The sequence below is a fragment of the Bactrocera oleae genome, chromosome 5, assembly GCF_042242935.1.
Source record: "Bactrocera oleae isolate idBacOlea1 chromosome 5, idBacOlea1, whole genome shotgun sequence".
In the NCBI taxonomy this organism is placed as follows: domain Eukaryota; kingdom Metazoa; phylum Arthropoda; class Insecta; order Diptera; family Tephritidae; genus Bactrocera; species Bactrocera oleae.
The window spans coordinates 29,485,590-29,724,893 of NC_091539.1; the positions used below are offsets into that span (position 1 = coordinate 29,485,590).

Sequence of the window (239,304 nt, forward strand, 5' to 3'; positions counted from 1 at the left end):
CAGGAATAAATATAGTTAAGTATAAGTTCATGTATTTAAAATACTAATGGGAAATAGTCCCTCTAAGTTAGGATACCAAAGACTATATTGGTGTGATAAGTGTAGGGACAATCACAATCATTCCAAGTGCCGAAGGAAAAAATAATAATAAATAAATAAATAAAAGAATTTGTTTTTAAATAAAAAAAAAAACTGGAAGAAGTAACAAAAAAGTTTTCCGTAATGGCCTTGGCAAATAACGGTAATAATTCGATGAATTTGGATGTGGTGTCTAGGTTAATAGCAGCTAGTACTGCTCCATTGCGAACAGAATTGGAGCAAGTTAGGCTCCAGCTTAGGAATTTAAGCTCTAATAATAATGTAACTGAATATTCGGTTGAGAGTATCGACTCGACCATTCATTGTGATGAAAGTTTAGATGTCATAAAATCTCTTCCCGAATTTAAGGCAAAAATAAATAATTACGTTAGCTGGCGTGAAGCCGCCAATAACTCTATGTCGCTTTATACCAGGGGGAGTAAAAAATACTTCGCAGCTTTAACAATACTGCGTAATAAATTAACGCAGGATGCCAATGACATCTTGACAAACCACAGCACTGTCCTTAACTTCGACGCTATTTTGAGTCGATTGGACTTCGCATATGCCGATAAGAGACCCTGTCATATAATAGAGCAGGAGATGAGTATACTAAGACAAGGTTCCAGGACCTTAATAGAATTTTATAACGAGGTAAATAAAAAATTAACGTTATTAACTAACAAAACAATTATGACTCATGGCACGAATTCTGCCATAACAAAGGAATTGAATATTAAAAATAGGGATACAGCCCTACGTACTTTTATAACGGGACTTAATCCCCCATTGGATCAAATTCTGTCTACGCTGGCACCAAAAGATTTGCCAAACGCTCTTGCTAAGGCGCAAGAATTATATTCAAATCAAATGCGAGCACAATTTGCTTTGCATTTTTCAAGAAATAGTCACATGATAAATTCAAGGGTCCTTCACAGGGAAATCAGAGGGCTCACAATTTTCAAAATAATTTAAGGTATCCAATAAGGACGCCACAGATAAATGAAGTTACACAAAATCGTCCAGAACCGATGGACGTGGATCAGTCTTTCCAAATATTAAATAGGCCTAGCCCAAGGCGAACAAACCAGTCGCAGGTAAGGGTAAATAGGGGTAATTATCAGACAAATTACCAACCAAATAACGTACCAAAATGGGGAAATGATAGTGCTCAAATCAGCTCTCAACCTCAGCAGAAGGTACAAAGGATTAATAATTTAAACGAAAATCATTTTTTAGAGTAAATCTCGATTTGCCCTATATTATTAAATCGGATAAAAAAACGGGGAAAATATTTAGAATATTAATAGATACGGGGGCAACCAGTTCATATATACGGGCGGGAATATATACTAATAAAAATATTTTAGCAATTAAGAAGAGGGTAAGGACCATTAATGGTTCGACCATCATACAATATTACCACAACGTCAATCTGTTTGGGTTTCAGGAACGGTTTTATGAAATTGATAATTTAGAGAGTGATCTCTTAATTGGAATAAATTTCTTAAATAAAATCAGGGCCAAAATTGATATTCCAAATCAAGTATTGTTATATGGTGATAGCCAAATAGAAAAAATACATTTTCTGGATGATTTCAACAATTTAAACCCCTTGGGATTCGAAAATCCTAAGGCTTGCCGATGTAAATACCGGCCACGGAAAAGAAAAATGTGAAAATAAAAGTAAAAGAAATAAAATTTTAAACCCCTTGGGATCCAAAAATTCTTAAGGCGCCCGCCGACGATAATACCGGCAACAAAAAAACAAAACGCTTACTAAAAGCTGATTTTGGGAAAAAAATAAACCAAAAAGAAATTGGGCATGTTTCCGAAAGCGGACATGTGTTACATAATTTATTGATTAACAACCCCGATCAAGTTTCAAAGATCGGAGGACCATCAGCATTGAATGATGAAAGAAAAATGATAAAAACTTTACAAAATGAAGCAATTGAGGAAATTTTGGAAATACATAGGAATGTAAACTTAGATCTGCCCTTTCGTGCTGATGTAAAGGCGGAAATACGAATAACTGAGGATAGACCAATTTGGTCAAAGCAATATCAAAATACTTTTCCACAATTGATTTGGAGTCTGGATTTTGCCAGATATTAATGAAAGAAAACGATATAGAAAAAACGGCATTCTCGGTTAATAATGGAAAATACGAGTTTTTACGAATGCCGTTCGGATTGAAAAATGCGCCAAGCATTTTTCAACGAGCTATGGATAATGTGTTGAGAGAATATATAGAGAAGTTCTGTCATGTGTATATTGATGACGTTATAATTTTTTCAAAAAGTTTAAAAGAACACAAAAAACATTTGAATTTGATAATTGAAATGTTAAGGGGGGCAAACATGAAAATATCGTCTGAAAAATCAAAGTTTTATCAAATGGAAGTTGAATTTTTGGGATATGTAGTAGCTAAGGATATTATTAAAACAGATCCAAAAAAAATTGAAACTATTAAAAATTACCCAGTACCAAGGACATTACGATAGTTGAGAGGATTTTTGGGATTAACAGGGTACTATAGGAAATTTATAGAAAATTATGCAGCAATATCGAAGCCATTAACTAAATATTTACAGGGAGAAAATGGAAAGATTTCTCAATACTTGTCAAAGAAGAAAAGTGTTGATCTTGATCAGAGTGGCATAACTGCTTGTGAAAGATTGAAAAATTTATTGTCTCAACAGGTGCAATTAACGCAACCTAATTATAATATGAAGTTCGTTCTAACTACTGATGCGTCGGATGTGGCTTTGGGAGCTGTGTTATCACAGGAGGGTAAGCCCATTATATTTATATCAAAAACATTAAATTCTACAGAAATGAATTATGCAACAAATAAAAAGGAATAATTTGCCATAGTGTGTGCACTAAAAACATTAAGAAATTATCTATACGGTGTTAGTGATTTGGAAATTCACACTGACCATCAACCTTTGTCATTTGCGGTTTCTGAAAGGAATCCAAATATTAAAATTAAAAGATGGAGATCGTTTATTGAAGAATTTTCACCAAAAATTATTTATAAGCCAGGGGCAACAAATGTCGTTGCTGATGCATTGTCAAGACAGATACTAAATAACATAACTAGCCCTGAGGAGTCAGATCGTTCAGGTGATTCAGTAACGAATACTCAACATTCAGCAGAAAGTAGTGATGAGTATCACATTCACGAAACAAAGAAACCATTAAATCATTTTAAACAGCAAATATTGATTAATGATGGAGCAAGAATAACAGTCTTGGAGACGATTTCTTATTTTAATAATAAGCGATTTTTAATCGAGTACGACATACCACAAAATATAATTGGTGTTTTGAAAGAATATATAAATCCAAAAATAGTTACGGGAATACACTGCACATCTCAAGTGCTTTATGAAAAAAAAAATCTGTTAAGGGAAGCATTTCCAGCGATAAAATTTTTTTATACAAAGTTATTCGCTAATGATGTGACTAATAGAGAGGATCAGGGGGCAATTATTGAACAAACGCATAATAGAGCACATAGAAATTATAGAGAAAATATGGCTCAAATTAGGCAAGAATATTATGGGCGTTAATGGTAAAACGATTGAAGCAATATGCGAAAAATTGTAATATATGTAATAGTAATAAGTATGAAAGGCATCCGAAATTAATTCCAATAGGTGAAGCACCAATACCAGAAAAAAAGGAGAACAACTCCATATTGATATATTTTTTGCACAAAAATTAAAGTTAAATAAAGCAGACATTTCCAGATGTTAAAAGTATATTTATAGATAACGAACCGGGGTTTAGTACGATACAGTTCAAGTCTTTAATGGAAAGATTTAATATACAAATTTATTATTGTGCACCACGTCACAGTACTAGCAATGGACAAGTAGAAAGGGTTCATTCGACACTGGTGGAGATTTCTCGATGTTTGAAGAAAGAACATAATTTGATAAGTGATTACGAATCAATTATGAGGGCAGTTCAGCAGTATAACAGAACAGTACACTCGGTAACAGATAAAAAACCTCATAATGTTTTATTTAACAAAGAAGCACATGGAAATATGAGAGAAATATTAAAAAATGCTCAGGAAAAAATGTTGAAGTACCATAATAAAAAACGGATTCAAAAAAGTTATCATAGAGGGGAAGTTATATATGAAAAAATATATGGGGAAAGAAATAAATTAAAACCCAAATATAAAAAACAAATAGTAATAGAGGATTTAGGAAATAGGGTTAAAATACAAAGCAGAAACAGAATTATTCATAAGGATAATATTAAAGTGTAATTTTATAATTTTATAGAAACAATTGGAACACATAAACAAATTTTATTGTTGATGTTGTATGCTACAATTATCACATCAGATATAATTGATTATACAAGGGAACACTATATACTAATAGAGGAGGAAAGTGCAGCAATTTTTGAAAATTATGGATCACTGTATCATTTGACTAATTTATCGCTATTTGAGAACATTATAAAAAACTATAGAATCGATGAGAAAATAGTATTATTTGAAGATTTGAATATGGATTTTGAAATACAAATGATAGAAACGTTATTAGAAAAATTAAAAATTGATAATAGATCAAAAAGAGGTATTAATGAGCTTGGGACAGTTTGGAAATGGATTACAGGTACACCTGACCATGATGATTTTATGCAAATAACAAATAAAGTAAATGATTTAATAGAAAATAATAATAAACAATTTACAACTAATTCACAGTTATTTAAGACCATTACGGAATTAACTCAAATATTAAAACAATTACAAGGTAGCTCTAATGAAAAAACTGTTTTAAGACAAAGGAATAAACTAATAATAAATGAACTTGAAAACACAGTAGAAACAATTGCATTGTCAAAAGTAGGGATATTAAATCCATTAATTTTAGATATGGCAGAAATAAAAGAAATAATAAACGAAGAAAAAGTTAATGTATCAATATCAGATCTTATGGATGTATCCGATTTAAAAATTGCACAAAAAAACAATTTAATAGTCATTTACATTAAATATCCAAAAGTAAAAAACATATGTAAATTATTTAAAGCAATAGCTGTCGCACAAAGCGATGGAAAATTATTTATTGAAAATGAAATAATAAAATGTCAAGATAAATTTTATTCCGTAAAATTTTGTAAAAATGAATTGAATAATGCATTTTGTATGATAAAAGCAAATAATACATGTTTGTCTGATATGTTAAATAATAAGCATGCTAATTGTACAAAAATTAATGAAAAAAATGAGTCTATAAAAATTATTAAAGATGGAGCGATAGTAGTATCTGGAAAACATAAAGTTAATAAACGGAGTTTATTTGGTAACTTTTCAAGATAATGTAACAATTGATAGTAAAATATATGAAAACCCAACAGGAAAAATCATTAATCATTTAAAAGAAGGAAAATTTAAAACATTTTTTATAAAAGAATATATTGAAACAAAAAATGTAGATTTGAGATTAAACAACTTCAATATACTTACTCCATTAAAACAGGAAATAAACAATAATCCCATTTGGTGGTCAATTACTATTATAGCGTTAATGACATTGGTTTATTTTGTTTATAAATTTTTTATATACATTACTTCTCAAATTTAATTAAAAAATTCTAAAGAAAAAGAAGAAAATTTATTGAGGTTGCCAAATCAAATCAACCACTTAACAGCATTATATTCGAAGACGGGACGCTTCGACTTAGAGGTGGGGGAGTTAACGCCACCGCTCACACATAGCACTTAACTGTAAAGTAAACATAATAGTTTAATTGAAAAGTAACTCTAAGCAATAGCAAAATATCGCCAATCACTATTTGTAAACAGATTTCGGTATTAAATTCTCAATAATAACAAAATCGCAATCCAATAGACTCATTTGATGAAATTCATATTAAATAAACAATAATGAATAGTATAAATAGGCTTAAGTGTAAAATAAGTCAGACTCTTTTCTGTAAGAAGGCGTTCTGGAAAGATGACAGAATAAAGTTGAAGCAACAGTTTAATTTGTTTTTTTAAAAACATTTCGCGGCTGGGCTAAAAAATGAGTTGCATACACAAATCTACATACCTTTAAGCGTACAAATGTAAGTACGTTAGCCAAATTACAAATATTGTTGTACAAAAACAACAATTGTCTCAAATATCATCAGCACCAGAAATCAATATGGCAGCCAAATTGACAAATCCTAAATTTGTATATTTTATTATATTAAAACACAATAGAATCTACGCAAAATGAAGGAACAAATTCATGAGAAGTGACGGTATTTCCAATTCAAGCTAGCTGAACGCAGACTTTCTGGTGCCTATATTTACTTGTTATTACACTAAAATCCCGTTATCTCAAAAATGAAAATAGGAATATTTTATTTTGTTTCTGCATTTTGAACTTAAAAATATAAAGAAGAAATACTTGTCAAAAATTTGAACTGAATTACCTATTTACATTGTGTTTTTACTTCACTTAAAAAAATGTGTCGGGTGAACGCAGACTTTATTGGCTATGTGTATGTGTGGGAGCTAAAATTCCGAAGCCCAAATCAATAGGAAATCGTACAACAACAACATTTTCATTCATGAACACAGGCGAACTATTAAAAGCGAAGTTAAATATAAGGTAATAATCTTAATATAGGCAATAACCTTGTATGGGAAAACATCGGATTTTAGCAGCTTTAAAATGTCATGCTGTGAACGTAATCAAAATATATACATTGTAACGGATTTAATGGCTATACACTTATCTTTATTTCTAATTCCAAATACTTGTTTGCTGCACAATCCGGCATTCCTTATATAGTAGAACTTTAACAAAACTTCGTCTCTAGAACAATCTGGCAACTACGAATTCGCTGTCTAGTTGCTTCGTGAAATTTATCGTTAGTTCGATTTTGTTCTATCATTAGTGTTCGTCACAATATTGTAACGGATTTCTCGATAAATCGTCTAACTATAACCAGAGAACGTATATCATAGAGAAAGTTCATGCAGAGAACTTAAATGAACGAGAATGTGCAGGTTCGACCAGAGAACGTAAATGAATAGAGAAGGAGCAAATATTAACTAAAAACTTTTTGAGTACTAATTTGTAGTTCCAGATGAGGGAACATCGAAAAATATAACTTCGAAAAAGAAAAATACACCACACAATATGCGAAATGCTATAAATAGACACAACGAATATTCCTATATGAAAAAACGTTGCGCATACCTATTTAGATTTATGTTTTCAATTTCTATGATAGGACAAATTTATAATTATGAAAAGCCTTCTGAATTAAAAATCTGTATTACCGGTAAAAACCCCAGATTTCATAATAAAATAAACATTTAGTAGGCTATTTTTCCAACTTATGTATGTGCGTTATGTGAGCAATTGCTTATTAAACAAAGGATAACAATAAAACGGTGGCTAAGCGGCCACATTTCCACTTTTGAGGTGGCTGAGGTCGTAAGCGGGAAGGGGTTAAGCACAATCCGAATACGAACCTATACGTTCGAATCCTAAAACTCATGAAACTGAAATTTTATTTAATTTTTATTTTATTAATTGGAATCTAAGCATATCATAATTTAATTACTTTAATAGCATATTTAACTTCCTGAGATAATTAAAATATTTCAGGAAAATATGTTCATATGTTTGGGTTTATTGCATATTCCTTTATTTATGCGTATTTACACAAATGTGATAATCACACATACATTCATGAGTACACGTACGCTGATGCTTGCTTCTTCTTGCCCCGCACAAGCAATGACTTTTGTCCACACTTTTTGCTTTTTGCGAGTTGAACGATCGCAGGCAAGGAGGGATCGGGACGCACTGCCACATAATTATTTCAGATATATATTTTATTTATCGAATTTAGTTTAAAAGCGATTATAGGTATGAGTTTATGTGTATTTATATATATATATATATATATATATAATATATATTATATTACGAAAATAATTCATAAATGCATCAGTATTTTTCAATACAAAATAAGCAACATAATAATATACTAAGAGTCTTCAGTTAGAACGCCTCTGTGTATAGTGGCAAGCCAACGAAATAACGGCGAGTTCGCGCAGACATTGTGTTGTTGAAAGTAACCAAATGACGATTTTGTCGACAAACATACATATATACATATGAGCTCGCATACATATTGACGCCGAATTTTGCGCATCGTGGCGGAGTTGACAAAATTTGTTTCAATCAACAATTTTACGACAATGTCGATCGGCTATGTTGTCTCGTTTGTCCTTTTTGCAGGGCTTTGCTTATGCTCTTTTGAAATGCTACGATTAACGATTGGGCTGCATTTTCATAGCGTCGTTTTTAGATAAAATGGGTGTGCTTAGAATATATAGAAGTAGTTAATGATTTCATATGAATGGCAATTTAATATAAATTTGGTAATTTAATGCCATAAATAGTGCATAATATGCAAAAATAGAAATATTATTTAAACTCGCTAAGAGGTCATGTTGCCAATTCTCCTTTTTGAAGTGAACATCAGACAAATTCTTCAATTTCTGATTTTTAGCAAATGTTGTGAGGAAGCAGCTTGTGGGCAACATACAAACGCGAGGGGGATGGTAGGATTTTCAGTGATTCTTCAATTTTACTGAAGACATTCAAATTCAATTTCATTCATATCGCGCATTTGCGATAGGAATTCTATATGAAAACCAAATGTGGTTTACCAGGCGCACAGAAAAAATAGCGCGGCGCAGAGTTATGAACGAACGCACTTTGCTTTGAAGTAGCGCACGTTCCTTATGAATGAATTTGTTGTCGTTGTAATATGAAATACTTAGAAAATATGCCGCGAGTTCGCTTGAATATTATTGGCCGATGATAGCGCGTCTACGTTTTTTTTTGTCACTTGCGCGAGTGTGATTTTTTGCGAAAGACATATTGATGGACATACATATGTACATATGTGTACATATATGCAAATATATTTGGACATGCGAATGAAGGAAGGCAATTTCAAGAATATTCACATATAGGCATATAAACATTGAAGCAAGTAAACAACAATAGCTGTTTGAGTTCACAGATTAGACAAATATGTTCCAATATCATCTGTGGTGCTGCTTGTATAGCACACTTCCTTATTGCAATGAAATGTTTTGCCTAAGTTCAAATCCTATCATATTTTTATATATTATACTATTTTTTATTTTTATAACTCTTTTTTATTAAATGATATTTGAATTCTATTTTAGTATTATTTCCCTCATTATTTATATTTTCTTGTCGGAGGTCAATTACTTTCGTTTTTATTATTTCAATTTTTGTTTATGCGCATACCAATGAACATCTGTGCATATGTATGTATATACATTTTGCTTATAGAGTGGTGTAGTTCGTTGCGTAAATTGACAGCTGTGGTGACATTTTATTTTCGAACTTGCGCGTTTTCGATGTTCCTTCTTAGCAATTAACATTTTAGTACTGCTAACATTTGCTCCTTCTCTACTCATCAACATTCTCTGGTTATGTTAAGAGAGCGTATGTTTACAGATTCACCGCTGTTATAAAAGCGAGAAATGTTATTTGTTTCTCGTGCATGTGTGGTGAACTCCTTGATAAATTCCTACAAATTGTTCGCTGTCGAACCTGCACCTTCTCGTTGTTTTAAGTTCTCTGGTTCATGGTGTGCCGATTGTCAAAATGTTCCTCTTGACGGAGGGTTACTCGCCAACTTAAGAGGATCTCACCACAAACAAATTATAAGCGGATTTCACCAGAATTTTACCCCTGCGGAGCGCAAAATAGCAGAATTGAGCATTTTGAATGTTAAATGAGAAAAATAATGCTAAATTCAATGTTAAGAAATGTACGCTTACAGATTCGTATATTTACAATGCGCAAACGAATTTACATATAATTTTAAGATATTCTGCATACACAGGGCGGCTCACGAATCGTGCTACAAAAATAAACCGTAATAAGTTTCTTTTTAATCAATGCATTACATTAATTTTTTTTGTATTGTATAGAAAATCTTATTTTATTTTATACAATTAATTATTCCTCTATTCTCAGCCACGCATATGCGACACCTAATTAGAAAATTAATGCTGGCTGGAGGGTTCGTCGGGATTGCCTCAAATATCTGTCTAATGGACTGCTTCAGTTCAGTCAGATTTCTGGGTTTGATTTTGTACTCCTCTTGCTTGACATAACCCCATAAGAAAAGACCAAGCGGTCGCAAATATTCTTATACATATATATGTAAGTATATGTATAATTATGTGTGCATGTAAACAAATATGAAAGTACCCATTATAATTGTTAATTTGGCTATATGCAACGTATGTATGTAAATACATATGTACACTCATTGTTTCATTGTAAATCAGAACCATACACACTTTTACAAACATACATCGCATATGGCAAGTGCAAAATCAACCCTTATTCATATACATAATAATTTGCCCAATTTTTCTGAAACTTTCGCCATATTTTCATAACTTTATGATAATTTTTCTTTCCGACAGACAAATTTCTTTTCTTTTGGTTTCCATTTTTTTAAATATTATGGAAACGCGTCACGAGCTCTTTAAACGACTTATTATATTAAAACACAATAGAATCTACGCAAAAAGAAGGAACAAATTCATGAGAAGGAACGGTATTTCCAATTCAAGCTAACTGAACGCAGACTTTCTGGTGCCTATTTTTACTTGTTATTACACTAAAATTCCGTTATCTCAAAAATGAAAATAGGAGTATAAAATATTTTTGCATTTTGAACTTAAAAATTTAAATAAAAAATACATGTAAAAAATTTTAACTGATTTACATTTTGTTTTTACTTCACTTAAAAAAATGTGTAGGGTGAACGCAGACTTTATTGGCTACGTGTATGTGTGTCCTGCTTATGCTACTTGTGACGATTGTTGTTTTTGTAGAACAATGTTTGTAGTTTTTGCGAGTGACATATTTATATGAGTACGCTTGTTCATATGTACGTTGGTTTGTGTATGCATTATTTGCTCGGCAATCTCATATATACATACATACTGTAGGACTACAAAGCTTTTTTTGTAGCCGCGAAAATATCGAAAAAGCGAAATATTTAAGCGAAGTTGTAACAGCGATAAAATACAAAGGGCCGAGTAATGATGCTATGTGTGGTCAGTTATTAGACTAATTTTATTTTCAAAATTCTTCTCCTTAAATAATATTCTAAGCAATATTGCGATACCGTTCAATACATAATTTCCGCTAAGTACATAGTTTCGTTTTCTATTAGTGCATATATACATAAGTATGTAAGTTATATAAAAACAGTTCATAAATAGATAATAATCCAAGTACATACTTTACTCTATTGCTCCTTCGTATATAATGTAGTTATTAACAAAAGAGAAATATAAAAAAATGGGAACGCAGCATTGCAAGAGGCTGCTTACATATTAAGCTTAGTACATGTTAAATGGGACTAGCTAATGTCAGCAGAGAACGTAAATGAATAGAGAAGGAGCAAATGTTAGCAGTACTAAAATGTTAATTACGATGGAGGAACATCGAAAACGCGCAAATTGGAAAATAAAATTTCACCACAACTATCAGGGTACGAAACGAACTACACCACTCTATAAGCAAAATGTATATACATACATATGCACAGATGTTCATTGGTATGCGCATAAACAAAAATTGAAATAATAAAAACGAAAGTAATTGACCTCCGACAAGAAAATATAAATAATGAGGGAAATAATACTAAAATAGAATTAAAATATCATTTAATAAAAAAGAGTTATAAAAATAAAAAATAGTATAATATATAAAAAATGATAGGATTTGAATTTAGGCAAAACATTTCATTGCAATAAGGAAGTGTGCTATACAAGCAGCACCACAGATGATATTAGAACATATTTGTCTAATCTGTGAACTCAAACAGCTATTGTTGTTTACTTGCTTCAATGTTTATATGTCTATATGTGAACATTCTTGAAATTGCCTTCCTTCATTCGCATGTCCAAATATATTTGCATATATGTACACATATGTACATATGTATGTCCATCAATATGTCTTTCGCAAAAAATCTAACACTCGCACCATCATCGGCCAATAATATTCAAGCGAACTCGCGGCATATTTTCTAAGTATTTCGTATTACAACGACAACAAATTCATTCATAAGGAACGTGCGTCTGCTTCAAAGCAAAGTGCGCTCGTTCATAACTCTGCGCCGCGCTATATTTTCTGTGCGCCTGGTAAACCACATTTGGTTTTCATATAGAATTCCTATCGCAAATGCGCGATATGAATGAAATTGAATTTGAATGTCTTCAGTAAAATTGAAGAATCACTGAAAATCCTACCATCCCCCTCGCGTTTGTATGTTGCCCACAAGCTGCTTCCTCACAACATTTGCTAAAAATCAGAAATTGAAGAATTTGTCTGATGTTCACTTCAAAAAGGAGAATTGGCAACATGACCTCTTAGCGAGTTTAAATAATATTTCTATTTTTGCATATTATGCACTATTTATGGCATTAAATTACCAAATTTATATTAAATTGCCATTCATATGAAATCATTAACTACTTCTATATATTCTAAGCACAGTCCATATAGTACTTTTATATGTTTACTTATTATCATTATTTCATAGTTTGTCGATTTAGCCCATTTTATTCAAATACGACGCTATGAAAATGCAGCCCAATCGCTAATCGCAATATTTCAAAAGAGCATAAGTCAATTTTCAACAGCAAAGCCCTGCAAAAAGGACAAACGAGACAACATAGCCGATCGACATTGTCGTAAAATTGTTGATTGAAACAAATTTTGTCAACTCCGCCACGATGCGCAAAATTCGGCGTCAATATGTATGCGAGCTCATATGTATATATGTATGTTTGTCGACAAAATCGTCATTTGGTTACTTTCAACAACACATGTCTGCGCGAACTCGCCGTTATTTCGTTGGCTTGCCACTATACACAGAGGCGTTCTAACTGAAGACTCTTAGTATATTATTATGTTGCTTATTTTGTATTGAAAAATACTGATGCATTTATGAATTATTTTCGTAATATAATATATATTATATATATATATATATAAATACACATAAACTCATACCTATAATCGTTTTTAAACTAAATTCGATAAATAAAATATATATCTGAAATAATTATGTGGCAGTGCGTCCCGATCCCTCCTTGCCAGCGATCGTTCAACTCGCAAAAAGCAAAAAGTGTGGACAAAAGTCATTGCTTGTGCGGGGCAAGAAGAAGCAAGCATCAGCGTACGTGTACTCATGAATGTATGTGTGATTATCACATTTGTGTAAATACGCATAAATAAAGGAATATGCAATAAACCCAAACATATGAACATATTTTCCTGAAATATTTTAATTATCTCAGGAAGTTAAATATGCTATTAAAGTAGCTAAATTATGTTATGCTTAGATTCCAATTAATAAAATAAAAATTAAATAAAATTTCAGTTTCATGAGTTTTAGGATTCGAACGTATAGGTTCGTATTCGGATTGTGCTTAACCCCTTCCCGCTTACGACCTCAGCCACCTCAAAAGTGGAAATGTGGCCGCTTAGCCACCGTTTTATTGTTATCCTTTGTTTAATAAGCAATTGCTTACATAACGCACATACATAAGTTGGAAAAATAGCCTACTAAATGTTTATTTTATTATGAAATCTGGGGTTTTTACCGGTAATACAGATTTTTAATTCAGAAGGCTTTTCATAATTATAAATTTGTCATATCATAGAAATTGAAAACATAAATCTAAATAGGTATGCGCAACGTTTTTTCATATAGGAATATTCGTTGTGTCTATTTATAGCATTTCGCATATTGTGTGGTGTATTTTTCTTTTTCGAAGTTATATTTTTCGATGTTCCCTCATCTGGAACTACAAATTAGTACTCAAAAAGTTTTCAGTTAACATTTGCTCCTTCTCTATTCATTTACGTTCACTGCTAATGTGCACAAACAAATATTCATATAATTGCGTGGACGAAAACATAGCGGTAGCATAAGTGTACAAAGCAAGCACATATGTACATATGTGTACATACATATATGCAAATATATTTGGACATGCGAATGAAGGAAGGCAATTTCAAGAATATTCACATATAAATATATGAACATTTGAAGCAAGTGAACAACAATAGTTGAGTTCACAGATGAGACAAAGTCACTCGAATATCGTCTGTGGTGCTAATTGTATAGCACACTTAATTATTGCAACGTGAAATATTTTGCCTAAGTTCAAATCCTATCCGCTATTTTTATATATTCTTTTTTTATTTTTATAACCCTTTTTTATTAAATGATATTTGAATTCTATTTTCATATTATTTCCCTCATTATCTATATTTTCTTGTCAGAAGTCAATTACTTTCGTTTTATTATTTCAATTTTTGTTTATGCGCTTACCAAAGAACATCTGTGCATATGTATGTATATACATTTTGTTTATAGAGTCAGAGAATGTTGATGAGTAGAGAAGGAGCAAATGTTAGCAGTACTAAAATGTTAATTGCTAAGAAGGAACATCGAAAACGCACAAATTGGAAAATAAAATTTCACCACAACTATCAGGGTACGAAACCAGAGAATGTTGAAGAGTAGAGAAGGAGCAAATGTTAGCAGTACTAAAATGTTAATTGCTAAGAAGGAACATCGAAAACGCGCAAGTTCGAAAATAAAATGTCACCACAGCTGTCAATTTACGCAACGAACTACACCACTCTATAAGCAAAATGTATATACATACATATGCGCAGATGTTCTTTGATATGCGCATAAACAAAAATTGAAATAATAAAAACGAAAGTAATTGACCTCCGACAAGAAAATATAAATAATGAGGGAAATAATATTAAAATAGAATTCAAATATCATTTCATAAAAAAGGGTTATAAAAATAAAAAAGGACTATATAAAATATGATAGGATTTGAACTTAGGCAAAATATTTCACGTTGCAATAAACAAGTCTGCTATACAAGCAGCACCACAGACAATATTCAAATTTTTATGTCTAATCTGTGAACTCAAACAGCTATTGTTGTTTACTTGCTTCAATGTTCATATGTCTATATGTGAATATTCTTGAAATTGCCTTCCTTCATTCGCATGTCCAAATATATTTGCATATATGTACACATATGTACATATGTATGTACCTCAATATGTCTTTCGCAAAAAATCAAACATTCGCGCAAGTGACAAAAAAACGTAGACGCACCATCATCGACCAATAATATTCAAGCGAACTCGCGGCTTATTTTCTAAGTATTTCATATTACAACGACAACAAATTCATTCATAAGGAACGTGCGCTGCTTCAAAGCAAAGTGCGTTCGTTCATAACTCTGCGCCGCGCTATTTTTTCTGTGCGCCTGGTAAACCACATTTGGTTTTCATATAGAATTCCTACCGCAAATGCGCGAAAATAAAAAATGAATGAAATTGAATTTGAATGTCTTCGGTAAAATTGAAGAATCAGCAAAATTTCAATTTTACAATTTGTATCACTGAAAATCCTACCATCCCCCTCGCGTTTGTATGTTGCCCACAAGCTGCTTCCTCACAACATTTGCTAAAAATCAGAAATTGAAGAATTTGTCTGATGTTCACTTCAAAAAGGAGAATTGGCAACATGACCTCTTAGCGAGTTTAAATAATATTTATATTTTTGCATATTATGCACTATTTATGGCATTAAATTACAAAATTTATATTAAATTGCCATTCATATGAAATCATTAACTACTTCTATATATTCTAAACACAGTCCATATAGTACTTTTATATGTTTACTTATTATCATTATTTCATAGTTTGTCGATTTAGCCCATTTTATCTAAATACGACGCTATGAAAATGCAGCTCAATCAGTAATCGCAATATTTCAAAAGAGCATAAGTCAACTTTCAACAGCAAAGCCCTGCAAAAAGGACAAGCGAGACAACATAGCCGATCGACATTGTCGTAAAATTGTCCCTTGAAACAAATTTTGTCAACTCCGCGACGATGCGCAAAATTTGGCGTCAATATGTATGCGGGCTCGTCTGTATGTATGTATGTTTGTCGACAAAGTCGTCTTTTCGTTTTTTTCAACAACACAATGTCTGCGCGTACTCGCCGTTATTTCGTTGGCTTGCCACCATACACAGAGGCGTGTCAAGTGAGGGCCCATAATATATTAATATGTTGCTTAATGAGTATTGAAAAATACTGATGCATTTATGAATTATTTTCGTAATATAATATATATTATATATATATATAAATACACATATATTCATACCTATAATCGTTTTTAAACTAAATTCGATAAATAAAATATATATCTGAAATAATTATGTGGCTGTGCGCCCCAATCCCTCCTTGCCTGCGATCGTTCAACTTGCTTCTCGCAAAAAGCAAAAAGTGTAGACAAAAGTCATTGCTTATGCGGGGCAAGAAGAAGCAAGCATCAGAAGCATCAGCGTACGTGTATTTAAGAATGTATGTGTGATTATCACATTTGTGTAAATACGCATAATAAGGAAATATTCAATAAACCTAAACATATGAACATATTTTCCTGAAATATTTTAATTATCTCTGAAAGTAAAATATGCTATTTAAGTAATTGAATTGAGATATGCTAATTAATTCCAATTAATAAAATAAAAAAATTAAATAAAATTGCAATTTTACGTATTTTACGATTCGAACGTATATGCTCGTATTAGGATTGAGCTTAACTCCTTCACGCCTACGACCTAAGCCACTATATAAATGGAAACGCGGCCGCTTAGCCACTGTTTTATTATTATCTTTTGTTCAATAAGCAATTACTCACGCAACGCACATACATAAGTTGGAAAAATTGCCTATTAAATGTTTATTTCATTATGAATTCTGGGGTTTTTACCGGTAATACAGATTTTTAATTCAGAAGGCTTTTCATAATTATAAATTTGTCATATCATAGAAATTGAAAACATAAATCTAAATAGGTATGCGCAACGTTTTTTCATATAGGAAAATTCGTTGTGTCTATTTATAGCATTTCGCATATTGTGTGGTGTATTTTTCTTTTTCGAAGTTATATTTTTCGATGTTCCTTCATGTGGAATTACAAATTAGTACTCAAAAAGTTTTCATTTAACATTTGCTCCTTCTCTATTCATTTACGTTCTCTGACGAAACGAACTACACCACTCTATAAGCAAAATGTATACACATACATATGCACAGATGTTCTTTGATATGCGCATAAACAAAAATTGAAATAATAAAAACGAAAGTAATTGACCTCCGACAAGAAAATATAAATAATGAGGGAAATAATATTAAAATAGAATTCAAATATCATTTCATAAAAAAGGGTTATAAAAATAAAAAAGGACTATATAAAATATGATAGGATTTGAACTTAGGCAAAATATTTCACGTTGCAATAAACAAGTCTGCTATACAAGCAGCACCACAGACAATATTCAAATTTTTATGTCTAATCTGTGAACTCAAACAGCTATTGTTGTTTACTTGCTTCAATGTTCATATGTCTATATGTGAATATTCTTGAAATTGCCTTCCTTCATTCGCATGTCCAAATATATTTGCATATATGTACACATATGTACATATGTATGTACCTCAATATGTCTTTCGCAAAAAATCAAACATTCGCGCAAGTGACAAAAAAACGTAGACGCACCATCATCGGCCAATAATATTCAAGCGAACTCGCGGCTTATTTTCTAAGTATTTCATATTACAACGACAACAAATTCATTCATAAGGAACGTGCGTCTGCTTCAAAGCAAAGTGCGCTCGTTCAATACTCTGCGCCGCGCTATTTTTTCTGTGCGCCTGGTAAGCCACATTTGGTTTTCATATAGAATTCCTACGCATATGCGAAATAAAGGAATGAAATTGAGTAAAACGAGAAAAATTCAATTTTACAATTTGACAGCCACCACTGAAAATCCTACCATCCCCCTCGCATTTGTATGTCAACAAGCTGCTTCCTCACAACATTTGCTAAAAATCAGAAATTGAAGAATTTGTCTGATGTTCACTTCAGAAAGGAGAATTGGCAACATGACCTCTTAGCGAGTTTAAATAATATTTATATTTTTGCATATTATGCACTATTTATGGCATTAAATTACAAAAAATATATTAAATTGCCATTCATATGAAATCATTAACTACTTCTATATACTCTAAGCACACTGCATATAGTAATTTTATATGTTTACTTATTATCATTATTTCATAGTTTGTCGATTTAGCCCATTTTATCTAAATACGACGCTATGAAAATGCAGCCCAATCGGTAATCGCACTATTTCAAAAGAGCATAAGTCAACTTTCAATAGCAAACCACTGCAAAAAGGACAAACGAGACAACATAGCCGATCGACATTGTCGCAAAATTGTCGATTGAAACAAATTTTGTCAACTCCGCGACGATGCGCAAAATTTGGCGTCAATATGTATGCGAGCTCATTTGTATGTATGTATATAAATATGTATGTTTGTCGGCAAAGTCGTCATTTGGTTTTTTTCAACAACACAATGTCCGCGCGAACTCGCCGTTATTTCGTTGGCTTGCCACCATGCACATAGGCGTGTCAAGTGAGGGCTTAAAATATATTGATATGTTGCTTAATTTGTATTGAAAAATACTGATGCATATATGAATTATTTTCGTAATATAATATATATTATATATATTTATATACCAATAAATTCATACCTATAATCGTTTTCAAACTGAATTCGATAAATAAAATATATATCTGATATAATTATGTGGCAGTGCGCCCCTGACCCCTTCTTGCTTATGTACGTTCAACTTGTTTCTCGCAAAAAGCAAAAAGTGTAGACAAAAGTCATTGCTTGTGCGGAGCGTACGTGACGTGTATTTGAGAATGTATGTGTGATTATCACATTTGTGTAAATACGCATAATAAGGAAATATTCAATAAACCTAAACATATGAACATATTATATTTTCCTGATATATTTTAATTATCTCAGGAAGTAAAATATGCTATTAAAGAAATTGAATTATGATATGCTTAGACTCCAATTAATAAAATAAAAAAATTAAATAAAATTCGTTTTAGGATTCGAACGTATAGGCTCGTATTCGGATTGTGCTTAACCCCTTCCCGCTTACGACCTCAGCCACTACAAAAGTGGAAATGTGGCCGCTTAGCCACCGTTTTATTGTTATCCTTTGTTTAATAAGCAATTGCTCACTTAACGCACATACATAAGTTGGAAAAATAGCCTATTAAATGTTTATTTTATTATGAATTCTGGGGTTTTTACCGGTAATACAGATTTTTAATTCAGAAGGCTTTTCATAATTATAAATTTGTCATATCATAGAAATTGAAAACATAAATCTAAATAGGTATGCGCAACGATTTTTCATATAGGAATATTCGTTGTGTCTATTTATAGCATTTCGCATATTGTGTGGTGTATTTTTCTTTTTCGAAGTTATACTTTTCGATGTTCCCTCTTGTGGAATTACAAATTAGTACTCAAAAAGTTTTCATTTAACATTTGCTCCTTCTCTACTCATCAACATTCTCTGATAGAGTTGTGTAATTCATTGCGTTGCCTGATAGGATGGTGACATTTTATTTTCGAACTTGGGCGTTTTCGATGTTCCCTCATCGCAATTAACATTTTAGTACAGCTAACATTTGCGCCTTCTCTATTCATTTACGTTCTCTGGTCATATCAGAGAATGTTAATGAATAGAGAAGGCGCAAATGGTCATATCAGAGAATGTTAATGAATAGAGAAGGCGCAAACAGAGAACGTAAATGAATAGAGAAGGAGCAAATGTTAGCAGTACTAAAATGTTAATTGCTAAGAAGGAACATCGAAAACGCGCAAATTGGAAAATAAAATTTCACCACAACTATCAGGGTACGAAACGAACTACACCACTCTATAAGCAAAATGTATATACATACATATGCACAGATGTTCATTGGTATGCGCATAAACAAAAATTGAAATAATAAAAACGAAAGTAATTGACCTCCGACAAGAAAATATAAATAATGAGGGAAATAATACTAAAATAGAATTCAAATATCATTTAATAAAAAAGAGTTATAAAAATAAAAAATAGTATAATATATAAAAATATGATAGGATTTGAACTTAGGCAAAACATTTCATTGCAATTAGGAAGTGTGCTATACAAGCAGCACCACAGATGATATTAGAACATATTTGTCTAATCTGTGAACTCAAACAGCTATTGTTGTTTACTTGCTTCAATGTTTATATGTCTATATGTGAATATTCTTGAAATTGCCTTCCTTCATTCGCATGTCCAAATATATTTGCATATATGTACACATATGTACATATGTATGTCCCTCAATATGTCTTTCGCAAAAAATCAAACACTCGCGCAAGTGACAAAAAAAACGTAGACGCACCATCATCGGCCAATAATATTCAAGCGAACTCGCGGCTTATTTTCTAAGTATTTCATATTACAACGACAACAAATTCATTCATAAGGAACGTGCGTCTGCTTCAAAGCAAAGTGCGCTCGTTCAATACTCTGCGCCGCGCTATTTTTTCTGTGCGCCTGGTAAGCCACATTTGGTTTTCATATAGAATTCCTACGCATATGCGAAATAAAGGAATGAAATTGAGTAAAACGAGAAAAATTCAATTTTACAATTTGACAGCCACCACTGAAAATCCTACCATCCCCCTCGCATTTGTATGTCAACAAGCTGCTTCCTCACAACATTTGCTAAAAATCAGAAATTGAAGAATTTGTCTGATGTTCACTTCAGAAAGGAGAATTGGCAACATGACCTCTTAGCGAGTTTAAATAATATTTATATTTTTGCATATTATGCACTATTTATGGCATTAAATTACAAAAAATATATTAAATTGCCATTCATATGAAATCATTAACTACTTCTATATACTCTAAGCACACTGCATATAGTAATTTTATATGTTTACTTATTATCATTATTTCATAGTTTGTCGATTTAGCCCATTTTATCTAAATACGACGCTATGAAAATGCAGCCCAATCGGTAATCGCACTATTTCAAAAGAGCATAAGTCAACTTTCAATAGCAAACCACTGCAAAAAGGACAAACGAGACAACATAGCCGATCGACATTGTCGCAAAATTGTCGATTGAAACAAATTTTGTCAACTCCGCGACGATGCGCAAAATTTGGCGTCAATATGTATGCGAGCTCATTTGTATGTATGTATATAAATATGTATGTTTGTCGGCAAAGTCGTCATTTGGTTTTTTTCAACAACACAATGTCCGCGCGAACTCGCCGTTATTTCGTTGGCTTGCCACCATGCACATAGGCGTGTCAAGTGAGGGCTTAAAATATATTGATATGTTGCTTAATTTGTATTGAAAAATACTGATGCATATATGAATTATTTTCGTAATATAATATATATTATATATATTTATATACCAATAAATTCATACCTATAATCGTTTTCAAACTGAATTCGATAAATAAAATATATATCTGATATAATTATGTGGCAGTGCGCCCCTGACCCCTTCTTGCTTATGTACGTTCAACTTGTTTCTCGCAAAAAGCAAAAAGTGTAGACAAAAGTCATTGCTTGTGCGGAGCGTACGTGACGTGTATTTGAGAATGTATGTGTGATTATCACATTTGTGTAAATACGCATAATAAGGAAATATTCAATAAACCTAAACATATGAACATATTATATTTTCCTGATATATTTTAATTATCTCAGGAAGTAAAATATGCTATTAAAGAAATTGAATTATGATATGCTTAGACTCCAATTAATAAAATAAAAAAATTAAATAAAATTCGTTTTAGGATTCGAACGTATAGGCTTGTATTCGGATTGTGCTTAACCCCTTCCCGCTTACGACCTCAGTCACCACAAAAGTGGAAATGTGGCCGCTTAGCCACCGTTTTATTGTTATCCTTTGTTTAATAAGCAATTGCTCACATAACCCACATACATAAGTTGGAAAAATAGCCTATTAAATGTTTATTTTATTATGAATTCTGGGGTTTTTACCGGTAATACAGATTTTTAATTCAGAAGGCTTTTCATAATTATAAATTTGTCATATCATAGAAATTGAAAACATAAATCTAAATAGGTATGCGCAACGATTTTTCATATAGGAATATTCGTTGTGTCTATTTATAGCATTTCGCATATTGTGTGGTGTATTTTTCTTTTTCGAAGTTATACTTTTCGATGTTCCCTCTTGTGGAATTACAAATTAGTACTCAAAAAGTTTTCATTTAACATTTGCTCCTTCTCTACTCATCAACATTCTCTGGCGCAAATGTTAGCTGTACTAAAATGTTAATTACGATGAGGGAACATCGAAAACGCGCAAGTTCGAAAATAAAATGTCACCACACCTATCAGGGTACGCAACGAACTACACCACTCTATAAGCAAAATGTATACACATACATATGCACAGATGTTCTTTGATATGCACTAAACAAAACTTAAAATAATAAAAAGGAAAATAATTGACTTATGAAAAGAAAAAATAAGTAATGAGAGAAATAATATGAAAATAGAATTAAAATATCATTTAATAAAAAAGGGTTAAAAAATAAAAAAAAGTATATAAAAATATCTGATAGGATTTGAACATAGGCAAAATATTTCACATTGCAATAAAGAAGTGTGCTATACAAGCAACACCACAAACAATATTGAATTTACTTTGTCTAATCTGTGAACTCAAACAGCTATTGTTGTTTACTTGCTTCAATGTTCATATGTCCATATGCGAGTATTCTTGAAATTGCCTTCTTTCATTCGCATGTCCAAATATATTTGCATATATGTACACATATGTACATATGTATGTCCCTCAATATGTCTTTCGCAAAAAATCAAACATTTGCGCAAGTGACAAAAAAACGTAGACACCATCATCGGCCAATAATATTCAATCGAACTCGCGGCTTATTTTCTAAGTATTTCATATAACAACGACAACAAATTCATTCATAAGGAACGTGCGTCTGCTTCAAAGCAAAGTGCGTTCGTTCATAACTCTGCGCCGCGCTATTTTTTCTGTGCGCCTGGTAAACCACATTTCGTTTTCATATAGAATCCCTACCGCAAATGCGCGAATAAAAATTAACGAAATTGAATTTGAATGTCTTCAGTAAAATGGAAGAATCAGCAAAATTTCAATTTTACAATTTGTATCACTGAAAATCCTACCATCCCCCTCGCGTTTGTATGTTGCCCACAAGCTGCTTCCTCACAACATTTGCTAAAAATCAGAAATTGAAGAATTTGTCTGTTGTTCACTTCAGAAAGAAGAATTGGCAACATGACCTATTAGCGAGTTTAAATAATATTTATATTTTTGCATATTATGCACTATAGGTATATGGCATTAAATTATAAAATTTATATAAAATTGCCATTCATATGAAATCATTAACTACTTCTATATATTCTAAGCACACTGCATATAGTACTTTTATATGTTTACTTATTATTATTATTTCATAGTTTGTCGATTTATCCCATTTTATCTAAAAACGACGCTATGAAAATGCAGACCAATCGTTAATCGTAGCATTTCAAAAGAGCATAAGTCAATTTTCAACAGCAAATCCCTGCAAAAAGGACAAACGAGACAACATAGCCGATCGACATTGCCGTAAAATTGTCCCTTGAAACAAATTTTGTCAACTCCGCCACGATGCGCAAAATTCGGCGTCAATATGTACGCCAGCTCATATGTATCACAATTAATAAAATAAAAAATTAAATAAAATTTCAGTTTCATGAGCTTTAGGATTCGAACGTATAGGTTCGTATTCGGATTGTGCTTAACCCCTTCCCGCTTACGACCTCAGCCACCTCAAAAGTGAAAACACGGCCGCTTAGCCACCGTTTTATTGTTATCCTTTGCCCAATAAGCACTTACTCACGCAACGCACATACATAAGTTAGAAAAATTGTTATTAAATGTTTATTTTATTATGAATTCTGGGGTTTTTGCCGATAATACAGATTTTTAATTCAGAAGGCATTTCATAATTATAAATTTGTCATATCATAGAAATTGAAAACATAAATTTAAATAGGTATGCGCAACGATTTTTCATATAGGAATATTCGTTGTGTCTATTTATAGCAGTTCGCATTTTGTGTGGTGTATTTTTCTTTTTCGAAGTTATATTTTTCGATGTTCCCTCATGTGGAATTACAAATTAGTACTCAAAAAGTTTTCATTTAACATTTGCTCCTTCTCTATTCATTTACGTTCTCTGATATGACTATATAAGATTGATATGATCAAAGTTGTATGTATGTATGTATATGTTGTAATAAAGTTAATCTCTATTAGTAACAATTATAATACAAAATATTTATTAGGAAAGTATATTATGTAAGGACTAAATAAAATTATTAAATGCTCAAACTGACTATAAATACTATTTTGAAAATTACATAATTTAATTAGAGTCTTATCAGTTTTGCAAACTTTTGAGCATAATTTTCATACAATGCTCGCCACTGTTAAAATTTCTCCTTCCGAGCTTTCTGTGGTGAAATCCATTTATCGTAACTTGTTAGGTTTTGATAATCCACACGGTGGTCCGCAATTGAACCTTCTCTATAATATACGTTCTCTGCTGAGTTTACATACAAATTACACTCTTTTCTCACTCATTATCGGCAAATTCTATTTTGGTGTCGCTCTGTGCGTTCACACGACCGAAATAGTCCAGCAACTTGAATATAGTTTTGTTGTTATTTCTTTTTCCAAAATTTTCCCAAATATTTGTAAATTTAAAAAAATTAAAGTAACTCCATTTTTATTAAAATCACTTATAAATATTATTACATTTAGTACTGCTAAATGTTGTTAAATATTTTAACTAAATATTTTTGACAGTCTCATTTTCACGTAAACAAAGCTTACTCCCTTCGTCTTACCTCGTCGTCTGAGCTGGCACATACACGCTGCTTACTTTCTAGATTACAATAATATTAAACGCTAAACACATAGACGATGACATGTGACAGGCAGCACCTGTCAAATATTAGAATATACACCTTTTTACGGGGCATCTCGACAGGCAATTAAAAATTGCTAAAAATCTGAAGTGCTACCAATATTGCCAATGGAGACTGCAAACTGCTAATGCTTGGTAATTGATGTCCAAATATATTTCATGTCATACATTGCAAGCGATGAACTGTTACTTTGGTGGTTTGACAGAACCGTTTTCATTTGTACAAAAATTTTGAAGAGGAACATGTACATACATAGCTTCAGTCAGAGAACGTAAATGAATAGAGAAGGAGCAAATGTTAAATGAAATCTTTTTGAGTACTAATTTGTAATTCCACATGAGGGAATATAACTTCGAAAAAGAAAAATACACCACACAAAATGCGAACTGCTATAAATAGACACAACGAATATTCCTATATGAAAAATCGTTGCGCATACCTATTTAAATTTATGTTTTCAATTTCTATGATATGACAAATTTATAATTATGAAATGCCTTCTGAATTAAAAATCTGTATTATCGGCAAAAACCCCAGAATTCATAATAAAATAAACATTTAATAACAATTTTTCCAACTTATGTATGTGCGTTGCGTGAGTAAGTGCTTATTGGGCAAAGAATAACAATAAAACGGTGGCTAAGCGGCCGTGTTTTCACTTTTGAGGTGGCTGAGGTCGTAAGCGGGAAGGGGTTAAGCACAATCCGAATACGAACCTATACGTTCGAATCCTAAAGCTCATGAAACTGAAATTTTATTTAATTTTTTATTTTATTAATTGTGATACATATGAGCTGGCGTACATATTGACGCCGAATTTTGCGCATCGTGGCGGAGTTGACAAAATTTGTTTCAAGGGACAATTTTACGACAATGTCGATCGGCTATGTTGTCTCGTTTGTCCTTTTTGCAGGGCTTTGCTGTTGAAAATTGACTTATGCTCTTTTGAAATGCTACGATTAACGATTGGTCTGCATTTTCATAGCGTCGTTTTTAGATAAAATGGGATAAATCGACAAACTATGAAATAATGATAATAAGTAAACATATAAAAGTACTATATGCAGTGTGCTTAGAATATATAGAAGTAGTTAATGATTTCATATGAATGGCAATTTTATATAAATTTTGTAATTTAATGCCATAAATAGTGCATAATATGCAAAAATATAAATATTATTTAAACTCGCTAAAAGGTCATGTTGCCAATTCTTCTTTCTGAAGTGAACATCAGACAAATTCTTCAATTTCTGATTTTTAGCAAATGTTGTGAGGAAGCAGCTTGTGGGCAACATACAAACGCGAGGGGGATGGTAGGATTTTCAGTGATACAAATTGTAAAATTGAAATTTTGCTGATTCTTCCATTTTACTGAAGACTCAATTTCGTTAATTTTTATTCGCGCATTTGCGGTAGGGATTCTATATGAAAACGAAATGTGGTTTACCAGGCGCACAGAAAAAATAGCGCGGCGCAGAGTTATGAACGAACGCACTTTGCTTTGAAGCAGACGCACGTTCCTTATGAATGAATTTGTTGTCGTTGTTATATGAAATACTTAGAAAATAAGCCGCGAGTTCGATTGAATATTATTGGCCGATGATGGTGTCTACGTTTTTTTGTCACTTGCGCAAATGTTTGATTTTTTGCGAAAGACATATTGAGGGACATACATATGTACATATGTGTACATATATGCAAATATATTTGGACATGCGAATGAAAGAAGGCAATTTCAAGAATACTCGCATATGGACATATGAACATTGAAGCAAGTAAACAACAATAGCTGTTTGAGCAGAGAATGTTAATGAATAGAGAAGGAGCAAATGTTAGCTGTTCTAAAATGTTAATTGCTAAGAAGGAACATCGAAAACGCGCAAGTTCGAAAATAAAATGTCACCACACCTGTCAATTTACGCAACGAACTACACCACTCTATAAGCAAAATGTATATACATACATATGCAGAGATGTTCTTTGATATGCGCATAAACAAAAATTAAAGTAATAAAATGGAGAATAATTGACTTATGAAAAGAAAATGTAAATAATGAGGGAAATAATAATGAAATTAGAATTCAAATATCATTTAATAAAAAAGGGTTATAAAAATAAAAAATAGTATAATATATAAAAATATGATAGGATTTGAACTTAGGCAAAACATTTCATTGCAATAAGGAAGTGTGCTATACAAGCAACACCACAAACGATATTCGAGCAAAATTGTCTAATCTGTGAACTCAAACAGCTATTGCTTGCTTCAAATGTTCATATGTCTATATCTGAATATTCTTGAAATTGCCTTCCTTCATTCGCATGTCCAAATATATTTGCATATATGTACACATATGTACATATACATATGTATGTCCCTCAATATGTCTTTCGCAAAAAATCAAACATTCGCGCAAGTGACAAAAAAACGTAGGCCAATAATATTCAAGCGAACTCGCGGCTTATTTTCTAAGTATTTCATATTACAACGACAACAAATTCATTCATAAGGAACGTGCGTCTGCTTCAAAGCAAAGTGCGTTCGTTCATAACTCTGCGCCGCGCTATTTTTTCTGTGCGCCTGGTAAACCACATTTGGTTTGCATATAGAATTCCTACGCAAAAGTTTATAAAATAATGAATGAAATTGAATTTTAAATGTCTTCAGTAAATTGAAGAAGTTTCAATTTTACAACTGATCCTACCATTCCTCTCGCATTTGTATGTTGCCCACAAGCTGCTGCCTCACAACATTTGCTAAAAATCAGAAATTGAAGAATTTGTCTGGTGTTCCTTTCAGAAAGGAGAATTGGCAACATGACCTCTTAGCGATTTGAAATATTATTTTAATTTTTTTCATATATTATGCACTATTTATGGCATTAAATTACAAAATTTATATTAAATTGCCATTCATATGAAATCATTAACTACTTCTATATATTCTAAGCACAGTCCATATAGTACTTTTATATGTTTACTTACTATCATTATTTCATAGTTTGTCGATTTAGCCCATTTTATCTAAAAACGACGTTATGAAAATGCAGACCAATCGTTAATCGTAGCATTTCAAAAGAGCATAAGTCAATTTCAACAGCAAAGCCCTCCAAAAAGGACAAACGAGACAACATAGCCGATCGACATTGTCGTCAAATTGTCCCTTGAAACAAATTTTGTCAACTCCGCCACGATGCGCAAAATTCGGCGTCAATATGTATGCGAGCTCATATGTATATATGTATGTTTGTCGACAAAATCGCCATTTGGTTACTTTCAACAACACAATGTCTGCGCGAACTCGCCGTTATTTCGTTGGCTTGCCACTATACACAGAGGCGTTCTAACTGAGGACTCTTAGTATATTATTATGTTGCTTAATGAGTATTGAAAAATACTGATGCATTTATGAATTATTTTCGTAATATAATATATATTATATATATATATAAATACACATATATTCATACCTATAATCGTTTTTAAACTAAATTCGATAAATAAAATATATATTTGAAATAATTATGTGGCAGTGCGCCCCAATCCCTCCTTGCCAGCGATCGTTCAACTCGCAAAAAGCAAAAAGCGTAGACAAAAGTCATTGCTTGTGCGGGGCAAGAAGAAGCAAGCATCAGCGTACGTGTATTTAAGAATGTATGTGTGATTATCACATTTGTGTAAATCGCATAATAAGGGAATATTCAATAAACCTAAACATATGAACATATTTTCCTGAAATATTTTAATTATCTCTGAAAGTAAAATATGCAATTTAAGTAATTGAATTGAGATATGCTAATTAATTCCAATTAATAAAATAAAAAAATTAAATAAAATTTCAATTTTACGTATTTAACGATTCGAACGTATATGCTCGTATTCGGATTGAGCTTAACTCCTCCACGTCTACGACCTAAGCCACCACAAAAGTGAAACCGCGGCCGCTTAGCCACTGTTTTATTGTTATCTCTTGTTCAATAAGCAATTACTCATTCAACGCACATACATAAGGCTTTTCATAATTATAAATTTGTCATATCATAGAAATTGAAAACATAAATCTAAATAGGTATGCGCAACGATTTTTCATATAGAAATATTCGTTGTGTCTATTTATAGCATTTCGCATATTGTGTGGTGTATTTTTCTTTTTCGAAGTTATATTTTTCGATGTTCCTTCATGTGGAATTACAAATTAGTACTCAAAAAGATTTCAGTTAACATTTGCTCCTTCTCTATTCATTAACATTCTCTGGTTTCACAGATTAGACAAAGTAAATACAATATTGTTTGTGGTGTTGCTTGTATAGCAAACTTCTTTATTGCAATGTTAAACATTTTGCCTATGTTCAAATCCTATCAGATATTTTTATATACTTTTTTTTTATTTTTTAACCCTTTTTTATTAAATGATATTTTAATTCTATTTTCATATTATTTCCCTCATTACTTATATTTTCTTTTCGTAAGTCAATTATTTTCCTTTTTATTATTTTAAGTTTTGTTTATGTGCATATCAAAGAACATCTGTGCATATGTATGTGTATACATTTTGCTTATAGAGTGGTGTAGTTCGTTGCGTACCCTGATAGGTGTGGTGACATTTTATTTTCGAACTTGCGCGTTTTCGATGTTCCCTCATCGTAATTAACATTTTAGTACAGCTAACATTTGCGCCTTCTCTATTCATTAACATTCTCTGCTTCAGTCGAATGATGCCAGAAAAGATGAAATGCCAATGTTTCATGTTTTGTTTCGTAGGCCGCAATTTTGCAAAATAATATTCAAAACATAAATTTTAACAAAACATGAAAAATAGAAATTAAGTACATACATATATATTTATAGGTTAGTTAATATTTTAATGATAATTTTTAGCATATGTAAATATCATATATAATAATTGAATTGGCAAATAAACTTTATTCAACAATTATTCAAGTCTTTAAATATGAAATATAATTTGTCCAAAAATACATTTATAGAAGAAAGTAAATTTCTACTTTTTTCATCCTCCACATAAATTTTAGTCATCCTGATAAAATTTTTAATCGATTCATGAGCTCAAACATGCGCTATATCAGCTCGAGATATCTACCCGACGTCATTACGAGGATGATTCCTTTTTTAGACAACAGCACGACTTCACGGCAGCGGCCTTGAAGTGGTCATAGTTGCTAATTAAACCCATTTCTAATTTTGCCGACGACAATGGGCAGTTGTAGTGTTCACTAATATGTGAAATGTAATATTATTTAAAGCTCTAACAAGTCTAACGTTATTTTACCAACAGAAGCAATAATAGCTCTGATATATCACTTGTAAAAACAATTAATACATTTTAACAAATGAATCGACATATTTACTTATATTTCGCACAAATTTAAATACATAACATAATTTTAAAGAAAATATTTAAATTTCATTGAAGTAAACGGTTTTAGTACGGGAACAACGATGTTGTATTCATCAGTACCCTACAAGAACAGTGACGGTCATCTGATGGGTCATATGACAGTCAGAGCTGAAAAAATTTTGTCAGCGCGCAGAGCAAAGTTTCTATAATTTTCTTAAGAGCCTTGTGCAAAAACTGATGTAAACAAACGTATGTGTGTGAGTTTGCATCTCTCTTTAACACATGGGTATTCGGAATTGATTCACTATATGTCTGTACTGCTCACTCTCATGTCTTTTTCTGAGTCATTGCTGACCATAAATCCGTCATAGCTGAAAATTGTCAGTTATGACTGAAAAGCTATCATAGCTGCAATTTGTCAGTTATGACTGTAAATCTATCATTAATGACAAATTTTGTTTTTGTTCAAAATAGTTTTATTTTTATTCATTTTTAAACTTATAAAATTCAGAATTTCACAAAAAATTTAATAAAAATAATATAATTCTTCAAACAAGTTTCATTAGAATTTAATAACATTTCTTCCTCTCTAGGTAATTTTTTTAAATGTTTAAATATACATATATACAGAATAGTGAAAAATTATAATAATTCATATTTAAATATTTACATAAAAAACTCGTTTCTTATAATTTAAATATTTACATGATTAACTAAAAGATCAATATAATTCATTTTTTAACTCTAAATATTTACATTATTAATTGAATATATATACATCATTTTTTAATATTTAAATATTTACATATTTAAATGAAAAAAATATAATTCATATTTACAAACTAAATTGCAAAACTAAAAAATTGTTATAAAATAAAATAAAATTATTAAAAAATTATATACATATTAATTTTTTCGTCTCCTTTCCATATATTTTTTTTGCTTGATTCGGTGGTGGCTCCGTTCAATGGCTCTCCGTATGCTCTTTTCAAAGTTAAAAGCACCTTGTGACTGGAAAACTACTAAAAAATTAAAATTAATTAAAAACAGTTGTCTTAAGCTCTTACACTCATCTTATTTACCTCGTAAAATGGTTTCAATGAGCCTTAGTTCGCCTAGGGCATGTTTTTCGCCTCTTCCATCCCAATTAAAGGACTCGAGGAGGCAGTCTGTAAAAACATTCCTAAAAACGTTTTCGATGTCATCGGATGCACCCTTCAGCTTGTGGATATACGTTGTCTGTAAAATAAGAATATATAGATGTAATTAGTAATTTTTAATGTAATTATAAACAACGTGTTTACCATAGCCTGTGTGAATTCGGGGTTTTTTAATTTTTCTTCCACCTCCAGACATACCTCAACCGTTTCAATCGGTAAAAGGCTTGCTACCTCATCAATTGTGTCATCTCTTGCCTCTTCGGTCATGAGACATACCGATCGCTCAATTTTTTTGATATGCACCTTGCATTCCCTAATCAGGGAGCTTTGTGCTAGAACATCCGATTTATCTGTTGCCTTTTAAAATAGAAAAACACTTATATTTATAATTTAATTATATATAAAAATTCTTACTTCTTGTTCAATTGTTTCCAATTTACGAGTAATAAGTGCTTGATTGGCAGTTATCGTCACATGTCCATCTTCCAACGAGCCAATTTTATAAAATAATATTTGTTGCTATAGATTTTAGAAAAAAATGGCATTATATAAAGAAGTATCTAAATTTCAAATTGTTATAGAATATTTACTTACATTCGCTTCTAGAGTTTGTAGTTTTTCCTTTATTTCCGTCTGGTTGCATAAAATTTTATTTAGCATAACCATCATTTCTGAAATGAATTAAATAACTTAATTATATTCAAATTAAAAAATTGAATTTAATGTTTATTTTATAATTACCGTTGCTTTGTACTGGAGGTGGCACATTCTCCTTACATTTCAAAGGCGTTGATGTTGTTGCTATTGATGTTTTATATATTTTTTTTGGTATCATTGATTGATAATCTGAAATAGATATGTAATATTATTGATTGTATACGAGTATCTCATATTTTTGTTTTGCTTACCATTTTGCTCTTGGCTCTCAAATATCGAATCGCCAAACATATTGCTTGTATTGAAGCTCATGTGAAGATACAAATTTTATTAAATTTATGTGTTTTATTTCGTTGAAACAGAATGTGCGGATTGTTGCGAAAAATCGTGAAAGAGATGATGCAAAAGAGGAATGAGGAGAAACTTGTCGCCATGAGGGATGCAGAAATACTTATAATCTATATCTTCTATTGATATTTCACTAACATCATTACTTAAATTACTAGCCAAAACAATTCCCAGACTGTTGGCAGACTCGAAAGGTGTCTCAAAATAGTTCTCTATTTTCTTAAAAGCGTTACATATATATTTATTCGCTTTGTTTGATGTGTTAGTGCTTATAGCTTTCATGGGTCCAAATTTTTTACTAAAACAAAAAGAATCCTTTTCTTTAATGGGATTAATTTCAAATGTTCCTATTTTCGATGCTATATTGAAATCGTCGCAAAATGTATGTCTTTCATTGAGACGTAAGAATATTTGTTGCAATATTTTGTTTGGTTTATTAACAATTTTTTTAAGAAACTGCATATAATTTTCAAACTTATACGCTGAAAAGGAATCTAATGGACCAAACTGTTTGACACATTCCGACAAATGGAGCAAACCGTGTATATTAAAGCTAACCAACTCATCTCCATATATGCTCCCAAAATAATTTACAAAATCATTTAAAACTTCTTGAGCTGTATCTGCCTCAACTCTATAAGACCTTTCACATGAAAGAAGTCTTATGGCACTATGTAACAGCAAAAAATGATAGTATAAATCGCTATTAATACAATCTTTTAAAAGATATATTCCAGTGTATAATAAAAATTGCCTAAACTCAGTAGATTTCCAATGATTTATTTCATCTTAGGTTCTAACTATACGACCAAATTCTGAGGGAATGAATTGAGCAACATAATTAATTTTTTTATTAATCTTTTTTACATCACTTTTTTTAACTAGTAACTTTAGTAGTTTTTTAGTGACTCCCAGATCAACTAAATGCATAGAGTCTAAAGGAAATTGTGAAACCATTCCGAACCCGGACTCCTCCATAATGCTTTTTTTTGTTTTAAAATCATCGAGATGATGAGATGGACTAGTTCTTAGCGCGTAAGTTAAATCTGTCCTAGGTAAACCAACCTGTTTTTGGGAAACATACTCTTCTGTATTTGTATGTTCCTTCCTGACAACATTTAGGGCAACCATGTTTACCATTATGTGAAATAACACTTGTAACAAAAGCCCTAGCAGGAGTATCACATGAACATAAGCGAACATTAAATTTTTTTAAACTTTGGTTTTGACCAACTTTAATTCCGTTTTCCTTTAAAAACCTTACTTCCGCACAAAAGTTTTCCGTAAAAGAATTGATATTATCCGGTTTTTTAAAACCAGAAAAACAAGCTATCATAAATGGTGTCACATTTGGTAAGTTTGAAATAGCCCCAAGTATGGGCCACAAAACTCGGTTAGAACTTTTAAAAAGTTTTAAGCCATCAATACCTATATCAAGCAATATTTCTTCCAAATTTTCAAAAATGTTTGCGGTGTTATAAAGAAAATATTTTTGTATACCTATATAAAGGAATTCGCCATTAGACATAGTCTCAACGTTAACCGTTTGCCTGTTTGTATTTAAAAGAGTTTTTGCTGAAAGTGGCAAATCTTTAACTCCTATCTTACGCAAAGTTTTTAACAAATCCTCTAAAGTATTTTGAGGGACATTATTTCTAATAGCCCATAACCTAATTTCACTCGCTTTCGTCTCAGATTCTACTTTGTTATCTGAACACCAAATATCTCGTAAGGATGATGAAGCTGAAATCCCAACTTCTTCTTTTGTTGGTGAGAAGGCCGAAGTAAAAGCATCATCCGTAAGTTCACAATTCACTATTGCAACACCATCATTCTCTTCACAATTTTTCGTAACACCTTTAGTTTTCTTTTTAAGTTCACTGTTCTGCACTGCTCTGTTCAACTTTCTCGCACATTCCTGAAAGTTTTTATATTTTTTTATTTTGGATTCGAAAATCCTTTTTTCTTTATTCAAATAGTTTTGAAATGTCCTTTTTTTCATTTTAACTTATCTTAAATTATTAAATAAATTATATATCTTATTAATTTTCACGAAATAGAATTTCACATAAAAAATTAACGCGCAACACTTTTCGTTCGTGGCAAGAATAACAGTAAAAATTGTTTTGCGCAGTTGATAAACACATGGAATTTCATGCGTCCCTTTTTGACAGGGTTGCTTTTACGCAAAGAGATAAGTGTTGAAAAATGATGATTAGTGTTGATAAGCGTTTTTTTTTTTGACAATTGTCAGCACTGACAGTCATTTTACTATTCATTTGTCTGTCAGTGGTGACAGTACTAAGGAATTCAGCTATTTCATTCTTACACATGTAAGCAATATAATTCGAAGATGTCTCTGTTTAACAATAACAGTGACGGTCAGTTGATAAGTAAACTGTCGGTCAGTACTGACATATTAAATGTGAGTGTATTGGTGAACCCATCAGCAGTTTCTTGTAGGGTAGTTTGATATGTTGCTGCCGTCTTCAAAATATTCATGAAGCTGGCTTCAAGACGTCAGTTGTAGACAAGAAAATTTCGGTTTCGTGCAGTTGTCTTTGTGTTCAAAGCATTAAATTTTGTCATAAATATCCTGAATCAGAGTTTGGCACACAGAAATGCGATCACGAAGAAGTTAATTTAAATGAACCGCCGTATATTTAATATGTAAGTTATAAAATATGTTCTTAATTCGTAATTATTCATTTATTTATGTTATTATTTATTCCATTCAATACTGAAATTATATTGTTAATAAGCGCGTTTTCCGATCAGTCAATTTTCTCGGACGTCCAGAACGAGGCTTTAAAGTAATAATTCCGTTTTTTTAAAAGTCTAGATGATGATAGATGACAACTCGTCCAATTTCACGAAATCTTTTACCGTCTTCCCTTAATTTTAAAATTATTTTCTGCTCATAAACACTTATTTCTTTGCCTTTTGCACTCATTTTGATTAACGCTAAATAAATAATTCGAAAAATTTACATACAAATGGCACCTTCGTTTCTCTAGATATATATTATTGACAACAACGCAGAAAATTAACAGGTCTTAAACGCGTGGAAACTACAATAAACTAATGTAATAAGCAGCGAGCGGACACTTTTTCTGCTTATTCTGCATTAGTAGAATTCAAAAAATGCCGTTAATTTTGCAAAAGCATGCGCATTAGGTTATTAATGTACCGTCGGGAACCAAAAAACAGTTATTCGTTTGTTGTTAATGGTTATATTTTATTCGCCTATATTCTACAATAATGCTTACTTAGCTAAATATGCGATTTGGTAATGCAAATGAATTTGAAAGTTGAGAATACAGTTTGTGTCAGCGACATTAGGAAATACGGGTCGCTGACACTTTGTGTTTACGTTGCGATTAGAGACTCCCCCTTCCACAAGTATATTAATGTGTGAAACTTTACCATTTTTAAAAATGTAGAAGTAAATTATTACGGCAAAAATTATTGCAACGATGATGATAGTAGCAGCGAATATTGTCCAATTTTTGGACATGGACACACATGGAATATGTGGATTTCTGTGATCTTCCAATCCTTTTATTTTATTTATATTTTAAATTTTTTGCACCATTAATTCTTCGAATGTCAGTTTGGTTTTTACGTTATTTACTTTGAAATTAGTAGGAATTATAAAATGTTCTTCCAATTGATTTCTCATATTTTCTAAAACATTTTCATTAATTTTTACATTGCAATTGTTAAATATTATTAAATATATAAATAAAGATATATGAAGAGTTTTTTGGTCACATGTATATCGTACTTTATAATTTCTTCTTTTGTTAGAATATTTTCGTTCATTATTGAGCTTAGAAGTGGCAATATTATTTTGCAATTGATCAATTTTATTTTTTAAGATTCTTACTTTTAACAGTAAATCAAAATAAATGAGTTGTTGTACCATTCTAAGCTTTTGTACATTTTCTCTTGAGTTGTCAGTCTGGGTTCTCTATTTCTAAAATTCTCATCTTTTCGCCTAGAGAACTGTGAAACCTTTCTATGTCGGCGTTCCCTGTATGGCTAATTGGTTTTGTATAGTGTACCTCGACTGATTGTTCGTTTAAAAAAATCGTTAATGTTTATTGAATTGAATTTGTCGTCCATTATAAACTTTCTTGGCTTTCCTTTTAGTGAAAAATATGACCGTAGTTTTTCTATTATGCTGATATGATCTCGATCATCCAAGTACAGTAATACGGCGTGTTTAGAAAATTTGTCAATGAAGGTTAGGAAACTGTGTTTTTTGTTAATATAAATGTCTACGTGAACTATCTGATTGCATTCACTTGGGGTCTCTGTATACTTAAATTTTGGTTTAATCGGCCTTCTGTCATCGGCCTACTGCATATGTCACAGTTGTTAATATATTCTTGAATCAGTTTCTTCAGATCCTTATAGTATACTACTCTCCTCAGCTCTTCATAGTTTTCTACTATTTCGGCGTGTCCTGTTTCTTTCTTGTGGAAGTTTGCTATCCATTTATAGGTTTCCTATTCGGTTTTTAAGTCTAAAGCGTGATACGAACATTTGTAAAATGTTATGCTTGCTGGGAAGAGTTCTAGTAATTTCTGCTGAACCTTGTTGTATTCGCTATCTGGCAATTCTGAAAAAATGCCTACTTTTCCGTTCTTTAGGAATTTTCTACATACTTATGTCTGCCATATTATTTCCATCTATATCTCCTTGATTTAAGAAAATTTTGCGTTTTAAATTTATAATTTTTATTTCCTGACTTTTGTGTGGCGTAAGTATTATTTGTGCGTAGAAACGGTTTACTACTGTGTCTAGGATGGGGAAATGGTCGTTTTGTTCCTCGACGTTGGTACTGATCTTGTCTTCTTCTATTGTGTTATCAGATATTGCATTGATTTCGCCAGTATTTACATCTATTCTACTCAAAAAGTCTGCTACTTTATTTTGTTTCCTTTGACATAACTTATATTAAAGTCATACTCGCCCAATTTTAGAAGCCATCTCTGTAGTTTCGGATGTACTTATGTGTATGCCATTGTGTAAATTTTAAACATTTTATGGAAATCTGGGTAATTTAATTTTGGTGGGTTTACCAGAAGGGTTTTTTATTTTTCAAAAGAGGCAACGTGTTGTGGATCTCTCAAATTTATTCTGATGTCTTTCTCTAGATATCTAGTCAAGTCGTAGGTAGTTTTCGCAATGTCCTTCACGAATTTCCTAAAATATCCCTTGATACCTAGAAATAATTTTTTTGCCTCCGTGTTTTTGGTAATTGGAGTTTTTGAATGGCCTGTTAATCTCTTAATATCGAATTTATTAATCGTTGAAAGGTTAGCGGGGCATTCTTTAATCCGAAAGGCATCCTTTTGAATTGATAATGCCCAAATGGTGTGGAAAATACCGTTTTCTTTCGGTCATTTTCATTTATTAGGATTTGGTGAAATCCTTTTTGCTAAGTCGCGTGTCGTGAAGTACTGAGATCGGAATAATTTTTCAAGAATAGTTTCTATGTTTGGCATTAGTAATTTATCGTCTACTGTAACTTCGTTCAGTTTCCTGTAATCAATAACGATGCGCCTTTTTTGTGCTGAATTATCTAATTTTTGGGGCACAATCCACAAGGGTGAATTGTAAGGTGAGTTACTCTCTGTGATTTTACCGTGATCAAGCATTTCGGCTATTTGCTTTTTATACTTTCGCAACCTGTTGCTACAGACACAAAAACAAATAAATTGCCATAACTAAGCTACGCAATAAGATACAAGACTGTTATTTGGTACACAGGATTATAGTAGGGAGGGGCATCTGCAGTTAATTTTTTTTTTAAAGTGGGCCTGGTCCCTCCCCTAATAGGTTTAATGTGCATATCTTCTAAACCGCTAATGCTATAATAACAAAATTTACTGGAAGCAAATATTTTTAGCGATTGACGGTGTGAAAATAGTTGAAATCGGGTGGCAACTCCGCCCACTCCCCATATAACGGTACTGTTAAAAACTACTAAAAGCGTGATAAATCAAGGGGATGGTATATATGTTATAGTGCGAAAATGGTCGAAATCGGACTACAACCACGCCTATTTCCCATATAACACCATTTTCAATTCCACCTGATTCTTTCACTTTCCACTATGCATATCAAGCAACAATGATTATATCGGGTAAAACTTTGCGTGAATAATACGTTTAAAGTATGCCACCTTGTGACCAAAAATTGTCTAAATCGAAGCAAAACTGTTCAAGCCCCTAAGTACTAAATATATTTTAAGAAATAAAGAAGCTGTATTATTCCTTAAGGCAAAGATACAGTTTTGTTTATAATAAGCGTAAAGCTACTGTGTTTAGGCTGCCGTTAAATCCCCCCTCTCTAAGATGAATCGTCCGATTCAATATCAATTTTCGATAGGTTATTTATTTTATCTAAAATAGCGGTATGTGATATTTTTTGATATTCTAAATTTCTATTTATTTTAGAAGTTTTATAAGATTTTTTTAAATTGTACAATCCTATGAATTATGTACATTATTAATAAAATTACAAGTATGTACTATAAAAATGAATGATGTTTAAAAACTTTCGTTCGTATTTTTGGCTTTGGTTTTTTTACATTTACTTGTTTTTCTGGACAAAATATCTGATAGGCAAGGCATTTGTATTATTAATTTTACAATAGGTGTTTATCATTTCTTTTTTAAAATTTTTTATATTAATATATTCTTTCTTGCATTTTGCAATTTCTTTGCCAATTACTAATTTACCATCTTCTTATGTGATTGTTCTTACTCCATAGTATTTGCAATCATTTATAATTTTTGGATACTTAATATTTGTATATAACAATTACATCTTCATTTTGTAATATCTTAAAGTTAGAAATGTCCATTAAATCAGTTATAAAAATTAATATTTCCTTTTCATTAAATGTTTAACATTTGATTTTTCGTTTACATTTGTAATCGTTTCTGTTAATTGACTGATCATTTTAAAAATTTCAGAGTTTGTTGTGTATTGTTTATTGTTATTTTCAATTAGTTCGCTTAACTTATTATTTATTAACACTAACATCGTCATGGTCTGGTGTTCCTGCTATCCACTTCCAGGGACACTCTAGTGTCCCTAATTCATTTATCCCCCTTTTATATCTTTTATCTTTATTTTGTATTTGCTCTAATAAAGTTTCGATAATTTTAATTTCTGGTTTTGTATCTAAATCATTATTATATGCTACCTCATTTTCATTATTCCCTTGTAAATTTTTATATCTGTATTTTTATTACTATAACTTTTGTTTGGATTTATAAGTTCTCTAAAATAAGTTAAATTAGTAATTTGAAAAATTTCGCCATAGTCATTACATAAAGCTACGTCTCCGTCCTCTAATAAGACATAATCCTGTCTTGTATAGTCCACAATGTCCGTCATTGTTTGAACAATTAATATTAGAAATATCTATCATTTTCTAAAAATATATATTCAAGATTTAATATTATCTTTATGTACTATTCTATTTCTGTAGTTAATTGTAACCTTATTCCCTAAATCTTCTTTTATTACTTGTTTCTTGTCTAGGCTTTAGCTTATTTCTCTCCCCTATTATTGTTTCATATATTAAATATCCACATAAATATGTTTTGTTAAATCTATTTTTATTTTGTCTTTCTAGCATCCTAATAAGAGTTTGTCAGTCAGTTACTGAATGTATAGTTTTATTGTATTGGTGAGCGGCTCTATATATTGATTCAGAAAAGCTGATTAAACTATATTCTTGTTTTATACATCGTGATATTTCAATTATTGTTGAATGTACCCTCTCTCTCTAACCATTTGTGGTGCTATAATTTGGGTTGCAGAAATAAATTTCAATCTGAAGTCTCTGCATCAGGGATTTAAATTGTACCGTAGTAAATCCTGGTTCATTATCAATTGTTATTCTCTTTACATAAGGGAACCCTTGTAATATCTCTAACTTTTTATCTTCTAAATTAATCTTATCTTCAATTTGTTTAATAACCAAAATGTTGAATAACTATAGATACATGTAATGAATTTTAATGATTGTGCATAAGATATATCTATGTGTATTTGTATTCCCTCCTCTTTAGGTTTAGGAACCTCTCCAATAGGTATTTTTATGGGATGTCTATCGTATTTATTTTTATTACAAATTTCACAATTTTTAATGAATTCTTTAAATTGTTTATGCATTTCTGGCCAATAGTAAAAATTTGAGATTTGTTTAATATTTTCGTCAAAGCCCCCGTGCACTCTGTTATGAGTTTGTTCTATTAATGTTCCCTAGTTCAATAATATGCCTAGTTTTATTAAAATTATTAATAGATTCGTGAATGGTAAAGCGACCTTTACTAAGAAGTATTGTTGCTTGAATTGATTCAATGGTTTTTTAGTTTCTTGAATTTGTGTATTATCAGAGCTTTCTGCTGAATTGTGTGTGTCCATTTCTGATGAATCATCAGTTATATTATTGTATTTAAGTTTTTTCAGGATAATGCATCCGCGACTATATTAATTTTTCCCGGTTTATAAATCATTTTTGGAGCATATTCCTCAATTATGCCATCTTTTCATTTTTACAATACATTAGGATTTCTCGAAGAGACTGCGAAAGTCTAAGGTTGGTGATCTGTATGTATTTCTAAATCTGATAAAGATAGTTTCTTAAATGCCCAAACTATGGCATAAAGTTCTTTCTCATTCGTTGCATAATTATTTCCTGTGGAATTCAATGCTTTAGAGATGAATGTAATAGGTTTTCCATCTTGTCTTAATACTTCATCATTTGAGGCATCGGTTGCTAATATAAATTTTTTATTAAAGTCTGGTTGAGTTAATTCTACTTGATTGGTTAGTAATTGTTTTAATTGCGTCTCGAACTTCAATTTTCTTTGACATATGCTGAGATACATGTCCATTTTCTCCTGATAAATCTTCCTTGATAAATTTGCTATAATATCCAATCATTCCAATAAAACTTCGAAGTTGGTAATGGAATGTTTTTGGTAATGGAAAATTACAAATCGCTTCAACTTTATACGGATCCGTTTTGATTACATCTTTTGCAACTATATATCCCATAAATTCAACTTCATTTTCACTTTTCTAATGTTATTTTCATATTTGATTTTTAAGTATGTTGATTACTTGATTCATATGTTTTATATGATCGACTAAGTTGCGTGAAAAAACAATTATATGACAGAATTTTCCAATAAATTCTCTAAATACATTATCCAAAGCTCGTTGGAAAATACTTGGTGCATTCTTTAAACCAAATGGCATTCTTAAAAATTCGTATTTTCCATTATTTACTGAAAATGCAGTTTTCTCGATGTCCTCAGGCTTCATTAAAACTTGGTGAAATCCTGATTCTAAATCGATTGTGGAGAAATACTGTGATCCTCCTAGATTTGAAAGAATAACATTTGTATCTGGTATCAGATATGTATCCGAAATAGTAATTTCATTCAGTTTTTTGAAATCTACTACCATTCTTAATATTGCTGTGCCATCATCATTGATACCCTTTTTTGGTACCACCCAGATTGGAGAATTATAAGGTCTTTTACTTGGTCGTAGAACTTCGTTTTTTAAAAGATTATCGATTTCTTTATTCACAAAAGCATTTGATGCTAAAGGATACTGATACTGTTTACTCCAAATTGGAATATTTCCCGAGGTTTTTATTTCCACACGAATATCCGTTCGAAACGGTAAATTCATGTTTATTGAAGAATGTCATTCATATATTTTATTTCTTATTTTTTTCCTCAAATATTCAATTTTTCTTTATTTATGCCGGTATTTTCTTCGGCTGGTGCTTCAGAGAATTTTTCCTCCAAAGTAATTTTGTTTAGATAATTTTCTTTATTGTCGGTAAGTACATCAACTGGCGTTGTAGAACTTTTTTGTTCCACAGTAAATTTTAATTTTTTTATTGCCGGTATCACCATCGGTCGGCGTTGTAGAATTTTTTTGTTCCACATTATATTTTTTATTTTTAATATATTCATTGTACTGGTACAAATCCTCAGCTGGCGCTTCAGGAGTCTCTGCTCCCAAAGTAATTATATTTCCTTTCATGTTTTCATCTTTTAAATTTCCTTTACTCTCTTGTTGCTTAGATTCATTCCCCAAGCTAAATATGTCTTCTTCCTTTTCATTATTTATTATCAACTTTTTTTCTTTCAAGCTAGCTAGAGTAATAAAATAATAATAAAGTATTATCGAAAATCCATTAATTGTTTTTACCCTTTTATATATATTCAATTCGTTTTTATTCTCCCATATCTACTAGTATTTTAAAGTTTTGGCCATTAACCCTGTAAGAAAATATATGGCAGAGTTAGTTTTGATCTAAAAAATTATCCTTTTTAGTATTATTTATCCTTCGTGTTTTATTTGGTGGTTGATTACTTAGTTGTGCGCTGGCATATGATCGTTTATCTGTAGTATTTATTCTTGTATTCTGTACATTATTATTTACATTATAATGTGGTCGGTTTTGGATTCGAATACTTGGATCGACATCCATTCGGGTAGGTCTTGCCTGACTGTTTTGTTGTAAGGGCCTTTGGTTGTAGCCCCTTTGAAATTGGGTTTGTGGAAGCCGTAAATTATTATTGAAATTTCCGTTATTGATATTAGTACGTTGTCTGTAATAATTCGGATTTTTCCCGTATTGTGATGCGAAAATTGCTCGCATATTATTTGATTCTAATTCTTGTGCTTTTGCCAACGCATTTGGCAAATCACTCGGTGATAGTGAAAATAATATATTGGCTAAATTTCCATTTAGACCTCTTATAAATATACGCAACGCATCTCGCCTATTTTTTGCGTTTAATTCTTTAGTTACGGCACTATCCGATCCGTAAGTCATTATCGTTTTATTAATTAGTAAAGTTAATTTTTCATTAACCTTATTAGAGTATTCACAAATTGAATAAGTGCCCTGTCGCAAAATGCTCATCTCCAGTTCGATAATATGAGCTGGTCGCTTGTCCGCGTAAGCAAAATCGAGTCGTGCCAAAATGGCATCGAAATTAAGAACCGTTCCGTGATTGGATAAAATGTCGTTAGCATCGTAATTTAATTTCTTAGTATAGTTAATGCAGCAAAATATCTACGGCTGCCCCTTAAATATAAGCTCATTGCGTTATTGGCAGATTCCCTCCAGCTAACTATTTAGTTTGTTTTTCATTAAATTCTGGTAGCGACTTGACCACCTCAATTGACTCCTCACAATTGATATGTGACTCGATCACTTCTATTTTATAATCAACGACTTTAGTTGACTGTGTTAAATCCTGTAGTTGCCTTCGCAATTCCTCTACCTCCAATCTAAGAGAAGCATTTGTTGCAGTTATTAGTCTAGCAACAAGATTCTCGTTCTCACTATTTAGAGCCATTTTTTATTATTTTAGTTTTTGTGTGTTTTAAATATGTGCAAGTTTCAGTTCTATGGTTGTCCTTGCAATGATTACAATTGTACAGCCTTACGTATTTTAGTGTACTTGAATTATTTCCCATTAAAAAAATTTTCTTCTTTGTTTTCATCTTTTAAGATTTTTAAAATTGTATTCCTTTTTTGTTGTTTGAGGCGTCTGTCATTTGTCAAGGTTTTGGACAAAATTTTTATTTATTTTATTTATTAAACCTTTCAAAGTTTTAGACATACAGTTTTTTAATATATATATTTTTAGTTTTTTTTTATAATAATTTTTTGATCCTTTCTAGAAAAGGAAACTCTTTTATTCTGAAAGGTCTGGAGTTCAGAATCGCAGAATTAAATTTATGTTGTAAACCGGAGGATCCCCCTTGCGGTGGTGAATCGCGAAATCAAAATATTTGTTATATGGCTGGTCGAGCCTTCATTTATAACATGTTTTTTTTTATAAATTTGAGTACTTGTAAGCAGAGAACGTATATTATAGAGAAGGTTCAATTGCGGACATGCGTGTGAATTGTCAAAACCTAACAAGATTCTATTAGTGGATTTCACCACATCTGGCTCGGAAGGAAAAATTTTAACAGTGGCGCGTAAACAGAGCGGAAAATTCATTGATAATTATGCTCAGAGACTTGCTTTGATATTACAGCTGCCTGTTCGCCTGTTCGCCTTTTAGCTTATATTTTTATACTTTTATTTAGTTTTTACCTAATATACATTCCTAATAAATATTTTGTATTATAATAATATAATTAAATTTATTACAATATATGTATATGTACATATGTACATCTTTTATCATATTAATCTTATATAGTCATATGTATGTACGTATGTATTTGAATTTACGCATTTAGAAATTCAAATCATGATTTTATCACTTATCTATACACTATATATGCGCGCATTGATTTATATGTGTACGCATATTGCCGAACAAATAATGCATACACAAACCAACATACATACATATGTATATACGTACACATGTAAATATGTCACCTACAAATACTACAAACATTGTTCTACAAAAACAACAATCGTCACAAGTCAATATGTCAGCCAAATAGGCGAAGCCCAAATTTATAGTAAATTACACAACAACAATTTTCATTCATGAACGCAGGCGTACTTTTAACAAGCAACCTCGCTTCATTCATAAAAACAGACACCCCCACATCTCCCCGAACATGCTTTTGCCTACAAGCGTCTTTTAGACGAAGGCAAAAGCTAACAATCATAAATTGAACAAATTGCTGATATTCCCTTAGAAGGGAAAAGTGACAACCCCGCAAATATGAGTATTAAAATATTTTAGAATAAAAGTGACAACATAGTATATTTGTCGATTTACAATTTATGAAACTTTTTAAAGAAAATATTCAATATTCCTCTGATTTATGTATACAGTAAACCTCGGTTAAGTATCACTCCTCCAATCCCTCTTATCTGCCTATGTCTTGCTGCATCTCATGTTTTTTTACTTAATTTTATAAGGAAAACGGTAATTTTTTTTTGGAACCACTTGCTTAAGTACCACAATCGCTTATGCACTACAAAGCAAAGTTTTGGCACTTAACCGGGATTGACTGTATTTGTCAAAAAATGTACGTAAGTGCGTATGTAAACATTCGAATTTTCATATTCAGCCCGCATTAATTTTTTAATTAGGGAGGCATTAACTTTCTAATTAGCTGCCGAATATGCATGGCTGAGCATGGAGGAATAACTTATTGTATAAAATTATTATTTTTGTAGCACGATTCTTGAGCCGCCTTGTATATGCAGAATATCTTAAAATTATATGCTTCGCAGGGGTAAAATTCTGATGAAATCCGCTTATAATTTGTTTGTAGTGAAATCCTCTAATGTTGGCGAGCGCAAAATAGCAGAATTGAGCATTTTGAATGTTAAATGAGAAAAATATTGCTAATTTCAATATTAAGAAATGTACGCCTACAGATTCGTATATTTACAATGCGCAAACGAATTTACATATAATTTTAAGATATTCTGCATATACAGGGCGGCTCACTAATCGTGCTACAAAAATAAACCGTAATAAGTTTCTTTTTTATCAATTTTTTTGTATTGTATAGAAAATTTTAATCTAATTTAATACAATTCATTATTCCTCTATTCTCAGCCACGCATATTCGGCAGCTAATTAGAAAGTTAATGCGGGCTGAAGGGTTGAAGTCGGGATTGCCTCAAATATATATTTAATGGACTGCTTCAGTTCAGTCAGATTTTTGCGTTGGATTTTGTTCAAATTTTCTTGTACATATGTATATATACATAAGTATAATTATGGATGCGTGTAAACAAATATAAAAGTACCCATTATAATTGTTAATTTGTCTACATGCAACATAGTAATTGTTTCATGGGAAATCAGAACGATACACACTTTTACAAACATACATCGCATATGGGAAGCGCAAAATCAACCCCTATTCATATACAACGTGGCATGCGTAAATGGAAACAAAGTCAACAAGTCATGTGCATACAAGTATATACGGGCAGATGTGTGTACAAAAACTTCGAATATTTACAAACGCACATTCTTTGACAAATACAGTCAATCCCGGTTAAGTGCCAAAACCAAAGATGGAGATTTTTTGTGCTTTGTAGTACATAAGCGATTGTGGTACTTAAGCGAGTGATACCAAAAATAATAATTTCTATGTATTTAAAAAAAATTACCGTTTTCCTTAAAAAATTAAGAAAACAAGTAAGGAGGGGCTAAGTTCGGATGTAACCGAACATTTTATACTCTCGCAAAGTCAAATGGTATACTCGTTTGAGATTTCTTTGTGGATTGACTGATATTTTCGGTAGAAGGTCAACTATAGGCACTGGGGTCCACATATTTAGTACTTAGGGGTTTGAACAGTTTTAGTTCGATTTAGACAATTTTTGGCCGCAAGGTGGCATACTTTAATTGCATTATTCACGCAAAGTTTTACCCCGATATAATCATTGTTTCCTGATTTGCATAGTGGAAAGTGAAAGAATCAGATGGAATGTGATATGAAACATGAAAAGAACGTTATGCACCGAATTTGGTTGAAATCGGTTGAGCAGATCTCAAGATATGGGTTTTCACCTAAAAGTAGGCTGTGCCACGCCCACTGACTAATTTTGAACGCGGTTCCTATAAAGCCAATTTATACCATCTCAGAGATAAAATTTAATGTCTCTGGCGTGTTTAGTGCTTGATTTATCGCGCTTTTAGTAGTTTTCAACAGTACCGTTATATGGGGAGTGGGCGGAGTTGCCACCCGATTTCAACTATTTTCACACCGTCAATAGAAGTGCTAAAAACATTTGCTTCTAGTGAATTTTGTTATTATAGCATTAGCGGTTTAGGTATGCACATTAAACCTATTAGAGGCGGGACCACCCCAATTTTAAAAAAAAAAGTTTTAACTGCAGATGCCCCTCCCTAATGTGATCCTGTGTACCAAATAACAGTCTTGTATTTTATTGCGGAGCTTAGTTATGGCAAGTTATTTGTTTTTGATTAATGGCGTTTTGTGGGCGTGGCAGTGGTCCGATTACGCCCATCTGCAATACCAACCGTCTCACGGTACCAAGAAACATGTCTACCAAGTTTCATAAAGATATCTCAATTTTTACTCAAGTTAGAGCTTGCACGGACGGACGGACGGACGGACGGACAGACAGTCACCCGGATTTCAACTCGTCTCTTCATCCTGATCATTTATATATATATAACCCTATATCTAACTCGATTAGTTTTAGGTGATACAAACAACCGTTAGGTGAACAAAACTATTATACTCTGTAGCAACAGGTTGCGAGAGTATAAAAACGTGAGATGCAGCAAGACACAGGCAGATAGGAGGGATTGGAGGAGTGATACTTAACCGGGGCTTACTGTATACATACATCAGAGGAATATTGAATATTTTCTTTAAAAAGTTTCTTGAATTGTAAACCGACAAATATACTATGTTGTCACTTTTATTCTAAAATATTTTAATACTCATATTTGCGGGGTTGTCACTTTTCCCTTCTAGAGGGAATATCAGAAATTTGTTCAATTTATGATTTTTAGCTTTTGCCATCGTCGTGAAAAGACGCTTGTAGCCAAAAGCATGCTGGGGGGGATGTGAAGGTATCTGTTTTTATGAAAGAAGAGAGGTTGCTTGTTAAACGTACGCCTGCGTTCATGAATGAAAATTGTTGTTGTGTAATTTACTATAAATTTGGGCTTCGCCTATTTGGCTGACATATTGACTTGTGACGATTGTAGTTTTTGTAGAACAATGTTTGTAGTTTTTGTGGGTGACATATTTACATGTGTACGCATACACATATGTAGGTTGGTTTGTGTATGAATTATTTGTTCGGCAATTTTATGTCTACATACATATATGCGTGTACATATAAATCAATGCGCGCACATATAGTGTATTGATAAATGATAAAATTATGATTTGAATTTCTGAATCCTCACATTAAAATGCGCTTGTGCAGATATACATATGATTATATATAAGATTAATATGATATAAGGTGTACATATGTACATATACATATATTGTAATAAATTTAATCTCTATTAGGAAAGTATATTATGTAAAAACTAAATAAAATCATTAAATTCCCAAATTGACTATATATAATATTTTAAAATTATATAATTTAATTAGAGTCCTATCAATTTTTATGAATGCATGATAAAAATTCGCAAAATGATACTCATATCAATAAATATGTTTGCATATAAGCGTATAAGAATATAATCCAAAAGGCAATTCCCACAACAGCCGGTTCTGCGATACCGGAATTGACCCGGATTTTATCTGGCCAAGGGCTGTTATTTCGACGATCTAACCCTGTTTGGATCGGTAAGTTCTAGGTTAAGTTTGTCGTCATTGGAGCAACGCCTAGCAGCGGGGTTGCCCCGTATCCTCCTGACCCGTGCTGGCATCGAGTCCAACCCGGGCCCCGAGGAATTCTACTGCTGCGTTTGCGCTAAAAGGCTCCATCCAAACTCCACCTCAGTTAGGTGCAATACATGCAATTGATGGAGCCATCGTAAGACCTGTTCAGGCCTTAAGACGCATCGGGAGTGGACCACGAGTTATGTGGCCCCATGCTGTCAACGCAATACTGCGACATCTGCCTCAACGGCTGTGCAACCTGCACCATGTTCGCGCACTGCGCCGCCACTCCAGTCGAGTGGCCAAGAAAGGACCTCCACGGCCCTAAGGAGCTCACACAGACAGCATAACTCCCATTCTGACCAACCTCCCCCCCCCAACCTTCATCCAGCTCCAATCCCCGCAGCAACTCCTAGTTCCTCGCACAGTCTGTTCCGTGTGTCAGACCGTAATACGCCGGAATGTCACATCGATCAGGTGCACTAGCTGGTGTCACTTTCTGTCGTGTTCCGGTCTGCGCACCACACGAGAATGGAGTGCGTCGTATATTGCCCCATGCTGTAAGAGTCTGCCCCCGCAATCACATACAGTGGCGTCGCCGATCAACACCATAGTGCGACAACCGCCCATGCGGTTGGACAGCTGCAACAACCACCACCTACACGCACCCCACTTACCCCTAAGATCACGACCGGACGCCCGCGACAAACGCGACTCCTACAATTCAACTGCAACGGACTCCAGAGCAAGATCGAGGAGATAGTTGCATTCATAAGCCGGGAGCGCATAACGATAGCTGCGGTCCAAGAAACCAAGTTAAACAGCCGCTCAGATCTTCTGATAATGGTGGAGGTCTAGCCTTCATATTGCACAACACCGTGCAATTTCGTCTAATCGATGTTGATATCGACCGCAGGGACACTGCCCTTGAATGTCAGGGTATAGCTGTCCCGTCAAGCGATGTCAATCTCGAAATATTTAATATATAAATCCCCCCAGTTACATGTTACCCAACATAGATGCGCTACTTCATGGTGAAAACCGTTTGGTGCTAGGCGACTTTAACGCGCATCACAATCTTTGGCATTCCTGCCTGTCACACGATCGTAGGGGGATGGAGCTGGCGGAATAGATTGACGATTCGACATTCTGCACAATGCATGACGAAGCCCCCACCAAAATTATGGGCACCTGTAATAGCTCACCAGATTTTACCATCGCTAGCGGTGGTCTGATAAATAGTATAACCTGGCGACCTATGCTAACTCTCGCATCAGACCATCTGCCCATAATTATCTCGATGGAGAAACCTCCTGACTTTATTTCTGTGGACAACCGCACTTTTGTTAACTTTAACAAAGCTAACTGGGTCGGATTCACAGAATTTACCGAGAGCACCTTCAACGCACTACCCATTCCTACGGACGTCATTGTTGGCGAGCGTCAATTCCGCAAGGTGATCGCCGCTGCTACTGCTCGCTTCATATCGGCTGGAAGAATCGCGGAACTCCGCCCTAATTTACCAGCCGAAGCAGCTGTACTAGCAAATGAGCGGAGATTTTGGAGTGGAATTGGAGATTCGGCAAATGGTAAACCATCATAAGCGGACAAAATGGATAGAGCACCTGAAGTCCTGCAACCTCTCCACCGGTGTGAGTAAGCTTTGGACTACTGTCAAGGCCCTGTCAAATCTGAGGAGACATGATGATCGGGTTGAAATTTAATTCGATGGCCATGCCTCCTCGGACCCGAAGAAGTGCGCGAGCTATTTTAGCCGGCAGTTTACACTGTACCCTTCGACCGACAAGGCCAAACGATGTGTTAGGCGACGGCTGCGCAAAATGCCAAATGACCGCGCACCACTTACGAGTGCCATCGCAAAGGCCAAATCGTCCAAATCCATTGGCCCTGACGGAATAAGCATGCTGATGCTACAACATCTAGTCTCGACGGGAGTAAACTATCTCACCAAGGTCCTCAACTTGTCGATGGCCACTCTTCAAATACCCGATGTGTGGAAAGTCGGAAGAGTGGTCCCACTACTGAAGCCTGGGAATCCGCCAACAAAGGGGAGTCTTATCGTGCCAGTAGTGAAGTCACTTAAAGCCTTGTTACTCCCGACGTTCACTCACCACCTCAGCCTAGCAGAACATCAGCATGGCTTCCGGAAAGTGCACAGCACTTAGCGTCATAAACGCCCAGATAGTTCATGGCCTAAACCAGAAGCCACCCTGCGAGAGGACGATCCTCGTAGCGTTGGACTTGTCGAAAGCCTTCGACACAGTCAATCACACAACGCTACTCGAGGACATCGAACAATCTACGCTCCCTTCAGGGCTGAAGCGGTGGACCATGAACTACCTGAGCGGTCGGCAATCATCCGTACTATTTCGAGGTTAAAACTCCAAACTGAGAAGAATTAAACAGGGGGTTCCGCAGGGTGGTTTCCTCTCCCCTGTTTAATTTCTACATCTCGAAACTCCCTCAACCACCAGAGGGAATTTCCGGGACCTCGTACACTGATGCCTGCACGATATTGACGTCAGGCAATGAAATCGATGACATGTGCTCGACAGCAAACAGCTATCTCTCCGATCTTTCTCGCTTCTTCTCTGCAAGGAGTCTGACACTCTCCCCCACTAAATCAACAGTGACCATATTTACAAACTGGACGAAGTAGTACAGACTGGATCTATGATATGAATATGTTCTCTGACTTCACCACATCTGGCTCGGAAGGAGACATTTTAACAGTAGCTAGTGAACAGAGCTGAGCATTCAATGAAAATACACATTGTATGAAGTGCACAAGTACGGACGTTTTTTGTGAGTGTCCCAACCTATGGAACATAATACAAAGTTTGCAAAAGTGTTTAAAGTCCACAAGTGCAAAAGCAGATTGCAAACGCAACTAGCAAACCGTACTAAATTGAATCGACAGAAAAGTCGTACAAGCGGTGAGTGCTATTTCTTTTTCAAAATATTTATTTATTTTCGGGCAAAGGTCCGCACAAAAGGGAATACGTAAAGAGCGCTCTCTCAGCTGCTTATATTGCCGTCACCCTTTTCTTTTAATCTTTTTTCACACCCTTTTGAAACCCACAATCCACATTGAGAGAAATTCCTGAGGCCTGATCCTGAGGAATGTGTTTATGTGGCTACAAAAATGTCAGCAAAAGCAAAAACAGCTAATTCCCTAGTCGACACCAAGAAGAAAAGCGAAATGGCTGGAATTAGGCCATTTACACGGAGCAGCAAAACTGCCCGATCATCCGAGCGACGGGTGATAACGCCCGGCATACAATCGGTCAACGCCAACTGCGCTTGATATGACCCCTTCCAATAAACCAATGCGAACAGCTGATAACTTGATCGTAGTCAATCTGCCATCAACACAAAGTGACACTAAAACCGACCCCATCATAAACATGAGCGAAGGAGAGAACGTGCTCATAGATGACCTAATCGCTCTCACACATGGCCAAAAACAAAGACATGTGAACCAGAATATGAAAAATATCATAGATAGGATATCGCAGCTACAAAAACAAGCACTAGCTGAATTCAAAGAGTCAACAACCCACTCAATCATTCAGCCGAAAAGAGACCGCACTATGCACACTGATGAACCAATAGCAGATGAGCACACTCAGCAACAAATTAAGCGAACATGTACAAACCCGCGCAAATACAAATTTGATTGCTCAAGCTTAGCGATCAATAATAACAAATGACCGCGCTATACCTCACATTTTTGAAGGCGCTGTAAACCCACCATCAAAGAGACCCAAGGAAACCCAACAAAATAAAGGTCATAACCCAAATGACCCTAAAAGTCCCAAAACACTGCCGTGGAATATTGTAGCTAGAAAAGCAAAACCCCCAAAAACAAAACCCCATTCGATATTAATTTCTAAGAATGGAAATCTTACTTATGCCGAAATTCTTAGGAAAGTTAAGTGCGATTCTACTCTCAGCGGATTCGAAAAGAAAGTTACCCGAATTCGTAAAACACAAGTTGGTGAAATGCTGCTGCAACTAAGTGGTTCAGCAATGTCAGCCGACTCGCAGGAGTATAATGAGGAAATGCCTTGGTGACCAAGCAAATATAAAAGTTCTGACCCAGGAGACACTTATAGAGTGTAAAGACTTGGATGAAATTACAACCAAAGAAGAAGTACTTTATGCTCTACAGAGAGAGTTGGGTAACAACGATCTGACGATCTCAGCTATAAAGAGCCTAAGAAAGTCTTACAGAGACTCCCAAACAGCGCTTATTAAACTCCCAGTTGAGAATGCCAGGAAACTGCTTCAATCCAAGAAATATAAAGTAGGGTGGGAAATATGCCGTATCAGAGAATACAATCAGCCACAACGGTGCTACAGATGCCTCGATTAAGGCCACACAGCGAAAAGCTGCGAAAACGAGGACAGGTCTAAACTATGTAGAAAATGTGGTGAGGGTGAACACCAGGCTACAGACTGTACCAAGAAGCCAAAATGCATGCTTTGCTTGAAAGCTGGCTCTAGTGAAACTGATCACTTTACTGGGAGCGTCAGATGCCCGGTATACAAGAACGCGGCTCAAACTCAAAAATTAATATGAGGTGTTTACAACTTAACCTAAACCACTGTCAAGCAGCACATGACCTATTAAAACAGTCAGTGCTTGAGAAGCAGATCGATGTGGCCTTACTTAGTGAACCCTATAAAATCGTTGAAGGTGCCAACTGGACGTGCGATTCGTGGAATAAAACGGCGATATGGAAATGCAACCCTAACTCACCACAGCTGGAAAACCCTTACCCTTCAAATGGCTTTGTTCGAGCAACAATTAGTGATGTTAATATCTATAGTTGCTACTTGCCTCCCATTTAAGAACATCATCGACTGTCTAGTGACTGATGCCAGAAGTAAAACTAATCTAGTAATAGTTGCCGGCTAATGCCTGGGCTATTGAATGGGGATGCAAAAGAACTAATAGTAGGGGTAAAGCCTTACTAGAAGCCTTTGCTTCCCTTGACCTTGTGCTCTTAAACACCAACCAACCCACATTCAACAAAGATGGGCGGCAGTTGGTGATAGATCTGACTTTCGTCAAATCAAATCTTGTCCGTAGATCTAAATGGAAAATAAGTGATCATTACACTTTTAGCGATCACTATGCCATTATATTTGAAATAAATGTCGCACACATACGGCAGAATGTACCGACCCTAGTGAGATGTTCCTGGAGAACTAAAACGTTCGGCCCTAACCTCTTTGAAGAGACCTTTAAGCCCACTGTGCTACACGAGAACCCGCTTTCGGCAAATAGTTCCCTCTCCATAATTATGACCCATCTTAAAAAAGCATGTGACACATCAATGTCCAAACATACACGACGCAATCATCACCCTCCCGTATATTGGTGGAATGACACGATTTATAAACTGCGAAAAGCATGCCAGCAGGTAAGATGTTCATATCAAAGGTAACGTGGCACCCCTGACCATATTAGGTTAGGTTAGAGGGTCGATCCCAAGAAGGATCACACTTGGACAGCTTAAACGCCGGTCCGTTGTAGTACCCAAAACTTCTATGAGCCGAATCAATAGACCCCGACAAAGCGTTTTGTGCCTATGACAAACTTGTTGAGACGGCCTATATCCGTTTCGGCCAAATCTTCTGGTCTGCCAAAAGTGTGATTGCCGAGATGTTTCATTCTCAGCTAGCCCAGTGAGAACTCCTACCATGGCGGCGAGGTGAACTTTGTTCAAGGCGAGAAGATCGCGCAGTCGCGCAGGAGTTGGTCGTCGACCAGCGTCTGCTGAGCGCATGCGAGGTCCATTGGTCCAGAGCCAGAATGCAAGACGTTAGCGGAGAACCAACTCGATCCCATTCCGATGTGAGCGGGACAAGGGTGCCCCCCCTGGCCAGCTCATCGGCCTTGCAATTCCCAGCGATTCCGCTGTGACCAGGCACCCAAACGAGCCTGATATTGAAGTAGCCTGATGCTAATTCTAGTGAGGACAGACTTTGATTGCACGGTTCGCGCACTCAGGGCTTGTATTGCCGTTCTCCTGTCGGAGTGAATGCTCACCTCTCTAAACGAAGCTGCACTTCGTAACAGTACTTCTACCGCCACCTTGATCGCGGCCACTTCCACCTGAAAAACGCTACAGTGGTCCGGTAGCCTGAAGCAAAGATTGACGGAGAGCTCTTTTAGCTTCGACCCATCCGTGAAAAAGCTCACCGCGCCTTTTCTCCAGCGGTGATCCAAATTTTCAGGAATGCAGCTGAAGGAGGAGAGAATTGTGGCGTGTCCTTGTTCGGACCTCTTCAAGAGTCCAGCTTCCCTGAGCCTAATAGCACACCTCGCAGCAATGCACCTACCGGCAATGTCCACAGGTGCTATATTTAATATAGCGTTCAGAGCTATCGTTGGTGTGGTTCGCAGTGCACCGGAGATTCCGATGAGCGCCGCTCTTTGGACTCACTCAAGCTCTTTAGCCAAGGTAGTCTTTTCGAGCGCCCTCCACCAGACGAACACACCATAGAACAATATTGGCTTGACTACGGTTTCGTAGAGCCAGAACACCATCTTTGGTGAGAGTCCCCACCTTTTCCCTATAGCTCCCCTGCAGCAATATAAGGCGACCGATGCCTTCTTGACTCTCTCCTCGATGTTCGGCCTCCAAGAAAGCTTCCTATCAAGGATGAGCCCTAGGTATATCACCTTATCAACAGGTTGGAGACGTGAACCCCCGAAAGAGGAGAGAGGCACATTTGGGATCTTATACCTCCTAGTAAATGAAATCATTTCGGTTTTACTTGGCTTGACGGCTAGGCCGCTTCTATTTGCCCAGTTGGATACCACGTTTAGATACCCTTCGGTGAGCTCATAGACGGTATTCAGGAATTTACCTTTAACCAAATCATCAGCATAGGCTATCACCCGACAGCCTTGCTCCTCGAGTTCTTTAAATAGGTCGTTTACCACCAAGATCCAGAGCAGTGGGGAGAGTACTCCTCCCTGCGGAGTTCCCCTATTAACCTTTCTGGTTGACTAGGCACTACCCCACTCCACTACGACAATCCTGTCGCAAAGAAGACTGAAAATGAGGTGTTTGAGGTTCGATTCCACCTTTCCGTAGTGTCAGAAGATGTTGCCCTTGTAATTGCGGGCTTACACCCATTAGATCTCTTAGCCAAAGAGACCAAAACGCCTGTAACGGACTTACCACCCAGAACCGTAAAAGGAAATGCCCGAGCGGAGACGGTGGAGCGTTGGCAAAGACGATGGGAAGTCAGTCAAAAAGGACGTTGGACGTTCCGACTGATTCCCAACATTGGCCCATGGCTAAAAAGACCACACGGCGAGGTAGACTTTTATTTAACTCAAATTCTGACAGGGCATGGCTGTTTCAAAGCATATTTGAAACGCTTTCAACACGAAATTGATAATATATGCGATAAATGCGGTGGCGAGACAATTGAGAATGCAGAGAATACGTTGTTCCGTTGGCCGCAATACGAGCAAGAAAGATGATTCCTCAAAAGTGCATTCGGTACAGACCCAACCCCCGAAAACTTAGTAGACCAAATGGTGGAATTAAAAACTAAGTGGGATGCGGTGTGCGAAATAGCCGCCAAACTCATGAAAACCCAAAGAGCCCGAGAGCAGCAGCGGAGAAGAAAACTCCAAAACTTAACGAATCATTAGAACGCGGACCAAACAAACGCATTAAAACAAAAGTAAAAATACAATAAGGGAAGGGTTTGGCGACAAACATTGCACGGGGCTGGCTTAATACCAACAGAGGTGGGGCCAAGTAAATGCAACTTATTACTGAATGCATTGAGACTACTACAAACGTATGAGCACTCAACTCAACCGTCCCCCCGACGGAATACTTGACGGTGGTACCGGGGGAAAAGGTACATGACGGTAGGAGGTTTAGTTGGATTAAAGTTCCACACTGACGTGGGGTTCAGGCTTTCAAAGCTTCCTCCTCGTAAAAAAAACCAAAAAAAAAAAACAAGTAAGGAAGGGCTAAGTTCGGATGTAACCGAACATTTTATACTCTCGCAAAGTCAAATGGTATACTCGTTTGAGATTTCTTTGTGGATTGGCTGATATTTTCGGTAGAAGGTCAACTATAGGCACTGGGGTCACATATTTAGTACTTAGGGACTTGAACAGTTTTGGTTCGATTTAGACAATTTTTGGTCACAAGGTGGCATACACATAAAGAAATATGAAAAGAACGTTATGCACCGTTATGGGGAACCAAACCAAAGATGCAGATTTTTTGTGCTTTATAGTACAAAAGCGATTGTGGTACTTAAGTGTGTGGTACCAAAAATAATAATTTCTATGTTTTTAAAAAAAAATTACGGTTTCCTTAAAAAATTAAGAAAAACAAGTGAGATGCAGCAAGACACAAGCAGATAAGAGGGATTGGAGGAGTGAAACTTAACCGGGGCTTACTGTATACATACGTCAGAGGAATATTGAATATTTTCTTTAAAAAGTTTCTTGAATTGAAAACCGACAAATATACTATGTTGTCACTTTTATTCTAAAATGTTTTAATACTCATATTTGCGGGGTTGTCACTTTTCCCTTCTAGAGGGAATATCAGAAATTTGTTCAATTTATGATTTTTAGCTTTTGCCTTCGGCGCGAAAAGCCAATTGTAGGCAAGTGCACGATCGGGGAGAAGCGAGCTTGCCTGTTGAAAGTACGCTTGCGTTTATGAATGAAAATGTTGTTGTTGTGTGATTACACACTACACATTCATATATTACATATTGACTTGTGGTTATTGTTGTTTTTGTAGGACAATGTTTGTAGTTTTTGCGGGTGACATAGCTCCATAAAAAAGTAAACAGATATAGCTGATAGAATAGCACACTCAAAAAACATACCTCGCCGTGTTGTATTTGTCGTATTTCAATTTTGTATGATAAACAACAACAGTATTGCTATGACAGTCATAAAAAATTAAGACAATACGACGATATGACACAATATGACACCTTGTGAATACCCTAATAGTGTATTGGTAAGTGATAAGATCATAATGTGAATTTCTGAATGCGTGCAGTCAAATGAGCATGTGCAGATATACATATGACTATGTAAGATTAATATGATAAAAGATGTGCATATATATATGTTGTAATAAATTTAGTCTCTATTAGTAACAATTATAATACAAAATATTTATTAGGAATGTATATTATTGTATGTAAAAACTAAATAAAATCATTAAATTCCCAAATTGACTATATATAATATTTTGAAAATTTCATACTTTAATTAGTTCATTCAGTTTTGCATGCATTCATAAAATAATCGCATAATGAAATTCATATCAATAAATATGTTTGCATATAAGCGTATGAAAATATAAAGGTTGTCAAATATCTCCCTTCCGCTTTTTTGTCTTTTGAATTTCGCGGCTATGTACAAAGCGCTACAGAGCTCGTATCTGGCAACACTATACATAATTTGAAAGGTCTTGACATAACCTACAAAACAACGCTATGCATGATTAGTTTGGATATTGCGTTTAACAGTTATAGACATGTAAACATGGAGTTCACTAACGCCGAAATTCGCGCTATTTTAAAGTTTTCCTTCGTTAAAGGCAAATCCGCTAGAGAAACGTTCCGTGAGATGAATGGTGTTTTGGGGGATGGTACTCTATCACTTCGAACCGCGGAGGAATGGTTTCGACGATTCAGAGCCGGTGAAAACGACACCATGGATAAGCCAGCCGGCGGAAGACCTGTGACGACAAATACCGATCAAATCATGGAATACATCGAGTTAGATCGGCATATGGCATCTCGTGACATCGCCCAGGAGATGGGAGTTAGTCACCAAACCATTTTGAACCATCTGCAGAAGGCTGGATACAAAAAAAAGTTTGATGTTTGGGTGCCGCATAATTTGACGCAAAAAAACCTTCTGGACCGAATCAACGCCTGCGATATGCTGCTGAAACGGAACGAACTCGTCCCATTCTTGAAGCGGATGGTGACTGGCGACGAAAAATGGATCACATACGACAATATCAAGCGAAAACGGTCGTGGTCGAAGGCCGGTGAATCGTCCCAAACAGTGGCCAAGCCGGGATTGACGGCCAGGAAGGTTTTGCTGTGTGTTTGGTCACAGCTTAATTCTACCATCTACTGCGAACAACTGGACCGCTTGAAGCAGGCGATCGACCAGAAGCGTCCAGAATTGGCCAACAGGAAGGGTGTAGTGTTCCACCAGGACAACGCCAGACAACACACTTCGTTGATGACTCGTCAGAAGCTACGGGAGCTCGGATGGGAGGTTTTATCGCATCCACCATATAGCCCGGACGTAGCGCCAAGTGATTACCACCTGTACCTGTCCATGGCGAATGCCCTTGGTGGTGTGAAGTTGAACTCAAAAGAGGCTTGTGAAAAGTGGCTGTCCGAATTCTTCGCAAATAAGGAGGGGGCTTCTACGAGGAAGGTATTATGAAGTTGCCGTCTAGAAGGAAACACATCATCGAACAAAACGGCGCATATTTTAACTAAATCCGATCACTGTAACCCTTTTTATAAAGCATTGAATGAAGAGCAAAAAAGCGGAAGGGAGATATTTGACAACCATATGAGCCAAAAGGCTAACCTGCAGCTGTAATATCAAAGCTAGTCTCTGAGCATAATTTTCATTGAATGCACAGCTCTGTACACTCGCCACTGTTAAAATTTCTCCTTCTGAGCTAGCTGCGGTGAAATCCACTATTAAAATCTTGTTAGGTTTTGATAATTCACACGCTGATCCGCAATTCAACCTTCTCTATAATATACATTCTCTGGATATACGTTCTTTGGCTAAACAGCAATCAACACTGGCGAAGGAATTAAAACAGCAATCAACAAACCCCTTTAGAAAAGGACGAAAGGCAGTAAGTTAATACTTTAATATATTTATGATATATTTAATTTATAACAATAAAATTGTATAAAAATTTTGTGAAATAATCCCAGTAATATAAAATATTTCAAGCCAAGTACTGTGAGCATTGTAAATCTGCAACTTACAACTGAACGCAGACTTTCTGGTGCCTATATTTATTTTTTATTACACTAAAATCCCGTTATCTTAAAAATTAAAATAGGCATATACATTTTTGGTTTTGCATTTTGAACTAAAGAATATAAAGAAGAAATACATGCAAAAAACTTTAAGTGATTTACCTATTTACATTTTGTTTTTACTTCACTTAAAAAAATGTGTCGGGTGAACGCAGACTTTATTGGCTATGTGTATATTAGCCGTTCCTTTAAAAGGTGGTGAACATTTACTTGGTTCCTGCTGAGAGTGATGTAGTTTGTTGAGTTCGATAATCAAGAGGGGAAGGTACCTTTTTGATGTGGTGTAATTGAACTTTCGGATTTGCGCATTTTCGATGTTCCCTTTTAATAGTTTACATTTTAGCACAGCTAACATTTGCGCCTTCTCTATTTATTAACATTCTCTGGTAGTGACGCTTTGTCGTCGCGCAAACCGTCGTCAATTTTTCGACACATTGGCTTTTTGACACAAAAATAAAAACATGAGCTTGAAATTCTTTAATGTTGGCGAGTAACTCTCCGTCAAGCGGACCATTTTGACAATCGGCACACCATGAACCTTCTCTATCATCGTAAAGGGGGAATAGAGAAACTATCAGCTGATCGATGTTAACAAAGCTATTGCTATTTTCTTTTAAGTTATGAAAAAGATGTCCCAAAAATATTGATTATAGGTAAAAATTTTGTATTTTTTCAAAATAATATTAGCTTATTTTAATATATATTTTTAAAAGAGCGACTATTATTGGATTGAATTTTCAGTTTGTCCATTAATTAAAATCCTTAAAAAGATGACGCATATTTACCTATCTCAACATGGTAAATATTATATTTTGTTAACAGCAACCGTTTTAACTCCTCGCCACCCTAACTCACCAGAGGCGGCCATGTTGGTTTTATTGTGAACGTACACCTCAGAGGTGGCGAAAAAACTGTGAATGGGCACTTTCGCTATTCCCTTATACCATGTTCTTTATGATATACGTTCTCTGCAACAATACGTCACGAAAATGTAACGGGGCGGCCACACGCGCCAGTAACAGTTCAAAAACCTAAATGTGTTAGACACTCACAAATTTCGAACTAGCAAGATTACTGGCAAGGAAATTTCAAGGACAGAACATTTTTACACATGCATCACGCACGCATCAGTTTTTATATATATATGCAAGTAACTTTTCCCGTGAAATCATATATGAAATGAACTGGAACTTGCACGTAGACGGTTACACAAGAAAATTGCATACCAGTTCGAATTACTTGCATGTGTGGCCGCACTGTAAGAGATATTTGAATTATGAATTGAATCCGACAAATCGTATGGTGTGCAGACATGCCTTTATGCATTGCTGCCTAACGCCGCATCTGAGAAAACTTTGGTATATCGTTCCAGGATTTCGGGGATGAAATAGATATGAGTGAATGAAGGATGTTCTTCAGATCAAGAATATAGCCGCTAGAAACTTATAGTTTTAGAGATATTTGCGCTTAAAGTTAAAATTGTCAACTGTTTAAAGTACGTATTATTTTTATTTAATATGGATTTTACCTTATTGCCAGACTGTGCAGCACACACAGTTCTAGTTAGAGTGTTGCCGTGTAAAGAGCAATAGAAATATAAAAAAAAGTTTAGAATTCGGATAATGAGTAGTAAAGCGTTAAGTTGTTGGAACTAGAAATAAAGATAAGTGTATAGCCATTATATTAGAACTTTTATTTAACAATCCAGTGATCGAATACATGAGTGAGTGATAGGTAGTCGATTTATCGAGATATTTGTTACGGTATGTTTGAGCTCATGAACCGATTAAAAATTGTATGAGGACAAAAATGTATGTAGATGAAAAAAGTAGAAATTTATCTTTCTCTACAAATGGATCTTTTGGAAAAATTAGATTTCATATTTAGAGCCGTTTTCACAATGTCTGGTTAAGTGCTTAACCAGAACTTCATCGGCAACATGTTGAAAAATGGTTTTCTCAATATCTGGTTAGCAACCATCTATCAGTTAAGTTCTTGTAAACCTTACCGAAAGATGGTGTCTTGGTTAATTTCTAACCAGAACATGATATCTATAAGCAAAGACGGAGTTCGGACGGGGATTCTTATTAAGCATATTTGCATTCATATATGCATATTACAAGCAAATAAAAGGTAATAACATTTACATATTCGAACATAAGGAAAATATTCTTTTGAAATCGGACGCTGTTGTAATCATGAAAAGAATTTCAAAATGAAATGGAATGCCAAATTGCACAACAGCGAGCTGTTACGGAAAAAACACAAAGCTTGCCACCCAAGCACGAACGGCACGGTCTCTTCGAATTTCCTCGTCGTCCCCTCGTTACGAAAATCGGTTTGGGCGGCAAAAGAACATGCATATACATGATACATGACGTTTACACAGTTTTGCGTGTTCACAATGCAAGTTATGTGAACTGTTTTCGCTATGCATTCACAATAATCGAACTATCTGTAGGTCAGCTAACCACAACTTGGCGAAAACGGTTTTGTCAGTTAAAGCTATCATCCAGTTAAGCTACCAGCGATTAGGGAATGTTAATAAATAGAGAAGGCGCAAATGTTAAGAAGTACTAATTGGAGCTTTTCACAAGAGGGAACATCAAAAAATACAACTTCGACTTTTTTGAAATACACCACGCAATGATCGAAACGGGGAAAAGACTATAAATAGACACAAAGAATGTTCTTAAATGAATGCTGATTAACATTTGCATATTACAAAAAAATCATAATTTTTATATTTTAAAATAATCCTTCAAATTATATAAGAGGATTATTGGTTAGAGCCCCAGAATTTATAATAAACTATGTAATTTAAAGGAAAATTCTTCAACAAATTTGACTATATTTCTTTATACAAATTAACAATATAATAATATGATAAAAATTCTCCGTTGAAAAGCCTCTGACCATGGTGCCACGAAAAACTATGAAATAATGATATTAAGTAAACATATAAAAGTACTATCAGAGAACGTATGCTATAGAAAAGGTTCAGTTGCGGCCCAGCGTGTGAATTGTCAAAACCTAACAAGATTTTAATAGTGGACTTCACCACATCTGGCTCGGAAGGAGAAATTTTAACAGTGGCGCGTAAACAGAGCTGAGCATTGTATGAAAATTAAGCTCAGAGAGCTGAGCATTGTATGAAAATTATGCTCAGAGACTTGCTTTGATATTACAGCTGCATGTTAGTCTTTTGGCTTATATTTTTATACGTTTATATGCAAACATATTTATTGATATGAATATCATTTTGCGACTGTCAAAATGTTCCTCTTGACGGAGGGTTACTCGCCAACTTAATAGGATATAATAGAGCAGAAGATAAGTATACTAAGACAAGGTTCCAGGACCTTAATAGAATTTTATAACGAGGTAAATAAAAAATTAACGTTATTAACTAACAAAACAATTATGACTCATGGCACGAATTCTGCCATAACAAAGGAATTGAATATTAAAAATAGGGATACAGCCCTACGTACTCTTATAACGGGACTTAATCTTCCATTGGATCAAATTCTGTTTACGCTGGCACCAAAAGATTTGCCAAACGCTCTTGCTAAGGCGCAAGAATTATATTCAAATCAAATGCGAGCACAATTTGCTTTGCATTTTTCAAGAAATAGTCACATGATAAATTCAATGGGTCCTTCACAGGGAAATAAGAGGGCTCACAATTTTCAAAATAATTTAAGGTATCCAATAAGGACGCCACAGATAAATGAAGTTACACAAAATCGTCCAGAACCGATGGACGTGGATCAGTCTTTCCAAATATTAAATAGGCCTAGCCCAAGGCGAACAAACCAGTCGCAGGTAAGGGTAAATAGGGGTAATTATCAGACAAATTACCAACCAAATAACGTACCAAAAAGGGGAAATGATAGTGCTCAAATCAGCTCTCAACCTCAGCAGAAGGTACAAAGGATTAATAATTTAAACGAAAATCATTTTTTAGAGTAAATCTCGATTTGCCCTATATTATTAAATCGGATAAAAAAACGGGGAAAATATTTAGAATATTAATAGATACGGGGGCAACCAGTTCATATATACGGGCGGGAATATATACTAATAAAAATATTTTAGCAATTAAGAAGAGGGTAAGGACCATTAATGGTTCGACCATCATACAATATTACCACGTCAATATTACCACGTCAATCTGTTTGGGTTTCAGGAACGGTTTTATGAAATTGATAATTTAGAGAGTGATCTCTTAATTGGAATAAATTTCTTAAATAAAATCAGGGCCAAAATTGATATTCCAAATCGAGTATTGTTATATGGTGATAGCCAAATAGAAAAAATACATTTTCTGGATGATTTAAACAATTTAAACCCCTTGGGATTCGAAAATCTTAAGGCGCCTGCCGATGTAAATACCGGCCACGGAAAAGAAAAATGTGAAAAAAAAGTAAAAGAAATAAAATTTTAAACCCCTTGGGATTCAAAAATCTTAAGGCGCCCGCCGACGATAATACCGGCAACAAAAAACAAAACGCTTACTAAAAGCTGATTTTGGGAAAAAAATAAACCAAAAAGAAATTGGGCATGTTTCCGAAAGCGGACATGTGTTACATAATTTATTGATTAACAACCCCGATCAAGTTTCAAAGATCGGAGGACCATCAGCATTGAATGATGAAAGAAAAATGATAAAAACATTGCAAAATGAAGCAATTGAGGAAATTTTGGAAATACATAGGAATGTAAACTTAGATCTGCCCTTTCGTACTGATGTAAAGGCGGAAATGCGAATAACTGAGGATAGACCAATTTGGTCAAAGCAATATCCTTATCCAATGTCAGTGAATAGATTTGTTAATGAGGAAATTAAAAATTTGTTGCAAAAGGGAATAATCAGGGAAAGTAAAAGCCCATACAACTCTCCAGTATGGGTAGTTCCAAAGAAAGGAAGGAATGACGACGGAAGTCCAAAATTGAGATTGGTGATCGATTTCAAAAAAATAACCGAAAAAACAATATCGGATAGGTACCCGATGCCAAACCCTGAAGTAATACTGACAAATTTAGGAAAGTCAAAATACTTTTCCACAATTAATTTGGAGTCTGGATTTTACCAGATATTAATGAAAGAAAACGATATAGAAAAAACGGCATTCTCGGTTAATAATGGAAAATACGAGTTTTTACGAATGCCGTTCGGATTGAAGAATACGCCGAGCAATTTTCAACGAGCTATGGATAATGTGTTGAGAGAATATATAGGGAAGTTCTGTCATGTGTATATTGATGACGTTATAATTTTTTCAAAAAGTTTAAAATAACACAAAAAACATTTGAATTTGATAATTGAAATGTTAAGGGGGGCAAACAGCTAAGGATATTATTAAAACAGATCCAAAAAAAATTGAAACTATTCAAAATTACCCAGTACCAAGGACATTACGACAGTTGAGAGGATTTTTGGGATTAACAGGGTACTATAGAAAATTTATAGAAAATTATGCGGCAATATCGAAGCCATTAACTAAATATTTACAGGGAGAAAATGGAAAGATTTCTCAATACTTGTCAAAGAAGAAAAGTGCACTCCACAGGTGCAATTAACGCAACCTAATTATAATATGAAGTTCGTTCTAACTACTGATGCGTCGAATGTGGCTTTGGGAGCTGTGTTATCACAGGAGGGTAAGCCCATTATATTTATATCAAAAACATTAAATTCTACAGAAATGAATTATGCAACAAATGAAAAGGAATTATTTGCCATAGTGTGGGCACTAAAAACATTAAGAAATTATCTATACGGTGTTAGTGATTTGGAAATTCACACTGACCATCAACCTTTGTCATTTGCGGTTTCTGAAAGGAATCCAAATATTAAAATTAAAAGATGGAGATCGTTTATTGAAGAATTTTCACCAAAAATTATTTATAAGCCAGGGGCAACAAATGTCGTTGCTGATGCATTGTCAAGACAGATACTAAATAACATAACTAGCCCTGAGGAGTCAGATCGTTCAGGTGATTCAGTAACGAATACTCAACATTCAGCAGAAAGTAGTGATGAGTATCACATTCACGAAACAAAGAAACCATTAAATCATTTTAAACAGCAAATATTGATTAATGATGGAGCAAGAATAACAGTCTTGGAGACGATTTCTTATTTTAATAATAAGCGATTTTTAATCGAGTACGACATACCACAAAATATAATTGGTGTTTTGAAAGAATATATAAATCCAAAAATAGTTACGGGAATACACTGCACATCTCAAGTGCTTTATGAAATAAAAAATCTGTTAAAGGAAGCATTTCCAGCGATAAAATTTTTTTATACAAAGTTATTCGCTAATGATGTGACTAATAGAGAGGATCAGGGGGCAATTATTGAACAAACGCATAATAGAGCACATAGAAATTATAGAGAAAATATGGCTCAAATTAGGCAAGAATATTATTGGCCGTTAATGGTAAAACAATTGAAGCAATATGCGAAAAATTGTAATATATGTAATAGTAATAAGTATGAAAGGCATCCGAAATTAATTACAATAGGTGAAGCACCAATACCAGAAAAAGAAGGAGAACAACTCCATATTGATATATTTTTTAATTTTATAATTTTATAAAAACCATGGGAACACATAAACAAATTTTATTGTTGATGTTGTATGCTACAATTATCACATCAGATATAATTGATTATACAAGGGAACACTATATACTAATAGAGGAGGAAAATGCAGCAATGTTTGAAAATTATGGATCACTGTATCATTTGACTAATTTATCGCTATTTGAGAACATTATAAAAAACTATAGAATCGATGAGAAAATAGTATTATTTGAAGATTTGAATATGGATTTTGAAATACAAATGATAGAAACGTTATTAGAAAAATTAAAAATTGATAATAGATCAAAAAGAGGTATTAATGAGCTTGGGACAGTTTGGAAATGGATTACAGGTACACCTGACCATGATGATTTTATGCAAATAACAAATAAAGTAAATGATTTAATAGAAAATAATAATAAACAATTTACAACTAATTCACAGTTATTTAAGACCATTACGGAATTAACTCAAATATTAAAACAATTACAAGGTAGCTCTAATGAAAAAACTGTTTTAAGACAAAGGAATAAACTAATAATAAATGAACTTGAAAACACAGTAGAAACAATTGCATTGTCAAAAGTAGGGATATTAAATCCATTAATTTTAGATATGGCAGAAATAAAAGAAATAATAAACGAAGAAAAAGTTAATGTATCAATATCAGATCTTATGGATGTATCCGATTTAAAAATTGCACAAAAAAACAATTTAATAGTCATTTACATTAAATATCCAAAAGTAAAAAACATATGTAACTTATTTAAAGCAATAGCTGTGGCACAAAGCGATGGAAAATTATTTATTGAAAATGAAATAATAAAATGTCAAGATAAATTTTATTCCGTAAAATTTTGTAAAAATGAATTGAATAATGCATTTTGTATGATAAAAGCAAATAATACATGTTTGTCTGATATGTTAAATAATAAGCATGCTAATTGTACAAAAATTAATGAAAAAAATGAGTCTATAAAAATTATTAAAGATGGAGCGATAGTAGTATCTGGAAAACATAAAGTTAATAAACGGAGTTTATTTGGTAACTTTTCAAGATAATGTAACAATTGATAGTAAAATATATGAAAACCCAACAGGAAAAATCATTAATCATTTAAAAGAAGGAAAATTTAAAACATTTTTTATAAAAGAATATATTGAAACAAAAAATGTAGATTTGAGATTAAACAACTTCAATATACTTACTCCATTAAAACAGGAAATAAACAATAATCCCATTTGGTGGTCAATTACTATTATAGCGTTAATGACATTGGTTTATTTTGTTTATAAATTTTTTATATACATTACTTCTCAAATTCAATTAAAAAATTCTAAAGAAAAAGAAGAAAATTTATTGAGGTTGCCAAATCAAATCAACCACTTAACAGCATTATATTCGAAGACGGGACGCTTCGACTTAGAGGTGGGGGAGTTAACGCCACCGCTCACACATAGCACTTAACTGTAAAGTAAACATAATAGTTTAATTGAAAAGTAACTCTAAGCAATAGCAAAATATCGCCAATCACTATTTGTAAACAGATTTCGGTATTAAATTCTCAATAATAACAAAATCGCAATCCAATAGACTCATTTGATGAAATTCATATTAAATAAACAATAATGAATAGTATAAATAGGCTTAAGTGTAAAATAAGTCAGACTCTTTTCTGTAAGAAGGCGTTCTGGAAAGATGACAGAATAAAGTTGAAGCAACAGCTTAATTTGTTTTTTTAAAAACATTTCGCGGCTGGGCTAAAAAATAAGCTGCATGTAAACAAATATGAAAGTACCCATTATAATTGTTATTTTTGTCTATATGCAACGTATGTATGTAAATATGTACACTCATTGTTTCATGGGAAATGAGAACCATACACACTCTTACAAACATACATCGCATATGGCAATTGCAAAATCAACCCTTTTTCATATACAACGTGGCATGCGTAAATGGAAACAAAGTCAACAAGTCATGTGCATATATACGGGCAGATGTGTGTACAAAAAATTCGCATATTTACATACGCACATTCTTTGACAAATACAGTCAAACCCGGTTAAGTGCCAAAACCAAAGTTGCAGATTTTTTGTGCTTTGTGGTACATAAGCGATTGTGGTACTTAAGCGACTGGTACCAAAAAAATAATTTCTATGTATTTAAAAAAAAATACCGTTTTCCTTAAAAAATTAAGAAAAAAAAAAAAACGTGAGATGCAGCAAGACACAGCCAGATAAGAGGGATTGGAGGAGTGATACTTAACCGGGGCTTACTGTATACATAAATCAGAGTAATATTGAATATATTCTTTAAAAAGTTTCTTGAATTGTAAATCGACAAATATACTATGTTGTCACTTTTATTCTAAAATATTTTAATACTCATATTTGAGGGGTTGTCACTTTTCCTTTCTAGAGGGAATATCAGAAATTTGTTCAATTTATGATTTTTAGCTTTTGCCATCGTCGTGAAAAGACGCTTGTAGGTAAAAGCATGCTCGGGGGATGTGAGGGTATCTGTTTTTATGAATAAAGCGAGGTTGCTTGTTAAAAGTACGCCTGCGTTCATGAATGAAAATGTTGTTGTTGTGCAATTTCCTATAAATTTGGGCTTCGCCTATTTGGCTGACATATTGACTTGTGACGATTGTAGTTTTTACACATATACATATGTATGTATGTTGGTTTGTGTATGCATTATTTGTCTACATACATATATGCGTGTACATATAAATCAATGCGCGCACATAAGTATATTGTGTGGATATATGATAAAATTATGATTTCAATTTCTGAATCCGCACATTCAAATGCGCTTGTGCAGATATACATATGATTATATATAATATTAATATGATAAAAGATGTACATATGTATGTACATATACATATATTGTAATAAATTTAATCTCTATTAGGAAAGTATGTTATGTAAAAACTAAATAAAATCATTAAATTCCCAAATTGACTATATAAAATATTTTTAAAATTACTTAGATTTAATTAATTAATTAGAGTCTTATCAGTTTTACATGCATTCATAAAAATTCGCAAAATGATATCAGAGAATGTAAATGAATAGAGAAGGCGCAAATGTTAGCTGTACTAAAATGTTAATTACGATGAGGGAACATCGAAAACGCGCAAGTTCGAAAATAAAATGTCACCACACCTATTAGGGTACGCAACGAACTACACCACTCTATAAGCAAAATGTATACACATACATATGCACAGATGTTCTTTGATATGCACATAAACAAAACTTAAAATAATAAAAAGGAAAATAATTGACTTATGAAAAGAAAATATAAGTAATGAGGGAAATAATATGAAAATAGAATTAAAATATCATTTAATAAAAAAGGGTTAAAAAATAAAAAAAAAGAGTATATAAATATATCTGATAGGATTTGAACATAGGCAAAATGTTTCACATTGCAATAAAGAAGTGTGCTATACAAGCAACACCACAGACGATATTAAAGCAAATTTGTCTAATCTGTGAACTCAAATAGCTATTATTGTTTACTTGCTTCAAATGTTCATATGTCCATATGCGAATATTCTTGAAATTGCCTTCTTTCATTCGAATGTCCAAATATATTTGCATATATGTACACATATGTACATATGTATGTCCCTCAATATGTCTTTCGCAAAAAATCAAACATTCGCGCAAGTGACAAAAAAACGTAGACACCATCATCGGCCAATAATATTCAATCGAACTCGCGGCTTATTTTCTAAGTATTTCATATAACAACGACAACAAATTCATTCATAAGGAACGTGCGTCTGCTTCAAAGCAAAGTGCGTTCGTTCATAACTCTGCACCGCGCTATTTTTTCTGTGCGCCTGGTAAACCACATTTCGTTTTCATATAGAATCCCTACCGCAAATGCGCGAATAAAAATTAACGAAATTGAGTCTTCAGTAAAATGGAAGAATCAGCAAAATTTCAATTTTACAATTTGTATCACTGAAAATCCTACCATCCCCCTCGCGTTTGTATGTTGCCCACAAGCTGCTTCCTCACAACATTTGCTAAAAATCAGAAATTGAAGAATTTGTCTGATGTTCACTTCAGAAAGAAGAATTGGCAACATGACCTATTAGCGAGTTTAAATAATATTTATATTTTTGCATATTATGCACTATATATGGCATTAAATTATAAAATTTATATAAAATTGCCATTCATATGAAATCATTAACTACTTCTATATATTCTAAGCACACCCATTTTATCTAAAAACGACGCTATGAAAATGCAGCCCAATCGTTAATCGTAGCATTTCAAAAGAGCATAAGCAAAGCCCTGCAAAAAGGACAAACGAGACAACATAGCCGATCGACATTGTCGTAAAATTGTCCTTTGAAACAAATTTTGTCAACTCCGCCACGATGAGCAAAATTCGGCGTCAATATGTATGCGAGCTCATATGTATATATGTATGTATGTTTGTCGGCAAAATCGTCATTTGGTTTTTTTCAACAACACAATGTCCGCGCGAACTCGCCGTTATTTCGTTGGCTTGCCACCATGCACAGAGGCGTGTCAAGTGAGGGTTCATAATATATTAATATGTTGCTTAATTTGTATTGAAAAATACTAATGCATTATGACTTATTGACGTAATATAATTAATAGATACGTAAAAATATAAATACAAATAAATTCATACCTATAATCGTTTTCAAACTGAATTCGATAAATAAAATATATATCTGAAATAATTATGTGGCGGTGCGCCCCAATCCCTCCTTGCCTGCGATCGTTCAACTCGCAAAAAGCAAAAAGTGTAGACAAATGTCATTGTTTGCGCGGGGCAAGAAGAAGCAAGCATCAGCATACGTGTACTTATGAATGTATGTGTGATTATCACATTTGTGTAAATACACATAATAAGGAAATATTCAATAAACTTAAACATATGAATATATTTTCCTGACATATTTTAATTATCTCTGAAAGTTAAATATGCTAATACAGTAATTGAATTATGGTATGCTTAGATTCCAATTAATAAAATAAAAAATTAAATAAAATTTCAGTTTCATGAGCTTTAGGATTCGAACGTATAGGTTCGTATTCGGATTGTGCTTAACCCCTTCCCGCTTACGACCTCAGCCACCTCAAAAGTGGAAATGTGGCCGCTTAGCCACCGTTTTATTGTTATCCTTTGCTCAATAAGCATTTACTCACGCAACGCACATATATCAGTTGGAAAAATTGTTATTAAATGTTTATTTTATTATGAATTCTGGGGTTTTTACCGATAATACAGATTTTTAATTCAGAAGGCTTTTCATAATTATAAATTTGTCATATCATAGAAATTGAAAACATAAATTTAAATAGGTATGCGCAACGATTTTTCATATAGGAATATTCGTTGTGTCTATTTATAGCAGTTCGCATATTGTGTGGTGTATTTTTCTTTTTCGAAGTTATATTTTTCGATGTTCCCTCATGTGGAATTACAAATTAGTACTCAAAAAGATTTCATTTAACATTTGCTCCTTCTCTAATCATTTACGTTCTCTGACAATATTTTATAAATTTTATAATTTGATGCCATATACAATAGTGCATAATATGAAATAAATTAAAATAATATTTTAAATCGCTAATAGGCCATGTTGTCAGTTCTCCTTTCTGAAGGGAACTTCAGACAAATTCTTCAATTTCAGATTTTTAGCATCATCCTGAGGAAGCAACTTGTGGGCAACATACAAAGGCCAGGGGATGGATGGTAGGATTTTCAGTGGTATAAATTGTAAAATCGAAATTTTGCTAATTCTTCAATTTCACTGAAGACATTAAAATTCAAATTCATTCATGTTATTTAAATCAAATTTGGTTGACCAGGCGCACAGAAAAAGAGCGCATTTCGTTTTGTAGAATACGCGCGTTCCTTATGAATGAATTTGTTGGCGTTATAATATGAAATATTTAGAAAATATAGTGGGAGCTTGCTCGAATCTTATTGGTCGATGATGGTGCTTCTGCGATTTTTTTTGTCGCTTGCGCGAATGTTTGATTTTTTTACATAAGGCATATATGCAAATATGTTTAGACATGCGAATGGAGAAAAAGCCATTTCGAGAATATTCACATACAAATTGACTATTTGAAACAAGTAAAAAACGAAATTTATTCATGTATTGTTTGTGGTGCTACTTGTATAGCACAGTTCTTTATTGCAAATTTACATCACATATTTTGTCTGAGTTCGAATCCTATCACAGATGTAGTTTTAGTCCTTTTTTTAATTTTTGTAAACCTTTATTATTAAATTAATTTTAATAAAATTTAAATTGTTCACTCATTATATAAAAGTTTTTAAATTTTTATTATATCTTTTTGTTATTTCAATTATCCTTAATACGCATGCCACAGAACATCTGCGCATATATATATTACATTAGCTGTTCCTTTATAACGTGGTGAAAATTTGCTTGGTTCCTTGTTAAAGTGGTCAGGTTTGTTGAGTTCGATTATCATGAGGGGAAGTTACCTTTTTGACGGGGTGTAATGGAATTTTCGAATTTTCGCATTTTTGATGTTCCCTTTTAATAGTTTACATTTTAGCACAGCTAACATTTGCGCCTTCTCTATTTATTAACATTCTCTGAGAGTTTTATCAATATTGGCATTGTATCTTTGCTGGCATTATGCGACCGAAGCTAGATATTCAATCTTCAAAATTTGTGTGCAAATAAAAACAGCTCTATCAAACCAGAGAACGTATATCATAGAGAAGGTTATGGTGTGCCGATTGTCAAAATGTTCCTCTTGACGGAGGGTTACTCGCCAACTTAAGAGGATCTCACCACAAACAAATTATAAGCGGATTTCACCAGAATTTTACCCCTGTGGAGCGCAAAATAGCAAAATTGAGCATTTTGAATGTTTAATGAGAAAAATAATGCTAAATTAAATTTTAAGAAATGTACGCTTACAGATTCGTATATTTACAATGCGCAAACGACTTTGCATATAATTTTAAGATATTCTGCATATACAGGGCGGCTCAAGAATCGTGCTACAAAAACAACAATTTTATACAATTAATTATTCCTTCATGCTCAGCCACGAATATGCGACACCTAATTAGAAAATTAATGCGGGCTGAAGGGTTGAAGTCGGGATTGCCTCAAATATGTATTTAATGGACTGCTTCAGTTCAGTCAGACTCCTGGGTTTGATTTTGTACACTTCTTGCTTGATATAACCCCATAAGAAAAGACCCAGCGGTCGCAAATTTTCTTATACATATAATATATGTATATAGCAATGAGTGGCATGAAATGTATTTAGACATCAATTGCTTAACATTAGAAATGTGCAGTCTCCATTGGCAATGTTGCTAGCAATTCGGATTTTTAGCAATCTTTAATTGCCTGTCAAATTGCCCCGTAATCGATTCAATAAGGGCTTAATCGAGTACACAATTTTATTTTCACAATTATCTTAATTATTCATTAATTAGCAACAAAATAATCATACTGTTTAATATTTGCTTATGAATTTGTTAATAATGAAGACAAAATTGCTTAAAAAATTACTTTTAGCATATTGTGTGCATGTTGAACATTTTGAGTCAGTACAATCTAATTATGATAGTGTAATAACACTATATAGGAGAAGAAAAAGACGAAACTTGATGATTTTACAACATTTAAGAAAAAAACAACTTTTGTGCCTTGAAATATTACAGCAAACGGCATCCCAAAGAGCTTTGTGGAAATTGGTGAAACAAAAGACAATAGAATAAATGTTTGTTCTTAACTTAATAAGTCTTCATTTATTACAGAAACGGCGATCTGAATTTTGGGAAATAAATTGTAATCGTAATAATGACCAATTTTTTAAGGAACATTTCCGAATGTCCCGTGCTAGTTTTGATTTACTATGTGGATTGCTTAACAACATGAAAAGAGCAGACACAAATTGGCGTAAAGCGGTAGCATTACCAAAACGTATTGCTATTGCGTTGTTTACCCTGGGTTCTTCCGTAAAGTACAGAGCAATTTCTGAAATATTCGGTGTTGGGATATCAACTGTGTGCGCAATTGTATTTGAGTTCTGTGAGGAAGTGTGGAAAACTATGTCATCATACATTAATAAATTACCTCCGAAAAAAGAAGATATAGCTGGATATATTTCTGGATTTTGCAAACTTGGTTATCCTCAGTGCATAGGTGTAATTGGTGGGAAATATACAAATTTGCCTCCTATCAATGTAAGTTTGTTGATATGCTTTTAATGTTATTGTTATTCTAGACGGGTGCCATATAAAAGTGAGGCCGAATGAAACTATCGCTAAGGAATACCTAAATAACAGAGGCTGGTACTCCATTATTCTTCTAGCGTTAGTAGATTACAGGTTTGAGTATTTATTTTAATATAATATATAATATTACATATAAAAAGATATTATTTACCTCTAATTCTACAGATGCCGCTTCCTATATGTTAACATTGGTGCTCCAGGGCTATGCAATTACGCACAAACTTACAACGCATCGGCACTACGACTTTTGTTAAATAATAATGATTTATTAACAGGATATAAAAAGGAAATAGATGGAGTGCAAATACCAGTGCATATTATAGGTGACTCAACGTTTGAGTTTTCCAAGTCTTTAATGACACCCTACCCAAATGACATTTCTTTAACCGAGAGTCAAAAACAATTTAATAATAAGCTATTGGCATGCAAAGGAATAGTAAATAACGCTTTTCGTCATGTAAAAGCACGTTTCCGACGTATAGGAGTCGGTATAGACAATAGAAAAGGGAATGCTCCACTTATTATTCGAGCCACCTGTATTTTACATAACTTTCTCAACGAAATAAATGATGACATGGACGAGAAATGGTTAGAAATACAGCAAATGGATACAAATCGCCAGAATCCTACAAATACTGTCGTTTATTGTGATGACGAACCGTCGGTCGAAAAGATAAGACATACGTTGTGTCATTATTTCAGTGAAAGATAGTAAATATTATACTTCTGCTATGTACTAATCTCTAAAAACTAAAAATTTCAAACTCTGATAGATTAATCTGAAATTTTTACATTTTTTCGGAGAGCACGAACACGAATAAGAATTTCACCCAGTTCAACAGCTGGATAAAAAATATGTGTGAAACAAATTTAAATGATTGCTGGAGACAAAATAATGACAAAAAATTCTACGCAAATCTTCAAGGGAATTTATGTTTTATAGCTTTATTGATATTGCCATTCGCAAAAAAAATTATTTTCTTTGGTCTTTTCGCCACAGCAAAAAAAAAAATTTTGTTTTTACCATAATACTTTATTCATCTCAACTCCACAGAGTAAAAGAATACCCATTGTACGCATTAATGTTGTCCTGTAGGTTAGAAGATGAACCCAGGGTAAACAAAAGTCATCATTTCTGTTAAATGAGTTTCGTGATTTAAAATACAATATAGGCTGTGTGCCAAACGGTAGAAAAATTAAAATTTTGATTTTTGACGTTTGTCGCGGTGAATCCGAATGTTAGAATTTTGCTCAATTCCCGAGCTAGAAATAAACAAATTTAAAAGAACCGCAAATATGTTATTAAATATAGTATGTTATTAATTAGTAATTATTCATTTGCTTATGGTATTATTTGTTCCATTCGATACAGAAATGATACTCTAAATTAGGAAACTTCTTGACTTTGATTTTTTATTATATAGCCGAAATTTTGCAAACTAAAGTTAAGATGAAAGAATTAAGTAGAAATAATATTTTTAGAGAATTCTACAACACTCCTTATTAAAAAATCACAGTAATCCACTTGATATACCAGGGGAATCGCATATAAAATTTGGCTTGAATTTACTTGTATATATAAGCATATATGCTTACTTTACAGATTTATATCACATTATCGACTGAATAATGACGCATTTGGTTGTTAAGTTACGTTTTGTGAATCCTCTTAAAATATCTGGACTTTTTCCATAAACTCAATAATTATGACATTTTTAAACCCTGAACAGGGTACATTAAGTACACCTAAAAGAAAACGCTAGAGACCCATAAAATAAATACATTATGATCAGCATGATGAGCTTTTGAGTTATTGTCTATAACAAAATGGAATCTCCGAAGAAATTGTTTAGACCAGATCACTATATCATATAGCTGCCATATTAACTGAACGATCGGAATCAAGTGCTTGTGTGGAAAACTCTTTAATTTCACCAGGTATCTTCACAAAATTCGGCACATGTTATTGTCTAAGGCAACAATGTAATATCCGGAGAAATTGTTCAGATCAGATCATTGTATCATATATATGCCATACTAAGTGAACGACTGGAATCAAGTTCTTGTAAGGAACCTTTTTATTTGTGAAGGGTATTAAAGCTGCGGTGCAACCGAAGTTAACATTTTTTCTTGTTGTTTTATTCTTATGTTTTCCCCTATGGAAATAAATTGTAACAAAAATATAAATTAATTTTTTAACTTACATTTCAAATCTGTTAGCGACTGTCCTCTTGCTTTGTTTCTAATAACAAAACCGATAAAATTGGTTTCCGTGACACTCAAAACCGATACAATTTCTGTTTCGCCTCTTTCGAGAACGCCTCAAAATTAACGTTTTTTTATAACATTTTCCATTGTAGCCAGATCGGACAAAATAATAATTTTTGGGAATTTAAATTAATATACCCGACAGTTTTTAGGATTAAATATTATTATACCTGTATTCGTTTAATATATGCAGATACTCTTTAAACCTTTTTTTTTGTGATTTTGCAATGTATTTAAAACTGATGTTTGAACTTTCAATACTTAATCAAGAGAATAAATGTATTAGCTCTCTATTAATAAATGTTTTTTTTATAATTTTCAATGAAAATCATACTACTAAGCATGGCATCGCAAAATATTTCATCACATACATTTCAATTTCGAGTTTTCATTTTAATTTTCTTCCAATTTTTGTTAGTGATCTCCAACAGCCGCAACAAATCTCTCTGTTCACATATTTTTTTGTAGGATTTCAATCTTGCCGTCCTTCCTTTTCCAATTGCTAAACGTCAGACCTCCTGAACTTTGACAGTTGCCTGAGTTCAGGACGTTTTGACGTTTAGTAAGTGCGCTCTGATTTCTCATTATCTCTGCCGACAACTATCAGATTCTACAACACCCCTGATATCTTACTTTTAATTTTTTCGTTGTTTTTTTCTTGCAATAAAATAAAAGCTAGCGGAACTTATTGTAAACTTAGTAGACTTTATTCATTATTTTAAATTTATCAAACGCTTCCAAATTCCAAACAGCTGATTCGGATATTGGTTTCGAATATATTCTGACAACTAAGCAAATCTGTCTTGGATTCCACAACACTCCTGAATATCTTCCTTTTAATATTTTCGTTGCTTTTTTCTTCCAATAAAATAAAAGCTAAAATAGCGGAACTCATTGTAAACTTTTGTAGACTTTCTTCAGTATTTTAAGTTTATCAAGCAAAGTTTTGTCAAGAAGATGTCGAAAAGACACCATTGACAATTACAGAAATTTGTCTTGGATTCCACAACACCCCTGATAATTATGTATGTACATATGTGTACCGAATGTAGTAGCCTAGCACGTTACCTATAATTCTCAACTAATAACAAATTTTCAAATTAATTAAATTTTTCTAGTTTTATTATATAAGTATATGGTTATTTGCTTTTCTTTTAATTCATTTTACGAATTTTAATTTAATAATTTAAATAACAAGGCAAAAATTCAAACGACGCAATTGCGTTTGTTTTGAACTTTAACTGTCAAAATTTGACTTTCCATTGGGCATAGAAAATTCTTTACACTATAGGAAATTTTTACATAACAACTCTACACAAGGAAAAATGTTACCGTTTGGCACATAGCCATATTACTTATGTATATGTTTTAATTTATAAAACGTGATATAATTTGTATTTGCCACATCATAATATAATATTGTTTTTTTTTTGTATTACAGACGAGTATTAATTTATGCCACGAATTGGAAAATTAAATAAATTGGTTATGTACATACATTTATACATGCTACAATCGTAATAATAATTAACATATGCAACTAAATAAAAAACATCTTAACACCAGCTCAATCCCATATAACGCATTAAATTTTACATAGAGGATGGTACAAGAGGGGTTTATAGGAGCTGGTGTCAAGATTGGACGATGGGCATGGCACCTTCCATCTTTAGGTGAAATCACATACCTATCTTCGGATCTACTTGGTCAAATTCAACCAAACTGGGTAGGTAACATTATCCTTACATTTCTATGTTTTGGTTTCGGCGCACAACTTTAAATTCCTTCTGATTATTTCACTGTTCAAGCTCCCAGATACCGAAGATGTGCACCCCAGTGACTATGGCTGATTTGTTACCGAAAATATCGGTCAATGTTTGAGATGTATAATTGAAATTCGGAGAGAGTCCTTCCTGATAATAGTATGTGTTAAATCGGGTCAATAATTCCCTTAGTTCTCATACACCCAATAGAAAAATTTTCAAACTTCCGGCTGACTTTATAACGCATATATCGGCCAATGTGTGTGTAATCGAACATTTTATACTCTTAGAACTTGCAATTATCAAAGCCGGGGAAATAACTTCAGGTATTGGCAAAACTTTATATTAAAATCGTTTCCAAAGAATTCAGTATTCATATGCATTGTTCGACGAAATCGTTAATAAATTACAATCAAATTTGTTTTCTTATTATACTCCTACTAACGTACCCAGCCCGCCGGACTAGATTTTGCTTTATTTTTCTTAACCAACAAAATTACAACATTAAATATTTAATTTATCTCTTAAATATATTAAATTATTCAATTATCTTCATATTTATTTTCTTCTATTCTCTTCTTGAGCGGGTGAAGATTATTAGCTACACCCATATACATGTTAGTAAATAGAATATCATTCATATCATTGATACAAAAGCTATCGGGCATCGGGACAATAAAATATAAAATGTAATTATTTTGTATTTAATTAATATAATAATATAATAGTACGTGATAAATAAATTCGATATATATAAGATAAAGTACTTTGATAGTTATTTAAAACCATTAAAAATTTCATCAGATGTAAATGACAGATAGTCTTTTGTTTCTATTTTTGAATAAAAAAAAGCGAAGATAAATTAAATTAATAGAACAAAAAACTAGTAATTATAAAAATATACAACATGAGCGATGACCACTTCACACAGCAGGCTCATTAGTTCGTTAAAACTTATCTTGAGGCGAGTGGGTAGACTACATTTTTCGTTTTTTCATTTGGAGTATAAACGTATACGATTTTAGATGTGCCGACTCGGGAGCAAGCGACATACAATTGGCCGTGTGAAAAACACCAATTCTCCACATTTAAACCGGCGATAGTCAACGATTGATCTTGTGCTTTGTTGATAGTTATTGCAAAAGCAAGACGCAAAGGGAATTGGAATCGTTGGAATGGTGAATCGTTGGAAATTATCGGTATTCGTGGAATCAGTACCTTTAGAATTTACCACCACCTTAGAATTTACCACCGATGATTGTGGCTTCGATTAAATTCGGTGAAATTTTTTTTAATGTTAATCTGTTTCCGTTGCATAACTTAGGTGCGTTTAAATTACGAATTAGCATTATGGGTGATCCAATTTTTAATTTTATTGTGTGTGGCGGCATTCCAGGTGGCTCCAATGAGTTTAAAAATTCAACTGGATAATTAACAGCTTGTTCTTCGTCCATTACCGTGTCGATTGACTTGTAATTGATTTCTTCGCCGGGAAGTTTCAATTGAATTTGATCATTGAGTTTGTTAACGTCATCATTTTTTGGTGCTAAAAATGCGCGTTCATAAAGCCAATCCGAATTTTTGTAATTAATTGTTAAATTTGGAAATACTTTGTCGACAACAGCTTGAATATTTGGTTGCATTTGACAAAAATCCTATGGAAAAGAAATCTCATTAGTGGCAGGATTAATTTGAATTTTGCCGTTCCCCATGTCAAAAAGCTGTTGCAGATGAGGCTTGCTGTAAATAAACACGCATGTACGTTGATAGTGTGATTTTCTCGACTTTCCTCCAAAGATATAAATATTTTAGGCAAGCGTTCAGCTCATCTGCGGGCGTTGAACGCGGGATAACCGGCTAAGTTTGACGGAAGTCACCAGCAAGAAGAATAAGAGCCCCTCCCATTGGTTGGTCATTTCCTCGAAAATCACGCAATGTCTTGTCAAGTCCTTCGAGTGATTTTTTATGGGCCATTGTATATTACCCCAAATAATAACTTTACTCGTTTTGAGGACTTTACCTATACCAGAATTTTTGCCAATATTGCAAGTTGGTGTTTCTGTTAGGTTTAAATTTAAGGGAAGTCTGAGTGCTGGATGTGCAGTGCGTCCACCATCCAAGAGCGTTGATGCAATTCCTGATGATGCCCCTGTGAGTACAATCCATTTCTGCATTTGAATCGGGTCAATAATGTCTTTCCATGTTGGATTGCACGTGAAAGTAATGAAGAGATTCGGTCGTCCGTACTTGCGCACGTAAGTCGTAGCATCTTGGGCGTACTCGTTCATATGTCGAGGACTGCGGGTATACGTTGCTGGCAAAATCACCATTTGGCCAATATTTGCAGGATTTCCATTATTATTAATCCCATCACGTAAGTGCATATATTCCTCGGTGCGTAGCTTTCGTTGATTCAACCGAATAAAGAGAAGACGTTCACTTTCAATTTTTGCGTGCATGTCGACCATGAATTGATGTAATAGTTCACGGCAATTCAACAAATGATTAAATTTATTTTGTGGAGTCGTAAGGCGGTAGGCATAAAAGATCATGTAAGAGACTTTTCGTTGACTCATTATTTACATTTAAATTTACTTGCATTACATTGAAATGGTAGCCATCTTCGCCACGTGAAAAAAGAACTGGATACTGTAATGCATCATATGATTGATGTGTTTCCGCAACGCGTCGAAGGTATTAATTTCGGAAATGGATGATTATATCGCGTCGCTCGAATTCTGTTCCGACCCTAACTACTGCAACGTGTTTTGTCTGCTCTTATCACAACCTTATAATCATCTGTCGTCATCTCGTCTAGAGCTGTTTTGAATGAACGGATAAGGCTGTTGTGTTCATGAAACATAGTTTGAAGTTCTAAGACGATTTCTCGTCTTACTTCAGTACTGATTGCGCAACGCTGATCAGCTTTTGCTGCTTCATTATAAATGGTGAAATAAATTTGAAAAACTTGGGATCCTCATCTTGAACTAGGAGCAATGATCTAATTCTGTGGTAAATTTGATCTTGCACTTTAAAAGTGGGCATGTATCCGTCATTGTTCACTATGTTGCTCCAAAGGACGTCATTTGGAAGCATGAATTATACTTTCGGATGTTTTAAAAAATATTTGGAAGTTGGAGTGCGCTTAGAAATATAACTAAGAAGTGGTTCAGGTGGCTTCAACGATGGTGATAAAACAACTTTACCGTTCGAACAGCACATCCCCTGGTTCTTTCGCGAACTTCAAAGCACCACAATGTGAACAAACTTTGTTCGTTGCACCGATTCTTGTATTTCTGTAATCGTTGAACGCCGCAAGTTTTAAATTTATTCTTTTTCGAGATTGAGCCATTCGGTTACGATTGGCATCAAGTCTTTGCGTACGTTTTTGGATTGTCTCTGTAGCTCGCGATAAAGATTCCTTGTCACGATTTTGTTGAAGCCGTGATTCACGCTCTTCTTCAGTTTCCATATTTCTTCTTGTAGATATTCTATTATGATTTTTTCTCAAGGTGTAACTTACGTTCCTCATCTGCTTTATTTGCTATTTTTTCCTTAACTTTCTCTGATTTGGAGGTTTTTTTACCAATACTTTCTTTTTTTGGTGTCATTTTATTATATATTTATTACAATGATTCTGTAAAGAAACATGAATGGTGAAGAAAAATACAAATTTCCGTTGTAATAATCAATTTAAAACGCATCAGTAAACGAATACATTCGCGGCGCTACAACTTACCTTGAATTCTTAAAAATCCTTAATTATTTTCTTTTGGATTGTCTCGGTAGCTCGTGATGAAGATTCTTTGAAATTTGACAGTTCAAAAAGAAAAGTACTCCGATCGTCACCAAACTTTACAGGATTACTCGTCAGGGCAATCTAAAGATTTCCTGAAAGTTTCATTGAAATCGGTCCAGCTGTTTCGGAGCCTATTCGGAACATATATATATAGAAGAAGAAGATACTTGTAGATTACGGTTTTCAACTCCACTAAGTTGAATTAAAGTTGGAGGAATTCTACTTCAGATCAACCCAATTCGTTTTTGGTATTACGATTTTCAGCTGTTTTCAGTCGAAGTTTGGTGTTATTGCCAACCTAAAAATTAAAATTTGACAGATAAATAAACATTTGAAAATTTTTAAACAAAAATCAAAATAATTTAATTTAGTTATTGCTCAAAAAAAACTATGAATAATTATTAAAAACGACATTAGTTTTGATTTATATTATGATGACCAAAATGTTGGGGCCAAAACTCATGTGCTGCGCGTAAGAAAAAGACTTTGTGATCACTCAAATCCATTCGAACTTCCTAACACCATTTAAGCCAAATTTTTATTGACAATTAAATGGCTTCTAAGTAATGTTTATTGCAGATTCAAAAGTTATTTTTTAATGAGGAATCATTTTGTTATTAACTAAATGAGATGAAGGAACATTACCACAAACTCTCGATTTCCTTGCTGCCGGTAGTTATGAAGAATGCATTTTAAATGATTTTAACTAGCCCCAAGTTACATACGATATTTATGGTTGTTACAAAACCTGCTTTTAAATATTATGAATACCATATTAGTGCGCTGTGGATAAAACACCAATGACTGAAGAGAATCAAAACGCTTCAAAATCGAATTTTAATTAAAACAAGTAAGGAAGGGCTAAGTTCGGATGTAACCGAACATTTTATACTCTCGCAAAGTCAAATGGTATACTCGTTTGAGATTTCTTTGTGTATTGACTGATATTTTCGGTAGAAGGTCAACTATAGGCACTGGGGTCCACATATTTAGTACTTAGGGGTTTGAACAGTTTTGGTTCGATTTAGACAATTTTTGGCCGCAAGGTGGCATACTTTAATTGCATTATTCACGCAAAGTTTTACGCCGATATAATCATTGTTGCTTGATTTGCATAGTGGAAAGTGAAAGAATCAAGTGGTATTTAAAATGGTGTCATATGGAAAATAGGCGTGGTTGAAATCCGATTTCGCCCATTTTCGCACTATGACATAGAAACATGAAAAGAACGTTACGCACCGAATTTGGTTGAAATCGGTTAAGCAGATCTCAAGATATGGGTTTTCACCTAAAAGTGGGCTGTGCCACGCCCACTGTCTAATTTTGAACGCGGTTCCTATAAAGTCATCTTATACCATCTCAGAGATAAAATTTAATGTCTCTGGCGTGTTTAGTGCTTGATTTATCGCGCTTTTAGTAGTTTTTAACAGTACCGTTATATGGGGAGTGGGCGGAGTTGCCACCCGATTTCAACTATTTTCACACCGTCAATAGAAGTGCTAAAAACATTTGCTTCCAGTGAATTTTGTTATTATAGCATTAGCGGTTTAGGAGATATGCACATTAAACCTATTAGAGGCGGGACCACGCCCACTTTTTAAAAAAAAATTTTAACTGCAGATGCCCCTCCCTAATATGATCCTGTGTACCAAATAACAGTCTTGTATCTTATTGCGGAGCTTAGTTATGGCAAGTTATTTGTTTTTGATTAATGGCGTTTTGTGGGCGTGGCAGTGGTCCGATTACGCCCATCTGCAATACCAACCGTCTCACGGTACCATGAAACATGTCTACCAAGTTTCATAAAGATATCTCAATTTTTACTCAAGTTAGAGCTTGCACGGACGGACGGACAGACGGACGGACGGACAGACAGTCACCCGGATTTCAACTCGTCTCTTCATCCTGATCATTTATATATATATAACCCTATATCTAACTCGATTAGTTTTAGGCGATACAAACAACCGTTAGGTGAACAAAACTATTATACTCTGTAGCAACAGGTTGCGAGAGTATAAAAAGTATATTCCTAGGAGTAGTAGATTGTATCGACTCTTTATGTTCGTAACACTTTCCGCGATCCCTTTATTTTATTTTAATGTTTCTAAATTGTAGCTTATCGCATATAGGGTCGAGATTTGCTTCACGAGCCATCAAATAAATGAAAACTATGATATTGATGCTTACCATTCAATGGATTAATCATTTTGATATTGAAGTGATATCCATCGTCTCCTTGCCAAAACATCAGCGGGTATTGTAATTTGTCATATGAACGGTGTGTTTCATATATTTTTTGTAGTTGTCCAGTATTGCGTCGTGTAAGTACAATATCATGTGTTTCCAAGTTTTCACCAACAATCAAAATTGCTACTTCATCGATTGTTGGAGCATTAAATGTGCGTTCGTGTGTGCCAGCTGGTCGTTTATCTGCTCTGATCACAACTTTATAATTATCACTTGGCATGCGCTTTAATGCAGTCTTGAACAGCCTGACCAATGCATGATGTTCATAGATCAGTTGCTGCAGATCTTGGAGAATTGCTCTTTTCATAGCTGTGTTGATCGCTTGACTGTCAAGTTGTTCTTCCATATTGCCCATGAAGTATATTTGCTGGAATTTATGCAATGATCCAATGCGATGGTAAATTTGACATTGAATCTGTAAATTCAAAGGCATAGTTAGATTTACAATCATTTTTGTTTTTAAATGGTAACATTAAATTTTTGTTTTAGAGACAAATACAGAAATCTAACAAACTACATTCCAACAATTTTTTACCATCACAGAAAATAAAGTATTTAACATAAATTACCTTAAATGTCGGACTATATACGTGTTCTTCGACAATTTCTGCCCCAAATGAAGTAATTTGAATTGTATTTTTGAGTGTTTTCTAGAAAATTTCGTGATTATCCGTTCCGTTGCCTAATTGCATTACGGTTTCGCTGGGAAAGATTAGATCTTCTAGGACGCGGCCTTGTTATGAATAGTAATACTGAATATGTACTCGCACAAAACCACACAAAACAAACAAATTTACTCTTTGCAAACAAATTTAAAGAGTACCTGAACTTCCGAGACAGAGACAATAGTTTAGATAATAAAATACTACTTTGGATAGTGCACCTTTTAACCTTAATAATTATTAATCTTAGAAAAATCACAGACAACATAAGACATTTACTTTTTCGTTAACATATTTCGATTGTTTTCGAGAATATAAACTTGAATTTACACAAAATTAATTTATGAACGCACGCGTAAACATTAACCATTTGTCATTATTTCTGAACGCATGTCAACCATTACTTATAATATTTGACAGGATGGACAACAAATGTTTGGCAGGTGCGAAACAAAGTAACATTTAGGAAAAATGATTCATCTTTTATAATTATGTTTTCGTCGAGTTTTCATTATTTTTAAGATGTATTCTGCTATTCGAGGCGGGAACAAATTCAACGAACCAAAAACCATGAAAATTGGTATAGCCGATCTCGAGTTATAAGTGTTGGAACAAACCCGACTTTGTTTTATATATAATATATAGATAACTCACCCATTCATCGGCATAACGAAAATCATTAGATATAGTATATAGGAGTCGGCGTAATTCGTAGACCAGATTTCACACATTATCGGCATTAAACAATAGAATATTCAATATTATTCGTTCTGTTAATTTTGCTGAGATATCTACATATTGACCAATATATACGGTATAAAGCCAACCGGATCTTTGAACACTTTATGTTAGGTATATGAAAGATAGGGGTAGTGACCCGATTTTATAAATTTTTGGCTTTATTAAAAATTAAAAGAAACTTAAAAGAAAGAAATGCTAATTTAGTTTCATTAAAGTTCTTCACATACAATTACCAATATATAAGGAGGAAAAACAACCAGATGTTTGAAAATCCTGATATTAGTTATATTGGGGCTAGGACAAGTTTTTCCCCGATTTTATCCATTTTTGGCACAAAGATGAATCGTTATTAGAAAATCAGGCTCACTCAGTTTTTTTAAGATATGTCACATGTTGATCGATATATACGGTATAAAGTAAGCCGGAAGTTCAAAAATCTAAGAGAATATAGAGCTAATTTGATTGTTGACCCGATTTTACCCTCTTTTGACCTAAGGAATGAATTTCAATAATATACCTCGGAGTTCTACCGATATTTTGGAGAAAAAATAAAGGCACAATTTTGATACCGATTTTTATGAAGCCTTTCCGTACCATTTTGCGTATAAAATTAAATGTCTCAGACGCAATAATTTTTTTAGTTATCGTTCTTTCAGTAATTTTCAACATTACCCATTTTCTCAATACATGAAGTACTGGAGTTACCGTTAGTTGAACAATTTTAATTTTTGAGAGTAAGTTACCTCTTTTATAGCGAATTGAACTCGGTAACTTTATTGCTGCTTTTACACGTGAATTTTTTGTCAAATGTGCAGTGTGTAAATATAGTGAACAGAGAAGTGGTGAATCGAAGACGGCTAATAATTCTGTGCCATCTGTGCTATATATTGTACATATCTAAATATTAAATTCAGTTTATATAATATAATATACTCCTAAAAAACTGAAAAAAGAGGTTAAAAAATAGTATGATAAGAAATCGAATATACCAGTGGTTCTTGATGACTGTAAAGCAAAAACATAAACTACTGACCTATCGCAAACACTACTATGGACATTATAAATTTTTCAAATTTATAGATTAGCATATAGCTGTTACTGAGTGCGGTCGTGTTGCTCAGTAATTTTGTGCGTTTTTCGGGTGGAATCCAGTTGTTATAAAAGTATGTACACGCAGAATTAAGTGCAGTGTTAATATTTTAAATCAAAAACAATTTTTGAGTAAAACAAAATAAACTTAACTTTTGGCGCGAGAAACAAAAAACAGCTAATCACATCAAAAACGTGTCAGCCTACAAGTATGTAGCAATTTTCTCCTGCTGCAATTGCTGGGGAAGAATAGAGCTGCCAAATAAAAAATTAATAATAAAAAAAAACTGAAAATCACCTAGTTTCTAAAAATGCCTGTATACTCCTCCCAAAAACAAGTTAAGCTTGATCGGTATTGGTTAAGTGTCCCACAGAGGATAGGTTTTCTTCTTTAGAAATTCAAGGAGCAAATTAAAACAAAGTATCGTCCCAAGAAAAAATCCCCAAACCACCACCAATATATGTTGACAAAGTGAGCAATATCACACTAATGTAGCTCCTAACTAAAACTTAAAGTTCATGTAACTTCAAACTTGTTAATAATGAGTTAAAATACAGGCAGTATAGTAAGTCAGCTCGAAGAAAAGAACACTGCACACTACACATACAAGCCAAACCAAGAGTGGAGAATAAGAAGAATAAGCACCCTTCCATAAACCCTGAAGAAATTTCAGATGAAATAAAAAGTTTAGGTCATACCCCAATAAACATTTAGATCATGAAACATAGAAAAACGAAAAACCCATTACCAATGTTTGTAGTCGAACTTTAGGGGAGCTCAAACAATAAGGATATTTACGAAGAGAAATATCTCTTTAATACAAAACTTGTATTTGACCACCCTCGCCCAAAGCGTGAAATCTCGCAATGCTCAAATTGCCAACAATATGGGCATACAAGAGCCTATTGGCACAGAATACCTGTGTGCAAATAAAGAGGCTGTATGGTATATAAAAACCTAGGGGAGGTGACTACAATGCGATTTTTCAAATTTATAGATTAAAGGGATCCCGTTTCATTACGCCCAAGAACAGACAACTCAATACGGCTATAAAAAAGTTAAAATCACCTTACATGTAGTTCATGCTAAGAATTATCATCTGATCACTCTCCTGTTTAAATCACTATAGATAGCTGACCCATCCCCTCAATGCCGTTTACACAAAAAAAAACTTATTGGAGTTACTTCCGAAAATCAGTGTCTTCAACAATTACCTTAAAGCTACTTCTGAAAACAAGCGAAAACATTATTGTAGCTGTCGAACATTTCAATAGCTGTGTCCAACAAGTTGCATCGACTTCGACACTCGGACCCTAAACTCGCTGAACTATATCAATGTCGCCGTATATCTCGTACAGCTCATCGTTCCATCGACTACGGTATTCGAAATTGCCAAAGCGCAAAGGACCATAAGTCTTCCGCAAAACTTTTCTCTCGAACACTCCAAACGCCGACTCATCAGATGTCGCATTGACGATGCCTCCGCACCATAAAGCTGGACGGAAATGATGAGGCCTTGTAGAGTTTTGTCTTTGTTCGTCGAGGGAGGACTTTATTTTCAATTGTCTACTCAGTCCAAAAAATGTTAGAACCAGCTGCCAAGAGTGATTCTGCGATGGATTTCAAGGCTTGGCGTGTGAGCCAAGTCGCGAATGCGATGACTGTTTGTTTAATGACAGAAGATATTTTGTATTGTTTTCGTTCACAATCAGACCCATACGCTTCGCTTCCTTATCTAGTTTGGAAAAAGCAGAACTAACGACGCGGTTATTGAAGCCAATATATCAATATCATCAGCGTACGCCAGCAGGGTATACTCTTATCGTATTATTTTCTCCAGCAATAGATTGAAGAAGTCACATGATAGGAAGCCTTCTTGTCTGAAACCTCGCTAGGTATCGAACGGTTCGGAGAGGTCATATCCGATGCTGACGGATCTCTTGGTGTTGCTCAACGTCAGTTTATACTGCCGTATTAGTTTTGCGCGGTTGCTAACTTCAGACATAGTGGGATAGAAGCAGCTCCTTCTCGTGCTGTCGAAGGTGGCTTGATAATCGACTAAGAGGTGGTGTGTGTCGATCTTCGCGGGTCTTTTCCAAGATTTGGCGCATAGTGAAACCTGATCGATAGTAGTAGTAGGCCTGGTCTAAAGCCACATAGATAAGGTCCAATCAGTTTGCTGACGGTGGGCTTTAGTCTTTCACACACTACGTTCGATCGGACCTTATATGCGATATTAAGGTGGCTTATCCCACGGTAATGGGCGCAGATTGTGGGATCCCCTTATTCTTCGCCTCCGTATTTGAATAGATCGACCCGTCCGTCGGCCCCTGCTTCTTTGTTGTTCTTCAGACGGGTAGTTTCTATTCGAACCTCTTCATGGTCGGCAATGGAACACCTATTCAATCTCCAGATATTACACTTTCACAACACTTTCAGCAGGCTGGAGAAGTCCCTCCATAACTTCAGTATGCACAGAGTCATATCAACGGCAGATGTGATATATAGAGAAATGAATGCAGCAGTGGGTGCATTTTATATAAGATTTACATTATTATTTATCTGTATATGCAAAAAACTTGTTTAATATATTATATACAGCGGGCAATAATAAATATCAAAAAAAAATTATTACACAGTGTTTACGAATTTGTATTGTCAACACTCTAAATATTTCCGACAGAATTTTTTTTTAAACTTGTTTGGTTTTATGTTCACAAGCTTGAGCTGTCATGGGGGCTCACTTTTCTGGCTTGCAGAAAAAATATTCTTCAAAGGGGTTAAAGAAGTTGGGACATCGTTGGGTTAAGTGTTTAGAGCTAAAATGATACTAAGTTAAATGCTAATAAATACACATTTTTCTAAAATCTTCGGTTTTCTTTTGTAAGTTAAATATTTATCGCACCGCCCTCGAATAATAGTTTTCAAAAATAGAGAAGAGAAAGAAGAAGCTCGCTCCGTTCGCCATCGGCTGCCAAAGTATCATAGTGCAGCTAGCAAAATGAAGTGTAGCATATTGCCTAGTTTCTGGTGACCTTAGTTGTTGCTGATAATGAAAGCACATAGAATCTACTAAGTCATCGGAAATGTTTAAAAACATAACTTGAAACATACTGTAGTGTCGAAAATAGGCCCAATCAATCGATAATTCGATAATCATTATTCTAGTATAAAGTTGACAAAGATAAATACATCGGCAATTGTGTAAGTTATCTTAATAAAATTCAGTGGAAAGATTTTGTCGAGAATGCTTCAGTTCAATGCCAAAAGTAAACGACGTCAGTATATTCTTTATCTCTAATCTACCTAATAGAGGGATTTTGATAACACGGTTGATTGGCATGAAATTAAATTTTTTACCACAATTTAATTTAGCAAGAAAAAAATTAATGAAATCGGTCCATACCTTGTTCTATTCAATATTCGGTATTATTACATATTCCTTAATATGTGAAATATTATAGTGGTATTTTTTGCGGAACTGTTCCCGCCGTGGTTTGTCTAGATTCATATTTGAATCGTATTTTCAACGCATAATAAAATAATCAGACGAAAAATCTACCATATGGTGTAAAGTTCGGGTTTTAGCATCGAAATATTAAATCACGTGAATAAGATATAACTCAAGTCCAATTTGTTGTAGTATACGAGTATAGTAGGTATATTCATATTGACAATTTTTACTTTTTCACTAGTTGAAATGAATTGGTATAAAAAATATGTTTTTATAAAACAAAAAAAAAACAGGCATACTCTACAATTAATATACAAAATTCTTTTTTCGATTGTAAATATTTGCAACTGTTGCTACGAAACCTCTAGGAATGTTATGTAATATTTAATAATATATACGTTTTTATTCATCGGGACTTTTTAACGTGTTTTTTTTATATTTGGTGAATTTGCGGAAAGTAGTTTTGGCTAAGTGTAAAATCACTGATATACACTTTGCGCATGGCAATAGTATAAATACTATTTAAATGAAAATAAAAAAGTTTTTGGCTGAACTTAAGCTGTCAAATGGTTATTTTGTGTCATACATAAGCATTACCAAACTTCGTTTTTGTATTTCATTAAATTTAGATAAGGTTTTTAATATAAGAAATGGCGTATCTTAGAAAGATGCAGGGACAATAACTGCGAGAAAGGTAATTTAACGGTAAATAATATTTAGTGTCTATTTTTACATATCAGCGAAACAGTATATGCTCATTTTGTAAAAACGCCGATCTTTAAGCGTAAAGAAAAGTGGATTTAAGTTTCAACAATTTCCGCCATATTTTCATAAATATCCACGTCTAGCAAAAATTACGTAGAATTAGTATGGTTTGAATCCCCACTTTCCTGAGCCAGTGAAATGCAGTGTAAAAGATGTATACACTTTCAAGCTATCGTAGGTAATCCACTATTGATTTTTCACGCGATTGTGATAGCATTATCAATTTACCAAATGAGGGATATGTACGATTTCATGTATTTCTGTCAATGAATAGTATGAATGTTTATCTAAAGTTTTTGCAAATTGCAATTTAAATTTTATTTACCAAAAGGCTTACAAATGGCTTCGTCCTGACAATTTCAGTACATATGTCCACATTTCTAACAGACATATGATGATGCAAAACCAAAATATGTATATAATATGTGTGATTTAATATTTATTTAAATTTGGGATTTTCGTAGATATATACACATATATTTATTTATATATAAAATTTCATTTCAAAGGTCTGAAACTAAGACTAAAAAGGGTCCCAAAATTATTTCTAAAACTCTCCTTCTGTTTCGGGGCGGCTTCATAGGAGTCTATATCGAAATTGGACAATGGGCATAGCACCACCCTTTTTAGGTGAAATTCCAAACTTTAGGAACTACTTGACCAATTTCAACCAAATTTGCCACAAATGGACAAAATCGGGTCAATACTTCTCCTATTCCCCATATACCTAATAAAACAAAGTTCGAACTTCCGATTGATCTTATGTCGTATATATCGATCAGTATGTAAGATATCTTAGCAAAATTAATTATTTTTTGATATTCTTATTCAATATATGATTTCCGACTTTTTGGATAACTTTGAACCCGATATGGACTTTCCATCTGACTTTAAACCGTTTATGTTGGTCAAGATGTGTGATATTTTAATGTGAATAGGTTTTCTTAAACAAAATTAGATTTAAAGCTGAATATGAATGAAATTAGTCTAGATATGTGTCTAAACGTCTCTGTTGACTTTTTCCTCATATAACCAATATATAATAGGAACATTAACCTCTCTAGTTAAATTTATATCACATTTATTTATTCATTGGAATGTCAATATAAATATTTGGGATACGAAGCAATATGTGGTAACGCAATATGGATTATATTACCAATTCATTGACGATTTCTTTGACAAGAGAGTATAAAATGTTCGGTTACACCCTAACTTAGTCTTTCTTATTATAAGTACATATAAGTGATTGGTAAGACCTACTAATATATATGTACATTATTACAGGGTCATCATGTATATGGAGCACTATTTTAATTGATTTATCATGAGTAGTAATGAACGTAAGGAACAAGAAAGTAAACCCCCGACTTCCTTGGAAGCACCGAAGTCGACTAACTTGAAGCAAACAAAAGATGTTGAAAGTAAAACAGACACCAAATATGGTAAGGATATAAGCTTTGAGTTGCATAACTATGAATTGTTAGCTGAAGTTAAGTAATTTGTTTTACGATAATTTACACAGTTAGTATGAAAAACTTTAACATAAAGATGAAACAATTCGAATAGAAGCAGAATCTTTTAAACAAATTTAAAAATTTAATCTATTTTTTACACTTCTACGTATTAAAGTCAAGACTGGTTGGGATCATGAATGTTATTGTACTACCCATGATTCGGTCTGAACAAAGTATCTCCAACTATATGAATATTATTTTAGATACTCGTATTTGGTGTTGCTAAATCCATATTTACAGACAATGTTCTTATTAATGTTTTATATTTCAGATAGGTCCGCTTCCAGAGACATGCCGACCAAAACACTCCCCTCGAATTCGGATTCGTTGGAAATCACTAGTTCAGGACAGGCGAAGCCAGTTTCTATTCTTGATGATGGTGCCACAGATTCAGTGAGTTCGAGTACGTTGGCTTCAAAAGCAGCACTGAAGCCGAGGGAACCGATAAGAGTTGGTTTTTATGATATTGAGAGAACGATTGGCAAAGGAAATTTTGCCGTTGTCAAACTTGCACGGCACAGAATAACTAAAAACGAGGTAAGGGAAACGTATGACAGCAATGATTTAGTTGAAGTATTATTGGGATATTATTAAATCGCTTAAGTGAAACCTGAAAGTATTTGAGAAATTAATATAGCAGAAGTTTCTCTGTATAAACGCGATTGGCAATCGTTTGAAGGGAATCCTAAAGCCTTCGTTTAGAGAAATGGGCAACAAATGACGGAAAAACAAAATGCTTTGTTGAAATGGTGCATGGAGTTAAATTTATTTCCTCCATTTATAATATCCATTATACTGGTAGGAAAAATTAAATATTTCTCCTACTCCAAACTAGAAGACAACGCCTTGTTGTTACTAACATGAAATTGCCAAAATTTATATTATATTATTTATCACGATGAATAAAAACACGTTTCCAAGTACACAATCTCATGATGATATGTGAGGCGTAATGTGAATCAGCACCCTGCCTTACCTATAACTTACCGACTGTACATAATAGTTATAGTGTATAACGGTGCAGGAGGAGATCATATGGTAATGTTTCGTTCAACGTTCATCGAATGAAACTGCATAATCGATAGTGATTTTGCAAAAAAAGGCTTCTGTTAGAACTTTCTGCAGGAATAAACTAATAACTGTGCAAATTGTGACGTTTTGGGACTACATAATGAAATAGTGTTTCATTTTTATATATAAGACTAAGTTAGTATCCATTTTATACTCATATAAGTTTTCTCAAATAATATCGAAAAAATTTTAGACAGTTATCAAATACTTACCATATTGCTTCAGATAAACAGATAAACGGACCGAACAAGTAAGGAAGTAAGTTATGTATAACCGAATATTTTACACTCGCAATTTGTTAGGATCAAAGCAAAGGAAATACGTTTAGGTGTTTACAAAATTTTATACTAATTTATTATTTTAATAACTAAAATTATATGGCATAGAGTTACTTAGTTTATTACTATATTTGCCTTCTTGTCTGCGGTATTTTATCAAAATCAACCTAGTTGACACAAATGAGACATGTACATATGTATATGTGTATAAACTCAACTAACCGGAAGTTCGAAAATTTTTGAATTAGGTATATGGAGACTAAGGGAAGTATTGATCGGTAACAAATATTTTCGGTAAAAAGTAAGCCATAGGCGCTGACGATTTCGATAAGTTTGATATGGCAACAAAGTTTGATATGGCTTTACTGGCGCTTGATTTATATACCGTATTCCGTAAAGTAAAGCGTCAGGAAAATGTTATTCATTAACTTTCGTAAAAATCGTTTGTAAAAGATGCCCCTTAAAAGATATACAATATCCCAATTCCGCCCATCTGCAATAGTACCAAGTTTGTTATAGTACCAAGGAACACTTGTACCAAGTTTCAATTCCATTTTTTATTCAAGTTATCGCTTGCACGAACAAATCACCCTGAATTCCACTTGTCTTGTCATCCTGATTATTTATATACAAGTACGTATGTATATATATAATTCTATATCTATCATGATTACTTTTAGATGTTATAGACATCCGTTAGGTATAAAATCTATTATACTCTGTTGCAACATTTTCTGAGAGTATAAAATCACCACACAAGGTAAAGATATTTACATCTTTATTGAATTAGCAAATCGGTATGTTTAAGCTTAGTATTAATGTTAAGGGTATCTCTTACTTACCTATATGGCTGCTCGAAAATCTTTTATGTTTACGAATTGGACTTTGTGATTTGGATTCAGACCTTTTGGACAAAAAAATCCATGATATAATTTTTATCAAACCTGTTAGTATTGTAAATACATTCTTTTATTAAGGTCGCTATAAAAATAATTGACAAGAGCCAGTTGGATTCAATAAACTTGCAAAAGGTCTACCGTGAAGTTGAAATAATGAAACGATTAAATCATCCACACATCATCAAACTCTACCAGGTAATGCATACAAGTGTTTAATAAATATATATTAAAAAGCTGTATTAATTGTAATATTAATTATACGCCATAACGAAACAAAATAATTAACCTGAGCATACATAATGATATACGAGCATACTCCACCTATTCCCACCATAATATTTACATACCATAAATATACAGGGGTTCATTACGTCGAACTATGGTCACCAGAGTTATTCATGTGCATGGACATCAGTCCTGAGTAGTTTATAGAAAGAAAGAAAGAAGAATAAACAATAGAAATATAAATAAATAAATATAGTTCGTTACTTTATATTTTGGTCAAAATGTCATGAGAAATACATTTTTTGACACATGAAATGTCTATAAAAACCAAGTAGACCTCTGAGAGTGGATCTCTTAAGACTTGCGACATTACTTATGCTTGGTTAGTTCGGCATAAGGCAAGATATAGCTATTTCCATACGTGTATTCGTAAATGGGGATTTTCTAATTGAAGGAAATTGGTATGTGTGCGCATTAGTTGAACAAAAGAATAATCTTGAACTTAATTATTTGTATACATACTTGTATATATAAATTTGTATATAATTATAGTTACTTCATAGTATTGCTCTCGAATCCAAATAATAAGATATAGTAGTATTTTCTATTGAGCAATATGAAGAATATTTAAACATTGATAACAATTAAAGCAAAACAATAATAATCATTATCAAAACCAAATCTTGTTTATGAGGATGGTCATTATGAAATATAAAAAAATATATAAGATATCTTAATGAATGAAAATTTTCTCTCTTTTCTAATTTTTATAAAATAATTTCCAGGTGATGGAAACGAAAAATATGATTTACATAGTATCTGAATACGCTAGTCAAGGGGAAATATTTGGTAAGTAAATATCAGTGTGTATGTATATCAAATATTACATTATCTTAACATGTTGCTCACATAATAACGGTTCAACGATTCAGATTAAATAATATGTTTGTTTCCATTTTTTTTACTAACAACGGAAATCGTAATTCTGAGCGCAATTCTCAAAATTTTTGCTCTATACCACTGCTTCCTGTTAAGGACAAAAGGATAGGCGCTACAGAAGAGCGAGAAAATTGTGATCAATATGAATTTAATGAACGAAATATATAGTTTTTAATTATTAAGTAGAGCCAAGTGATTTCCATTACCTAATTTTCTGTCATACAATTTTACTCATACTGTACTTTATATATACATAGGTATTTCTACAACTTGTAAAAATATCCAGCGACTGATTTCTCACGAATTTAACTCTTCCTTAATTTTTGTTATGATATATATTCGCAGATAAATTATAAATTTGAGCAGACATTAATACGCTTTCTATTCTTAAAATTTGTGGAACTGCTTTATGGTTCGGTTTCGGTTTTGTTCCGAATGTCCAATCTCTGTTCAAGATATATAGACAACCCATTTCGTAGTATTTAATTTATTACTCGAAACAATATTTATTCTTACTTGTATTAGTTTTATATATTTTGACCAACTAACCCGGTTGCGTGACATGAAACACACATTTAAAACTAGATTGAGCCATACATACATATGTTCAAGCCTTTTTTTTTGCAACTACAAACCATGTGGACAAAGTTTTAGAGCCGCTAGATACGAACCTTTCAGCATGATGGTATACGAGTATACATATAAAGTATAAAAAAATTTATTCAGAATAATCACTTCTTCTAAAAAAATGTAAAAGTTTTTAAAGGTATTTTAAGTGCTATAAATGTGGAAAATCGTTGGTCAATTGAAAATTACTGTTAAATTCGTATTTGAGTCGACCGATGTTTGGTGATAATAACAAGGATCATAATGGTTTGTAGCTGCAACCCTTTTTCTAAATTCATTGGCGTAATGCTATTAGATGCTTTCTAGCTTTATCAGTGTTCAGATAAACATAACTGATGACCTTTTAAAAAAGCCGTATTTTGATTCCATTTTCTTAGATTACATAGCAAAATTTGGAAGGATGTCTGAGGGCTCTGCAAGAAGTAAATTTTGGCAGATTTTGTCAGCGGTAGAATATTGTCATATGAAAAATATTGTACATAGAGATTTAAAGGTAAACTACTGAATTATTGCAGATCGGAAATACAATTGAAGCTTTTTCATTTTTAGGCTGAAAACCTTCTACTTGATATTAATATGAATATAAAAATCGCAGATTTTGGGTTTTCGAACCACTTTAAGGTTGGTGAATTGCTAGCAACATGGTGTGGATCACCTCCTTACGCTGCACCTGAAGTTTTTGAAGGAAAACAGTATACCGGTCCGGAAATTGACATATGGGTACTAATGTTAATTTTAATTACAAATACATCCGTGTGAGTGTATGCGTTTATTTAAACCAACCTTTACAGTCACTAGGTGTGGTACTATATGTTCTTGTCTGTGGGGCGCTCCCGTTCGATGGATCTACATTACAGAGTCTAAGGGACCGAGTACTGTCAGGACGATTTAGGATCCCGTTCTTCATGTCTTCAGGTGCATTTTTTTATTTATTCAGGGGGGTTGTAGAATCTGATAGTTGTCGGAATCAGAATTAAAAGCGATAAAAAATGTGTCATGAATTCAGATATTATTGCTTTGAGTGTCACAGAAACCAATTTTATCGGTTTTGTTATCAGAAACAAAGTAAGAGGATAGTCGCTGACAGCTTTGAAATGTAAGTTAGTTAAGAAATTAATATATATTATTGTTACGATTTAATTTATCTTTATTTCCATAGGGAAAAACATAAGAATAAAAAACAAAATGTCATAATTAAGTTTTGGAAAATATCCAGATATTTTAGGAGGATTTACAAGACGAAATAAATCTATAAAGCAAGCATGTATACAAGCATACAAGTAAATACAAACCAAGTTTCACATGGAATCGCATCCCTGGTGCAACAAGTGGATTACTGTGATCTCTTCATATCTTACTTTTAATTTTTTCGTTGCTTTTTTCTTCCAATAAAATAAAAGCTAAAATAGCATAACTCATTGCACACTTCAGACTTTATTCAGTATTTTAAATTTATCAAACGCTTCAAAATTTATTCATTTATAAGTTTTATCACGTTAGTGAACAGCTGATTCGAATGTTGGTTTCGCAGGTGTTCGAAAAGATGAAAATCCAATCAGTTTCTGACACACAATTGAAAATCAGAATTGGTTTGCAATTCTGACAACTACACAAAACGTCTTGAATTCCACAACACCCTTGATTGAGTTGTTTTTATAAATCTAAAATGAATATATTTCAGATTGTGAGCATTTGATTCGAAGAATGCTTGTTCTTGATCCATCGCGACGATACACAATCAATCAAATTAAAAGTCACCGTTGGGTTTGCGGAGAAGCTCGTGATACTGTTGCTATATCACAATGTAACGTTAATATGGATGGAACTTCAAGCATTGAACCAAATGAGGACATACTACGGATAATGTCGGAATTCGCTGGAATACCACCAGAAAAAACTAAAGCAAGTTTGAAAAAGAACAGTTATGACCATGTTGCGGCGATATATTTATTGCTTCAAGACCGAGTTAATAGTAAGAAAAATATGCAAGAATATTCCAAACGTTTAAGTGATAATACACTGCCACACATTTCATCAATGGGATATCATGGATCTTCTAAAGTACTACATAAAATTAGACCTTCGATCGATAAACAACGAGTCAAGCAAACGTATACTACAGTAAAAGAACAGACAATATCACCACTGCCAAACGTAGACGAAGTAAAATTTGGTAGTTTTCCAACGAAATTTTCCCAGAAAATCGTTGCAAATTGTGATAATACCCAAATCCATGAACATAATAAAATTTGTGGTCCCACGTCTATTAAAAACTATGACCATAAAGATGCCCAAATAAGCCAGTCATTAGCAAAAGGAAGACCGATACCTATTAAGATTTCTCGTTTAAGTCGAGCCAATATAAGTTCAAGCCAGCACCCAATAGCATCGCCATATAGTACAGACAATAAATTATCGACTGTTAGTGAAAAATGTCGCCAAGAGAATCTATTATCAAATGAACATATAAATGGTTTATTGGCTACGCCAAACATCATTAATGAGAGCTCGTCTCACCCGCTCCAGCAAAACTTAAGAGAGTGTATAATTAAGCAAAGCTCAGAGGATTGCCGTCTACTATTACAACAAGTAACTTTATAATCACAGTTCATAGATTTAACTAATCCTTCCTTTAGTAGTGTCGGAGTGCCTTTAACGCTATAACGACTTTTTGAATAATTTAAAATCATGTTTTCACATTGTTTTTATAGGCAACTGCCATTTCACAATCTAAGACACATGCTAATAGCGAAACAGAAATCGAATGCGATGTTCATATTGAACTTAAGAACGTAAAAGATGTAAAAAAAATGTCAAGCTCAACTAGTTTCGATTCTTCTTCTAGCGGACAAAAAGCTAAGGCGAATTTTCATTTCAAAATGTCGGCAGAAGCAGCTAAACTTTTCCAAACATTACAAGAAAGTCCACTTCCCATAGAAGTGAGTATTAATATTTGTAATTTATCGTTATTAATTATTTTTTACCGGACTGAAAAAAATGATATTACTCTAATATATAATCTATATCTATAAAAGAAAGTCGTGTTAGTTACACTATTTATAACTCAAGAACGGCGGACCGATTTGGCTGAAAATTTGTTGGGAGGTAGTCTAAAACCAGGGGATGGGCATATTATACTTTTCAAACTATATTTCAAAACATAAGCATGTGCTCAAAATTCATGTAAGAATCATTTAAATATTTTATTACCTCAAAAAAATAATAATAATAACAAAAAAAAGAAAACACAGATACTGCAAGGGTACAGTAAGTTTCGTATACATATGTATATGGATTATACTGATTGTTGCTACTGAACGAGGCGGTTTTTTTAAGATGCAAAATGTGGAACCGGTAATAGATTTTAATATCACAACAGATAATCTCATTTGTCTGCAGTGTTGATAAATAGTTCAATTATAATTTGAGATGAGTGCATAATTGCTCATAAATATTCTCGCACATCTCTCTTGCACAGAACAATGCTTTAAACGCCAACGATGAAGATTTCGGTGGTGCTGTCTTACCACTGCCGATAGCCTAGTCATCCCTCGCTTTTTTTAAGCCAATGAGATTAACGAATGTTTAAGCAATGGCTCTTATGGTGAAGTGTTGAAACACTTCGATGGACCATAAATATGCGCACACAATAGCCAATTGATTTAACAGCACAAATATGTTCAAACAATTGCTAGATATTTAAAAATAGTAGAATAGAACTGCAGTCAAATATATGCCATTCAGACAATTTCTGCACTCCTGTTCACGAAAAAAATTTATTATTTGAGAGTATATTCATATATAATCGGGCTACATTGCGGTAAAAAATGTAGATGTTGATGAAATTAGTTTCCAGATACAACAGTTGTTGCCAGGTTATCAGAGTATATCATTCGCTACTGTTGTCAAAAAGAATACAGGAAATATTATTGTAGCATCCATTTTGACTGGAAAATTTAATAAAAAAATGGCCCTCTTACCACTTTTTTCAATGATATTGTTAGAATGTACGATACGAATGGGTTGAATTAAACTGAAAATATTAATAATTAAAAACTATAAATATTATTGTTAAAACTTTAGAATGATCTACCCTTTTTCAATATCTAAAGTGTTATCAACTAACTACCATTTATATTACTTATTTGTTACAAATTTGAATATAAAATTAATAAAATAAAAACTTCAACATCTTATAGTATCTCTTATGTTTATTTGTGTTTAATAACAAGTCTAAGAAAATTTGGATCAATCATTTTCAAAATTGGAAGTAATGTTCAAATTTTAACACCTTGGTCTACGGAAACAACGTTTTCGTTTTTATTCATAAACACAACTTTACTGCAATGAATAGTTTATAATTAATGTGCGTGGACGGGGTCCTCTAGTATATTATAAATAGTTCAGATTTTGTAAAGATATGGTGCATATTAAATTTGAAACTATACAATGAGACGTATAACAAAAGCTAGTGTATGGTGTGTTTTATTTAATTTTTCTGTAAAGCTTTATATTGTAATTGCTTTATTTTCACAAAATATGGTATACAAAATTTATAGAAATTCATAAAATTTTTATAATTTTTGTTTGAATACAAACACGTTTTAAACCATTTCTATCTGAAATAAAAATTTATTAATGTTTTAAAGAAACTGGAAACTACAGAGCCTGCATCTAGTAAATCAAATTCAGCCATAAACAGAAGTGTTCCCACAAGTGTGTCCAAAGCTCACAACGGTTGCACCTCAAAATCTTCTCAGACTGATTCCAAATGCAGGTAAGGATAATTTAATGATATTTCTTTTAGTATATATACGTAAATCAAGTGCTTGCAAATTATTTAAAGGAAATTTTGTAACGAAAAATGTGCATCTCGACTGAAGTCAACGAAAATAACCACCCAGTGCAGCACTAGTACTGACGAGGGTTGTGAAACAGACCACACAAATGAAATGAGAGGTATGCGACTACAAACCTATATAAGTAATTTACGAATCTACAAGTATTTGATGTATTGGTTTTTAATTTTAAATATTTTTTAAATCTTATGTTGATATTTTATCCTCTATATACAATTATATATCCAGTAATTATATACAATAAATTTTTCCGACACACAGCGTATTTTAATGTGAAAATATTCGACTACCTCTGAATTTATTTACATGTCTATGTATTAATAATGCGTTTATTTATATTTGCATTCATAACAAATGTTCACTTTATACACTTTTTATAATTCTCTAGATTGTTCGCAATCGACGTGCGATCTAACTCAGCGCATGCAGTCTTATGCTAGCAGCAGTTCATCGAGCGGCGTATTAGCCAGTTATTCTAAAAGCCTGAGCCAAAACCTTAGCCGGGGATCATCAAACAGCAACTGCTCGGTATTGGAAGGTATAGATCTTAACATGGTACCTAGTATTGATCTAGCAAGCAGCTTGCCATCATGCGCTAGCAACACCACCTTAGCTACCGCATCAGATCGAATGTCGGATCGTTCCATCTATAATAGTAATAATTCGTGTTTTCAAATACCCGTCTCAAGTAACTCTTCGACGCTGTGTGCTAAGCTGCCCATTAATTGTGTTGATAAAAGGTCTCCAATACATTTTAGGTGCTTAATTACTTAATCAAATCATATAATAGTGAAGCAATTTAACTATTTTTCAATATTGTAGGGAAGGTCGAAGGGCAAGTGATGGTCTTGTTGCTCAAGGGTTTGTGAATTCAATGACAATTTTAAATTCTGGCGTTGGTTATGGTAGTTACCGTTATGATACCCGGAAGCAAGATTGCTGGCTGGAATTACAACAACTACAAAAGGAAGTTGTATCACTTAAATCTAAATATCGTAGCAATAAAGTACCTCTAGACGACGGCGGCAATTATCAATTTCACAGTAGTCAATTTTACTCAATTCCAAATAGACTGTCACTTGATTTGCATCATCAGTTCGTACAATCTCCGCACACTCCGAGAACGCCACTTCTAGTACGTCCACAACATAGTTTCGAAACTATAGATTTTCCCGCGCCATTCATAAATAATGTACGCTTCGACGCAAGTAATCTGCCTATGACTTCGCACGCTCGTGCTGATATGACGCTCCTTTGCAACATGAATCCATTAGTTATACAGCGACAGCCACTTCAACAACAGTTGCTACAACACAGACTATTGCAACAAAAACGACAACTATTGCAAAAACAATTCGCCTTGGAGTCTCACATTTCACGACAACAGCTTATGATGCGCGAACAATCTTTTAAAGCAGGTCCACCACAACAAGTTGTTGGTCAAGGCTTAATTGCAACTAGTTTTGAGTCTGCAGAATCATGCCCACCTAGCGATCTTTTCATAAATGGTTTGAACGTGTTTGAACGGGGTTCGTCAAAGTTCCAACAGTCATCAATAATCCCACTGCCTTATGGCCCAACGATTAATAACTACATGAAGACGTCTTATATAAAACAGCAATCCCAAGACCTTTCTATGCTCACGATGCCTACTAAATATACACCTCCGTTGAGTAGACACGCATCAGAGACTTGGAGCTCACTTCCAACAACTGTGAACAGTAGTCAATTGAAAAAACCAAGTAAATTAATTGAAAACGGCGGACGCTTAGCGCCACAGTTTCATGCAAATGTAGGTAAACTAATGGTGAAAATCCTCTAAGTAAAAAAAATCATCTTATGGTAATACAAGTAGTTCATTATACCATGGCAATAAAACATTATGCATCCATATACCCGCATAGATCTATAATGTATGTACTTAACCTTCGGAGGTCATATGTACATATTTGATTTTTCATGAACGACACAGAGGAGTAAATTCTAACCCAATACAAAATTTACTTTTAAAACGTTCAGCTAAAGTTTTTTACACCCTGAACACCTGAACAGGGTATATTAACTTTGCCACGAAGTTGGTAACATCCATCGGAAAATATTTATATAAATAGGTGATTAGAGTGACGAGTTAAATCGCCATATCCGTCTGTCTGTCTGCATATACGCGTACTAGTCCTTCAGTTTTTGATATATCTGCTCATTTCGCCGCCGATATCGGATCACTATAGCATATTGCTGTCTTAATTTTTTTTTTACTTATCAAGACATATTCGTGGAATTCAGCATGTATTATTTTCCACCACTTCCGGACCACTATCGTGTATGTTATACGTAGCTGCCATTCAAACTGACCGATAATCAAGTTTTTGTATGAAAACTTGTTTATTTGTGAAGGAACCGAAGATAACGCTTTTTTCTTGTTTTGTTTTTGTTTTGTTGGAAGTATTTAGATAAAGTAATTTTGAAATCAAATGTATTTTTGAACTTAGTCAAAGGTAACAGTTCATAAATATCATGGTTAACTTTTATTGATATAAATAAAATGTTTGTCAAAAGCAAGCATTATGGAGTGTCTTCTGAAGGATAAAAGTGAAATGCGCCGAATCAAGAATTCGGGAAAATTCAAATCAATAAATATAATTGTAAGTTTAAACATTATGAAAATCGGACCTGAGCTTTCTACTTATTCAACATTTCCTATGACTTCATTGTAGAGTTTCCGAATGAATTAAATCGACCGACAACTTATGACACATTCGACATAATGCAACATTGTTTTTACTAAAGACCTTAGTCTTAAATTAAATGCTATACTTTTAACTATATTTATATTTGTCCCGTTCTTTCACGGAAATTGTCATAAGATTGTTTTTTCCAGAATCTACGAAAGTCCATTCGTTGAAGTCTTCGTAAATCCGAATTATATTTTTGAAATTCGTAGGTGACATGCACTGAAACCTCGAAACGTCAAACTAACTCAGCAATTCATGAGTACCCGAAACTACAATATGGTACATTAAAAGAATTAGCATGGAAAGTAAAAGCATAAACATACCACATTCCTTGCAATGCTTGACAATTCATACTTTTACAACGAAGCGAAGAAGGCAAAGGTTGTGTCAGAATGATCTCATTGTTTCCGTGCATCTGTCGAATAAAAATGGCGATTGCTGTTTGTCAAAGTGTGGTATAAAAAGATGGGAGTTGCCCAATATTTTGTTTCGCTTTGCTTTGCTTCGCCGCTATGTGCACGGGCTGTTACAAAAGCATGCATAAAACTGATTTGTCAAAACAAAAGTCTCAACCAAAGTGAAGCAGAAGTTGTATGTAAAAGGTTTTGCCAAGCAACATCCGCCTTTTTTATTACTTATTTCTTTTATTTTTCAATTGGATCGCTATACATTTTGAAATATGTATGTAAGCTTAGTTTACCAAATCCAAAATACAAAATATTCCATGTTTTCTCCGTTCATGATTAAAAAAATTTTTACCGATTAAACTTTGGATATGTTATCCACAAAATTCCGTAATTAACCGTCAAAAACTTATATTCAAACTTTTAAAACTCTTTTTGTGTGACACTGATTGTTGAACTTATTCCGTCTTCTCTAATTCAAAAAGATCACTCATATTTGATGGAGTTTTCTTTTGATTTTTTTAAAAAACTCAGTTAACAACAAACACAATAATATCAAATTTGAAAACTTTATAATTCAGAACACCTGTTTCTCCATGGCGCGTGTTATGTAACTAGATTATGAACACAGTTTTTGAGTTCTCAAGGGTTCAGTGTAACACATTTGTAGCCTTAACGAGTATTTGAATTTTTGCTCAGAGCCAATTAACTCATTCAACACAAACTCAGGGAAGAAAATAATATTAAACTTTTTTGTGGTTTTTAAGTATGTATATGTACATATTTTGCATATAACTACAGCTTATGATATTTTCTTTCAGACAAACGTTTACACATCGAACTGGCAAACCATCATAAGGCCCCTCAGTGAAAGCCCAATTCTGGAATTAGCTGAACATTTGGAGTCTGTATGATCTTTACATACTTAAACAATTTACGTAGTTAATTCGTATCGAAAACAAGAACAATAAAATAATATCAATTACATAATTGCATTTACACTTTAATAGTAATAGTTATTATTGTGAAACTATGCATAATATTGCTTAAAATAAACATCGACAGTTCTTACAAATAAATATACATGTAAACTCGTACATGCCTACTATATATTTGTGTTGCTTACATACGGAATTCATACATTCCCATATCATTTAAATATCTTCATAATTCAAAACAGTTTTTGGAACTATTATTCATTTTATTTGGCAATGTGTTTTTTGGGACTCGAAATTAAAATTAGTTTTCATAAAGTGCATTTGCAACCTGTTGGCAAGGTACGTAGCGTAGCCATAATACTTTCTGATTGTCATAACTAATAACTTACACCCTCCTGATTATTCTATGCTAAATTAATACATTATGTGATCTCTGTTCTCCACTGAGGTGGATATTTACTGAAGCGTTACATGCGTATGTGTATTAGGATGAGCTGAGCCCATGTCCGCAAGGCTTTCCGAATATAACATTGCACTAATCTTTACGCTTTCTTCCGGCATCGTAATAAATTCCAATAGGCTTGCCTGTATTCACTAGACATCATAACATATATAATGGGATTTATACAAGTGGTCAAATATATCAGTAAATATCCACTTATATTAACAATATGTAAATCTGTCGTACTTTTCCAAAGTTTTGTTATAGTTATTGGTAAATGACAGAAAAGAAATGATATAAATATAACCAAGATCATTTTTAGTAACCTTCGATCTTTCTGGCTCATTCTCCCCGGATATATAGAGGAGGCATTCGATGTATTTCCCATAGAGATATAATGGCTTTTTCGTGGTGCGATCCTATTGAAAGATGTTTTTAAAGATGTGGTTATGAATCCTTTATGTCTGAAATGCAGTCGAGACAAGCATTATATATACATATATGTATATTTATATTGGTAAATTTTTCCTTTTATTAGACTGTGATGTAATTACATGTATTAGGTTGTTAGCAACAATTTGACTGTCGTTTAAAAGCCGTATACATCTTTATATAGTTAACTTACCTCGGGGCATAAATATATTTATATATATCTGAATATTATAAAAGGTCGGTACAATACTTAATAGAAAAAACTTTTTGGATTGACGGGAATATTTATAAATCAAAGAAAAGAACAAATAAAAGCAGAGCGCTGTATTGCAAATAATACACCAGAGGATTAATGAAAAATAGTAAGTATTAACCTAAGTCATGCAAGCAGAGAGGTCAATCTAATTTATAGATTTTTTTGAAGTAAAACTTCTAATGCGAGTTCGGAAAAAGGTTGTGTTAAACGTTTAACACGCAGTGGTTATGGTGTATGTGAAGCATCACATACATACATTCCAAATCACCACTACTTGTTACTTGTTAATTCTCAACTACTTTAAACAAGTTGTAGCATAAGAGGCTGCTTGTGTGTTGAACAAAGCATACACCGGATGGAGGCTTATACAGTTCTGCTGAGTTATAGCTCAAACAGTCACCGACATTCCTCCCTTCCGTATTTACCGCCCGTATCGAACTAAATTTGTCAAAAGTTATACCCGTAGGTGCAACGCAGAAATCAGTTGTTCTCTTTTGTTTTCATTTCACCAATGTTGCCATTCTTCTATTTGTATACACAATTTTTCACACATTTAGTGTTTTAGTTATAGTTTTTCATTTTGTAAAAGCTCAAAACTAAAATCCAACTATTAAAAATGTATACCTATTTATAAATAAATTTATTCGACTGTGATTTTAAGCTAAATAATATTTCAAATGTATTCAAATTTATTTTTTAATTACTACAAAATATCGAGACTGGCAACCCTGCGTTGCAAGAGATTGTACTCTCAAGGCACAAACAGTCACCGACGCAAAACCGTGTCCCGAATCAGCTGATACGACCTATCTTATGAGAGCGCCATGTAAATGATCAGTCACCACCGCTTCTACCGCCCGCTTCAACAGACAGTTTAGATTTTAGATTTTTCCATAGCAACGAGTGAGCTGAGAGTGAGAGAGCAATCTCTTGCAACGCATGGTTGCCAGTCTCAATATTTTGTAGTAGTTAAAAAATAATCTTGAATATATTTGAAATAATCTTAAAATATATAAAAAATTAAACTATTTTTAGAAGTTGGATTTTAGTTTTGAGCTTTTGCATTATGAAAAATTATAAATAAACAAGTAAGGAAGAGCTAAGCTCGGATGTAACCGAACATTTCATACTCTCGCAAAGTCAATTGGTATGCTCGTTTTAGATTTCTTTGTGGATATTGCCGTCTTGTTCTATGTTGACCGATATTTTCGGTAAAAAATCAACTATAGGTACTGGGGTCCACATATTCAGTACCTAAGGGCTTGAACAGTTTTGATTCAATTTAGATAATTTTTGGTCACAAGGTGGCATATTTTAGGTTTAGATTTTAGGTTGGAAAGTGAAAAAATCAGATGGAATTTAAAATGCTGTTATATGGGAAATAGGCGGGGTTGTAATCTTACTTCGCCCATTTTCGTACTATAACATAGAAGTATGAGAAGAATATTATTTACCGAATTTGGTTGAAATCGGTTAAGCAGATCCCAAGATATGGGGTTTCACCTAAAAGTGGGCGGTGCCACGCCTACTATCTAATTTTGAACGTGGTTCCTATAAAATCATCTTATACCATCCCAGATAGAATATTTAATGGTTCTGGCTTGTTTAGTGCTTGATTTATCACGCTTTTAGTAGTTTTTAACCGTACCGTTATATGGGGAGTGGGCGGGGTTGTCACCCGATTTCACCCATTTTAACACCGTCGATAGAGATTCCCAGTAAATTTTGTTATTATAGCTTCACTGGTATAGGAGATATGCACAATAAACTTGTTAGGGGACGGGACCACGCCCACTTTAAAAAAAATTTAACTGCAGATGCCCCTCCCTAATGTGATCCTGTACACCAAATAAGAGTCTTGTATCCTGTTGTGGAGCTTAGTTATGGCAATTTATTTGTTTTTGATTAATGGCGTTTTGTGGGCGTGATAGTGGTCCGATTACGCCCATATGCAATACCAACCATCTTACGGTATCAAGAAATATGTGTACCAAGTTTCATAAAGATATCTCAATTGTTACTTTACAGCTTGCATAGACGGATGGACGGACAGACAGTCACTAGGATATCAACTCGTCTCTTCATCCTGATCATTTATATAATATATACCTATATAACCCTATATCTAACTCGGTTAGTTTTAGATGATACAAACAACCGTTAGGTGAGCAAAACTGTTGTACCCTGTAGCAACAAGTTGCGAGAGTATAAAAACTGAATGTGTGAAAAATTGTTTATACAAAGAGAACAATGGCAACATTGGTGAAATGAAAACAAAAGAGAACAACGGCGATAAGTAAGGAAGGGAATGTCGGTGACTGTTTGGGCACATTGGTGGAATGAAAACAAAAGAGAACAACGGCGATAAGTAAGGAAGGGAATGTCGGTGACTGTTTTTGGGCACTCACTCTCAGCTCACTCGTTTCTACGGGAAAATCAAATTTTCGCGGATATCCTACCGTAGGTCTGTAGAAGCGGTAGTAACTGTTCATTTACATTAGGCTCTCATAAGATGGGTCGTATCAGCTGAGATGGAAAAAGAGTTATCAAATACGGTAACTAGTAACCTGTCCACAAATTCTAAATCTTTCACAAATGTTGATTCCTGTAGAAGTAACTTTTCAAAAACAAAAATGCGAGATGAGATGATCAAATTGCGGTAAATCGAATTTGCATATTAGATAAAAAAGTATTCGACTTTATTAACTCGAAAAAAGACATTTCGGTAATAGTATTTAAATGTCAAAGTCTTCGTGCACCCGCCAATGATTTTACCGATCGAGACCAAAATGCAAATATTTCCATGTTATCAGAAACGTTTGTGAGCGATGAAGAACCTCCTGTGTAAGTACCAAATTTTGAGTTTGTTGTGAGATTTCAACGTAATGAAATTTGAAATTCAGATGTTGCCATCTATCGTAATGAAAAGGACAGATTTTGCGTTGTTAATCCTGATTAGCAAATAAAAGCTCCTTACTCAAGTGTCAATGATGTCACGATATCAACATCAGCAAGAATTGGGGACTAATGTGTAGAGTGAAAAATAAACCCCAACGATAACAATAGTAAGAAATTAGTTCTAATAGCTATTTATCTATCACCAAATGCTTCAGTGAGGGATATCAAATTAATCTTCGGAAAAGCTTATTGCGTAGAATATTGTGAACAGCCGGTATTCTTGCGGGTGATTTTAATGTAAATTTTTCATTGCCAGAAGCTGCGCCATTACTACAATTCCTTAAAGGTAAATTATCTTTAGAAATGATTATTGGTAGAAATAATCCAACGGCAAAGGGCGGACCAAATTGATGCAGTTTTCGCCAGAAAAATTAATAAAATAGAAATTAAACATTTCATATCTTATTTTAGCTATTGTATCATAATCCTTTTATAAATATTATTAATATGAATACAGCCCTCGCTGAAAGTGAGAATTAAATTTAAAAAATGTGTTTGTCGAAAATAAAATAAAAAATTGTATTTGCCAAAAATGTAGTGTTATAAAACGTTGATTTCAGTACTTTTATGTTTTAAATTTGCCATCATAAAGTTTCACTTCTTCCGCACGGGGGGACGGCACGCTGTTGTTTGTATCACCTAAAACTAATCGAGTTAGATATAGGGTTATATATATATATATAAATGATCAGGATCAAGAGACGAGTTGAAATCCGGGTGACTGTCTGTCCGTCCGTCCGCCTGTGCAAGCTGTAACTTGAGTAAAAATTGAGATATCTTTATGAAACTTTGTACCGTAAGACGGTTGGTATTGCAGATGAGCGTAATCGACCACTGTCACGTCCACAAAATGCCATTAGTCAAAAACAAATAAATTGCCATATCTAAGCTCCACAATAAGATACAGGACTGTTATTTGGTATACAGGATCACATTAGGGAGGGGCATCTGCAGTTTAAAATTCTCCTAAACCGCTAAAGCTATTATAACAAAATTCATTGAAAACGAACGTTTTTAGCACCTCTATCGACAGTGTGAAAATGGGTGAAATCGGGTAAAACCCTACCCACTCCCCATATAACGGTACGGTTAAAAACTACTCAAAGCGCTATAAATCAAGTACTAAACACGCCAGAGACATTAAATATTAACTCTGGGATGGCATAAGTTCACTTTATAGGAACCGTGTTCAAAATTAGAACCGCCCACTTTTAGGTGGAAACCCATATCTTGCGATCTGCTTAACCGATTTCAATCAAATTCGGTACATAACACTCTTCTCATAATTTCTATGTTTTAGTGCGAATAGGCAAAATCGAATTACAACCACGCCTATTTTCCATATAACACCATTTTAAATTCCATCTGATTATTTCATTTTCTAGTATGAAAATCAAGCAACAATGATTGTATCGGGATAAAACTTTGCGTGAATAATGCGTTTAAAGTGTGCCACCTTGTCACCAAAAATTGTCTAAATCGAACCAAAACTGTTCAAACCACTAGATACTGAATATGTGGACCACTGCCTATAGTTGACTTTTTACCGAAAATATCGGTCACTGTGTAAATTATATACCTGAAGTAATTTCCCGGGCTTTGATTCTTGCAAGTTGCGAGAGTATAAAATGTTCGCCTACACCCGAACTTAGAACTTCCTTACTTGTTTCATTGTAACTTAATTGAGTCGTGTGCGGAATGAGTATACTCTCGGCACAGTACACACTTCGGTGTTTATAATAGGCATAACATTGACTGTAGCATTTAGATTTGATATTTGACACTATAAATGGAATAATAGTCCGGCCAATTCGGTATCGTACCAAGTTTCATAAAGATATCTCAATACAGCTCGCGCAGACGGACGGACGGACAGACAGCCACTCGGATTTCGACTCGACTCCTCATCCTGATCATTTATATATATGTATATAACCCCAAAACTAATTGAGAAATATATAGAGTTATATGTAAGTATATAAATGATCAGCATGACGAGCTGAAATCTGTATGACTGTATGTCTGTCCGTCCGTTCAATCTTTAACTTGAACTTTAAGAAGTTTGGTATTGTAGATGGGCATAATCGGACTATCGGACCATTACCATGCTCACAAAACGCCATTAATCAAAAACATATAAAATGTCATAACTAAGGACTAAATTAAGATATAAACCTTTAATTTGGTACAGGAAATTGCATTGGGGAGAAATATCTATGGTTAAAAAATTTTGAAAAAAATTAATAATAATTTTAGTGCATATATATTCCCTAAACCATTCGAGCTATATGAGCCAAATTCACACAGAATAAATATTTTTGACTCTTCCTTCGGCAGTGTGAAAATGGATGAAATCTGATAATAACACCGCCCACTCCCCCCATAACGGTATATATATATCGAGCCAATACTTCCCTTAGACCCTATATACCTTATAGAAAGTTTTTCGAACTTCCGGTTTACTTCATACCGCATATATCGGCCAATATTTGAGTTATCTTAATAAAATTAAATTGATGTATCTTTCTTAAAATGGTGCATTTTTTGGTCTAAAATGGGTAAAATTAGGCGAAAACTTATCCCAGCCCTCATATAACGACTCGCAGAATTTTCAAACATCGGGTTGATTTTAATCTATACTTGTATACATATGTTGGTGATGGTATGTGAGGTACCTTAATGAAACTCAGGCAGCATTTTATTGTTAGTAATCGGTAATAATACTAAAAATAGATAAAATCGGGTCAATACGACCCCTATCTCTCATATACCTAATATACGATTTTCAAACTTCCGATTGGTCATATACCATATATCAGTCAATATGTAAGATATCTTAGCAAAATTACTTGAACGTACAATATTATATATATTATAGCTTAATGCCAGAAATATAGGAATTTAGTCTAAGAATTACTCCAACTCCCTCTGTATATTTATATACATATACGAGTATACATGATTAAGATGACGAGACGAGTTGAAATATGAGTAACTGTCTGTTCGTCCGTCCGTGCCAGCTATAACTTGAGACCAAATTAAGATATCTTGATGAAACTTAGTATACATCTTCTTTTGCACTGTAAGACGTTTGGTATTGTACATGGACGGAATTTGACCACTGCCACGCCCACAAAACGCCATTAATCGAAAATGTATAAAGTGCCATAACTAAGTCGCGAAGTAAAATACAGAACTTAAATTTGTCACAACGAATCACATTACGGAGGAGTACCTGTGGTTTGAAAATTTTTAAAAAGTAGGTGTGGTTTCGCCCCTTATGTATCTATAATATCCATCATAATATCTTGCTCAGGATAAATGTATCTAACCCTTATTACAATAGTGTGGAAATGGATGAAATGCCTGTTAGACTAACAAATCAAGTTCGGTACATAACATTCTTCTACTATTTCTATGTTACAGTGCGAAAATCGGACTACAACTAAGCCTACTTCTCATATAATAAAACATTAAATTCTATCTGAATATTTCAATTCGATAAAATTATATGCATTTACATACAATACGCATGCATACATAAATACATATGTATATGTATTGATAAAATAGTGTTTCCAAAAATACACTTAAGCCTTATAATTCTGTGCACTTGAAACAACACTAACATATAATAAATCGAATGGGCACACACAAGAACATATTTAGTCATAAATATTATCTATATATAATATTAAGCATACACACATGCACATACATACCATAGAGTTGCACAATTAAAAAAAAACCCCGTGTTGCGTGATAATAATACATATATACATATGTGGCGCCACCCACATTAAACATATCTTTAAACTTATTTAATTCATGCATTCACAGGTTAATATTAAGTTCATTTATATTAGTACAACTAAGGGTTAAGTTATCCTACATTCTACTTTACATTGTTATCTTAACGGCCACACTACTGAAGGTGACATCAAGCTAAAGCACACCACCTAACCATCATCTGGCAGCGTTTTGCATTATCAGTGCAAACATTTCGTAACTATTATTCGTTATTTTCTATATTTATTAACTAAATATTTTCCGAAATGCCTGCCGACCAACAACTCATCGACGAAACCACTCGACTATGCACCTCAGGCACAACCAGAAGCGTGACTGTACAGTCGATCAAATTCCAACATCTGAATCAATCATCTGAGTTTTGGCAATTGCTTGCCGAATATCCTAAGATTACACGTCCCGATGGTAAACCCAAACAAATTTCGCACACAACGCAGCATTACATAAAGACAACTCCTGGCGTTTCAGTCAGCAGTCGTGCTCGGCGATTAGCTCCCGAACGACTAAAAAGCGAGTTTCAAAAGATGATCAACCTGGGTATTGCAAGACCATCAGACATGTCATCACCTCTACATCTCGCGCCCAAAAAGAGTGGCGAATGGTGCCCATGCGGCGATTACCGTCGCTTCAACGAACGTACCATACCAGATCGGTACCCAGTTCGATGCTTAGATGATTTCACCGCAAATTTATACGGTACATCATACTATTCAACCATCGACCTAATTAGTGCTTTCAAACAAGCTCCAGTAGCTGATGAAGACGTCCACAAAACGGCTATAATCACACAGTTTGGTCTCTTCGAGTTCCCATTTATGACATTCGGACTCCGAAACGTAACTCAGACCTTTCAACGCTTCATCGATGAGGTAACTCGAGATCTAACTTTCGTTTTCGCATACATCGAAGATCTACTGGTCGCATCCGCCAGTGAAACAGGGAACAAAGAACATTTGCGTATCATCTTTCAGCGCCTTCAGCACTATGGCTGTCATCAACAAAACAAAAACATGTCTGGTTTAAAAAAAATCGAATTTCTAGGGTATACCATTTCCGCCCATGGAATAAAACCAATTGCGGAACGAGTCAAAGTTATCATCGACTACCCTCGTCCTTCAACAATCACCAAGCTACGCAACTTCATTGGTACAATCAATTTCTACCGCAAATTTATTAAGCACGCAGCAAACTTACTCACGCCATTTAATAAGCTACTCGAAGGCCCTAAAGTCAATGGAAAATCTTCAATAAATTGGACCACCGCTTGAAAACGCATTTTCAAAATGCAAGAAAGCTCTTGCTAACGCAACGCTCTTGACACATCCGGACAACAACGCCAAGTGGGCCATATTTTCAGACGCATTCGAGTTCGGAATTGGAATCAAGAATCAATGCCATTCACACAGCAGTTACGTCCGAAAAATTTGGGTGTGCTCAAACCTACGTTATCACTCACAATCAAACGGACTTATCGAACGCTTTCACCGAAAGATTAAATTATCTCTTCTCTGCCACAATGACATTTGATACGATGCACTTCCTGCAGTTCTCTTGGGACTACGAGCAGCATTTAAAGAAGACGTCCAAGCCACTCCAGCAGAAATAGTTTTTGGTGAGCCAGTCCGACTACCGGGTGAGTTTTTAACACCATCCAATAAAAGTATTGAAGCACCTGAACTTGTTAAAACGCTAAGAAAACCATTTCAAATTCTAACGCCTACGCCGGCTTCTCGACATAACCGAGAGAAAATCTTTATTTCAAAGGACCACGCAAATTCAACACACGTTTTTATTCGAAATGACAAAGTCAAACAATCATTTTCATCACCATACGACGGCCCTATAGAAAACCTGCACACATATCCATCGATCGGCTAAAACCGGCTTATCTATGTAGTGACGACATCAAACATCTACCGTCTGAATACAACTTATGCAACAACAGCAACCAGCGACGCTAATCCTGACCCTTCTACTACAACACATAGAACTCAAAAAACAGTGCGCTTCAAAATTTCTTCATAAAATAAAAAATCATGCTAACATTATACACTCGCAACTTGTTGCTACAGAGTATAATAGTTTTGTTCACCTAACGGTTGTTTGTATCACCTAAACTAATCGAGTTAGATATAGAGTTATCTATACATATGTATGTATAAATGAACAGGATGAAGAGACGAGTTGAAATCCGGGTGACTGTCTGTACGTCCGTCCGTCCGTGCAAGCTGTTACTTGATTAAAGTTGAGATATCTTTATGAAACTTGGTACACATGTTTCTTGGTACCGTAAGACGGTTGGTGTTGCAGATGGGCGTAATCGGACCACTGCCACGCCCACAAAACGCCATTAATCAAAAACAAATAAATTGCCATAACTAAGCTCCGCAATAAGATACAAGACTGTTATTTGGTACACAGGATCACATTAAGGAGGGGCATCTGTAGTTAAACATTTTTTTTAAAGTGGGCGTGGTCCCGCCCCTAATAGGTTTAATGTGCATATCTCCTAAACTGCTAAAGCTATAATAACAAAATTCGCTGGAAGCAAATATTTTTAGCACCTCTACCTACAGTGTGAACATGGGTGAAATCGGGTGACACCCCCTCACTCTCCATATAACGGTACTGTTAAAAAATACTAAAAGCGCGATGAACCAAGCACTAAACAAGTCAGAGACATTAAATTTTATCTCTAGAATGGTATGAGATGACTTTATAGAAACCGCGTTCAAAATTAGTCAGTGGGCGTGGCACCACCCACTTTTAGGTGCAAACCCATATCTTGGGATCCGCTTAACCGATTTCAACCAAATTCGGTACATAACATTCTTTTTATATTTTTATGTTAAAGTGCGAAAATGGGCGAAATCGGATTACAACCACGCCTGTTTCCCATATAACAGCATTTTAAATTCCATTTGATTCTTTCCCTTTCCAGTATGCAAATAAAGCAACAATGATTGTATCGGGGTAAAACTTTGCGTGAATAATGCGTTTAAAGTATGCCACCTTGTGACCAAAAATTCTCTAAACTGTTCAAGCCCCTAGAAACTGAATATGTGGACCCCAGTGCCTATAGTTGACTTTTTACCGAAAATATCGGTCAATGTATAAGATATATAATTGAAATTCATATAATAAAATTCTCGATAATGGTATGTTTTTGTGTCAAAAATGGGTTGAATCGGATCAATACTTCCTATAGCCCTCATATACCTAATATAAAGATTTTTGAACTTCCGGGTGACTTTATACCGTGTATATCAGCCAGTATGTGGGTTATCTCAATGAAAATGAGAGAGCGTGTTTTGCTCATAACAAGGTATCTTTGTGTCTAAAATGGATTTTACCTAGTCCCTATGTAACTAATATCAGGATTTTCGAGCATTCGTCTGACTTTACTCCATATGATTAGTGATGGTATGTGAGATGCCTTAATGAAAAAGTGGGAGCATTTTATTAGTCTGTGACATGTAAGTAGTATGTGGTATTGGCAAAAATTGATAAAATCGGGTTAATACTACCCTCAACTTCCATATACTACTACTGATTTCGTAAAAATTATGTGGTTTGACTCTGAATTAGAATGAAATTAGTATATACCTTGGTCTAAACCTCACAGCTTCATATAATGAATTCCGATTCTCTGGTAGACGTTTGCCGCTTATAATATAATTTTTAGCCACTTTGGTAGAGTTAATATCACATTCATACTTATGTATATCTCACTTCAAGCAATAAAACTGAGACTAAGTTTATGGCCTTTTATATAGGTCAAGAAGATACCAAATTTGATTATAATTAAATCACTATTTTATTAAATAATGCATGTTTAATACTTTATCAACATTTTTTTAATATAAGATTTGAAGGAATTTCCTGGCCTTTGAATCTATATCCAACATAATTTATGTAAAAAATTAAAACTTCCGTTCGGCGAAATCGGTTCACAAATTTTCCAGCTCATATATACTACTTATAGTATAATTTTTTTCATTAATTTGATAATTTAATGAATTTAAATGGACAGTTTTTCTTAAAAATAACGTGGTATATCGCTGCATATGAATGAAATTGGTCTAGACCTTTGTTTAAACCTTATAACCCTAATATACTGATTTCCGCATTACATCCAACACCTTTGGTTCAGTTTATATCACATATATTATGTTTGAGTTAAATAGCTTCTTTTTATTAAAGTTAACATTTCGAAGAAAAAAATAATATTGACACTAAATAAGTCTATGATCAATAACATAAGTTAATAAGATACCAAATAATCGAATAATGAATGTTGAATTCTTTCGCAACATTTTTATACTTTCGCAACATGTTGCAACAGAGTATAGTTTTGTTCACCAAACGATTGTTTGCATCACCTAAAACTAATCGAGATAGATTTCTATTTACATATATTTCTTCTAATATTTGGTGATAATCAGTGGATAGGTATATTTCCTCAGCCATCATGTTGAACTTATTACAAAATATACCAGACAACAATGTAAAAAAGTTTCTTAGAGTGCTGAACTTTGTATAGAGCAAAAATATCTTTCTAGAAAAAATCGCAAGAAATAAATATTAGTAGTGTAGTATCAAAAGGGCTAAAGACCCTTTTTATGTGGTTATAGATAAACTGCGACCCCATCGGTTTAAATGCTCCTGTCTATTATTTCAGTTTTATACCACATTTTAATATGAAGGTCATGAGATGAACTGTAAATTCAAGAAAATTACAGTGTTACCCAGCGCCGTTGGCAGCTTATGAAAGGTTTAGATATTAAGACAGAAAGAAGAAAATCCACATACCTGCTCTACATATGTGTATACCATACTTAATTATATGTAAGTTATTGTTAATTTACCCTTCATGGGTAGACCCTTCAAAATAGGTACTGTTTTAAAAGTGTTAGACAAAAGCAATTTACGGAGGTTTTCCGAGTACTTAATTTCAATACAATGAAGTAAACTACTAATTTCTAAAATATAAATATAACTAAATATTGTGTATTTTATGTTAGTGAATATCTAAGTAATATATAGGTATATATATATAGGTATATCACAAAACTATTATACTCTGTAGCAATATGTTGCAAGAGTACTTGTATAAAAATCAGTACACTGTGTTTGTTCAGTTACACTAGATTTCTTTACCAGCAAAGTGCTTTATTCAAACTAGTTTTAGTGTATTAGTGTTTAAAGTATTATTATATACAGTGGCGAGCAAAACCGTATTAAATACAAAGCGCATACGAGCAAACACATATACATATGTGCACCAGTATACCATATTACCTATACACCGAACAGGAAAGGAGTCATACCAAGGACTTACAAGGAATTACAATGAAAGAGAGCATTACCTAGGATCCAACTTTTTACACCCAGACGGACTGAATTATATAAGTATTATCTATAAGTATTTTATACATTAATTCATTTATTATTAATTAATTATGCCTAGATTAAGTAGAAAATCTGTATTACTAAGTCGTCTTCAGAATAGAAGACGTATGAGAGTTCTTCGTGCAAACTCTTTTTATAGAGATAGTGAGCAGTGACAAAATACTGTAAGTCACGCTAATCGTAGGTGAGATTCTGATGTACGTCTGTCCGAACAAATTATCAACATAGAACCAGGCGGGAAAATCTCGAGGGACGGTCTTTTGAACAAAATATAAATACTGTTCAACATAGGGCAAGACGTCTGAATCCCCAAATCCGCTCTGAAGAGCAAATAAGAAATACTCGAAGTCATAGATCTCGGGGTGAAGACCCCGAGGTTAGATCTTTTGAGCAAGTAGTAAATACTGTTCAATATAGAACAAGGCGGCAAGATCCCCAAATTCGCTCTGAAGAGCAAATAAGAAATACTCGAGGAGAAAATCACGAGGTACGTTATGATGAACAAACTACACTAGGGATCATAGAGAACTTCGCGCAAGAAATCGTGAGTATAGGACTTTAGAGCGCATTCGTGATGAAATGCAAAGGGAAAATGCAAGAAGAAATCCTGAAATAAGGAAAGAGGAGCGTGATAGAGAAACACAACGTCGACAGCTTAGTAGGAGGTGTATGAGGGAAGAAATTTTGAATCAGAGACGTCTTAGACAAGGTCAAGTTTGCCTTCGTAGAGATAACCCACTCAATAGGCAAAACCAAGGCAGTCCCAACGAATCCGATTAAGGAGAGAAAATAATGTTATAGAAACTGATAATAGTGGCCAAAATATAAATAAGGGCCCTACCGAAATATGTATTTGCTGCGGTGGCTTATGGTTTTCACATCAAGTTCGCAAATTAAATATTTCGAAATGCTGCATCCGCCTTCTTTTTAATGCAAAAATTTCCTTCAGAAGATGGAAATTACAATTTTTGTGCTACTTGCAAAAATGCGATTGTTAAAAAGAACGTTCCAAAAATATGTTTAGCTAACGGTCTAAACTTTCCTGAAATACCGGATTGTTTGAAAGGTTTAACCCCAATTGAAGAACGTCTCATAATGCCTAGATTGCCTTTTATGACAATCCGTCCGTTAGGATATCAAGGTCAGAGTTTTCTCAAAGGTGCTGTTGTTAATATACCAATTTCTGTTAACAATATTGTGACATCTCTACCAAGGTCCTTTGATGAGGCTCATGTTATACAAATTCACTTAAGAAGGCGTTTGGAATACAATCATGATTACATGATCGATACCATATGCCCCGCAAAGATTATGGAAGCTTTGCAGTTCTTAGTGAATACCACTCTGTATCGTGAGCACAATATACATATTAATGAAAACTGGATTTCAGAATTTTATGACCAAGAAGAAGTTCCGTTTGTTGCATCTGCAGAGGATTCCCGATTGGTTCAATTTTTTCATGCGGCACAAACTTCTCATGATAATCCCTCAGGTAATAATATTCCCACGGGTCTTTTACCTTCAGAGCTAAAACCAGGCGGTCAAGAAACTCTTTTGGACAATATTCTTGTAGAAAACTTAGACTATAACCGTTTACTTATAGCGCCAAGCGAAGGACAAAGACCAATTGACGTAATTCAAGATAATAATTCAGAAGAGTTGTCATTTGGAACAAAATACTTTGGGCAGAAGCGTACATGCTCTGAAACGTTTAGCAAGATAATACGTTCGAAAATTCGCCGTTTTGACAGAATAGCGTGTACGATTCCAAAGTTGTTCTATGATTACAAAAAATTAGATCTGCTACAAATTAAGAATAGTACATCCATTTGCCTTAGAAAGTTGTCAGGTCGCAAACGAGTTACGGCCCATAATCTATTAAACGAAAACTTTGTTCAAAACTTGATTCAACACGATTTGGGTTACGAGGTGCGCACTAGGAAGCTGAAAAGAAAAAGGCAATCGCTATGATTCGCCAATTTGGGCTTTCAACCTTCTTTATCACTTTATCGGCTGCAGAATCTCAGTGGGTTGAGCTTTTGGTCATCCTCTCTAAAACTGTTGATTCTAAAGATATTTCGGAAGAGGAAGCCAACAGTTTAACAACCCAAGATAGATATCGCTTAATTCGGTCAGACGCGGTTACTTGTGCTAGATATTTTGACTACCGCTATCGACAAATTCTTAAGTTGTTTAAAGATAACGCATGTAAATGGCATGTATTGACTTAATAATGCTCCCAGGATCAACCTTCAAGATCCTCAGATATTCCCTGATGTCATTAGTTTTATTGAATATAATATCCACCAATGCCTTCAACGCAAATACTGTTAAAAAACTAAAAAAACACGCTTTTAAAAATATCGAACTAAAAAGTTGAAAATAAATAAAGTTTAAAAAAACTAAAGACACACGTTTTTAAAGAATATCGAACTAAAAAGTTGAAAATAATTTTAAAAATTAACTTAAAAAATAGTATATAAAAAATACTAGTATAATTGAGGAAAAAGCTTGAGGCGCTTTGTGCCATAATTTTCGTATATCGAGCGCTGCACGCTTTTTCCTTGTTTAATTTAATTGTGTAATCGTGCGGATGCTTTGCACAAACACTGCTCTATTCAGAATCACCACGCTATTTTACATGGGCTCAATCGAAAAGAATGGATTCAATGCAAGCAAGGCACACCAGTTAATGCATACCACGGTTTATTCAAATCAAATATGATAATTTGGTACGTGTATATACAGTCCATTCAAAGCAGACTTAATGCTTTTATCAATTTTTCATTTCAAGATATACGTAAAGTAAGTAGACGAAAGCCAACCTATAAAGAAACATGCCCTGCACTAGACTTGCTGGAAGATGACAATCATTGGGGCAGTATGCTTGCTAAAGCAGCATTAAACTGCACAAGAACTCAAATTTGTCTACTATTTTCTATAGTACTGACAACATTTTCCCCTACCGATCACAAATTTTGTGGGATAATCACAAAGATTCGATGACTGATGATATATTGTATTGAAATAGTACAAGGTGCAACGATTTAACGATATCATTCAGTGACGCAATGTACAATGAAGCATTGATTACTATTGAGGATCATTGAATTGTCATTGAAAATTTACCAATCAGCATTATGCTAACAGCTTCGCAGGGTAAGGGGATTTTGTTTTTTGGACGCACCAGTTGGAACGGAAAATCATTTCTTATTTCGTTAATTCTTGCTGAGATACGATCAAAAAATTGCATCGCATTGACCGTTGCATCATCTGGCATTGCAGCAACTTTATTAGATGGAGGCAGAGCAGCCCATTCAGAAAAAAACAATCGTCCATGGCTACAATGAGACGTTGGATAGGATATTGAAAGATTTAAAAAACAATGATAAACTGTTTGGCGTAATGTTGAAATAGTACAACTGACAGTGAACATGCGCGTTCATATGCTCCAAAATCCATCTGCCGAAACTTTCTTAAAACAAATGTTAGATATTGGCAATAGAAAAGTTGCTTTATATGAAAATACTGGATACATAACATTTCCAACGGATTTCACAATCACCAACTCACAAAATACTCTTATCGAAAATATCCTGATGTACACACAAAAAGACAGAAAGAGTGATTTTGGCAGCAAAAAATATGGACGTCAACGGATTAAATTCAGAGATACAATAGTTGTTGCCAGAGGACTTCGTGTCATACAAATCTATCGGTGCTGTTTGCAATGCCAACGAAGTTGTGAATTATCCAATTAAGTTTTTGAATTCATTGGATATGCCGGGTATGCCTCGCGAAGGCAAACAGTTTGTTTTATTCACTAAAGACGGACGGACCAAAAATGTTGTACACTCGATTGCATTGAGAGATGAATCTTTGTTTATTTTTAATTTCCATAATTAGTAGTAGAAATAACAACTAATTGTATTTCAAAATATATTTGTTACTTTAATAAATAATAATTTATTAACTTATATAAAGTTTGTTTTAACTGTCTACAACTCTCTCTTCTTTATTATTACATCCCCGGCACACTTATACCGTCAGCTATTTTTTAAAATATTTCCCAAAAATTACGTATATGGCAAAACAACGTTTGCCGGGTCAGCTACATATTCATAAAATTGTTTAAAAATATATTCTCAAGTATACCTGTCAACAATGTCAAAGTTAGTATTATCAGCCCGTCCCTTTCTCTGCCCGCAATATACTCGATATAATAATTTCCACCTGACATTAAATCGTTCCATTGGTCAAATGTGTGTGAATGGACAAGCTTTCTTAAAAATTATGTGGTTTAGCGCTTAATTAGAATGTTATTGGTCTATACCTTGGTATTAACCTCATATCCCTAATAAAATGAATTCTCTGACTGATGTTTTCCACATGAAGTCAATATATTGTATTAAATTTAGCCTTTTATGTCGAGTTGATCTCAAATACATACATACATCTTATTTGAAGATGTTTTTAATATAGTTTTAGCTGACGCGAACTAAAATATAGCAATAAAACTAAGTCTCAGTTTATGGCCTTGAAAATAAGTCAAGAAGATACTAAATTTGATTGTAACTTATTCACGATTTTGTCGAATAATGAATGCTGAACTCATTCGCAACATTTTTTAATATTAGGTCAAGTAAAAAGTTCGTTCGGTTTTTCTTTAAGAGATGGCGTTATTGTCCATAATACTAGTGTTACGTGTCGCATCATGTCATACTATACGGCGCTGAAAACGTCTTTATTCGCGCTAATAGTTTGTCCTTGACAGTTTTTCGATTGATTGACTCAGTACGTTGTGAGCGCTCGTCAAAGATGGACACCAGCAAAGAGAAAATTCGCTATATTTTACAATTTTTCTTCGATCAAGGCGAAAAAGCAGCCAAAGCGGCTAAACAAAAATAATTTAGTTTATGAGCCCGATACTGTAAACGAACGTGTAGCACAAAAGTGATTTGCTAGGTTCCGTTCCGGTAATTTCGATGTCAAAGATGCACCACGCGTCGGGAGGCCTGTCGTCGAAAATTGCGATAAAATCATGAAAATAGTGGAAACAGACCGTCACGTGAGCACTTATTTAATTGCTGAGGAACTAAAGATAAGCCAGAAAACCGTTTGGAACCATTTGCATAACCTTGGATTCAAAAAAGAGCTCGATGTTTGGGTGTCACATGAACTAACACAAAAAGCATAATGGACCGAATTTCCATCTGCGAATCGCTGCTGAATCGCAACAAAATCGACCCGTTTCTGAAGCGGATTGTGACTGGCGATGAAAAATGGGTCACTTACGACAACATCGATCGCAAACGTGGTCGTGGTCAAAGCTCGGGGAAGCGGCCCAGACGGTGGTCAAGACCGGATTGACGGCCAGGAAGGTTTTGCTGCGTGTTTGGTGGGATTCGGAAGAAATCATTTACTACGAGCTGCTCCCCAATGGCCAAACGCTCAATTCGGCCCTCTACTGCCAACAACTAGACCGCTTGAAGGCAGCACTTATCCAGAAGAGGCCATCTATGATCAACAGCGGCCGAATTGTGTTCCATCAGAACAATGCCAGGCCACACACGTCTTTGGTAACGCGCCAGAAGCTCCGGGAGCTCGGATGGAAGGTCCTAATGCACCCACCTTATAGTCCGGACCTGGCACCAAGTGATTACCATATTTTCCTGTCCTTGGCGAACGCGCTTAATGGTGAGAAGTTGGCCTCAAGAGAGGCCTGTGAAAATTAGCTCTCCGAGTTTTTTGCCAATAGGGACGCAGTTTTCTACGAGAGGGGTATAATGAGGTTGGCATCTCGTTGGCAACAAGTTTACGAAAAAAACTTCGCCCTTCCTTACTTCTTTGGCATTATAGTTAACTACAAGAGAATCCGTTCACTTCTGTCTGGATGAATATACCTTGATTTAAGGGAGAGCAGTGTTTTTCGTCAAATATTTGTGTAAACTGCCAAACATTCTATATCTTATGCCCGCAATTAGTAGTTTTTTAATTGAATTACTATGAATGTGTATTTATGATAAAATTGCTAATAACCTAACTGTATATACTTACTCTTGACGCTTACTGTACATAATTTATGACTTACGATTGCGTCTTCTTTGCTTCGCATGCAAGATCGTCAATATGCGCCTTTGAAGCTTCATTAAGATTTTCCTTTGCCTAGAAGAATGTAGCCTTATGTTAAATAATCATAGAACATTTCATTAAGACGTACATACGAATAAACATTAAATTTTAATTAAACTCTTAATAGTCAACCCTGAATAATTACACTAATTTACAATCATATGTGACTGTGATGTTATAGGCTGTTTCTTGCTAATTTTGGGTTAGTAAAAAGTTCCTGACACGTAGGATTTGTTAGTGTTGCAATCAAGGGGTTAGGGGTCAATCACTAAAATGACAAAAATAGCTGGATGGAACATTTTTGAACTCAAATTCGTAATCAGGACACCCCAAATACCTCCTCTTAGCACATCGGTCGCAAATATTTCCTTCAGATTTGTTGAGTAGTGTTATTATATACATACATATGTATGGTAGGTAGTGTTTTCGCTTCTCTTGAAAGATATTCAGTTATTGAATATTTTTATCAGTACAAAAGATCTACTTAGAAAATGCGAGTGAATCGGTATATGACATCAACATTGGTCTGTTAAAACTTACTAATTAATTTTTTTTAGAAGAGTTTTCATGTCTGAAATGCATTTCACATTGCTATTTTCTTTAATTTAATTTCTATAATTTAATAATTATGTTCGCTTCTCTCTCTTCTTGGCGAGGAGTTCTGGGAATTTAATTCTAGAAGATATGCTAGATATTCTAATAGTCAGTTGAAGAGGCCAATAATATGAAACCTTGATTTTATTAAGTACTGCGAAGATACAAAAACTAGGAAAAAAAAATTGAAGAATTTGTATTTAAAAAAAAATTGGGTCAAAATCTTTTAATCATAAAAAATGCGTAATTATAGACATTTTTTGTTTACATTACAATGCCTTGAATATTCGGTTGTAAGTGGACCCTTCTACTAAACATTCTTATTAAAATTTGTATTCTCAAAGCATTCTTAAATAAAACAGTGCCGTCCAATTGACATCTCTTTGGATCAAATATTACTGAGTTGGGCATTCAATACCAATTATATTACCAAATTTCAACTAATAGCAAACTGCCTTTTAAAACTTCTTTTTGTTATTGTATACTTACGTTCGTGTTGTTATCACTGTTGTTATCACTGTTGTTATCACTGTTGTTAACTTTGATTATATCATCGAATTCTTGACCGTTGTCATTTGAATCACTTACATCAATGTATTCCAAATCTTCGTAAACATCAAATGGTTTCCCTATAGGTTGATTTTCCGCAGTATTTGGTGATTTTAATGCTAAATCATGGTTGTTGATAACAATCTTTTCAGAATTAGGTCGTCGTGGAGTCGGAGCTTCATTTTGAAATGTTATATTTTTGGCAGGAGTTTCTCTAGATCTGAATGCTGCCTTCCGCACAAGGTAAAGAATTCGGGCATAACAAACCACAATGCAAATACAAGGAACCAAAAAAGCTGCAATGAAAAGAAACTCTTTTGGTGTATGCCCATTTTTATCAAGCAGTATGGAACAAGATCCAATAGAAGTATCTAATCCGAATCTTCCCCAAACACCACGCCAGGTAGGTATCATTATGGAAAAAGCTGTTATCCATGTACCCGCAATCATTAAAGCCAAATAGCGTCGTTGATAAATACTACAAAGGAACGAAGGCATAAATGAAAAATCTGTAATAGGTAAAGGTAATTTTTGATTCCAAACCGGGAATACTGTCGAGGGTGAGCGATTATAATGTATCTGTTAATGGTAATGAGTGATACAGTAAATAGCGAAACGGCCAGTAAGCCGTAACGCATAAGCGGGAAAAGTCTGCAAAGAAGTTCTCCATGTATCCAGGACCTCCTCAAAAATGTCGAAGCTGCCAAAGGCAGGTTGAAACAGTCAAAAAGCAAGTCGGATAATGATAAATTTATTATAAAAATCGCTGTTGAGTTTCGCGTCTATAAATACAGAAAAATTGTAGTTGCATAAAAATGTTGGCTCGCAGTTTTAAAGTAAGTTCTATTAGTGTGTTTATGTGTGACATGTAGTTATGAACTATAAGTATTATATCGACATAAGTACATACTTTACTTATTTGTTGGAAAAAAGAACATTGCAAACATTCGTACTAATGAGTGCAATAATAAAACTTTTTAATTAATGGTTTGGTTATACATGTAAGTATTAAATATACAGAAGCTTACAGAAAACTTTACTTCGAAAATCTTTCCATGTATGGCCGTAATGAGCACCCACCTTACACGGCGGTTTGGAATTATGTGATACTGTCGTCCTCCCATACAACGGCATTGTTTAATACTATTTTAGCATTGGGAGATTCTTAGTTATAGAATAAGTTTACAAATATGTTAATGGGCGTGGTATTACCCACTTTTAGAAGAAAAGTCTCCTCTAACAATATACTCGAACAATTCCAACAACTTTTAGTATATTAAAGTGTTCCAGTGACAAAGTTAAAGTAAATTTTCTATGAAGGGGCACCAGGGGGTATCTCCTAAATCACTAAGGCTGCAATAACCAAATTTGCTAAGGATATTTCCTTTAAAAACACCTACCGACAGTGTGAAAATGGATTAAATTTCCCCATATAACGGTTTTTTTTTTAATTTATTTATTTCAGCCACCAAGGCCTAGAAACAGGACTTAGATACATGATACCTTATATTCTATTCTTATTAACTATTAATTAAAGTTATTGACTATTGTCTATTAATATTAAATACATGGGTAGAACTATTAATTTGAAAAATCTTTAAATTTTTAAGTTTTTAAATTACATTTTGAATCAATAAACAATCTTTAAATAATATACTTTGGAAAGTCTTTAAAACTTTAATTTTAATTTTTAAATTGTGACTGCCTGTTTCTATGATACTTTAGGATTTAGCAATTTCTTTCAACCACGTTACTGCTACTTTCTCACCTTCAACGCTCAGGATTTCCTCTGTTGCTAATACGGATCTTTAAGTTTCTATAAATTCTTGTATCCAGTGATCTATTGAGTCTTTGGCTGTACCACACAACCAACATGCTTTTACTTTGTCGTCAGCCCATTTTTTATTTGCGCCTTCTAACGTTCCACATCTTGCTTATATAGTTGATTATCTTTGGTTGTATCTCAGCGATTTTGTTACACTGTAGCTGCCTTTGTACATCCATTCCTCGCGTTTAAACTTCATCTCCAACTGACCTACTAGCGTCTCTTATTGCATCAACTTCTTCCTTACTGAATCCACATTCATTTAAAAACTTCGTTCTGTAGTTCAAACTCAGCTTACCTCCTCTTCCTCTGCATCTTTCAACCAGGCACTCTTTGACCAGGCTTTCTTTTTCCATAATTTTGCATTACTAATTTACACATTAAGGGCATGTGGCTGATTCAACTCTATCCAACACTCTAAATTCTTTTACTTGTACTAAGTCTTCAACACCTTTTATTAAGTAGTCAATTACAGACTGTCATGATTCGGCAAGAAATGTGAAACTTCCATCTTCATCACCGTTTGTGTTACCATTCAGCACACACCACCCTTCTTCTACTTTAATACTAATTAGTAGCTCACCTTCTGCGTTGCACTTGTTGTCTTTTGATTGTCTTTGTATACCCTCTTCTTCGGGTCCTGCGTATAAGCTACCTTTGTGAACTGTTCTTGCATTGAGATCACCATCTACCATGATTTTCAACTGTTCTGATTCCTCACATATGTTTTTTAACACTTTTTTAATTTTACCTTGATTGTACAATGTCTTTTCTTACTATGCCACCACTAGCTCTCCCTTTTTTTTTCTCTTTCCCTGCTTTATACTTCCACTCGTACTCTTTTGGGAGTCTTTTAGCTAATTTTTCCCATCCCTTACTTTTTACCCATGTTTCAGTTAAACCAATTACAACATATTGTCTAAGATCTAAAACTCCAAAAATCCGTATTTTTTTACCTAAGGAACATTCCAAAACACCACTTTGAACTTATCATCTTTCATTGGCCCTGTCTATTAAAAATCCCCCTTTTCTATATCAATTTTTATTTGTTGCCACGAGAGCCATTTTCCGTCGACGTAAATTTTTCTACATCCTACTTCAACAGTATGATTGTTTTTACTTATTTTTTTCTTGAGCCATTATCCAGTGCACTTCTCTTTCTTCAGATCGTTTTCAATGAAAATCTTCGTATTTACTAGCACTTTTTAATTCTTCATGATTTCCTCTTTGGTTTCCCATTTTTTCAGTTTCACAATCACCACGGTTTTATCTTTACCTAGTAGCCACATGTCCTCGTCATCTACCTTCACTCTAAACTTTTCTTCTATAAACCTTACAGTCGTTTGCTTCGGATTATCATCTGTGTCTATTAGACCTTTAATGACGATGTTGTTTTTCTTCTCAATTTTTAGCTGCTTTTGCTTTAACTGCTACATTTTCTCAATTTCGGCGATAATTCTTGCCTTCTGCTGTTGAATTTTCTTTTTCCTCTTTCAATTGATTGTTTTGGTCTTCCGATAGAGTTTGTGGTTGAATTTTATTTTAGCTCAAAGTTTTTCTTCAGCTCATCAATTTCTTTTTTAAACTCCGTTTTAATTTCTTTATTTTTCGCCATGTTGTCATTTATTTTCTGTAGTTCTCCCATGATTACACTGAGCGATTTTTCAATACTTGTGGCATCATTTTTGTTAGTTCCAGCCTGAGTCGTACTTCTAGAGTTTATTGTGTACATGTCGATTTTCGTTGTTTGTACAATGCCTGTAGCGTTTAGTTTTCCCGCCGTGCGGCTGGGGGTTTTTGTGACTTCTGGATTACCCATAGCTGTTATGGATCTGTTTTACCTCAGCCTCAGCTGTGGTTTGCCGCTTAAAAAACCTAACCTTTTGTGTTTAAGTTTCGCAATTGGACTATAACCACGCCTAGTTCTCTCTTAGCACATTTTAAATTCCATATGATTCTTTCAATTACATATACTTATATTTTTAAAATTGCTTGACAATAAGTTCTCAAGTATACCTGAGCATTGTCAAAAATTAAAGCAATCAGCCCTTCCATTTCTCTGCCCCTAAAATAAGTATCCTATATAATGATTTCCGACTTTACACCTGACCAACCACTTTACAGGTTAATCAAAATCTGTGTTATTTTAAGGAAATTAAATGGACAAGTTTCCTTGAAAAGGATGTGGTTTACTACTGAATATGAATGGAAGTGGTCTAGACCTTGGTATAAACCTCATATCCCTAATATAAAGAATATTTACCCTCTGGTTGACGTTTTTCACATCAACATAAAATATTTAATTTAGTCTCTTCGGCAATGCTAGGTGTTTGGTGGGATCAGAAGGGTGTGGTATATCATGAGCTTCTAAAACCTGGTGAAACTGTTAATACTAATCGCTACAGACAACAAATGATCATGCATTGATCGAAAAACGACCAGAATGGGCCAGAAGACACGACAAAGTAATTTTGTTACACGTCAATGCACCTGCACACAAAGCAAAATCGGTTCAGGATAAAATCAAAGTACATTTAATATAAATTTTTCCTAACACCTGAAGGTGTTTAGACGGCTTTGATTCTTGCAAGAGTATAAAAAGTTCGGTTCCGTCCGAACTTAGCCCTTCCTTACTTGTTTTTTATACTAAAGTTGTTTAAATCAATCCAAACCTTGCCTTAGCCACTGTATAATCGTACTTATTGTTAGCGATCCTATCACTCTGGTTCACTTTATACTTTATGTTTATATTTAAGTTAGAATTTAAGTTAGAATTTAAGTTAGAATAATAGTTTTATTCAACTAACGGATATTTGGAACACCGAATCTGTCTGTACCACCAGCCCGTGAAAATTATAACTTTAGGAAAAATTAAAATATCGCGATGGTTCCCTTGGACGGTTTGTGTTGCAAATGGGCGGAATCGGACCATTCCTATAACTATGTTAAACCACAATTTGATATACAAAAGTGTAATATGGTACAGATCAAGTTGGAAGGGGCTTCAGCTGTATAAACAATTTTTGTGCATATAGCTATGGGTGAAATCACATGATAAATGTTATATTAAAAAATAATAAAACTGCGATAACTTATTAAATAAATGCGTCAAGAGCATTAAATTTATCAGGCAAGATAGCGATTTATGCCTTCCTAGGAATCAGTGCAAAAATCGGACAACAGGCTGACAGCGCTCTCTTTAATGTGAAATCATGTATCTCAGATACAACTACACTAAGATCTGCCAAATTTGATATATGACCTTGTTGTAACATGTTTATGTTACATTGTGATAGGGTCACATCGAACAACAACTACGTCTACTGCTCATATAGCAAATTTTTAAATTCTATCTGATTCTTTAACTTAATATTATATATATCAAACACCAATGAAGATACTGGAATAAAATCTCGCAAAAATAGTATATCCGAGGTGTATCGGTAATAACGAAACTAAGAGATCATCTTTTCTACTGTATATAACGATTTTCGTTATTCCAGCAAACTCTGCACTGAATATTTCGGTCAGAGTAAGTTATCTTCATAAAATTGTATAGAAACATGCTATCGAGTATACTTGTGTAATGTCAAAGTTAAAGTAGCCTATTAAGACCTTCCCCATGCCCCAATATGTCATATATAATAATTTTCGGATTCCATTGTAGTATTACAATGAAATTATAATAACTGGACAAGATTTCTTAAAAATAATATGGCTTAGCTCTAAGTGAATGAATTTGGTCTAGACCTTGGTCTAAACCTCAAATTCCTAATATTCTGATTTCCAATCCTCTGATTGCTATTTTCCTCATGTTTCCTATAATTTAAATTTAACCCAAAAATTTAGTAATGAAACCAAGAAGTCTCCTACCTACTTTCGTAGAATAGAAACAGTGTATATTAAGTTTACCACAAAGTTTGTAAAACCCAGAAGGAAATGTCACATACCCTATAAAGTATACATACATCTAAATGTATAGTGACGTGCTGAGTCAATCTAGCCATGTCCATTTGTATATACACAAGCTAGATCCTCAATTTTTGAGATGTCGATCTAAAATTTTGCTCACGTTTTATTCTTCCCTCATACTACTCACTTAGCGGAACCGTCGATATCGGACCACTATAGCGTATCGCTGTTATATAAACTAATCGATCAAACTCAAGTCCTTGTATAGGAAACTTTTCTATTTGTGAAGGGTATTATAGTTTCGGTGCAACCGAAGTCAACGATTTTTCTTGTTTAATATAAAATCTTCCTTACTTCCATACTTGTTTGAATGAAAAATGTTATGCAATATTTTCCGTGTTTTGCTCTTTAGATTTACAATCTACTTACCTGTTTTCCTCTTGCCAACGCTATTATATTTATCATATTTCCTGGTATTCCCACGATCATAAATATAATACAAGCAATCGAAGCGAACATTAGAAGCTTGTCTGAATATCCTTCAAACAATTCTACACCAGATCCCTCGTTTCTAATAGACGAAATATTGAAAGCCATTGCAGTATAAGCCAAGAAGAATCTGAAAATAAGAAATGGTAATCGTAGATATCAAAATTAATGAACAAAAGGAAAGTGTTTAATTGCAAGCGTTACAACTTTGAGATCGGCGAGTAAGTGACTTGAGCTTTTGTACTAAAGCAACAGCGCAAGTATATTTTCAGATAAACAATTTTTGTACAATACTTTTTATTACTGCTGGGTAGGTAAGACTTTCTTTATTAATGATTTTTTTGGCTTTGCCAAAAGTCCTTCTATATGAAAGAATAAGTACCATTTTTATACAGGTATTACTTTCTTTGTTTGGCAGGGAAAGAACGGCACCAGTTTTATTGAAATTTATAGAACCATTCATGGCTGTTTCTTTTATAAAATCCAAACTCGGAAAAACCACCACATTTTCGTCGGCAGTAATACGGGACAATTATTACGTGAAATTATCAAAACGAAAAACCTTAAATAAGTAGGTTATTTTTAACCAATGGAGCACTATTTATTGTTGGAACCCTAAAATTTTATTAAACTCTTTTCTGATCTATGACCTGGTAGTAAGTTATTAAGGGTGCTTATATTTTGTATTTGAACATGTAGGTTCACACGACCAAATATTTCCCACCGATCGTAGTTAAGATGTTTAGTTGCGATGTCAACTATTGTTACAAACCGTTCAACTAACAGCTGTTTAGCTAAGTAGAATATTTGTTTAATCTATTCTCAAATCGATAATATTCTGTAAGTTTAAGTATGCGAGTCATTCCTATTCAAGTTTGAAAAATATGTCAAGCAATTTAGGTCTTGTATATTTGATACAGTTTGGGGAGTTTTAGAGCAGTTCCAAAATGCAAGTGCTATTATTTCGCTACGTAAAAATAGTAATATCTCGCATGAGCGCTAAGTAGTGATGGAGTTCAGTCCTCATCCAAATTCTATGAAAGGTATTCAGTGAAAGTAAAAGTTGAAAATTGAGGTTGTAGGTATCCAGGGCATTTTGCTTCTAAGCAATGGTTGTCTATTGAGCAATAGTAATTACATTACGATTCAACACAATAATACAGGAAAGACGCGTGGTTTGAGTTTATATATCTACATATGTAACTGCTTTTATTTTCGTTGTACTTTTGATAAGAATTTTAAGATTTAATTGTTGAAAACGATCAAAAATCAAATATTCAAAACACATATACTGAAAAAAGTATATATATGTACACTTTTTTATTTATATAAATACTACATATTCCAAGATTTTTTTGTAGTAATTCTTGTATACACATCCTAAGTGATCTACATATGTACTCGTATGTTTGTATGTAGAATATAATGTATCAGTTGAAATATTTAAATGTTTATATAAATATATATGTATACATGTATAGGAGAGTTCATAGTTTATGTGCATCTCTATACATATATAAATATATATTTATATATGTATATGTATATTATATAAATATATATTTATATATGTATAGAGATGCACATAAACTATGAACTCTCCTTCCTTATTCAACTTACGTACATGTAGGTACATACATACAAAGATACCATATATATACACTTGCACAAGTTCATAAAGCACTTGGAAACAATTAATTTTGATTAACAAAGTAGCCTTTACTCACAACTTAAGACGAAATTATTTTTAAATGTTTATGTATGCAATGTGTTTAACAGTTTATAAGTAAATGTACGAATTTTCCAACGATATTTCAGGAACTGCATTTATTATAGATTAGGACTAATAAAATTTTGGTAGTGCATTTTGCACGCCTGCTTTACACCACAATACTTGACATTTTTAATCAACTTAAAACACTTCACAATTCGGAAATTACACAAATTTGTATTTGAAACCGACGATTTTACTCGGACAACTAACTATTACTAAAATAACGCATAGGAACTTTGGGAAACCCAGGTCTTAATTTGAAATTTTGGAGATGATTGTTTACATTTATAATTTTTTTTATTTTTAAAATTTCAAGCAAGAAAACAATAGGAAATCGTGTTGTTTGGAGATTGTTCTATTTTGCAGTTTGTTTTTATCTTCAGCATTTCACTTTTGGGCACACTCATTTGAATACATCTGTACATACATACAATGCACTTGCTTGCATATGTATGTATGGTATTTGCATACGTAAATAATTGTTTATAATTGTATATCCACTCATATGTCTGCTAATGTATGTAGAATGTAACAAGAGTGTTCATTGACGCCCAAAGAAATCGAAATTGGACCAAACAGAATTTTTGGATAAATCCAAAATATGCAATAAGTATCTAGCAAGAGAAAAGTAAGAGAAATCAAAAGGAAGATTTTGAGTCGTTTATAATATTATATATTCTAAATTCGCCGAAAGCCTTACAAACCTTTTACCGGTATGATAAATGAGAATATATTGTACTAACTAAAAGAGAAATTTCTTACAATAAAGCCAGTGCGGAAAATCTAAAACAAAAGGCATGATCTTTAAGTATTGAAACATTTAAACAAATTGTTATTAATTATTTTCATACTCTCGTAACATGTTTCCATAGAGTGTATTACTTTTATCCCCTTACCGTTGTTTGTATCACCTAAAACTAATCGAGATAGATATTGACTTATATATAATCCGGTTGACTCTCTGTCAGTCCATCCGTCTGTGCAGGCGATAACTGAAGTAAAAATTGAGATATATGAATGAAATTCGGTAATCATATTTCTTGGCACCATGAAAAGTTTGGTATTGCAGATGGGAATCGGACCATCGCCAGGCCTACAAAACGCCATTAATCAAAAACTTTTAAAGAGTCATAACTAGACGACACACAAGAAACGAAAGCTATAACCAAATTTGCTCAGGACAAATCTTTTTGACAGTCGGAGGCTGTGTGAAGTAGGTTTATAACCCCAACAATTCCCATATAACGTTTATGTTGGCTTCATAGGAACCGAAATTAGAATTTGACAATGGGCACAATTTTAGATGGAATCCTATATCTAAGAAACTAATGGACCAATGTGTACTAAAGTTGATTATCTCGTTATTTTGTCGTTCGTATATTACGTTTTAAAAATGGACGGAATCCAACAACAATCACGCTTACTTTCCACATACCAGAGTTTTAAAACCATTTAATTCTTTCTATCTTACACGTAGAAATAATCTGATGAATGTTACATCTAGTGTATTATCCTTAAGGTCAAATTTAATGCTTCTGACAATTTTCGTTATCTATTTTTAGTAGCATTAACACATTAAAAAGTCAACTATATGCACTGGGGTCCACATATTCAGTACCTAGGCGCTTGATGATATTTTGATTAATGGCGTTTTGTGGGCGTGGCAGTGGTCCGGTTACGTCCATCTGCAATACCAATCGTCCTACGGTACCAAGAAACATGTGTACCAAGTTTCATAAAAATATCTCAATTTTTATTCAAGTTACAGCTTGCACAGACGGGCGGACAGACAGTCACCCTGATTTCAACTCGTCTCTTCATCCTGATCATTTATATATATAACCCTTTATCGATTAGTTTTAGGTGATGCAAACAACCGTTAGGTGAACAAAACTATTATACTCCGTAGCAACATTATGCGAGAGTATATAAAGGAAAGATTACAATCATATTTGGTATCTTATTACCTTATGTCAAAGGTCATAAACTCACTTGGTTTCATTACTACATTTTGCTTCCTGTCCCAGATATTTATATTTAAATCAAATATGTGACATACATAAGCTCAACCAAAGGGGCTAAATTTAATATATTAGGTATATGAGGAAAACTATTTATTTGGTCTATAAGACTAAATGTTTGGTTTGTAAGACCAAACGATGACGAGCTATACAATATGGTCTGCAGGGACTAAAATTGATAGACACGTCATTGATTGAGAAGTATTTCCTTCCAATTTTTTAAAATCTATCTTATCTATTGTACCTAAATACACTTATGCATGTGTATATTGTTTTGTCATGCATGTGCATGTGTATTTCATTGTATTGCGTAGATAATATGTTTGTTTATCTGCAAGTTCTTGATATAGGTAAATATGTTTAGTATTGTTAAGTGTTGAATGCATGGGTATTGCATGCATATTTATACTCTCGCAACCTGTTGCTACAGAGTATAATAGTTTTATTCACCTAAATGTTGTTTGTATCACCTAAAACTAATCGAGTTAGATATAGGGTTATATATATTTAAATGATCAGGATGAAGAGACGAGTTGAAATCCGGGTGACTGTCTGTCCGTCCGTCCGTCTGTCCGTCCGCCCGTGCAAGCTGTAACTTGAGTGAAAATTGACACGCCCACAAAACGCCATTAATCAAAAACAAATAAATTGCCATAACTAAGCTCCGCAATAAGATACAAGACTGTTATTTGCTACACAGGATCACATTAAGGAGGGGCATCAGCAGTTAAAATTTTTTTTTAAGTGGGCGTGGTCCCGCCTCTAATAGGTTTAATGTGCATATCTCTATAATGTTTTTAGCACTTCTATTGACGGTGTGAAAATAGTTGAATCCGGTTAGCAACTCCGCCCACTCCCCATATAACGGTACTGTTAAAAACTACTAAAAGCGCGATAAATCAAGCACTAAACACGCCAGAGATATACCATTTTATCTCTGGGATGGTATGAGATGAGGCGAGGCACATCCCACTTTTAGGTGAAAACCCATATCTTGAGATCTGCTTAACCAATTTCATCAAAATTCGGTACATAACGTTATTTTCATATTTCTATGTTAAAGTGCGAAAATGGGCGAAGTCGGACTACAACCACGCCTATTTCCCATATAACATCATTTTCAATTCCATCTGATTCTTTCACTTTCCACTATGCATATCAAGCAACAATGATTATATCGGGGTATAACTTTGCGTGAATAATACGTTTAAAGTATGCCACCTTGTGACCAAAAATTGTCTAAATCGAACCAACTGCCCCTAAGTACTAAATATGTGGACCCCAGTGCCTATAGTTGACCTTCTACCGAAAATATCAGCCAATCCACAAAGAAATCCCAAACGAGTATACCATTTGACTTTGCGAGAGTATAAAATGTTCGGTTACATCCGAACTTAGCCCTTCCTTAGCTGTTTTATTTTGTGTTTGTTTATGTTTATATCTTTTGTATTATCTCGGCATTGTGGAGATAAACATGTTCAATGATATTTGAACAAAAACATCAATCCAAGGATCAAAAAACAGTATGGGAAATCAATGATATTAGGTTTAAACTAAGGTCTAGACCAATTTTATTCATATTCAGCGCTAAGCCACATAATTTTTAAGAAAACTTGTCCACGTGAATTCAGTAGGAAAATGTCTGGACTGATTGTATAAACGTTTGGTACTACGCAAGATAATTTACACACTAACCGCCATATTTGACATAAAGTATGTTAAAATAACGAAAATCACTATACAAGTATGTAGTATTATATTTTTATGGGAGCTGGGGTAATTCGTGAATTATACGTTCTTTTAATTTTGCTAAAAAATCTTACGTATTGACCGATATATGCGGTATAAAGTCAACCGGAAGATCGAAAATCTTTATACATATAGGTTTATAGATTTTGCTACAGAGTATGACACAATAGTTTTGTTCACCTAACGTTTGCTTGTATTATCAAAAACTAATCGTGTTAGATATAGAGAGTTATATAATATATATATAAATGATCAGGATGAGGAGACGAGGTGACTACCAGGTGACTATCTGTCTGTACGTCCGTCTGGCTGTGCAAACGATAACTGGAGTAAATATGGAGATATCGGGATTAAACTTGGTACACGTGTTTCTTGGCGCGATGAGAACTTTACTATTGCGTATGAACGATTATGTGGAAAATTACTAAAAGGGTGTTTCTTCACGAAAGGGCCACGTTAGAACTCTTACAGATGGTATCGGAGAGCTTTTATGAATCGTTTTAGAAATTGAACAATGGGCGTGGCATCGCCCTATTCTAAGTGAAATCCCCATAATCAGGAGCGACTGGCCCATTTTCCATCCAATTTCGAAGCATATTATTATTTTGATACCTTTATTCTAAAATGTAGAAAAATGCAAAATCGACGCATACTGGTTCTGATTTTTTCACTTTATAGTATACACAACGAAGTTGTCGTAACAAAACTTTGCAAAAATAGTATCTTCAAGGTATGCTACCTTACTTCTTAAATCGTAAATGAATTCCAATCAAATTTGGTATCTTATTAACCTATATAATAGGTCATAGACTCACTTAGTTTCATTGATTTCAACGAAACCATTATATGGGGAGTGGGCGGGGTTATCATCCGATTTCACCCATTTTCACGCTGTCGCAAGAATTGTCGAAATGATTTATCCTGTGCAAATTTGGGTATTGAATTTAATTTTTATAATTTTGATTCATAACAAATTTATTTTTAGAAATATTTTCCACTAATTTATAGCTAGGCCACTGGGCAAGGCTATTAATCTTACCGGTTAACATTAATCTTGACTTAAATGTTCAGTATAAGTATATTTGTACAAATAATAAAATACACATACAAATTCATAAGTACATATGTACACACCATTGAATATACCTACATACATATGCACGTACATTAATATGTAAGAAGGTAAAAATAGAAGATAAGGAAAATATAGTATTATCAGAGAACATACATCGTAAATACGTACATATATTTATGTATGAGCATGCAAGTTAACGGCAGCAGAGAACGTTTATCATAGAGAAGGTTCACGACGCAGAGAGCGTAAAAATAATATCGTGCTACTAGTGCTACTCGTGCACGATGAACGTGTTTCATCAAAGTTTAACCAGAGAACGTAAATCTACGAAAAGGTGCAAATTGAATTTTGAATGATGCTCGGTTGGACGGCTAACAGAGTTGAAAAAATCTGAGTAGGGAATTCACCATTTTCTGTGGTATAAGAAAACATGAAAAATGCAACAATTATGAGCTTATAGTCTTTCTTTGTTACTAATTTTTTTTTAAACGAACAAATTTCAAAATTTTTGCATAAATTGTAGGTTTACCACCAACGCGAAAAACTTGGTTTGGGTAAAACACGTTTATGCCAGACCGCGGCGGACAAAAAAATAAAATTTGTTTTTTGACCTCACAATATAGAAATCTTACCATATAAACTTAATTAATTTTGCTAAGGTATCTTATATACGAGTATTGACTTATATATACGGTATAAAGCCAACTGGAAGTTTGAAAATTTTATATTAGGTATATGGACCGATTTTATCTATTTTTGGGATTACCATTTATTATTATTAGCAGAAAAGATGCTCTTTTATTTTCATTAAGGTACCTCACGTACCATCCCCAATATATATGGAGTAAAGTCAACCGGATGTTTGAAAATCCTGATATTAGTTATATGAGGGCTAGAACAAGTTTTATACCGATTTTATCCATTATATTTACAAAAAGAAACATACTCTTTCATTTTCATTAATAGTTCCATTTCGCACATTTTCACTCTGTGACATATAAATGTCACGATAATGTTATGTACAGAATTTGTTTGCAATTAGTAGAGCAGATCGCGAGATATGGATTTACACGTAAATATGGGCATTGCCACGCCCATTGTCCAATTTTGATACTAACTCCTATTTACCACTTTAAGCAAAATATCAACTTTGGTAAAATACATACAGTTTGTCGTCCATTGGCTCTTCGACTATATAACAATGGGCGATCGGAACGCCTACGTTCCATATCACAAATTTTTATATTCCATCTGATATACTTATTATTATTATATGTACCATATACTACAATACTATATCAGTCAATATGTGAGTTACCTTAATGCAACTCAAGGAGTGTCTTTTTCTGATATTCGCGCCAAAAGTAAAATCGAGTCAATATTTCCTTTAGCCCCCATATACCTCATATAAATATTTTCAACTTCCGTTTGACCTTATAGCACATATATAGGTCAATATGTAAAATCTCTTAATGAAATTTTAGAGATACTATCTTTCTAATAACAGTGTATCTTTGTGCTTAGAGCTTATCAAGTCGGGTGAATACTATAACCCACAGAGATATATTGTATAAAGTATACTGGAGCTTTGAAAATCCTTATATTAGCTATATACACATATATATATAAATGATCAAGATGACGAGACGAGTAGAATTCCGAGTGACTGTCTGTCAGTCCATCTGTCCGACTGTCCGTCCGTCCCTACAAGCGATAACTTGAGTAAAAATTGAGATATCGTAATGAAACTTTGTAGACGTGTTCCATTACAAAAAAGAAAGGACAAGTTCGTAGATGGGAATAATCCATCATAACTAAGCACTTAATTAAGATATGAAACTGTAATAGGGGATCGCAGTAGAAAGAATAACCTGTTGGCTAAAACTAAAAAAGAAGCCCTCTAATAGGTTTAATGGGTATATCTATCTTAGGATAAATCCTTTAAGCACCCCTACCGACAATGAATGATATCGAATTATAACCCCACTCTCTCCCCATATAACGGTTTTGTTAAAAACTACTAAAAGTGCAAAAAATGTGCCACAGACATAAATTTTTAAATAAAAAATAAATAAAAAATTTGCACGATGGTGCAAACATTTAGGGGAAGGCATCGCCCACATTTAGGTGAAAACCCAGATATAAATTGACCGATATCAACCAAATTTGTCGCGGACTTTATATCGAAAATACCGGCCAATCTGAGATATATTATAAAAATTCGGAAATAATCCTTTTCTGATAATTTTCATTTTCTTTCCTATATGTCAAAAATGGGTTTAATCAGATCATTAATTTCCCTTATCCCTCACATACCTAATAGAAATATTTTTGAACGTCCGGCTGACTTTATACGGCGTAGTTAACTTTACTACTGTCAGATATGTATTTTTCATGATGATGATTTTAATATAATTTTCGATGACAGGAAGTAAAATATAGGTATAAAACTAATTTAGTCTATGACCTATAGTATAAATTAATAAGATACAAATTTGATTGCAGCCAATTTACGATTTCGTAAAAAATAATATTGAATTATTTTGCAACATTATTAAAATAAAGTTTTGCCAACACTTGAAAGTATTTCGGCGGCTTTGATCCTAGTAAGTTGCAAGAGTATGAAATGTTCGGATTTACCCGAACTTAGCACTTGCTTACTTGCTTGTTTTAATATTACGTCGTAGTCCTAAAATAAGATAAAATCGGATCAATGTTACCCCTAGTTCCTATTTAACCAATATTCAAACTTCTGGTTGTCTTTATACCGTATATATCGGTCAATATATAATATATCTAGCAAGACTAAATGATCGTATAATATATCCTCCCCACTCCTCTGTCACAACAAAACACATAGGCACTAGGGATAAAAGGATGCCCAACTTATTCCAGTGTGAGAGCTCCTCAACATTAGCGTTTTAAATAACATTTTGCATTGTTGCCAGATTAGTCAAAATAGTAATTTTTGGGCATTTAAATTAAAACACCCAACATTTATTAAGATTAAAAAGTATTGTATACACTACCTTGTTACTTAATAAAGAGAATTAAACGTATTAGCTTTCAATTAATACATTTTTTTATCATTTTCAATTAAAAATTAATACTATAAACCATGCCATCACATATATTTTAATTTCTCGTTTCCTGGCCGCCCTTATTTTTTTGCGAAAATTAATTTATGCTCTCACTTCCAATGACAATGACTGTGCTTTAATGAAATTAATGGGAAAAGTTTTCTTAAAAATGTGGTTTAGCGCTGAATATAAATGAAATCGGTTTAGACATTGATCAAAGTCCTTTATATCTAATATATTGATTTCTCTGGTTGACTTTTTCATCATATGCCCAACATATTTTATTTAGCCACTTGGTTGAGATTATATCACATATAATATAAGTACATTGTGTTACTTACGTAGTTATTGATATAAATATCTCGGATATGAATCAGAATATAACAATAAAACTAAGTTAGTTTAAGATCTGCATTATAAATTAACAAGATACCAAACATGATTGTAATCCTTTCATGATTCATTGTTGAAGTCTATCGCATCATTTTATACTATCGCAACCTGTTGCCACAGAGTATAATAGTTTTGTTCACCTAACGGTTGTTTGTATCACCTAAAACTAATCGAGTTATATATAGGGTTATATATATATAAATGATCAAGATGAAGAGACGAGTTGAAATCCGGGTGACTGTCTGTCCTTCCGTCCGTCTGTCCGTCCGTGCAAGCTCTAATTTGAGTAAAAATTGAGATATCTTTATGAAACTTGGTAGACATGTTTCTTGGTACCGTGAGACGGTTGGTATTGCAGATGGGCGTAATCGGACCACTGCCACGCCCACAAAACGCCATTAATCAAAAACAAATAAATTGTCATAACTAAGCTCCGCAATAAGATACAAGACTGGTACACAGGATCACATTAAGGAGGGGCATCTGCAGTTAAATTTGTTTTTTAAAAAGTGGGCGTGGTCCCGCCTCTAATAGGTTTAATGTTCATATCTCCTAAACCGCTAATGCTATAATAACACAATTCACTGAAAGCAAATGTTTTTATCACTTCGATTGACGGTGTAAAAATAGTTGAATCCGGTTGGCAACTCCGCCCACTCCCCATATAACGGTACTGTTAAAAACTTCTAAAAGCGCGATAAGTCAAGCACTAAACACGCCAGAGACATTAAATTTTATCTCTGGGATGGTACGAGATGACTTTATGGGAATCGCGGTTAAAATTAGGCGTGGCACAGCCCACTTTTAGGTGAAAACCCATATCTTGAGATCTGCTTAACCAATTTCAACAAAATTCGGTACATAACGTTATTTTCATATTTCTATGTTAAAGTGCGAAAGTTGGCGAAATCGGACTACAACCACGCCTATTTCCCATATAACACCATTTTCAATTCCATCTGATTCTTTCACTTTCCACTATGCATATCAAGCAACAATGATTATATCGGGGTAAAACTTTGCGTGAATAATACGTTGAAAGTATGCCACCTTGTGACCAAAAATTGTCTAAATCGAACCAACTGCCCCTAAGTACTGTTTAAGCCCCTAAGTACTAAATATGTGGACCACAGTGCCTATAGTTGACCTTCTACCGAAAATATCAGCCAATCCACAAAGAAATCTTAAACGAGTGTACCATTGGACTTTGCGAGAGTTTAAAATGTTTGGTTACATCCGAACTTAGCCCTTCCTTACTTGTTTAATATAAAGTTTTGCCAACTCCCGAAAGTATTTTCCCGGCTTTGATCCTTGTGAAAGTGTAAAATGTTCGTTTACACCCGAGGTTAGTTTTTTATTCATTTACGAATATTTCAAACAAAATTATTAATAATACTTTTGTATAGCTATTTGGAGGAAGAATTTTGCAAGTTGCTCTCACAAAGAGAATAATAACGAAAAAGTAGCAGAAACCATCAAAAAAATATCAAACTGTTTTTCACAATCACTTCATATCAACACTTTAAAAATAATCAATAGAATTTTTATTTTCACAATTCAAAACAATAAAAATACTCAAAATCAAAACATATTCGTCAAATATCGCTTATATACAACGTTCATAGAATACAAAGTTACGCCAATGGTCCATTTGCGTTCTCGGCTTTAACAGCTTTACCTACAAACTATCGTAAATATGTATGTTTATGTATGAGCATGCATAACATACATATCGACGGAGATTTGTGCTAGCCAACGAAAAACATTTTTCTCTTCCAGAAGGTAGTTTAATTAATGATTTTTAGCTTTTGCCATCGCACAATGGTTTCGCCCATAATCAATCATTAATTGTTGTGTTGTTAAAAAAGTTAAGTGGAGCTGCCCATATTTACCCAAATGCTCTGATCTCTTTATTAATGGGCAACGAAAACTTTCTTATAACGACGAATTAATGCTACTAAAGCCAACTATAGATTTACTTGAGGAGACAATATTAAAATTATTTATAAAATTGTTGTTCGTTTTTGTTCTAATTATAATATAAAAATGTTTTTCTTGGTTTATTTTTCTGTTATCACAACATTTTTGAGTGCCACCAATTAATGCAAATATTCTTGAAAGTGTGTATTTTACTTTGTGTTGTGTCATTATTAGTAAAACCACACCTACTGATTGTTACTGCAGATATTTATGGCCGTGGCCCCCTTACAAGCGAAACCACTGTGCATCGTCGCGAAAAGACGCTTGTTGGTAAATGCATGCTCAGGGAGATGTGTATGGCGTTTCCTTTTATGAATGAGTCAACTTCGCTTGTTGAAAGTACGCCTGCGTTCATGAATGAAAATTTTGTTGTTGTGTAATTTACTATAAATTTGGGGTACGTCAATCTGGCTGCCATATTGACATATGTATGTGTGTACTGCTTATGCTACTTGAGACAAGTCTTGTTTTGGTAGAACGATGTTTGTAATTTTTGCGGATGACATATAATATTTACATGTGAACGCATATGTGTATTTAGGTTTGTGTATGCATTATTTGTTCGGCGATGTCATAGACACATGCATACATATGTATATATAAAGCAGTGCGCGCACATGTTATTACTGATAAGTGATAGCTTAGTGATTACATATATAAATTACTATTGTAATATATTATGTTTTTCAGTGTATTAATACCATATACATATGTATATGTATATGAAATTATATAATGTTATCAAACTTAAAAATATAAAAATAGGCATTATTTTCGTTGATCAAATATTACTTTGAAATAATATATTAATTTATATAAATGTAGTCAATTGTACGTGTATTCATAAATAATCACAAAATGATATTCATACCAAAGCATATGATTGCATACATCCATATAAGAAGACTAACATGCGGCTGTAATATCAAAGTAAGTCCCTAAGCATAATTTTAATTCAATGCTTAGTTCTGTTGACGTGACACTGTTAAAATGTCTCCTTCCAAGCTAGAGCTGCAAAACAATCGACTATCGATAGTTTTATTTTCGACTCACTATCGATAGTTTATTTTGACTATCGATGGTTCATGCCTGCACTAGACTCATCCATAATTTTCATAAAATTTCAAAATTGAAATACGTAAGAAATGTAAGGGTATACAAGAGTTTCGGTTAAAATTGTCAATTGGGCCTTAATAAACTCATAGAAACTTTAACAGAAATCTCTGATTGCGCTATTGGGTAATTAACCGGCGATATAACCGATAAGTGGCTTGTTGGGATGGTAGCCTCAAAGTCATCTTTTAATTCTTGGCTTGGTTTCAAATTCGTTAGTACAGACAATTTTCAAAATAATATACAAATTATTAAATTTAATATTTTTTACACTTTAGTTAGGTTTTGGGTGCATTAGAAGAAATGTAGCGGAAACATTTACAATGTGGTAAGAACTTCTAATGTCTGAAATATCGGCTGCACATAGCCTCGGTTACTCATGCACACAGCCGCAATTCAGAATTTTTAACGTCACGGTAAAGAAACATCCATTTTTTTCAGTACTCCTGATTTTGGAGGATAGAGTTATGAAATTGAAACATATTATGTAAACATTATGTTGTGATCGAATTTTACAATATACATACTAATAGATACACCCAGAGGCATTAGTCTGCTTACAATAATTAATTCTAAGTTTACAGAGTCGGAGAGAATGTTTAGCTAGGTTGGATTGCTAATATCTGATAGGAGAACAGCACTAAAAAATTACTATTTTTAAACAAAAACAAGTGGATTATTGAGGAATAAAGTACTCTACTGAAATGTATTTTAAGGATAAATTTCTTAATCTCATATTACATTAGTAAATGTATACAAATTTACCTTTTTTTAATTCGTCAACTCTCAGCTTCCAGTCAATTTTATATGTAACTTAATTAATTTTTTTGTGTTTTCCGTCATTATTTATGTTTTGTTTTATCAATAAATCCAAAGATTATTTCATAAAAATGAAGTATACAAAGCCAAGGTATCTTAATTTGAACCAGCGAAAAGTAGGTAGATTTCAAGAGAAAAAACTATCGATAGTATTTTTTTAACTATCGAGTGATCTAACTATCGATAGTTTTGCTGCTCTATTCCAAGCTAACTGTGGTGAAATACGCTCATCGTGTACGAGTAGCACGGTTTTATTTTTGCGTTCTCTGCGCCGAGAACCTTCTGTATGATATACGTTCTCTGTTTATACCATATATGTGTATGTGTATGTATGAATGTATAACCGATATTGTTGTACCCAAAATATTATTACAAATCTAAACTTAACATACATATTGCCATCATAAATTTGATATGACTACCCAGTTCTTCTATTGGTATTTGCGTTCCAGTAAATATATACCGAGAATGGTGTAATTTCAAATCAAAGAATGGCTGTTTGATGGGGAGAAGCAAAATACCACATACCTTTAAAGATCTGCTGTTGTAATCGATATTAGCATTTACCAGAGTTCACATGTACACATACTATGTACAAATGCATGAGTGAATATATGCCGCACACAAACGCACAACGCTATGAACCCAGTCAAGTCCCTAAACTCCTCACAGAACCGATCTGTGGCAGTCGCGTTTTTACTTTCCGATAAGATACCGCTTACATACGACACACGTACGTTTATTTTCTTTGTTTTGTGTATTTACATATTTATGTATTTATATACTCACTTATTATTATAGTTGACTTTAAAGGCTGTATGTCGAACCCAGTGTCAATTAGTAGTTCGATTTCATTTCAATGTACATATGTATGTATGTAGACGTTATTCTCTTCGAACAAAATGTCTGAAGTTGATAATGAAATCTATGATGGGGTAAAAATAGATTAAGTTAGGTATTACATATGTACATACTTATAAAATGTATTTCTGTAAATTTTCAATTAAAACTAATTGCTATTTGCCTATAAGCATAAGCAAACATTTCAATATTCCAACTAAATACCAGTCATGATGAAACGAGATCTCAAAGTAATAAGTTTTTTCTTACATTGTTATTGCCGAGTTATGTCAATATTGTGGCAAATATTTTATTTACATACATATATCACACAAGTGTACAAACATGTAGATATAAGCATATACCGGCATACTTATGTACATACATATGTATGTCGGCATGAGTATTGCTGGTGATCGTGTTATTGATGTTGTTGGGAGTAACTACGAGTCGCCTGCTTACTAACTACTTAATCGTTTCTCTTTCTTCGCTCAATTGTCATTATAATGTCAACGCATTCGGTTCGTGTTCTGCTGATACTGATATTGCATTTATAGTATTTAAGCGCTTAAAATTCATTCACAAGAAAAAAAATACGGAATTTCGTGTAGAAACCTTATGAATTTTCAAAAAAGTTAGCAACGTGTTTTTAAGTAAGTTAACGATTACTATATTTGGCTATATACACAGCGTGCGGGGAATTAAAAAAATTATAAACTTTCTTATCAATAAATGCAAATTGTTTTTGTTTTGCGATATTTTTGAGCTTTATTTAAAATATTGATACTTAGTTTTGTGTATTATCAGTTTAAACTGTTTGTATTAGAACGTAGCAACAAATATGGTTTATACAGAGATGTAAAAAATAAATAATATATATTCCCACAAAGATTGGCTATAAAAGTGAAAAATATCTGTTAGTCATATGCTTAAAACTGACTTATGTATAAATGTGATTCATAGTTACATATGTGTTTTTATAATAACAAAAGCGGTACTTTTAAATACTCAAATGCTGTTGGTGTTGTTGCTACAGCAGAGGCTATTCAGATATAATATTACTCGGAATTGAACAAATACATATATTTATGTACATATATATAAGTGAGGAAATTTGCAAATAAAGCGGGCTCACTGACTCACGCTTGACTGGCGATTACACATACGTATCTATATGTATGTATACATTTTAAACTGTCATCACAACTCAGACAGCGTTAAGCTTGAATTGGCATACATACACTCCTATTCTATATATACAGACATACTTACATTCTAGAGCTTGGCCATAAAATAATTTATTAAATTCGCGAAATGAAGTCTATAACAGCCATGGCTCACACTCCCAATTTAATCTCATTCTCGCTGCTTTTAAAAAATACTACTCGAGATCTGCGAGTATCGCTTGTTTGTACGTACATACTCGTAAATACTTGTATGTAAACATTTCAGTGGCACATACTTGAAGCTCGACAGTATCTGATAAGATCTGTAACTGCGCGATCATACGCGCAATTTCATACTTCATTTACCAATAACTACTTTGTTGACAATTAAAATTATTTGACGACTATGTAATAGAAGCATTGCATGAAAAAATTTAGTCAATATTAACTTAAAGCCCCACTTTAATCTAACATGTGCATACATACATATATGTATGTAAGTTCGTACTTATGCACATTAGGTCGTATTGATCAAATATTATAGTCCCTGGTGGAGTTGTTCATTACCTTCAAATATTTTCGTATCATTCATCTTTGAACATATCAGAATTTTATTTCCTTTTTCGAAAAATGGTAGATTAATGGCTAATTTATGACTTCGTCTTAGCTATTATGATTTTAGAATCTAAACTTGATATTTTTGTAGGCCAAACGGAGCCAAGTAAGCCATGTTTTAAGCACCACTGATTTAAAGAGAATTCTCATTATTTTAAGACAAGGGCATCGTCTTCACTAATAGTATTGTGGATGCTACGTTAATTTCGATACTCTGCAATAAATGAAAAGCTTCCAGACGAAAATGTGTCAAATAATCCATACAACAACTTGATTTTAATCGGTCAGTTTATATGACAGCTATGCTATAATGATCCGATCTGAACAATTGTATCGAATATTGTAGCATTGCCTTGGGCAGTAATTTATGCCAATATGTATGTACGTTATAGGGGCTCCGACGTTTCCTACTGGGTGTTACAAAGTTCGTGGCAACCTTAAATATTCTGTTAAGGGTATAATAATTAGACAAATAAATAGGAAAAAACGTATTAATTATCTAATGGATATCTAAAAACACGAAGAACTAGGTCGCGTACAAATATACTGGATCTAAGAAGCGAATCCGAAAAACTCTGCTATTTTTATAAAAAAAATATCAGTTGGAAATAATTGAAAACAAACTTAGTTGGTTGCAAAGATATAGCAAAAAACTGTGATTCTTTCGAATCTACTGAAAATCCAGTTATTTTAGGGTTACAGAAAGGCTTAGTACATCACATAAGTTATTATTTCTTTACAATCGATATCGTTGAAACGGTAAGATACTACAAAATTAAATTGATAGCATATGTTACGGTCCTTCTAGACATTGCAATTAAAAACAAACTTAATTTCGATGGACATATTTAGTAGATTGTTAAAAAAATAAGTTAACAAATTGGATTTCAGAATAAATATTGCTGTCTTCGATTCACAACTTTTCTGCTTACTATCTTTGCGTGCTGCTCTCTTGTCAAAAAAAATATATGAAAATCTACAACAAAGTATGAAGTTGAATGCGTACAAGAGAGTATGAGAACATCTTATAAAAGTAGTATATTCGCTATCTTCAATGTTCCCAAGTTTTGGTTTGCATATTTTATATCAGATTACTACTGTGAATGGCTCAAATGACAAATAAAAATATAAATTTCTTTTTTGCTGTGATTTTAATAACATAAGACTGAAAATCATGTATAATAGTTTATGAAAAACAAAACTAAGAAGTATTTACCCACCAAAAAGGAAATGTAGCATTGCAAATGCTGCCCGTTTGTGTGAACTTCTGGTATAGTTTGTTCAAATCGCTACTCTCCGAATCGAAAGAGATTCAAGATATTGTCTACAATTATCGATTTCGTTGATAGTATCAAAGAGAAATACCGATAAATGAAATGCTTATCCTTTTACGGGTATATCGGTTAGGTGAAAAATAAATAATATTTTGTCATAACATGAAAAGTATCTTTGGTATACGGTAATGCGCTGAAATATTTACTGACTTACTTTGTCTACATAGTAAATCAAACAAAACAAAAACAATCTTAGCAGCCATTATTTAGAAAGGAAGAAGAAAAACTAAGGAAAGTTTCAAATAATTCAACTAAGTTAATCATACCTATGAAAATGTAAATCTGTCGTGTCGTTCGGTCGTCACGCTTAAACTACTTGAGGAAAATTATTTGTCGCTTGCTCAAAATACCTTATGACGATTATCAACCAATGACACTATAAACTATCTTGATTTCGAGATTTTTTATTATTAGCGATAAGTTGCGGGTAAAACATATTTTATTCCGAAAAATTGCTAAGTTATAATGGATAAGAGATATATAAAATGTTAAACAATATTTATTTTGTAAACTTAAATTTAACAATCTTAAAATGAAAATAGTTATTTCGCGTAGGTTTCCACGGGGAATAAATTTATTTTTTTTTTGTAACTAGAGGACCCCGTCCATGCATTGCTGTGGCTAAGATATACATTAATTATAAACTATTCAATACAGTAAAATTGTATTTAGAAATAAAAAAGAAAACGTTATTCCTGGTGTAAGGATAACTCTGTAGATTACTTCCGAATTCGAAAATGATTGATACTAATTTTCTTCGATTTGTTATTAAGTGTGTTTTCAAAATTGTTAGTTGATAACATTTGAGATATTGAAAGGGGATAGACCATTCTTAATTTTTAACAATAATATTTATAGTTTTTAATTATAAACATTTTCAAAAAAAAGTTTAATTCAGCTCTATTCATATCGTACTTTCTGACAGTATCATTGGAAAACGTGGTAAAAGGACCATTTTCAACTTTCCAGTCAAAATGGTTGCTAAATTAATATTTCCTGTAATCTTTTTGATTACAAAACATGTACCGTTGCATAATTTAGGTGGATTGAAATTACGATTAATAATAATAGTTGATTAATTTTCAACCAAAGGTTATGTGATGGCATTCCGAGTATATCTAAATGATTTACGTTTTCATTTTCATCAACAAGAACAGCGAATGATTTAAAGTACATCTGATAGCCTGACAACAACTGTTGTGACTGAAAATTAATTTCATCAACTTCTACATTTTTGGTCGCGAATGTAGCCCGATTACTGAGCCAGTTATGACACAAACAATTAAGTTTCACTTTCAGGAATATACTCAAGCTTAAATAATCAAGTTTTTTTTTCGTGATACACTGCGTATTTGGTTGCAGGTCTATTCTAACATTGCCAATATCTAGAAATTGTATTATTTCTTACAGTGGATCAGTTTGCAAATATTCGCACATATTTATGGTCAATTAAAATGCTTACATATTGCATTGTTCTGTGCAATGTATATAGACTACAGAATTTATTAATAATTTTAATTAGTTCTTGTCAACAAATATATTCAAATATATAATATATTCGCAATTTTGTAGAAACAAAACAATAGAAAATTAGTAGTACAGAGTTCAGTCAAAAATGGTGCATAAAACGAATTCACACTTTAACGAAACTATTGCTGTATGACTATCACTGGTTTAACTTCTTTAATTGTTTTGGTTACTATTCTTTACTATTCTTTTATAACTTTTCATTAACTTCCACCTAAATTATACTAATAATTAAAGAATGTAATAATTGGTTATCAACAAAAATCGTTTGTTTTATCTATTGTTCATACTCATATGATAATCAAATTATTCACCCGTAATTCTAATAATTATTTGATCTTTGCAGTCACCTAAAACTATACATTCAATTAAATAAAATCTATTAAGTGAAGCTCTTGTGTGAAATGGCATCTCTTTATGTTCGTCAACACATGCAATAACAGAGAAGCAATTTTATAGATGTGAATAAATATTTTTTTTTTTGTAATTGACCTTTTTAAATTACTTAATTGACATTAATTTAAAGACAATGAAATACACTACGATCTCTGGGCGAGCACCACTAAGTCAACGCAAGTCTTCACAGGCTTTTATTAACGCATGTATGCACAAACATATGTATGTATGGTATGTATGACCGTACTATGTGAATATGCCCTGCTGTGGTAATGTAATAGGAAGGTCCACAAGCTAATTTACTGCCGGGAAAGTGGCATATACATACATACATATATGTACACGTATACATGAATTTTCTTATCTATTTAATTACACTCTTGCAACATAGCATCCTTTAAGTATTTTTCGAGATAAAAGTTAAGTTTTAAGTTCAAATTTGTATGCAAATAAATACGTACATGCATTTGTATGTATCTACACACACATGTACATACAACAAGCTCTTATTAATTGTATGTGTATACCATATGCGTAGTCTCTAATTTTGTCAGAGGGAAATTCAATTTGTGTTTTCTCAGCAATTCAACGCTAAATTGATTCATTAAAAGTTTAGCCTAATTCTCTCCTAGTGACTTTGCGGAAGCTCTGCAAAATACCAGTCTATGGCTGTAACAGCTTCTTCATTCGACAAAAAACGCTTTCCACGAAGGAATTGTTTCAGGTTTCTGAAAAGGTAGTAGTCACTGGGAGTCAAATCTGGTGAATACGGTGAATGCTCAAGCAATTCTTACTTTAAATTGTTGAATTTTGTCATTGTTAAGACACTTTTGTGACAAGTGCATTGTCGTGAAGAAAAATGATTTTTTTTTGGTGCTGCAAACCAAGTCTTTCCTCACCAATTTTTTCATCCAGCTAATCCAAAAGGCTGCAATAATATTCAGAGTTGATTGTTTTACCTTTCTACAGATAATCAACAAAATTCCTTATCCTGCCATAACCTTTTTTGCTGATAGTTGTGACTTCACCTGCTTTGGAGCTGAACAACCAGCTTCAGTCCACTGTAAACATTCTTGTTCCAATTTAGTCTCATCCACAGATATAAAACGACGGAAGAAATATGTTTTATTCTGCTTAAAACGCTCCAAACTATGCTGAGAAATTTGTTTTCGATCCAGTTTTTGTTGTATTGTTAACGTGTGCGCCACTAACTTTCCAAAAAGATTTTTCATGTGTAATTCTCCATGTAAAATATGAAATCCTCGTTCGTCTAACATGCCTACGGTATTATCAATTTCACGCTTAGTTAAACTTAGATCTTCACTAACAATATTATGAATTTGCTCAATGATTTCTGGTGTGGTTGCGGTTTTTTGGTCGTCCTTCGCGTGGATCGCCTGCGAGCCTAGTACGACTACGTATAAATTCACCAGCCAAAAATTCAACGGAGCGTTTTGAAGGTGAGAACTCTTTATACACTTTTAACAATTGTTCATAAATTTCCTTTGCTTTTAAACTTTTCAAACCAAAAAAGCTAATCACTGTGCGATAATCAATATTTTCCATATTTAAAAATACTCTGACATGTCAACTTTAAATAGCTTGTAAATAAAGATTTAATTGACAGAATCACTTGTAGCTTTACATGCGTTCTCACGACTTTTCAACTTGTGAAAAAAAAAATTGAAGGTAGAAGTGCTATTTCTTTGTGAGACCAACCAACCTGTATATATTAATAGTCTATTTTATTTTTATTTGATAAATAAAAGATTGGTTTTCTTCTACAAATCGTGGTTTATTGAGCTGCAAGGGAAGAATAAGTTCTTTATGAAAATAGCGAGATACTTAGAGGAAGTTGGTGCTGGATCCTTGCTGTGGCTGTTGAATTTGTTGTCCTTTCTTAGTCCTTTATCCTTGGCACCTTCAGTTGGTTATCACTGGTCACTGGTTGTCACTTGTCACTTTAGACATTAGAAATCAACTGTCTCGTATAATGTCAAGCCGTGGCTTTTAAACTTTCTTCTATCCTTAATTAGATCTCCTTGTTGTTGCACAACTTTACAAAAATTAAATTTACTTTTAAATATATTTTGAATGCATTTGTTACTTAATTTTAATTTTTCTTTCAAAATTATTTCATTTGTATAATCAAAAACTTTTTCTGTATCCGTAATATAGTGTTGTTTGTCAATATTTATTTCTTTGTTAAATTTGTTTGGAACTGGTAGAATTTCAATTTCAAAATAATCTTCTTTGCAAAATTGTGGTATCATTATTACAACTATTAAATTTTTATTTATTTTTATTACAATGCTTTTGATATATTTTAATTTTTTGTTATTTATTTCAAACTTAGAAATTTCTTTATTGGTTAGTATATTTCTGCCTAATATACCTATTCTTGAAAATGCTATTAAATCCTGAATTTTCTCGATTTCATTAATTATATAATTAATATCAAACTGTAAGTGTATTAATTCTATTGCTTCTACATCTTTTTTTGTGTTGTATTCATGTTACTTAATATTGAATTATAAACTTTTATATTTTCATTAACTTTCTCTGATAAGAAATTTATATTTTGTTGTAACTCTAAATTAACATTTATTTTATTTGTTATGCGCATTTATTAATTTGTGGTCGTTTTCTTCTATTATTTTTAAATGTTCATTTAGTTCTTGTCTATCATCATCGTCCATTGTACCAAATAAAATATTTAAACCTTTTCCTACAATATTTGGTACTGCTCTTTTTGTCTAATCCCTAAGGGTTTAATTGATGTTAATTTACTTTGTACTATTTTTAGTGTAAATAATAAATTTTTTGTTGATTTATTATTTTGAAAAGTGTTATTAAAATTTTCTATTGCAATATTTAATTTTGTTATTAAGTTCTCATAGTCTGTTAAATCTATGATATGATATACCTTATTAAAATCCTGTATTACGTCCAATTTTTCTTTCTTTAAAATTGTATAGCCTGTATCAAAATTAAGTTGTGTTATTCTAATATCGTTACTCAAAACTGAAGTTGATAAATATAAAAGTAAAACTGAAAGTACAAGATAAAAAAAAATTATTTATTACTTTGTATATTTATGTATTCTCTTAACTCTTTGTGGATGTATACATATGTCTATTTCTTTTGTCAAATATTTTACCCTCTTTTAGTTGTACTTTTATTTTTTTGTATTTTGGATCGCTTTTTCTTATTTTATCATTTTTTATAAATATATATTTTTTATTTACTTCTGGTATATTTTTCCTTGTCATATTTTGATTATCTATTGATGTATTTTGTTTAATTTGTATTTGTTCTTTTATTTTAATAAAATCTGTATTCATTATTTTATTTGAAATAAAATCGATTGGTTTTTTATTTGTAGTTGAATGAATACTATTATTGTAATATTGGACTGATTTTATTATTCTTTTGGTAATTGTTTCTTTATTAATTTGGGATTTTAAAAGTCTCAAATGTTCGTTTATTGTGCCGTGTACTCGCTCTATATCACCATTACCTGTTTTTACTAACGGTGATGTAAAGTGTACATTAATTTCTTCGTTGTTAAAATATTCCCGCATGTATGAATTGTTAAATTCGTTATCAAAAACGTATTTTTGTGGTTTTCCAAAAATCGAATGTATAATTTAAAGTTTCAATAAACGTTTGACTATTTCTATCAGTTATTGGTACTACAAACAAGTGTTTGCTAAATTTATCAATAAATGTAAAAAATATTTGTCTTTCGGCTATGTATAAGTCTCCGTGTATTATTTCATTAGTGGAATTTGGTATTTCCGTTTTTTCGAATTTAATTTTTTCTTCATGTCTATCATGTTTTGCTGATTGACATATTTCACAATTATTTATAAATCTCGTAATTAATTGTTTTAATTTCGGAATATAAATTTTATCTTTTAATTCTTTAAAATTCTCATCTATACCGAGATGGTTAAGCCTTAAATGTTCCTTTCTATGATTTTAAAGGCTTTTTCTTCATCCTCGATATCATCTAAAAGTATATTACTTTTAAGCACTTTTATATTCGAATTTCCAAATTCTTTTATAAAATGTCTCTGAAATTGTATATATTTTGCTTCATTCGGACAATATACTGTAAAGTTTTTTAAATTTAAATTCTTTAAAATTTCCCCAAAATTTTCATTTACCACATTTTCATAAATAAAAATTCGTCTATTTTTAAAAATTGTTGTTTCAAAAATATCTTTCCCTTTTGTTTTGTTTTCAGAAATAATTATTTGAATTTTAAATAAATTTATAGGTTTTTCTGATATCCAAATGTGGTCATTTGTGCCTTCAATTGCACTATGAATGGTTGCACAAGTTGATTCGTCAACATCCATATCTAATTCATTTACTCGTTATCTACTCAGAAAGTCGGCGACATTATTTTCTTTACCTTTAATATATTCAATATCGAATACATACTCGTTAAGAGCTAATTTCCATCTAGTAAACTTACTATTTTCTTGTTTTAGATTAGCTAACCATATTAATGGTTTGTGGTCTGTTTGTAATTTGAAACGTTTGCCATATAAATATGGTCGAAAATATTTACATGCCCATACTACTGCTAGTAACTCTTTTTCTATAGTTGAGTAATTTTTTTCGCTATCGCAAAGTGTTCTACTTGCGTAACAAATGGGATGCCCGTCTTGTGAAAGTACAGCACCAATTGCGAATGTACTTGCATCAGTCGTTAAGACAAATTGTTTTTCGAAATTCGGGTATTTTAAAATTGGATAATCAATTAGAAGTTGCTTTAGTTTTTCAAAAGCATTACTATAGTTGATATCGTTTACATCAATTTTCTTTTCTTTCTTTAAATACTTTACCAATGGGTATGCGATTCGACTGTAATCCTTTATAAATTTTCTATAGTATCCTGTTATTCCTAAGAATGATTTGATTTCCTTTACTGTAGTTGGCAATTTGATTTTCTCGATTACTTCGATTTTCTTCGGGTTTGGTTTTAGTCCTTCATTCGTGATAATGTGACCTAAAAAATCTGTTTCTTTCTTAAAAAATGAGCATTTATCAATTTGAATTTTTAAATTATATTCCCGTAATTTGTTAAATGTTTTCTGAATCGAAATTATATGTTCCTGTAGACTTGTACTGAATATTAATATATCATCAAGATATACCACACAAATATTATTCATAAATGGTTGTAAAACGTTATTCATCATCCTTTGAAAAGTTGCTGGTGCATTTTTTAATCCAAAAGGCATTCGAATGTATTCATAATGTCCGGTATTCTGTTGAAAATGCTGTCTTGCTTGATGAAATCCTTTCGCTAAATCCAATGTTGTGAAATATTGAGCTTTTCCCAATTTATCAAAAATAATTTCTATATTTGGTATAGGAAATTTGTCTTCAATTTTGATTTCGTTTAATCTACGATAATTAATTACTATTCTCCATTTTTGCGTTCCTGAATTGTCCAGTTTCTTTGGTACTATCCATAATGGTGCATTATATGGTGAACAACTTTTTCGTATTATTCCATTCTTTTCCATTTCGGAAATTTGGTTTCTTATTTCATTTTTATGTATTTCTGGGTATCTATACAACTTCGTATATATTGGCTATCTGTTGCTGTGTCAATATTGTGTTGAATTTCTTTCACACTTGTTAACACATCTCCTTCTCTGAAAAATAAATCTTTATTTTTATTAATCAAATTTTTTAATGACTTACTTTCTTCTGAATTCATGTTGGCGTTTTTCAATTTATTTAAGGTATCTTCTTTTTCCTTTTTTACTACTGTTAACTCCTTTGGTTCTAATATTTCGTTAATATATTCACTTGATTCTTTTACATAAGAATCTTTATTATTTTCTTCATTAAATAAATCTTTTATATCTTCATAATGATTTTCCCCGTTCATTTCTTTATTTTCACTATCTAATTTATAATTTTTACAATTCTCATTTTTATTCTCCTCTAAATTCCTAAACTTTATTTTCTGTCCACTCACGTTCAAAGTGTTTGTTTTGTATGAAAGTTCTATTCCTAATGGAATCATAATGTCGTTTCCTAATATTCCGTCATATTTTCTGTTATTAAAGGCATTCATTACTAAAAAGGTTATTGTTTGTTTTTTATTGTCGTTAAATTCACTGGGTAACCAAGTCAAAATGTATTTCTCCACTATTTCCTGTTGTCTACCTGTTATAACATTTTTTGGTGTCTTTAATCTTCTTTCTAATAATTCCTCCTATCGTTACTTTTATCAATGGTATATTTCGTCCTCCGAGGCTGGTTTCGGAAAATTTTCTATTAATACATTATCTACTTCCATTGGTTCGACTGGCTGTCTTCTTGTTTGCCTAGTATTATTGTTTGCCCTTGAAAATTGTGTTCGCGTTTAAAAATTTTGCTGTTGTTCATTTTGTTGAAAACCTTGTTGAGCATTTTGAATTTCGTTGCGCGTTATATTGAAAATTTTGTGGATGTGCGTTTTGCTGCATGTTGTTTCTTTGCACATTATACTGTAAATCTTGCCTTATATTTCCTGACTGTCCTCTATATTCATTAAATTGCTGATTATTTCTACTTGTGTGAACATATCCTTTATTTGTATTGTTAAAACTTGAAACATTTTTAAAATTTCTATACTTATTATCAAACCGTGTCCAATTATTTTGTTCTAATAATCGGTATGCTTCGAATAATGTTTTTATATTACGTGATATTATAATGCTCGCTGCATTGATTGGTATTTTTTCTTTGAACAAATTTAAAACTGATTCTTCATTACTTTCTGGGGTTCTATCTATTGATCTTTCTGTCAATAGATGATATTTATTATTCATTCGCGTTAGTATATTTGATAATTCGTTATACGTCTGCGTTATGTTTTTGTAAACTACTTTTTCTGCCTTTTCATGTAACTGTAAAAAGGTATTTCGTTCGCTGAAGTTTTCGATTAATATTCTTTTAATCTCACTCCAATTTGTCGTATCAATGCTATATCTTAATAGTGTGGTACTTGCTTTCCCAACTATTTTGTCGCGAATTTGTAACACAATAAAATTTTGCGATTAGTAATTACGAGAGTAATTACTCATACTATGTAGTAATAACTCTACTTTATTCACGAACTGCACTAACTCTGCATTATTTTCACCATTATACTCACCCATTCTATTGATGAATTTTAGCGGATCGGATTTAATTTCCATCGTGTTTCCTACAGGCCCTTGTTGTACTGATTGCTCTGATGTCGACATTTCTTCCTCTGTATCTATTTGTTGCCTCCTTTTCGGTATGTGATAAGGTTTCATAAAAACTTCTCGATATACACAAGTAAATTGTTCTACTTGTTTTACCGATTTCTTGTCTTAATTCACTGAAAAAGAACTTCCTTGCTTTGTTTGGTTTACCGACTGCGCCAATAATAGTCTTTGTGTTGCAAGTCTATTTTATTTTTATTCGATAAATAAAAGATTGGTTTTCTTCTACAAATCGTGGTTTATTGAGCTGCAAGGGAAGAATAAGTTCTTTATGAAAATAGCGAGATACTTAGAGGAAGTTGGTGCTGGATCCTTGCTGTGGCTGTTGAATTCGTTGTCCTTTCTTAGTCCTTTATCCTTGGCACCTTCAGTTGGTTATCACTGGTCACTGGTTGTCACTTGTCACTTTAGACATTAGAAATCAACTGTCTCGTATAATGTCAAGCCGTGGCTTTTATACTTTCTTCTATCCTTAATTTGATCTCCTTGTTGTTGCACAACTTTACTTGCTGGCAAAACATCAAAAGAATATAATTGTTTAAGTGTCCAATTAACTTGGGGTCGGATTTCTTTGATGTACCGATCATATCCATTGACTACTCATCGAGTGTCGAATTACGTTATACGTAAGTATGTAGGTTATCAACTTGGTGTCAAATTATGTTATGCATAAGTATGTATGTATGCACACATGTTATCAGTTTGGTGTCGGATTAACGTTATACATAAGTATGTATATATGCTATTAGTTTGGTGTCGGCTTAATGTCCGGTGTCCGTTGTCCGTTGTCTTGAATATCGGATTAACACTATTTGTTATTATTTGTGATGATAATGGATTCATCGCTGCTGATACTGATGATGTGGTGGCTGATGGTGTAATAGTAATAGTCGTCTTCGAATTGTCACTGTACTTACTGTAATGTTAGTGCACTTTTACACAGGCATTTAAAAGAGTCTGATGTTTTTCAAATTTTCTTTTGGTGTCGCTCTGGGCATTCACAGGGTCAAAAAGAGTCCAGCAACTCGAGTCTAGTTTTTCTGCATTCCTTTTCACAAAATTTTCGTAAATATTTGTGCGGTTCGACTGCGCAACACTGCGTGCTGCGTATTTCATTTGTATGTTGAGATGATGGTCACACATTTTGCTTGCAATGAATTACCATGAATATGGTAGAACAATATGCATAATACAAGTACCTACCCGCTAAATAGTTTCAAAGAAATACTAAAGACGGGAATTCCCTAATCCACAAGAATGTATTGAATATCCGCTACTAATATTTTCAAGGCCAAATTTATAATAGGAATTTCCTAATCTTTAAGTAATAAACACTCATAATTTCTTTACTCCGTATTAAAAATTCATAGTATCTTTACTCCATAATCTATATCTTAATTTTCTCCTTATTTACAATTTGTCATAATATTTCTATTATTCTATGCATACGTATTTGCATATTACATACAAAAATAGATAACAGAACTCAAATTTGCGATCGAATTCATTTGAAACCGAGCGCTCTTGCAACCATTCAAAGAATTTGAAAGTGAAAAGGAATGCTGAAAAGGGTAGCAGCGAGCTGTTACGAACAAGAACACAAAGCGTGCCACCCGAACACGAGTGGCACGGTCCCTTCGTCTTTCCTCGTCGTCCCCTCGCCCACAATAAACTGGTATGAGACTCTTTTGAGTCCCTGTGTGAAACGGCACTTAGTTGCTTTTAGATACCAAACGAAGACGCAGCAGGATTAGTTTTGCTTTAGCTAACTAAGCATCGATCGTCTGTTGCAGTTGTCTTTCTTTTCCTGCTTCTTTTTTCTGGTTTTCTGACATACAAGTATTTAGTTTATTATAATTTATCATTAGTACAATACATCTCAGGAGTCTTCTATTTCCGAATAAGTTTTTCCCCCATTTTTTCTTACTTTTATAATAAGGTTGTGTTTCTCGTCGGTGCAATATTTTCTTTTAACCGTTAAAAATTTTAAATTAAAACAAGTAAGGAAGCGCTAAGTTCGGATGTAACCGAACATTTTATACTCTCGCAAAGTCAAATGGTATACTCGTTTGAGATTTCTTTGTGGATTGACTGATATTTTCGGTAGAAGGTCAACTATAGGCACTGGGGTCCACATATTTAGTACTTAGGGGCTTGAACAGTTTTGGTTCGATTTAGACAATTTTTGGTCACAAGGTGGCATACTTTAAACGTATTATTCACGCAAAGTTTTACCCCGATATAATCATTGTTGCTTGATATGCATAGTGGAAAGTGAAAGAATCAGATGGAATTGAAAATGGTGTTTCATGGGAAGTAGGCGTGGTTGTAGTCTGATTTCGCCCATTTTCGCACTATGACATAGAAACATAAAAAGAACGTTATGCACCGAATTTGGTTGAAATCGGTTTGAGCAGATCTCAAGATATGGGGTTTCACCTAAAAACGTGCTGTGCCACGCCCACTGACTAATTTTGAACGCGGTTCCTATAAAGTCATCTTATACCATCTCAGAGATAAAATTTAATGTCTCTGGCGTGTTTAGTGCTTGATTTATCGCGCTTTTAGTAGTTTTTAACAGTACCGTTATATGGGGAGTGGGCGGAGTTGCCACCCGATTTCAACTATTTTCACACCGTCAATAGAAGTGCTAAAAACATTTGCTTCCAGTTAATTTTGTTATTATAGCATTAGCGGTTTAGGAGATATGCACATTAAACCTATTAGAGGCGGGACCACGCCCACTTTTTAAAAAAAAATTTTAGCTGCAGATGCCCCTCCGTAATGTGATCCTGTGTACCAAATAACAGTCTTGTATCTTATTGCGGAGCTTAGTTATGGCAAGTTATTTGTTTTTGATTAATGGCGTTTTGTGGGCGTGGCAGTGGTCCGATTACGTCCATCTGCAATACCAACCGTCTCACGGTACCATGAAACATGTCTACCAAGTTTCATAAAGATATCTCAATTTTTACTCAAGTTAGAGCTTGCACAGACGGACGGACAGACGGACGGACGGACAGACAGTCACCCGGATTTCAACTCGTCTCTTCATCCTGATCATTTATATATATATAACCCTATATCTAACTTGATTAATTTTAGGTGATACAAACAACCGTTAGGTGAACAAAACTATTATACTCTGTAGCAACAGGTTGCGAGAGTATAAAAACAGTCATTATAATTTTCTAATAATGATGACGTGTAATTAATATGCTTACTGTTTCGTTTGCATATATATCAATAAAATGGAAATAAGTACCCTTTTCAATCTTCATTATTATTATTATGAACAGTACATTACGCAATGAACCAATAACAACCACGGATGGGCTCGAAACTCATTTGAAATTAATTTAATTTATTTTGATATATACCGTAGTATCTTAAAATGTCAAACTTCTCATTTACACATACAAATACGAGCGAAATTTCAATGATATGATTCTAACTCGGACACTATTATTGTTTTGAACACAACTATATATGCATAAATTTATTTAAAACAAAATATAATAAAATTCATTTAATCACGACAATGATTACTTTCAAAAAATGACAAAGATATTGAAACATTATATTTCATCTTTGGTGCTTAAGCAGGAATAGTTGTACATCCCTTAGAATTTTACTTCGAGCAGAACTAGGCCACCGTGGAACTTAAATCGGAGACGATCAAAATTATAACGTAATTGTAACAGCCCATGCTTTCGTAATAATTTTCCTTATGCTTATACCTATTATAATTGGAGGATTCGGAGATTAACTTGTTTCTTTAATCCTAGGAGCTCCTGACATAGCTTTCGCACGAATAAATAATATAAGATTAATAATAATTTGATTAGTAAAAATTGTGGCACTAATAGAAGAGATATAGTGATTTGTATTAGTTTGATTATTTTTATTATAAATATCACGAAGCAATGTAGTCATCAAACTAATTGAACGAAAGGATAAAATGCTCTTTTACAAATGAACTTGTCTCTTCCTTTCTTGTTTATTAACTACTTTCTACGGAAAACATAATACATCTTGATGATTTCTCATAAACATATCATAATTTAATTTTTTTTTCAGAATGGATTTCACAAGTGCCTACTCTAATTTGTCGAATGAGGACGGAAGAGATAAAACGGAGTATGTGGGCATATAAATTTAGACTAACATAATGATGGGATGCCAATAAAATTTATTACTTTGCAGGTTCTCTCCGACGGTTTTAACATTTGCTGGAGTTATAACCTTTATAATAATGATCATAGGTATATTTGGAAATTTTCTCACCGTTGCTGCTTTGTATAAATGTCCGAAAGTTCGAAACGTAGCCGCCGCTTTTATAATAAGGTATGTACTTATGTTCGTATCTGGGAAGAGATTTAAAAAAAACAGTTTATAACTTTAATAATATAAGTTAAGTCGACTTAACTAAATTTTTTGCAATCTCATCGAATAAGTGTGTGTAATAGACAATCTTGAAATGATAAATACTGTACTCGAGCTATCTCAGCTTAACTAAAACATAACATTTGAAGGAACTTAAGTTATTTAGCAAAATTATGTTCAAAATAAGCAAAATCGGGGCACATACTCACCGAGCTCTTATTTAGAGGATCAGATGTTCTCGGGCCAACCCACTGAATTTGTAATTATCATAAAATCCAATTTTATTTGAAGCATTATGTTATACAGTGCGTAGAAAAAATAACGTTTTGTTTTCCAAAGTGTAGGTATCGTTTATTGAGAAACATCCCCCGGTGTTATCTATGGTATTATAGTCTGATGGCAACTTGGAACTAAATTTTCCGCATATTCCACAGGAAGTGACCTTTACGTATGTTGGAGTATCCGAATGTAATCTTTTGTTGACGTTAAATGTTTTCTTGATATTTTGGCTTTCATTAAAGTAACAATATGGTTCTTCTTCTTGTTTCCATCGAATCCATCGAGAGAAGCATCTACAATATAAACATGCACCTCTTTGGAGTGCTTAACTCTCATTCATATGAACATGTGTCCTTTTCTTAGCCAAACACGTTTTAAAGTGTTAAACAATACAAAACCTTTTTTAAATATGTGTTTTTTTCGGAAAGTAGTGGTTTGATTACAGTACTGCTGCGTTTGATGCCAGACCTCTGAAGTATGCCCTGTATTGTATTTAGAGATGTATATAATCCATTGCTAAACAAATTTTTTTTAGTTTCTCATAGACTGAGAAGTGGTTTCTTCTCAAAGAGGAGAACAATAGCTTTTTCCTCACTTTGAGATGTCACGTAATTCCTCCCTCTTCCTGGCTTGTCATCTACGTTTCCAATTTCTCTATAATGGTCAGACCACCTCTTCACCAATATACAATACAACTCGTATTTGAAAACTTTGCAGATAACACATTTTAATAGTCCATTTGGAACTTTCAGGATTCTTCGTTGGAAAGGATGCCTCAAAACGTTTCTTATACGGGGTACTCATTTTCTTTATTTCATGGCACGACGAATATCGAAAAAACAACAACAAAACATTAATTTGCAAAAAAAAATAAAAACAGTTTTCCGCGAATTAATCGCGCAAAGGAAAAACGATATTTGAAAAAATAATTTTAAATTTATTTTTATATTTGTTTTGGCATTTTTAGTAGATACTAATTATCGTAAATTTTTGCTACATAGATTATATTCTCTCTCCGTAATTTCGTCATTACTTACAAAATCTTTTTATCAAAACGATGTATAGGAGTATGTATATGGTATACTACCACTTATAAATACATTAGATCTTTAGACGTTAATGAAAATGGATTTGAAAAAATATTATTTCTTTTAATTGGTTAGATTATTCTCTAAATATAAACTTTTTTTTCACTATTTTGGGGATTGAACAAACTATATTTAAATAGAGCTAACTTAACAAGGGATGATTGTATCGCATAAAAAACTAGGAAAAGAAATACACTGCGCGTAACCAGGTTAGCACACCTTCATCGGGCTAATACAATTGCTTCTGTTTTTTGTATTAACTTGGTATCGAAATTTGAATACGTATTGACACCTAATTTTTTGTACTACTTAAGTACTTTATTTTTTTAATATGGCTAAATGAAGGTGGCTATCGATTGAATAGAATACAATAGTCGAAGCGTGTGAAGTGTTAAACTTTTCAATGATTGAAAGATCGAAAAAAGTTGGCAGAAGTCGAAAAGTTATATACAATTTCTTGCGTAACAAGTCGGAAAACGGCCGAAATATGTATTTTCAGTTAAAACGAAATTTAATTTGTAAGGGCTGATGGATACAAATATTATTTCCATGATCTTCGAAGGGAGGAACATCAGTTGAAACAACTACACAACATACTGATCGTGTGACATTAATGTAATAGAAAAGGTGTGGAGATGGTTAACTTTCATGGTTTTCGAATCTGGCCACAGTTTGTATGAATCGCTTCCCAATCGGATATTAGTTAATACATAAGTTCAAAAAAATGTTGTTGGCTAAAGATACGAAAGAATATTAAAAAAAAGTGATAAGTGTAAACCTGATGATCTAATTTAAATTGTTAATTGCTTTGTTGATTTCGAAATAAAATTATTAAAAAATATAAAACACTTATAGTTTTTTTAACCTTAAGTGTGCTTATATTTGAAAATAAAGAGTTTGTTTACTTGGATCCCTCTTTTAAGGCAAAAAGTTAAACTTCAGGGGGTGTTTACAACAAAAAAATTAACTTGGATAGAGAATAGACACCCTAATGTATACGAATATAAACTAGTTTTAATGTTGATGCACTCTTAAAATATAATAATTAGGTAATTCACAAGCTTCGTCTTATGTCTTATGTCGTATTTCAATAGCTTAAAAAATACGACACTTGTGAGCACTCCTTAATTGTTGTATGTCATATGATGTAATATTTCCACATTTCGCCAGCTGGTAATGAAAAATTTGGAATACAAAAATGTCACGGGAAAGTAACAAAAAGAAAATTAAAGCTTCTTCATATTGAAACAGCGGCATTTTGGTTCACATTGCAACCGCAGAAACAACAAAATATTTTTAGATTTTACTTTTCTTCAACTTAATTTACCTGAATATCGTGGCTTCCTTCTATATTATTAAAGAAATTTATGGAATTAATTTAATTTATTAATTTTAGACACTTAAACGTCAACAATAAAAAAAAGTAAACAGATACAGCTGATAGAATAGCACACTCCACAAACATACCTCGCCGTGTTGTATTTGTCGTATTTCAATTTTATATGGGAAACAACGACAGTGTAATTAAGGAGGTTATGTAATGTACAAATTATTACAAGTGATGGGATTGGGTACGACTTAAATAAGAATGGAAAGCAGGGAAACTATGGGAAAACTAACCGTTGTAAAAGCGCATATACATATACTATAAATGTACATATCTGAACATTTGTTTACTTTTGCATTCCAGTCTATGTATGGCGGATTTACTATTCTGTGCTATAGTACTACCTTTCAGTGCCTTGCGATTTTTAAAAGGTACATGGACTCATGGAAAATTTTTATGTAAGCTAATCCCTTTTATCCAATATGGCAACATTGGAGTATCGCTGTTATGCATTGCAATGATAACAATCAACAGGTAAGATTTTACCTGCTAATATAATAACTAAATTTTGAAATTGCTTTCTTTGCTTTATTTGTTAAGATGACTTGAAAGGCATTAAATAGAAATATACTATTACAAAATGTTTCTTATATTTTTACTATAACTAAGTTTTTAGACGTTTTTTATGGTACGACTATTATTATGTGGGACCATTAATGATTTTTTATCTCGCTTAGTTGCTCAATGTGTTTCTATAAGACCAATTTTCTATTAAAATTATTTCTATGCAAATCAATAATTTAAGAACGTACTGCAATATTTGTAAATACTTCTTCTGAAGGTATGTTATGATTGCTCATCACGCTTCGTACGCCAAAATATACAGGAAACATTGGATTGCTGTCATGATAATATTTTGTTGGGCATTCTCCTATGGTATGCAATTGCCAACGCTGCTAGGTGTATGGGGAACATTTGACTATGATGAGAAGTTGGAAACATGTTCTATTATGAACGATCAGCATGGCCGTAGCAGCAAGACTACACTTTTCATCACTGCCTTCATTATTCCCGCTTTGGTTATAATTGCTTGTTACACAAAAATATTCTGGGTTGTACGCCAGTCAGAGTTGCGACTGAAAACACATGCGAATCAGCAAAATTCCATCCCAAATAATTTAAGACCTGTCCAAACTCCCACGGGCACGGTAATGGAAAGCGAACAAAATAGGGTGTCATCTAACCTAGCTTCAGACAGTAGCTTCTCCACTGATGTAAAGCAGGACGCCATACAAAAGCCCTCTCGCATCAAGGATCAACGGGAGATGAGAGCTAAACGTAATGAGTGGCGTATAACAAAAATGGTATTGGCCATATTTTTGTCGTTTGTAATCTGTTATCTTCCAATAACGATCGCTAAAGTAGCCGACAAAGATGTAGAGTATCCGAACTTTCACATATTCAGCTACATTATGCTCTATTTGTCTGCCTGTATAAATCCAATAATCTATGTTATAATGAACAAGCAATATAGAAAAGCATACAAGACGGTAATTATGTGTGAACCCTCTAAATTATTGCCTTTCAGAAAATCAACTGCTGCTGGAAGTAGTGCTGCAGGTATGTAAGCTATATGTAACATTTTGGATGAGCGTTGTAAACTAAGTCACTAGTTCGTTTTAGAGAAATGGAAAGATACCGCATTGAGCAACAACCACAGTCGAACAATGGTGTCACAAATGTCAGTGGAAGAACAACAAAATTGCAACTCGGACCATGTGCTCCAACCGCAACAGTACAGTTCCATGGAATTAACGAACAAAGTGTACACACAGAGTGCCTTGGAAAACACAGTAGAGGAGAGCATAGCTACACAAAAAAAGCAAACAATTCTTCCAGGACCGCTACACATGCCACAAGCATCCCCATTGGTCAACCATTCGTCGCTTTTTACACAACGAGTCCCGAACAAGGATCTCCACCGCATAGTCATGGTAGGGGACGACATCATTCTGGAGGAAGAAGAAGAAGTAGCGACGCCATCTCAACCGGCATCATCCATCCACCCAGAAGTAAAGACGATGTCAACTATGAGCAAGGACGGTGTTTTGAAGAAAGTCCCATATTATGGCCAAAACATAAATATCATTCCAGATAATGATGTCAAACTTATAGCTAAACCAAAAATTATAAAGACTACTTGATGTGCTTTAATGTTGTTACAATATTTATACATTTATACATATATTTTATATAGTTTACAATAAGTAGAAGTTAAGAATATACGAAATAACGAGATAAATTAAGTTTGACTTCGCAATAAGGCATTATTTTTTTGTACCTGTTCGATTTTTTTACGATTTTCTAACCAAATATAAATTCAGAGTTTGAAAGTCGAAATTCGGACCGAAAAGGTTTAGACTTGTTTAGACAACTTAGTATTGAATACAGTTATACATGTAGCATAAAGATATATTGACTAAAATTTGTTGATTAATCAGTATTTTTCCGTTGTATATATATGGATTTCGAATTAAGGTAGATTATACGCGTAATAGTGATTTTTTATATTTAACAACTCCAACATACTTGTTTATTAAATTGTATTGTAATAAATTACAAAGAAATGAGATACAAAAAAATAATTACTCATCTATGTATGTATGTTTATGCGTATACCTTTGTACCATATCTATATAATATATTATATATAATATGTATTTATTTACTTTTAACGAAAATATATCTAAATCATAAGGTTACCACAATACTACAATGCATTTTGGATCAGATCAGATTTTTTGATCTTGTGCTCCGGTGGAAAATGTTACCGTGTTTCTCTTCGAGCATAATTAAGTGGTGGTTTTTTCTTTAGTTTTAATACTTTCAAATATTGTTGGCGGTCAATTCATCACTTTTCGGCTAAAATGAACAAAAATGAGCAAAAACCATATATTCTTATCGCATGTTTGCTTTACCAGTGATTCTTCATACCAAGAGGAGAAAATCAGAAAACCGTTAAATAGTTGCAAGTTAAGAATACAAAAAATGGAAGCAATTGTATTAGGCTGATGAAAGAGTGCTAATCTGGTGACGCGCAGTGTACATACATACATAGGTAATAAGTGATCCTTTTATACTCGTAAACAAATCAAATATTAAATTGCATATATGTACATAAGTAGGGTAAGTATGCCAGTCACCGGATATCACCCATTGATCGGACACTACTCACGTTTTGCATTTAAACTAAGAGAACCGTTAAAAATGGCATGATTCAAATATATATATATTCGGTATGAAATTGCTTCCGATGTTGTCACTGAACTATCGTCTAAATTTCGAGATTAATGTGATGGAGTATTGAAACCTGTGGGTAGTAATAGAGATCACATTTCAACAAATCCATCCATCTCAGAAAATTTGTCTCCAATTCCAAGTATCTCTTCTAGTTTATCATCACCTAGCCAGTTTAAGAGCAAAAGAATATGCAGTGCCTCAACAAAGTCACTCAGTGCTATATCTTCAAAAGAATTGAGAAATATATACATATGTACCACCAAAATGAGCTCGAAAAGCAGCAAAAACAAAGTTCTATTGAGGAAAGAAAATAAAAATACTAAAACAAAACACTAAACGCTTATCTAAATCTAATCTTATCTAATCGCTGACTATCGCTGAGTATAGCTATACTTTCATTGCGATAGTTGCGTTGGAGGTTTATTATCTCTAAGCACCGACTTATAACATAGACCTCCGCTTGAAAGATGCTTGGAAAACTTCCCATGATAATGGAGAGTTTGGTGCGTGGTCCTGCACCAATCCCCTCCGACGTTTTCGAGCCGTCGGTGTACCACTTGATAGTGCTTTCACTTAGCAGTAGGTCCAGTGTGAAATCATTCCATTTCGCCTTACTGCCAAGGGTAACTTTGAACTTCTTAGTGAAGCTTACTACTTTGGTAATGCTGTCCCTTAGGAGAAGAGCCAGGGGCATTTTAACACTTAGAGCCTTCCTCTGCTGGGACGAGATTACCTTCCCTCTGCCGAACCCTTCTGCTGTCATTTGAAGCAGAGTCTGTTTGGCAGTCTGTTTTATTACTATATGTAGGTGTGAGTTCTAGCATTACTTCCAGTGCAGGTACCCGTTGCGCCCAACGCTGCGATGCTTTAGAAACCCAAGCCACCGCCCCATATGTGATAATCAGACTCACGATCATGGTGTGCATCCCCCTGATAATCCTGGGGTTGCAGCACCAGGATTTCCCGGCAAGTCGGCTGCACACCATTAGTGCTTTCGTAGCCTTGACTAAGGTCAGATCCAGATGCTGCTTCTACCGTAGAGTGGAATCCAGCGTGAGGTCTAGATGTTTGACCGTGTTAGCCATCTCCAACTCTCTGCCGCCAAGGGATAGATTTTTGAGACCTGGCGATGACCTTCGTCTTGTAAACAGAATGATTGTAGTTTTAGAGGGGTTGATGTTTACCACTCCACTCCTTTGGCAGACTTAATCCCCTTTGTAAGATATCGCAGAGAGTTTTAATTAGTTAGTAGTCTAGTGTTAGTTAGCATCTCAAGGATATCGTCCACAACGAGGCTTCAAAGTAGGGGAATAGCACTCCACCCTGTGGGTAACCTTTTGTTGTGCCAAGACGAATTTTAGTATCTCCTACTGAGGTTTCAGCTACTCTAGTGCGCAGTACGGCTGATATCCATCTACGTACCGGTGCTGCCACAATGCGCTCTTGACACGCTTTCATGAGACGTATTGTCAAAGCACCTTCGATGTCTAGGAAGACGCATAACAGCACCTCCCCCCATAATACGAACATTGGATCTCTGAAGTTAACTAATACAGAGCAGTATTAGTTGATGTGCCTGCTCTGTAAGCATGCTGCTTCGCATGATAGTCCGCCCCTTCGTTGTTCTTTGCCTGCACAGCGACCAGGTTCTGTGTTAGGAAGTCTGAAATACATAAGAAATCCATATCGTTTCTAACTAACACGAAGGTTCTAGTTCTACTCTAGAGGGATCTCAGATTACAGTTTTGTCTCCGTTTTGAGTCCTCTAACCTTTCCTTTATAGACCTATGGCTCCTGGAGCAACAGTATGCCCAGGCCATCCGAAGTGAACCTGATCGCGATGACAGCCGAGGATGACGCCGCATGGTGCAGGTTCACCTGGGCAACTTCCGTGTATGGCCCTACTATAAGATCGGTTCCATGAGGAATTGGTCCTCATCCTCACCGTCCACCGCGTTGCCATCTGTTAGGACCGTGAGTCTCTCCAGAAGCTTTTGCGTGGAGGGTAGCACCCGCCTTATGCACCTGTCTGCTCGATAAGGACCTTCACCGTGGTCTCAACAGATGCAGCCTAGTGGACGTACTAGCGCCGGGTTGATTATCATCCTTATCCACCAGCATCATTTCGCCTGCTTCGAAATCCGAGATGCCGAGAAAGCCTTGCGACTTAAGCCCCTGCACCACGGCAAGGTGCCTGCTGTTCGCAGGATCATATTACTCAATATTATTTACTATACCATTTGTTGTGAACGAGCCAAAATTTTTTTTCTGTTTGGTTGACATGACATCTGTCAAACATATTCAATACCTCACAGTCATTGAACAAACATATTTTTTCAATGTGTTGAAAATGTAAAATTTTTTTCCGAAAAGTGATGATTTACGGAAAGTATTAATTTTTTGTTTTGATTTGAAGAAAAGTGCTGCAGAGTCGCATCTAATGCTTGTCGAGGCATATGGTGATCTTGCTCTATCAGAAGCAACAGGCAAAACATGATTTCAACGGTTCAGAGATCATGATTTTGATGTCAGAAATGAGGAACGTGGAGGACCACCAAAAAAGTTTGAAGACTCCGAACTGCAAGCAGTATTGGATGAAGTGATACTCTAAATCAAAAGGAAATGGCAGGAATGTTAAATATTGCACAACAAACAATTTTAGACCGTTTGATAGCTATGAGAAAGATGGTCTACGCAGAAGTCGAAAATTAGGTGCCTGATTGGTTTGCTTCAAAAGACGAACATTTCTATTGGCACAATAGATATTAAGCGTTAAATTTATATTCATTAATGTAAGAAATTTTACTGATTATTTTTAAGCGCATAGTAGTTATTTATTTAGATAAAAAATGTATGTGTTTGAGTACTATTATATTTAATTTCAAAATACTTGTTACTTAAAAATATTTACAAGTATACTATATTTAACTTTTGTAGCACACCATTTTAAAGGGGTGTATTTTTTATTGAAAATATTTGTGTTTTAATTAATTTTTATTATTAATTCTCAATAAAAATTTACGTTTTTCTTAAATACTGTTTTATTTTCTTACAAAATATATACATATGTCCGCACACTGGATCTTTGATGTTCGGTTACTAGAGAATAAAAAAAAAATTTGCCTTACTTTTAAAAACTGATATATTTGGTCCTTTTTAAAATAGTTTATCATCCTGAATTGCTATCAAATGTTTCCATATCATTGAATGCCTGTCATATACTGGTGTATAAAGTTAAATGTCCGTTCATCGGCACATTTACCCTATTTAAGATCTGAGTTCAATAAATTGTCTGCACATAACTAATCATATGAAATAAACATATTAGGTGAAGTTCGTTCGGTTCGGACATATACATATGTCCGCACACTGGATCTTTGATGTCCGGTTACTAGAGAATAAAAAAAAAATTTGCCTTACTTTTAAAAACTGATATATTTGGTCCTCTTTAAAATAGTTTATCATCCTGAATTGCTATCAAATGTTTCCATATCATTGAATGCCTGTCATATACTGGTGTATAAAGTTAAATGTCCGTTCATCGGCACATTTACCCTATTTAAGATCTGAGTTCAATAAATTGTCTGCACATAACTAATCATATGAAATAAACATATTAGGTGAAGTTCGTTCGGTTTTTATATAAGAGATGGCGTATTGTCCATAGTACTAGTGTTACGTTTCGCATCATGTCATACTGTACAGCGCTGAAAACGTGTTTATTCGCGCTAAATGTTTGAAAAGTTTGTCTTTGACAGTTTTTCGATTGATTGACTTAGTACGTTGTGAGCGCTCATCAAAGATGGACACCAGCAAAGAGAAAATTCGCTATATTTTACAGTTTTTCTTCGATCAAGACGAAAAAGCAGCCAAAGCGGCTGTAAAAATTAATTTAGTTTATGGGCCCGATACTGTAAGCGAACGTGTAGCACAGAATTGGTTTGCTAGGTTCCGTTCCGCTAATTTCGATGTCAAAGATGCACGACGCGACCTGTCGTCGAAAATTGCGATAAAATCATGGAAATAGTGGAAACAGACCGTCACGTGAGCACTTATTTAATTGCTGAAGAACTAAAGATAAGCCAGAAAACCGCTTGGAACCATTTTCATAACCTTGGATTCAAGGAGAAGCTCGATGTTTGGGTGCTACACGAACTAACGCAAAAAAACATGATGGACCGAACTTCCATCTGCGAATCGCTGCTGAATCACAACAAAATCGACCCGTTTCTGAAGCGGATTGTGACTGGCGATGAAAAATGGGTCACTTACGACAACATCGAGTGCAAACGGTAGGGGTCAAAGCTCGGGGAAGCGGCCCAGACGGGGCCAAGACTGGATTGACGGCCAGGGAGGTTTTGCTGTGTGTTTGGTGGGATTGACAAGGAATCATCTACTACGAGCTGCTCCTCTATGGCCAAACGCTCAATCCAAGTTATCATCTTTTGAAAAATCAATAAAAAACTTTTTACTTGACCTAATATTATTGTATCCCTCTGTAAGCCATTTGTTCTAGCGTGTCTTACGAAAAGATTAAGTTCTTGTTCTAACGATTACTTTTTTCGTATTCAAGCCTTTAAAAAGTATCGATTCGATATTACATTCGGTAATATGTTCAGGTGTTGACAACACTTTGTATTACAAAATATTGTTGTTAGACGAAATTGTGAATGGATTACTAATCCATTTGGATCTTATTAACGAATAAAATGGATTATAGACTCAGTTTTTTTACTACATTTGTTTGACATCCGACATATTTATATTATACTAGTAGACCCGACATTCGATTTCTTCCAAATTGCACGTTAAACTACATTGTTGTCAATAAAATATGTCCATTTATTTTCATTAAAACGTCACACGTATTCTCGATATATAATATAATGGTATAAAATCAACCGGATATTCGAAAATTATTTTATTGGGAAAATAGAGCTAGGACAGTTCTTAACTAATTACTTTTACTAAAAAAGGGGCTAAGAGAAGTTTTGATTGGGCATTATCCATCTCGGATATACAAACAGACACTACAATTTTATTTATCTGTATTAAGAGTATAACAATTATGTTCACCTCAGGGTTGTTTTTAACACCTTACACTAATCGATATAGATTATATAGGTATACATAAATTATCAAAATGATGAGACGATAACCCACTATAAAGATACGGTGACACTATAAAGGTTGAGGATTGGTGGAATAGGACCATTGCTACCCTTACAAAGTGCCGTTAATCGAAAACTTATAAAGTGCCATAGCTAAGCCCCAAAATTAGATACAAAACTGTAATTTAGTACAGTGACTGGGAGTAGAGAGGAGGATCTGTTTGAAATTTTTTTAAAATTAGGCGTGGCCTTCTCTCCTAATAGGTTCAAATGCATATCTCAAAAACCACTAAGTTTATATCAACCAACGACAACTTCCATATACAAAATATTAGGATTTTCAATCTTCCGGTTGATTATAAACTACATATATCGGTCAATATGTGGGGTATTTTATGAAAGTCAGAGAGCATCTACTACCTTTATATGGGACTACTTAATATAGGAATTTCAATCTTCCAGTTTGCCTTGTACTTTATATATCCGTCAAATGAGATATCTAAGCAATAATAAGTGAACTTATAATAATGTATATACTATATTTTAATGTAGAAAATGTGTGAATATAGAACACATTTCATATACCAAATTCATTGCCGAGAGTGACAGTTTAATACGATACTACACTCGATTTTCATCTTCGCCGATTCACGACAACTCGGAATCGGTATTAGAAATCCAAAAAGAAAATTTGGACAATTTTACTGCATATGACGCAATTGTAGAATCTGACGACGTCGGCTTACGCCAAATACGAAAATTGTTTAGACCAGTTAGAAGAAACAAACGCAATGATTTCTAACCAATTAAAATTAATCAAAGCAATTACATCTACTCCACAACGTGCCCGCATGGGACACAGAAATTTTTCATGATGGTTATGAACAATGGCCGTCCTTCTGGGATAGATTTACTGCCATTTACATAAACCATCATAAAATATCAAATGCACAAAAATTGTATCACCTCCGATACAAAACAAAAGGTCAAGCAGGCGTAATAGTTAAACATGTCGCACTTAGTGACGAAAATTTCAATTTGGCTTAGGAAGCTCTCAAATGAAGGCACGAAAACGAAAGAATATTGGTCGATAAACAAATATCGATATTAATGAACTTGTCAAAGATTCAAACATTCCACTGTTTCAAACTGTTTGTCGGTTTAATCGACACAGAATATTCCCACAGACAGCAGGGAACCCATACTGGTAAACATATGCAACGCCGCATTACCAGAAAAATCATTACTTCTATGGGATGATGATTGACATTGAACATGAGAGCTTTCCTAACTACCCAGCATTAAATCACAGAAAGGGTAGACAAAAAAATAGTCAGAACTAAAGGCGTTCAACACGACCTAAATAGAAGCTTCCACAAACCCCAAGCCAGTAGCAACAAAAATTTAAATAGAAGCTTCTTCAAAAATCAAACCTTCACATCTGAACAGTACAAACAATTGTCATGCGAACTGTGTACAGGAGGCATAAGCTCAAATCTTGCAAGAAATTCAAAAACATTAATATTACCGATCGAAACAATTGTGTAAGAACAAAAGGACTTTGTATAAACTGTTTGTCATATGCGCATTCACTCAAAGATTGCGAAGGCAAGTTCAATTGCGTTTACGATATCATTTTATGCTTAATATAAATATTTTTTTCAGTTCACCCACAAACAGCGCAAATATGAAAAGAGCCTCGGGTTTAGTTTCAACAGCAAATCCTTAAGTGCGAAATCCCGAAAATTGCCAAGAAGCACCATGCTGCTCTAAGGCATTAAAAACCCATACCCTACACAGCAAAAATCAGAGTAGAGTACTACCAGAGAGCTGCCCAACTCATTTCTCACTGGCAATTGCTAAACGTCAAAACCTTCTGAACTCAGGCAAATGTCAAAGTTCAGGAGGTCTGATGTTTAGTAATTGGAAAAAGAGGGAGGGCCAGATTGACATCCCACAAAAAAATATGTGAACAAAGAGATTTGTTGCTACTGTTGAAAATCACTAACAAAAATTGGAAAAAAATGAAAATTAAAAAAAACGCGAAATCGAAATGTATGTGATGAAATCTTTTTGCTTAGTAGCATTAATTTTCAATTGAAAGTTATAAAAAACAGTTATTAAATGAGTGCTAATACATTTATCCTTTTGAATAAGTATTAAAAGTTCAAAAATCAATTGTTTTAATATATTGCAAAATCCCAAAAAAAGGGTTTAAATAGTTTCTGCATATGTTTAACGAATACATGTATAATAATATTTAATCTCAATAAATGTTGGGTATTCTAATTAAATTTCTAATAAATATTATTTTAGATGAAAAATGGTATAAAAAATGTTACTCTTGAGGCGCTCTCACACTGGAATAAGTTGGGCATACCTTTATCCCTGGTACTACTACCCACGGCAGTCATTTCCATCGAACACCGAAGAGAACTGTTTAAGCTTAGGGTCTTAATAGATCAGGGATCACAACGGTCATTTATAGCGACTAGGGCACAAAATAAACTACAACTGCCAGCAAAACTAGTGAAATCACGGAAATGGGAGGAAGAATAGTCCAAAATTTCAACAAAATCTTCCCGATTACTCTTTTTTCCCTCAAAGCGGATAAGCACATTCAAGCAGAAGCTACTGTTTTAACGCAACTACATAACAAACATGCTTCCAAGCTATCACATAAAAAGCAGGCATTGGCAAAAGGTACACCTAAACTCACTCCCGCTCAAATAGGCAGCGATCTCAAATCACAGATAATACTCGAATGTATTGAGAAAATTTCAAACACACTTCTGGCACAATATACTATTTTTGGTTGGATCCTAAGTGGACTAGCTACGGAACCAGTTACCACTATGACAACTCAAACTGAGAAAATCTCAAACGAATTCCTTAATTTACAATTGAGAAAATTTTGGGAGCTAGAATAATCCCCCCCTTTTCAATTACAACCCCAGAAGATCAGTATTGTGAAGACTTTTACAAAGCCACAACAACTAGATCAGATAATGGTAGATACGTCGTACCGCTACCACTAAAACAACAATTTCCAAACACAATTGCCTTAGGTCACTCTCGGTGCCCTATTCTTAGCCATTAGAACACTCCACGAATTGGCAGAAAACCCCAAGTCGAACTTCCTCTGGCAACCGAGGTGTTAAAAACACAAACTTAACTATCTGGAAGTCACAGTCTTCCACAAGCATACGAGTCACTAGCACAACTGACACAAGCCTTCAAAACCGCAGGGTTTCCGTTAAAAAATATAACGGCGAACCACGAATTTCCTTAAATTCGAAAAGGAAAGTACAACAAAAACTCTGAGGATTCAATGGAATGCGATATCTGACCAGTTTTTATACACCACAGAGTCAATATCTGCATTATCCGCCATGACAAACCCTCTGTGGCAAAATTTTTCGACCCCGCAGGATGGCTTTCGCCAATTATGATACAAGCCAAAATCCTTATACAAGAATTATGGCTAGATGGAACCGACTGGGACGAACAAGTAAAACCACTTCATTTAGAAAAGTGGTCCTATTTTGCGAGCAATCTAAATGATATCTCACAGATAAAAGTACCACGATGGGTAAATTATGCCCCAGATCACAAAGTCGAACTACGCGGCTTCTGTAACGCCTCTGAAAAAGCATATTGCGCCACTATATACGTTCACACACAAAGCGACATTGCGAGCACAAGCCACATACTAGTAGCAAAAGCCAAAGTAGCTCCTCTAAAAAATAAGTCTACCACGACTTGAACTATGTGGTGCGCTACTACTTTCCAAATTTGTATCCATGGTGCAAATGCACCTAAACATGGCAAAATACAAATTGTATCTGTGGTCCGATTCTGAAATTGTACTAGCCTGGTTAGAAAAACCAATTTGTATTTTACCTCATGCCTCATGCATGGATGACGTATGTTTCCAATCGAACGTGTCAAATATCTGACCTGGTAGGATCAGCCACTTGGCGACATGTAGCCAGTGCTGACAATCCTGCTGATCTAGGTAAGAGGGGGTGCAAGCCACTGCACCTTACCACTACCACTCTCTGGTAGAATGGCCCCCGATGGTTAACTAAACCTCCCGATTCTTGGCCACAATCGCCCATGCGATCGAAAAATCTACTATTTTCACACAGCATTGGACGATAATGACATCCTTGAGCGATTTTCATCGTACCCTCGAGCCCTCAAGGTAATCGCTTACAAGCTCAAGTTCATAGAGCGACTCAAAATAAAAGTAAAGGGAGTAACCTCAATATACTCCCAATGCGATACAGTGATGCACCTAGACTTACAAAAAGAGAAGGTCGGTTTTATCGCATTTACTCAAGCGCGTTACTTCAGCCGAGAAATATCATTACTAAGAGAATCGAAGCCGATTGATAAAAAGAGCTCACTATTAGTACTAAATCCATTCATAGACAAGAAAGGTGGTCTTCTGGTGAATGGTAACGTAAAACGAATGCCATCCCATAATTATACCAGAGAAGTCTCGATTTGCCACATTACTCCTAAGTTATATCCACATATTAATGATTCACGCTAAACATCGCCTCATGCAACATATGGTCCGCCAGGAATTTTATATTTTCGACTCAAGCCCCAAATGAATAAGGGCATCTTCACGTGCAAAATCTGCACTACGCACAAGCGGAAGATGAGGACACAGATTACACTTCCACCGGATTTTGCTGGGCCTTTTCAGATAAAGACGTCCATGTTAAGGTCTCCCACTCTGATGAAAGGTTATTTGGCTGTTTTTATCTGTTTTACGACAAAAGCAATACACCTTGAGTTTTGTACTAATTTGACAAAGGAGCCTTTCGTAGCCTCATTTGCTCGCTTCGTCGGACGATGCGGCTTTCCATCGATGATAATGAGCGACAATGGTAAAACCTTTATCGGCGCTCAAAGAGCCACCGAAAAACATTTTGTGGATTTAATCAAACAAGTCTCACCTAAAATTGTACAAAAGTACGCGCCCTAAGGCATTAAATGGCAATTTATCCCCCCAAGCACTCCTCATACGGGTGGTTTATGGGAATCAGCGGTAAAAAGCTTCAAATCCCACTTCAAAAAGGTAGCTGGAAATTAAAAATTTAATTATGAAGAATTCTCTACAGTATTAATTTGAATTGGAGCCGTTCTCAATTCACGGCCTCCCACAACACTCTCGCAAAATCCCTCAGATTTGACAGCCCTAACTCCAGGGCATTTGCTTAAAAGAGCACCCATACGTGGAGTCGCTATCCCTACTAAACAGATAAGAAAGAATTAAAATTCTTTATCATAATTTCAGCCGCCGATGGAAAAAGAATATTTAAAGAAAGTCCACAAGAGGTACCGATGAAAAACTCCAGGAAAAGCTCCGCACGCATCCGGAACGCTAACCAGACTGCTCGCAAAACTATGCTTCCTGTCCACCGACCATAGTACCGAAACTAAAATAATATTCAATTCAAATAAATCGAGTCAATAAATCCGCAAATAAAAAAAACCGTTAACAACAATCCCAAACCAAACAGAAATGGTCGACCAACACCTTCCACATCACGTGGCACAACTGCCCATATTCAATTATATGCCACAAACGTATACTAAATCTAACCTTTTCATACAAATTAATATGGACGTCGAAATGCCATTAACCCTAACGCCAACCGTTCGGTCGGCTATCAACGTGCCACGTACTGGGCCTATTCCAATGCCACGAGCCACCGCTGCAACAACTGCCACAGCCGTCGCGTGGTACACTGCACAACCACCGCCAGCGTATCCATTGGTGTCCGCTGTGTCGCCGCTCACCAGGCGTATGAACAGTGCCTCAACTGTCTAAGTCTCACCCGGATTCGGAGTGTTCGTGCCAATTGTGCGGTAGATGGCACCATACATGCCCTCAAGTCTCAGCAGTAGCAACGCTACAACAATTACAGAGTTTGCTAGGCTAAATATTTGCCTGGATGGCCCGGGATGGTTAAATGAGTAATGAATTTCAACACATCATTTCGTTCGACATCAATTCCACACGGTTATCTTTATTACAGTATTTAAATAAGTGTTAAATTTAGAATGTTTTGTAATGAAAAATAGAATATATCAGAAAGAAATCTGCTTTTCATTTCACATTAACATTAACCGCGAGTGTAAGTGCCTCATCAAAACTTTACAGTGGTATACGCTTACCTATTTGTTCACGTGTATATTTCCCAACACTATCAACCCTCATTTCAATAGACAGAAATGTCAACATGAGGAAACTGGTCAAGAGCAAAAGATAACATACATACTTTATTTTTTATATTTCTTATTTATTTAAGAACGTTTCTAATTGAACAATTTACCAAAACAAACACTTTTTTGTTGTGAACTATTTTTTAAGCATTTACGATGTCTATTGATACATTAATATTATTATATTATAAAAATGTTTATAATTGTAATAATTGAGCTTAAATTCTGCATTCTTATAAATTGGTAGCAAATAAATTTTAAGATTATTTAAGATTGTCAAAATAAATAATCATAGAAATTGAGTAATTTCACTACAAACATACAAATTAATTAAATTATATTAAACATAATTTTGTTAAACTGTAATGAACGTCATTGTTTTCATTTTCAGTATACGAAATCTCTCAAAAAGGTGAGTAACGCTGCTAAATACTTTGAACTTTCTGTAATCTTGCGCTAATAACAATATAATATAAGATAATAAGATACCAAATATGATTGTAATTCATCCAGTTTTTCTCGAATAATTTCTATTTGCTGTGGGAGCACAAATCGCAGAAATTATTCCATCCACACAGCTAATTACACTTCGTATTCCTGCTCTGGAGGAATATTTACTCCTAGCCTGTTGCTTTTATTTGTGGTTCATCGGAAAGGTAAATTTTCCTTTGTCAAAAAGAACGGTACCTTCTTTAAAATGAATAAAACTATAGGTTAAGCAAAAACCAATTAAAACTACTTCAGCTTTCTGGTACAGATGCATCGTTGGGATTATAGTTGAGACCCGACGACAATGAAGTGTGTTTATAATATAAACTGGCATACATTTAAATGCTTCCTTGTTTAGCTAAAAGTTCGATATGAATAATGCTCTGCCTCCTTTTAAACGTCGTCAATTTAGTACAAAATTTAAGGATATTCAAGGGATATATACCGGCAAAAATCCAATATTATTCGAAAATGAAAAGAGGTTGCACGTTTGGTAACAAAATAAGAAATCGTGTATGTTCGTATTTGGATAATATTGTTAATTGTTATTTGTGATTGAAGGCAATAATCATTGTTTGTAAACACTCACGTCGTTAACTCTTCGATGTGTTTAAGAATATCATATGAAATCTTTTCTTGTTGCCTTCGGAACTGTTCGGAGAAACAACATTGTAAGAGATTAGAAAAAATCGTTTAACAAAAAGGATAAATATTTAATTACATTGATACAAGCATCTCAACGTTGTTTTTATTAGAGATATCGTGTAAAATATCGTCGTCAACTTTCTGCACAAAAATACAATTATGTCTGCAAAATATGTGTTTATAGTCAGCAGAGATTTGGCATATCCAAATAATTCATTAGTATCTTGGTCCACATATTCGCTAAAGGTTATTGCTTGAGGAGACAAAATTTTAACATATGTACTAGGGTGGAGCGAAATTTTTTTTTTTGTTTAGCCTAGGTTTAAAATCTGTAGATTATAAAAAAAGAAAATTTTTGCAAAAAAAAAAACTTTTTTTAACATCTAGAGGCGGCGCACACAGTTTTAAAGTATATTTCGAGTAAAATTTTTTTTGGTTTAAACTCTTTACATTTATATAAAAATTACAGAATGTGACGGTTTTTGTCTAAAAATTTATTTTAACGCTTAAGGAAAGCATGTTGTCGTTTAAGACTTTTTTAAAACTCCAATAATGACCACAAAATTTTTTTTTAAGTTGATAACTTTTAATTGGCCAGAAAGTGGACTCTCCACAGCTTCTAGAACACTTATCAACAATTTTTTACTAAATAAAAATTTTAACTCTAGCCTCTAGATGTTAAAAAAAAATTTTTTTTTTGTCCAAAAATTTTCTTTTTTTATAATCTACAGATTTTACCCCCAGGCTAAGCAAAAAAAAAACATTTTTTTTCGCTCCACCCTAATATGCACATGAATGTATAGAATGGTTCATGATATCAACACTATTACCCAAGGCCTTGACGTTGACGATGATGTCGAAAATTGTATCGCGTTTAACATGTATCGATTTGACGCTTAAAATTATCAATACGCAAGTGTAGTTTTAAAAGAAAGATTTCTTATACTTGTACTATTTGTTTACAAATTAAAAATCTCAGGGCTATTCCTGAAATGAACATTTTTAATTTAAATTCCATAAAGAAATTAATTAAATTATTTAATATATCGTGTGGTACTTTAGCCCAGCTATATTTGATTTAAACAGTTAGTTCGTTATTTACCGTCCAGTTAGTGCCACTTTTCCAAAATTGGATTGCTTTGTTGCTTAGGGGTGTGGTGTTTCAAAAAAGAAAACATAGATCATCGATTAACTGTGCCAGCATTGATAAATTCATATCAGACTGGTCTGCAGGATACCCGATTTGAGTTTTGGGTCGCTATCGGACATGCTGGTGTATTCCAAACGTCTCGGCACTTTGAAATAATTTTTTCTCAATACGTTGAGGTCCATCGTTTTATTCCAAATACTCCCAAAAAAACTTAATTTTCAACGCTAGCTGCGGACCCACACGCTCACCCCATAAGGCATTGAAAATACTACTCTACAAAAAGTTCCTTAAAAGACTTTATTCCGATCGTTCAGTTTGTACGGCAGCTATACACTATAGTCCTCCGATCGGAACAATTCCTTTGGAGATTGCATTATTGCCTTTGACAGTAAACCCATGCTAAATTTTGTGAAGATATCTCGTCAAATGAAAAAGTTCTCCATGCAAGCATCCGATATCAGTGATTCCTGCCAACTTCTTTTGTAGAAAAGGACGTGTACAAAATTTCATATCGATATCTCAAAAACTGAGAGAATACTTCGCGTACATACAGACAGACGGACATGGCTAAATCGACTCAGCTCATCACTTATACCATAAACACTAGCTCTTATAAGTCATGGCTCCTTTGCAAAATAAATGTTTTACTGCTATAAATCTTATTAATTATTACTTGAATAACTGTAATTTTTATATACACTATTGTTTTCAGTAAGCTAAATTGCTAACGGTACTAATCATGCCACACCGACACGCGACGCCATAGATAACGGAACTTGTTTTGGCGAGCAAAAGAAATTCATGCGTGAATGTGTTCGCTCATTTCATTTCAGTTCTAGTTATTATATCGTGTACCCCACGAATTAAAATAAAAACTTGTGTTTATAGTTAATACAATCTTAATAAAGCTTTAGTTTATAGACTTTTAAGCAATTTGCATTGCAAAAGGGTGAAAGGAAAAATATTATCACATTGCACAATTTAGATCTAAAATAACCCACAAATAGCATAGACCATTGGTAGAAGTTGCACATCAGTTTGGACAAATAATCAAAATCTTGAAAATAAAAACAAAAAGTGCTGACAGTTGTAATAGGACGTTATGAAGAAGCCACAACCCCACAATATCCGCTGAATGTTTGCTAAAACCAAAATCCGTTATCTAGACAAAATTTTTCGGCACTTTGTCTTAAATTGTTCTTTAAGTGTTTAAAATGTCCTTATGTGACCATCACACCTACTCCGAGATCTTCGCGATCTTCTAAACACGATTTTCCGTCTTTTAATGCCAAAAACACAAAACTTACTTTCATCAGAGAATAAAACTTGATTCCAAGACTCTGGTGGCATATTTAAATATGCAAGTTGCCATCAATGATGTCAGGCTATAATACCATAGATAACGCGGGAGATTAGAATAATTGTTGAATAAACGTGAGCTATAATAAAACTATGTATTTTCTATTATTACAACATTTTTCTGAATAAACGATACCTACACTTGGGAAAACGAAAACGCTATTTTTTGAACGCACTGAATAGCCTTTCGTTTAGTTTTGAATGAATCTTTGGAGGATATTGTTTATATCCGGTGATAGGACAAAAAACGAGCACATTTAGGGATATCTTCCAAAAGGTTACAAAAGTTATGCAAAAAGGAAAATTAAATCTAAAACGACAATTTAAGAGATAACATTCTATGAATTTCAAGTAGGTTAATAAAACCTTTCTATATAATAAAGTTGACTTTTGTAAGTAAAAATAAGAAAACAAAGTACTCTCAATGCTTAACATCTTTTGCTATCATCTGAGAAGTCCTCCCTTAACCCAGTTAAAGGTATACAAAATTTAAACATATTTTCATTTTAAAGCCGTCGTTTTGATAACCTACTCTATAGTGGAAGAATATTTTAAATTTTCTGACCAAGTCATTCCATTCAGACGTACTGCAGATTCAATTCTTAGACTTTAAAAATGTCCCCCTACAACTAGTTCTCAATTTTCGCTAAATAAAGCCTCCTCCTTCATTATTTTATTTACTAACAGTAGTTTTTCTACATCGCATAAAATAATATAATATACATATAAATAATATCTGGTTTATAACCATATATACTGCGGTGCACTACGGCCATAATAACACTCACATGAATCTCCTGCTATTGCTGTATCGGCTATATGACTATGATAAATAAAATTCATGTCAATCGAATAATCAATCGTTGTTTTGTTGCAATTTAAAGTTCTATACCTCTAAAAAAAACACCCGTTATTAAAAATTGTAACTTTATAAATTTTTTTGTGTTTTTCGTTATTGTCTCTCTGCGATATTGTACAAAGGGGATTGAATGGTGTAGTGGGGTTGGCCTAAACATCAACCCCTCCAAAACTACAATCATACCGTTTACCAGACGCAGGTTGCTGCCAGGCCTCAGAAACCTATCCCTAGGTGGGATGGAGCTGAAGATGGCCAGCACGGTAAAGTACCTGGGCCTCACGCTGAGCTCCACTCTACGGTGGAAGCAGCATGTGAACCTAACCGTAGCCAAAGCTACGAAAGCGCTCATGGTGTGCAATCGACTTGCTGGGAAATCATGGGGCTGCAACCCAAGGATTATCAGATGGTTGTACACCATGATTGTGAGACCGATCATAACATATGGAGCGGTGGCCTGGGGTTCCAAATCATCGCAGACCTCGGTAGGATTTCGACTATCGAGGCTGCAACGACTTGCCTGCATCTGCGCGTCGGGTGCGATGCGTACGTGTCCGACTACAGCACTGGAAGTAATGCTGGAGCTAACACCGTTACATATGGTGATCGAGCAGACGACCAAACAGACCTTGCTTCAAATGTCAGCAGAAGGGTTTGGCAAAGGGAAGGTAATCTCGTCCCAGCAGATGAAGGCCCTAAGTGACGCAATGCCACTGGCCCTTCTTCCGAGGGACAGCATTACTAAAACAGTAAGCTTCACTAGGAAGTTCAGGGTTACCCTTGGCAGTAAGGCAGAATGGAACGATTTCACGCTGGACCTACTACTAAGGAACAGTACTATCAAGTGGTACACCGACGGCTCGAAAACGGCAGAGGGGATTGGCGCAGGGGTCACAGGACCACGCACCAAGCTCTCCATTCCCATGGGAATGGGCATATTCCAGGCGGAGGTATATGCTATAAGTCGGTGTGTAGAAATAAACCTCCAACGCGACTACCGCAATAAGAGCATCGCCATACTCAGCGATAGTCAGGCAGCACTTAAAGCGATCTCGGCTTTTCAGGTCAAATCGCTACTAGTGCAGGAGTATATAGAACGGCTGAACAGCCTATCAAGTCTCAACAGAGTGCACCTCATCTGGGTGCCTGGTCACAGGGGTATAGCAGGAAATGAACTTGCTGACGAGTTGGCCCGCTCTGCAGCCTCTACAAACATGTTAGGACCAGAACCGTGCATAGCGGTTGGTCCACATACCATTAAAAAGCTGCTCCGTAAAGAGGAAAGAGCAGGCAGGGAGAGACACTGGCAACATCTCCTAGGCTTGCGCCATGCCAAGTTGCTAATGGGGGGTTATAACCTCAGACGGTTTAAAACCGTAATCAATCTCCCGAGAAACAAATTCCGACTTCTGGTAGCGTTCTACACCGGACATTGCAGGCTTAACAAGCATTTATTTAACATGGGCTTGGTCTCCTCTGCAAACTGCCGGTTCTGCGACATGGAGTCGGAAACCCCAGAACACCTACTAATGGACTGCACAGCAGTCTGCAGACGTAGAGTCAAGGCCCTGGGATCCATGTTTCCAAACAGGGATCGCATTGCCTCATGCTAGGGCTAGATGAGTCGCTGTGACTTAGGGGAGGGCACAATAGACCATAGGTCGCGGTGCATACCTCAATCATTATCTACAATCTACAATTCCCGTTACAAGGTAATTTAATGCGCACGAAGCGCATTTTAACTATCGACTTTCACTCGTAGAGTCATAGAAAATTCGTTTGGAATATTGACTGCTCGATGGAGAACTTTGAGGATGATGATTGAATGTAATCCAGAAAATTGTGAAATAATAGTGTTGGCTTGCATAACTATCACAATCGTTGGTACTGTCCGGTAAACTATGTAGATCGAGTATGCGAACTGCAGTTAGTAGAGGTCCTTCAAATGCGTTTAACTTACGAGACAGACTCGCTACCTATTTCTTTAATTAAGAATCTTTACCACATATCTTTACAACATAGACATTGTCATAGGTGGACCATATGTATAATATTATTAAATTATAATATTATTAAAAAATTACTGTATAAAGAGTTACTATGAAATAAAAAGTAATAATAAAGACATAAATAATTAAGTTAAATTGCTATAACCAAATATTAAAAACAAAAAATTAACTTAACTAACTTCAAAACAAACACATTGACTATTTCATAAATAGTAATACTAACGACATAAATACAAAACATAAATATCACATAGTCGATGTGATAGAAATTTATACTAATACAAAAATATTTAAATTAACTTAAAAAAAAATCTTACTATCTGCTCTAGATTCTGTTGGACTCGAAAGCTACTTCTAACATTCTTTGCATAGCCCGTGACTGCTTTTCGTCGTAAATTTTTGATAGTATGGAAACCATCAATTTGCTGAAGGATTTCAAAGCCAGGTTTTCTTCTTAATTTCTGGACCATCTACAATATTTTTAAATAATTCGATTGCTTCATCTTTTTTTTGTCCACTTCGCAGTTTTTTTCTCGACGTTTGCTTACCTTTGGCGAAGGTAGTGAGGCTGGAGGATGTGATTTGTTAAGAGTATTTTGTAAGGGTTACGACACTGGGAAAGGAGGCGATGGTGCAGGCAACGATACTAAAGCCGGGCTTAATGGTGAGAGGGGGTGACGGCGTTGGCCCTTGTACTTCCACAGGTAATCGCGATGTTGGTGGAAAAACGCTTGCGCAAATATTTGGTAAATGTATAGTTTAGGTCCCCCACATAGGCCTCAAAAATGAAATTTTTTTAAATCGTCTTATTTTTACGCGTAGATTACAAATCCTTGAGCGGAAAGTGAATTTTTTTCAATAATTTATGTATATTTTTCAATATTTATTTACACACTTTGCACATATCACATATTCAAATCACTTATTTGTTGTTGTTGTAGCGGCAAAATTCTGTAGAATTCAGAGCACTTAGCTGTAATTACCAGTTCAGTGTGTTAAACATTTTCTTATGAAAAAAATATACTGAAGATGGTATGAACGAATATTGGAGATCGTCGAACTCCTTTCCACACTGGCGGGCTTCCGGCCGCGCTTCAAAAAATAACCCTGGTCGGTCAAAAACCGGGGTGTTCATAATTCAATCGCGTCAAACTCCTTTCTGCTCATTTTCTTCGGTATTTTTTCTTTCACAATAAAATGTCTAACATATTGGACGAGGTCTGCTCAGGTTGTTCCTGGACGGTGGAAAAATTTTTATTGGTTATTAGGGACACTAATAAATTGTACGATTTTTTGGAATACCATGGTTGCATAATCAGAACAATAAACTGTCCATATTGTGGAGAATTATGCACACTTAGCTCGAAAGGAACAAAAGGCGAATTGTTCTTTCGCTGTCGCAAAAGCCGGGCAGTTGTGAAAAAAAAAAAAAAAATTCGAGTTAAATGTGATTTCACACAATCATTACGGAAAAACTCGTACTTGTCAGGATCACATTTACCGATATCTGAAATTTGCAAACTAGCTTGTTTTGTTCTTTTGAATCCCAAAAGTAAGATTCTTGTTTTGGAAAATGAAATGCAATTGACGCGCGTTACAATTTGTGATAGGTAAAGTTTTATGAGGGAATTTTTTTTGCATTGGCTAGCGGCAGAGAATACGGAAAAAATTGGTGGTCTTGGAAAAATAGTAGAAATCGACGAGACCAAAGTGGGTAAACGAAAAAGTAATTGCGGAAGAATAATTGAAGGGCAGTGGATTTTTGGAGGTATTCAACGTGGATTCGCTCTTCCCGTAAAAGATAGAACCTCTGTAAATCTGGTAAAAATAATTGTAGAAAAAATACACGATGGAACAACTATTATATCAGACTGTTGGGCGTCTTACAGAAGTTTAAGCAAAAAAAGTTTCCAACATTTAACCGTTAACCATAAATATAACTTCGTAGATCCGGAGTCAAAAGCCCATACGCAAAATATTGAAAGACTTTGGCGGGACTTGAAGGATGGAATACCCAAGTATGGACGGCGAAAAGAATACTATTTGGGATATCTGGCGGAATTTAATTTCAGAAAGCGATTTCCACGACACACGGAACGAATTCACCAGTTCTTTTTGGCTGCTGGTCGCTTATATAACCCGAGAAAAGATCTCAACCTCGATGATAATTTTCATCACGATGCAGAGTATGTGTAATTATTAATATCACAATAAAAGTGCACTAACATTGATATTTTCATATAAATTTTCAGAAACGTTTATGAAGAAGTGGAGTAAATAAAAAATTTAAAAAAAATAGAAATATTGAAAAAATTCACTTTCCGCTCACGGATTTGTAATCTACGCGTAAAAATAAGAAGATTTAAAAAAAAATTCAATTTTATGGCCTCCTTAGTTGGGGGACCTAAACTATACATTTACCAAATATTTTTAGCTTCCATTAAGTGCCACTGCTTATAAAACTGCGCTCCGCTGTCTGATGGTGATATAGCCTTCCTAACCTCTCTGCCGAATCGATCGCGAAGCGCTAGCCATCCGCTTCGGCAAACCTCTCCTTTATAATATTAATTATAATAAAAAAAATTTTAATTATGCAAACTCGTAAATGATGTTTATTTTGTTAACTTATATGTTTGCATATTGTGGGGAACAGAATATATTGCCGGAATGTTCGAGTGTTTTGTTAACAATCCACTATAAGATATCGGGTTGCGGTCCCTCGTTATGGATGGATGCCTAACAACGCGTGCTAGCTTAGATGTAGTCCAACGCAGTTGGTCGCTGGCCAGGTATCTCGCAGTCAATGCACCAGATGATTATAATTAACTTCTTTGGCCTATTACGTTGGGAACTTTACTTCGCTCTCTTATCGCTGGCCTTGTGGCTCAGTGATCACAACAATAACAAGAAGTTATATTATAACGGCAAAGCCGGAGCAAGTATGTTTATTGAAAGTAAAATACTAACTGATTGGTATTACAAAATTGGACTTAAAGCTAAACCTAAAAGTTGGACCCACAAGCTGAAAAGGTACAGCCGGCAAGTCGACTCGGTATAAGCGATAACGTAGACATTTGCGGCATAGTCAAATATCAGGCTACCGCAACTGACCTAGTTAGTTAGGCCACTGAACTCATGCGTCAACGGAATATGTCTCAGCATAAACGATAACGTAGATATTTGCAGCATAATCAAATATCAGGTTACCGTAGCTGGCCTAGTAATCAGGCCACTGAACTCATGCGTTAGCGGAGCAAATGGTTATGTGTTAACTACTCCCCCCTCAAGTCGATGACAGTCCTCGGTTATTTTATAGTTGTTGATGAACTTCTGTACCTGACGCGAAGTTTGTCTTCTCTTTGAGATTTGCCATATGATGACAAAGCCACTTAAGATGACGCTGAGAGCAACACCGGCGATAATCCATGTATTGAATGAGTCGGTGGACGCCAGCGCGTCTTTGACATCTTGGATGACACGAAGATTGACATTGTTCATTCTATGGAGTTGCGGCATACTCAAGACTGGGTCGTCACTAACGATGTTAAGCAGCAGTAACCCCGCTATGCCTGGCTTCCTATTTAGTATCTCACGCTGGTTCACATACTTCGTTCCATTGATGATTGCGGAGAAACGGAAGGTGACGAGGTGTGTCCCGTTCGTAATGATCTCTGAGCCATCGTCTGTCCTGACCCTTGCTATGGTCTCGTTATGGTTCCATCATCTTGCGAGATAGGCTTCAGGTGGCTTGGCTGAGTGCGGCAGGAGGCCACCCCGCGAGACTGCATGCTCGTGCACAGGTGTCTTGTGCCGTTAACTTGCAAACGGATGCAAATGTTGTTGTTACGCATTCGTTAACCGCTAGTACGTTATCGTTGCATTCGGCTACGGTGTCATCTTGTAGGTGTAGTGTTACATGTTGATGTGATACCGAGAAAATGATGACTCTGGTACAGATACAGATAGGCTATGAGTATATGAATTATATTCTCGGACTGTAGGACTTTAATCTTGGATGCTTCAGTTAGGCTAACCATATGGATCTCTACGGGGTGTTCCTTTAAGATTCTCTCCAAATCTTCATGATCAAAAATAGTGGGATTTATTATGTTAGCCTTATCCAATGTAATTGTAAGAATCAAGTTTGAAATCTGGTTTATTAACATTCTATTCTCGTTAATACTGTTTCATATAAATGCGGTGTGTCAACCAACTCATTATTTTTTTCTTTAATTATTTCATTTATCGTAACTGTGAGTTTATTAATTTGTTTTTGCGTTTCTGAATTAATTACTATTTGTCTATTATTTGCATCGACTAACTTTGACTCGGACCATTTAACTTTTTCAAAATTGGCCGATCTGGCGTGCCGGCTATTACCTTGAGTGCTGAGCCTAGGAAATCCAGACTTCTTGCCATTCTATGGTGCACTTTTAGTACGGACAACAAAATTCTTATATGTTCTATATCCATGTCTAATAACTTTCGCATATGCGATTGAGGGAATAAAGATCGTTGTGTGCTTAAATATTAACCTTAGCCTGTGCGATTTTCTCGTATGTTAGTACCCTCCCTTTTATTGTTTTTTTCGCACACTTTTTCGCCAACTTCAAAAACTCTATTTTGCCTGTTCGGGTTAGATCTTTCAATGTTATCATGTTGGGCTGAATCGCATCGATCGGGGTTTGGCTTGTGACCGCGTGTATGGATCGATTGTAGGCTATTGTTGCCCTCAAAATAAACTCGGCTGTATCATCAGACATTTTTTCTAGTTTAAAAGATCTAGCTATGTCCGCAAGACTGCCATGGAAGCGTTCCACTTGTCCATTTGAACAACTGGTGGCGCATTCACAATGTCTATGTCATACCCGTTTTTTAACAGTGATCTAATTGTCTCCGAAGCGGCTTCATTATCGCAAAAAATTGTTTTTGTTTGAGGAAACAAATTTAAAAGTTGGATAATAGACATTTTTACATCCATTATCGTGCGAGACGCGATCGGTCGTACAACCGCAAACTTCGAGAACTTGTCAACGCAAGTAAGGAACGATTTTTTGTCTGTTGAAAAAATGTCAAAGTGGAGCATTTCTCCAGCATATGATGAAATTGGTGTTACCCCAAGCATTTGTTTCTTGGGGTGCCTGTCGTGTTTCGCTTTGGTACATGTTTTGCAATTGAACACCACCTCATTGGCTAATTTTGCCATTTTCGGAAAAGAATAATCACGAAGGATTTGTTTAATATTTTCCTCAGCGGCCCTATGTGCGCGATTGTATTCAGTGATGACAATTTCAGTTTGTTTACCTTTGTTTGTAATGTCGACAACGATATTCTTGCAGTCCCAGAACTTAGTTGCCGAAAAATTTAACACCAAATAATGTTGTATACTGGCCAACATCGGTAAATCGCGTTTACTGAGTTGGTACTAACGAGTGGTTTAATTATGTCGAATAGAGCGTTATTATCTGTAAAAGTTATTAGGTGGCGTATTTTTCTGCCGAAGAGTATGATGTCTCTTTTTAACGGAAATTTGGCTTCTTCGAGAACGAACTGGTTCTTGAAGTAATTTAAAGGCTTTTCTGTCGAATCGATCGCGTAGGATAATGATATTTCACTGTTCAAATTCTGACGGGACAGAGCGTCCGCCACAAAATTTTCTTTGCCAGGTTTGTAGAACACTTTTTGATTGTGTTCATCAATCTATGATTTCCATTTTTAATTTTTGCATTTGTGTTCCTATCCAATACAACGAAGGTGAGAGGTTGGTGGTCTGTTTCTTTTGACCCATATACAGTGAATCAATTAAGTGTAGGTACAGTAACAATTCGTACTAAAAATCGTTCAAACAACTAATTTCAACAAAAGTTAAAAAAAAAACCGTTATGTAAATTTTTATAACAGCATTATGCTCATCGTTATTGAGTGATTGTTGTGCCGTTATCTATCTTGTGGCGCCACTTAGACGCTGTGACTTAAAAAAGCAGCCAAAAAGTACTCAAACAAGTTTAGGTACACCTCGTTCAGCGTGTCATGTTGTTCTCGATTTTGTTGCGTTTGATTAATTTTTATACTCTCGCAACCTGTTGCTACAGAGTATAATAGTTTTGTTCACCTAACGGTTGTTTGTATCACCTAAAACTAATCGAGTTAGATATAGGGTTATGTATTATCATATAAATGATCAGGATGAAGAGACGAGTTGAAATCCGGGTGACTGTCTGTCCGTCCGACCGTCTGTCCGTCCGTGCAAGCTCTAACTTGAGTAAAAATTGAGATATCTTTATGAAACTTGGTAGACATGTTTTTTGATACCGTGAGACGGTTGGTATTGCAGATGGGCGTAATCGGACCACTGCCACGCCCACAAAACGCTATTATTCAAAAACAAATAAATTGCCATAACTAAGCTCCACAACAAGATACAAGACTCTTATTTGGTATACAGGATCACAATAGGGAGGGGCATCTGCAGTAAAAAAAAGTTTTAAAGTGGGCGTGGTCCCGCCCCTAATAGGTTTAATGTGCATATCTCCTAAACCGCTAATGCCATAATAACAAAATTCACTGGAAGCAAATGTTTTTAGAACCTCTACCTACAGTATGAAAATGGGTGAAATCGGGTGGCAACTCCGCCCACTCCCCATATAACGGTACTGTTAAAAACTACTAAAAGCGCGATAAATCAAGCACTAAACACGCCAGAGACATTAAATTTTATCCCTGGGATGGTATGAGATGAATTTATAGGAACCGCGTTCAAAATTAGACAGTGGGCGTGGCACAGCCCACTTTAGTAGAAGTGTAAAAGCGTAAAAGTGTTAAAGCTTAGTTGCTGAAATAAAAAAATTGGGCCGCGGTTTACAAATTTCGCTCGAAGTAAGAAAATTAATATTAAAATTATATTTGGAAAATAACACTTTACGTGAAATTGACAACATAGTAGGGAAACGCCATTCGAGTGTTTATAACATTATAAAATCGTATACAAATAACGGAGATCTAAATATAAAACTCAGCTCAGACAGACCTAAAACTTTGACGCCCAACGAAGAACGCAATGCCATCGTTGCAGGTAAACGAAATCCGAGTATTTCAGCAGTAAAGATTACGAATAATCTAAACGTTGAATTTCAAAAAATGTAAATCCTCAAATTGTGAGGAATGTGCTGCATAAAGCTGGTTATTACGGACGAACTGCGCGTCGTAAACCATTCATATCAAAAGCAAATAAGAAAAAACGGTTAAAATTTGCTAAAGCGTATCTTGATAAGCTAGATTTTTTTTGGGAGAATGTTGTATTCACCGACGAATCAAATTCAACATTTTTGGGTCGGACGGAGTAATGAAAGTGTGGAGTCGTGCCAATGCAGAGATGCAAGAAAATAACTTGATTCTTACAGTCAAACATTGTGGGGGTAACATGATGGTTTGGGCTTATATGGCTGTATCTGGCGTGAGTAATTTGAAGTTTATTACAGATAAAATGGACAAATATATATATCTGAACATTTTGAAGGAAAATTTGCGTCCAAGCGTGCAAAAACTGGGTCTCTACAGCAGCCGATTTCTTTTTCAACAAGATAATGACCCAAAACATACGTCGTATGTAGTCCACGAATGGCTTTCATGTAACTGCAAGCAACTCCAAACACCACCACAATCACCCGACATTAATCCCATAGAGCACATATGGGATTTTTTAAAAAAAAGAATTCGAAAACACAATATTTCGTCTAAGTACACGTTAAAAACCGCTATAGAGATTGAATGGGCCAAAATTACATAGTCTGACACTCAGGTGCTAGTAAAAAGCATGCATCGGCGTTTGCAAGCAATAATTAAAGCTAAAGGGGGACCAACAAAGTATTAAAATTACCATATGTTTTCTGTATCAATAATTTTTTAATTCACTTCACCAAATCTTTTTTGACGTGAAATTAATGGATCTGATGTTTTTGTCTGATTTTAAAAGAAATGCATTCGCTACTTGAATTACCAAACAAAAAATTTACTTTTTAATAATTTAAATAAAAAAATTAGAGGTTTATTAGTGCCGTTTCAGACAGGGACTCAAAAAAGTCGCATTTTTTTCAAATTTTCTTTTGGTGTCGCTCTGGGCATTCACACGGTCAAAAAGAGTCCAGCAACTCGAGTCTAGTTTTTCTGCATTCCTTTTCACAAAATGTTCGTAAATATTTGTGCGGTTCGACTGCGCAACACCGCGCAACACTGCGTGCTGCGTATTTCATTTGTATGTTGAGATGATGGTCACACATTTTGCTTGCAATGAATTACCATGAATATGGTAGAACAATATGCATAGTACAAGTACCTACCCGCTAAATAGTTTCAAAGAAATACTAAAGACGGGAATTCCCTAATCCACAAGAATGTATTGAATATCCGCAACTAATATTTTCAAGGCCAAATTTATAATAGGAATTTCCTAATCTTTAAGTATTAAAAACTCATAATTTCTTTACTCCGTATTAAAAATTCATAATTTCTTTACTCCATAATCTATATCTTAATTTTCTCCTTATTTACAATTTGTCATAATATTTCTATTATTCTATGCATACGTATTTGCATATTACATACAAAAATAGATAACAGAACTCAAATTTGCGATCGAATTCATTTGAAACCGAGCGCTCTTGCAACCATTCAAAGGATTTGAAAGTGAAAAGGAATGCTGAAAAGGGTAGCAGCGAGCTGTTACGAAAAAGAACACAAAGCGTGCCACCCGAACACGAGTGGCACGGTCCCTTCGTCTTTCCTCGTCGTCCCCTCGCCCACAATAAACTGGTTTGAGACTCTTTTGCGTCCCTGTCTGAAACGGCACTTAGAGAAAATGCCTTTGTACCTTAACTTAATTGATTCACTGTAGGTAATTTTGCAATTTACCCAAAGCCCAGACAATGGCTAACAACTCCCTTACGTTTGTGGCATAGTGCGCTTCGCTTTGTTTTAGCGTTCGCGAAATCATGGTAATTGGTTTGCCTCCTTGAGACAGAACCGTACCTATGCCGGCCAATGGAGGCGTCAGTGGTTAAGTCAAAAGGCTGTTTGAATTCTGGGTACACGAGAATAACATCTTCGGAAGCCAGGATATTTCTCAAACTTTCAAAGGCGCTTCGTTGAATTTCATTAAACTAAATTTTTACCTTTTTGGACATATGATTGCTCATCGTGGTATTTTCTCCTTTGAGAATATTGGTCAAAAGCCTTGCTATTGACGCGAAGTCCTTAATGAATCCCCTGTAATAACTAGCTCCCGTATGGCTCTAACTTTCTCGGGGTCGGTTTTTGCCCCGTTTTTGGTTACTACAAAGGCAAAAAACTTCGCTTTCTCTTGTGATACTCTCATATTGGCATCGCATAAGCATTTTTAAATTGTGTCGATATGCTTCATGTGGTCGAACTCATTTTCTCATTATGTGTTCCATATTTGAAATATTAGTGTTATATTTAAAGGTACGGACTACCAAACAAAATTTCAAATTAGGTGTGCTACTAATAGGTTATGTGAAAACTTACTAAAAGTTAAGCTTTTTATTATTTTATATATTGCATTTGAATTGCATATTTATGTCTTTTTAATGTGTAATGTCTTTTCAATATTTTATCTTCACCAGAGAAGTAGATCAGTCGAATTTGAGGTTATCAATGACATTAGGTTCGATGACATATGCATGAATGCATTTAAAAACGTCTTCAAACACGTTTAATTTATTATTTAAATTTGTAATCTATATATCTAAAAGTTATAAAAATTTACCTCTTTCTTGCAAAGGATAAAAATAATTTTCTAATTATTATCGAATTTTCTTCATAATTGATAATAAATTTAACGATTAATACTTTTTACCGTTTCCGTAATTTTTATTTTTGCGTTAACTACTTAGTATAGAATAGCGAATAGAACAAACGGAGAAGGTATTCCTTTCGCATTAGATTTCTTTGTTCCTATCGAATATACTTAGGGCTGTTTTCTCAATGTTAAGTTCTGGTAAACTTAACCGAAAGAAGGAGTACTGGTTAGTTTCTAACCAGAACAGGAAATGACAGCCGTCAGCGGTAAAATTTATGAACATAGATGGAGTTCAGAAGGCGATTCTTTTGTCGCTCGTTATCATTATATATTAGGCATATTTGCATTCAAATATACAAAAAATTGTAATAACTTACGGTTATGTCAGTTAAAGCTATTATCCAGTTAAGCACGAGCGGTTAAGGATAATATTAACCAGACATTGACAAAACGTCCCTTAGTTGATTATCTTAATCATGGGAAATGTGCAATCTCGATAGCATAACTTTGCGGCACCGTTATAATTCGCCCACAATTGGGTTAATTCATCCAATTTCTTCGAAATATTAACAAAGGGTCTAAATGACAAAAGAAATATTCGCCGAAATAACAGCTCTTGGCCGCATTAAACATAAAGATACATAGCCTTCCTCAAATAAGTTATATCGTCATATGTATCCGATTTTATAAGTTAAACGACTCATCATTTAGATCCTACTACTGGATTGATAAACCCAATAAATTGTATCGCAAATCTTCTTTATTGCAGATACTTAAGTAAACATTATTTTGTACTTATCCAATGCAATTTCCTATTTCATTCACATAAATATACTGCTTTCCTATTCTACTACTAATATTTAAAAAAAGTGAAGTTCCAGCGGCATGTGAATTCACCCTTATAGACTTTAGTAGTTCTAGGATCACACCTTTCGCAAATTGTTATCGAAAAGTTCTTTATACGAATCTCGAATTGCGGTCTCTAAAAGATACCGCTATATCGGTCTCTTTCTTTTATATTGAATTCGTATTTGGCATTCTCTGCACAATATTGTTAGTGAAAGTCCTTTATTCTCGTATCTTTTGAGCAACAATTTAGTTAACATCGGGGATTCCCATTAAACTGCATTTAACTTATGCTTGATAATCAACAAGTGGATTTTAATTGAATGCAGTCTTCTTAAACCTATTTACAATGCCGGTATTATCTTGCGTTATTTGTTCGGAAATTTATAAAGATAGTGATATTCTATGTAGCACATCTTGTGGGCACGTCTTCCATTTTCATTGTATGCAACAATGGCAATCGCGGTATGTAGTTATTCATGATTAAAGTTGAATATGTTTATAAGTCCTGTTTAAGCGGATGATAAATGTTGTAAAAAATAATTTCATGCATGTCGGTTATCGAAATTCCAAGATTGATGTATGTATAACGTAAATTCGAAGCGCCGATACTGGTTGTTAGCGTTATTTGTCAGACCACATATTCATGTATTTGCTTGCTGCTACAGAATGGAAACTTTTGGATCAACCCCGGATAGAGGAATTCCTCCTGATCAAGAATATATAAAGATATAGCCGCCGGAAATTTATAGCTTTATTTAGATATTCGCGTTTAAAGTTGAAAATTTTAACTATTTAAAGAAATACGTTCGATTTAAAATTAATTTTACATATGTATTTTTCACTTTTACATCCACTCACACTTCACTAATTCTTTTGTTTACATTTATTTCACACTATATAGTACGAAAATAGCTTTAACTCAATATTTAACTTATGGTTCAATTATGTTTATTCACACAATAACAAAACGGTTGCATACTGACATAACCCTGGTTGATCCAACACCGAGGAAAGTTTAAAGTTCAACTATTTAAAGTACGTGTTTCTCTGATTTATAATGAATTTTACACTTATATTTTAAACTTTTATATTCACTAACACTTCACTAATTCATTTCTACACATTTTATATTAAACAAGTAAGAAAGTTCTAAGTGCGGGTGTAACCTAACGTTTTAAACTCTCGCAACTTGCAAGGATCAAAGCCCGCGATATTATGTCAGGTGTTGGCAAAATTTTATATTAAAGGAAGTATTAATCCGATTCAACTCATTTTTAACACAAAGACATAGTGCTATCGAGAGTTTCATTTAATAATTTTATTATATGAATTTAAATTATATATCTTACACATTGACCGATATTTTCGGTAAAAAGTCAACTATAGGCACTGGGGTCCACATATTCAGTACCTAGGAACTTGAACAGTTTTAGTTCAATTTATATAATTTTTGGTCACAAGGTGGCATACTTTATAAATAGATAAAATTTAATGTCTCTGGCGTGTTTAATACTTGATTTATCGCGCTTTTAGTAGTTTTTAACAGTACCGTTATATGGGGAGTGGGCGGAGTTGCCACCCGATTTCACCCATTTTTACAATGTCGATAGAGGCTAAAATCTTTTGTCGTCAGTGAATTTTGTTATTATAGCTTGAGCGGTTTAGGAGATATGCAATTAAACCTATTAGGGGATGGGATCACGGCCAGGCCAACATTTTTTAATTGCAGATGCCCCTTCCTAATGTTATCCTGTATACCAAATAACAGTCTTATATTTATTGTGGAGCTTAGTTATGGCAATTTATTTGTTTTTGATTAATGGAAGTGGAAGTGGTCTGATTACGCCCATCTGCAATACCAACCGTCTTACGGTACCAAGAAACATGTGTACCAAGTTTCACAAAGATATCTCAATTTTTACTCAAGTTACAGCTTGCAGTCACCCAGATTTCAACTCGTCTCTTCATTCTGATCATTTATATATACATAACCCTATATCTAACATAACTAGTATACTCTGTAGCAACAGGTTGCGAGAGTATAAAAATGCAAACATGAATTTAATTAAACTTTTAACTTTTTTTCAATTCTATTTAGGATTAGGATAAAAGGATTGCATTCTAACAAATTTACAAAACGGTTGCATTATAACCAATTCCAAATAATGCCTAACTGTATCAACCAGGGTGTTTTTTTTACGCGGCAGAAAGCAAAGCCGTTTTTATCAGTACCCGATTAATATTGTCCTTAACCTCTTGTAACTTAACTGGATGATAGCTTTAAGGGGTTAGGGGTAGTCAGAGGCACGAAAAAATGAGGAATTTCAGTAATTTTTTTTTGCTATTAAATCATGATATTTTACAAAAGTAGTAATATGGCATTATTATACCATGTTTTGATTTGAAGTCAAAAAAAAAAATTTTAATTTCCAAAGTTATAGTTGTTTGTGTTGCCCCAATTCCAAACAAACGTCCTGGCGGTGACCATCATAATTCCTTGGAGATTCATCTATATCAATTGGATAAAATAAATTAGTTTTATAAATAGATAATCCTGGGCCTGATCGAAGCTTTTTTTTTTTGCAAAAATTAACAAAATGGCCTCAGGAATTTTTTTCTAAATTTTTGGGGAAAAATCCTTTGATCAGGCCCGAGTTCATTATGTATTCTAAAAGCTGTATAAATTTCATTAAAATCTACTGAGCGGTTTTCGAGTTACAGTTGTCACCAGTTCAAAAAACATAGTTTTGAGAAAAACGCATTTAAAGTTTCACACTATAACCCCCGAGCGCTTTGAAGTGCCCGAGCGCTCTTTGTTATTTGTCGAATAACTCAAAAAGTAATTATCGGATCAACTTGAAATTTTCATAGAATATAATAAATAGATAAAACAAATATATTGTTTGAAATTCTGACTACCCCTAACCCCTTAACTGATAAAACCGTTTTCACTATGTGGTTAGCTTCAGACAGTTTAATTATTGTGAATAAGTGTTGAAAACAGTTCACAAAACTTGCATTCTTAACACGCAAAAACTGTGTAAACATCATGAGCCATGTGTAGGCATATTCAGAAAAGGACTACTTTTTTCGCCGAAATCGGTTTTCGTAGGTGATGGGACGACGAGGAAAGACAATCTGTTTTTCGTAACAGCTCGCTGCTACGCAATTCGGTATTCCTTTTCATTTTGAAATTTCTTTCATGGTTGCAACAGCACTCGGTTTCAAAGGAATATTTACATTATGTTCGAAAATTAAAATGTCTTTAATTTTTGGCAAAATTACGTTTTCATTTGCGCCGCGATCTGATGGTATGGACGGATAAAAGAGGTCCTCAGGGTTAAAAAATTACACATATACGCGCCTCAGACCTATAATTTTCGAGATATTTGTACTTAAAGTTCAAAAATTGTAGGTAAAAGTAATGCACGCTATTACACTATGTTTTACACACTTTGTACACATTTTTCAGTGAAAAGAACTATGAACATCCAGGTGTTGAACTGACCATATTATTTTTTTTTTGAAGCGCGACCGAGGGCCTCCAATGCTGAAAGGAGTTCGACGCAAAATAATATATAACTTATCTGCCCCAAGTATTTGGAGATGGTTAAGTGGTTAGGAAAATGAGGATACCACAGCAAAATTTAAACCACTGTGCTACAGCACAAGATCTACTGAAACAGAAAATATTTTAAAAACACAAAAAAAAACATTCATGTCGCCCTACTAAGCGAGCAATACTCCCAGCGTTCGGTAAGCATCTGGACCACATACTTATCTGGCAAGGCTACAATATGATCATGTAAAGGCCAACCTTTCTTTCTTCCGGAGTTTGCTCTAGAAACTAGAGGAATATCGCTGGTCATAATCGCTCGCGTCGTCAGTGTGTGAGCTGTTTTAAAAAGCTCTGTGAGGAAGAAAACGACTTGGATGTCGAAACTCAAAAATAAGACACAACAACCCAAAAGCACATCATTTATGAGGAATATCCTTTAAAAATTATCCCCAATACATTATCCGATTTCCTATGCTAAACCACGAACCGAAGGTGTAGAGTCACCGCTACTAGTTAATGAAGAAGAAGTATTGGCGAAAGCGGGAAAAAATAAAAGCAGCAAAGCGCCTGGTATCGATGGCAAACCATCTCTTTGCATTCCCAACAAACCCAACTCATCTAACACCCTTTTCTCTATGGTCCGACCCCGTCGAAACAGCCTGTATCTTGGACCTCCCGTTAGATGACCTCGAAGACAACCAAACTATCACTTATCATCCACGCGGGGACTAGATAACCGTTACAACAACAACAACAACATGGAATACCAAATAGAACCTTAAAGGAAGGCAAAAATTGACTATGAAATGCGTGTTTAAAGGAAGGTATATTGCCCAATCCATGGAAAGTTCAGCGATTGGTCCTACTTCCCAACTCAAATCAGCCTCCGGAGGAAGCCTCATCATAACGACCTCTGTGCATGCTTGACACGATTGGCAAAGTGTACGAAAGCCTAGTAAGAATCCGCATAGAGTTAGCAATCCAGAAAGCCGGCGGATTATCAGAAATACGGGTTTATAAAAAAGAGGTCCCCTATTGACGCACTAAACAATGTCGTTGACACTGCGAAATGCGCAGTAGGTGCCTTCAACTCGGCCCTGTATGAAATACGCGCTCCTTAATATCTTGTAAACATTATCATAAAGCCGATAAATACATCGCATACGCCAACGACGATATAGTGGTAGCAGTGGCTAAACACCTAGTTGCACAAGAAAAGTTGAAAGAATATCGCTCACAATAGGGGAGTGAGAGATAATTTCACAACTACAGCTGAAGTATCTGGGAATAATATTAGACTCAAGGCTAAAATTTAACGAACACCTCGAATACTCTGTAGATAAAGCGAATAAAATAAATAAAGGTTGCGTGCGTTCCAGCCGGCGATTTTTACTCACAAAGGTAATGAGATCGGTCATGTAAATAAACGCAGTTCATAGGCTGTCGGCAATAAGAGTTATCAGTGCGTTCCGAACAATATCCAGTGAGGCTGTTGAAGTAATAGTCATTATGTCGCCCATTGACATCCAGGGTGACGAATTCAGAGCCATCTAAAGAATCCAAAAAAGTAGAGATAACCAAAAGCATGACAATGTGGAAGTAATGGTAGCAAACCTCACCCAGAGCATGCTGGACGCACAGACTGATACCAGACATCCATTCGTGGATAAACAAACGACATGGTTTCCTGAATTTCAACCTGATCCAAATATTAAGTGTACATGGGTACATGGAGACTTAAAATGTCATGTCACTCCCACGAAGTAAAAATTAATCTGATCAAATAATTTAAAGTACATTTATTTTCTTAAAAAACGCACAATAAATCCATATTTTGGATTTATTTCAACATATACAGTATAATTGCAAATATATTAATTGAAAAAGGTGTGCAAAATGTGTTCAACATAATGAAATAGGGTTCATTATTTTTTAACTTTAAATAAAATATCTCGAAAACTATACTATCTCGGGCATATGTGTACACATTTCTTAATCTTGATTACCACCTCTATCCGTTTATACCATTAGATCGCGGCGCCAAAGAAATCGTAATCTTGTCCTGTTTAGTGTGTAATATGCATATGCGAGGTATGTTCAAAGGAAAAGCTGAATTTTCATTTTTCGCGGGCTGTGTACATGCGATTATCTATATTTTTCTTTTGTTATAATTGGACATATATGTTTATCATGTGCTTGCATTAGCAGCCAATTTCGATTAGTAGTTTGTTTTTTTTCAACAGAAACACACATTTTTGTGTGCTCTTCGATTTTTGACTAAAGAAGTGTTAAAAGAAATGATTTAAAGAGTATTAAGTATTAAATGCTAATTACACTTGTGTGAAAAGGGTGGGGAACAGTAAAATATACCACAGGTACAGTTGAGAAGTTCTCCATGCGCACACACTCTCAAAAAGTAAATTATTTGAACGTGTACGTTTGCCGACCAACGTTTTAGACAAAATCTGTTTGATTGGATCAAACTGGACACAGTGTGCTAAATTAACTAAAATCGGTTCAGTAGTTTAGGAGTTAACCTCAGAGAAAACGTGACGCATAAGTTTTATATATGTATGTCGTGATATGAAGTTATTAAAGGATACACAAGGCTGTATGAATTTGGCGTGTTCAGAGTCTTGTTTCCCTCTTTTCGTTTATTGTACGAGTATGCCATCTTTTACCTTCAAGTTATATTGCATAGAAGTTTATGTGGCAAGAGCGTGTTCAACATATATTCTCTAACAGAAGAATGAAGGAACGAGATAAAAATGCTCTGTGGCTGAACGTAGTCCTGAGTGTTGCTGAATGTGAGCAAGGCCTAGATGTTAGCCCTTGAAAATGTGTGGGAGCAAGGCACAGTGAAGAGACAGTTGAGCAATTAAATTCGCTTGTATAAAAAGTCAGTAATTTTCCAATTACTGTGTGTCCTCCAGCCATGGATGACATGATACGCAACTCTTTGATTCGAGAGAGAGAGCTGTCAAAACCCACATTTTGTATAACATTTGTCAATCATGCCACCGTCGAGAGATAATGGATAGAGTATTTTAAAAATAACTTTTTGGCATTTTACTTTTCGATATTTCCGAGTAGACCTATAGCATATATACGCATATAAAGCCCTAAACACGTGTATTCATGTTATAATTTTTTTTTTTATTTAAATCATATAGCATAATAAAATAATAAATAAATAAAAAAACTATATCAAAGAAACAATACAATTCATAATAAAATATCTCTATCTATATAAATATTTTGACTTTATAACAAAGAATAGCAAACAAAATTTAGTTGCACGTTATTCAAAAGTATTTGTGTCGTTCCTTGAACTTGCGTTTCGCACTGTTTTGTCATATACTTTTAGCGGTTTTATTTCTGGCATCCCACCTTTTTTTGAAATCAGCTGTTCAAAATTCCCTAATCATCCTAATCTGGGAAAGAGATTGAGAAAATTAGTTAGTCTAGTATCATGTCTTTCTTGACACAGCACCACAGGAATTCGTTGAAAGATACCACCTTGAGTGTGACGCTTAAATGTCAAGATGGACGACTATATTTTAGAAGCGAACCCGTCATCAGAAGTGGGTTCTGTACCTACTCCTACATTTTCAGAAGAGCAGTGGCGTAAAATCCTCGAGATGCAAAATCGAAATTTGAGTGTGTTAACAAAAAACTATGCAGGATACGACACGTGCACGTGCTGTCACGTTGCCTAAATTTAACCGCGACGTTACGGGCGTTGACACATCACAGTGGTGTATGACCGCTGATATAATTTCTTCCGAGCAACCTCTTGTGGGAGGGGTTAACACAAAATTTCTACCCCGGAATTAAGTGGGAACAGTTTACAGAATTGTTCATAGAACGATACGAAAGCGAAGAGACACCAGCCTTTCGACGAATGTCATGCAATATATGCAAGTCTTTTGGTGACGTCATTAACAACGAAGTGTTGTTTGCAGTATCAAGTATGCCTGCGCATATGTCAAACTTTGATAGTAGGTAGGGTAGGGTAGGTATAGTGGCTGTCACTCGACACACTTAGGCCTTTAGGAGGCCCATTGTGATACCACTGGGACTGTGATCCCCTCACTCTATTGGCTCCTCTCTGAACCACCCCGTACTTTTGATGAACTTCATCAGTGAGACAAGTTTTATCTGTGCAACCTCCGAGACGTCATCAAGAAACCCACGACCGATGGTTGCGATTCTTTTCCTATATAGTGCTGCGCAATCGCATAGAAGATGTTTACTGGTCTTCTCCTCTTCTACTTCCTGACAGCTTCTACAATAGTCGTTATATGGCGTGCCAAGTCTACTTGCATGTCTGCCTATTAGACAGTGGCCTGTTAGTACTCCTACGAGAGTTCTTATATCATTCCTCTTGAATTTCAACAGTCGGCATGTGCGGCTCATATTCCATTCTTGCCACGTTTGCCTGCTAGTTGAGCAGGTCAGGGATTGATTATTGATTCCACTGACACTCGGCTATATTAATGACATGTTTGTCGATTAGGTATCTACAAGTAGCCAGAGGCATATTTATGTCCTTACCAGGATCTAGTTGTAGGGTGGTGCCTGTTCTGGCTAGTTCATCTGCTACGCAGTTCCCAGGGATGTCACTGTGTCCTGGGACCCATTGCAGATTTACCGTGAAATAGGATGACAGATCCGCTAGAAGATCATGGCAATCTTACACTGTCTTCGACGAAATCCTATGAGACATCAGAGATTTCAAAGCCGCCTGGCTGTCTGTATATATAAATACACTTCTTGTTGTGATTACACTTTTTGTTAGTACAAGAAGGCTTTCTTTAATTGCAGTGACCTCTGCTTGGAAGACACTGCAGTGGTCTGGTAACCGCCGCCTACTCGGTTATCCAGTTTGGAACCATCCGTATAGAAGCTTATCCCTGCTTCCTTGTCCACTACGTCCCTTTCCCACTCCTCTCTGGAGGGGAAGGCAATATTGAGGACCGGATTTAGGTTCAGCTCCATAGGATTGTGAAAGTTAGGGGAAGAAACGGGAACTTTCTAAGTATCATAGAATGCCCCTTGTTGCTGGCGACTAGTAGGACGGATTCCCTCAGTCTCAGAGCTGACTTCGCAGCCATTTGCTTGCAATACAGATCTGTTGGCAGCAAGTGTAAAATTATGTTGAGTGCCAGGCTTGGCGTAGTTCTGAGAGCTCCACTGATGCAAATAGTAGCTGCTCTTTGTATACTTTCCATGCTTCTAATCGCATATTTCTTTTCTGTAATTGGCCACCATACTACTATACCGTAGGTCATGATCGGCCTTACAATTGCTGTGAGCCGCCAGTGAGCCACCCGAGGTGTCAGTCCCCACCTGGGCCCCACCATTCATTTACATGTGTAAAGCGCTGTAGCTGCTTACTTTACCCTCGCTTCCAAGTTTTGTTTCCAAGAAAGCTTTCTGTCTAAAATTAGTCCCAAGTAGCTTGCTTTATCTCCTACCGTTAGCCTGGTGCCATTTAAAAATGGCGGCGTGATTTCTGGAGTACTGTGTTTCTTAGTGAACAATACTAGTTCTGTCTTGCTAGCATTTAAATTCAGTCCGCATGATACGGCCCATCGATTAATATCGTTTAATATTGTCTGCATAAGGCTAGCGAGGGTGTTCGGGAACTTGCCCCTAACCGATACTGCCACATCATCAGCGTAGGCCACAACATGTACCCCCTTCTTTTCTAGATCCACAAACATTTTATTCATTGTCAGGATCCAGAGAAATGGGGATAACACGCCTCCTTGGGGTGTACCCCTTCGGACAGATCTGTGCATCGTTGAAGCTCCCAGCGTTGAAATAATTGACCGGCCCAAGAGCATCTGTTCAATTAACTTCCGGAGAGGCTCAGATATGCCGAGATCTTTAAGCGCGCTCAATATGGCCTCAGGCTGGATGTTGTTGAAGGCACCTATGTCTAGGAAGGCTACGAGGGTGTATTCTTTTATTTCCAGAGACTTTTCAATCTCTGCTACCACTTAACTTAATGCCGTTTCTGTGGATCTACCCTTCGAGTACGCATGCTGCGAAACTGCCATTTTTCTTGGGTTTAGTATGTCCTTTATATGTATTTCTATTAGTTTCTCCAGCGTTTTAAATAGAAATGATGAAAGGGTAATTGGTCTAAAATCCTTTGGATTAATGTGTGAGCTTTTTCCAGCCTTTGGTATATATATCACCTGAACTTCCCTCCATATCGAGGGAATATAGTTTAATTTCAGTGCCCCTCTAAACATGGTTGTTAACCAGTTTATTGTGTAGCTCAGGGACTGCTGTAACTGAGCAGGGAATAAACCGTCTGGTCCCGGCGTTTTATAAGGCTTGAAGCTGCCTATTGTCCAATAAACATTGCCATCTGACGCTATGTCTAGCGGAGGGGACTCTGAGCCTACTTCACTCTCCATTATATCCTCCCCTATTATTCTCTTTACTGGATACCGTCCAGCTGTGATCTGGCTTCTGAAGGTATCCGATGCTATGTTTCGACTGTGTCATTATCTTTCTCAGTCGAGACACTTCTGCCGTATTTTCGATGTCATTACAAAAAGATTTCCACGAATTTCTTTTTTGCTTTTCTTACCTCCTTTTTGTATGTCCGAAGGTGGTTATGATAGCTATCCCACTCTGTATCTTCCTGGGATAATTTGGCAAAATTGAATTGCTTCCCGCAATTTTTCTGCATGTTCTTAAGTATTGGAGACCACCAAGGAAGTCTAATTCTTCCCCTACTGTACATTTATGGACAAGCTACCTCTAGTGCTTGACGACGAGAATCTGTGAATCGTTTAACGAGGATGTCTTTGATAGTCGCTTGCAACGAATTATTTTTACTACGAATGTAAAAACTAGAAACAAGCTACAATTAGAGTTAAAGGCGTTTACCTTCGATAAAAAGCGCAGTGCTGGCTTTGCTGAATGTGCTGGGCCCAACAATAAAAAAAAGCGAAGATGTCTAATCTGATGTGTCATTTTGGCAAAAAGCCCGAACATAAATTGCGGGCTGCAGAACCAAGGTGCGACACGGTATTGATATGAAACAGCAGAAAGAAAAGCCGACTGTGTCCTGTTGTAGCCAGCCTGGACGTTTTGTTAACCAATGTTCAAATACGGGAGCTGCAGCTAAACAGGGCGTATTGCAACAAAAAAGCGTCAATCACTGCTTTACAGCAGAACCAAAAGTGAGTACAAGTATGACGCAACAAGCTGAGGTCTATCCACCGGGGCGGAGTGCTCATTGATTAGAGAGAGTGTTGGCCACAAGCTAGCTAGCAAACGCATAAATAATGTTGAAATATAAAAGGGTGATGATGCTGTGATATACAGTACATTACAAATTTTAGGTAGTGTTGTCATTAATGAAAATGTTCTAAAAATATTCTTCCATGTTGAACAATACGCTACAGCGTTTACTAATGACAGCAATTCGCACAAGAGCCGGTTCTGCGATAAAGGAATTGACCCGGATTTTATCCGGCCAAGGGCTGTTATTTCGGCGATCTAACCCTGTTTGGATCGGTAAGCTCTAGATTTAGTTTGTCGTCATTGGAGCAACACCTAGCAGCAGGGTTGCTCCGTATCCTCCTGACCCCGAGGAATTCTACTGCTGCGTTTGCGCTAAAAGGCTCCATCCAAACTACACCTGGGTTAGGTGCAATACATGCAATGGATGGAGCCATCTTAAGACCTGTTCAGGCCTTAAGACACATAGGGAGTGGACCACGAGTTACGTGGCCCCATGCTGTCAACGCAATAATGCGACATCTGCCTCAACGACTGTGCAACTTGCACCATGTTCGCGCACTGCGCTGCGGCTCCAGTCGAGTGGCCAAGATAGGACCTCCACGGCCCTAAGGAGCTCACACAGACAGCATGACTCCCAGTCTGACCAACCTTTATAAAGCTCCAATCCTCGTGCGAGAACCACCCAGCAACTCCTGGTTCCTCGCACAGTCTGTTCCGTGCGTAGCACGCCGGAATGTCACATCAGTCAAGTACAATTCTTGTACTGGCTGGTGTCACTTTCTGTCGTGTTAAGGTCTGCGCACCACACGAGCATGGAGTGCGTCGTATGTTGCCCCATGCTGTAGGAGTCTGCCCCCGCAATCACATACAGTGGCGTCACCAATCAACACCACAGTGCGACAACCGCCCATGCGGATAGTACAGCTGCAACAACCACCACCAACACGCACCCCATTCACCCCTACGATCATGACTGGACACCCGCGACAAACGCGACTCCTACAATTCAACTGCAACGGACTCCAGAGTAAGATCGAGGAGATAGTTGCATTCATGAGCCGGAAGCGCGTAACGATAGCTGCGGTCCAAGAAACCAAGCTAAACAGCCGCTCAGATCTTCTGAGTTGTGCAGGTTTCAACGTTTTACGTAAGGATCGCGAGCGAGATAATGGTGGAGGCTTAGCCTTCATATTGCACAACACCGTGCAATATCGTCTAATCGATGTTGACATCGACCGCAGGGACACTACCCTAGAATGTCAGGGTATAGCTGTCCGGTCAGGCGATGTCGAGCTCGAAATATTTAATATATACATCCCCCCAGTTACATGTTGCCCAACAGGATATCACCCGAACATAGATGCGCTATTTCGTGGTGAAAACCGTTTGGTGCTAGGCGATTTTAACGCGCATCACGATCTTTGGCATTCCTGCCTGTCAAATGATCGTAGGGGGATGGAGCTGGCGGAACAGATTGACGATTCGACATTCTGCACAATGAATGACGAAGCCCCCACCAGAATTATGAACACCTGTAATAGCTCGCCCGATATTACCATCGCTAGCGGTGGTCTGATAAATAGCATAACCTGGCGACCTATGCTAACTCTCGCATCAGACCATCTGCCCATAATTATCTCGATCGAGAAACCTCCCGACTTTATTTCTGTGGACATCCGCACCTTTATTAACTTTAACAAAGCTAACTGGGTCGGCTTCACAGAATTTACTGAGAGCACCTTCAACGCACTACCCATTCCTACGGACGTCATCGTTGGCGAGCGTCAATTCCGCAAGGTAATCGCTGCTGCTACCGCTCGCTTCATACCAGCTGGTAGAATCGCGGAACTCCGCCCAAATTTCCCAGCCGAAGCAGCTGTACTAGCAAACGAGCGCGACACCTTACGCCATCCCGATCCCTGTGATCTCCGCATAAGGGATCTCAATTTGGAGATTCGGCAAATGGTAAACCACGGACAAAATGGGTGGAGCACCTGAAGTCCTGTAATCTCTCTGTGAGTAAGCTTTGGAATACTGTCAAGGCCTTGTCTAACCCGAGGAGACATGACGACCGAGTTGAAATTCAATTCGATGCCCATGCCTCCTCGGACCCGAAGAAGTGCGCGAGCTATTTTAGCCGGTAGTTTACACTGCACCCTTCGACCGACAAGGCCAAACGATGTGTTACCCGACGGCTGCGCAAAATGCCAAAAGACTGCGCACCACTTACTTTCACCGATGGGGAGGTTCAGAGTGTCATCAAAAAGGCGAAATCGTCTAAATCCATCGGCTCTGACGGAATAAGCATGCTGATGCTAAAACACCTACGCCCAACGGGAGTAAACTATCTCACCAAGGTCCTCAACTTGTCGATATCCACTCTTCAAATACCCGATGTGTGGAAAGTCGGAAGAGTGGTCCCACTACTGAAACCTGGGAAACCCGCCAACAAAGGGGAGTCTTATCGCCCGATAACTCTCCTTTCCCCAGTAGTGAAGACACTTGAGGCCTTGTTACTCCCGTCATTCACTCACCACCTGAGTCTAGCAGATCATCAGCATAGCTTCCGAAAAGTGCACAGTACCACCACAGCACTTAGCGTCATAAACGCCCAGATAGTTCATGGCCTGAACCATAAGCCACCCTAAGAGAGGACGATCCTCGTAGCGTTGGACTTGTCAAAAGCTTTTGACACAAAAGCCTAGAACAATCAACGCTCCCTCCACAGCTGAAGCGGTGGACTATGAACTACCTGAGCGGTCGGCATTCATCCGTACTGTTTCGAGGTCCAAACTCCAAACTTAGGAAAATTAAACAGGGGGTTCCGCAGGGCGGTGTCCTCTCCCCACTACTGTTTAATTTCTATATTTCGAAACTCCCCCAGCCACCAGCGGGAATTTCAGTGACCTCGTACGCTGATGACTGTACGATATTGACGGGCAAGGGAATCGATGGCATGTGTTCAAAAGTAAACAGCTACCTCTCCGATCTTTCTCGCTTCTTCTCTGCAATTAGCCTAACACTCTCCCCCACTAAATCTACAGCGACCATCTTCACAAATTGGACGAAGGAGTACAGACTGGACCTCAACATTTCAGTCGATGACACAAAAATTCCGACAGTTAATAACCCTAAAATTTTAGGCGTCAAAGCCAAAACGTTGTTGGCAACATACAAGGCAATCGGCCGGCCGGTCCTAAATTATGCAGCCCCAATAGCCCCATAAGCTTCAGACCTGTCAGAACATTGCACTCCGGACTATCACGGGATGCCTCTTGATGTTTCCAATCGAACACCTACATAGTGAGGCCCGTATGCTTCCGGTTAAGGAACACAACGAACTCCTCTCCAAGCAGTTTCTGCTGGGGTGTTTTCGTAGAAACCACCCCTGTAGTCGCCCGCTTGTAGCGGAGCCGCCTCCTAGGAACATCAAGAGGTCTTTCCTTGATTACTTCGACGACATTAGGCAGTACGCCAACCGGACTTCGGACGCAACGAACTGCAGACAGGCACTGACCGCCATTCACAGTGGAGCCATCAACACCTTCACCGACTCCCTCTCAGTGAATGGCGTATTACGAGTCAAACCACCACCCATAGCAGACGTAGAGCTCGAGTTGCCTCGCGAAACCAGAGTGACCCTCGCGCAACTTCGTTCTGGATACTGTAGCAGGTTAAACTCCTACTTATCCAGAATAGACCCCGACATACCAAACACATGTCCTGCGTGCAAAGAGTCTCCGCATGACAGTAACCACCTCTTTGCATGCCCAACAAACCCCACTCATCTAACACCTTTCTCCCTATGGTCCGACCCCGTCGAAACAGCTCGTTTCCTAGGCCTCCCGTTAGATGACCTCGACGACAACGAATCTCGAATTTATCAACCGTTATAACAACAACAACTAATGACATCCCTTGTACAAGGATTAATATGTGTGAAATAAAAATTAGGTTCATAGATCCTTGCAAAACTGTGCAAGGGCGACTATATCGGCTCAGTCGTGGTGAAAATGAAATAGTTGGAACTAGATTAAATGTATTAATAAAATGACATACTATTCGTCCTAGTTCTTCTCCCTATGCTAGTCCTAATGGCGTAGATCGATTTTGTGTTGATTATAGGGAACTTAACTCAAACACAGTTTCTGAGAAATACCTACTGCCTCTTATCAGTGATCAGATTGTAAGACTTTGTAGTGCTAATTATTTCACTTGTTTAGAAATGGATAGCGGTCATCATCAGATCCCAATCCATCCGGACTCTGTTGAATATACAGCGTTTGTAGCACTTGAAGAACAATATGAATTTTTGACAATGCCTTTTGGTCTTAAAAACGCGTCGTCTGTTTTTCAGCGTGCACTTATGAGTGCGTTGGAAAATTTTGCTCACTCATGTAATCGTTTATATGGACGACATTATGGTGGTGTCGCCGCCAAAAGAGTCGGGTTTTGAAAGGTTTTCAATTGTGTTGGGTGTTCTTTTTTAATGTTACCAAATGTAGTTGTTGTGAACTGTTTCAGTAATTGGGATATAAGATACGAGCGGAATACCAAAGACCGAATCCGCGTAAAATAGTTCTTTGCCTCCGCCGCAATCCATTACTGCTTTCTTTCTTAGTTTGGCTTCGTATTTCCGCAAATTTGTACTTGAGTTTTCTCTGATAATGAAATCTCTATATTCTCACACTTCACAGAAGAACAATTTTATGTAGAATGCAGAGCTAGAAAAAGTTCGAAAGAAAATTATTGCTATTATTACAAACACCATCGCTGGTAGGTGTATTTACAATCATTCAACTTTGATATTCAATATAGTGAAGAAAAGCCCATGGCTCACGATGGTATTTTTTGTCAAGAAATCCCATTCAAACAAATTATCATTCGTCAGTATACAAAATTCCTGACAAGCGAGTAAATCTAGCGGATATCTCATGCGATTGACTTCTCGATGAGCAGCGATTAGATTCGGACCTAGTTAATATTGTAAACAAATTTAATTCTACTGAACTGAGAAAATTTGGCAAAAACATATGATTTGCGAAAGGACGAGGCAGTAATTAACATGAGCGAAAAAGTCTATTAGTATTATTGGTTTAAAATGAATAAATATGTTCGAAAATTTGTTGACAATTGTATAACATGAAAACTGTTAAATGTTCTTCGGGAAAAGTTCAAGCAGAGCTCCATCCTATTCCGAAAATAAATATACCTTGGCGTACTATATCCGTTGATATAACTGGAAAATTTAGTGGTAAAAGTGATCTCAAAGAGTATGTGATTGTTCAGGCGGACGTCGTTACGAAATTCATTTACTTGTTCCATACTCTAAAGTTAGATACCGAGAGCTGCTGAGCTATTAAGTCATCGGTTTCCTTGTTTGGGGTACCCACTCGTATCATACCTGACCAGGGCTCAGCTCCTAGCTCCAAATTTTCCAAATTCTGTTCATCACCAAAAAAAAAACTGAGATCGAAATTAATTTAGTAAACTATGGAAGACTATGGAAACTACGGCATCATATAATAAAGCAAGATTTGATAAAGGTAAAGCAACGATTGTTAGTTATGTGTTATTGAAAAATGAAGAGACACATCAAACAAAGTTAGATGCAAAATTCAGAGGCCCGTTTTTAATGGTTGAGGTTTTGGATGGGGGCCGCTATAATATATGCTAAATTCCTTACAAACTAAACATATTTATAAGTACTGTCGCGATGATATCAGAAAAATTCCAAACGGTCACATTCCAATTGAACTAGATATTATCGTATTAGACAACCACGCCCACTTTCCGTATAACAAAATTTTAAACTCCATCTGACATACTTATATAAGGACTGTATGGTATGAGATGACTTTATAGGAACCGCGTTATCAAAATTAGTCAAATTAGTTTTAGGTGAAAACCCATATCTTGGGATCCGCTTAATAGATTTCAACCAAATTAATACAACCAAATAATACGGTACATAACATTCTTTTTATATTTCATGTTATATTGCGAAAATGGGCGAAATCGCCCACGCCTATTTCCCATATGACACCATTTTAAATTCCATTTGATTCTTCCACTTTCCAGTATGTAACTCAAGCAACAATGATTCTATCGGGGTAAAACTTTGCGTGAATAATGCGTTTAAAGTATGCCACCTTGTGGCCAAAAATTATATAAATTGAATAAAAACTGTTTAAGCCCCTATGTGGACCCCAGTGCCTATAGTTGACTTTTTACCGAAAATATCGGTCAACATAGAACAAGGCGGCAAGATCCACAAAGAAATCTAAAACGAGTATACCGTTTGACTTTGCGAGAGTATAAATTTTCGGTTACATCCGAACTTAGCCCTTCCTTACTTGTTAAGATATAAAACTGTAATAGGGGATCGCAGTAGAAAGAAGAACTTGTGGGCTAAAACTAAAAAAAAGCCCTCTAATAGGTTTAATGTGCATATCTCCAAAACCACTAAAGCTACATTAATCAAATTTGCTTAGGATAAATCCTTTAAGAACCCCTACCGACAATGGATGAAATCGAATTTTAACCCCACCCTCTCCCCATATAACGGTTTTGTTAAAAACTACTAAAAGTGCGATAAATCTATAAATGAATGCGCCATAGACATAAATATTTATAGGAGCCAATAACAAATTTGGACGATGGAAGTAACTACGCCCCATTTAAGTGAAAACCCAGATCTTGGGACGTACTCGACCGATATCAACCAAATATGTCGCGAACTTTATATTGAAAATATCGACCAATCTGAGATAAATTGTATCATACAAATTCGGAGATAATCCTTTTCTGATAATTTTCATTTTCTTTCCTGTATGTCAAAAATGGGGTGAAATGGGATAATTAATTCCCTAGACCTCAGTCCGGCTGACTTTATACGGCATAATTGACTTTATATTTATTTTTGATGATGATTTTAATATAATTTTCGCTGACAGCAAGTAAAATATAGGTATAAAACTAATTTAGTCTACGACCTATAGTATAAACAAGTAAGGAAGGGCTAAGTTCGGATGTAACCGAACATTTTATACTCTCGCAAAGTCAAATGGTATACTCGTTTGAGATTTCTTTGTGGATTGACTGATATTTTCGGTAGAAGGTCAACTATAGGCACTGGGGTCCACATATTTAGTACTTAGGGGCTTGAACAGTTTTGGTTCGATTTAGACAATTTTTGGTCACAAGGTGGCATACGTATTATTCACGCAAAGTTTTACGCCGATATAATCATTGTTGCTTGATATGTATAGTGGAAAGTGAAAGAATCAGATGGAATTGAAAATGGTGTTATATGGGAAATAGGCGTGGTTGTAGTTCGATTCGTACTATAACATAGAAATATGAAAATAACGTTATGTACCGAATTTTGTTGAAATTGGTTAAGCAGATCTCAAGATATGGGTTTTCACCTAAAAGTGGGCTGTGCCACGCCCACTGTCTAATTTTGAACGCTGTTCCTATAAAGTCATCTCATACCATCCCAGAGATAAAATTTAATGTCTCTGACGTGTTTACTGCTTGATTTATCGCGCTTTTAGTAGTTTTTAACAGTACCGTTATATGGGAAGAGGTCGGGGTTGTCTCCTCGTTTCATTTTCACACTGTAAGTATAGGTGCTAAAAACATTTGCGTCCAGTGAATTTTGTTATTATAGCATTAACGGTTTAGGAGATATGCACATTAAACCTATTAAGAGGCGGGACCACGCTAACTTTTAAAAAAAAATTTTGACTGCAGATGCCCCTCCCTAATGTGATCCTGTGTACCAAATAACAGTCTTGTATCTTATTGCCGAGCTTAGTTATGGCAATTTATTTGTTTTTGATTAATGGCGTTTTGTGGGCGTGGCAGTGGTCCGATTACGCCCATCTGCAATACCAATCGTCTCACGGTACCAAGAAACATGTCAACCAAGTTTCATAAAGATATCTCAATTTTTACTCAAGTTACAGCTTGAACGGACGGACGGACAGACGGACGGACAGACAGTCACCCGGATTTCAACTCGTCTCTTCATCCTGATCATTTATATATATATAACCCTATATCTAACTCGAATAGTTTTAGGTGATACAAACAACCGTTAGGTGAACAAAACTATTATACTCTGTAGCAACAGGTTGCGAGAGTATAAAAATAAGAAAAAACGGATAAATGTTAAACATAACCTCCTGAAACCAGTCAACTGTCAAAGTTCAGGAGGTGATTTGCGCTGAATATGAATGAAATCGGTTCAGACCTTGGTTGAAGTTCTTTATATTTAATATACTTGTATTGATTTCTCTGGTTGTCTGTTTCCTCATATGCACAACATATTTTATTTAGCCACTTGGTTGAGATAATTTCACATATACAATCACATTAAGCTAGTTTAAGATCTGTATTTTAAATTAACAAGATACTAAATATGATTGTAATCCTCTCATGCTTTCAATGTTGAAGTCTATCGCAACATTTTTTAATAAAAAGTTTTGCCAACTTCCCGGCTTTGATCCTTGCGAGGTATATAATGTTCGGTTCCACCCGAAGTTAGACCTTTTTATTCCATTAAGAACATTTCTAAAAAAATTATATAATAATAGGTTTGGTTCTAAAAAGCTGTTAGGAAAAAGAATATTGTAAGTTACTCTCACAAAGATTGTGATAAAAAAAAAGTATAGAAACGGAAAACTAGCAGAAACCAGCAAGAAAATTCAAAACAATAAAAATACACAAAATCAAAGCAAATTCGTCAAATATCGCTTGTATACAACGTTCATAGAATAAAAAAAATGATATGTTTATTACTGTTTATTATTACTGCATTTTTGGTTCAAGTCAATATTTATTGAATATCTATGCGCATTAAGATAGACTTAAATACAACTATAAATGTGAGCTTTACCCTTTGAATAGGATATATTCTTTAAAATCATCCACTTTAAAATTATTGAAGGAAGTTCTTGAATTTTGACTACCCTCTGCGCCGTAATAGACAACCCAAAACTTTTTTAACCTTTCATTTTTGAGAAATCTTAAGAAATGTAAGCGGAACAACTCAGGAAGTTGTAAGTTCGGGTGTAACCGAACATTTTATACTCTCGCAACTTGCAAGGATCACAGCCCGGGAAATGACTTCATGTGTTGGCAAAATTTTATATTAAAGGAAGTTTTGATCCGATTCAACTCATTTTAGACACAAAAACATACTAAAATCAAGAGTTTCATGTATTTATTTTATTATATGAATTTCAATTATATATCTTACACATGACTGATATTTTTGGTAAAAGGTGAACTTTAGGCACTGGGGTCCACATATTAGGTACCTATTGGCTTGAACACTTTTGTTTCGACTTAGACAGTTTTACGCCGATATAATCATTGTGGCTTGATTTGCATACGGAAAGTGAAAAAATCAGATGGAATTTAAAATGGTGTTATATGGGAAATAGGCGTGGTTGTAACCCGAATTCGCCCATTTTCGTACTATAACATAGAAATATGAGAAGAATGATATGTACCGAATTTTGTTGAAATCGGTTAAGCAGATCCCAAGATATGGATTTTCACCTAAAAGTGGGCGGTGCCACGCACACTGTCTAATTTTGAACGAGGTTCCCATTAAGTCATCGCACATAATTTATCGTCTGTAATACCAACCGTCTTACGGTACCAAGAAACATGTATACCAAGTTTTAAAAGATATCTCAATTTTTACTCAATTTACAGCTTGCACGGACGGACGGATAGACAGATACCCGGATATCAACTCGTCTCTACATAATGCATATTTATATATATAATCCTATATCTAACTCGATTAGTTTTAGGTGATACAAACAAGCGTTAGGTGAGCCAAACTATTATACTCTGTAGCAACACAAACAAATCTAAAACGAGTATACCATTTGACTTTGCGAAAGTATAAAATGTTTAGTTACATCCGAACTTGTTTTACATTGGTTCATCACCATTATTATTCTTTCAGGTGGTTTCACCAACCCGCCTTCGCGTACCTGATTGACCCATGTATTCTTCTGATCTTTCTCAAGTTTTTAATTTTTTGCAAATGTATCCCACCAAATGCTCTAGACCGTCGGATTTGAGATCCAATAATTCGTTGTCAGTACTCCGGTCCCCTTTTCTCAGTGCATTCTATATTAAAGGTTTTTTTAGGTCGGCATATACATAGAAGTTGAAGGGCATTATTTGATCGAATAATGCCTCAACTTTTAAAATATTCATTACGAATGTCGTACTTATTTTTGTAAATGCCAAAAAATTGAGTAAATGAACTATGCACTTTAAAATGATTGAACAAATTCTTGAGTTTTGACGAACATCCGTCACAAAAGAAAATCCAAAGCATTTTTTAATCCTCATTTTTGGGGAATCTCTAGAAATGTGTATTTGAACCTAATAACAAACATACATAAAAGTTATTTGAGTTTTGATTGTTATCAAATAACGTCCTTCATCAAAGGTACATGCAAATATAAAGCAAAATAAATAATAAAGCGAACTTGTTTAATATTACTTTTTTTTATAACACATACTTATTCATATCACTCACGTGAATTTTGTCCACATTTTTGTGCGCAATTACCTACTGCACACTTCATAGTCCTTTCGAATTTTCAAACGCGATTTTTAGACCATTTATACTTCTAACACGTTTGAAACACATTTGATATTATTTATAAAATGTGTGAAAATCGTTCTTTATAAACAATGAGCGTTCGCTGCAAATTTACCACTTTTTTTTAACGAATTTGACTTATTTGAATATGTCGTTCTTTCAAATTTCCTCAGACAATTAGAGTTGCTATGTGTATAGTTTTTTGTTTGAAAATTTTAATTTTATTCAAATTGAAATATTTTGAAGTCTAACAAATTTTTTTAAAGGTCAAACCTTTTCATGACATCTTTGATACAAATTATTATTAATTACTAACAAGAAAATGACAATTTAATAGTTCGTATAGTTAATAATTTAAATTATTCCAAGAATAAAATATACCAACAAATCTAAGAGACCAATTTGGTTGGTTACCATATTTTTGTTAATATGTTTATGTTCTTGTATCTATGAAACCGCTTCAAATATTAATCATACAAAGCTATAAATAAACTGATAATTTATTTGTAAACAATTAATAATAATATGTATCGGAGATGTTATGAAGTAGTTTTGCATTTAAAAACCTTATTTTATTCTTCAAAAATATTTCAATTTAAAATCCAGTTTTAATTTTTCACATAAAATGTATACACATTGCAACTCTAACTGCCTGATGACTTTTAAATGAATGACATATTTAAATAAGTCAAATCCGTTATTAAATTTGCGGGCGCGCATTGTTTATAAAAAACGCACATGACAATCGATTTCTACACATTTTTTAAATAATATCAAGTGTGTTACAAAAGTGTTCGAAGTTAAAATTTTTGCAAAAATCGCTTTTAAAAATTCGAAACGAGAATAAAGCGTACAGGAATGAAGGTATTAAAATTTAAAAATTTCGTACAATATGTTTTCCTTGTATATTTCTTAAGACTTATCAAAAATGAAAGTTTAAAAAAGCTTTGGGTTATCTTTTGTGACGCAGAGGGTAGTCAAAATTCCAGATTTTGCCCCAATCATTTTAAAATGGATGATTTCAAAGAATACATCCTATTCAAATTTGGTAAAGTTCACAGTCATGGTTAGGTTTAAGCAGAGAACGTAAAATACAGAGAAGGTCCAACTACGGACCCGCGTGTGAATTGTCAAAACCTAACAAAATGCGATGAGCGTGTTTCACCACAGTCGGCTCGGAAGGGGAAATTTTAACAGTGGCGCGTGAACAGAGCTGAGCATTGTATGAAAATTATGCTCAGAGACTTGCGTTGATTTTACAGCCGCTGTTACTCTTTTGGCTTATATTTTTTGTGGTGATTGATGTGCAGGAACGATGCGCACGCGGTAGCTGCCAGCAGGAGAAGAGGCCGTTAACCGTGTTGTATAGTCTTTTATAATAACAGCAGGCGTCCTCGAGCCTAACTGTTGACTATGTATTCGCTGTTCCGTTTTGTGTCGTATTCGTTTCAGCGTTCCTTGTAAGCCAGGATCAGCTGACTTGCTGACATGGTGTTGCCATGTTATATTGTCGTATATAATATTATATTGTGGTTCATCCCACATTTTTATTCGCGTATATGCAATCATATTTATTGATATGAATATCATTTTGCGAATTTTTATGAAAACATGCAAAACTGATAACATTCTAATTAAATTATGTAATTTTAAAAATATTATTTATAGTCAATTTGGGAATTTAATGATTTTATTTAGTTTTTACATAATATACTTTTCTAATAGAGATTAAATTTATTACAATATATGTATATGTACATATGTACATCTTTTATCATATTAATCTTATATATAATCACATGTATATCTGCACAAGCACATTTGAATGTGCGGATCCAAAAATTCAAATCATAATTTTATCATAAAACAACACAATATATGTGCGCGCATTGATTTATATGTACACACATATACATATGTATGTATAAATGACATTGCCGAACAAATAATGTATACACAAACCAACCTACATATGTATGTCTATGCGTACATATGTATATATGTCACCCGCAAAAACTACAAACATTGTTCTACAAAAACAATAATCGTCACAAGTCAATATGTCAGCTAAATAGCCGAATCCCAAATTTATAGTAAAATATACAACAACAACATTTTCATTCATGAACGCAGGCGTACTTTTAACAAGCAACTTCGCTTCATTCATAAAACAGATACTCGCACATCCCCCCGAGCATGCTCTTGCCTCCAAAGTGTTTTTTCACGACGATGGCAAAAGCTAAAAATCATAAATTGAACAAATTTCTGATATTCCCTCTAGAAGGGAAAAGTGACAACTCCGCAAATTAGAGTATTAAAATATTTTAGAATAAAAGTGACAACATAGTATATTTGTCGGTTTACAATTCAAGAAACTTCTTAAAGAAAATATTCAATATTCCTTTGATGTATGTATACTGTAAGCCCCGGTTAAGTATCACTCCTCCAATCCCTCTTATCTGCCTGTGTCTTGCTGCATCCCACGTTTTTTCTTAATTTTTTAAGGAAAACGGTAATTTTTTTTAAATACATAGAAATTATTTTTTTTGTACCACTCGCTTAAGTACCACAATCGCTTACGTACTACAAAGCACAAAAAATCTGCAACTTTGGTTTGTGAAAGAATGTAAATATTCGAATTTTTTGTACACACATCTGCCCGTATATATGCACATGCCTTGATGACTTTGTTTCCATTTACGCATGCCACGTTGTATATGACTAGGGGTTGATTTTGCACTTGCCCATATGCGACTCTTTGACCATTGGTTGTCTGTGGCAACGGAGATTTCCCATGAAACAATGAGTGTACATATTTACATACATATGTTGCATGTAGACAAATTAATAATTATAATGGGTACCTTCATATTTGTTTACATGCACACATAATTATACATATATTATGTATAAGAATATTTGCGACCGCTTGGTCTTTTCTTATCGGGTTATGTCAAGCAAGAGGTGTACAAAATCAAACCCAGAAATCTGACTGAACTGAAGCAGTCCATTAAATAGATAATTGAGGCAATCCCGAATTAGGTGTCGCATATGCGTGGTTGAGTATGGAAGAATAATTAATTGTTTAAATAAAATAAAATTTTCTATACAATAAAAAAAATATATGTAATGCATTGACTAAAAAGAAATTTATTGCGGTTTAATTTTGTAGCACGATTCGTTAGCCACCCTGTATAGGCAGAATATCTTCAAATTATATGCAAAGTCGTTTGCGCATTGTAAATATACGAATCTGTAAGCGTAAATTTCTTAACATTGAAATTAGCATCACTTTTCTCAATTAACATTGAAAATGCTCAATTCTGCTATTTTTCAGTCCCCTGATGTTAATTGTAGCCATTTGATGAAACACGCTCATCGTTTTCAGTCCCCTTCCAAATGTGATGAAACACGCTCATCTTTTTCAGTTCCCCTGCGAAACGTGAAATATTTTGATAATGGCCGCACTGTGAACCTTCTCTATGATATACGTTCTCTGGTTTAAGTCTATCTTAATATGTATTGATATATAGCAAATAATGATTTGAACAAAAAACGCAAAAATAAAAACCAGTAACATAACTAATGATTTTTTTTCAAATTCGTCCCACTGTATGTATGACGATGTTGGTTCAATGACATCAACATTGTCGTAACCTTTTATTATATAAACGTTGGGCAGTCTCTTTTTTCTACTAGCAGAAATTTCTCTCAACTTCTTACGCTCTCAAGGTTTTTATCTGCGTTTACAAGTATACTGGCTTTGGGGGTCTTCCGCAAATCAAAATACTGTTATAGTCTGTAAGTATACCGTAGTAAATCTAACCGTAAGGCTAAAATCATCGGCAAATAACTATAAGGCAATTATATAATATATGTACATTCATAAGGACAAGGGAAAGTTTTGATAATTTTGGATTCTATTATTTATTTTCAGAGAGACAAGCTGTCCACATTGTAGGTTACCCAATCCACAGACTCACAGGTTATACATTGATTTCGATGATACTGCAACCGATATAAAATTAAATGAAATCAAGGCCCAATTGGATTTAACCGAGAAATCAAGAAGTGAACTGCAATTACAACTAGATGTGACTGAAAGTAATTTTTCTGGTCTTCAAATAATTCTTTCTGAAGCAGAGGAAAAAATATTGGATCTCAAATATAAAAATGATTATTTGAAAGCCCAAAACGACAGCAGAGAGCAAGCAATTGCAAAAGCTGCAGAAGAATCTAAGGAATTTTTAATTATAATAAGTAGTTTAGAGGACAGTCTTAAAGAAGAGATATTAGAAAAAGGAAAACTAGTACTAGAAATGGGAAAAAGAGTCTCTGAATGTACAAGTTTAAATAATGCAAATAATAAACTGGAAGCGTTGGTTAAACGTAATGAAAACTTTCTTGATAACACTCGCAAACAGTACGAAGCAGTAGAAAGTGCACTTAAAATAAAAATAGAGCAGTTAATTGAAGAAATAGTTGCCAAAAGCGCATTAATAGAACAACTAGAGAAGAGAATAAGAGAGATCGGAAGTAATAACCAGAATTTCCAAAAATATTCAGACCAGCGATACAATACTTCTGAAATAGTCATACAAAAACTAAAATTGGAAAGAGAATTAGAACAAACTTTGGATAAAATTGTCGAGTTGGACAATAACCACACCAGAGATATAGAGATTTTAAATTTGGAAATTGATAGTTTAAAAGCAGATAACGAGAGAAAGGATAACGAGATTGCAAATAGAAGAGAAGAGCATGCGAAGATGATGACCAGACTTAGTTCACTGGGCTCAAAAGCAACAGAAATAGCACTTCGTAAACGCATTGAACTTTTAAAGATTAAATTGGAAGAGTCGCGTAGTGAACTCGAAAGCTCTTTTAAAAATTCTAATGAATTGAACCACTGTATCTCAAAGAACAAAGCTGAGAGTCAATTGCTAGAGGGCGCCACCTCCAGTGTGATTAAATATTCGTCTGCAGTCCAACCCCAAAACAATACTACCTCCTCAACGAATCAAATAGAGAGGTTTTATAATAACACAAGTGTTGTTATTAGAGGTGTACCTGACAGGGATATTAAAGATCCACTGGCTGATACAGTGTTAATGCTTACAGAAATTATGAATTTGCCGTGCACGGCTGCAGATATTAAAAATGTATACAAACTCAACCTCACATTTAAATTGAGAAATACTATGCAGAAAGGTAAAACATCTTTAGTTGTAACTTTCACAACTCTTAATCTAAAAATAAAATTTTTGGAAAACAAGTCAAAGTTAAGAAACAGAGCTCTAATAGTTTCAGCATTTATCGATAAGGAAACATACGAGCTTTTTCATTATGCAAAATCATTAAAATCCATAGGTTACCATGTTTTTTATAAAAATAATAATGTATTCGCCCGAGATAGAAACAATTCTGAAACAATAAAAATTATCAGTAAATTAGAAGTTGACAATATTATCAAAAATTCAAATAAACAAATAACCGAAAATCATAAAATGTCATTAACGGAAGCTAGCCAAGAAAGTTTAATATATAAAAAAGATGGAGATGAAAATGCACAACTCTCTGCTGAAGAATGTGATGATGAATTTTATCGTAAATGATATATGGAATATAAATATGTACATACGTATCTATTTAAATACCCCTCGTGTTGAATATGCATATATGATTATGAATAAGTTAGTTAGCACTGTATAGCTAAAAAAAAAACGTGCCAAATTGCCCAGAACGCGTTCATTTTAGTGAAACAATTGTCAAATTACAATTTATTTTACATATATAAATTTTATTCACTAAAGTCACAAATAAATGTTCAATTAAATAAAGTGTTATAATGTTGTATTGCACTCTCGTAATGTAATGGATATGATAGCTCAGTGCGATTCTAGTTTATACCATAACTTTTTTTACAGCACGGTCCGGGGCCAGTTTTTGTTAACAAGAGAAAAGATTTCTTTCAAAGAGAGTAAGACGAAATTGTCGATGTAAAGGCTCTATCCTTTTGATTTAAATTGGTCGATTAGTTGATAAAGTGTGTTTTCGTGACAATAAGGCGACAAAGGTTAGAATAGTGGGGGAAATAAAACATGAATCGTATATATCATAAAAATAAATAATACTCTATTACGCATCTATAATTGCGCGAGTACAGCATTCGACAACAGAATACCGAATGGAACTTAAGGAAAGAATATATGGTAATTGTACTGCAGTCAATTGTATACCTATATTGTGCGTGTGTTTCGTATGAAATACTATCAACCCTTGATTCAATTACATACAGGTTGTGATTCTACAAAGCGTGCTTTCTCTTACGAAACTTTTTTTTAATCCATAATGTCTAAAATAATTTTTTTTTTGTTTTTCTTATGAATTTCCTGTTTATATTTCGATGAATTTGTGTGATTTACAATCTATTCGTATTCAGTTATCACTCAAAAAACACATTCCATTGGTTAAATTTAAAAAAATAAAACTATTTTTAATCATAAGTTTAAAAAACTAAAAGGGTAAACACTTTTGTATACTAGTAACTCGATACGACACCCTTGGTTTGTGAAAATCAATATATGTATGTTTTGTTTATAATTTTCAGCCGTACACAACTGCACTCTTCGACTGTTTTTATATTCTTGCAACATGTTGCTACAAAGTATAATAGTTTTGTGTCTGTCTTGTGACATGTCTTTCCTAACAAAGGGTCTTTTCGCGACGATGGCAAAAGCTAAAAATCATAAATTGAACAAATTTCTGATATTCCCTCTAGAAGGGAAAAGTGACAACCCCTCAAATATGAGTATTAAAATATTTTAGAATAAAAGAGACAACATAGTATATTTGTCGATTTAAAATTCAAGAAACTTTTTAAAGTTTTAATATTCCTTTGATTTATGTGTACAGTAAACCCCGGGTAAGTATCGCTCCTCCAATCCCTCTTATCTGCCTATGTCTTACTGCATCTCACGTTTTTTTTCTTAATTTTTTAAGGAAAACGGTAATTTTTTTTAAATACATAGAAATTATTTTTTTTGTACCACTCGCTTAAGTACCACAATCGCTTATATACTACAAAGCACAAATATCTCCAACTTTGGGTTTGGCACTTAACCGGGATTGACTGTATTTGTGAAAGAATGTAAATATTCGAATTTTTCGTACACACATCTGCCCGTATATATGCACACGACTTGTTTTTCCCTACAAAGTGTCTTTTCGCGACGATGGCAAAAGCTAAAAATCATAAATTGAACAAATTTCTGATATTCCCTCTAGAAGGGAAAAGTGACAACCCCTCAAATATGAGTATTAAAATATTTTAGAATAAAAGTGACAACATAGTATATTAGTCCATTTACAATTCAAGAAACTTTTTAAAGAAAATATTCAATATTCCTTTGATTTATGTGTACAGTAAACCCCGGGTAAGTATCGCTCCTCCAAGCGCTCTTATCTGCCTATGTCTTACTGCATCTCACGTTTTTTTTCTTAATTTTTTAAGGAAAACGGTAATTTTTTTTAAATACATAGAAATTATTTTTTTTGTACCACTCGCTTAAGTACCACAATCGCTTATGTACTACAAAGCACACAAAATCTCCAACTTTGGTTTTGGCACTTAACCGGGATTTACTGTATTTGTGAAAGAATGTAAATATTCGAATTTTTTGTACACACATCTGCCCGTATATATGCACACGACTTGTTTTTCCCTACAAAGTGTCTTTTCGCGACGATGGCAAAAGCTAAAAATCATAAATTGAACAAATTTCTGATATTCCCTCTAGAAGGGAAAAGTGACAACCCCTCAAATATGAGTATTAAAATATTTTAGAATAAAAGTGACAACATAGTATATTAGTCCATTTACAATTCAAGAAACTTTTTAAAGAAAATATTCAATATTCCTTTGATTTATGTGTACAGTAAACCCCGGGTAAGTATCGCTCCTCCAATCGCTCTTATCTGCCTATGTCTTACTGCATCTCACGTTTTTTTTCTTAATTTTTTAAGGAAAACGGTAATTTTTTTTAAATACATAGAAATTATTTTTTTGTACCACTCGCTTAAGTACCACAATCGCTTATATACTACAAAGCACAAATATCTCCAACTTTGGGTTTGGCACTTAACCGGGATTGACTGTATTTGTGAAAGAATGTAAATATTCGAATTTTTCGTACACACATCTGCCCGTATATATGCACATGACTTGTTTTTCCCTACAAAGTGTCTTTTCGCGACGATGGCAAAAGCTAAAAATCATAAATTGAACAAATTTCTGATATTCCCTCTAGAAGGGAAAAGTGACAACCCCTCAAATATGAGTATTAAAATATTTTAGAATAAAAGTGACAACATAGTATATTAGTCCATTTACAATTCAAGAAACTTTTTAAAGAAAATATTCAATATTCCTTTGATTTATGTGTACAGTAAACCCCGGGTAAGTATCGCTCCTCCAATCGCTCTTATCTGCCTATGTCTTACTGCATCTCACGTTTTTTTTCTTAATTTTTTAAGGAAAACGGTAATTTTTTTTAAATACATAGAAATTATTTTTTTGTACCACTCGCTTAAGTACCACAATCGCTAACGTACTACAAAGCACAAAAAATCTGCAACTTTGGTTTTGGCACTTAATTGGGTTTGACTGTATTTGTGAAAGAATGTAAATATTCGAATTTTTTGTATTGTAAAATTGCTAATCAAAAAATCCAGTTTTCAAATTTCGGGAATGGACGGAAGAATTATACAATACATAATTCAAATAAAATTTGCCCAATCACCATAGTCTCTTCAAACGCGGATATAAGAATAGATGCACAAGTCATCGTTCTACCCGAACTAGCAAATTTGTTTAAAAGCTATAAAGTAAATAAAAAACAATGTGAAAAATGCTCATATCTCAAATTAGCAGATCCCAATTTCCATACCGCACTATATCACAAATCGATATATTATTAGGCAGTGACTTAATACTTCAAATAACTCTTGTAGGTATAGAGAAAATCTGCAATAAATTTTTAGCCCAAACCCCAATCTATTGGTGGATATTAAGTGGCCTGTTCACAGAAAAAATTAATTCCTTTAGAACTCAAGTTAAAAATATTTCAAAAGTATATTTAAATAATCAACTCAAAAAATTCTGGGTTGTAAAAGATCATAACCTTCAGCAGAAGGTGCGAAACCTATTACAATTCCACAACAACAGGAAACGAACATGGTAGTTACGTTGTGCGAATCCTAAACGTAGATATTTATCTCTTGATTTTCCACATCACAGAGTAATAAGACCAGATAAAATCACAACAAGCGTACGAATTCTTTTCAATGCCTCAAAGTGTACGAGCTGAGGTAAATCACGCAATGATGTACTATACTACACAGGGCCAACATTACAACCTGATATCAAGCTGCTAATACTAAATTGGCGCATTTTTAAATATGTATTTAACGGGGATTTAAAAAAAAATTTACAGGGAAGTTTTAGTACATAAAGATGACCAAGATTTCCAACATATAGTTTTCCATAAATCAATTAAGAGTCCAGTCAGCGACTACAAACTTAAAACAGTTGCCTTTGGCATCAATTGCGCATCCTATTTAGCCATTAGAACATTATACGAAGTGTCAAACAAATTTGCCTTTAGCGACTTTTGTGCTACAAACACAAACATACGTTGACTATATTCTATAAGGCAACCACAGTCTCTCATAAGCCTGCGAATCACTATCACAAGCGATCAAAGCACTAAATTCAGCCAGGTTTCCCCTATAGAAAATTACATCAAATCATCCCGAGATAATCAAAAACGTAAAAAAGGGAACACGTATTAGATACAAACTTCCTTAAATTTGAAAAGGCCTGTAATACGAAAACCCTCGGTATTCAATGGAATGCGATTACAGATCAATTCTCATATACAATTGACTCAATATCTGCAATGTCAGTCATAACCAAACGTCAAATACTTTCTTCGGTGGGGTCGGCAAAATCCCCCCGGAGGATGCCGTCTGGTAACAGATACCACAGTTTCACGACAAAGGCAAAGATGGGCTGGCAGGAGTTCGCCTCTATTGCAGTTGTGAGGTATCTAGTTAAGGTCAGACTTCTTACCTGGGTGTTCGTTGCTCCTCAATAGCACAACATTCTTCCTATCTTACTATGGTCACCCAGCCCAGTAGAATAGGAGTCAGAGAAAAGGGGGCGAGGACCCGGAAATACCGTGTGGCATGTAGTTAAAGGGAAAAGAAACAGCAGACAGAACGAGACAAAATCGCAGAACAAACCCCTGGCTACACAAGACGGGCAGAAAGCTAACAAGCTTCAGAAGCAAAAACGGGCAAATAAAACCAGAGTACGGCCAGAAGCAGAGCTAATTAAACCAGCGGAAGGTCGCAGCTACGCCGAGGTGCTCCAAACCATACATCAACACGTCATGGCGGATCAAGACAAGGTGGAAGTCCGGGCAATACGGAAAACAAAATCAGGGGCCCTGCTCCTCTAACTGAAGAAAGGAGAAAAACCAAAACCAGAGCTCCAAAACGCGCTTAAAAACAACCTACGTGGTATAGCTTCTGTAAGCGAGCTGAAGTAGAAAGCCACAATAGAGATGTGAGACCTCGACTCCCAAACTACCGGAGCAGAAGTTACGTCCTCAGTAAGAAGACTGCTAGAGGAAGCAGATAAGAAATAACAGTGAGGACCAGCGCCCCAAACACTCGCGAACAAATACGCGCATATGTGACATTGACAGCAGACAACGCAAACAGGATACTTAAGGAAGGCCACATGAAAATAGGATGAATCAGCTGCAGGATGAAACTCATGAAGGAAGACAAAAGATGCTTCAACTTCGGTCACCTACAATGGGAGTGCAAAGGGCCTGATAGAAAAGGCCAAGGATTATGCATACGTTGCGGGAAATCCGGGTACAAGCTGAAAGATTGCACAAACACACCCAGCTGTTGCCTTTGTGGGGAACAAAAGCATAGCCAAACAGACAATATCCCAGGGTCTCGCACGTGTGAGTGTATGTGTGTAACATGCACAGAAGCAAAACCGGTGACTCCCTGCTACCACAGCTCATGCTGGAATTCGGAACCGAAGTAGCAATCATCAGCGAGCAATACAGGAAAGTGCAAGACGGAACATGGTTGGAGGACATCACTGCAACAGGGGCAACATGGCTAACGGAAAGCAGCGGCTTCAAAAAAACAAGCAGCGGGAGAGGAAATGATTTTGTTTGGATAAGCAACGAAAACATCACGATAATTAGCTGCCACCTGACACCGAGCGATCCTATCTCGGAACTCCAAGCAAAGCTCGATGCCATTGAGGATAATCATAGCCGGAGATTTCAACGCCAAGGCACACCGACAACAAATTCGAGGGAACGCAAAATTCTTGACATGGCAGCTAGATTAGGACTTATCGTTGCCAATAGAGGATTCCAAACAACTTTCAGAAGGGCGGGATGCAACGACACAGCCCCCGACATTACGCTGGTATCTGAAGGATTCGCAAACCAGCTACGCGAATGGAAAGTGCTAGAAGACTACACAGGTAGCGATCACTAATACATATCCTACCTCATAGGTCCAGACAAAAGTCAAGTAACAACTAAAAGAAGAGGAACACGTAAATGGAACGTTTCCAAGCTAGACTCAGGAAAGCTCCTCGCAAGCATAAACAAAAATCTACCAAAATACCACGCAAGTAGCCCAGCTATGTTTATTGTCAAAGAAACACTGAGCAGCATCACAGAGGCATGTAAGGCAGCCATGCCCAAAATAAAAGGCGGACATCCTAAGAAACAGTTTATTGGTGGACACACGAAATACGAAATCTGAGACAAACTTGCCTGCGTAAAAGACGACGATACACAAGGGCTAGAAGAAGAGGAAGAAACGAAATGAAAGAGCATAGGGATTTTAAAGCTGCGAAAACTGAGCTGAAAGATGCAATAATAAAGACAAAGAAAGATAAATGGGAAAAGCTACGTAGCGATATAATCAAAAATCCTTGGGGTCTCGGATACAAGATTGTAATGAGAAAGCTCGGGGCGAAACAGTCCATCCCAGAGTTAAATGCTGCAGCCATGGAGCTCATCGTAAACACTCTGTTCCCAACATAAGTTCTGGGAAGAGACCCACCAGAGTATATGCAAGAGACCTCATGCCCACCATTCACTCTGGAGGAAATGAGCATGATCGCAAAAACTTTAAAGGACAAAAAAGCCCCTGGCCCTGACGGGATACCAGTGGAAGTGATAAAGCTAATCGCCGCAGAACGTCCTCACTTATTGTTATCCATGTATAATGCATGTTTGAACGAGGGCATCTTCCCAGAAGTATGGAAGAGACAACATCTGACCCTGATAAGTAAGGGCAACGGAGACCCAGAAATACCATCAGCATACAGACCTCTGTGCATGCTAGATACAGCAGGAAAGTTACTAGAAAGGCTGTTGAAACCCCGCATAATGGGCGTCATAAACAATGCTGGAGGCTTATCAGAGCGACCAGGCAGGTCCACAATCGGAGTCGTTGAATACGTCGTGCGCAGCGTGGACAAAGCCAATCGAAAGAACAACTCCTCGAGACCAATAGTCCTCCTCGCAACAATAGACATAAGAAATGCATTCAATAGCGCAAAATGGATAAATATGATAGATGCATTAGAAAGCCGATTCAAAACTCCCCCCTACCTGATGAAAATGATACGAAGTTATCTTAAAGACAGGCTATATGACACAAGTGACGGCCCTCAAAGAAAATAAATCACCTCCGGAGCAGCGCAGGGATCCATACTTGGACCAGACCTATGGAACGTTAGCTACGACGGAATTTTAAACGTCGAAATGCCAGACGACTCTTCCTCGTTGGGTACGCGGACGACATCGCTGCCATCATAACAGCTAGTAATACCGACATAGCCAGACGCAAACTTACACAAGTCATGCTGCGAACACAGACATGGTTGGACTCACACGGCCTTAGCCTAGCCGCAGAAAAGACCGAGCTGATCCTGCTCACTAGGAAACATATCCCGTTGGAGGTGAACATGAAAGTTCATACAAACGACGAAAACCCTAAAATACCTAGGTATAAGAATGGACAACAAACTGACGTACTGGGCTTAAATTCAGCGCGCTGCTAAAAAGTGAGCCAATATAACCATGTCGCTTTTAAGACTTATGGCAAACACCGGAGGTCCGCTTGCAAGCAGAAGGAAACTGCTCATGGACACAACACAGTCAGTGGTAGTGAACTGTGGACCGATACATTAAATGTGAAACATAGACGGAAAGTAGTTGCTAAGGTGCAGAGAACAGCAGCCCTGAGAGTCGCCTCGGCCTACCGCACTGTATCCGAATCCGCAGTGCTAGTGATAAGCTGCGTAATCCCAAGAGATCTACTCGCAAAGGAGAGAAGACAACTCTGGTTACGGAAGAAAAATGGAACGGAAATACACATGCAAACAAGGAAGCAAACACTCGAATTTTGGCAAGATCGGTGGAACGAGCTGTTTCCAGAAGAGAGCAGCGTATGATACGAGCTCGACAACCGCCGGGGCGAAACTTGGTACTGGAACAAAGGCAAGTGCTAGTCAACGACCAGAAGCTAAAGCTGGCTCCCGGCCCATACCAAACCCTGGGGCGAAAGCTTGGCTGCTAAGCAGGGGAAGGAGGGAGATGCCAAAAGTGCTGCTACTAGTTGTGCGTCGGCTGGAGGATGGCTTGTTTTTAGGATAGAGGAATGGAAGAGCTCAAAAAATCCAGAAAAAAAAGCCAAGATATCGAAGACTAAGGGCGTGACGGCCGCAAAATCATTAGCTGATGTGGTCCGGATCTGCATTATCATTGGTGTGCTTTATGGGGGATATCCTAAAGGAAAAATCCCAAGAGCCCGCTGAAAATGGGTGCAAGCCGCTCTGACGGATGTGTCCTGGAAGTGCTTAAGCAATCCATAAGAAATCTGTAGAACGTAAATTAGCTACGGGTTCAAAAAGATGAGGGTCATGGCGTACCAGTCGGACATGGATGCAGTAGATAACTTGGCATCGGAAACGGATTGTGGAGTCCTCGAGTGACCTGGAGAACACTGAGCAAGGAGAGTGTACTTCGGAGTCTGAGCTTGCAAACAGGCTCTCTAAGCCATATATGTACCCTGAGAGTGATCTTTTAAATACTCTCAAAAAGACGCAGAAAAGACAATAACTAATGCACCTTCTCCAAATAAATCTCCACCATAGCAAACTAGCTTCTCTATCTTTAGTTAACCGCATAGCGAAAGAACGGCCTGACTTCGTCCTTATTCAGGAACCATAGGTTAATGGAGAGCGTATTTGCAGACTGAAGACACCAGGGTATAATTTATACATGGCAAGCTGCGTGGGTAAGGCATGTCATATTGGCTAGTAAAGCTTAATACACAGCTATAGAAATAAAGACACTACAGCAGTAAGCGGGGAGAGACACAAATAAATATCGACCGATGTCACTCTAAATGCCGTATGATGAAGAAGAAGTACCATCGCAGCTGATTAAAGAGCTGGTACGAGACAGCGAAGCATTCAAGTATTCAATTTTACGAAAGGGGTCAGTAGCTCTTTAATTATTTACTAGGAAATAAGCTTTTGTTATGCAACAGAGGCAGTATGACAACATTTATAACTAGAAATCGACAAGAAGTATTAGCCATAACACTTGTGTCGGAAAAACTTGTAGATAAAATTACCCATTGGAGAGTTCTTGAGGAATACTCCTTTTCAGATTACCGCTATATTATGGATGCCCCTGCAGGTGAACAAAGACGATCTAGACATCCTTGTTAAACAGTTGACAGTTTCTTGTCGACAAGCACTATAGGTGGCTTGTCCAATAACACGTAGTAGGGAAGAATTTGGCCCCCCTGGTGATCTCCCGTAATTAAAAACTTACAGAAATATTGCAGGAAGACTGAGATAACTATTATAACCTCTTAAGATCTTATAAAAAACGAGGTAAGGAAGGAAAAACGAAATTCGTGGAAATCTTTTTGTAATTATATCGGGAATACGGCAGAAGCGTCTCGACTTAGAAAAATAATGGCACAATCTGTACATAACATTGGATTCCTCCAGAAGCCAGACCACAACTGGACGGTATCCAGTGAAGAGTCTCTAGGCCTGCTAATGGATACTCACTTTCTAGGCAGCTTCGAAAACTACACAATGTAGTATACACTGAGCAGTGAAGTGGATGCAAAGTCCCCTTCTGTAGACATAGTGTCAGATAGTAATGTTTATTGGGCGATAGGCAGATTCACCACACAATGGAGTATACACTGAGCAGTTAAGTGAAAGCAGAGTCCCCTTCTGTAGACATAGTGTCAGATAGTAATGTTTATTGGGCGATAGGCAGATTCACCACACAATGGAGTATACACTGAGCAGTTAAGTGGAAGCAGAGTTACAGCAGTTGCAGCAGTCCAATCCAAAAGATTTCAGATCAATTACTCTTACCTCAATTCTCTTAAAAACTTTGGAAAGGCTAATAGAAATACACATAAGGAGCAAACTAAACCCACAAAAATGACAGTTTCGCAGCATGCGTATTCTAAGGGAAAATCCACAGAAACGGCATTAAGTTCCATAATTCCATAACCACGGGTTTCGAAATCTTACAGAGCTGAATATAAATCCAATATTGCATCCCCTTCCAGAGAAGAGCAGGAAAGGGGCGCAGGGATAAGCATCTATACGGATGGTTCTAAACTAGATATCCGAGTGGGCTGCGGTGTCGTCTCAGCTAAACTAGATACCAAAATCAACTTTCGACTTCCAGACCATTGCAGTGTTTTCCAAGCGGAGGTCACAGCAATTAAAGAAAGCTTTCTTGTTGTACAAGGAGTGCGATCACAACAAGAAATACTTATATTTATATATACAGACAGCAAGGAGGCTTTGAGATCACAAATCCTAGGATTTCGTCTAAGGTAGTGAAATAATACCTAGATCTCTTAGCGGATCTAACATCCTATTTCACGATAAACCAGCAATCTGTCCCAGAACATAGTGATATCCCCGAGAACTGTGTAGCAAATGAACTAGGCAGAACAGGAACCACCCTACAACTAGATTCCCGTAAAGAGGGTATAAGTATATGGTATACGCACATGCCGACTGTTAAAATTCAAATGGAATGATATAAGAACTGTAGTAGGATTACTAACAGGCCGGCGCAACTACAGCGCACGGTTAAGGTGTCATGTAGCTGTCTGGCCCCCATCTACGCGAACTGTAGATTAGGCCATGTCCCGAAGGCCTGGAGACAGGTTAAGGTTACGTTTATTCCGAAGGCCGGTAAAAGCTCTCATGTCGGTGCAAAAGATTTCAGACCCATCAGCCTATCCTCGTTTCTGTTGAAAACGCTGGAGAGACTTATGGATCTGTACATTAGGTGCAGAATACCGAGGGGTAAACTGTTACGGTCGGGTCGGTCGACACTGCTTTGCATGATGTAGTGTCATGGCTGGAGATAGCGCTGTTGCACAAGGAATTTGCAGTGGGCACCTTTCTCGACATCGAGGGGGCCTTCAATAACGTGCGGCCAGAGGCAGTGGTTAAAGCCCTCGAAAAGTTTGAAGTGGAATCGAACCTCGACCACTTAATTTTCAGTCTTCTTTGCGACAGAACTGTGGTAGCGGAGTGGGGTAGTGCCAAGTCAACCAGAAAGGTTAATAGGGGAACTCCGCAGGGGAGTACTCTCCCCACTGGAGGGACATTGCCGGTAGGTGCATTGCTGCGAGGTATGCTATTAGGCTCAGGGAAGCTGGGCTTTTGAAGAGGTCCGAACAAGGACACGCCACAAATTCTCTCCTCATTCAGCTGCATTCCTGAAAATTTGGATCACTGCGTCACAGCGGCCACTCGAGGCGGCTTTTTCTCTGCTCATATCCCGACGAGGGAGATGTGGAGGGGAAGAAGCCGCTGGAGAAGAGGCGTGGTGAGCTTTTTCACGGATGGGTTGAAGGTATGAGGGAAAATTGGAGGGGGGTTTTCTGTAAAGAGCTCTACGTCAATCTTTGATTCAGGCTACCGGACCACTGGATCGTTTTTCAGGCGGAAGTGGCCACGATCAAGGTGGCGGTAGAAGTACTGTTACGAAGTGCAGCTTCGTTTAGAGAGGTGAGCATTCACTCCGACAGCAGAGCGGCAATACAAGCCCTGAGTGCGCGAACCATGCATTCAAAGCTAGTCAAGGAGTGTCTGTCCTCTCTAGAATTAGCATCCGGCTACTTCAATATCAGGCTCGTTTGGGTGCCTGGTCACAGCGGAATCGCTGGGAATTGCAAGGCCGATGAGCTGGCCAGGGGTGGCACCCTTGCCCCGCTCACATCGGAATGGGATCGAGTTGGTTCTCCACTAACGTCTTGCATTCTGGCTCCTGCGCGACTGCGCGATTTTTCTGGCCGAGAGTGGATTGCAGGAAGTCGGGGGATCTTCTCGCCTTTAACAAAGTTCGACTCACCGCCATGGTAAGAGTTCTTACTGGGCACTGTCCAATGGGAACTCATGCGGTGCGGCTTAGAATACTACCCGATGGGAGTTGTCAAAGCTGTATGGAGGAGGGCGAAGTGGAAACATCCCGGCACTTTCTCCTCCACTGTCAGGCTTTTGCTAGGTTGAGATTGAAACATCTCGGCAACCACACTTTTGGCGGACCAGAAGATTTGGCCGAAACAGATATTGGCCGTCTCAACAAGTTTGTCATAGGCACAAAGCGCTTTGTCGACATGTAAGGGTCTATTGATCCGGCTCATAGGAGTTTTGGGTACCACAACGGACCGGCGTTTAAGCTGTCCAAGTGTGATCCTTCTTAGGATCGACCCTCTAACCTAACCTAGCTAACAGGCCACTGTCTAATCGGCAAACATGCCAGTATACTTGGAACGCCTTATAAGGACTATTGTAGAAGCTCTCAGGAGATAGAAGACGAGGAGACCATTAAATATCTTCTATACCACCATTAAACAGCCTTCTATAGGTGGTATCACAATGGGCCTCCTAAAAGCCTAGGTGTGTCGTAAGACAACAACTCTACCTACGTACCTACCTAGACTGTCGATTAAAGGCGTTTTGTGGGCGTGACAATAGTACCAATGCACACGTATACCTAGTTTTAGCAAGATATCTTAATTTTTACTCAAGTTATGGCCTACACTTACTTACGGGCGGACTTACTTTTTCCTCAGATATTGAATATTTATAAAATTTCATCATATATATATCGTAATGAAATATATCTCTGAAAAATTAAGCGGTAATATTTCGATTAATAAAAATTGTGGCACTAATAAGATAGATATAGTGTTTTGTGTTAGTTTGGTTATTTTATTATAAATATCTCGAACACGAAGCAAAATGTTGTAATCAAACTAAGTGAATAATTAATGTTTTTAATATAAAGTTTGCCAACACCTAAAAGCGTTTGATCCTTGAAAATTACGAAAGTATAAAATGTTCGTTGTCGTT

General features: G+C 34.7%; 6 protein-coding genes, 3 long non-coding RNA genes and 2 pseudogenes across 24 annotated transcripts; 6 read left to right on the plus strand and 5 right to left on the minus strand.

The window, feature by feature from the left end:
* Nucleotides 1–31,471: 31,471 nt before the first annotated feature.
* LOC138857505 (uncharacterized) lies at nt 31,472–33,217 on the minus strand. The gene is made up of 7 exons (XM_070110278.1): nt 32,634–33,217; nt 32,467–32,571; nt 32,320–32,396; nt 32,140–32,244; nt 31,870–32,082; nt 31,648–31,804; nt 31,472–31,587 (listed from the first exon to the last, which is right to left on the minus strand). Exons 1-7 carry the CDS (start codon nt 32,692–32,694, stop codon nt 31,472–31,474), a joined length of 834 nt encoding a protein of 277 aa, XP_069966379.1. The 5' UTR covers nt 32,695–33,217.
* LOC138857506 (uncharacterized) lies at nt 32,728–34,800 on the minus strand (annotated as a pseudogene).
* A 39,473-nt stretch (nt 34,801–74,273) lies between these two features.
* Nucleotides 74,274–77,275, plus strand: LOC138857254 (uncharacterized). 3 transcript variants are annotated; one of them, XM_070109441.1, is made up of 5 exons: nt 74,275–74,606; nt 74,670–75,066; nt 75,140–75,242; nt 75,315–75,860; nt 75,923–77,275. In XM_070109441.1, coding segments are annotated over exons 1-5 (1,275 nt in total). In that variant the 5' UTR covers nt 74,275–74,378; the 3' UTR covers nt 75,924–77,275. The 3 variants fall into 3 exon arrangements, with proteins under 3 accessions (XP_069965543.1, XP_069965542.1, XP_069965541.1); XM_070109442.1 differs by having other exon boundaries at nt 74,274–74,606; nt 74,670–75,057; nt 75,315–77,275; XM_070109440.1 differs by having other exon boundaries at nt 75,315–77,275.
* Nucleotides 77,276–79,597: 2,322 nt separating this feature from the next.
* Nucleotides 79,598–149,507, minus strand: LOC106624805 (G-protein coupled receptor moody). Of its 6 annotated transcripts, XR_011396332.1 has the most exons (8): nt 134,969–135,487; nt 133,182–133,371; nt 127,559–127,797; nt 126,956–127,493; nt 125,832–125,905; nt 85,170–85,644; nt 82,920–83,277; nt 79,598–82,817 (listed from the first exon to the last, which is right to left on the minus strand). XR_011396332.1 is itself a non-coding variant. In XM_070109437.1 (7 exons), exons 3-7 carry the CDS (start codon nt 133,347–133,349, stop codon nt 106,973–106,975), a joined length of 1,383 nt encoding a protein of 460 aa, XP_069965538.1. In that variant the 5' UTR covers nt 133,350–133,371; nt 148,035–148,170; nt 149,358–149,507; the 3' UTR covers nt 106,471–106,972. The 6 variants fall into 6 exon arrangements, 5 of the variants coding, with proteins under 5 accessions (XP_069965539.1, XP_069965538.1, XP_036218315.2 ...); XM_070109437.1 differs by lacking the exons at nt 79,598–82,817; nt 82,920–83,277; nt 85,170–85,644; nt 134,969–135,487 and adding exons at nt 106,471–107,336; nt 148,035–148,170; nt 149,358–149,507; XM_070109438.1 differs by lacking the exons at nt 79,598–82,817; nt 82,920–83,277; nt 85,170–85,644 and adding an exon at nt 95,989–96,123 and having other exon boundaries at nt 134,969–135,483.
* Sik2 (Salt-inducible kinase 2) lies at nt 91,723–106,499 on the plus strand. 2 transcript variants are annotated; one of them, XM_070109433.1, is made up of 15 exons: nt 91,723–91,870; nt 93,229–93,386; nt 93,730–93,995; nt 95,785–95,901; nt 96,717–96,780; nt 97,875–97,990; nt 98,047–98,217; nt 98,289–98,412; nt 99,179–100,086; nt 100,209–100,436; nt 102,147–102,274; nt 102,344–102,456; nt 102,745–103,114; nt 103,179–104,152; nt 106,314–106,499. In XM_070109433.1, exons 2-15 carry the CDS (start codon nt 93,269–93,271, stop codon nt 106,361–106,363), a joined length of 3,747 nt encoding a protein of 1,248 aa, XP_069965534.1. In that variant the 5' UTR covers nt 91,723–91,870; nt 93,229–93,268; the 3' UTR covers nt 106,364–106,499. The 2 variants fall into 2 exon arrangements, with proteins under 2 accessions (XP_069965534.1, XP_014099435.2); XM_014243960.3 differs by having other exon boundaries at nt 103,179–104,148.
* moody (G-protein coupled receptor moody) lies at nt 147,936–170,238 on the plus strand. Of its 7 annotated transcripts, none has more exons than XM_036362412.2 (7): nt 148,570–148,738; nt 154,347–154,583; nt 164,469–164,528; nt 164,595–164,735; nt 167,832–168,002; nt 168,310–169,088; nt 169,152–170,238. In XM_036362412.2, exons 3-7 carry the CDS (start codon nt 164,470–164,472, stop codon nt 169,670–169,672), a joined length of 1,671 nt encoding a protein of 556 aa, XP_036218305.2. In that variant the 5' UTR covers nt 148,570–148,738; nt 154,347–154,583; nt 164,469; the 3' UTR covers nt 169,673–170,238. The 7 variants fall into 7 exon arrangements, with proteins under 7 accessions (XP_036218306.2, XP_036218305.2, XP_069965535.1 ...); XM_070109434.1 differs by having other exon boundaries at nt 154,430–154,583; XM_036362413.2 differs by lacking the exons at nt 148,570–148,738; nt 154,347–154,583 and adding an exon at nt 147,936–147,978.
* Nucleotides 159,925–160,498, minus strand: LOC118680846 (uncharacterized; annotated as a pseudogene).
* LOC138857256 (uncharacterized) lies at nt 164,670–189,314 on the minus strand. The gene is made up of 4 exons (XR_011396334.1): nt 189,182–189,314; nt 188,951–189,103; nt 164,984–165,860; nt 164,670–164,755 (listed from the first exon to the last, which is right to left on the minus strand). It is a non-coding gene; the product is annotated as an uncharacterized lncRNA (long non-coding RNA).
* On the plus strand, nt 182,442–189,258 carry LOC138857257 (uncharacterized). Its single transcript, XR_011396335.1, has 3 exons — nt 182,442–182,537; nt 188,963–189,078; nt 189,159–189,258. It is a non-coding gene; the product is annotated as an uncharacterized lncRNA (long non-coding RNA).
* Nucleotides 189,315–199,467: 10,153 nt separating the features above from the next.
* LOC106623359 (myosin heavy chain, clone 203) lies at nt 199,468–226,609 on the plus strand. 2 transcript variants are annotated; one of them, XM_070109443.1, is made up of 3 exons: nt 221,512–221,633; nt 224,452–224,570; nt 224,707–226,609. In XM_070109443.1, the coding sequence occupies exons 1-3, from the start codon at nt 221,628–221,630 to the stop codon at nt 226,382–226,384; spliced, it is 1,803 nt and encodes a 600-aa protein (XP_069965544.1). In that variant the 5' UTR covers nt 221,512–221,627; the 3' UTR covers nt 226,385–226,609. The 2 variants fall into 2 exon arrangements, with proteins under 2 accessions (XP_069965545.1, XP_069965544.1); XM_070109444.1 differs by lacking the exons at nt 221,512–221,633; nt 224,452–224,570 and adding an exon at nt 199,468–199,758.
* Nucleotides 200,343–203,039, plus strand: LOC138857259 (uncharacterized). The gene is made up of 2 exons (XR_011396338.1): nt 200,343–202,707; nt 202,826–203,039. It is a non-coding gene; the product is annotated as an uncharacterized lncRNA (long non-coding RNA).
* Nucleotides 226,610–239,304: the final 12,695 nt, after the last annotated feature.

What these genes read in the sequence shown, in the direction of transcription:
- LOC138857254 (XM_070109440.1), top strand. Translation starts at nt 74,379, where the DNA reads ATGAATTTGTTAATAATGAAGACAAAATTGCTTAAAAAATTACTTTTA. An exon ending in TCAGTGCATAGGTGTAATTG is followed by an intron (nt 75,067 to 75,139) that starts GTGGGAAATATA and finishes TTGTTATTCTAG; the next exon opens with ACGGGTGCCATATAAAAGTG. An exon ending in CTAGCGTTAGTAGATTACAG is followed by an intron (nt 75,243 to 75,314) that starts GTTTGAGTATTT and finishes CTAATTCTACAG; the next exon opens with ATGCCGCTTCCTATATGTTA.
- Sik2 (XM_014243960.3), top strand. Translation starts at nt 93,269, where the DNA reads ATGAGTAGTAATGAACGTAAGGAACAAGAAAGTAAACCCCCGACTTCC. An exon ending in AAAGTCCACTTCCCATAGAA is followed by an intron (nt 100,437 to 102,146) that starts GTGAGTATTAAT and finishes AATGTTTTAAAG; the next exon opens with AAACTGGAAACTACAGAGCC. An exon ending in CCACACAAATGAAATGAGAG is followed by an intron (nt 102,457 to 102,744) that starts GTATGCGACTAC and finishes ATAATTCTCTAG; the next exon opens with ATTGTTCGCAATCGACGTGC.
- moody (XM_036362413.2), top strand. Translation starts at nt 164,470, where the DNA reads ATGGATTTCACAAGTGCCTACTCTAATTTGTCGAATGAGGACGGAAGA. An exon ending in GACGGAAGAGATAAAACGGA is followed by an intron (nt 164,529 to 164,594) that starts GTATGTGGGCAT and finishes ATTACTTTGCAG; the next exon opens with GTTCTCTCCGACGGTTTTAA. An exon ending in GCCGCCGCTTTTATAATAAG is followed by an intron (nt 164,736 to 167,831) that starts GTATGTACTTAT and finishes TTTGCATTCCAG; the next exon opens with TCTATGTATGGCGGATTTAC.
- LOC106623359 (XM_070109443.1), top strand. An exon ending in TCAAAATACTGTTATAGTCT is followed by an intron (nt 224,571 to 224,706) that starts GTAAGTATACCG and finishes ATTTATTTTCAG; the next exon opens with AGAGACAAGCTGTCCACATT.
- LOC138857505 (XM_070110278.1), bottom strand. Translation starts at nt 32,694, where the DNA reads ATGAGCTTCAATACAAGCAATATGTTTGGCGATTCGATATTTGAGAGC. An exon ending in TACAAACTCTAGAAGCGAAT is followed by an intron (nt 32,245 to 32,319) that starts GTAAGTAAATAT and finishes TAAAATCTATAG; the next exon opens with CAACAAATATTATTTTATAA. An exon ending in CATTGAAACCATTTTACGAG is followed by an intron (nt 31,588 to 31,647) that starts GTAAATAAGATG and finishes TTAATTTTTTAG; the next exon opens with TAGTTTTCCAGTCACAAGGT.
- LOC106624805 (XM_070109437.1), bottom strand. Translation starts at nt 133,349, where the DNA reads ATGGCTTTCAATATTTCGTCTATTAGAAACGAGGGATCTGGTGTAGAA. An exon ending in CGTTGGCAAGAGGAAAACAG is followed by an intron (nt 127,798 to 133,181) that starts GTAAGTAGATTG and finishes CTGTATTTATAG; the next exon opens with ACGCGAAACTCAACAGCGAT. An exon ending in CACCCTCGACAGTATTCCCG is followed by an intron (nt 127,494 to 127,558) that starts GTTTGGAATCAA and finishes GTTCCTTTGTAG; the next exon opens with TATTTATCAACGACGCTATT.